The sequence below is a fragment of the Pelophylax lessonae genome (assembly GCF_965119305.1).
Source record: "Pelophylax lessonae genome assembly, chromosome: 5".
Lineage (NCBI taxonomy): Eukaryota > Metazoa > Chordata > Amphibia > Anura > Ranidae > Pelophylax > Pelophylax lessonae.
The window spans coordinates 34,493,554-34,744,822 of record NC_138772.1 but is presented as its reverse complement, the minus strand read 5'-3'; the positions used below and the strand labels follow the sequence as shown (position 1 = coordinate 34,744,822).

The following is a 251,269-nucleotide window of genomic DNA, read 5'->3' as shown; positions in this document are numbered from 1 at the left end:
GCAGGAGGGAGGGGTCAAGATTGCTGGCAAAGGACACGAGAAGAGGAGGATCGGGGCTGCTCTGCGCAAAACCACTACACAGAGCAGGTGAGTATAACATGTTTGTTCAATAAAAAAAAAAAAAATGTAATATCACTTTAATTGCAAAAACAGGAAAAGCAAGGGCACTATGCTGTCTATGCATTGTAGAAAGTATGGGTGGATTAGTAGACTAGCCAAACAGAATAAAAAATTATTTGGCAGGAAAAGAGTACTTATCTACAGTATCTCACAAAAGTGAGTACACCCCTCAAATTTTTGTAAATATTTTATTATATCTTTTCATGTGTCAATACTAAAGAAATGACGCTTTGCTACAATGTAAAGTAGTGAGTGTACAGCTTGTATAACAGTGTAAATTTGCTGTCCCCTCAAAATAACTCAACACACAGCCATTAATGTCTAAACCGCTGGCAAGTGAAAATATCCAAATTGGGCCCAATTAGCTATTTTCCCTCCCCCGATGTCATGCGACTCATTAGTGTTACAAGGTCTCAGGGGTGAATGGGGAGCAGGTTTGTTAAATTTGGTGTTATCGCTCTCACTCTCTCATACTGGTCACTGGAAGTTCAACATGGCACCTCATGGCAAAGAACTCTCTGAGGATCTGAAAAAAAAAAGAATTGTTGCTCTACATAAAGATGGCCTAGGCTATAAGAAGATTGCCAAGACCCTGAAACTGAGCTGCAGCATGGTGGCCAAGACCATATAGCTGTTTACCAGGAGAGGTTCCACTCAGAACAGGCCTCACCATAATCAACCAAAGAAGTCGAGTGCACATGCTCAGCGTCATATCCAGAGGTTGTCTTTGGGAAATAGACGTGCTGCCAGCATTGCTGCAGAAGTTGAAGGGGTGTGGGGTCAGCCTGTCAGTGCTCAGACCATACGCCGCACACTGCATCCATAATGTCTGCATGGCTTTCGTCCCAGAAGGAAGCCTCTTCTAAAGATGATACACAAGAAAGCCCGCAAAAAGTTTGCTGAAGACAAGCAGACTAAGGACATGGATTACTGGAACCATGTCCTGTGGTCTGATGAGACCAAGATAAACTTGTTTGGTTCAGATGGTGTCAAGCGTGTGTGGGGGCAACCAGGTGAGGAGTACAAAGACAAGTGTGTGTTGCCTACAGTCAAGCATGGTGATTGGAGTGTCATGGTCTGGGGCTGCATGAGTGCTGCCGGCACTGGGGAGCTACAGTTCATTGAGGGAACCATGAATGCCAACATGTACTGTGACATACTGAAGCAGAGCATGGTCCCCTCCCTTCAGAGACTGGGCCGCAGGGCAGTATTCGAATGTGATAATGACCCCAAACACGCCTCCTTGCTAAAGAAGCTGAGGGTAAAGGTGATGGACTGGCCAAGCATGTCTCCAGACCTAAACCCTATTGAGCATCTGTGGGGCATACTCATATGGAAGGTGGAGGAGTGCAAGACCTCTAACATCCACCAGCTCTGTGATGTTGTCATGGAGGAGTGGAAGAGGACTCCAGTGGCAACCTGTGAAGCTCTGGTGAACTCCATGCCCAAGAGGGTTAAGGCAGTGCTGGAAAATAATGGTGGCCACACAAAATGTTGACACTTTGGGCCCAATTTGGACATTGTCACTTAGGGGTGTACTCACTTTTGTTGCCAGTGGTTTAGACATTAATGGCTGTGTGTTGAGTTATTTTGAGGGGACAGCAAATTTACACTGTTATACAAGCTGTACACTCACTACTTTACATTGTAGCAAAGTGTCATTTCTTCAGTGTTGTCACATGAAAAGATAGAATAAAATATTTACAAAAATGTGAGGGGTGTACTCACTTTTGTGAGATACTGTATATACAGTATTTATTTCACATTTTTAGTCTTTTGCTCGAAGCAGCCATTTGGATTTGGATGACAGTACATTTTTTTGCTTTACTTATCAGTCTACTTGAAATGTATTTATACAGACCTGTACATTAGCCCTAAAGGGACAGAGCGATCTGGGTCCAAAAAAAGGGAAGGGTGGGGAGTTCTATACATGTGAGTTCCAGGCTGGTGTCGAAGGGCTATATTTACCCGGCAGTGCCAGGGGCATCTACCACATGACATTACATGATAATCCCAAGCTGCCCATGTTTTTATTTTAATGAACAGTGACACATCTCTTCCACACTAATGTGCTGTTCTCACATTGCAGGATCTATTTTAAAATTTGCCGGCTGCTTGTGAATGCAAGGTCAGCGCTGGCTATGGAGCGCTGCAAAAAAAAAAAAAGTCACGGCACAAAATTTAATGAAAGGAAGGCGAGCAGGGCCAGATAAACCACTTTGCAAAATTGTGAGAGATTCGCTTTGCAAAGTTTAATAATCCAGGATTTAGAGACAATATTGGCTTCCGAAATGTCAGCTCCTAAAATACTGACTTTTAATTTTGAAAATTGAAGTAAATAAAAGAAAAAAAGACCACAACAAACAAAATCACGTCATAAACAAAAGGTTTTTTTTTTTGTTTTTTTTTAATGTATCTTAGCTTCTTTCTTTCTTTTAATTTGATACCCAAATCAAACCTTGTATTTAATCCTCTTTAGCCACTTTAGCCACAGAAGGTTTTCTCACCTAATGACCAGGCCATTTTATGCATTCATTTAACTAACAATTGCGCGGTTATGCGACGCTGTACCCTAATAGAATTGATGTCCTTTTTTTCCCCCATAAATAGAGCTTTCTTTTGGTGGTATTTGATCACCTGTGCGATTTTTATTTTTTGCACTATAAACAAAAAAAGAGCGATAATTCTGAAAAAAAAAAAAAAAAAATATATATATATATATATAAATATATATATATATATATATATATATATATTTTTTTTTTTTTACTTTCTGCTTTATAACATTCCCGATAAAAAAAAAATTAAAAATCAAATTTTTTCATCATTTTAAGGCCAATTTATATTCTGCTACATATTTTTGGTAAAAAAAAAAATCCCAATAAGTCTATATTGATTGGTATGCGCAAAAGTTATTGCGTTTACAAAGTAGGGGAAATATTTATATAATTTTTCTTTATTTTTTTTTTAGTAATGCGATCTGCGATTTTTAGTGGGACTGCAACATTGCGGCGGACAGATCGGACCCCTAACTGAGATTTTTGACACTTTTTGGGGGACCAGTGACATTACTACAGTAATCAGTGCTAAAAATATGCACTGTTACTGTAATAATGACACTGGCAGGGAAGGGGTTAACACCAGGGGCGATCAAAGGGTTAAATGTGTCTCTAAGGGGTGCTTTCTAACTGTGGGGAGGGGGGGTGGGCTTGCTGCATGAACACAGAGACCTGTGTTCCTAAATAAGAGGAACAAAGGATCCTTGTGTTCATTACTGACAGAACAGCGGTCTGCCGTGTTTAGAATGGCAGACCGCTGTTCTGTTTCCACGGGGAGCGATCGTGGGTGCCCGGCAGCAATAGCAGCCGCCGAACCCGCTGATTGGCTCCCCCCTGTGGCAAATGGGTGCGCGCGCGCCCCTACTCGTGGTTCCGCGAAGTGACGTACAGGTACGTCGTTTCGCAGGACAGAGCCGACCTGCCGCAGTATACATATACTGCTGGCGGACGGCAAGTGGTTAAAGGCTAAGTTTAGTCAAAAAGTTTTGTAAACATATCAGCACCGGGGACGTTACTTAGTGTCACTAAAAAGTGACCCTTGTACTGCTAAAACATTTTTAGCCAGAGTGCTGCGGCACCCCGGGGTGCATTTGGGTTCCCCCAGGCTGCCGTGAGCATGAGACTCAGTGTAGCCTGGATCAAAGATGGATAAGAGGCGATGTGATGGGGGACTTTCTGGTAATTGTGGACACTGATGCCAGGGCGTATCTACCCCACAGCAAACAAGGCGTTTCCCTTGGGTGGTATTTTTGCGCCACCCCCAGGCAGATGGGACATTACGAGCAGTGGCGTCGCTATGGGGGTGCAGACCACACTGGATGACACCTGCGGGGGGGGGGGTGACACCAGGGGCAGCCTCAGATGACCACAAAGAAAAACAAGCAGGAGGCTGCAGTCTCTGATCCTGGAAGTAGCTCATTTGGCAGAGCAGGTCGGAATCCAGGGCTGTGATCATGTCTTAGCAGCCTCACTGCACACAGCTGGTAAAAAAGAGCGGGGGGGGGGGGGGCTGCAGGAAGGTGAGAGTCTGGTGTAGTTTTTTTTTGGGGGGGGGGGGGGTGAAAGAATCTCCTAGTTTAGTATGGGGGGGATAGGGGAGCCCCCCTCTCCGTCACTCCCTCTCCCTTTCCCCTTCTCTCTCAACCCCCTCTCTCTCTCACCCTCTCTCTTCCTCTCCCCTCACCTCCACCACCTCTTTCCCCCTCTCTCTCTTATCCCCCCCCCTCTTGCTCACCCCCCCTCACTCTCTCTCACACTCTCTCTTCCTCTCCCCTCACCTCCCCCTCTCTCCCCTTTCTCTTTCCCCCTCTCTCTCTTATCCCCTCCTCTCTCTTTCCACCGTCCCTCTCACCCTTCTCTCTCTCTCTTACCCCCTCTCTATCATCACCGTCTATCTCAACCCCCCTCTCTCTCCCCCTCCTGTTTCCCTGCTCCCTTTCTCACCCCCCTTTCTCTCTTACCCCCCTCTCTCTCACCCCCTCTTTTCCTCTCCCCTAACCCCCCCTCTCTCTCCGACCTCTTTCCCCCTCTCTCTCTTTCCACCGTCCCTCTCACCCTTCTATCTCTCTCTTACACCCTCTCTATCACCACCCTCTCTCTCCCCCCACCTCTTTCCCCACTCCCTCTCCCCTCCCCTTTCTCTCTTACCCCCCTCTCTCTCACCCCCTCTCTTCCTCACCCCTCACCTCCCCCTCTCTCTCCGACCTCTTTCCCCCTCTCTCTCTTACCTCCTCCTCTCTCTTTTCACCGTCCCTCTCACTCTTCTTTCTCTCTCTCACCCACTCTCTATCACCACCATCTATCTCGCCCCCTCTCTCCCTCCTACCCCTCTCTCTCCCCCCTCACCCCCCTCTCTCAGGCCCCCCCCCCCCGAGCAGGTGGAGCTCTAATAGGAAGAAGTGGAGCCTAAAAGGAAGGGGTGGAGTTTACAGATAAGGGGTGTATCTCAAACAGGAAGTAGTGGGACACATTTAGAATGGGGGGGGCGGTGTCTACTGCCTCAGCAAATCCAGTGAGAGCGGGGAGAGAGGACATAAGAGCAGCAGACGGGCACAGCACCGGATCAATACCGGACTCGGATGGAAGGGCAAAGCAAATGACAAAACATTTTTTACCTTTGGGCAGGGAATGCATTAAGTTAAAAAAAAATGACTTTCATGTTGGATACAAAAACTTCCCATCAGAAGTCTTCCACAAAAAAAAAAAAAAAAAGATGTTGCAAAATGGGAAACACTCGACATTCGTGAACAATCTCATCTGGCGGAGATAGACTTTTCATCTTGTAGCGGCAGATATCAAAACGTACAAAAACACATTCCATACTTATCATAGGAGAGATAAGGGAGACTGAGGACTGGGAGTTGCTGTGGTCCTGATAAATGGGTTGAATGAAATGTCTTCATACGCTGTTTTATTTCAGATAAAGGAATCTCCGCACATTTCATGGTACCAGGTTATATAGTATGGGGCCGGGTCAGAGACATTCTATTAGTATGATGTAGTTATAGTTATATACACTCACCCGCCACTTTATTAGGTACACCTTGCTAGTACCGGGTTGGACCCCTTTTTCCTTCAGAACTGCATTCATTCTTCGTGGCATAGATCCAACAAGGTGTTGGACACATTCCTCAGAGATTTTGCTCCATAGTGACAAGATAGCATTACCCAGTTGCTGCAGATTTGTCGGCTGCACATCCATGATGTGAATCTCCCGTTCCACCACATCTAAAAAAGGTGCCCTATTGGATGAGATGTGGTGTGTGGAGTCCATTGGAGTATAGTGCAGTGTTAATTTCGTCGACTAAAACTGACTAAAATGTTTTCGTCGACTAAATGAACACAATTTTAGTCGACTAAAATACGACTAAAACTAAAACAATTCAGATGACTAAAATACGACTAAAACTAAAATGGCATTTTAGTATTAAGACTAAAATACGACTAAAACTAAAATGGCATTTTAGTCATAAGACTATAACTAAAACTAAATAAAAAATTTACATCATCAAAATTAACACTCCTCTGCTGGCCATTTCTATATCGGCAACACAATTCCATCCAGAGCATGTAATAATAGCACATTAAAGTTTAAACATGTATTCCACCACCGCATACACATAAGTAAGGAGCATCTACTAAGCTGCTGAAAACTAAACAATTAAGAAAAAGGCTTTTCTTATATTTTTCCCTAATATTTAATGTTGGTAATATATTCAGGTGATATGTGCAATGACATTACAGCCAATGGAGTTTACAGCAGTGTTAATTTCATCAAAGAAAACGTTTTCGTCACCGCTTTCGTCACCGGCATTTTTCAACTGACGAAAACGAGACACAAAGTATAGCACATTTTTGTCAAATGACGACAACTATGACGAAAATCAAATCCGTTTTCGTTAATGAACGAAAACTAAACGAGAATGTGAGACAGGGACGTGTACCCAACTTCCGGTTTTCACGGAGCTCCGCCTGTGTGGCGTCTGGCGTGGCGTGCCCTGTGATGTCCGACGTGAGGAGTGGACTACTACAAGAGAGTCGATTCGAGACCAGTCACCTGACCTCAGCAGAGCACTGCAGCTGCAGCACTACAGCCAGACGCGCCAGGCCCGACTTATCACTGGCACTGGCACCCGGCCACCACCACATCCAGAGCAGAGCACCCACTGTGAGTTAACACCTGGGCCAGCTATTACTGCCTCCCTGAGTCCCCTCAGACCACTCACCAGTCACCACTTTCATCCGATTCCGCCATCCATCCAGGACTGTGTGCGTACATATAGGCCGCTGAGGCCCGCCCGGCCCATCCTGTTCAACAACTTCAGTTCAGAGTCAGACCAGAGACCACCCTTAAACCTGAGACCCCCATCCAGCACTCTGAGCAGCACTGTGTGCACTCACTGCACTGACTGCAGGCAGCAGCATTACAGGCCTCCTCTCTGACCTGACCATGATCATTTAGATTACTAAAATGAAGGACGTTTTAGTCGACTAAAATGTAAGATGTTTTAGTCAACTAAAATGTACTGGAGTTTTAGTCGACTAAATACGACTAAAACTAAAACACTTGCAGAAGACTAAAATGGGACTAAAACTAAAATGCCATTTTAGTCCTAAGACTAAAACTAAATTGAAATTTGCTGCCAAAATTAACACTGGTACAGTGACCTCATTATCATGGTGAAGAAACCAGTGGTGAGATGATTGGAGCTTTGTGACATGGTGCATTATCCTGCTGGAAGGAGCCATCAGAAGATGGGGACACTGTAGTCATAAAGGGATGGACATGGTCAGCAACAATACTCAGGTAGACCGTGGGGTTTAACCACTTGCCGACTGGTCACAGTAATCCTGCTATGGCATTGCGGCTCCCCTGGGTCCAGTGACGTAGACCTACGTCACTGAACTCCTAGTGGTCTCGGCGGCGCGGCCGCGCCGCCGGAGGCTCGCTCCCGCTGCGTTTAGACCCAGCAGGAGTCAGGCCGGGGGAGGAGAGGCAGCGATTGCCGCCTCCCTTCCCCGATCATTGGGGAAAGTGTGAGAAGACCCACCTGCTTATGTAAACAAAGCAGGCGGATCTTCTCAGTGACAGACAGGAGGAGATCAGCAGATTCAGCATAGCTGAACCTGCGATCTCTGCGTCTGTCATAGAACCCCCCCTCCCCCCACACACGTCAGTAAGCATGAGGCATACATTTAACCCTTTGATCACCCATAGGGTTAACCCCTTCCCTGCCAGTGTCATTAGTACAGTAACAGTGCATATTTTTAGCACTGATTACTGTAGTAATGTCACTGGTCCCTCCAAAAGTGTCAAAAATGTCAGTTAGGGGTCCGATCTGTTCGCCGTAATGTCGCAGTCCTGCAAAAAATCGCAGATTGCCGCCATTACTAGTAAAAAAAAAAAAACAATAAAAATTACATAAATCTTTCCCGTAGTTAGTAGACGCAATAACTTTTGCGCAATCAAAATATGCTTATTGCGATTTTACTGAACCACATTATTATTATTATAGTTTACAAATAATTGCATGCCAAAAAAATTACCATCAGTGCCCCCCTTACATCAAAATCCCCATTAGAGTTCCCCCTTACATCACATTCTCCCTTGCATTAGGGACCCCATTAGAGTCCCCCCTACATTTGGGTCTCCAGCAGAGTCCCCCCTTACATCAGGGTCCCTATCAGAGAGCAAGGTAAATCAGAGTCTGCCTTAGGAGTCCTCCCATCCTAAATCAGAGTCCCCTTTGCATCAGGGTCCCCATTAGAGTTCCCCTTACATAAAGGTCCCCATTAGATATCCCCTTACATAAAGGTCCCATTAGATAATCAAGGTCCCCATTAGAGTTGTCCCTTACATCAGGGTCCCCATTAGAGTTCCCCTTACATCAAGGTCCCCATTAGAGTCCCCCTTACATCAAGGTCCCTATTAGAGTTCCTCTTACATCAAGGTCCCCATTAGAGTCCCACTTACATAAAGGACCCCATTAGAGTTCCCCTTACACTAAGGTCCCCATTAGAGTTCCTCCTACATCAAGGTCCCCATTAGAGTTCCCCTTACATCAAGGTCCCCATTAGAGACCCACATACATAAAGGTCCCCATTAAAGTACCTCTTACATCAGGGTCCTCATTAGAGTTCCCCTTACATAAAGGTCCCCATTAGATATCCCCTTACATCAAGATCCCCATTACAGTTCCCCTTACATCAGGGTCCCCATTAGAGTTCCCCTTACATCAAGGTCCCCATTAGACTCCCACTTACATCAAGGTCCCCATAATGGCGCTTTTCTACTGCATGGAACCGTACCGGTTCGGCACACTTTTGTGCTTTTCCACTGCTGGTACCGCATGGTATAGGGTCGGAACGGTTCGGTTCGGTACGGTATAGGTTTGCTTTTCCACTGCATGGAACCGAACAGTACGGTACGGTACGGCTCTGAAAAAACAGTACCTACTCGATTGTGGTTCCAACAGGTACCAAACTGGTACCATATCCCACAATCCTTTGCATGCAGTCACTACTAGCCACTGATTGGTCAGAGAATCCCACCCACCCCGTTGTTATCCCACCCACTTAACTTTAGTACTACTTTAGTGGAAAAGCAAACCTATACCATACCGTACCGAACCGTTCCAACACTATACCATGCGGTACCGCAGTGGAAAAGCAAACCGGGCCAAGCAGGGCCGAGTAGAGCCGAGCCGGTACTAGCCGGTACTTGGAAAAGTGCAGTGGAAGTGGAAAAAGCAGTGGAAAAGTGCCATTAGACTCCCACTTACATCAAGGTCCCCATTAGAGTTCCTCTTACATCCAGGTCCCCATTAGAGTCCCATATACATAAAGGTCCCCATTAGAGTTCGCCTTACATCAAGGTCCCCATTAGAGTCCCACTTACATAAAGGTCCCCATTAGAGTTCCCCTTACATTAAGGTCCCCATTAGAGTCCCATCTTACATAAAGGTCCCCATTAGAGTTCCCCCTTACATTAAGGTCCCCATTAGAGTCCCCTCTTACATAAAGGTCCCCATTAGAGTTCCCCCTTACATTAAGGTCCCCATTAGAGTCCCAATTACATAAAGGTCCATATTAGAGTCCCAATTACATAAAGGTCCCCATTAGAGACCCCCATACATAAAGGTCCCCATTAAAGTACCTCTTACATCAGGGTCCTCATTAGAGTTCCCCTTACATAAAGGTCCCCATTAGATATCCCCTTACATCAAGATCCCCATTACAGTTCCCCTTACATCAGGGTCCCCATTAGAGTTCCCCTTACATCAAGGTCCCCATTAGACTCCCACTTACATCAAGGTCCCCATTAGACTCCCACTTACATCAAGGTCCCCATTAGAGTTCCTCTTACATCCAGGTCCCCATTAGAGTCCCATATACATAAAGGTCCCCATTAGAGTTCCCCCTTACATCAAGGTCCCCATTAGAGTCCCATTTACATAAAGGTCCCCATTAGAGCCCCCCTGTTTGGTTGGATTTGCTCTTCAGTACCCACACACAGCACATTGCTCCGAGCTCAGCATCTCTAGACTGTCCTGTTGTATATTTATTTATGTTCTGTAGATTAAGCTGCATAATACAGTAACAGCTTCCCCATAAATATGGAATAAATACAAGTGAGGAGCTGGAGATGCCATAAGAGGCGGCTCACTATAATGTCTGGATTCTGCAGCCGTCTCCTTTCCAGCCGATAACTGTCATGATTTGGGAGTGAGCCAGACACAAGTTATTGGGAGGGTGACTGCGATTCTTACTAAGGCACTCCTCATACTAATGCTGCTATTATACAAATCTCTTCATATCTCACAGCACATCTTAGCCACTTTTTACAGTGCAAACGCCCCTGTGCTATGATTGGGGTTACAATTAATATTTACAAAAAAATTTACAAGTCTACATGAATACATTACTGACACAAATTATTTGTTTAACCACTTGCCGTCTGCTCACTAGAGCACTACTGCGGCAAAGTGGCTGTTGTAGGTCTGGCGACATAGACCTACGTCGGCAGACCCTCCCCCTTCTCTGCGGCGCGCGCGCGCCGCCGGAGGCTCGCTCCCACTGTATTCAGTCACAGCGGGAGTCGGGCCAAGATCGGGCCGCTGCTCTTCCCCGATCGTCGGGGAATCGAGTCTGGAGATCCGCCCACTTGTGTAAACAAAGCGAGCGGATCTCCTAAGTGACAGGCAGGGTCAGATTGCAGGGTTCAGCATAGCTGAACATGAGATCTGTCCCTGTGTCACTCAGTCACCTCCACCCACACATGTCAGTAAGCACCAGGCATACATTAACCCCTCCCTCTCCAATAAAATTAACCCCTTCCCTGCCAGTGTCATTTTTACAGTAACAGTGCATATGTATAGCACTGATTACTGTAGTAATGTCACTGGTACCCCCAAAAGTGTCAAAAATGTCAGTCAAGGGTCGGATCTGTCCACCGCAATGTCGCAGTCCCGCAAAAAAAAATCACAGATCGCCGCCATTACTCGTTAAAAAAAAAAAACACCAAAAACGACAGAAATCTTTCCCTTAGTTAGTAAACGCAATAACTTTTGCGCAAACCAATCAAAATACGCTTATTGCAATTTTGTTTACCAAAAATATGTAGCAGAAAACAAATTGGCCTAAAATGAAAAAAAAAATTTGATTTTTACATTTTTTTGGGGGGAATTTCATATAAAAAAATGTGAAAAATATTGTTATTTTTTAAAAATTGTCGCTCTTTTTTTGTTTATAGCGCAAAAAGTAGAAATCGCACAGGTGATCAAATACCACCAAAAGAAAGCTCTGTTTGTGGGGAAAAAAAGGATGTAAATTTCATTTGGGTACGGCGTCGCACGACCGCGCAATTGTCAGTTAAATTCGCACAGCGCCGAATCGCAAAAAGTGGCCTGGACGGAAGACAGCAAAATCCTCCGGTGGTAAAGTGGTTAACCACTTTACCACCGGAGGATTTTGCTGTCTTCCGTCCAGGCCACTTTTTGCGATTCGGCGCTGTGCGACTTCAACTGACAATTGCGCGGTCGTGCGACGCCGTACCCAAACGAAATTTACGTCCTTTTTTTCCCACAAACAGAGCTTTCTTTTGGTGGTATTTGATCACCTGTGCGATTTTTACTTTTTGCGCTATAAACAAAAAAAGAGCGTTTATTTTGAAAAAATAACAATATTTTTCACATTTTTTTATATGAAATTCCCCCCAAAAAAGATGTAAAAACCAATTTTTTTAAAAGTTTTTGGCCAATTTGTTTTATGCTACATATGTTTGGTAAAAAAAATCGCAATAAGCGTATTTTGATTGGTTTGCGCAAAAGTTATTGCGTTTACTAACAAAGGGAAAGATTTCTGTCATTTTTGGTGTTTTTTTTTTAACGCGTAATGGCGGCGATCTGCGATTTTTTTTGCGGGACTGCGACATTGCGGCGGACAGACCGGACCCCTGACTGACATTTTTGACACTTTTGGGGGTACCAGTGACATTACTGCAGTAATCAGTGCTATATATATGCACTGTTACTGTAAAAATGACACTGGCAGGGAAGGGGTTAATTTTATTGGAGAGGGAGGGGTTAATGTATGCCTGGTGCTTACTGACGTGTAGGGGGGGAGGTGACTATGTGATTCATGGACAGATCGGATGTCCAGCTATGCTGAACAGTCCGATCTGTCACTCCCTGTCACTATGGAGATCCGCCCGCTGTGTTTACACACAGCGGGCGGATCTCCAGACTCGATCCCCGACGATCGGGTAAGAGCAGCGGCGATCGCCGCTGCTCCTCCCCTGGCCCGACTCCCGCTGTGAATGAAAACAGCGGGAGCGAGCCTCCGGCGGCGCGCAAGTGCCGCCCAGAAGGGGAGGAGTCCAGTCACGTTAATACTACGTGACTGGACGGGAACGAGCCACTCTGCCGCAGTAGTATTACTGTGAGCGGTAGTAGAGTGGTTAAAGTAACTCATTGCCGAATCCCAAAAAATGGGCTGGTCATTAAGAGTGCAAATCCTTCCGGTCCAGAAGTGGTTAAAGAGAACCTGTTGCTATTCTTTGCATAGATAGCCCACACTTGAAATCCTGAACACTTTCATTTCAGAGATCTTCCTTTTTTTAATAACAGAAAAAAAAAAAAAAAAAAAGTTAAAAAAAAAAATAAAACTATCATCACAAAATTCACTTCACCTACAAAAACAGAAACAATTATAAGCTGAATGAATCAGAATGTATCGCTCTGTGTCCCAGAGAAAACGGTCGGCGGCGCGGGGTGCTCTGAGGACGAGGAGGCGGCTTATAATGCGGCAATTCAACCAATTATTTCAAATAAAGCTTTCATAATTCAGGACAGGATGAAACGTCTGCCGGAAAACGGGTATTCAATGAGGTTCTATTGTACAGTGTGTGTTTTAGAGGCGAACAAAGCGCTAATGCCTTTTGTTACTTTTTATCTAATGCCTTAAATACGGTAATTCCGCAGATAAGGCTGTGATTGGAGCAGATGCCGTTCTTCTTATTTTACATATCTGCGACTGTTTAATCTGGCTGAGAAATAAAATCTTGTCTCCAAACTGTGCTGCCAGAAAGTACATCCTTGCAACCAATGCTTCTTATATTGTAAAGCCATCATGGCTTCCAGGCCGATATATTAACCACTTCTGGACCGGAAGGATTTGCCCCCTTAATGACAAGGCTATTTTTTGCGATTCGGCACTGCGTTACTTTACCAGAAAATTGCGCGGTCGTGCGACACTGTACCTAAATAAAATGGACGTCCTTTTTTTCCCACAAACAGAGCTTTCTTTTGGTGGTATTTGATCACCTCTGTGATTTTTTTTTTTTTTGCGCTATAAACAAAAAAAGAGCGACAATTCTGAAAATAAAAAAACAATATTTTTCACATTCTGCTACATTACATTCTCAAAAAAAAAAATCAAAATTTTTCATCCTTCTAGGCCAATTTGTATTCTGCTACATATTTTTGATTAAAAAAAAAGCCCAATAAGCGTATTTTGATTGCTTTGCACAAAAGTTATCCCCTACAATCTAGGGGAAAGATTTATGTAATTTTTTTTTTTTTTTACTAGTAATGGCGGCGATCAGCGATTTTTAGCGGGACTGCGACATTGCGGCGGACAGATCGGACCCCTAAAAAAACAAGATTTTTCACATTCTGCTATAAAACATTCCCGAAAAAAAAAAAGATTTATAATCAACATTTTTCATTCTTAAAGCGGAGTTCCACCCTAGTTATACATTTTTTTATAAAAATACCCCCGGGACAGTCAGGGCTAGCACATTCCACAATGGCTAGCCTCTGATCTGTCCCGGGTTGCACTTACCTTTCAGGAGAAATACTTACCTTGAAATTGTCTTCTCCAGCGCTGCCATCTCGGGTGTGGGCAGCTTGAAGCCAGCGAGATCCTCTTCCGCGTCCTCTTCGGTCCTCTTCCTCCTTCTTCGGTCCCACGATGCACTGCACCGGCCCCGACGTCACTTCCGGGTCGCGCGCGTCATCCCTCCACAGCTTCTGGGCATGCCCAGAAGCTGTTTAGAAGGGAATGACGCGCGCGCCCCGGAACTGACGTCGGGGCCGGTGCAGGCGCAATGATTCCTGGGAGCGATGACGTTCAGCTCCCAGGAATCATTGCAAAAGCCAGGAAGTGACGAATCGCCGTGGCCGCCGAGGGGAGGAAGAAGGAAGTAAGGTGAGTATATTTTCTCTAAAAGGTAAGTGAAAAAAAAAAAAAAATTGCGATTATCCATTTGTTTTTCAGGTGACCGGGAGCGAGAAGATGGAGGTAAGTATACATTTCGGGTGGAACTCCGCTTTAAGTGCCGGGTCACACTTGTGCGATGCGGGAAGGCTGCGAATTCGCAGCCTGTTTCCGCATCGCAAACGCACATCTGGCAGTTCACACTGCCATATGCGATACGCTGGGGGTTTCAATGAAATGTTAACGACACCCCCAGTTTGATCGCATATCGCAGTGCGATCTGACAGATCCTGATGCAGCTGAAAAAATGTGCGACTTTTGTGCGGGTTACTGTGCGAATTTAGCCATACAAAGTGTATGGCTGAATTCGCACTGCACATCCGATCGCATGTAATGAAGGAGCAGTGCGCTCCGATATTACATGCGATCACCGTACACGCGGAAGTGTGAACCGGCACTTAAAGCGGAGTTCCGGGCACAAAATCGATGTTTTTTTTTTGTGCCCGTCCACTAGTTCTGGATAACCTGAAAAGGAATTGGATAGTTAGGTTTTTTTTTTTTTTTAAAACTCACCTTGTAATTGACGATCGTAAATACTCACCTCAGGGTACTTCCTCCCTCGGAGCCGCGGCTCTCCCCGTCACTTCCTGCCTCGCGATGATTCCTGGGAGCTGAACGTCATCGCTCCCAGGAATCAATGCGACGGCACCGGCCCCGCACGTCATTTCCGGGCGACGCCGCATTCCCCTGCTAAACAGCTTCTGGGCATGCCCAGAAGCTGTTTAGGAATGCGGCGCCGCACCGGAAATGATGTGCGGGGCCGGTGCAGGCGCATTCTGGGACAAGAAGACGCGGAAGAAGACGCAGAAGAGGACCGCGCCGGCTTCAGCTGCCCACAAGAGAGATGGAAACGCTGTGGAAGAAATTTTATAAGTGAGTATTTCTTCTAAAAGGTAAGTGCGAACCGGGACAGATCAGAGGCTAGCCATTGTGGAATGTGCTAGCCCTGACTGTCCCGGGGGTATGCTTGTTGAAAAATCACATCTGTGCCCGGAACTCCGCTTTAAGGCCAATTTGTATTCTGCTACATATTTTTGGTAAACAAAAAAACACAATAAGCGTATTTTGATTGGTTTGCGCAAAAGTTATCGCCTCTACAAACTAGGGGAAAGATTTATGTCATTTTTATTTTTTTATTAATTTTTACTAGTAATGGCGGCGATCTGCGATTTTTAGCGGGGCTGCGACATTGCGGCGGACAGATTGGACCCCTAACTGACATTTTTTACATTTTTGGGGATACCAGTGACATTACTACAGTAATCAGAGCTAAAAATATGCACTGTTACTGTAATAATGACACTGGCAGGGAAGGGGATAACCTAGGGGTGATCAAAGGGTTAAGTGTGAGCCTAGGGGAGTGTTTTCTAACTGTATGGGCAAGGGACTTGTGAAATGATCACAGGGACCTGTGATCCTATATAGAAGGATCACAGGCACTCTGTGATCATTTCAGAGAGAAGATTAGTCAGTTGTGTTTACAAGCGCTGACCGTCCTCTCTCAGCGTAGAGTGATCGTGGATGCCCAGCGGCAATCGTGGCCGCTGGCCCCCGTGCATCGGCATCCCTGTTGCCTAGTGGGGGTGGGAGCACACCTGGGTGGGAGCGCGCCAGCAGCGGCGCACGCTCGCCCCCCCCCCCCCAGCACCACGCGCACGACCAACGTAGAGCTGCATCAGTTCGCGCAGGAGAGGCTGCCTGCCGCAGGTCTTAATGTAGGTAACCAATTCCCATGAATCAGCGTACCTGTAAGTCGGCTCGGAGAAGTGGTTGTACCGGGGTGATATGCAGCTGCGGGCATCAACCCGATATCGTTCTATAGAGTCGGCGGTCGGCTTTCAGAAGATAACACAAAAAAGGAAAGAGAAAACGGGACTTTCACGGTGCTGACTTCCCCACTCAGAATGATCCAAAATACATAACTCATAAAAGTTATTACCGTACTTTATTCATTTACAATAAAAATATTATCATAGATCAGTATTTCTTAACCCTTTTTCATTCAAGGCACCCTTTAAAATGCCACACAATCTCAGGGCACCCCATTCTAAAATGTAAAAAACTAAACTAAGCATCCACATGCGAAGGACACCCAACATTAGAGGTGATTTATTTTTCCAAAGCAAAATACATCTTTGCACACTGGTTCTGACTAGTATTCCAATGTTTCTCTTCTCCCTCGGTTTCTCTTCCTCACTCAGCTAATGTGAACCCCAGTGCTGAAGGAGAGGGGAAGGTGCCCGACGTTCTCCTTATCAACCGATTTCATCATTCATTTTGTCACTGGAGGCTAGAAGGTTGTAATGGTGCACAATGAAATCCTGTGCCTTGGGGTAACTAATAGGCAGGCTTGATCCACCCGCTGGCTTGTTTACAGTTTTTGGGCAATTTCTAGGTATTTTGCCAAGGCACCCCTGAAGTCACCTAAAGGCACCCCAGGGTGCCTGGGCACCTTGGTTTAAAAAGGCTGTCATAGATCACAAATAAAATCCTCTACCCAGGAATGGTATCACACATGATAAAACAAATACATGAATTCACCACCCTCAAACTATAGAAGTTCAAACCCTCCCACAGATCTGCTGTATCATACAGTATGACTGATGTAAGTGAAGGAGGGAAGCAGACTCCTCCCGATGCGTTTTGTCTTTCTGGCTTCCTCAGGGGTACTTATGGCACTTTTCCACTGCAAGTACCGGCTCGGCTCTACTCGGCCTTGATTGGTTTTCCCCTGCTTGGCCCGGTTTGGTTTTCCACTGCATGGTACTGCATGGTACGGTGTTGGAACGGTTCGGTACGGTTTGGTATGGTTTGCTTTTCCACTAAAGTAGTACTAAAGTAAGTGGGTGGGATAACAACGATTCTCTGACCAATCAGTGGCTAGTAGTGACAAACAGTCAGCTGCATGCAAAGGATTGTGGGATATGGTACCGGTATGGTACCTCTTGGAACCACAATCGAGGTGGTACTGTTTTAGCGAGCTGTACCGTTCGGTTCCATGTAGTGGAAAAGCGCCGCGTACCGTACCGTACCGAACCATTCCAACATCTTACCATGCGGTACCAGCAGTGGAAAAGCGCAAAAGCGAACCGAACCGTTCGGTTCCATGCAGTGGAAAAGCGCCATTAGTAAAGAGGGTTCAAATAGGTGAATAGCTGAATTAAGGTCTCAGAGGGAACTATGGACATCCATTTCAGATAGTCAGGTAATCACCCAATGTTCCAAGGGGTTTTCGGTGCAGCGCGATTTCTCTAAAGGGTCAGAGACTTCTTTTGAGCATTTCTCGCGTGTAGGGCAATCCATTGAAATGAATGGGATGCCCTACACGCAGTGCTCGGAAACGTGTGGAACTGATGGTGTGAACGGTGCCTCAATCTGCTTTTCTTTCCAAAGGGGCAGTGCCTGAATAAAAATGGCACTGCCCCTTTGGAAAAACATTCCACTTCTAGATCCCTCAGGTGATGGTTAGGATGTAAAGATACTCCACAGGAGACAAGAGAAGTACTTCATAGTGTAGTTAGTTAGTCATTTGAGATCAGGGCTCTGATGAAGAGGGTTCTCCCTTGAAACACGTCAGCCCCATCACTACGGACGGCTTCCAGTCCTCCTTCTTTATCGAAAACTACTTCTTTTTCTGGAGGTCTCTGGATTGCAAAAGAAACCTTTACCATGCTTACCATTAGCATATGTTTGTGAGTACTATGTGTGGCATGTGTTTTTATCTTACAATAAATGTCTTATGATATTGCGCTAGGTCGGTGCACCCTTCTCTTGTTTTCTATGTTTGCAGTCTGTATGGATACCCATCGTCCTGAGAGGGCAGCAAGATCCTAGAAGCCAATTAAACAGCCGTCCCTTTAACATAGCACTCGAGGGCAGGAGACTGTATTTGTCTGATGATGGATCTACACCAGGGGACATTGTTTTTGTTTTTTAAATAAAGAAATTGTCAAAAACTGTCTGTGTTTTTATTTTTGACACTTTTTTTTTGGTGAATGAATACACATTCACTTGGGTGAAATTCCAGATTCGGATAAACCCCCTGCCTTCAGACCCCTACAACCACTGGCCAGGGTTGTGGGGAAGAGGCCCTTGCCTTCATCAACATGGGGACTTGGGTGGGGGAGCCCTCTTACCCCAAATCACCCACCCCATGTTGAGGTCATTTGGCCTGGTATAGTTCAGGAGGGGGGGGGGGGGATGGGCGCTCGCTCACTCCCCCTCCTCTTTTCTGGCCTGCCAGGCTGCATGCTCGGATTAGGGTCTGGTATGGATTTTAAACTCTGATCACACCTGAGCATTCCGAATCTGCAGGACACTTGTGCGATGCCATTACTTCTTAACCACTTCTGGACTGGAAGGATTTGCCCCTTTAATGACCAGGCCATTTTTTGCAATTCGGCACTGTGTTATTTTAACGGAAAATTGCACAGTCGTGCGACGCTGTTTTTAAATAAAATTGATGTCCTTTTTTTCCCACAAATAGAGCTTTCTTTGGTGGTATTTGATCACCTCTGCGATTTTTATTTTTTGCACTATAAACAAACAATTCTGGAAAAAAAAAACAATAATTTTCACATTCTGCTATATAACATTCCCAAAAAAAATTAAAAATCAAAATTTTTAAACATTTTAGGCCAATTTGTTGTCTGCTACATATTTTTGGTAAAAAAAAAATCGCAATAAGCGTATTTTGATTGGTTTGCGCAAAAGTTATTGCATCTACTAACTACGGTAAAGATTTATGTAATTTTTATTGTTTTTTTTTTTACTAGTAATGGCGGCGATCTGAGACTTTTTTCGGGACTGCGACATTGCGGCGGACAGATCGGACCCCTAACTGACATTTTTGACACTTTTGGGGGGACCAGTGACATTACTACAGTAATCAGTGCTATACATATGCACTATTACTGTACTAATGACACTGGCAGGGAAGGGGTTAACCCTATGGGTGATCAAGGGGTTAAATGGGAGCCTAGGGGAGTGATTCTAACTGTGTGGGGGGGGGGCGTGGCTTGTGAAATGATCATAGAGACCTGTGATCCTATATAGAAGGATAACAGGAGCTCTGTGATCATTCCAGGGAAAAAATATAATTCTATCAGTGTCTGGTTAAAGCTTGTAGTAGGAGATTTCATCCTCCCCTGACTGTCCTATGAGGCTGCAAGGCCCCTGACCCTCTGTCTAGTTTGGCCCTGTGCTGATCGAATGCACTCTCCCAAAAAAAAAATACTCTCTAGCAACACACACCAAACTGAGCATGTGCAGAGTGACTCCAAAGGCTCTGTATTATCCGGACCTGTTATGGGGACAATGCAAGAAGGGAAGGATGAAACAGCCTTTTTACACAATGCAGAGGATTAACCCCTTAGGTTCCACAGTGAGTATAACTCGTGTGCTTTACTGCATATACAGACTGATTTTACTGTTGTGGGTTTAGTAACACTTTAAATAAAAAGAAGAATTCATTCCATTTCACCGGAATATCTTTATATATATTTTTTCATTATATAAAACATGAATAATGACTCCGTATAATTGTATGACTCCGCTCTCAGCACTTCAATGTAAAGCCACTTCTGCGGCGACGAACGCACGCTCGCATACAAGGATTGCCATAGAGACCACAATATTTAAAGGCGCTGTTTGTTTTAAGGAAGAAAAATATTAAAACATCGCTTGTCACTTTGTCAGCGCGCTGCGTGTCCCTGATCTGTGAGTCACGGCGGGAATACGAGCGCTCGGCAGCCACGGGGAAACTGTAATTACCATGACAAAGAAAGTGCGCTAATGGTTACCAGATACCGCCAGGATCAAAGGAGGAGATCTGCGCAAGACAAAAGGTTATAATTGCCGCGGACCGGCGGCAGGAAATTGCTGCGTGATGGCAGCTTGCCGCGTGCGATATTTGTGCCCGGGGTACGTCAGATCTGAGAGCTAAATTATAGATAAGCGGCGTATCCGCCCGGGGTCACCTGAATGATATGTGCAAACAACCCCGAGCATAGAAACAAACAACTGTAATCCGGGATGAAGAGGGACGCCGGCGATAATCAGGCTGGATGTACCGCCGCCGCGGCTTCTACACGCCGGCAGCTCTCCAGGTGAATCAGAAAACGCATAAATTAACCCGAGCCGCAGGAAAGTGCGCTGTCTTCGCTTTTGAGGAGCAATATTTGATTGACTTTAACCACTTAAGCCCCGGAGGATTTGGCTGCTAAAAGACCAGGGGTTTTTTTGCGTTTTTTTACTGCGTGACTTTGACAGACAATTGCGCGGTCGTGCGACGCTGTACCTAAACGAATTTCACGTCCTTTTTTTTCCCACAAACAGAGCTTTCTTTTGGTGGTATTTGATCACCTGTGCGATTTTTTGATCATGCGCTATAAACAAAAAAAGAGCGTAATTTTTGCAAAAATAACAATATTTTTCACTTTTTTTTATATGAAATTCCCCCCCAAAAAAATGTAAAAATCTAAATTTTTTAACATTTTCGGCCAAATTGTTTTACGCTACATATGTTTGGTAAAAAAAATCGCAAAAATCATATTTTGATTGGTTTGCGCAAAAGTTATCGCGTTTACTAACAAAGGGAAAGATTTTTGTCATTTTTGGTGTTTTTTTTTTTAACGAGTAATGGCGGCGATCTGCGATTTTTTTTGCGGTACTTCGACATTGCGGCGGACAGATCGGACCCTTGACTGACATTTTTGACACTTTTGGGGGTACCAGTGACATTACTGCAGTAATCAGTGCTATATATATGCACTGTTACTGCAAAAATGACACTGGCAGGGAAGGGGTTAACTTTATTGGACAGGGAGGGGTTAAGTGTGTCCTAGGGGCGTGTTTCTAAATGTAAAGGGACATGGCTATTGGTGTAAAAGCAAAGATCAACGGTTCTACATAGTAGAACTGTCAGATCTTCATTTTTACACCAGGGAGAATGACAGGCGGCTTGTTTACATAAGCCGCTCCGCCTTTCTCCCTTCACAGGAGCGATCGTAGTGTGACCGGCAGACATCGAGTCCGCCGGACACACGCACTGACTTGTCTGTGAACGAGCCGCGGCGGGCGCGCGCCCACCCGCAATAGGCTCGCAAGTCAGTGACAGGCGAGTGACGTATCGATACGTCACTCTGCCTGGCCGGGGCTGACCGCCGCAGTATATAGTCGTGCGGCGGTCGGCAACCGGTTAAAGTATAAAGCTAAAAAAAAAAAATGTGCATGAATAAATTTGTTTATTAAAAGCTTGCAGACAGCCCGCGCCGCAGATATACTGCAGGAGGCTGGCACGGCTGGGCGAATCGCCGTACCCATGCGAGCGTAGGGGCGCGTGTCGATTCGCGAGCTGGGAAGATGATCTGCGGGCCCGGCGGCTGCAATTGCCACCAGACTCCCGCGATCAATTCCCCCGGGAAGACAGAACCACGGTCCGCCGTTGTAAACACAGCAGACCGCTGTTCTGTCATCAACCAACACAGAGCTCCTGTGTTTTTTCTATTTAGGAACACAGGTCCCTGTCTTGATTCCAGAAGCCCATCCCCCCCACAGTTAGAAAACACCCCCTAGGCTCACATTTAACCCCTTGATCACCCTTGGTATTAACCCCTGCCCTGACAGTGTCATTAGTACAGTAACAGTGCATATTTTTAGCACCAATTGCCGCCGGGCACCAGCGATCGCTCCCCGCTGAGAGAGAACACAGGTCAGCTGTTGTAAACACAGCAGACCGTTGTTCTCTCCAAAATGATCACAGAGCGCCTGTGATCCTTCTATATAGGATCACAGGTCTCTGTGATCATTTCACAAGTCCCTCGCCCATACAGTTAAAAAACACTCCCTAGGCTCACACTTTGATCACCACTGGGTTAACCCATAGCTCCCAATTGTCCCTGATTTCGAGGGACTGTCCCTGATTTGGAGCAAAGTCCCTCTGTCCCTCTTTCCTCCTCATTTGTCCCTCCTTTTAGTCCGATCTATGTAGTTATATATAAAATAAACTTTTCATCTTTCAAAAAGTGTTTCCCAGTGCTCAACCTTTCATCCCATTTCTAAATTGCCACATTTGTAATTTTTAAGCCAATATAAAGGAATAGTAGTGATAAAAACAAAAGCATTTATGGGTTTAACCAGGGCTTTTTTCTCAGAAAAAAGGTGCAGGAACTCAACGGCGACCCTTTGTTTACAAGTGATAGTGGTGAGCAGGGAGCAGAGGACCTGAGCCAAAGGTGGTGGAACTGAGTTCCACCAAGTTCCAGCTAAAAAAAAGCCCTGGGTTTAACTAATCCTTTTTTTTTTTTTTAATCATCCTCCTTTAAGAGGGCGTGGCAGGGGGTGTGTCCTATGCCTACATACTTTTGCTAGTAGGTGTCCCTCGTTCTCATCTCAAAATGTTGGGAGATATGGGGTTAACCCTTTCCCTGCTAGTCTCATTATTACAGTAACAGTGCATATTTATAGCACTGATTACTGTAGTAATGTCACTGGTCCCCCCAAAAGTGTCAAAAATGTCAGTCAGGGGTCCGATCTGTCCGCCGCAATGTCGCAGTCCCTCTAAAAATAGCAGATCGCCGCCATTACTAGTAAAAAAATAAATAAAAATGGCATAAATTTTTCCCCTAGTTTGTAAACGCGATAACTTTTGCGCAAACCAATCAAAATAGACTTATTAGGATTCTTTTTTTTTTTTTTTTTACCAAAATTATGTAGCAGAATACAAATTGGTCTAAAATGATGAAAAAATTTAAATCTTAATTTTTTTATGGGAATGTTATATAGCATAAAGTGAAAATAGTTTTTTTTTTTCAGAATTGTCGCTATTTTTTTATTTATAGCGCACAAAATAAAAATCGCACAGGTGATCAAATACCACCAAAAGAAAGTTCTATTTGTGGGGAAAAAAAGGACATCAATTTTTTTTTGGGTACAGCGTCGCACGACCGCGCAATTGTGAGTTTAAGTAACGCAGTGCTGAATCGCAAAAAAAAAAATGCCCTGGTCATTAAGGGGGAAAATCTTCCAGTCCACAAGTGGTTAAGCACTTCAGCTCCAGAAGGTTTTACCCCCTTTATGACCAGGACATTTTTTGCTATTCAGCACTGCTGTACTTTAAAAGAAAACATTTTGTTTTTTTTAACCACTTTACCACCGGAGGATTTTGCTGTCTTACGTCTGGGCCACTTTTTGTGATTCGGCGCTGTGCGACTTTAACTGACAATTGCGCGGTCGTGTGACGCCGTACCCAAACGAAACTTACGTCCTTTTTTCCCCACAAATAGAGATTTCTTTTGGTGGTATTTGTTCACCTGTGCGATTTTTACTTTTTGCGCTATAAACAAAAAAAGAGTGTTTATTTTGAAAAAAAAACAATATTTTTAACATTTTTTTATATGAAATTCCCCCCAAAAAATTTTTGTCCAATTTGTTTTCTGCTACCTATGTTTGGTAAAAAAAATCACAATAAGCGTTGTTGCGTTTACTAACTAAGGGAAAGATTTCTGTCATTTTTGGTGGTTTTTTTTTTTAACGCGTAATGGCGGCGATCTGCAATTTTTTTTGCGGGACTGCGACATTGCGACGGACAGATCGGACCCTTGACTGACATTTTTGACACTTTTGGGGTTACCAGTGACATTACTACAGTAATCAGTGCTATATATATATGCACTGTTACTGTAAAAATGACACTGGCAGGGAAGGGGTTAATTTTATTGGAGAGGGAGGGGTTAATGTATGCCTGGTGCTTACTAACGTGTGGGGGGGGGGGGAGGTGACTGAGTGACACAGGGACAGATTGCATGTTCAGCTATGCTGAACACTGCAATCTGTCACTGTTTGTCTCTTAGGAGATCCGCCCGCTCTGTTTAACACAAGCAGGCGGATCTCCAAACTAGATTCCCCGACGATCGGAGAAGAGCAGCGGCGATCGCCGCCGCTCCTCCCCTGGCCCGACTCCCGCTGTGACTGAAAACAGCGGGAGCGTGCCTCCGGTGGTGCACGCGTGCCGCCCACAAGGGGCGGAGTCCAGCGACGTAGGTCTATGTCACTGGACGATAACGAGCCACATTGCTGCAGTAGCAGCAATGTGAGCAGTGGTAAAGAGGTTAATCATACTTACCTAGGTGGATACTGCTTCGGCCCCCCCCCCCCCCCCCCGGCTCTAACACTGAGAACCGAGCAATCAAACACAGCCAATCGCTCGGTTCTCAGAGCTCCATGAGCAGAGAACTGGGGACTGTCATTCACCGCTGTCTGCTCTGCACTCACTGGAGCACTGGGCTGTGGAAGGGGGTGGTAGTGGCCGGCTCAGGCTCTCAGCTAGGGTTGACACTTTTTCTTCAAGCAAACCTGAACATTTTAGTGACGCACAGTCATTTTTTTTTGTTTTAGCAAGATTGTAACAGACCTGGGGACACCTTTGGGCACTCCAAAGGTAATAGTAATGTGGCACACATAGTGCCCCCCTCACCCTCCAGTCAAACCCTGCTCCGAGCCACATTCCTGTCTGAACAGTGCGCCCAGGTTTCAGGTGGACTGAAACCCAGACATATGATTCCAAACCATGACTGTCCTGGTGAATCCCGGACAGGTGGAAACCCTACTCTCAACAGCTCCCTTAGAGGTTGACCCGGGTGGCGGTCCAGACATGTGGGGGGATCCCAACCATATGGTCACATTTCTTCCCGAGCCGGGACCGGCTGTGTGAAGTCAGCCGACAGCGGGATTCAGCCCGCTGTCGGCTGAAATTGGGTCACAGGAATGCACAACAAACTGCATTCTTGTGATCCACAGGAGAAGAACAGCCAAATGAACTGTTCTGAGCCACATTCCTGTCTGAACAGTGTGTCCAGGTTCCAGGTGGACTGAAATCCGGACACATGATTCAAAACCATGACTGTCAAGGTAAATCCTGGACAGGTGGGAACCCTACTCTAAACGGCTCACTGAGAGGCTGAGCAGGGTGGCGGTCCAGGCATGTAGGGGGATCCCAACCATGTGGTCGCGATTCTTCCCGAGCCCGGACCGGCTCTGTGACGTCAGCCGACAGCGGGCTTCAGCCCTCTGTCTGCTGAAAATGGGTCACAGGAATGCAGACTGTGTACGCATTACATTCCTAAGCGCAGGTAAAACCCCCTTTTTTCTTCACAGGAATGCAGAACAAACTGCATTCTTGTGATCCACAGGTTGAAACCAACTTTGGCTGTACTTCTCCTCTAACTAACAATTTTGCGACGCTGCAACGCTGTATCCAAACAAAATTGATATAATTTTTTCCCCCACAAATAGGGTTTCTTTTAGTGGTATTTGATCACCTCTGGGTTTTTTATTTTTCGCGCTGTAAACGAAAAAAAAAAAAACAATAATTTAAAAAAAATAAAACAATATTTTTTACTTTCTGCTACATAACATATCCAAGAAAAAAAACTGTAAAAATCGAATTTCTTCATAAATGTAGGCCAATATGTATTCTGCTACATGTTTTCGGTAAAAAAAAATTCTCAATAAGCGTATATAGATTGGTTTGCGCAAAAGTTATAGCTTCTACCAATTATGGGACATATAGTGGAATTTTTATTTATTTATTGTTTTTATACTAGTAATGGTGGTGATCAGCGACTTATAGCGGGACTGCGATATTGCGGCAGCCAATAGGACACTAACTGACACTTTGTGAAAAAACACTTTTTGGGGACCAGTGACACTACTGTCACTGTACTAATGACACTGGCTGGGAAGGAGTAAAACATCCAGGGCAATAAAGGGGTTAAATGTGCGCCTAGCCAGTGTTTATGTGTTTTCTATGAGCTGCTTTAATTAAGGGATGTGCTGAATTTTATTCCCTGCTTTGAAAGGAAACAAAATCCAACACATCCCTGCAGACAGGACAGAGTTCTGTATTGTTTACATAGGCAGAGCTCCGTTCTGTCTTTCTCCTCGCCAATTATTGGCTGGCACCCGCTGATCGGCTTGTGCTGTGACCAATCACAGCACAGCTGGCTTGGACGCCCCTACCCGAAAGTGCGGGATCGTGCACTAGGTACTTGATCCCGTGCAGAAGAGCCACTTTCCTGCCGTATTCCTATTTGAGGCAAGCGGTTGGCTACGTTTAGGCTAGCGTCAAAAGCAGGCGTTTTATCCGCATTTTTTAATCCTTACGAACGCCTGTCAACATTCTGTATGAATTGTGTGCATTGCGGTGGACAGTGTCATTCACATGGTCGCATTTGCATCGAGTGAGAATTTATCCAACATGTAGCATTTGACTGGCTTTACCGCTCCCTAACATCTCCCCCTTGCTTTTCAATTTAACATCTCCCCCTTAACCACTTCTGGACCGGAAGGATTTTCCCCCTTAATGACCAGGCCATTTTTTGCGATTCGGCACTGCGTTACTTTAATGGACAATTGCGCGGTCGTGCGACGCTGTACCCAAACAAAATGTACGTCCTTTTGTTTCCACAAATAGAGTTTTCTTTTGGTGGTATTTGATCACCTGTGCGATTTTTATTTTTTGCGCTATAAACAAAAAAACAGCGACAATTTTGAAAAAAAAAAAAAAAAACAATATTTCTCACATTCTGCTATATAACATTCTCAAAAAAAAAAAAATGTAAAAATCAAAATTTTTTAACATTTTAGGCCAATTTGTTTTCTGCTACATATTTTTGGTAAAAAAAAAATCTCAATAAGCGTATTTTGATTGGTTTGCGCAAAAGTTATCGCAGCTACTAACTACAGGAAAGATTTATGTCATTTTAATAGTTTTCTTTTTTTACTAGTAATGGCGGCGATCTGTGATTTTTTGCGGGACTGCGACATTGCGACGGACACATCGGACCCCTAACTGACATTTTGACACTTTTGGGGGTATCAGCAGAGATGTATAGTAACGAAGTAGAACTACTTAAGTACTGTACTTAAGTACCGAAATGCGGTATCTGTACTTTCCTAGAGTAGAATTTTTTTCTCCTACTTCTACTTTTACTTCACTACATTTTTTCGATGATTTCGATACTTCTACTCAAGTATTTTTTTTTTGTGCTGCATAGTTACTCGTTACTTTTAAAAAAATTACCACTGCCAGAACAGTAGATGGCAGGTTTCATGAAGTTCAAAAAAATGTGTATAATGTCATTTGTAAATCAGCGCATATGAAAATAAAGGCTGTGTATAATAAAAGCTGCTATACCAAATCTTTCCAATAAAAAGAAAATATGAAACAAACAAATAAATGGTGCTACAGCGCTTAAAGTGCATCAAGAAACTACTAACAAACACAGGTTAATCATTTGAAATAATAAAAAACAATATGATGTTCAAACTTTTGACTTCTTTCTTTAATAACTACATAACACAGTACTTGTACTTCTACTTTCAGTACTTGAGTAGAAATTTTTTTTCAAAACTACTGGTACTTTTTACTTTTAGTACTTAAGTAGCAAATTTTTTGAAAAAACTACTTGCAATACTTAAGTAAAAAAAATGTTGAATACTTTAGTACTTCTACTTGAGTAACTTTTTCTGCGAGCACTTCCACTTCTACTTAAGTAACTTTTTGATCGAGCACTTGTACTTTTACTCAAGTAGAAATTTCGAGTACTTTATACAAGTCTGGGTATCAGTGACATTACTACAGTAATCAGTGCTAAAAATATGCACTGTTACTGTAATAATGACACTGGCAGGGAAGGGGTTAACCCTGTTGGTGATCAATGGGTTAAATGTGAGCCTATGGGAGTGATTCTAACTGTGGGGGGGGCGTGGCTTGTGAAATGATCATAGAGACCTGTGATCCTATATTGAAGGATCACATGGTCTCTGTGATCAACCCAGGGAGAACGGTCAGCTGTGTTTGCATCAGCCTACCGTCCTTCTCTCTCAGCAGGGAGCAATTGCCGGTGTCAGGCGGCAATCGGAACCGCTTGGCCCGTGCATTGCAGTCCCCGCTGCCGAGTGGGGGTGGAAGCATGCCGCTGGCGGTGCGTGCTCGCCCCCTAGCTGCAGGCGCGTGACCGACGTAGGTCTACGTCGGTTTGTGCAGGAGGGCCAGTGAAAAGGCGGCCATGGTCGGCAACCAGTTAAACTCAGTTGTTACATGACGTTACTTGTATATCAAGACGTCGCTTGTTAATCAAGTCAAAATGGATTAAAACATTTTGCTTGTCTTGCAAAACGCTCTCAAACCAAGTTACTCTCAATCCAAGGTTTTACTGTACATATTATGTATTCCTCTTCTCCCTATTCCATATGTAGTTCCTATCCCTCTTCTGTAGCACTAAATCCACCATGACAAATCCCCCCCTCCCCCCTCCACAGGAATACTCTTGCTGCACTATAAGTGGAACGCACAGAAAAAAAGGCGCGTTAAATACAATCAACAGCTCTACTGAAACTCGATGGCCGCGCCGCTATGCAGTTTAATGTTTCTTAATGTAACTGTTGGGAAAAGAGTCTAATTATAGGCTTGTATTACGCCAAGTATTCTCAGCGGGTTATGTAAACGCTTTTAACGGAGGCATTACCAGGATCAGTCATTTTCATTTCCAGCTTAACCCCTCCGGAACCGGCCGTGGTGCAATCTGGAGCTCGCTAACTTTGTGCTGCAATGGAATCTATAGGGGGCGATAGTGAGGAGGCCCGGACCGGCACTCTGATCTTATAAGGCATGTGTCAGAAGGGTGGAATTTACTAAGACTGAAAATGGGTTTGTCAAAGCAAATTCTACTCCAGAAAAACAAGAGCTTTGAAATATATTAGTGGTTTAGGGTTTGTTAGTGTGGAAGGTGTAGAAGTTAGAAGTCTCAAACATTTGATAAAGTCATCATATTCACTCCATTTACCTAAAAGCCCAATTGGATTATCATCAATTTAAGTCAGCTAAAAAGGTTCAGGGTGCTTTAACGCCTTCCTGCCCATTGCTGTCTCTCTAACCACTTAAGCCCTGGAAGATTTTACCCCCTTCCTGACCAGGGCCTATTTTGCGATTCGGCACTGCGTGATTTTAACGGAAAATTGCACAGTCGTGCGACGCTGTACCTAAACGCATTTGACGTCCTTTTTTTCCCACAAACAGAGCTTTCTTTTGGTGGTATTTTATCACCTGTGCGATTTTTTGATCATGCGCTATAAACAAAAAAAGAGCTACAACTTTGCAAAAATAACAATATTTTTCAAATTTTTTTGATATGAAATTCCCCCCAAAAAAAATGTAAAAATCAAAATTTTTTAACATTTTAGGCCAATTTTTTTTTTACCATATGTTTGGTAAAAAAAATCGCAAAAAGCGTATTTTGATTGGTTTGCGCAAAACTTATTGCGTTTACTAACAAAGGGAAAGATTTTTGTAATTTTGGCGGCGATCTGCGTTTTTTTTTGCGGGACTGCGACATTGCGGCGGACCGATCGGACCCTTGACTGACATTTTTGACACTTTTGGGGTTACCAGTGACATTACTACAGTAATCAGTACTATATATATGCACTGTTACTGTAAAAATGACACTGGCAGTGAAGGAGTTAACTTTTTTTGAGAGGGAGGGGTTAAGTGTGTCCCTAGGGGCGTGTTTCTAACTGTGAATGGATGTGGCTTGAGGTGTAAGAACAGTGATCAACGGTCCTACATAGCAGAACCGTCTGATCACCATTCCTACATAGCAGAACCGTCTGATCTCAATTCTTACACAGGGAAGAATGACAGGCGGCTTTGTTTCGGGTCTCGGGTCCGCCGGGCACACGCGCGGGGGGTGTCCGTGAGCGAGCGGGAGCGCGCCTCCGGCGGCGCGCGTTTGCTCCCTAGAGCCTCACAGGCTAGCGACGTAGTCCTACGTCGCTTTTCCTGTAAGGGGCTGACTGCTGCCATAAATAGTCGAGCGGTGGTCGGCAAGTGGTTAAAACCACTTGCTAAACCAGCCCCTGCAATTATACAACGGCAGGTCGGCAGGTTCCCGCGAATCGCTGTACCTGTATGGCGGTTTGCGGGAGCGCTCCTGTAGTCGCGCCCGCGCCCACTCGACACTGGGGCACCCGCAATTACTCCCCGTGAAGGGAGAACGGCGGTCTGCTGTTATAAACACAGCAGACCTTTGTTCTCTCTGGTATCAGGTGTAAAATGACTGAACCAGAAGTGAACCCCAAAGCCTATCCACTGGCCGATGCTCAACTTACAAAGACTCTTCTAGATCTGGTACAGCAGGCTTCCAATTACAAGCAGCTTCGCAAAGGAGCCAATGAAGCTACAAAAACTTTAAACCAAAAGTAAACTATTAGGAACACAGGTCTCTGTGTTAATATTAAAAGCCCACCTTCACCACAGTTAGAAAGCACCCCCTAGGCTCACACTTAACCCTTTGAGCACCCCTGAGTTAACCCCTTCCCTGCCAGTGTCATTATTACAGTAACAGTGCATATTTTTAGCACTGATTACTGTAGTAATGTCACTGGTCCCCCCAAAAGTGTCAAAAATGTCAGTTAGGGGGTCCGATCTGTCCGCCGCAATGTCGCAGTCCTGCTACAAATCGCAGATCCCCGACATTACTATTAAAAAAAAAAATATATATATATATATATATATATAAAATGACATAAATCTTTCCTCTATTTTGTAGACGCGGTAACTTTTGCGCAAACCAATTTAAAATACGCTTATTGGGATTTTTTTTTTCCAAAAATATGTATCAGAATATAAATTGGCCTAAAATGATGAAAAAATTAGATTTTTTACAGTAGGCCAGGGTAAGGTGAGGTCCCGTCCCCCATATAGATCCCTATAGATCCCCCTTACAGCATGCCAGGGTGAGGTGAGGTCCCATCCCCCATATAGATCCCAGCTAACAGCAGGCCAGGGTGAGGTGAGGTCCGGGGACCTCACCTCACCCTGGCCTACTGTACGGGGGGAGATCTATATGGGGGACAGGACCTCACCTCACCCTGGTCTACTGTAAGGGGGGGGGATCTATATGGGGGACCTCACCCTGGCCTGCTGTAAAGGGGGATCTATATGGGACCTCACCTCACCCTGGACCTGATCCCCCATATAGATCCCCCCTTACAGCAGGCCAGAGTGAGGACCCCCATATAGATCCCCCTTACAGCAGGCCAGGGTGAGATGAGGTCCCCCATATAGATCCCCCCCCTTACAGTCAGCAGACCAGGCATTAGGCAAGGGCAGGTTCCCCATAAGATAGATCCCCTTTCCTTTACAGACTTCTCACTACTCAGTCAGTCATTAGTACAGTCAGACAGTACTACAGTAGTAGTCTCTTACCTACCTTTTTTTCACCTGCCCCGACTCCCAGGGCGAGGTTTTTCCTGCAGCACCACAGACAGACACCAGCTCTCTGGCCTTTCCCCCGCCGCCTTCTTTGCTGAGCCTGAATAATTGATGGCGATTGGCGATGCTGCTGATGCTGAGGCCTGACTGGATTCCTGTCTGACTCCTCCTCCGCTCCTCGCCGCGCCGGCTTCTTCGATTGCTCACTGCCTGGTTCTCTCCCGCGCTGCGCTGGGCGGCCGCTGCACTGGCTATTCCCTTCCCTGGACAGTCCCTCTCAGTTTCCGCACCGCCCGCCTCCCCCACCAGTCTACAGTGGGCGTCGCCGACAGGATTGGGTTCGGGAGCTGAGCGGCCAGGGGCAGAGAGCAGCAGACACAGCGGCGGCAGCCATGGCAGAAGCACTGCACGAGGGTGATTAGGGTGTAATGTTTTCAGCCGGGTGGCAACAGGGGTGGCAAGGACTTCGTCTGGGGTGGCAATTGCCACCCCAGCTAGCCCTCTGGCTCCACTACTGGGCTCAGGAAGGTCTGCCTGGACTACTAGGGACTGGGAGCTGTCTTTGTCAGTACAGAAAACTCACCCTCTTTGCCACCACACATGTGTTACTTGGGCAGCAAGAGGTTAAAACAAAAAGGAGTACAAAGCCCTACAGCTCGTTTTCTTTGGAAAGCAGCCAAAGTTTTAGAAGAAAAGCCTGTCCCCTGCCAGCACGCTGCAGAAAATAATCCTTAGGACTCATTTCCACTTGCAGTTGGAGGGAAGGGGGGGGGGGGCATAAAAACACGTGGCTGCCCCCTCTATAAGCTACAGAGATTTGCTTTGCAGCCGTGGCAAAAGTGATCCCCCCCTATGGCATTCGGTGAGCAGTACTGCTGTTGAAAACGACCCCTTCAAGTGAATGGGGACAGCCCACAACCCCCCTGCAACTGCCGTGGTTGCAGCACATTGGTGCGCCATTTAGGGGTTTAAAACAGGTGGTGAGTAGGCGTCATATCACTTCCTCACCACCTGTCAAATGCCTCAGAAAAGCAATGCGAACGTGGACTGGTTTTCAGAGGCTTGGAAATTTAGCTGCATGTCCAAACTTAGCCTAAGCCTCTGTGTGGAAGCAGTGGTCTCTCTACAGAGGTCAAACACACCCCTGCTGAGACAGATACAGTATATATATCTCCAATAAACAAAGCTCAATTTTCACTTAGCTTACTGAATGTGGGAAAGATCTCTGGCTTCCATCATCCAATCATGTGCAAGCAGATGACGTCCCCCGACAACATCATCTCTCTGACGAAACACGTTGGGTGTAGCTACAACGTTACGTCATAACGCACGTTCCCCGACTGGCGTGTGGAGTCCGTGTGGCCATATAGCTTGCTGCTCTGGGAAAAGCATTCTGTCATTTTTTTTTACTGCATTTATGTGGATTTTAGACTTTCTGCCTTTCTTTATTTGTAATTTGAACAGTGGCGGCCCGTCCATTTGGGGCGCAGGGGCGCCGCCCCCCCATCCATGCGTATGGCCCCTTAATCTACATGCAGGGCACCAGACGCATGGATTCCAATGGGTTTTTTTTTTTTTTTTGAAGCATGTGTTTAGAGCCAGAGGCTCTAATAGGCTTCAAAAAAGGGTGGGCTCGGGGGGCAGAGCTCTGCGCCCTGAGCCCACTCAGTTGTGTGACAATAGCGAATGAATATTCGCTATTATCACACTGATTCTCCTCCCAGCCAATCAGGAAGTGGGTCCTGAGTGCCGTTTCCCGATTGGCCGAAAGGAGAGGCCATGCTATTGGCCAAGGAGGAGGAGGGAGGAGACGCAAGGGAAGCCGCCGCCTGCCCTCCGCGTCAGTCCAGGGTGAATGAGCCGGCGACGGGGGGGGGCTGGGGTGTTATGGTGTGTGAGCTGGTGTGGTTCCCGGGGGGGGGGGGGGGTGATGCGCCAGCCAACACTGACTTTGAAGTGGATCCTTTTGCAAGTATTGTCTTCCTTGCTATTATGCTTTTAAATGAATATATTTTTGGATTACACTATGGGCGCATACAGTGGGGGAAAAAATATTTGATCCCCTGCAGATTTTGTAAGTTTTCCCACTTACAAAGAAATGAAGGGTCTATAATTTTTATCATAAGTGTATTTTAACCACTTGCCGACTGCCGTCAGTATATTTACTGCGGCAGTCAGCCCCTCACAGGCAAAGCGACGTAGGTCTACGTCGCTAGCCTGTGAGGCTCTGGGGAGCGAGCGCGCGCCGCTGAATGCGTGCTCCCACTCGGTCATGGACCCCCCCGCGCGTCCGCTGGGCACTCGCGATCGTCTGTTACACCGGGAGAAAGGTAGGCGGCTAATGTAAACAAAGCCGCCTGTCATTCTCCCCTGTGTAAGAATGGTGATCATACGGTTCTACTATGTAGGACCGTTGATCACTGTTCTTACAGTTCAAGCCACAGCCAATCACAGTTAGAATCACGCCCCTAGGGACACACTTAACCCCTCCCTCTCAAAAAAAGTTAACCCCTTCACTTCCAGTGTCATTTTTACAGTAACAGTGCATATGTATAGCACTGATTACTGTAGTAATATCACTGGTAACCCCAAAAGTGTCAAAAATGTCAGTCAAGGGTCCGATCTGTCAGCCGCAATGTCGCAGTCCAGCAAAAAAAATCGCAGATCGCCGCCATTATGCGTTAAAAAAAAACAACAAAAATGATAAAAATCTTTCCCTTAGTTAGTAACTTGCGCAAACCAATCAAAATACGCTTTTTGCGATTTTTTTTACCAAAAATATGTAGCATAAAACAAATTGGCCTAAAATGTTACAAAATTTAGATTTGTGAAAAATATTGTTATTTTTGCAAAATTGACGCTCTTTTTTTGTTTATAGCGCATGATCAAAAAATCGCACAGGTGATCAAATACCACCAAAAGAAAGCACTGTTTGTGGGAAAAAAAAAGACGTCAAATTCGTTTAGGTACAGCATCGCACGACCACGCAATTGTCCATTAAAGTCACGCAGTGCCGAATCGCAAAATAGGCCCTGGTCAGGAAGGGGGTAAAATCTTCCGGGGCTTAAGTGGTTAAATAATAGAGACAGAATATCAACCAAAAATCCAGAAAAAAAAACAGGATACAAATGTTATAAATTGAGTTGCAGTTCAGGGAGTAAAATAAGTATTTGATCCCCAAGCAAAACATGACTTAGAACTTGGTGGAGAAACTCTTGTTGGCAAGTACTGAGATCAAACGTTTCTTGTAGTTGGTGACCAGGTTTGCACACATCTCAGGAGGAATTTTTGTCCACTCTTCTTTACAGATCTTCTCTAAATCCTTAAGGTTTCTTGGCTGTCACTTGGCAAACTCAGAGTTTTAGTTCCCTCCATAAATGTTCTATAGGCGTAAGGTCTGGAGACTGGCAAGGCCACTCCATGACCTTAATGTGCTTTTTCCTGAGCCACTCCCCTGTTGCCTTGGCAGTATGTTTTGGGTCAATGTCATCCTGGAAGACCCATCCATGACCCATCTTCAGTGTTCTGGCTGAGGGAAGAAGGTTCTCATCCAAGATTTTACAATATATGGCCCCATCCATTGGCCCCTCAATCCGGCAAAGTTGGCCTGTACCTTTAGCAGAGAAACAGCCCCAAAGCATAATGTTTCCACCTCCGTGCTTGACTGTAGGGATGGTGTCCTTAGGGTCATAGTCAGCATTTTTCTTCCTCCAAACACGGTGAGTTGAGTTAATGCCAAAGACTTCGATTTTGGTCTCATCTGACCACAGCACTTTCTTCCAATCCTTCTCTGAATCATTTAGATGTTCATTGGCAAACTTCAGATGGACCTGTACATGTGCCTTCTTGAGGAGAAGGACTCGGCGTGTTTGGAGGAAGAAAAATGCTGACTATGACCCTAAGGACACCATCCCTATAGTCAAGCACAGAGGTAGAAACACTATGCTTTGGGGCTGTTTCTCTGCTAAAGGTAAAGAATGACTTTGCCGTACTGAGGAGCCAATGGACGGGGCCTTGTATTGTAAAATCTTGGATGAGAACCTTCTTCCCTCAGCCAGAACACTGAAGATGGGTCATGGATGGGTCTTCCAGCATGACAATGACCCATCACTCGGTAAAATTGGGAGTGTGGGGACACTCATATGTGAAGTGGAATGTGGATTCAATTTTTGAACTTTATTGCAAACATACACTTTTATAACCTTTGTTGATTGGTTCTTATGGACTCATTTTATTTTGTCACATTTGCACTTTGTACAACTTTTTTTGTATTTATTGTATAAATGTATCACTGCATCATTAGTAATTTTTGATTTAGGGCTAATTTTGTTATTTAAAATGTTTGCTGTTGGTGTCACGATTTCTTGAGTGACTGCTTTATCATTTATCTAACACTATACGCTCCAGCGCAGATTTTTGATTTAAGCAGAATCATAATTTTGTTTTTTTTCCTTGCACGTGATTGGGTATTTTTTGCAAATTGAATTTTGCAAGAATAAAAACCGGCACATCCCTTGGTAAAAGCACCACACAGTACACAGTTAGGCACACGTTTAACCCTTTGATTGCCCCTGATGTTAACCCCTTCTCAGCCAGTGTCATTGGTACAGTGACAGTGCATATTATTAGCACTAATCACTGTATTAGTGTCACTGGAGATGTCAGGGGTAGTTAGCCAGTTCCTACAAAGTGTCAGTTAGTGTCAGATTGTCCGCCGTCCTGATATACTGTAAGTCACTGATCACCGCTATTACGAACATAAAATAAAAAAATAAAAAAATAATCCAGTATATATCTCAAAGTTTGTAGACACTATAACTTTCATGCAAACCAATCAATATACACTTTTTGTGATTTTGTTTTTACCAGAAACATAGTTACATAGTTAATCAGGCTGAAAAAAGACCATTTAGTTCAACCAAAAAAAAAAACACAACTATACAACCCCTAATACACAATCCTATACCCACAGGTGATCCAGAGGAAGGGGAAAATCCCCAGCAAAGCCTGATCCTATTTGCTCCACCAGGGGAAAAAATTCCTTTCTGGTCCCCCGAGAGGCAATCGGATATTCCCTGGATCAACTTTACCTATAAATATTAGTACCCAGTTATATTAACCACTTAAGCCCCGGAGGATTTTCCTGCTAAAAGACCAGGGGGTATTTTGCGATTCGGCACTGCGTGACTTTAACGGACAATTGCGCGGTCATGCGACGCTGTACCTAAACGAATTTGACGTCCTTTTTTTCCACAAACAGAGCTTTCTTTTGGTGGTATTTGATCACCTGTGCGATTTTTTGATCACGCGCTATAAACAAAAAAAGAGCGACAATTTTGCAAAAATAGCAATATTTTTCACATTTTTTTATATGAAATTTCCCAAAAAAATGTAAAAATCAAAATTTTTAAACATTTTGGCCAATTTGTTTTATCCTACCTATGTTTGGTAAAAAAAAATCGCAAAAAGCGTATTTTGATTGGTTTGCGCAAAAGTTATCGCGTTTACTAACAAAGGGAAAGATTTTTGTCATTTTTGTTGTTTTTTTTTTTAACGCGTAATGGCGGCGATCTGCGATTTTTTTTGCGGTACTGCGACATTGCGGCGGACAGATCGGACCCTTGACTGACATTTTTGACACTTTTGGGGTTACCAGTGACATTTCTACAGTAATCAGTGCTATACATATGCACTGTTACTGTAAAAATACACTGGCAGTGAAGGGGTTAACTTTATTTGGGAGGGAGGGGCTGTGTGTGTCCCTAGGGGCGTGATTCTTACTGTGATTGGCTGTGGCTCTAGCTGTAAGGACACTGATCAATGGATCTACATAGTAGATCCATGTGATCAGTGTCTTTACAGCGAGGAGAATGACAGGCAGCTTGTTTACACAAGCTGCCTGACATTCTCCCTCTCCCCCGACGATCGCCGAGTGGCCGGCGGACATCGGGTCCGCTGGTCACACGCGCGGGGGGGTCCGTGACCGTGCGGGAGCGGGAGCGCGCCTCTGCGGGCGCGCGCTCGCTCCCCAGACCCTCCCAGGCTAGTGACGTTAATTAACGTCACTCTGCCTGGCAGGGGCTGACCGCCGCAGTAAATCTACTTGCGGCGGTCGGCAAGCTGTTAAGTACACCTAGGAAAGAATCCAGGCCTTTATTAAAGCAATCTACTGAGCTGCCCAGAACCACCTCTGGAGGGAGTCTATTCCACATTTTCACAGCTCTTACTGTGAAGAAACCTTTCCGTATTTAGAGATGAAATCTCTTTTCCTCTAGATGTAAAGAGTGCATAATTCAACACCAAGTTTACTATATGGACCCCTTATGTATTTATACATGGTAATCATATAACCCCCTTAATCTCCTCTTCTCAAGAGAGAATAAATTCAGTTCCTCTAATCAGGGCCGAGACAAGGGGTGGGCTGTCCTGGGCACAGTGGTTTATTGCAGGGTTGGGGGTGCGCACTATGGCATCTTTGCCCTGGGGGCTGGATGACCTTGTCCCGGCAGTGCCTCTAATCGATGTATCAGAAACATGTAGCAGAATACATTTTGGCCTAAATGTATAAAGAAATTTTATTTTTTATTTTTTTTTTATTGGATATGTTTCATAACAGAGAGTAAAAAAATATTGTTTTTTTTTTTCTTCAAAATTGATGCTCTTTTTGTTTTTCGTTTATAGCGCAAAAAATGAAAAACCCCGTAGTGATAACAAAAAATTGAAAAAAACACAAAAACAAAGCTCTATTTTTGGGTAAAAAAAATTATAGAAATTTTGTTTTCTTACAGAGTTGCATGACCGCGCAATCGCCAGGTAACGTAGAACAGTGCCGAATAGCAAAAAAATGGCCTAGTCCGATGCTGAAGAGGATAACCAAGTTTTTTTTTTATGTATTCTTTATTTTTAGGGAAAGCAGACCGGAGCAGGAAAGAGTCACAGTATGCAAATTGTGAGAATCGTATTACCATAATTACAAGGCTCACCGTCTATAAGGAGTTCTCACAAAGACTGTGACATTAATATAGAATTGTAACAATTATTACATAATAGCAATAAACCAAGAGATTTACAAAGAGCTTTATTATGTCTGCATACAAACCATCTGTTGTTTAGTGGGAGGGAGGGTAAATAGGTTCAGGTTGTGCGTTAAATCTGACCTCCAGCCTACCTTCAGCCTTGCACAATTGTACCGGCTCCTCTCGTGGACTGTAATGGCTTACTCTTGTAGCACTGCCCCCTTGAGGACTGCTGGATTTTCACACTTTCTGGTCCCCCTGGGTTACAGTTAGCAACCTTGACATTCACAGTCTACAACTTTACTTCTTGGCTCAGTCAATAATTAGTCCAGGGGTATGTTGTTGTTTTATTTTATAAATTAGGGATGGGAGAAGGGATTATCGGGATATTCCAGATTAACTATACACAAAGTTTGGAGGACATCTATCTTTTGATACAGCCAGGCTGTTAATCCACCTTGCCACTTAGTTAGATTTAGGATTAAGTCTCTTTCCAGATGACTTGATGAACTAAAGATATCTTCGGGATGCTTTCCTAGTATCCTCTTTCTTGACCACTGACACCCATCTACTGACTATCCTACTCCGGGGTGGCCCCCCTCAGGTCAGACCCCTTGACACTATCCCCTGTACTCACGATACTGTTTTTCTAGGGTCTCCAGTGTCTCCCCACTCAGTCAGCTTTCCTGGACCTCTGGGTTGAGCTCCGTTCCTAGTGGCCCAAAGGAATGACCTCCTGATGCCACGTGCCACAGCTACAGAGGAGGAGGCAGCCGCCACCCTCCCTCCGGGACTCTGCTCTCCAGCTAAAGACCCCGCAGCACATGTGCTCCTTGCTTTTATACAGTATCCCATAATGCACCGAGACAGCCCGTCTCGGCCAAACACCAGGACTGTATCAAAGTCTATGTATCCATTGGTCAGGTTTCCTCCCACTGTCCACCAGGCCTCCCTATTGGACCAGTGTGAAACACTATCTAGACTCGATGAATCGCACACTGAGCAGACTAACAGATCCTGCTCTCTCTGGTAGGCAGAAAGCAATATGGATTTGCCTGCTGCTCCTCTGATAGGCAGACAGAGCCAAAACTATACTCTCTCTAGCACCTACCTAGGAGTGTGCTACACTCTGGTTTCCTGGCACACTGTGAGCTTCTCACCATGTGCATTAGAAGCTGCAGCAAACCCCCCTCATTTCCTGGTTGAGAACATCGAGCATGATCCAGCCCTTTCTTACCCAACCTAATTGTCCCTGGCCCACATCTTTTATTTATTGGATCTCTGTTTGTTCACTCATGGAGGCTCGGCATAAAATGTGGATGTTACCTACAGTCTGCCGAGGAATGCCAATTCCCTCATACTGGCACCCACCCAATAAGGCCTTTTGATTTGCACAAATCCACCTAAAAACCAGCCCAATGCTTGCTTTAGGTCTGAGAGCCCTTCAAAGGAGTTCTGAGGCCGGGTGCTGTGATGATTTAGGGAAGCCATGTACAGCCCCTGTTGGCCCCTCCCACCAGCCATGATCTGCCTGCATTTCACAGAGAAGAACAGAGACTCAGTGATGATGTCATTAGGTCTATAATATGGAATGTGATAAAAACGGAAACATTTACAGTAATTAGCATGTTGGTTGGGGAGCACAAACCAGGAAAAAACTTAAGTTTAACCACTTTAATACAGGGCACTTCCCTCCCTTCCCGCCCAGGCCAATTTTCCCCTTTTAGCGCTGTTGCATTTTGAATGACAATTGCGCGGTCATGCAACACTGTACTTACACCAAATTTATATCATTTTCCCCCCACAAATAGAGCTTTCTTTTGGTGGTATTTGATCACCTGTGCGATTTTTACTTTTTGCTAAACAAATAAAAAAAGACAGAAAAGTTTGAAAAAAAAAAAAAGTTTTTTTGTTTATGTTATACAATTTTGTAAATAAATAAGTTTTTTCCTGCACTGATGAGCACTGATGAGACTGCACTGACAGGCACTGATGAGGAGGCAATGATGGGGTGGCACTGATGGGGTGGCACTGATAGGCGGCACTGATAGGCGCCACTGATAGGCACTGATATGTGGCACTGATAGGTAGCACTGATATGCAGCATTGGTGGGCACTGATAGGCGACACTGCTGGGCACTGATAGGCGGCATTGATGGGCACTGATAGGCGGCACTGACGGGCACTGATAGGCGGCACTGACGGGCACTAATGGGCACTGATAGGCAGCACTGGTGGGCACTGATGGGCGGCACTGATCGGCACTGACGGGCGGCACTGATGGGCACTAATGGGCACTGATAGGCGGCACTGGTGGGCAATAATGGGCACTGGTGGGCGACACTAAAGGATGGCAATGATGGGCACTTGTGGGCAGCACTGATAGGGAGGACACTAGTGGGCATCACTGATGGGGAGGGCAATGGGGGGCTTCCTGAGCCCTGATCGCCATCCCTGGTGGCCATAGTGGGCATCCCTGGGGTCATAGTGGGCATCCCTGGTGGATCTAGTGGCATCCCCCCCCCCGAGGGTCTGCACTGGTAATCAATGATCTGATTACCAGTGCCGACCCCCCCCCTGTCAGGGGAGCCACCGATCGGCGCTCCTTTACTCGTGCCTGTCAGGCACGAACTAAGGAAAGCCGATCAACGGCTGTTCCTGTTTTACTATGTGACCAGCCGTGATTGGACACGGCTGATCACATGGTAAAGAGCCTCCGTCAGAGGCTCTTTACCGAGATCGGAGATGCAGGGTGTCAGACTGACACCTCGCATCACCGATCGCCGCTCTGCGCGCCCCCGGGGGGCGCCCAGAGCGGTGTTATCCTGCCGCCGTCATATGACGTCCGGTCAGGATAACACAACCACATTCCCGCCGTCAATTTGTAATAGGGCGGGCGGGAAGTGGTTAAAAGGGTGAGCAGGGTGGGGATAATTCAAATGAGGAAAAATTGATAATAAGAGGTTGGGGACATACTCCGCGATCTTACCTGGAAGCGGGAGCCGGTACTTGTCAAAACCAAGTACCCACTCCCCCCCAAAAAGTGCCAAATGTGGCAGTGTTGTACGAACAAGCGGAGCTTCCCCTTTTGGGTGGAACTCCACTTTAAGTTATGTTGGATGAACCCTGAGAAGCTCTTATGGATCAGCATGTTGTCCCTTTATGTTTGTTAAAGTTAAAGGGGAAGAGAAAACATTTTCACCAATTTTTTTTTAAAGTTGATTTTTCCTGCAGTCTACTGTATGTAATGCAAAGAGCATGCGCTGTAATGTCACGCTGCATATATGTGTAGCGCTTACTCCCATAGGAGCCGCTGGAAATTTGCCCAGGTTCTTGCCCCGTAGCCAGGCACACAATCTCAGCCACACTTTTCCTCGATAACCAGTCTAGGGGTGTTGTTTTTGTTGCTTTTATTTTTGGAGAACTTGGATAGGGTTGAGGGAACTGAGTGGGTATTTCCAAAAACAGAACTATTTACAAGTTGAGGACAGTAAACACCTTTCTGTAAAGCTGAAGCAGAAGTCCTTGCATATAGGGAACTGTGGACTTGGCTTGTGGTAGAAGCGGTTAAATGCAAGCTTCTTTCTTTAAAGCACTAAGAGCATATTCCCTTCACAAGGAATTAGATAAACTAAGTTCTTCAGGGCATCAGCTGATGTCCCCTTTAGCAAACACACAGTTGACTCTAGTACAAGACGGGTGGCAACAGCCCAAAAGTCTCTAAGATCACTCAATAGTCTGTACTCACAAATGTCCAGGGACAGTTGGTTGCCTTCTTCCAACTTCCAAGCGACACCTTCCTCCAGGGATACCAGACCAGATCTTCAGCAGACAGCCCCTCAGTGAGCTCTTTGTAGCCTCAACATCCATGCCCCCAGGTCGCCCACTGGGGCCTCATGAACAGCGAGCACATGGCAGCACTGCCCTGGAGGGCAGTAGCCCTCGAGGATGGAGTGATCCTCTGCAGGAAAAGACCCCAAGCTCTGTGTGTTTAGAGAATATATACAGTTACCCAGAATGCCATCAGGGCCCAGCTCCCTGGGATTGGCCAGGGCTATATAAATATTCATGCTGCTATTTGCATCGCTTCACACCTATCTTCCAGAGAGTTCTCCAATCTTCTGGATAGCAGAGGAAACAATCAAACCCAGCAGCAGCTGACACACTGAGCAGACTTAACTAATCACACCCACAGCTGTAGTGAATACAGTGAGCCAGCTAATTTTACCTGATGCAGCAATTGCAGCCACCCTGAATACAGTGGGGCAAGCTAAATTTACCTATCCAAAACACAGCTCTGCAGAGCACAGTGAGCCCGCACTGAATCTAAGTAATGTTAGCACCTATCTAGGAGGGTAAAATACAGTTACCCAGCATGCCATCAGGGCCCAGCTCCCTGGGACTGGCCAGGGCTATATAAATATTCATGCTGCTATTTGCATCGCTTCACACCCTATCTTCCAGAGAGTTCTCCAACCTTCTGGATAGCAGAGGAAACAATCAAACCCAGCAGCAGCTGACACACTGAGCAGACCTAACTAATCACACCCACAGCTGCACTGAATACAGTAAGCCAGCTAATTTTACCTGACGCAGCAATTGCAGCCACCCTGAATACAGTGGGGCAAGCTAAATTTACCTAACCCAAACACAGCTCTGCAGAGCACAGTGAGCCAGTACTGAATCTAAGTAATCTTAGCAACTATCTAGGAGGGTGCTACATACCGTATGTATCCATGGGCAGCAGAGGGTTCTGTACTGGGAGTGCATCAAAGAGAGCTTCTGGTCCATAGTAATCATCGGGGTCAGCAGAACCTGCTCCTGATCATGTGACCACTGTGACCGCCAATCACAGTGGTCACGTGACTGGGGACATCTTTCCACCCCAGGGGTAATATCCCAGTTAAAGGGTTGCCGGGGCTGTGCAGGGAGTAATTCAGATGTCCAAACAATAGTCAAATTTCATAAGAAAATTTAGACTCTCTGAACCTTCATTTGATCTTCTATTGGATAGTGGGGTCAAATTGACATTTGTTTTTAATGAAAAAATCCAAAGAAGCAGGATGAACAAACTAAATTCTAACTCTAAATGCGATTTTCATTCAGGGAAAAAAAAATCATAAATATTGCAATGAAACCCGTTCAATAGCTTTGGGTGAAATTTGAAGGGCTCTCAAATAGAATTAGTTGACATAATGGCAAGAAAGAATGTTCTGACAAATGATTTCTCTATGAACATTGCATGGCCAGCTTAAGTATTTGTTAGCCTTATCGACCTTTATTAGTGGAACGTTCAATTTCTGGGTCTCTACTTTGTTCTGGGGAAGGGAAACACTAAGCACCTATAATTGACCAAAGTTGATTTGAAAATGTTAGATGCAACAATAGGTGTCAAATCCCTTCATAAGAATTAATAAGGAAAGTTCTGGACGAGTCATAAAGAATAGAAGGTTGTATGAGTAAGCAACCTTGTGTTGATGTTTCAGCCTTGATATGTGTTGGTAGATCACATTATAACGCACGTTGTAATGTCAGTGAGCAGTAATTGTTACACGTTTTGTTTAGTATTCTCTTATTGCTTTTTCTATAACCCTTCAATATAACTGTTTTTGTATTATTTGAAATGTAAAGCAGTTTTGGACACGATGTCTTTCTTTTTTTATTATGGTCAGGAATGAAAAAAAAATTGAATAGATTTTTCTTTATTAGTTAGGTAAATATAAAAATTTGCTTATTAATATTCAGCATTTTCCATCTGAGCCAGCAGGTGGCACTTTACTCTCCTTTTCATGTTTTCCAGGCTCTCTTTTTGCTTCTTCGGTGAAAAGTGTGTGTCAGGAACCTTTTAACAGCCGTTGGACTCATGGGGTGGCCTCATGGGAGCAAATCATTGGTGTCAATGGGAGGAAACGGTGACCCATCATTGGTGTCAGTGGGAGGAACGGTGGCCCATCATTGGTGTCAGTGGAAGGAACGGTGGCCCATCATTGGTGTCAGTGGGAGGAACAGTGGCCCATCATTAGTGTCAGTGGGATGAACGGTGGCCCATCATTGGTGTCAAAGGGAGGAATAGTACCCCATTTATGGTGTCAGTGGGAGGAATAGTGCCCCATTTATTGTGTCAGTGGGAGGAATATTGCCCCATTTATGGTGTCAGTGGGAGGAATAGTGCCCCATTTATGGTGTCAGTTGGAGGAATAGTGCCCAATCATTGGTGTCAGTGAGAGGAACGGTGGCCCATCATTGGTGTCAGTGGGAGGAACGGTGGTCCATCATTGGTGTCAGTGGGAGGAACAGTGGCCCATCGTTAGTGTCAGTGGGAGGAACGGTGGCCCATCATTAGTGTCAGTGGGAGGAACGGTGGCCCATCATTGGTGTCAGTGGGAGGAATAGTGCCCCATCATTGGTGTCAGTGGGAGGAACAGTGGCCCATCATTGGTGTCAGTGGGAGGAATAGTGCCCCATTTATGGTGTCAGTTGGAGGAATAGTGCCCCATCATTGGTGTCAGTGGGAGGAACGGTGGCCCATCATTGGTGTCAGTGGGAGGAACGGTGGTCCATCATTGGTGTCAGTGGGAGGAACAGTGGCCCATCGGTAGTGTCAGTGGGAGGAACGGTGGCCCATCATTAGTGTCAGTGGGAGGAACGGTGGCCCATCATTGGTGTCAGTGGGAGGAACAGTGGCCCATCATTGGTGTCAGTGGGAGGAATAGTGCCCCATTTATGGTGTCAGTGGGGGGAATAGTGCCCCATTTATTGTGTCAGTGGGAGGAATAGTGCCCCATTAATGGTGTCAGTGGGAGGAATAGTGCCCCATTTATTGTGTCAGTGGGAGGAATAGTGCCCCATTTATGGTGTCAGTAGGAGGAATAGTGCCCCATTTATGGTGTCAGTGGGAGGAATAGTGCCCCATTTATGGTGTCAGTGGGGGGAATAGTGCCCCATTTATGGTGTCAGTAGGAGGAATAGTGCCCCATTAATGGTGTCAGTGGGAGGAATAGTGCCCCATTTATTGTGTCAGTGGGAGGAATAGTGCCCCATTTATGGTGTCAGTGGGAGGAATACTGCCCCATTTATGGTGTCAGTAGGAGGAATAGTGCCCCATTAATGGTGTCAGTGGGAGGAATAGTGCCCCATTTATTGTGTCAGTGGGAGGAATACTGCCCCATTTATGCTGTCAGTAGGAGGAATAGTGCCCCATGTATGGTGTCAGTGGGAGGAATACTGCCCCATTTATGGTGTCAGTGGAAGGAATTGTGGCTCATCATCATCATTGGTGTCAATTAGAGGAAAAGGGCCAGACAACGGCAAGCAAACTGCTCTATATAGTCAGAGTACACTATGTTCCAGTTGTCTTATATGATAACTAATGAAGTAATTTAGCAAATTCTAGAAGGTGTTTTTGTACATAAAAATAGCTGGGAGCAATGACTTATATTCTAGAGAACATAAACGTGTTGTTTCAGACTAGTTACAGAATAACCAAACTAGTAATACTTCCACATAAATGATTAATTCCAAGTGCAACCTTGTAACCTACAAGTGCAGGCTGCTTTGATTTTTATGTACAGTTTTCAAAGCGGACATGTGTGTCCAGAAATTGTGACGATAGGCACTATGGATGAAATCCAGAATTCCTATAGGGAGGGATGGAGGCTGTAGTGAAATTTTAGAGAAAACAATATTTAATTCTTTCACGGCCGGAGCCAATTTTTTTTTTTTTTTTTGCACTTTAAAATGCACATTTTAGGTCTGAAGATTACTTAAAACCCCCAAATCATATATTTTCTGAAAGCAAAGACCCCAAAGAAATGGAGACAGTTGAAAATTTTTTTGTCCTACCACATGATATTCAACATGTCACATGATATTTCAGTAAAAATAAAAAGTATATAAAAAAATACTCAAATAGATTTTTGTGCAAACAAACACAATATAATGTGAAGAAATAGTGTAAATAACACCAATGGAATTGCGCACAGGAAAAATAACAATGTGACAAAAATAGGTGAATAAACCGTATTTGGACATGATGTCTTTCTTTTTTTTTATTAGGGTCAGGAATGAAAAAAAAAAATTAAATAGGTTTTTCTTTATTAGTTAGGTAAATATGAAATATTGCTTATTAACCATTTAAGCCCCGGAGGATTTTCCTGCTCAAAGACCAGGGCCTATTTTGCGATTTGGCACTGCATGACTTTAACGGACGATTGCACGGTGGTGCGATGCTGTACCCAAGTGAAATTGACGTCCTTTTTTTCCCCACAAATAGAGCTTTCTTTTGGTGGTATTTGATCACCTGTGCGATTTTTATTTTTTGCGCTATAAACAAAAAAAGAGCGTTAATTTTGAAAAAATAACAATATTTTTCACATTTTTTTTTATATGAAATTCCCCCAAAAAATGTAAAAATCTCAATTTTTTAACATTTTAGGCCAATTTGTTTTCTGCTACATATTTTTGGTAAAAAAAATTGCAATAAGCGTATTTTGATTGGTTTGCGCAAAAGTTAATGCGTTTACTAAGGGAAAGATTTATGTCATTTTTATTGTTTTTTTTTTTTTTAACTAGTAATGGCGGCGATCTGCGATTTTTTTTTTGCGCTACTACAACATTGCGGCGGACAGATCGGACCCTTGACTGACATTTTTGACACTTTTGGGGGTACCAGTAAAAATGACACTGGTAGGGAAGGGGTTAACTTTATTAGTGATCCAGGGGTTAAGTGTGTCCCTAGGGGCGTGGCTTGTGATGTAACCACAGAGACATACGATTCTATATAGCAGGATCATATGATCTCTGTTCTTACATCAGGGAGAATGACAGGCGGCTTTGTTTACATCAGCCACCTGCCTTTCTCCCTCTCCAGCGGGAGATCGCGAGTGGCCGGCGGACATCTGAGCAGCCGGTCACTCGCGCGGGGATGCCCGTGAACAAACGGGGATGGGAGCGCGCCTTCGGTGTCGGGCTCCAGGGCGAGCAACGTAGTACTACTGTACGTCGCTTTGCCCAGGAGGGGCTGACTGCCGCAGTAAATATACTGTGGCCGGTCGGCAAGCGGTTAATATTCAGCATTTTCCATCTGAGCCAGCAGGTGGCACTTTACTCTCCTTTTCATGTTTTCTAGGCTCTCTTTTTGTTTCTTCGGTGAGTGTCAGGAACCTTTTAACAGCCGTTGGACTCATGGGGTGGCCTCGTGGGAGGAACAGTGGCCCATCATTGGTGTCAGTGGGAGGAACAGTGGCCCATCATTGGTGTCAGTGGGAGGAACAGTGGCCCATCATTGGTGTCAGTGGGAGGAACGGTGGCCCATCATTGGTGTCAGTGGGAGGAACGGTGGCCCATCATTGGTGTCAGTGGGAGGAACGGTGGCCCATCATTGGTGTCAGTGGGAGGAACGGTGGCCCATCATTGGTGAGTGGGAGGAATAGTGAAGAAATGGAGGCAGTTGAAATATTTTTGGTTCTATCACATGATATTCAACATGTCACATGATATTTGAGTAAAAAATAGAACACTCAAATAGATTTTTGTGCAAACACAATATAATGTAAAAAAATTGTGTAAATAACACCAATGGAACTGCGCACAGGAAAAATAACAATGTGACAACAAATATCAATCTGACAAAAAATAGGTGAATAAACTGTATTTGAGCGACTTGTCTAATAGCAACTTGGCTAAAACATATGTAAAAAAAAGAAGGGACCGCGCTGATAAAATACATATACATTAAAGTCCAGCAAACATTGTGAATATAGTGTCCAAATAATTGTGCTCAATAGATAAATATGCTCAATATACATATAGAGTATGTGCTCAAAAATGATGTTGAATATAGTGGAATCCTTTGTTTCAGACCACCAGCCACTCGTGTTCGTGGGTTATTGCTCCCCTTCACCGACATCACATGCACATTCCACTTACCGAATATCATTGACCCCCTATTACAGGCAGTCAAAATCAGCTTGAAATCAAGGGTGGACTCCACTACCCTGAAGGATGATGTTCTCATTCAGATATCCACATAGCGGAACCACCAATATAGTGTGTGAGGATTGCTGCGCTTACTGAAAATGTATACACTTATAAAAATAAAATGATAAAACAATCAATATAGCTGGCAACACCAGATCCTGAATCAGAGAAACCAGATCTAGAGCATTAAATACATAGGTAATGGTGTAGCGCTATGATCTCTCAATAAAAATACTAATAAGTCCATCAGTCCATAATATAGCCATATAGGACAGTATAATTCATTTCAATAGTAATAAAGAAGATTCCATAGAAAGTTGTGCTATATGATCTTGAATATACACAAACAAATCTTCCACAGCCAGAAGCCCGGTGCAAAGACAGCCACCACCATAAAAGATAAGTTGGCCTCTTACCAGAACGCTATGATCCTTATTACAGGGATCATAGAGAGCAGAAGGTCAAACACAATTGTACACCAAGAGAGGTCTCACTGCTGCTCCTTCCTCAATCGTACCCGCTCATCGCACAAAAATATAACGATCATGCGGAGAAAAGGACAGCTCCCATAGTGTAATAATGTCAGACAACTTTATTGCATATAAAAAGACAATTGGCAACTTACAGTTTGGCCTGGAAAGCAAGGCATGTATAATGGAATCTCCTGAGATCTCCTTAGACTGGTATCCAACCGGTAAAAGGGCCGCCGCGTCCCCCGTCCGTAGCAGCGTGACGTACCGCTAGCTCCTCCTACGCGTTTCGTCACACATCTGACGTTGTCAGTGGGTGTCATGAAGAACCCTTTTGCTGCTGTAGGTCTGCTGGCACCTGTGGTTCCATAAGCCTATTCTCTACTCTTGCTGCACTGACTTAGTAGCTATCAAACACAATATAATGTTGTAATATAAAATAAGAGGTTGTATCAAGTATATAGATACCAAACATGTCAAGCATTAAAACTGGGTACAGTACACAAAACTGCCCATAAGTAATGCTTTAAAACCTTTCACAGGTCATCCGTTTAGAGTTGTTGGCCCTAGAATAGATGCTCTCACTCCAATATACCCAGCAATAACTAGTAGGTGAGGCTCAAGCATTATTTTCATAAACATGCACACCTGATATGTGCATTTATGTTCTTCTTTGCATGTAAGCGGGGGCTGGGGGCTTGTTTGGGTGTTTTTTTTTTTTAAATTTAAATTTAAAGGGTTAGTTCACCTTTTCAGGAAAAAAAATGAAAAGGTTAACATCCTGCACCTTATCCTACTAAAGGATAAGTTCACCTTTTGTAACATGTTACATGTTACACCCATATGTAGGTTGTAACATGTAACATGTTAAAATGCACCGACCTCCGTACCCCCCCTGTCTTCTCCTCCCGCTTACTATCACGGCCTGGCCATGTCATTCATTCACAGTGTTCTGCAAATGGGAAAATGACAAGTCCAACAGCCTTTGTGGCTTGCAGTTCTCAATAAACTATCAGGGCGCGGTTGATCACTCTACATTCTTCCCAATTTTTGTTTATTAAAAGTCTTGCAATCAATAATCATAAAATCAATATACATAAATAAATATATGCATATTTACATGAAAAGGGAAAAAAATACATAGCAAGTTCTGCTCTCAAATAAAGAATGGCTTTACAGCAAAAACAAAACTCACATCATGAAACACATCATTACCGGGAAAAATAATCTTAATAAGACTCACACCACCACACCAGACATCAAACCTGCGAGGTCAAGAAACAAAAACCACTCCCATTATGCATGCAGCCCTTCTTCAAAAATGAAGATATTAACTAACAAAAGCTAAGGGCGTGAAAGAAATAGCATAGGAAAAAAGCTTTTCACCCAGAGATGGACAGTTCACCAAAAGCAGGTCTGATATTCCTCCACGCCCTTATCCAGACCGCTCGAGGCTCCCTGCCCTTCTCAAGACCCTGAATCTTCCCAACCTCACCCAGAATATCGTACACCACCACCTCGACAGGGAGGACTTTCTTCCGCAGGGTAATCTGGCACCGTGCATTCCACGTGAAGTAACGGACAACTATACTAACTAGAAAAAGTGTATCCAAATCAAAATCCCAGCGAGTCGGGAATGCCCCGTACACCCACTCCGCATAACTCATGCGATAGAGAAAGGGGATGCCTAGAGCCCTCCCCACCCTTTTATACACCTCTATGTTAAAGGGACACTGGAGCAAAAAGTGGTCCATAGACTCCACTTTACCAACACACTCCGCTCTAGGACAATCCCGATCATCCACAGGGCGATGCTTCAGGTTCCCTCTCACATAGAGCCTTCCATGGAAAGCGAGCCAGGCTTGATCCCTAAACTTCAAAGGGATTCTTCCTAAGTTAATTAAACGCAACCCCTCCCTCATTACAGGGCCTGGGCAATCCCTTAAGGTCAGCGACACACTGAAAGCAGAGCCCAAAATCCTCTTCTCCAGAAGCTTTCTGGGGAGGGACTTGATATCCCCCACTGTCACCTGCCACTGCCTAAGTATTTTCAGACACGGGGCAACATAAGCCGGAAGCTTGCCATGTCGGACTCTCAGACTTTTCACTGGCCCGCCATCTTCCCAACATCGCAGAAAAGGCCTAAACCAAGATTGAAAAATACCCACCCATCCCGGCGGGGTCTCTGCTAACATATTACCAACATAGGCGTGCGCACGGGGTGTGCCGGGTGTGCCCAGGCACACCCTAATCACCCTCCCCTGTCCAGGGGTCGGCAAGGTGTCTGCACACGGACACTGGTGTCCATGAGCGGTCCAAGTCCGTCGCCACCACTGACTTTTTCAGTCGAGTCTCACTGTCTGAGACTCTTCTCGACTCTTCCTTTCACTGAAAAAAATAGCTGCTCCGCCTCTCTGCTGCCTCCTCAGCCAATGGGAACAAAGTGTACACGCCCCCTTCCCCAGCGCGCCTTGTTCGATTCTGAGCAGGAGATGCTGACTGCTGGAGAGGAGAGTACAGTACACAGTCTGTAGCCTTTAGAAGAAGGTAAGTTGGGGAAGATAATCTAAATGTATTTTTTGCCAGTACTTACCTTGCCGAGGAGGGGGAGGGGCTGTGTTTTCTCTTCCTGTCTCTGAGTCAGTTAGTTGTTTTTTCTGTGAGGAGCAGTACACTGATTCTGGAGAGAGGATATTCTCTAAACGTCTCCCCCAATCATCTCTGCTACACCTCCCTACTCATTACCTGCCCACCTCCTCCTCTTCTGCATTACCACATCCAATGTCAGTGAGCTGCTGGAGCACTGCAAGTACCAGCATGCCAGGAAAGTGGGGCAGCAGCAGTGTATTTAATCAAGCTGATGTTTAAATGGAAAGTGCTGGTGTGTATACTGTGTTGTGTATGTGTATACTGTGTGTGTATGTGTATACTGTGTGTATGTGTATACTGTGTATGTATGTGTATACTGTGTATGTGTATACTGTGTGTGTATGTGTATACTGTGTGTATGTGTATACTGTGTGTATGTGTATACTGTGTATGTGTATACTGTATGTGTATACTGTATATGTGTGTATACTGTGTATGTGTATACTGTGTGTGTATACTGTGTGTGTATACTGTGTATGTGTATACTGTGTATGTGTATACTGTGTGTGTATACTGTGTATGTGTATACTGTGTATGTGTATACTGTGTGTATGTATACTGTGTATGTGTATACTGTGTATGTGTATACTGTATGTGTATACTGTATATGTGTGTATACTGTGTATGTGTATACTGTATGTGTATACTGTATATGTGTGTATACTGTGTATGTGTATACTGTATGTGTATACTGTGTGTGTGTATACTGTGTATGTGTATACTGTATGTGTATACTGTGTATACTGTGTATGTGTATACTGTATGTGTATACTGTGTATGTGTATACTGTGTATGTGTATACTGTATGTGTATACTGTGTATGTGTATACTGTGTGTGTATACTGTGTATGTGTATACTGTGTGTATGTATACTGTGTATGTGTATACTGTGTATGTGTATACTGTGTATGTGTATACTGTATGTGTATACTGTATATGTGTGTATACTGTGTATGTGTATACTGTATGTGTATACTGTATATGTGTGTATACTGTGTATGTGTATACTGTATGTGTATACTGTGTGTGTGTATACTGTGTATGTGTATACTGTATGTGTATACTGTGTATACTGTGTATGTGTATACTGTATGTGTATACTGTGTATGTGTATACTGTGTATGTGTATACTGTATGTGTATACTGTGTATGTGTATACTGTGTGTGTATACTGTGTATGTGTATACTGTGTATGTGTATACTGTGTATGTGTATACTGTGTGTGTATACTGTGTGTGTATACTGTGTATGTGTATACTGTGTATGTGTATACTGTATGTGTATACTGTATATGTGTGTATACTGTGTGTGTATACTGTGTATGTGTATACTGTATGTGTATACTGTGTATGTGTATACTGTGTGTGTATACTGTGTATGTGTATACTGTATGTGTATACTGTATGTGTATACTGTATATGTGTGTATACTGTGTATGTTTTTACTGTGTGTGTATACTGTGTATGTGTATACTGTGTATGTGTATACTGTGTGTGTATACTGTGTATGTGTATACTGTATGTGTATACTGTGTGTGTATACTGTGTGTGTATACTGTGTATGTGTATACTGTGTATGTGTATACTGTGTGTGTATACTGTGTATGTGTATACTGTGTATGTGTATACTGTGTGTGTGTATACTGTGTATGTGTATACTGTGTATGTGTATACTGTGTGTGTATACTGTGTGTGTATACTGTGTATGTATACTGTGTGTATGTGTATACTGTGTGTGTATACTGTGTGTGTGTATACTGTGTGTGTGTGTATACTGTGTATGTGTATACTGTGTATGTGTATACTGTGTGTGTATACTGTGTATGTGTATACTGTGTGTGTGTATACTGTGTATGTGTATACTGTGTGTGTATACTGTGTGTATGTGTATACTGTGTGTATGTATACTGTGTGTATGTATACTGTGTGTGTGTGTATACTGTGTATGTATACTGTGTGTGTGTATAATGTGTGTATGTATACTGTGTGTGTATACTGTGTGTGTGTATACTGTGTGTGTATGCTGTGTGTGTGTGTATACTGTGTGTGTGTGTGTGTGTGTGTGTGTGTGTGTGTATACTGTGTGTGTGTGTATACTGTGTGTGTGTGTATACTGTGTGTGTGTGTATACTGTGTGTATGTATACTGTGTATGTGTATACTGTGTGTGTATACTGTGTATGTGTATACTGTGTATGTGTATACTGTGTATGTGTATACTGTGTGTGTATACTGTGTATTTGTATACTGTGTGTATACTGTGTATGTGTATACTGTGTATGTATACTGTGTGTGTATACTGTGTATGTGTATACTGTGTATGTATACTGTGTGTGTGTATACTGTGTGTGTGTGTATACTGTGTATGTGTATACTGTGTATGTGTATACTGTGTGTGTATACTGTGTATGTGTATACTGTGTGTGTGTATACTGTGTATGTGTATACTGTGTGTGTATACTGTGTGTATGTGTATACTGTGTGTATGTATACTGTGTGTATGTATACTGTGTGTGTGTGTATACTGTGTATGTATACTGTGTGTGTGTATAATGTGTGTATGTATACTGTGTGTGTGTGTATACTGTGTGTGTGTATACTGTGTGTGTATGCTGTGTGTGTGTATATACTGTGTGTGTGTGTGTGTGTGTATACTGTGTGTGTGTGTGTGTGTATACTGTGTGTGTATACTGTGTGTGTGTGTATACTGTGTGTGTATACTGTGTGTCTGTGTGTATACTGTGTGTGTGTGTGTATACATGTGTGTGTATATATATACACTGTTCAAATCAATATGAACCCAAGGTTGGCCCAAAAAGTGTGTGTGTTGTTATATATATATATACACACACACACGCGCGCACACACGCACGTGCGCGCGCACGTGTTTAAGCTTTGGTTTGAGGTGCACACCCTAATGCCATAGGCTGCGCACGCCTATGATTACCAAGATTATACTTTAAAAAAAGCAGAGAAAAGAAAACTATAGGGTTGACCATTCCTAGACCACCCTCCCGCCTGGACAGGTAAGTTACATTGCGTTTGATCAGGTTCAGCCTATTTCCCCATAACAGTTGGAAAAAGCAGCTGTACACCCTTGCATAGAGAGATTCCGGCAAGATACAGACAAAGCTGACATATAAAAAGATTGGGATCAGGTAAGTTTTAATCAAGTCAACCCTTTCCCTCAAGGAAAGTTTCCATTTCTTCCAGCTTGCCACCTTGGCATTGGCATTCAACAACCTGCTTTCCCAATTTCGATGACCATAGTCACCAGGACCAAATTTGATGCCCAACACTTTAATTTCCTGCTGGGGCTCTGGGAAGGCATCCGGAAGTTCGAAGCTTTCACCCTCCTCACCCATCCAGAAAACTTCACTCTTTTCATGATTGATTTTAGAGCCAGAAGCCTCAGTGTACTGCTCTATCACAGAGACCACCTCCTGCGCCTCCTCCATCCCAGAGATAATAACAGACACATCATCGGCATAGGCCACGACCTTCAAAGGCGGCACACCAGCAATGCCCAAAGGCACCCCACACAACGATCCACTCTCTAACCTTCTTATGAAGGGGTCGATTGCGAATACATATAGCAAGGGGGTCAAAGGACACCCCTGGCGCACCCCAGAGCCAACCTCAAAAGGCCGTCCAACCCAACCATTAACAAGTGGGAAGCTCTCAGCCCCTTTATATAATGTTTTCAGCCAATCAATAAACCTCCCCTGCAGGCCGTATCTACCAAGTAGCAAATACAGGTACTCATGATTGACTCGATCAAAAGCCTTCGCCTGATCCAATGCCAGCAAGTACTTTCTCCATCCAGCAGCCCTGCATCGCTCCAAAGCCTCCCGGACAGCTAAAATTGCTGAAAAGGTACTTCTGCCCTGGACCGAGCAGTGCTGATGATTGGACAACAAATCGCCTGCTACTGACGACAAGCGCCAAAAAAGAATCTTCGCCAAGATCTTTCTATCAACATTGAGAAGACTGATGGGGCGCCAGTTCTCAATTATTGAGGGGTCTTTACCTTTTGACAGAAGAATCACAGCGGATTGCCTCATGGAGGGAGGGAGGGAACCCTCATCTAAACAGCTGTTATAAACCTCCGTTAAAAAGGGAGCCAGAATGGACTTAAAACACTTGTAAAATTCAGCTGTCAACCCATCTGGCCCAGGCGACTTTTTGGTAGCCAGCTTCTCTATAGCACGAACTACCTCATCCGCTGAAATTGGTTCTGTCAAATCCATCAAAGGCAATGTATCATTTCCCAATCCTGGAGTAGAATCCAGAAAGCTTTCCATCCTATCCCGACTAAGGTCCTTTCTTCCCAGAAGGTCTGCGTAATATGACCTGAAGATCTCCAGGATCCCTGATCTGGACTTCACCAGGGAACCCGTACTATCCCTCAGACCTATGACCGTCTTAACTGCTATGCCTTGCTTACAGTTCTGGTAAGGATCAGGCGAGTGATATTTCCCATAATCTCTCTCCAGAACCAAGGAGGCATGCCGGTCGTATTGACACTTCCTAAGAAGAAGCTTTACCTCCGAGATCTCCCCTGGATCTCCTCCATACGAGACAAGACGATCAAGCTTCCTCCGCAAATGCTGGTAGGCAATATACATACCAAGCTGCTTCTTCTTACTTATGGCCTTGAAAAGTCCAATCGCCCTTTGTTTCACAAGCTCCCACCACTCTGACTTACTGCTGCAAAAGTCCAGAATAGAAACCTGTGCCTGAAAAAAATCCTCAAAGGATTGTCTTACCTCTACATCTTCCAGGAGAGCCGAATTCAGTTTCCAGGTACCCCTTCCCCTGGGTGGAGTGTCCGAGGCATTCAGAGTCACAGACAGCATACAGTGGTCAGAGAACTCCACCGCCCTCAACTCAGGAGCCGAGAAAGCAGAGTTCTCCTTTAAAAAAAAACTATCTATCCTACTCTGACTATTCCCTCTCTGAAACGTGAATCCCGTGCTGCCAGGGCAGTGCTTAATGTGCACATCTACCAGGCCTGCTTGTCTAACCATATCTCTAAGAAAAACGCTATCATAACCCAGCCTGTCTATGGAGACCCTCCTGTCTTCAGGCCTAATTATGGTGTTAAAGTCACCTCCAAAGACAACCTGCTGGGATGTAAAAAGGAAGGGCTTGATCTTTGTGAAGAGGCATTTCCTGTCCCATTTTGACTGCGGTCCATAGATATTGATCAGGCGCAGGTCCTGCCCCCTAACAGAGACCTCTAAGACCATGCATCTCCCCATTTCTACCTCAATTATCCGCCGGCACGTTACCATATCGGTTTTAAAAAGAACCGCTACTCCGCTGCAAGGCTCAGCCGCAAGAGACCAAAAGGAGGGACCGCATCTCCACTCCCTTTTTGCTAGATGGACATCGGCCAAAGTATTGAGCCAGGTCTCTTGCAAAAATAAAATCTCAGCATCAAACTCACTGAGCAAAAATAAGGCAATATCACGAGCTCTTGCAGATTTCACGCTGGCGACATTAATGGTCGCCACCTTTATCAGAGCGGGCACTGCCATCAGGATGATTGGGGTAGTCGTTTCTTAACCTCCACCACACTCTCATCACCCGAAACAGCTCTCTTTACACTATGTGACTCCCCCTCATCCATAGATGATAAACAAATAGATAAATCTGACACCAACTCCTCCCCTGATAAAACCGAAAATGTGTTGCCAAGAGGAACCCCTCCTGGCTCTAACTGTAAGGAAGAAACGACCACTTTACTGGTCTTCCTCTTCTTCTTTTTCTTCCTCTTTGTCCTCTCCCACCCCTCCTCATCCGAATCCTCCACAACAGAGGGTGAGACATGGGACATGGACACCCCTCCCTCAACCCCATCGACCCCACCACCATCCAGCACCCCTGCACCCTCTTGGCCGCGTTTGCGGTGTCGAGAGACAGGGACTGGAGGTGGAGTAGGCCGAGGGGGAAGATCCACTATACCCGCCCCCCCAGCAGCTTCCGCTAGTCTGGAGGATCTACGCACAGTAGATGTAGGAACAACCACAGGAGGGACAGACTCAGGGACCACATCACCAGGGGAAACAAAATCTGACACAACAGACACAGGAAGGACAGACTCAGGGACCACATCACCAGGGGAAACAGAATCTGACACAACAGACACAGGAGGGGCAGCAACAATTTCCTCTCTAACTTCAGCTGCTTCATCTTCTTTATCAAGCCTCTGCAGCTCAGTCTCCAATCCTGGCAAGTTATGCAGTGCCTCTGGGCACTGGCTATATGGATGACCCAGCTGCTGGCACAAATTGCACCGAATCTGGGTGCATTCTCTGGCCAAATGGCCTAAATCCTGGCACAGTGAGCACTTCTTGTGGGTGCAGGACGATGCAAAGTGGCCTTTATCACCACATTTATTGCACACCTTAGGCTGACCTTGGTAGAAAATGGTCAGCCTATCCCTACCCAGAAAGGCTGAGCAGGGAAGGTGCTGAACTACATCGCCCAGCACCCCCAATTTTAGTGACACTGTCCAGGCCCCTGTCCATATCCCATGCTCATCAAGGACCTTCCGCAGTGGAGTGAGGACCTCGCCATATCGGCGTAGCCATACTAATAAATCAGCCTCTGGTATGGATTCGTTACGCACCAAAATGGTCACTGATTTTATCAGAGGCTGCCTTGAAATCACTTTTGGCACCAAACCACTCCACTGCTGAAGGCCCTTGCACCTCCTAAATCTCTCCCAGAAGAGATCCAAACTTTCAGGTTTTACAAACGACAAATCAAATTCATAACTCCCCACCGGGCAAATTAAAGCAAAAATATCACAGGCTTTAAACCCCATTTCCAAAATCAACTCAGCCACCCTCCCCCTTACTGGTGGAGTTCCATCCCCCACCCACCTCATCTGTACCACATTCCTCCTCCTATAACCACCAAACCTCCCTGAATTTTGACTAATAACAGAATTCCCACCACCCACCCTGGTGTGACTCCCCAAAGCTGAAGCATAGCTTCCCACATTCCTCCCAGCAGAAAATTCATCAGTTTTTTTTAAATTATCTGACACACACTTAGCAGATAACGATTGCACAGATTCGGGATTGATCTGTGCAATCGAATCTTTCCTCTGCTGAGCAGGAGGAGAAATGTCATTTTTATTTTTCCCAGCATTACTAACCCCTTCACCACCACCCACCACATTCATTGCTTTAACATTAATGTCATTTTTTATACTTGCTGGGATATTTATTATTGCTGTTGTCTTCACAGCAGAATCCATAGCTGCTGCTGCACTGGTAAGAACTCCAGCTGTCATCTTCTCTTCCACTAGGACAGGGTTTTCAGCTGTGGAAATAGCATTCTGTTTTAACACAGCAACAGGTGAAACATTGCAGGAGACTTCCATAGCTGCTTCCACTTCACTTCCAACACTATGTTGATCCCCTCCCCCACCAGCACTCAGCTGGTCAATCAGCACTGGAAGACTGGGAGGCTCAGGTGAACATGAAGCAGGCTCTTTGGAGCTGGCAGCCATTTTGCTTGCCGTGGGACTACTGGTCTCAGCCAGACCAGCAAAATCCATGCCTGGGGTGTTTAATGCAGGTCCATCCACATTCATCTGATGGTCCGGGGATTCCACGGTCAGGGATTTTCCTTGCATGTCTGTCGGTTTCTCCACAGCGGTAACTCCAATAGGTAGCTGTATGCAGAGCTCCTTCTCACCTGGGACACCATCCACTACAGCAGATGGGGCAGACATGTTGGAAGGCAGCATGGTGTACTGGGATTTCTCCACCATTATTGGCTTTGCTGGCTTGTATCTCCTCTGCCCATCCTCAGGGATTTCTGATGGATCATCAGAAAAGACAAACTTGTCTGCTTTCAGGGGTGACTCCATCTGCTGGATGAATGTCAGGGATCCATGTCCACTCTCAACCCCCTGGCTGGTTGCCGCTGGTGATTCCCAGTTCTGGCATGGGGGGAGAGGTGCAGAGGCAGATGGAGCCTGGTCATCCATTAACTGAGGCTGCTGATCCACAGAACTTGCTGATGCTTGGCTGGTAAAACGCCTCTCATTGTCAAACTTTTCTTTAAATGCTCCACTTCTGTCTTTCAGCCTTTCCAATAATAAAGATTGTTCCTTTACCTTTTCTTCCAATTCCTGTAACTCAGGCTTCATGGCTGTGCGATTTTTACTCCAGGCCTGGAAATACTTGGTTTTGAAGGATTTGTGTTCAGCCTTCAAAACTTTAAGTTTTTCTTCCGCTCTCCCAATCGCCCTAAAACGATTGATAACCTTCTGGCTGAAGACATCCGCATTCTCACCGGGGCCTGGACCCACAGACAGGTCCTCCACCTCCTCCTCACTAGGCCCCGTGTCATCAGGGGGATCCCTCCCAGAGCCTCCCCCAGGATCAGGCATTGTTCCTGGGCCAAGCTAGCAAGCAAGGCCCAGGCTTGAAAAGGGCTGGATCTCACAGAGAGCTCTTTGGGTGTGTCCTCCTCCTTCTTCCCACTGACCACCAATGTAAGGAGCATTCTTCCCACTGACCACCAATGTAAGGAGCATTCTTCCCACTGATCACCAATGTAAGGAGCATTCTTCCCACTGATCACCAATGTAAGAGTCATTCTTCCCACTGAGCACCAATGTAAGGAGCAATTTCTGCCTCTCAGATAAGTAAACACTGACACCAATGATCTTTTTAGCTATTTTTAAGTGGGGAATTTAGGCCACTGACCACCTTTGTAGGGGCATTCTTCTCACTGACCACCATTGTAAGGAACATTCTTCCCACTGATCACCAATGTAAGGAGCATTCTTCCCACTGACCACCAATGTAAGGGACATTCTTCCCACTGACCACCAATGTAAGGGACATTCTTCCCACTGACCACCAATGTAAGGAGCATTCTTCCCACTGACCACCAATGTAAGGGACATTCTTCCCACTGACCACCAATGTAAGGAGCATTCTTCCCACTGATCACCAAGGTAAGGAGCATTCTTCCCACTGACCACCAATGTAAGGAGCATTCTTTTCACTGATCACCAATGTAAGGAGCATTCTTCCCACTGATCACCAATTTAAGGAGCATTCTTCCCACTGATCACCAATGTAAGGAGCATTCTTCCCACTGATCACCAATGTAAGGAGCATTCTTCCCACTGATCACCAATGTAAGGAGCATTCTTTCCACTGACCACCAATGTAAGGGACATTCTTCCCACTGATCACCAATGTAAGGAGCAATTTCTGACTCTCAGATAAGTAAACACTGACACCAATGATCTTTTTAGCTATTTTTAAGTGGGGAATTTAGGCCACTGACCACCATTGCAGGGGCATTCTTCTCACTGACCACCATTGTAAGGAACATTCTTCCCACTGACCACCAATGTAAGGAGCATTCTTCCTACTAGCCACCAATGTAAGCAGCATTCTTCTTAATGATCACCAATGTAAGGGACAATCTTCCCACTGACCGCCAATGTAAGTGGCCTTCTTCCCACTGATCACCAATGTAGGAATCATTCTTCCTACTGACCACCAATGTAAGGAGCATTCTTCCCACTGAACACCAATGTAAGAAACCTTCTTTCCACTGACCACCAATGTAAGGAACATTCTCCCCAATGGCCACCAATGTAAGGATCCTTCTTCCCACTGACCACCAATGTAAGGAGCATTCTTCCCACTGATTACCAATGCAAGGAGCATTCTTCCTACTGACCCTTATGTCAATAAATACTGAGCTGTAAATGAAGTAGTATTAGCAGGGGTTCCTCAAGATGGGAAGTTTTTTAAGGGTTCCTTTGTGTTAAAAAGGTTGAAAATGGTTGATCTACAGACCATTCTGACCATCGTGGAACATCGTAGATGTTCTTTAAGTAAACATCAAATTTAAAGTAAATTCCACTTGAAGAAAGATAACTGCACTTCGCCTGGCTGTAAAAATTTCCCTCACCACTAATAACCTTCTGAGCTGCTTTTTTTCGCCCCGTTTGTCTTGCGTAAATCATGTTGCCGCTGTTCAAACAACAGTAAAAAAATAAACAGATTCTATTTAACTACAGTTTATATGGTGAAACCGTTCTTTTGCCATTGGAATCACGGCTCTGAGATCCCAGCAATTTTGCCTTAATAGCTGCCATTTAAAATAAATAGCATGCTGTTTAGTACTCTGCCAGATGAACAAGTAGCTTTTAATCTGTACAACAGAGAATTGGAACATTACAATCCTTACAGTACAGAGAGGGAACAGATTCTGAGAAGGAAACCGAGAAAATTGTACCTGGTAAACAAGGCCTGTGTGCAAACACGCCAAAGGTTCAACGAAGGATAAAAATAATTCTGATTCCATCTACAATACAATAAATCAATTCAATTTACGCATTCAATTATTTCTAATTTACATCTGAATTTATTTTGATAACTGACAAAAAATACAATGCAAGGCATGGCAACCAATCAGGGTGGGGTTGTTAGTGTGGCCATTGGATTCAAGAAGGAGAGAGGAAGGAAGTGAAAAGAGGAGGGGAGAGAGGAGGTGAAATGAGGAGGGGAGGGAGAAGAAAGACAGAGGAAGGGAGAGGAAGGAAGAAGGGAGGGAGGGAGGATGTGGCGGAAGGAGTAAAAAGGGAAAGGAAGGAATGCGTAAGAGGTTAGGAGGAGAAAGGAAAGAGGGAGAGAGAAATGAAAGAAAGAAAAAAGGAAGGAGGGAAGAGGGAAAAGAGGAAACAAGGAAAAAAAAGGTACATTGAGAGAAGAAAAGGGAGATACAGAAGGGAGGAAGGAAGGGGAGAGTGATGAAGGTGGGAGGCAAAGTTGATGGAGAGAGGGAGCGAGAAAAGAGGAAGAGAGAGAGGGAGGGAGAGGAAGGAGGGAGGGAGAGAAGAAGGAGGGAGGCAGGGTGGATGGAGAGAGGGAGAGAAAGAGTGAGGCAAGGTGGATGGAGTGAGGAAGAGAAGGAGTGAGGTAGGGTGGATGGAGCGAGGAAGAGAAGAAGGAGTGAGGCAGGGTGGATGGAGCGAGGGAGAGAAGAAGGAGTGAGGCAGGGTGGAGAGAGGGAGAGAAGGAGTGAGGCAGGGTGGATGGAGGGAGGAAGAGAAGAAGGAGTGAGGCAGGGTGGAGAGAGGGAGAGAAGGAGTGAGGCAGGGTGGATGGAGTGAGGAAGAGAAGAAGGAGTGAGGCAGGGTGGATGGAGAGAGGAAGAGAAGGAGTGAGGCAAGGTGGATGGAGTAAAGGAGAGAAGAAGGAGTGAGGCAGGGTGGATGGAGTGAGGGAGAGAAGAAGGAGTGAGGCAGGGTGGATGGAGTGAGGGAGAGAAGGAGTGAGGCAGGGTGGATGGAGTAAAGGAGAGAAGAAGGAGTGAGGCAGGGTGGATGGAGTGAGGGAGAGAAGAAGGACTGAGGCAGGGTGGATGGAGTGAGGGAGAGAAGAAGGAGTGAGGCAGGGTGGATGGAGCGAGGGAGAGAAGAAGGAGTGAGGCAGCGTGGATGGAGTGAGGGAGAGAAGAAGGAGTGAGGCAGGGTGGATGGAGCGAGGGAGAGAAGAAGGAGTGAGGCAGGGTGGATGGAGCGAGGGAGAGAAGAAGGAGTGAGGCAGGGTGGATGGAGTGAGGGAGAGAAGGAGGAGTGAGGCAGGGTGGAAAGAGTGAGGGAGAGAAGAAGGAGGGAGGCAGGGTGGATGAATGGAGGAAAGGAGAGAAAAAGGAGTGAGGCAGGGTGGATGGAGCGAGGGAGAGAAGAAGGAGTGAGGCAGGGTGGATGGAGCAAGGGAGAGAAGAAGGAGTGAGGCAGGGTGGATGGAGCGAGGGAGAGAAGAAGGAGTGAGGCAGGGTGGATGGAGCGAGGGAGAGAAGAAGGAGTGAGGCAGGGTGGATGGAGCGAGGGAGAGAAGAAGGAGTGAGGCAGGGTGGATATAGAGAGGGAGAGAAGAAGGAGTGAGGCAGGGTGGATGGAGCGAGGGAGAGAAGAAGGAGTGAGGCAGGGTGGATGGAGCGAGGGAGAGAAGAAGGAGTGAGGCAGGGTGGATATAGAGAGGGAGAGAAGAAGGAGTGAGGCAGGGTGGATGGAGTGAGGAAGAGAAGAAGGAGTGAGGCAGGATGGATGGAGCGAGGTACAAAAGAAGGAGTGAGGCTGGGTGGATGGAGTGAGGAAGAGAAGAAGGAGTGAGGCAGGGTGGATGGAGTGAGGGAGAGCAGAAGGAGTGAGGCAGGGTGGATGAAGGGAGGAAGGACAGATGGAGGGAGAGAGCGAGGATCGAGTAAGAGACTGAGGGAGGGATGAAAGTGGGAGGCAGGATGGATGGAGGGAGGGAGAGCGGAAAGAAGGAGTGACAGAGAGTAAAATAAAGGAGGAAGGATGAGAGGAGAGAGGGAGAGAAAGAGAGAAAGGAGTGAAGCAGGGAGGGAGGAAGGAGAAAGGGAAAAGGAGAGAGTGGGAAAAAGGAACAGAGGAAAGAGGGAGGGAGGGAGGGAGGGAGGCTGGTTGTTAGGTAGGAGGGAGGACAGAGGTAGAGAGGGAGAAAGAGGTGGAGAGAGGCCAACCCACCTGGCTGTAGCTGCCCCTTTCACTAACTTCTACCCACAGTCCTCCAGACTGACATTTACCAGCCCATTGGGCTGACTCTCAGATATCCCAGACATGATGACCTGCTCCAGCTGTCCTCTCTCTTTACTCCTGTGACTTTCAGAAAGGATTTTCTCAGTGTGTTTTAGAAGGAATCTTACAGAAGCCCAGCCCTAGGCCCGAGGTCACCCTCCTAAACTAGGGGGCACCCTAGGGCTCAGGAACACCGCTGTTGTGCTGCGGGGATACTGCAGGCAGGTGGCACCTGTGAGATGTAGCAGGTAACTAGGGTCGCTGAGACAGAGGGTAGACGATTCAAGCCAAGGTTTGGTGCCAGGGGGGTAGCAGAGGAGACAAGGTCAAGTGGCAGCCAAAGTCAGGATAGGTAGCAGGCAGAGGAGATCTGTTAAACAAGCCAAGGTCAAAGTTAGGGAGCGAGCCAGAGGCAGATCTGAAACAAGCCGAGTCTGTAACCAGGTATCACAGGAAACAGGAAACACGAGAACGCTGGTAGCAGATGAAGATCAAACAGCACTTTAGACAAGGACTGGCTCCCTTATAAAGGCCCAGGTGAGGTGCTGGCGGAGATGCTGGGTCCTAGATCCCTTCTGCTGCTCTGACAGGTGCTGGGTTCTAGAGTCCTCCTGCTATTGGTGCCCTGATAATCCATCTTCCACCCAACGGCTCCTACTGGCTTGACTCATGCCTATTTATGAGGTGGCCTGCCCCCTGCCAGCCCTTTTACTGAGGATTGGCTGAGTCCTCAAAAATATTCCAAACAGCTCCTCCTAACCTCCACCTTATATGTCTAGAACATTCTCCAATGTCCCAGAGAACAGGGGGAGGTACCAGGGAAGCTGCAAGAATGAGTCACCCAGCCCCAAACGAAAGTAACCCTGACCCAAATTACACAGCTCAGGCTTAGCCCTGAGCTAACTATGTTTTGCCTACCCTAACTGACTTACACTAACAAACCTAAATTAACTCTAACACACTTCTAGAGGATGCTACAAAAGTTTACTTAGAAGAGAGAAGTTAAAAGTGTAAAGATTTGAAAGCAGAGCGTATAATGCCAATGGAGATCCTCAGATAAGGCAAGGACCTGATCCATAATCAAAAATTGAGGCTTTTAAGCTCTATTCCTCGAGATCTGCCATGTAGGAACCTCCAAACATAAACATTATACATATCAAATCATTAACCGGTTGCCGACCGCCGCAAGTACATATACTGCGGCGGTCAGCCCCGGCCAGGCAAAGTGACGTATGGGTACGTCACTAGCCTGTAAGCCAATAGGGGGCGAGCGCGTGCCGCCAGAGGTGCGCTCCCGCCCGGCTCGTTCACGGACACCTCCGTGCGAGTGACCGGCGGACCCGGTGTCCGCCGGTCACTCGCGATCTTCCGCTGTGAAGGGAGAAATGCAGGCGGCTAATGTAAACAAAGCCGCCTGTCACTCTCCCTTGTGTAACAGTACAGATCATACGGTCCTGCTATGTTAGAAACACGCCCCTAAAGACACATTTAACCCCTCCTTCCCCAATAAAGTTAACCCCTTCCCTGCCAGTGTAATTTTTACAGTAACAGTGCATATTTATAGCACTGATTACTGTAGTAATGTCACTGGTACCCCCAAAAGTGTAAAAAATGTCAGTCAAGGGTCCGATCTGTCCGCCGCAATGTCGCAGTCTCGCAAAAAAAAAAAAAATCGCAGATCGTCGCCATTACTCGTTAAAAAAAAAAAAAACAACAAAAATGACAAAAATCTTTCCCTTAGTTAGTAAACGCAATAACTTTTGCGCAAACCAATCAAAATACGCTTATTGTGATTTTTTTTTTACCAAACATATGTAGCAGAAAACAAATTGGCCAAAAATGTTAAAAAATTTTGATTTTTACATTTTTTTGGGGAATTTCATATAAAAAAATGTGAAAAATATTGTTATTTTTACAAAATTGTCGCTCTTTTTTTGTTTATAGCGCATGATCAAAAAATCGCACAGGTGATCAAATACCACCAAAAGAAAGCTCTGTTTGTGGGAAAAAAAGGACATCAAATTCGTTCAGGTACAGCACGAACGCGCAATTGTCCGTTAAAGTCACGCAGTGCCGAATCGCAAAATAGGGCCTGGTCAGGAAGGGGGAAAATCTTCCTGGGCTTAAGTGGTTAACTTAACCACTTACCGCAAAGTGACGTACCCGTACGTCGGCTAATTTTGCGTGGTTATACTAGAGGCATCATTTTGCATGGTCTAGCTAGAGGCATCATCCCTGTACCGTTGTTTAGAGCCGGCGGTCGGCTTTCCGGCAGTAATGACCGATGCTTGGGAGCCGCTCCATCATTACCCTGGCGAGCCAGAGGGGACATCCCCCCCCCTCCCGCCGCCTTCCTCGGCTCTGCCCGAGTCTCCCGTCCCACCGGGAGACCCAAGCAACCAGCCGGCACCTCCGCCAGCTGGATGGAGTTCCGATCTATGCCGGATGCGGCTTCGATCGGGTCTCCGATGACGTAACCCGGAGGCGGCGTCCATGACATCACATCCTGGTTACTCGGCTGCTAAAGGCGGCAGATTCAAAAAGTGAGTGTATTCAAAAATGCAGTTTTCGGCGTTTTGAATACATGGAAGTGCAGTGGAGGGGTCTGGGGTCTTTTAGACCCTCGATCCCTCCATAAAGAGTACCTGTCACGGCATATTGCTGTTAGAAGGTATGTTTACATTGCTTGTGACAGCAATAAAAGTGATCAGATTTTTTTTTTAAAAAACCTGTGTTAAAATAAAAATAAATAATTAAAATAAATAGGAAAAAAAAGAAAAAATTTCAGCCGCCGCCCCTGTTGCTGTTAGCTTGCGCACGAAAGAAAACGCATATGGAAGTCGAGCCGCAAATTAAATCACTGTTCAAACACATGTGAGGTATCACCATGATCCCCAGAGCATGAGCAATAATTAAAAAAAAGAGCTACACTCTAACTCTAAACTGGTAACCGTTAAAAATTTTTAAAGCGTCGCCTATGGAGATTTCTATTAACCGTAGTTTGTCGCCATTCCACGGGTGTGCGCAATTTTAAACCGTAACATGTTGGGTATCTATTTACTCGGCGTGACATCATCTTTCACAATAAACAAAAGAAATGGGCTAACTTTACTGTTTAGTTTTTTTTAAATGCAGTGAAATGTGATTTTTCGTAATTTTTCCCCAAAAAAATGGCGTTTGAAAGACCGCTGCGCAAATACCGCGTGACAAAAAATATTGCAATGACCACCATTTTGTTCTCCAGAGTCTTTGCTAAAAAAAATAAATAAATATATATATATATATATATATATATATATATATATAATGTTTGGGGTTCTAAGTAATTTTCTAGCAAAAAATACTGATTTTAACTTGTAAACAAAAAGTGTCAAAAATAGGCCTGGGGCTTAAGTGGTTAAAGCGTCTCTTTAGTCATTTTTTTCATCTTTCCATCTATTAAATCCTCTGTCCTTATTTTAACTTTGGATAATAAAACCTTTTTTTTTCTGCCAGTAATTACATTATACAGCCCACTTCCTCTTTCTTAACTGGTCATTAGCCTAGGCTAATGACATCATGCATACAGTAGCTCTCTCACTCTCATGAGAGTTTGCCAGCAAGGGTGGGAGGGGGGGGGGTGAGTCAAAGGAGAGTCAAGGAGAGCTGGAGGGGGGCTGGATGAGGGAGAAGATACTGCAGAGGTCCATGAGTATTCATCAAGAGGAGAAATGTGCAGTCAAGTAGTGGTATGAGTATGTGTGTGTCTGACTGTCTGTCTGTGTTTGTCTGTATACATGTGTATGCAGGGCTTTTTCTCTTGGAGAATAGGTGCAGGAACTCCCCTCTTCTGAGTCACCCCTTGTCTCCGCCCACTACCCACCTCTGAGTACTGTCCCTTGGTTCCACCCCCTACCCACCTCCCACAAACAAGAAAATACCTCACCCAGCAACAAAAGATCCAGCCCAGCAACATTAGACCCCCTCAAGTAGCAACAACGGCTCTCCCAGCAACCAGTATCGATAGATCAGCCAACAATAGACCTCTACCCCAACAGGAGACAACATAAGACCCCTCGGCAACAATAGATCACCCAGCAGCACCAATAGACCCTCACACAATACCAGATCCCTACCAGTGACAATAGATCCCCAGGCAGCCAGCATCAAGAGACCCTCCAACACACCCCACACCCTTTGCTATTTCATACATTGAGTGCTGGAGGTTCCGGGACTGCGTTCCACCGCGTTCCTGCTGAAAAAAAGCCCTGTGTGTATGTGTGTGTCTGTGTAAATCCAGGAAGTGAACAGGCAGCAGCTTCAGCTGCCCACAGTTAAAATGGCTGTAGCCAGATTTAGTGAAGGGAGATTTCTGCAGCATATTTGGCAAGTACACAGTAATTATAAAATAATATGCAAAGTGGTTGGAGGGAAGCTTCAGAATGGCAAAGATGTTTTTTTTTTTACAAATTATGTGAGCAGACTGCAGTTCCTCTTTAAGAATTTGCAAACAGCACATCGTGAATTACAAGAGACGTTCATTTCTGTTATCTAGGAACACCTTATCAGCCTGAGCAAGGAGCCAAACTCTCCAACACCTCACCGCAGAACAAGGGGACCAACTGTCTCTGTGTTCCACAATAACACATTCCAGGGTTATTTGTTTTGAAAACATCTTTCTGCAAATGTCTAGCAAGCAAACCTGTTGTGCTTTAAAGCACCTAACCTTAGCACTTAAAGTGGAACTTCACTCAACATTGATTATTTTTAATCCTCATCCAGCTAGCATTAGTAAGTAGATAGGAAGGCATATTAAATTTACTTGTTTTAAACTTTTTACTTTTACATTTCATCAGTTACTTCCTGGTTTTGTGCCTAGGCAAATTAGGTCATACATCCCAGGAATCTTTAGGAGAGGAGGAGGGGTTTTCTCAGCTAAGCACACTCTCCTGCATTGAAAGGAATATACTCTGCGCTACAGTGGCGGCCGGTGTATTGAGGGCGCAGGGGCGCCGCCCACCCATCCATGCATCCGGACCCCTAATCTGCATGCAGGGCGCCGGACGCATGGAGCTTAATGTTTTTTTTTTTTAAATCACCTGATTAGAGCCAGAGGCTCTAATAGGATGATGCAAAGGGTGGAGCCGGGGCGCACACCCATTGTGTGACAATAGTGAATGAAAATTCGCTATTGTCACACCGATCCTCCTCCTGGCCAATCAGGAAGCGCGTCTGATACGCGCTTCCTGATTGGCCGCAACGCAAACCCCATGCCATTGGCCGAGGAGGCGGTGGGAGGACTGGAGGAGACGCGCCGCCGGGGGACACAGTGAGGAGAAGCCGCCGCTGGGACTGAAGAGAAGCCGCCGCCGCTCCAGGGCTCCAGGTAAGTGCACTGGTCTCGGGGGGGCCCACACTGCATTGAAGGGGGCATGCACGCACGCACGCTGGTCTCTGCATTGATGGGGGCACGGCACGCTGGTCACTGCATTGAAGGGGGTACGGCAAACCGGTCACTGCATTGAAGGGAGCACGGCAAGCCGGTCACTGCATTGATGGGGGCACGGCACGCTGGTCACTGCATTGATAGGGGCACAGCACGATGGTCACTGCATTGATGGGGCACGGCACGCTGGTCACTGCATTGATGGGGGCACGCTGGTCACTGCATTGATGGGGGCACGCTGGTCACTGCATTGATGGGGGCACGGCACGCTGGTCACTGCATTGAATGGGGGCATGCTGTAGTAACTCTGCATTGAATGGGGGCACGCTGTAGTAACTCTGCATTGAATAGGGGCAAGCTGTAGTAACTCTGCATTGATGGGGGCACGCTGTAGTAACTCTGCATTGATGGGGGCACGCTGTAGTAACTCTGCATTGAATGGGGGCACGCTGTAGTAACTCTGCATTGAATGGGGGCACGCTGTAGTAACTCTGCATTGAATGTGGGCATGCTGTAGTAACTCTGCATTGATGGGGGCACACTATACTTTGATTACTGAAGGCCCCTTTCACACTTTTGTGACCTCAAAATCATGCAATTTTTTGCCGCGTTTTGTGCCGCAAACAATGCCTATTCAATTTTTTTCTGTTTGCGCCCCCCCCCCCCCAAAAAAAAAATAAAAATTTTGAGCACCAGCCGCCACTGCTGCGCTATGGAAAAATAAATGATAATAGTAGGCTGCAGCCTCCCTCAAATATAACCCGAAGGCTATATACGTGTAATATGAGAGGGGGAAGAGGGAAATGGCGCTGCCTAAGAGGATGGAGTAATCCCTAATCAAATGGGCTCAAGTAGGAGGAGTGTGTGAATAAAAATGTAAAGTGATAGGAGTGGTGAGATCTGTACAGCAAAAGCAATGTGCAAATAATGATATCGCACGTACAATTAATGTAAACAATAGATGTTCTGATATTGCACAAAATATATAAAGTGACTGATGCAGAAGGAATACATGATGTAAGTAAAATGAATACAGGGGCTATATAATCTAGCAAACAAATATATAAGGTGACTGATGCAGTAAAAAGGAATAAATGATGCAAGTAAAATAAGTAAATACAAGGGCTGTATACTCTAGTACACGAACAAACAAATATGGTGAAAGATATCAAGTAAATTACATATATCAAAATCTATAAAGTGCCAAAATAACTAAATATTCGTGATGATGCCACAGGTGGGTGGTTGGATAAATAGGTGAATAAATGTAGTGATATATAAATAATCGTATCAGGGGCAGAACATGTATTAACTAAAGGTGACGCTGTGTCCAAAATATAAGCAAGATAAAGTGACACTGTGCAAGTGGTGATAAATAATTAAAAATGCACACAGTCCATAAACAATATGAACAGAGGGTGAATCTTCATGCGTTAATCCCAATAGTTGCCCTGTTGTGGGTGAAGTGGTGGGGTGCTGGTGGTCCCTAAGGTAAGTAGCACACTCACCAGAAATACCCACCCCACACAGGGGTATAGAGCGGGTATATATATTATGGTAATACGATCCATGTGATGGATCCTGGTTCCCTCAGGAGATACTGCTGCGTGGACCGGGTAGTCCCTGTATGGCTCCGGGGCCCTCCTGTCAGGGGTTCCTGGGTATCCTGTTTGGGGTTCCCAGTGGATGGATCCACGCTCAGTATAGGGTGATATCCCAGGTGCTCTGGGGGTATCAGTGGGGTGTTGGGGTAGACGCAATCATCATGGGAAGCAAGGAGAGGGCAAATAGTGTAATACTGCAAAGTAGTTTATTCGCACATAGCAAAAAAGCGTACTCACAATGTAGTAGTGTATACAGAGCGGTAAATGGAGACTCCAAAACGCAATGCGTTCCAATGATAGCCGGAACTGGAAGTGATGTGACAGGGCCGTACGTGTTTCGTCATACAACGTCTTCAGCTGCTGAAGACCACCTCCCACCCGGTGTGGGGGTGCTGCCAGCCGAGGGGTAGGCTGCGACTCAGGGCGTTCAAGGTTGTCGCATCCCAGCGAGACATCTACTCACAGGTTTGTCCCCATTCAAAAACGGGGCACTGTCATGGCGAGGCCTAGTGCGGGACTATAACCTGCTCACACTCGTAGGCCAGGCTGCGAGACCTTAAGGATCTAGATTATCCAGTGCGAAACCTCAGCCGGCTATTGCTTGTAGTTCACCGGGAGGAATCCCCCTGGACACTAACTAGCAGAAGTGAGTAAAGAAAAAAAACAAAATATTCTAAAAGAATAAAAAAAACAGAGACCGAAGTCCCAGCAGGAAACCTAGGTCCTACTGCTTCACTAAGCAGAAACAAACTGGTATGCTGGAGCAGGGTGTGTGGAGACAGCCCCCGTAGGCGTGGTAAACTGTTTTTTTCCTGCCTAGTACTACTCCTGTAGGGGGCAGCATAACCCAATGGTCTAAGAAGCATAAGAGCTGCGTCTGTCAATGAACGATAGAGAAAAGCATAATATATTTTTGTCCTTTTGGAGAGTACTTAATATATTCCTTTTCTGGTCCAAATAGCAGTGTAGAGGAATAAAAATAAAGCTGAAATTCTCCTGAGTCTTTTAATTCACTGTTTAGTCTGTAACCAGTCCTCGGTATCTGGGGTGCGATCTTCCATCCCGCAATCATGTCACATCCAGCACAGACATTAGCGGAGCACGTCAAGCGTGAAGAGAATGCAGCGAGTCTCGTTCTACAAGTGTTGCTAAGATAAAATTCTTTGCAAGGGTAAAATATTGTTTATGCTTCACAAAATCACAAGTAACTGCATCGTGTGACAGGCTATAAAAAGCCATTTACTAACATTACTGAATAAAGCACATCATAGACATCGAAGAGACGTACACTGAATAATGCGACGGTTGAAAAAAATTGGCCCTAAAAATATTTCTAGAAGGATCCCTATAACTATTTATCTTTATACAGTATAATCACAGTGGGAGCCTCAGTGCTACCATTGACTCTGCAGAGAGCGCGATGCTCGATCCTAAAAGTAAGGGCCTGCTCACAATGGCCTAGTCTACTGCGATACATTAAATACATGCACATTATTGTTCATTGCTTTAGGGCAGTGGTTTCCAAACTGTGGCCTGCAGGACAGATGCAGCCCTTTGGAATTATTATCTCCAACTGATATAAGGACATATCCTCCAATGATAAGGCATAGTTCCTTCTACTGACACCAAGAATGGGGCATTATTCCTTCCACTGACACCAAGAATGGGGCACTATTCCTTCCACTGACACCAAGAATGGGGCACTATTCCTTCCACAGACACCAACAATGGGGCACCGTTTTTTCCACTGACACCAACAATGGTGCACTATTCCTCCCACTGACACCTACAATGAGGCACTATTCCTCCTACTAACACCAATGATGGGGCACTACTCCTTCCACTGACACCAACAATGGGCCACTATTCCTCCCACTGACACCAAAGATGGGGCACTATTCCTCCTACTGAAACCAAAAATAGGGCACTATTCCTTCCACCGACACCAACAATGGGGCACTATTCCTCCTACTGAAACCAAAAATAGGGCACTATTCCTTCCATCGACACCAACAATGGGGTACTATTCCTTCCACTGCTATCAATGATGAGGCACTATTCCTCCCACTGAAACCATTGATGGGGTACTATTCCTTCCATTGACACCAACAATGAGGCACTATTCCTTCCACTGACACCAACAATGGGGCACTATTCCTCCCACTGACATCAATGATGAAGCACTATTCGTTACACTGATATCAACCATGGGGCACTATTTCCTCTACTGACACCAACAACGAGGCACTATTCCTCCTACTGACACCAATGAAGGGACACTACTCCTTCCACTGACACAAACAATGAGGCACTATTCTTCCCACTGACATCAATGATGGGGCAATATTCCTCCCACTGACACCAATGATGGGGCACTATTCCTCCCTACTGACAACAATGATGGGGTACTATTCCTCCCACTGACACCAATGATGGGGCAATATTCCTCCCACTGACACTAATGAAAGGGCAATATTCCTCCCACTGACACCAATGATGGGGCAATATTCCTCCCACTGACACCAATGATGGGGCAATATTCCTCCCACTGACACCAATGATGGGGTACTATTCCTCCCACTGACACCAATGATGGGGCACTATTCCTCCCACTGACATCAATGAAAGGGCAATATTCCTCCCACTGACACCAATGATGGGGCAATATTCCTCCCACTGACACCAATGATGGGGCAATATTCCTCCCACTGACACCAATGATGGGGTACTATTCCTCCCACTGACACCAAAAATAGGGCACTATTCCTCCTACTGACACCAGTGATGGGGCACTATTCCTCCCACTCACACCAATAATGGTGCATGTGTGATGCAAGCCAGTAGGGGTCTAGTACATTACTTTGCCCAGGGCCCATGATGCTATTAAAATGGCTCTATTTGTGTGACAAAAATGATAAAAATGTCATATGGGTACAGTGTTGCATGACCGTGCAATTGTCATTCAAAGTGTGAAAGTGCTGGAAGCTGAAAATTGACCTGGGCAGGAAGAGGGGGAAAGTGCACCGTATTGAAGTGGTTAAAAAGAATGTAACCCCAACGCACCCTATTACAAGTATTTATTTCAGCCGGCTGAATTCCCACCATTGTGCATTTTCAATTAACCATTTGACGACCGCCCGCCACATATATACTGCTGCAGGCTGGCTTGGCTGCGCGAATTGCCGTACCTGTACGGCCATTCGCGGAAGTGCTCCTGGGGGCGAGCACGCGCTGCCACCGGTGCGCACGCCTGCCCCCACTAGGCAGCGGTGATGCCGATCCATGGGGCGGGCAGCCACAATTACCGCTGGGCACTCACGATCGCTCCTCGCTGAGGGAACGACGTTCAGCTGTTGAAAACACAGCCAGCCGTTGTTCTCTTTGAAATGATCCCAGAGCGCCTGTGATCCTTCTATATAGGATCACAGGTCTCTATGTGGATTCCACAAGCCCATCTCCCATACAGTTAGAAAACACTCCCCTAGGCTCACACTTAACCCTTTGATCACCACTGGTGTTAACCCCTTCCCTGCCAATGTCATTATTACTGTAACAGTGCATATTTTTAGCACTGATTACTGTAGTAATCTCACTGGTCCCCCCAAAAGTGTCAAAAATGTCAGTTTGATCTGTTCGCCGCAATGTCGCAGCCCCGCTAAAAATAGCAGACCGCCGCCATTACTAGTAAAAATAAATAAATAAATAAAAATGACATAAATCTTTCCCCTAGTTTGTAGATGCGACATCTTTTGCGCAAACCAATCAAAATCCGCTTATTGAGATTTTCTTTTACCAAAAAATATGTAGCAGAATACAAATTGGCCTAAAAGTATGAAAAAAACACATTTTTAATTTTTTTTTTTTTGAGAATGTTATATTGCAGAAAGTGAAAAATATTGTTTTTTTTCATAATTCTTTTTCAAGTTTTGTTTTTGTTTATAGCACAAAAAAAAAAAAAAATCGCACTGGTGATCAAATACCACCAAAAGAAAGCTCTATTTTAGGGAAAAAAGGGACATCAATTTTTTTTGGGTACAGCGTCACACGACCGCACATGTGTCCGTTAAAGTAAGGCAGTGCCGAATCGCAAAAAAAAATGACCTGGTCATTAAGGGGGCAAATCCTTCCGGTCCATAAGTGGTTAAAATAAAAGGAAATGCATCAACATGCATGTGGCACGGCGTGTGTCACTGTGCATCTTGATGCACATAAACACATCATTTTGCAGGTTGACATTCAATCCAAGTGCCTTACAACGTGAATAGAAAATGCGCTCATTAACGCACGTGAACGCACATCAGAAGATTTTTCCATTTATTTCAGTTGAGGAAAATGCAAAGGTGTAAATGCAATTTCGGCTTTTGGTGAATCCTTCTGGCGCTGCTCTCCTCCGGCCTTTTCTTGCATCTCCTCTCCTCTGAGTGCAGAGCAAGCAATGATTAAAATCAAAACAAGTCTGACAGATAATTTCCTCTCCAGATTGAAGGTCAAACCTGCTCCCCGCCTCACTTCGCAAACGCCTCTCACTCTTCCCAGGCCGCGGGACACGCAGCGTAAATCTGTGTCATTATTGCGCTCAGTGAAATGTCATGGCTGGAAATGATTCGTCTTCATTGTCGTTGATAGAAGAACATTCCCGAGATGAGAGGAAGTTGCAGACCTCTTGTCACCTCTGTTTTGTCACCCATAACCTGAAGCCCTCGTCACCGAGGAGCGAGTCAATTCACAAGCCATTTCCCAAAGAGCTTTTATACTACATCCAAGCCAAATCACTACAACCGCATGTAAGATTTAACATGTTATAGTCATTCCAAAAGTTGTTTTCAATATTTTTACATCAGCAGCTTTCATTAAAATAATTCTTGGTGGTCCTGCCATGAAGGTCCGTGTTCAGGAGCTTCCTTTTATGGGAGAACAATGGAGGCAACTCGTTCTCTGTTCTCGGACACTCAGGGCTTTTTTTCAGCTGGAACTTGGTGGAACTCAGTTCCACCACCTTTGGCTCAGGCCCTTTGCTCCCTGCTCACCACCATCACTCATAAACACAGAGGTCTTGCTTTTCAAAGTGCAGAATGGGAAAAAAGGAGATGCAAGTGCCTGGGGTGCAGTGTGAATGCTGACACCCCCACTGGATGATCTCCCTGCAACTGAGAGAGGTGACGCCATCTACAGTATGAGGGGAGGTACTAGAGAAGAAGAGGAATAAAAGTGAGATGTGGGATGCAGAACTAAGCAGCTGTGGAAGAAGGATGAACTCTGTATGTAGCACACCCCTGAACTCTTCACTATGTACATAGCACACTCCCGAACTCTGCACTATGTACATAGCACACTCCTGAACTCTGCACTATGTACATAGCACACTCCAGAACTCTGCACTATGTACATAGCACACTCCCGAACTCTGCATGTAGCACACCCCTGAACTCTGCACTATTTACATAGCACACTCCCGAACTCTGCACGTAGCACACCCCTGAACTCTGCACTATTTACATAGCACACTCCCAAACTCTGCACGTAGCACACCCCTGAACTCTGCACTATGTACATAGCACACTCCCGAACTCTGCATGCAGCACACCCCTGAACTCTGCACTATGTACATAGCACACTCCTGAACTCTGCACTATGTACATATCACACTCCCGAACTCTGCATGTAGCACACCCCTGAACTCTGCACTATTTACATAGCACACTCCCAAACTCTGCATGTAGCACACCCCTGAACTCTGCACTATTTACATAGCACACTCCCGAACTCTGCACGTAGCACACCCCTGAACTCTGCACTATTTACATAGCACACTCCCGAACTCTGCACGTAGCACACCCCTGAACTCTGCACTATGTACATAGCACACTCCCAAACTCTGCATGTAGCACACCCCTGAACTCTGCACTATGTACATAGCACACTCCCGAACTCTGCACGTAGCACACCCCTGAACTCTGCACTATGTACATAGCACACTCCCAAACTCTGCATGTAGCACACCCCTGAACTCTGCACTATGTACATAGCACACTCCCGAACTCTGCATGCAGCACACCCCTGAACTCTGCACTATGTACATAGCACACTCCGGAACTCTGCACTATGTACATAGCACACTCCCGAACTCTGCATGTAGCACACCCCTGAACTCTGCACTATGTACATAGCACACTCCCGAACTCTGCATGTAGCACACCCCTGAACTCTGCACTATGTAAATAGCACACTCCCGAACTCTGCATGCAGCACACCCCTGAACTCTGCACTATGTACATAGCACACTCCTGAACTCTGCACGTAGCACACCCCTGAATTCTGCACTCTGTGTGGGTGTAACCCCGCTGAACACTGCACTCTGCACATAATGTACTCCTGGTATTTGATGCCCCTTTAGGACCCTCCCACTGTTAGTGAAATTTTGACCAATTTTGGGAGGGAGTTTTGGGGGGGGGGGGGGCTGTCGTGGTTGAGTTCCTGCACCTTTTTTCTGAGAAAAAATGCCCTGGGGACACCTATCGTGTATCCATCACTGTTGCATGGGATTTAATTATGTATGGATATAGTAAGTCCCCTACATACGAACATTCAATTTGAGAACTTTCAAAGATGCAAACATACACTATTTTACCAAAAGTATTGGGACACCTGCCTTTACACACACATGAACTTTAATGGCATCTCAGTCTTAGTCCGTAGAGTTCAATATTGAGTTGGCCCACCCTTTGCAGCTATAACAGCTTCAACTCTTCTGGGAAGGCTGTCCACAAGGTTTAGGAATGTGTCTATGGGAATGTTTGACCATTCTTCCAGAAGCGCATTTGTGAGGTCAGGCACTGATGTTGAATAAGAAGGCCTGGTTCCAGTCTCCACTCTTATTCATTCCAAAGGTGTTCTATTGGGTTGAGGTGCAGGCCAGTCAAGTTCCTCCACCCCAAAACCTTGCTTTGTGCACAGTTCCAATTTAGGGGCATAATACAGGGGTTGCAATTACAACCGGGCCCCATGATCCAGGGGGCCTGTGCGGCTCCTTCTTTTTCTGAATGGACAGAGTCATAGTCAGTGACATTGTAAAAAAATAAAATGATAAAAAATAATACAATTAAAATACCAAAAAATAAAAACTACTGACACCAGTGGATTGGTTGGGAAGGCAAGGACTTTAAAGGCACTGAGATAAAAAATAACAATTTTATTTATATTTTTTTTTACAACAGTGGGTGAACTTCCAGGATCGCAAAGGTCACACTTGCGACCGGGCCCTGGCATTCCACCAGCGTGGGGACGCCCCAAGATGGCAGGAAGGGGGCCCACTGCAGAACTTGTGAAAGGGTCCCGCTGGGGGACCATAATAAAGGGCCCCGCAACAAAAGTAAAGGGCCCCAGGATTAGTGGGAAGAGCCCCAGGCTTGAAGGGAATGGCGCCGACCAGGAGTCCGGGGGCCCTTCATGGTTTCTTGAACCGGGGACCTGAAGGTTCTAGTTACGCCTCTGGCCCAATCATTTGGTGGAGGGGGGATTATGGTGTGGGGTTGTTTTTCAGGGGTTGGGCTTGGCCCCTTAGTTCCAGTGAAGGGAACTCTTAAGGAGCATTACCAACAGTAGATATTTATTAAAAACAAATGGTTGCACTTACAGTTGTGAAGACAATAATAGCGAGTTCCCTCACGGAGGAGCTGTATGGGGCATCCACTTAGATAGGAGGTGGATGCCCTATTGGGAGAAACGCGTCAGAGAGGAGGCGCCGCGTCATCACATCTAGACCAGGCAGCGGTCCGCACTGCAGGCGGACCCCGCCATACAGCTCCTCCGTGAGGGAACTTGCTATTATTGTCTTCACAACTGTAAGTGCAACCATTTGTTTTAATAAAAATCTACTGTTGGTAATGCACTATTGCGGTCCCCTCTGTTGTGTCCCCTATTATTGAGGTCAACCAGACTAAGGAGTTACAGCAGCCAATCAGAGTCTAGTCACCTTTGGCAGGATCTTCTTTCGTCAGGCTTTCTGACTGGGTCTGTTCCTCTTGGACACAAGCAACTACATCAGCCATCCTAGAGTCCAGTAACCCCCGGCAGGACCACTCATCACCATAGAACCAGGCTTCTTGTTTGGCTTTTGTCCGGTAAGAGTCTAGGGAGCACGAGTGTGTCAGAGTGCCTTCTGTATTTCTGGGAACTTTTCTACCTGGCTGCATGACCTTTGGAGCGGTCATATTCATATATGCCCTTAACGTTTTACTTCTGGTAAGAGGCCAAGCTGGTGGTGGGACTTTGCACCTTCCAATCACAGTTCACCTTTCCTCAAGCTGGAAGTTTATGTCACCATTTTTTGCACTTTATTTATGGACTTATAACATGGACGTTTATTGCACATTGGTGTATCACTAGTCACCTTCTGGACATTTTTTGTTTTACACGAATTGCATACGTTTTCATTTTTTTGCATTATTATTGCATTTTTGGTTTATTTGTTTGCATCATTTTGTATGTTGCACATATGCACCAGGGCAGCGCACCTGATTTCTTTACATATTCTACAACATACACTCTAAGGTAGCAGCACACCCTATATTGAATCAGCGCACTTTCCTACCCACCATATTCATTTTTAATTTTTTCAAAGTGGGGTACTGCAGAGCTTTGGGCTCTACTGTACAGTGCCTTGGGGTGCCATTTACAATGAATGGGGCCGCAACACATTGCATTACCATGCATTGTGCAACACCTATTAAAAATGCTCGCTAACGCACGCGCTGCCACAACGCACAAGTATGAATAGGCTCTCAGTTTTTGAATTGTCATTTGTACAGTGACATTGGTTGTGTTTTTGTACAGGACCAGGCAGTGGGCTAAGCAGCAAAGAAGTGCAAAAAAAGTATTGACCGCACTCCAGCATTAAAGGATAATATCTATAACTTTATTGCATAAAAAATCTCTTGACAATATCATGGACAAACAGGAACATGAAAAAATAGTTGACGCGTTTCACGGACTAAATTTGCTTACTCATAACCCAAACAACAACACTAAGTATGTTTCTTAAATAGTATAGAGAACAGCTGACTACAGAATGTACAAGATTGCATCAATCAACAAATTTTCCTATAGTAAAGGCAGATTACTACGTCCACTAGAAAACATACACAGTTTAACCACTTCTGGACCGGAAGATTTCCCCCCTTAATGACAAGGCCATTTTTTGCGATTCGGCACTGCGTTACTTTAACTGACAATTGCGTGGTTGTGCGATGCTGTACCCCAAATCACCCTCCCCATGTTGATGTCATGTGGCCTGGTATGGTTCAGGAGGGGGGGTGGGTGCTCGCTCGCCCCTCGCTCCCCTTTTCTGGCCTGCTCGGATTAGGGTCTGGTATGGATTTTAGGCTCTGTTCACACCTGAGCATTCCGAATTTGCAGGACACTTGTGCGATGTCATTATTTCTTAACCACTTCTGGACCAGAAGGATTTGCCCCCTTAATGACCAGGCCATTTTTTGCGATTCGGCACTGCGTTACTTTAACTGACAATTGCATGGTTGTGCGATGCTGTACCCAAATAAAATTGATGTCCTTTCTTCCCCACAAATAGATCTTTCTTTTGGTGGTATTTGATCACCTGTGCGATTTTTTTATTTTTTGCGCTATAAACAAAAAAAGAACAACAATTCTGAAAAAAAAAAACAATATTTTTCACATTCTGCTATATAACATTCCCCAAAAAAAAATTTAAAAATCAAATTTCTTCATCATTTTAGGCCAATTTGTATTCTGCTACATATTTTTGGTAAAAAAAAAAAAACCCAATAAGCGTATATTGATTGGTTTGCGCAAAAGTTGGGGAAAGATTTATGTAATTTTTATTTATTTGTTTACTAGTATTGGCGGCGATCTGTGATTTTTAGCGGGACTGTGACATTGCGGCGGACAGATCGGACAGCTAACTGACATTTTTGACACTTTTGGAGGGACCAGTGACATTACTACAGTAATCAGTGCTAAAAATATGCACTTTTACAGGTACTAATGACACTGACAGGGAAGGGGTTAACACTTTTACAGGTACTAATGACACTTTTACAGGTACTAATGACACTGACAGGGAAGGGGTTAACACCAGGGATGATCAAAGAGTTAAATGTGAGCCTAGGGGGTGTTTTCTAAATGTGACGTTGATGGGCTTGCGGAATCAACACAGGTGGTTTGACGGAGCGATCCTGGGGGGGGGGGGCCCCATTCACCACAGGGGATGCTGATGCACAGGGCTGGCGGCCGGGATTGCCGCCAGGCACCCGCAATCGCTACCTGTGGAGAGAGAACGGCGGTCTGCTGATGTAAACACAGCAGATCGTTGTTCTCTCAGTAATCAACACAGAGCTCCTGATTGCTGAGAGAACAATGATCTGCTGTGTTTACATCAGCAGACCGCCGTTCTCTCTCCACAGGTAGCAATTGCGGGTGCCTGGCGGCAATCGCGGCTGCCGGCCCTGTGCATCAGCTTCCCCTGTGGTAAATGGGGGCGCCCCCCCCCCCCGGATCGCTCCGTCGAACCACCGTACAGGTACGGTGATTTGCAGGAACATGCCGCTGTATGTAGGCGGCGGCTGGTCAGCAATTGGTTAAAAGCAAGACATGAATCTGCAGAAATAAAACTGAACCAAAATAGATTCATTGGAAGGGTATATGGGTAAAAATATGCAAACGCATGTATAAACCAATAATAAACATATTTCATGCACAGATGAAACCCATATAACCCTCCAGCAAGGAAACATCATCATAGGTGCTAAATAACCAAAACAAACAATTGCGCAATATATCCATCCCATCAGCCAGTGTCACTCCCCATAGTTAGTAAATATCTTTAAATACCACACGCTTGACAAAAAAATGGCCTAGGAATTTTTTTTTTTGAAGATTACCCAAATGCAATAGAGGCAAATCTGTTAACCTTAAACCCCAAGGAAGCACCCCCCTGTGTACAAACACAAAAAAAACCCATCAAAATATATATATATATATATATCCATATACCCAATGGGGAGGGACTAATAAAGGAAACACAAGCCCAGTAAGTATTACATATTGGTGAGCACTATAGAAAATGAATATATAGAGGGCAATCTGTAAGGAAGGTTCTGCCAGAGGACAAGTTGGCAACCGCAGGCAAGGTCCTGGCCCCTCGAATCTCCCAAAAAAGAGGTGCACCTAGCAAGCGCCAACGCGTTAGCGCACGCTAAATGGATGTGAATGTGAGTGCGCATGCTAATGTGCGCGGCGCATCTCATGACAGTTTTGGCACCAAATGGGCTATTTAAGCTGGATCTGCTCCCAGGCTCAGTGCTGTCTCGTCGACAGCGTTCCGTGCCAGTCCTGCTTCCTGTTACCTGTACTTGTTCCCGAAATCCTGACCCGGCTTGCCTCTGACTACTCCAGCTCTCTGCCTGCACCGACCCCAGCCTGTTCTTTGACCATTCTCCACTTGTACAGTCTCTCCACTTGTACCTGATCTGACCACTCTGTGTATGACCCGGCTTGTCTGACTCTGTTTATCTTCCAGTATACCCCGAGGCTTCCAAGTTGCTGCTTGGTCCAACTACTCCCAGGACACCTGCCTCCTTCTGGAACTCTATTCTACCAGCGGTCCTGCAGCCTGCACGTCCACCGGCACTCGTGCGACTCTGCACTCTTGCGCTTCCTGTTTACTCTATCAGGGGCTCTGAGTCAGAGGTGTAAGAGACGTCTTCCTCCGCACATTCAGGCTTTACCTACCAGGTACATGACACAATCACATCGCTACTTATAATAATGCGTGACATCCCATTCGTAATTTAACCCTTGGGTATCCTAGTTTGGAGCTTGAATATCCAGAACTCTTACCCAGGGGAGGACTGGGCCAGAGGGCAGGGGGGAAATTGCCCCCTTGGGCGCTCTGATGCCCCATACAATGGCTGCACCGCTTCTGCCACAGACATGCCCAAAGGATTCCTGGTGAAGAGAAATAAAAAGTCCCTGCCACTGACCTACTGAGTTCAGGTTGAAGACAAGGACAAAGCACAGGCCTCCCCCCACCCCCATCATGGATGGTGTAAACTGTGTCTGAGCAGAGGCCGGTTTCATGCCCCACTGGAGACTCTTCTGCCCCGGCCAGCCCCAACTGAGGTGCTCCCAGCTCCCCCTAACCTCCCCCTGCTAACCAGGTTGGGAACATGGTTCAGCTAGTAAGTAGAGAGTATCTGGAGCAGGGCTCTAGCTTGGAATGGGGGTAAGGAGGAGGATTGGGAGAGTGGGAGGGGTGAGAGGGGGGCTAAGTCGCTGCACCATGGGCTTCTGGTTTGTACTTGCCCCCTGGGCCAAAAGTTGCCAGTTTGCCCCTGCTCTTACCCGCTCTATGACTTGTACCTGGACCAATGAAAGATAACCAGCATGCATAATATTGAAGTGGCGAGCGGCATTAGTGGACTTACACCCCCTAATGTCTGCCAAATGCTCATGGAACCTATTCTTGAGCTTGCAAGTGGTTCTGCCAACATACTGAATGGAACATGCTTCATATGTGATAAGATAAATTAGGAAGTTCGTATTACAGTTGAAAAACTTGACAATATCATATTCCATATCACATACTGTGGAGCGAAAAATGTTACCAGAAAAAATATTAGAGCAGCCCTGGCAATCTCCTGTGCCGCATCTAAAATTGCCCTTAAAATGAAGCCAAGTCAAAGAGCGAGAGGATGTTCTATTGGACTCAAAGGAACTAGGGGAGAAATAGTTACCCAATATTTTGCCCTTTTTAGTCACAACATTCACACCTTTATCAAGAATCTGTGCACAGATCTCATCGTTATAAAGAAGCAAAGAAAACTGGAAGCGGCAAAGAAAACACGCTGACATCTTTGAAGAAGGCGGCGGCACAAACTGTCAAAGCCTTCGGGGGAATTTACGATCCAAGGTTACATAATGGGAAGAGAAAGCTGAAAGGCCGCTCCATGCTGAGATGTTTGTCCCCATGTTATGCAACAAGCGGAGACCAAAACAAACAGGATCGGTCATAAATCCCGGGCTGACGCGTGTGGTCTGTATGTTTATGAGCATCTTCACTGTTTTCATTTTCCTGTAAAAGAAACATTGACTCATTCCAATACTTTGCGTAAAGAGAATTTATTTTGGCAATGATTAAAAAACAACTCCTAAACATATTACAACTGTGCTAAAGTAAAAAAAATATATATATATATAGATGTGTATATGTATATATATATATATATATATATATATATATATATATTTACGTATATACACTGCTCAGGGATTAAAGGAACACTTGAAAACACATCAGGCCTCAATGGGGAAAAATCTCATGCTGGATATCTATACTGGTATGGATTGGGTAATGTGTTAGGATCTATACTGGTATGGACTGGGTAATGTGTTAGGGTCTATACTGGTATGGACTGGGTAATGTGTTAGGATCTATACTGGTATGGGCTGGGTAATGTGTTAGGATCTATACTGGTATGGACTGGGTAATGTGTTAGGGTCTATACTGGTATGGACTGGGTAATGTGTTAGATCTATACTGGTATGGACTGAGTAATGTGTTAGGAAGGAAAGGATGCCACATCGTTTAATGGAAATTAAAATGATCACCCTACAGAGGGCTGAATTCAAAGACACCCCGAAAATCAAAGTGAAAAAATGAAGCAGCAGGCTTAGTCCATTTTGCTGAAATTTCATTGCAGCAACTCAGAATGGTCCTCAGTAGTTTGTATGGCCCCCACGTGCTTGTATGCATGCCTGACAACGTCGGGGCATGCTCCTAATGAGACGACGGATGGTGTCCTGGGGTATTTCCTCCCACATCTGGACCAGGGCATCCCTGAGCTCCTGAACAGACTGAGGTGCAACCTGGTGGTATCAGATGGACCAAAACATAATGTCCCAGAGGTGTTCTATTGGATTTAGGTCAGGCGAGTGTGGGGGCCATTTAATGGTATCAATTCCTTCATCCTCCAGGAACTGGCTGCATACTCTCGCCACATGGGACCAGGCGTTGTCGTGCACCAGGAGGAACCCAGGACTCCCTGCACCAGTGTATGGTCTGACAATGAGTCCACAGATTTCATCCGGATACCTAATGGTAGTCGGGGTGCCATTGTCTAGCCTGTAGAGGTCTGTGCGTCCCTCCATTGATATGCCTCCCCAGACTATCACTGACCCAACACCAAACCGCTCATGCTGAACAATTCTACAGGCAGCATATCTTTCTGCATGGCTTCTCCAGACCCTTTCACGTCTGTCACATGTGCTTAGGGTGAATCTGCTCTCATCTGTGAAAAGCACAGGGCGCCAGTGCTGGACCTGCCAATTCTGGTGTCAATGGCAAATGCCAATTGAGCTGCATGGTGCCGGGCAGTGAGCACAGGGCCCACTAGAGAACGTCGGGCCCTCAGGCCACTCTCATGAAGTCTGTTTCTGGTTGTTTAGTCAGAGACATTCACGCCTGCTGGGGGTAATTTTGTAGGGCTCTGGCAGTGCTCTTCCTGTTCCTCCTTGCACAAAGGAGCAGATACCGGTCCTGTTGATAGGTTAAGGACCTTCTGTGGCCTTGTCCAGCTTTCCTAGAGTAACTGCCAGTTTCCTGGAATCTCCTCCATGCTCTTTGGACTGTGCTGGGAGACACAGCAAGCCCACTGGCAATGACACATAATGATGTGCCGTCCTGGAGGAGTTGGACTGCCTGTGCAACCTCTATAGGGTCCAGGTATTGCCTCATGCTACCAGTAGTGACACTGACCCTGTCAGAAAAGATGTAGGGAAAAAACTCCATCTTTTGGGGTAAGGGTCAGTGTGAACTCTTTCCTCCGGTAGCAGATTCTTCTCAACACTTCTCCTGCATGCATTTTTGCTTATTTATGGACTCTTTTCTGGAACATTGCTTTCCATTTGCATATTGGACTTTTTGAGAGGTCCTAAGTGCTGCATTTGTGTGTTAATTTTCCCATAGACACACTCCTAAACCTTGTGGACAGCCTTCCCAGAAGTGTTGAAGCTGTCATAGCTGCAAAGGCTGGACCAACTCAATTTTGAATCCGACAGATTACGACTGGGATACCATTAAATATTACGTGCGTGTAAAAGCAGGCATCCCAATACTTTTGGTAATATAAAGTATATTGTACATCCACATTAGTCCTTGATCTCAAGTAGCTTATAATCTAAGGTCCTTAATTCACATTCATAGTGAATTAGATAGATAGAAGCCAATTAACCTAACAGTCTTTGGAGTGTGGAAGGAAACCTGTACAGGCACAGGGAGAACATGCAAACTCCAGGCAGGTAGTTCTGTGGTTGGTATTCAAACCAACAACCCCATTGCTGCCAGGCAGAAGTGCTAACTACTTAGCCACTGGCCTGTCCTAGTTCTTCAATAAACCCACAATGTCATGAACACAGCAGAGGGAAACTGAAAACGACAGCTGACACATATCACACTTGCTGAAAAACAAAAGCTTTGAATAAACGCTAAGTGTGAAACGTGTCAGCTGTTCTCTATTTCCCTCTGCTGTGTTCATGACATTGAGGTCTTATTGAAGAAATCCGTAATAAAGGTGATTTTAGATGAGCGGCCGACCAAATCTTTTTCTTTTCCTGTGAAGACAGCTAGGAGCTGGGCTGACACCTAATTAGTGTAGTGGTAGTGGTGTCACTGGCGGGCCTGCGGTGAGCGGTGCTTTCTTCTTTGGTTGAGATATAATAAATACCTGGAAGTATCACACGCATTACTGAGCATGCTTCACGTGAAAAACACATCTTACACAAAGTCCACTTTAACCACTTAAGCCCTGGAGGATTTGGCTGCTCAAAGACCAGGCCCTATTTTGCGATTCGGCACTGCGTGATTTTAACGAACAATTGCGCGGTCGTGCAATGCTGTACCAAAATGAAATTGACGTCCTTTTTTCCCCACAAACAGAGCTTTCTTTTGGTGGCATTTGATCACCTGTGCGATTTTTATTTTTTGTGCTATAAACAAAAAAAGAGCGACAATTTTGAAAAAAATAACAATATTCTTCACATTTTTTATATGAAATTCTCAAAAAAATGTAAAATTACATTTTTTTAACATTTTAGGCCAATTTGTTTTCAGCTACATATTTTTGGTAAAAAAAAAATCGCAATAAGCGTATTTTGATTGGTTTGCGCAAAAGTTATTGCGTTTACTAACTACGGGAAAGATTTATGTCATTGTTTTTTTTTTTTTACTAGTAATGGCGGTGATCTGCGATTTTTTTTGTGGGACTGCAACATTGCGGCGGACAGATCGGACTCCTAACTGACATTTTTGACACTTTTGGGAGTACCAGTGACATTACTACAGTAATCAGTGCTATAAATATGCACTGTTACTGTCAAAATGACACTGGCAGGGAAGGGGTTAACTTTATTAGTGATCAAGGGGTTAAGTGTGTCCCTAGGGGCGTGATTCTAACTGTCAGGGGGCGTGGCTTGTTAGATCATCACAGAGACATACAATCCTACATAGCAGGATCGGATAGCCTCTGTGATGATCTAAGGGAGAATGACAGACGGCTGTGTTTACATCAGCCGTCTGTCTTTCTCCCTCTCCTGAGGGAGATCGCGAGTGGCCGGGGGACATCGGAGCCACTGGTCACACGCGCTGGCTAGGCAGGGAACGAGCGACCGCCGCACGACTTGCCGACCGATGCACGACTATATACTGCGGCAGTCAGCCCCCTACAGGCAAAGTGACGTATCGGTACGTCGCTCGCCCACGAGCCTGTAGGGGGCTGACTGCGGCAGTATATAGTCGTGCGGCGGTCGACAAGTGGTTAAGCAATTTTGGACAGGTTTGTGGAAGGCAGATTGTGTTTTGCTGAAGCACAATAAAAAAATCTCTCCAAATAATTAATTCTTAGGCAACCAATTCATAACCATCTTGCAGTACATAATAACACTGATCATCTGTTTATCACAGCGGTATTACCAGCGTCACAAGGAAGATATGTTTCCCATAAAATTAAATTATAAAAGAAAAACTATACATTTAGCTACATTTGCTTCAGAGGCAATAAGGAACTTAGTTTAGGTAGGTAGATTTGTAATCAAATGTTAACTTAACCACTTCAATACCGCGCACTTTCACCTCCTTCCTGCCAAGGCCAATTTTCAGCTTTTAGCGCTCTCACAATTTAAGTGACAATTGTGCGGTCATGCAACACTGTACCCTACACAACATTTTTATCATTGAGACAGAGCTTTCTTTTGGTGGTATTTAACCACTTCAGCTCCGGAAGGTTTTACCCCTTAATGACCAGGCCATTTTTTGCGATTCAGCACTGCGTTATTTTAACAATTGCGCGGTCATGCGACACTGTACCCAAATACAATTGATTTCCTTTTTCCCACACAAATAGAGCTTTCTTTTGGTGGTATTTGGTCACCTCTGCTGTTTTTAGATTTTGCGCTATAAACAAAAAAAGAGCGACAATTTTGAAAAAAAAAAAAACACAATATTTTTTACTTTCTGCTATTAAACATTCCCAATAATAAAATTTAAAAAATCTATTTTTTTTTTATCAGTTTAGGCCAATTTGTATTTTGCTACATAGTTTTGGTTAAAAATATCCATGGCTCGATGTCTGAATGGATACACAGAGCTGTGGCAGCTTGTTATGGGGGTACTCAACAGGAGGGAGGGGCCAGGAGCACGAAGAGGGAGCCGAGAAGAGGAGGATCCGGGCTGCTCTGTGCAAAACTACTGCACAGAGCTGTCAAGTATAACACTGTTTGTTATTTTTATAGAAATTAAAAAAAAAAAAACAGACTTTAGTATCACTTTAAGGGCAGCACTGATAATCAGGGCACTAATTATCAGTGCAGATGTCCCCACTGAGAAAGTTAGCTTATCAGGCTCTCCTCTCCTCATGTGCTGTCAGCGTGAGGAGAGGAATGCCGATAACCTGCATTTGCTATTTACACTGTGATCAGTTGTGATTGGACACAGCTGATCACATGGTAAGGAGGCTAGGTCATAGGCTCTTTACCGTGATCGGTGATGCACTGTGTCCGAGGTACACAGCCCACCACCGACCGCCCTGAGGCCACACTTGAGTTGCCGGTTCTGAAGGACGTCCTATGACGTCCAGTCAGAATGGTAAAGCCACCGCCCGGCTATCAATCTGCTATAGGTCGAGTGGGAAGGCTTAAAAAGAGGTTATCAGAAGAAGCATGCTCTCCTCATTTACGTGTATGCCCGCCAACAAAATGTTGATCCAACTGTATACGATTCACCAATCTTATCTGACTCCAGTCTATGCACCGTTTATTTTCTTCAAAATGTACAAGGTGTGATAATCCTAGAATGGATTTTTCTCATGTCATTTGGTTATATCCAGTGATTACTAGGTATTGACAACAGGTTATTGATATTCTATCTACAATATTATCTATACCAGTGCCTTTAACCCCAGAGGTGTGTCTTTCCTTGATGATGAGCTCTGGCCAAGATATATGAGAATTTTATTGAGAGAAACACTCTTTTTGGCCCGTAAATCTAGAGCACTTAGATCAAGGATCTTCAACTACAGCCCTCCAACTGTTGCGGAACTAAACGTCCCACGAGGCATTGTAAAACTCTGACATTCACAGACATGACTAGTCTTGATGGGAATTGTAGTTCCTGATCAACTGGAGGGCCATAGTTTGGAGACCCCTGACTTAGATGGATCCAGTCTACTCCTCCTCCAGTGCGCCACTGAATACAATCAATGAAAATTTGCCTTATGAAAAATGAATATTTGAACATAGAGGCTGCCCCAAAAAAATTTTTGTTTGGAGCTCCTCCACACTGACTGTATAGAATGCCATGTTATGTTAATGGAACTCTCTTCCTCCTGGACACTGTATTTGCTGTTGATTTTGTTATAGCCAAGTGTGTTATTATGTACAGTATGTAGCCAGGTTGGCTACAGCTTATTACACGATACAGATGGGCCCTGTCTGTACCATGTGATCACTGTGACCAATCACAGCTAGCAACATAATTGTACACAATAAATGGCATGAATCAAAGCCATTCATTGTGTACAATTGTCATGTGATCTGCTGTGATTGGTCACAGCAATCACATGGTACCGGCAGCAGGCCGATACACTGATTTGTTATTTGCTGTGTCTGATCTACCAAATGTTTGATTGGTCTCTATGGTTGTGTTTTGGTATTTCATGTTTCGTTGCTGTATCCTATATAGCAGATTCTGAGAATCACCTTGTTTTGTAATACTGTATTTAAATCTTTTGAAATAAAAAAGATTTAAAAACAACCAAAAAGTTTAAAACAAAAACAGGTCACTCCTAGTGAAAGCTGTAGATCCAGAAACATAGACAGCTTTCTTTTTTTTGCAATTCTCATATTTTCTTGAAAAAGTGGAGCCATGCCAGCGTCCTCACTCCTCTTGAGCTTCTCTTTTCACTGCTGAATATATTCCGTTCCCCAGGTCCTCTTCTGCACTAGCATCTTGCAAGGTCTGACGCATGCACAGATGTGCTACCGGTTTTTGCCAGGTATTTGGGAACTGGCTGAGACCGGCACCAACACAGGGGTTTCTGCACATGCACATAAACATTGCTAGCTTCTGGTGTATAGGCACTCTATGCCACGGTAAAGGGGTCACCCTCGGAGACCTGTAGCTATAGCAGTAGAGAGGCTCCCACTGACCAGCAGGATAGGTATACAAGCAGGTCACCTTAGAGGATGAGGCACGCTCAGCCGAGGTGCGGAGTCTAAGCACTAATTGGTATTCCTCAGAGCTCCTGATGGTGATGGGTTTCGCTGCATGTTAGTACCAGGCTGCAGTCCTCAGGATCACCCCACCAGGAGGTGAGCAAGCAAGGGTTGAGTAGCAGACATAGCAGGTAGAAATAAAGCAGAAGCTTAGTCAGTAAACAAGCCAAAGGTCAGTAACAAATGGTTGCAGGTTGGGATTAAGCAGAAACATAGTCCAGGAACAAGCCAAAGGTCAGTAACAAATGGTTGCAGGTTTGGATCAAGCAGAAGCATAGTCCAGGAACAAGCCAAATGTCGGTAAAGACCGGTAGTAAAGATACAGATGGCAACAGGAGTGACAAGAGCAAGATATTGACTGGAGAGAGCATAATAATCTGGCAAAAAGAAAGTGCAAAGGCATGGCTAAAATAGGAAGTTGATGGGAGGAGCAAAGGGTTCAGGGTTCAAGAGAAACAAAACACAAGGCAAGGTTGTCTAAGGAATCAGGCAGGGAGCTGTACAGCATCTCAGTTGGCTCAGCAAGAAGATATACTGCCAGACACAGCAGTGGTTACAAGGTTAAAACCTTTATTACTACATGACATTTCATAAAACATGAGTGTATAAACTAGTAAACGTAAAAAAAAACCAAAAAATAAAAACGTAAGTGCAGAAAAATGGACTTAGACGTGTGAATGTGTTGGGATAACATCAATAGTCAATGATACACTAGTGCCGGGCTTTCTTTTTACAGAGCAGAGTGTCATATGCTAACAAATTTTACTGATGCACCTTGTTATATATGTTTACTTGTCAAATAAGGATTTTTTCCCCAAGTAATAAAATAAAAGGAATATGAATTTATAATCTAGCATACTTTAAAAGAAAAGCAAGAAAACAAAAAAGGACAAGTGAGTTGTATAGTGGGATAAAATCAGAGATGTACTATTCCTTGGCTTTCTTACTAGCGGTCTATACTAATGGGTGCATTCAGTATTAAATATTTACTTGTAAAATGAATATTGTGTGCAAGCAATAAAAAAAAAAAAAAAAAAAAAAAGAGTTTAGAAATGTGTAAAACATTAAAAAAAAAAAAAAACTTTCAAAGAAAAAATAAAAGATAATAACTCCCAATGCCATATTCACTGGAAAAAAAAAAAAAAAAAACGAGTTCAGTCTAAAATTTACAATTGCAGCATTGAAAATATGCAGCAAATGCAGATTTAAATGGTCAGGTGTGGTGAAATAAAATCAGTACGTTAGTGCTAGGCTTTCTAATTAGAGAGCCCAGTATCGTCTGCTAACAGTCATTGGTGCATCGTCTATTAAAATGTTTCCCCATCAGTTAAGATTTTCTTTTTTTTTGCAAGTAGTGAAGAAAAATATAAAAGGATTCGTTTATGAATATTTCAAAATACGTTTAGAAATGTTTAAACATTAAAAAACTAAAAGTGACAAAAAACACAGAACAAAAGATAACAACTCCCAATGCCATCATCCCTGAAAAAAACCCAAAGAACTCTAAAAGGTCTAAATTTTACAATTGCAGTATTGCAAACGTGCAACAAATGCAGACTTAGATGGTCAATTGTGATAAAATAAAATAAATTACTCACTAGTGCTAGGCTTTCTTATGAGAGAGCCCAGTATTGTCAGCTAACAGTCATGGGTTCAATGTTTCATAAATATTTTCCCATTTTTTTTTTCCAAGTAGTGAAGAAACAATAAGCGCCGGTTCACACTACCGCGACGCTACTTTAGGTGGCGACCTCCGAGGTCGCGGTGCGGCCGCCACGGACTTCATAACATTGAAGTCTATGACGGTCGCCTCCTGGTCGCCCCAAAGAAGCTCCGCACCCTTTTTCTAGGTCGGAGCGACTTGTGTCGCTCCTATTAGAACGGGTCCGCAGCTTCTCTATGGGAGGCGACCTGCGGCGACCTGTGAACCGGCACTAAAAGGATGAGTTTATGAATATTTAAAAATGAGCTCAGAAATTTGTAAACATTATTATTATTTCAGGTACTTATATAGCGCTGTCAATTTGCGCTTTACATATAAATTACACATTCACATCAGTCCCTGCCCTCAAGGAGCGTACAATCTAAGGTACCTAACTCACATTCATACATACATAGTAGGGCCAATTTTATACAGATCCAATTAACCTACCAGCATGTCTTTGGAGTGTGGGAGGAAACCGGAGTACCCAGAGGAAACCCACGCAAGCACAGGGAGAACATGCAAACTCCAGGCAGGTAGTGTCGTGGTTGGGATTTGAACCAGCGACCCTCTTGCTGCTAGATGGGTGCTAACCACTACACCACTGTGCCGCCCATTAAAAATATAAAAGTGACTAAAAATACAGTACAGTACAGTAACAAAAGATAACTCCCAATTTCCAATCTTCACTGAAAAAAAAAAACAGAGTTCAGTCTAAATTTTACAATTGCTGCACTGCAAAGGTGCAACAAATGCAGACTTAGATGGTCAATTGTGGTGAAATAAATAAATTGCTCACTAGTGCTAGGCTTTCTTTTTAGAGAGCCCAGTGTTGTCTGCTAATTAAATAAAAAAGCCATGGGTGCAATGTCTAATAAATGTTCCCCCATAAGTTAAGATTTTTTTTGTTTTTGCGAGTAATGAAAAAAAATAAAGGATGGGTTTATGAATATTTAAAAAATGAGTTTAGAAATGTGTAAACATTTAAAAAATAAAAGGGACAAAAAATACAGAAAAAAACATAACTCCCAATGCCATCTTCACTGAAAAAAAACCTAGAGTTCAGTCTAAATTTTACAATTGCAGCACTGCAAATGTGCAACAAATGCAGACTAATGCCTCGTACACATGTGCAGATCGTCGGCCGAACGATCGGCCGTCTTTTGTCCCTGGGCTGTCGTGTCTGTTGAAAAGTGCAAAAGACTGCACAAGGATTTTGTCCGCCGACTACAGCCGACTGCAGAAGTAATGTCATGTGATGGTTAACTTTCCCTGTGTTTTTTCTTTTCTGAGCATGCCCAGTCTTGCAAATCTGCTGTCTGTCGGCCGAATTCTGTATTGACTGGCGAACAATCGGCCGCTCTGTTGTCGGCTTACAAAAATTTTAATGTTTGCACGACAGATTCTTTTCGGCCGAAAGTGCGCTGTCGGCTGTCGGAAGCATCATACTAACAAGCCGAAAATCGGCCGATCGTTCGGCGGCCGAACATTTTCGGCCGACAATCTGCACGTGTGTACGGGGCATTAGATGGTCAAGTGTGGTGAAAAAAATCCATTACTCACTAGTGCTAGGCTTTCTTTTTAGAGAGCCCAGTGTTGTCTGCTAATTAAATAAAAAAGCCTTGGGTGCAATGTCTATTAAACGTTCCCCAATCATTTTCTTTTTTGTTTTTGCAAGTAGTGAAAAAATAAAAGATAGATAAATAAATAAAAGGATGAGTTTATTAATATTTAAATTAATTTAGAAATTTGCAAACATTAAGGCCTCTTTCACACGGGCGGTCCGATCAGATCCGCCTGTCAGTTTTTTAGGCAGATCTGATCGGATGCCCCATTCAGCCCTATGGAGTAGCGGATGTCAGCGGTGACATGTCCGCTGACACCCGCTGCCATCCGCATCCGATCCTGTCCGTGAAATCCGGATGGATGGAAACCCTATTTTCCATCCATCCTGGGGATCGGATCAGATGGGATCGGATGAGAGCGGACAGGCGGTCCGCTCTCATCCGATTCCCCATAGAGAGCAGCGGGGGCTGTGACACCTCCCTCTCCGCACTGCAAGCGGAGACGGAGCTGTCATCCGCTGGCTCAGCGGGGATCGCGTATCGATCCCCGCTGAGCAGCACGGATCCGCCTACGGAGGCGGACCGTGTGAAAGAGCCCTAAGAAAGAAAAAAGCAACAAACAAAAAAAATACAGAACAAAACATAACAACTTTCAATGCCATCTTCACTAAAACAAAAAAAAAACAAAGAGCTCAGTCTAAATTTAGGCTACATGTACACAGGGCGTTTTCAAAAGTGCCTTGAACGCTGGAATTTAAAGGACGTTTAAAACGTCCATTGTGTCACGCTTGCATGCCGCGCTTGGACGCGTTTAGCGGGCGTTTGCGCTCAGAACTGTTTCTAGAGGTCAAAAAATCATTCCCCTTTAAAATGGAAAAACGTGAGCGCTGAACACGGGTGATCGCGCTCGGTCGCGTTTTTGCGTTTGAAACGCCGGTAAACACACGTTCGAACGCAAATAATTGCATAGAGGTGGGTTCAGGGGCTTCTGAAAAAGACGCCCAACTGCTCCTAAATGGCCGTTTACAAGTTGCAGTGTACATGGACCCTTACAATTGCAGCATTGTAAATGTGCAACAAATGCAGACCTAGATGGTCAAGTGTGGTGAAATAAATTAATTGCTCACTAGTGCTAGGCTTTCTTTTTAGAGAGCCCAGTGTTGTCTGCTAATTAAATAAAAAAGCCATGGGTGCAATGTCTATTAAACGTTCCCCAATCATTTTCTTTTTTGTTTTTGCAAGTAGTTAAAAAATAAAAGATGAATAAATAAAAAGGACAAGTTTATAAATATTTAAATTAATTTAGAAATTTGCAAGCATAGTGCCGGTTCACACTGAAGCGGCACGACTTCGGGGGGCGACCTGTGAAGTCGCGTGCACCGCTGTGCACCGCGACTTCGGCGCGACTTGCAGGGACTTCATATAATGGAAGTCTATGCAAGTCGCTCCGAGGTCGCCCCAAAGTAGTACAGGACCCTTTTTCTAAGTCGGAGCGACTTGTGTCGCTCCTATTAGAACGGGTCCTGTACTACACAATGGACCGCGACATACCGCGACTTGTCAGGCTGACAAGTCGCCTGACAAGTCGCGGCAGTGTGAATGGGCTCTAAGAAAGAAAAAAGCAACAAACAAAAAAAAAAAAAAATACAGAACAAAAGATAACAAATTCCAATGCCATCTTCACAAAAAAAAAACAAAAAAAAAACAGACTTGATGGTGAAGTGTGGTGAAATAAATAAATTACTCACTAGTGCTAGGCTTTCATTTTAGAGAGTCCAGTGTTGTCTGCTAATTAACCGGTTGCCGACTGCGCACAGTATATTTACTGCGGCAGTCAGCCCTGGCCAGGCAGAGTGACGTAGGTCTACGTCGCTCGCCTGTCACTGGTATTAGAGCCAATAGCGGGCGAGGGCGCGCCCGCTGAGGCGCGCCCCCGCCTCAGCTCGTTCAGGGAGGAGTGCGGGCGTGTGACCGGCGGACCCGATGTCCGCCGGTATTAGAGCCAATAGCGGGCGAGGGCGCGCCCGCTGAGGCGCGCCCCCGCCTCAGCTCGTTCAGGGAGGAGTGCGGGCGTGTGACCGGCGGACCCGATGTCCGCCGGTCACTCGCCAATCGTCGGTACAGCGGGAGAAAGGCAGAGCGGCTTATGTAAACAAGCCGCCTGTCATTCTCCCCTGTGTAAAAATGGAGATCAGACGGTTCTACTATGTAGAACCGTTGATCTTTGTTTTTACACCAATAGACCTGTCCCACTACAGTTAGAATCACGCCCCTAGGACACACTTAACCCCTCCCTGTCCAATACAGTTAACCCCTTCCCTGCCAGTGTCATTTTTGCAGTAACAGTGCATATATATAGCACTGATTACTGCAGTAATGTCACTGGTAACCCCAAAAGTGTCAAAAATGTCAGTTAGGTGTCCGATCTGTCCGCCGCAATGTCGCAGTACCGCAAAAAAAATCGCAGAACGCCGCCATTACTCGTTAAAATAAAAACACCAAAAAAGACTAAAATCTTTCCCTTTGTTAGTAAACGCGATAACTTTTGCGCAAACCAATCAAAATACGCTTTTTGCGATTTTTTTTACCAAACATATGTAGCATAAAACAATTTGGCCGAAAATGTTAAAAAATTTTGATTTTTACATTTTTTTGGGGGGGAATTTCATATAAAAAAAGTGAAAAATATTGTTATTTTTGCAAAAATTGCGCTCTTTTTTTGTTTATAGCGCATGATCAAAAAATCGCACAGGTGATCAAATACCACCAAAAGAAAGCTCTGTTTGTGGGAAAAAAAGGACGTGAAATTCGTTTAGGTACAGCGTCGCACGACCGCGCAATTGTCCGTTAAAGTCACGCAGTAAAAAAATCACAAAAAAAACCCCTTGTCAGGAAGGGGGTAAAATCTTCCGGGGCTTAAGTGGTTAAATAAAAAAAGCCATGGGGTAAATGTTCCCCCATCAGTTAAGATTGTTTTTGTTTTTGCAAGTAATGAAAAAAGAATAAAGGATGAGTTTATGAATATTTAAAACATGAGTTTAGAAATGTGTAAACATTTAAAATACCCCCCATCATTTTCTTTTTTGTTTTTGCAAGTAGTGAAAAAATAAAATAAAATAAATAAAAGGATGAGTTTATAAATATTTACATGAATTTAGAAATGTGCAAACATTAAAAAAAGAAAAAAGCAACAAAAATAAAATAAAAATACAGAACAAAAGATAAAAACTTCCAAAGCCATCTTCACTAAAAAACCACAGTTTTTCAATGTTTGTATCAGCCCAAGGGTAAATAATTTGATTTGCTTGTAGCGCAGATCATAACCCGCTGGAGTCTGCCAAGTTGAACCTACTACATTTGTTCCCCTCCAGGGGACTGACGCTTTGCTCTTGTCACTGACACCTATCTATGTAGATTTGTACATCCTAAAAATGTCCTCTTCCGACTGCATTCACTATGCTTTATTTATGGGGTTTGTTGTCCCTTTAATTGGAGCGAAACAATGCAGACTGGAGCCAGCAGTTGATGTGTGATTGACAGATCCATTGGAATAAGATTTAGGAGTCCAAACTGGAAGGAGAAAATGAGCAGAATTCAATTAGCTTCCATCTCCCCAGGACAGGAGGCTTGCTCGCTGGCCTCATTTATCAAGTTTTGCTTTAGACGCTGTGTGTGTCCCTCTAGGCGTATAATAAAGGAAAAGAAATGCTTATTATAACGGCGATCTTTGTGCGCCTGGGGCTGCGATGTAAGTAAACATTTATATCCAGTGATACAGCATAACTTGTGCATGCCGGGCTGTCCCGACCAATTCCATCATGAGCTGCGGAGGTTTTGTGTAATAAATTGATTTCTGATCTGCAAGAGCCTCAGACTTGCTATAATAATACACGAGCCGCCGATACAAGTCATTGCAGTAGCGGATCACTAACTGGGAAATGCAGTGCCCACAGCAACCAATCAGAATTCATTAGTGGACTTTAGGAAAGTTGCCACTGTCACTTTAGATCAGTGGTGGTCAACTTGAAAATTATAGAGCACCTCATGTGCAGCCCCTGACACTATCAGAGGGCCGCACAACGCATTTTCACATAGCAGCGCCACAACATTTTGGTCCTGCTGCATTTTTTGCAGCATATTGCAATGCACACTGAAAACGTTGGAGTACACAATCCCAGCATTGGTGTCAGCGAGTGCAATAATTACCCAGCATTGGTGTCAGTGAGTGCAATAATAACCCAGCATTGGTGTCAGTGAGTGCAATAATTACCCCCAGCATTGGTGTCAGCAAGTGCAATATTAACCTCCAGAATTGGTGTCAGTGAGTGCAATAATAACCCCCAGCATTGGTGTCAGTGAGTGCAAAAATAACCCCCAGCATTGGTGTCAGTTAGTGCAAAAGTAACCCCCAGCATTGGTGCTAGTGAGTGCAATAATAACCCCCAGCATTGGTGCCAGTGAGTGCAATAATAACCCCCAGCATTGGTGTCAGTGAGTGCAATAATAACCCCCACATTGGTGTCAGTGAGTGCAATAATAACCCCCAACATTGGTGTCAGTGAGTGCAAAAATAACCCCCAGCATTGGTGTCAGTTAGTGCAAAAGTAACCCCCAGCATTGGTGCTAGTGAGTGCAATAATAACCCCCAGCATTGGTGCCAGTGAGTGCAATAATAACCCCCAGCTTTGGTGTCAGTGAGTGCAATAATAACCCCCAGCATTGGTGTCAGTTAGTGCAAAAGTAACCCCCAGCATTGGTGCTAGTGAGTGCAATAATAACCCCCAGCATTGGTGCCAGTGAGTGCAATAATAACCCCCAGCATTGGTGTCAGTGAGTGCAATAATAACCCCCACATTGGTGTCAGTGAGTGCAATAATAACCCCCAGCATTGGTGTCAGTGAGTGCAATAATAACCCCCAGCGTTGGTGTCAGTGAGTGCAATAATAACCCCCACATTGGTGTCAGTGAGTGCAATAATAACCCCCAGCATTGGTGTCAGTGAGTGCAATAATAACCCCCAGCGTTGGTGTCAGTGAGTGCAATAATAACCCCCAGCGTTGGTGTTAGCAAGTGCAATAATAACCCCCAGCGTTGTTGTCAGTGAGTGCAATAATAATGCCCAGCGTTGGTGTCAGTGAGTGCAATAATAACCCCCAGCGTTGGTGTCAGTGAGTGCAATAATGACCTCAATCTTTGGTGTCAGTGAGTGCAATAATAACCCCAGCATTGGTGTCAGTGATGCAATATTAATCCCAGCATTGGTGTCAATAAATACAATAATAACCCCCAGCATTGGTGTCAATAAATGCAATAATAACCCCCACATTGGTGTCAGTGATGCAATATTAATTTCAGCATTGGTGTCAGTGAGTGCAATAATAACCCCAGCATTGGTGTCAGTGGATGTACTAATGACCCCCAGCATTGGTGTCAGTGGATGTACTAATGACCCCCAGCATTGGTGTCAGTGGACACAATAGTAATCCTCGGCACTGGTGTTAGTGAATGCAATAATAACCCCTAGTATTGGTGTCGGTGAATGCAAAAATAACCCCCACCATTGATGTAAAGTGAGGTTTGTTTTTGATGAAGTGGTGTTTGTTAGAACCAGCCCTTTAGAACCCTAATTTTAAAAAAAAATTGCACCCCTCCACACGAGCAGTGAACTCCTTCAGCAGCATAGGTTGTAGGGCCTTTCCTTTATGAGCCCTCCTCTGCTGAAGCATCTTGGCCCTGCTCCAAACTTCAGACAATTGTAACCAAAAGTGGTTCCCCTGCTAAAAAAATGTACACTTTTCTATTATTCTGGTGTCCGTTGTAACATTTTTAATCAACTCTCACCTTCTTTCTGATGACAAAGACTCCAGAACCAATAATGAGCTTATCTATGCCAAACTGGGACAAAGATATTAATGAATGCCAGCCATTCTTCTTCAAAGTCCACCAGCGGGTTGCCTTAGGAGGTCACAATCCTTTATTGCTGAATAAGTTGAAATAACTGGAAGATAACAGACAACCAACACATTTCAGGGGCCAGATAACCCCTCTTCATCTGAGTTGCTATGAATAATGGCTCCTGGAAAGCGTCCTATGTCAAAATTAAGCATTTTGGTCCATTATATGGTTTGCTGGTTGCTCCTAATTTTTACATCTACACTATATTACCAAAAGTATTGGGACGCCTGCCTTTACACGCACATGAACTTTAAGGGCAACCCAGTCTTAGTCCATAGGGTTCAATATTGAGTTGGCCCACCCTTTGCAACTATAACAGCTTCAACTCTTCTGGGAAGGCTGTCCACAAGGTTTAGGAGTGTGTCTATGGGAATGATTGACCATTCTTCCAGAAGCAAATTTGTGAGGTCAGGCACTGATGTTGGATGCGAAGCCCTGGCTCACAGTCTCCACTCTAATTCATCCCAAAGGTGTTCTATTGGGTTGAGGCCAAAACTCTGTGCAGGCCAGTCAAGTTCCTTCACCCCAAACTCTCTCATCCATGTCTTTATAGACCTTGCTTTGTGCACTGGTACAAATCGTTTGGTGGAGGGTTGATTTTGGTATGGAGTTGTTTTTCAGGGGTTGGGCTTGGCCCCTTAGGGAACTCCTAAGGTGTCAGCATATCAAGACATTTTAGACAATTTAATGATTCCAACTTTGTGTGAACAGTTTGGGGATGGCCCCTTCCTGTTCCAACATGACTGCACACCAGTGCACAAAGCAAGGTCCATAAAGACATGGATGAGTGAGTTTGGGGTGGAGGAACTTGAGTGGTCTGCACAGAGTCCTGACCTCAATTCGATAGAACACCTTTGGGATAAATTAGAGCGCAGACTGCAAGCTGGCCTTCTCGTCCAACATTAGTGCCTGACCTCACAAATGTGCTTCCTGAAGAATGGTCAAACATTCCCATAGACACACTCCTAAACCTTGTGGACAGCCTTCCCAGAAGAGTTGAAGCTGTTATAGCTGCAAAGGGTGGGCCAACTCAATATTGAACCCTATGGACTAATGCCCCGTACACACGTACCGATTGTCGGCCGTAAATATTCGGCCGACGACCGATCGGCCGATTGTAGGCTTGTTAGTATGATGCTTCCGACAGCCGACAGCGCATTTTTGGCCGAACAGAATCTGTCATGCAAGCATTAAAATTTTTGTTGGCCAACACCAGAACGGCCGATTGTTCGCCAGTCAGTACAGATTTCGGCCGACAGCCAGCAGATTTGCAAGACTGGGCATGCTCAGAAAAGAAAAAAGACAAGGAAAGTTAACCATTACATGACATCACTTCTGCAGTCGGCTGTTGTTGGCCGACAAAATTCGTGTGCAGTCTTTTGCACTTTTCAACAGACACGACAGCCCTGGACAAAAGACGGCCGATTGTTCGGCCGACGATCGGTACGTGTGTACGGGGCTTAAGACTGGGATGCCATTAAAGTTCATGTGTGTGTAAAGGCAGGCGTCCCAATACTTTTGGTAATATAGTATCTATCTATCTATCTATCTATCTATCTATCTATCTATCTATCTATCTATCTATCTATCTATCTATCTATCTATCTATCTATCTATCTATCTATCTATCTATCTATCTATCTATCTATCTATCTATCTATCTATCCCTCCTATATCTCCTGATGAAGCAGATGTATGACCTGGGAAACACACTGAGAATTGTCCTCATCCCACTGCAGTAATCAGCTTCAGGATCTCGGGAGTGACCAAGATAGGGTGGCTACATTTCTACATACAGTTGGACCATGAACGTAGCCACCCCCCCCCCCCCCCCAACAGGAAGTCAGCTCACAGCAGAAAAAAAATAAAAATAGAATTTTGAGATTTCGAAGAGGCTGAAAGCAATAGAAGGGGCTTTTTTTTTTTTTTAGTTAAAGGGTAACTCCTCTTTTATGGGGGAAAAAAATAGCAAATAAAGAAAGCATAATATAGTGTATACAATTGTGACACAAATCATATTGTAATTTAATGTTATTAAAAATGACCTTTCCTTTTCAATCTGCAGCTGTTGTAATTTTCTGAAAATGCAATGCAATATGGCCGCCTGGAGCTGTTCTGTACACAGAATGTATACTGACCACACCCCCAGAAACATAATTTCCTGCTTGTGTGATTGGCTCACCAGTTTTCCCAGAAGTCTGCACTAAGATACAAGTCAGATTTCTGGCATCCCCTGCAACAAAAATGTAATTTTTGGTGAGATACTCCCAATAGGAACACGTCTAAAGGGATGCAGGCCCAGCAGATTTCCTCATTAGTGCTCTGCAGGTGCACAGCTGATTGATAATTATGAAACCACTCTCATATGATTCATTTTCCCACAGGGGCACAGAGGAACAAACAATGATTTCTTCAGAATAACAAAAGATAGGAATCTGCAACAAAGTTTGTTACAATCCCTGCAATGTACAGAGATCACCCAGAGGGGAATGTTTTTTTCTCAACAAAAGTGGAGTTATGCTTTAAGAACAAACACTTGAATGGAATTTTCTAACTTTAAGGTTCAAAATCCATTTGAGGCAAAGAAATATTCTCTTTAATAACTTATTTAAATTAAATTCCAGATGCTTGAAAAGTTGATTATTATCATAATTTGCAGCCTAAGATTTTCCTTGAGCGAGTTTGACGAGCTCATTACCGAATACGTCGCCGTTTTATGATGAGCTGAGGGAATTGACTTATTTTATGACAAATGTATTATAGTGACAGCTTTTACAGCAAGACGGGATACAAAGTGATGGAGAACGCAACCATGGGAAAGAAAAATAAAAATGTCTGACGTTTGCTTTGCTTGAGTGTGAGTGCAGCCTTACGCTCATTCCTGCCTGGAAAGTAACCCATGTCATTTTTTTTTTATATCAAAAGAACTTTATTGAACATTGTGCACAAACATTACAGAGTCCAGAGCGGAAGTGCGCACATTATACATAAATACCAAAAATAATGTCATGGTACAATACGAAAAAGCGTTAATGTAAATGTCTCTGAAACCATCAAGGCCAACAACCAACAATTCAGATTAGCAATGTATGAAGCATCTATACATATCCCACTCTCTATAGCAGGGATCTTCAAACTATGGCCCTCTAGCTGTTCAAAAACTACAATTCCCATCATGCCTAGTCATGTTTGCGAATGTCAGAGTTTTAACCGGTTGCCGACCGCCGCAAGTACATATACTGCGGCGGTCAGCCCCGGCCAGGCAAAGTGACGTACCGGTACGTCACTAGCCTGTCACTTGCTCGTGAGCCAATAGCAGGCGAGCGCGCGCCCGCGGAGGCGCACGCCCGCCCCGGCTTGTTCCCGGGGAAGTCCGTGAGTGTGACCAGCGGACCCGATGTCCGCCGGTCACTCGCGATCGTCCTCCGTGAAGGGAGATGTAAACAAGCCGCCTGTCATTCTCCCCTGTGTAGAAATGGTGATCATACGGTTCTACTATGTAGGACCGTTGATCACTGTTCCTACACCAGTAGCCATGTCCAATCACAGTAAGAAGCACGCCCCTAGGTACACACTTAACCCCTCCTTTCCCAATAAAGTTAACCCCTTCCCTGTCAGTGTCATTTTGCAGTAACAGTGCATATATATAGCACTGATTACTGTAGTAATGTCACTGGTACCCCCAAAAGTGTAAAAAATGTCAGTCAAGGGTCTGATCTGTCCGCCGCAATGTCGCAGTACCGCAAAAAAAAATCGCAGATCGCCGCCATTACGCGTTAAAAAAAACCACCAAAAATTACAGAAATCTTTCCCTCAGTTAGTAAACGCAATAACTTTTGCGCAAACCAATCAAAATACGCTTTTTGCGATTTTTTTAACAAACATATGTAGCAGAAAACAAATTGGCCTAAAATGTTAAAAAATTTAGATTTTTACATTTTTTTTGAGGAATTTCATATAAAAAAAATGTGAAAAATATTGTTATTTTTGCAAAATTGACGCTCTTTCTTTGTTTATAGCGCAAAAAGTAAAAATCGCACAGGTGATCAAATACCACCAAAAGAAAGCTCTGTTTGTGGGGAAAAAAAGGACGTTCGTTTAGGTACAGCGTTGCACGACCGTGCAATTGTACGTTAAAATCACGCAGTGCCGAATCACAAAAAAAACCCTGGTCGGAATGGGGGTAAAATCTTCCGGGGCTTAAGTGGTTAAAATGCCTCATGGGATGTGTAGTTCCGCAACAGCTGGAGGGCCGTAGTTTGAGAAACCCTGCTCTATAGTCTATGTACTGCAGAAGGAGAGAGTCACCATCCCTCACATCCCACCAGCCACCAATCTATCTAAGACCAGGTCTACCGAGGCCAAACCCGGCACCGCCAACCATGGAGCCCATAATTTATCAAATTTATTCCGGATGCCCCATGTTGAAATATATATCTTTCCAATCTAAGCATGCCACCCATCTGGGCAATCCATTCCTTGACAGTAAGGTGGTCAGGGCAAAATCCAGGTTCCGCAGTATCAGTTTCCTCGCCTGAAACAGCGCTCTGGCGATAGCTTGTTTAGTGATCTCAAGGGTAGGATTCTCACTCGTAATACCCAGAAGGCACATATTGGGGTCCTTAGACAGCTGGATCCCAAACGCACCCGACAAGGCATCGATCACCCCCCCCAAACCCCCCAGTAGCCAATGTAATTTTCTGAGTGACAGACCATAATTTATCAAATTTATTCCGGTTGCTCCATGTTGAATTTTATATATTTCCAATCTAAGCATGTCACCCATCTGGGCAATCCATTCCTTGACAGTAGGGGGGTCAGGGGAAATCCAGTTTCCTCGCCTGAAACAATGCTCTGGCGATAGCTTGTTTAGTGATCTCAAGGGTAGGAATCTCGTAATACCCAGTAGGCACATCTTGGGGTCCTCAACCACCCCCCCTCCCCCCGTAGCCCATGTAATTTTCTGAGTGAGAATTGTCCAGCTACAAGTGACAGGATGCTCAGATGTGAACAGGGGCTATTGAAAACAATGGGATTCCTCTTGTTGGGCATTTTGGAGCTTTGAGTTTCAAGCAATAAACTGCCTAGGTGTGAATGGAGCCCAAGCCGAACTGCCATCTGGAGGAAAAGAGCCCTTACAGTGCCCCCCATCCCTGACACAATGTTTGGTGGGTCTAGGGCAGTGATAGCAAACCTTGGCATTTCAGATGTTTTGGAACTACATTTCCCATGAGGCTCAACTACACTGCAGAGTGCTTGAGCATCATGGGTAATGTAGTTCCAAAACATCTGGGGTGCCAAGGTTCGCCATCACTGGTCTCGGGGGGGAGATGAGAGGGGGGGGGCATTTTATTAGCTTACCCCTGATCCAGTACTTTCCTCCTCTCCCTCCAGCGCTCTGGGCTGTGGACCATCCTTCAGTGACTTAACCACTTTAGCCCCAGCCACTGTGCTGCTACTGCGGCACAGTGGCTCGTTCCCGTCCAGCGACGTAGACCTATTTTGCTGGACTCCTCCCCCTGTAGGCGGCGCTCGCGCGCCGCCGGAGGCGCGCTCCCGCTGTTTTCAGTCACAGCGGGAGTCGGGCCAGGGGAGGAGCAGCGGCGATCGCCGCCGCTCTTCCCCGATCCTCGGGGAATCGAGTAAGGAGATCCGCCCGCCTGTGTAAACAGAGCGGGCGGATCTCCTAAGTGACAGGGAGTGACAGATCGGAGTGTTCAGCATAGCTGAACATCCGATCTGTCTTTCTGTCACTCAGTCCCCTCCCCCCCCACACGTCAGTAAGCACCAGGCATACATTAACCCCTCCCTCTCCAATAAAATTAACCCCTTCACTACTAGTGTCATTTTTACAGTAACAGTGCATATATATAGCACTGATTACTGCAGTAATGTCACTGGTACCCCCAAAAGTGTCAAAAATGTCAGTCAAGGGTCCGATCTGTCCGCCGCAATGTCGCAGTCCCGCAAAAAAAATCGCAGATCGCCGCCATTACGCGTTAAAAAAAAAACACCAAAAATGACAGAAATCTTTCCCGTAGTTAGTAAACGCAATAACTTTTGCGCAAACCAATCAAAATACGCTTATCGTGATTTTTTTTACCAAACATATGTAGCAGAAAACAAATTGGCCAAAAATTTTAAAAAAATTAGATTTTTTTTTGGGGGGGAATTTCATATAAAAAAATGTTAAAAATATTGTTATTTTTTCAAAATAAACGCTTTTTTTTGTTTATAGCGCAAAAAATAAAAAGCGCACAGGTGATCAAATACCACCAAAAGAAAGCTCTGTTTGTGGGAAAAAAAGGACGTAAATTTCGCTTGGGTACGGCATCGCACGACCGTGCAATTGTCAGTTAAAGTCGCACAGCGCCGAATCGCAAAAAGTGGCCTGGACGTACAGTAAGACAGCAAAATCCTCCGGTGGTAAAGTGGTTAATGTACAAAGCAGGGATATTAACCCGGCATTGTACATGGAGGAGCCAGAAATGCGTCCATGGCCAGCAGCACTGTAGAGAGGCTTTCTGGGACCAGTTGCACCATTGGAGGGACCCTGTGGAAATATAGACTATGGTGTTACATTCCCCCTAGGCAAAATTGAACTTATGGCCCCATTCATACCTGAGCGTTTTGGGAATCTGTGCGAAATTGCGCACATTTGCCAAATGCGAAAAAAATGCATGTCATGCTTTCGAGGCCATCCAATGGTAATGGCACCCCAAAAACACTGCAAGCAGACACACATTTTTCTGCACAGATGAACAATGTACGTGGGACTCAGATGTTAGGGTGGCTTTGATGTGGATTCTTATGTAAGGGGGACTCTGATGTAAGAGGTGACTCTGATGTAAGGGGGACTTTGATAGGAACTCTGATATAAGGGGAGACACTGATGTAAGGGAGAACTCCGTTGCAAGGGAGGCATTTATGAGGACCCTTATGTAAGGAGACTCTGAAAGGCTCAAGTTTATTTTCAATTTCTTTGCTTTGCTTTATCAAACTTTTTTTTTTTTCCATTTTTCAAAAACATTAAGCTGATTACAAAGAAAAAAATGAATCTTATTCATTCCTTAAAATTTGATTTGTTAATTTGCATACCAAATTTTTTTTTTTGGCCTATGTAAAAACTGGATTTTTGTCTTACCGTAAAATCCTTTTCTCTGATGTTCATTGATGGACACAGCTCCATATCTTATTTGACCCTTGGGTTATGCTGACTCCATAGGAGTAGGACACTAGGCGGAAACAAGTTTGACTACGCCTATAGGGCAGTCCCAGGGGGTATACTCCAACTTCCTTCTATAGGACTTCAGTTTTGTAACAAGCAGTGTCAGAAGAATACATAACCCAACTCTACAGAGGGGTGGGTGCTGTTTCCGTCAATTATCATCAGAGAAAATTATTTTACGGTAAGACAAAAATCCAGTTTTCTCTTTTGTCATTGACAGACACAGCTCCATATCTTTGACCCTTGGGACGTCCCAAAGCAGTGTCAACATGAGGGGTGAGAAAACACAGCAATACACATAATTATCAAAATGGCTAAAACATAGCCAACCAGGTAAACCAGGAGCTCAACCAGGAACAACTGGAGCTCACCAACCAGAAGAAATACACCCTCAAGAGGCAGGAGCCTGCAAAACTTTGCGGCCAAATGCAGCATCCACAGATGCAAGTACATCCACCTTGTAAAACTTTGTGAATGTATACACAGAGGAACATGTGGCCGCCTTGCACACCTGGAACACTGACGCCTGATGACGGAAGGCCCAGGAGGCACTAAGCGCTCTTGTAGAATGCGCCTTAACAGGGAAAAGAGGAACCTGACCCCTGATGGAATAGGCCTGCACCACCATCTGCCTGATCCATCTGGAAATGGTCGCAGCAGATGCGGCCTGCCCCTTACGAGATCCATCCATAAGGACAAAAAGGAATCGACTCAGTCGCCACCAGGTATCAAAATTGAACCTGCCTCGGTGAAAAGGTATCGGACTAGAGCCTCAGCTCTCTTGTCCACAAGGTCTTTAAAAGATAGGGAATCCTCCACCGGAAGAAGTGTGGCTTTATTCAATTTAGAAACCTGAGAATCCACCACTGGTGGAACTGTCAGTTTCTTTAAAAGAGGCTCTTCAAAACGCTTAGGTATGCCAACCATGCATTTTGGGGATCCCCACTGACTTGCGACAATCGAAATAGGCAGGAAAGGGGAACACCTTAGTCACCTTGGATGGTCTGCGGGTACCAAATTGCACCGACACAGCTAGGTCCTCCAATTTTAAAGTTTTCCGCACTGATACAATCAGTGCCTCCAAAAGCGCCTTTTCATGCACGGCTGTATTGAAATAGGATTCATCCTCACTGTCAGAGCACTCAGGGTGCGTGAACGCAAACCCAGTGGGTTGACTCACATCCGGGGCGGCCAAATCCACCTCAGAATCTGAGGAGGCAGAGGATACAGGTGAAGGCGGGGGGTGCGTCTTGCAAGGCCACTTTTGAAGGGCCATATCAACTTTGGACACTGGTGACTGCTGGGCCGCTGTCATGGCCGCCAGGGAAGACTGAGACCCAGAGAGTCCCGCAGCTTCCGAGAGTGTGTCAGGTGGTGACACATGCTCCAGGTACATTTTTAACAAGGGGACAAATATGTGAAAAAAAAATAAAAAATTGCTAAAAGGAGAGGTACTACAAGTCCCAGCGCACCAGCGGCACTACTATAGCAGAAAGAGGGAGCTGCAGCCCGCAGGGACTCACCCCCCACCAAGGGAAGGCCCCGCGCGCCTTGTTGCTTGCCATGCGGCAATCAGAGAGAAAGAGGAAGCAATGTCACTGCCACTAGAGGCCCACAGCTGCATCACTGCTCCACAGACTACAAGAAAATGGCCGCCGCGTTGATTGCAAGGGAAAACATGGCCACTTGGACTACTCAAACATGGCGGCCGAAGCTTCAGCACAGCCATCCACAGAAAAATGGTGGCGCCACGCGGCACCCAGGACCCCCAATGGCCCTTCAGGTACCTTTAGTCCGCCAGGGGGGCCCTAAAAGAGACCCCCACCCAGACATTTGATACATAAAAATGTTATTGTGAGCCGCCATGCTCCCTCCCCCCTCCAGCCCAACATGGCATGACACCCTGTACCTGAAAGTAGCCTGGCTGCCCCAGGGAGGGGGGGACTAAGGGGGGTAGGTGAGGGTGACATATGCAGGGTGGCCGCAACAGTGAGGGGGAGGGGGGTGAACACAATGTGGGAAGGAAGGGCACATAGGGGGCCTACCAAGTTGAGGAAAGGCCCCGCGTCCACCCCAACTTTTCCCTAGAGGAGAGTGGGGACACTTCTCACCACACCTGGGAACAAAGCGGACACCACTCCGGGCAGTCCACCGCACCATCTTGGAATGGGGGTGCTGCGGGTCAGAGGTACGCTGAGACTCTGGTCGTGATCATTGTCGTGACCATGTCAATGTGTCCTCGCCAGGTGTTTCACTCACCAGCCAGCCCCCGTCCAGTGGGGCTATGTCACGGCCAACCTAGTGTGGAGCTAAAGTTGGGTCGCGCTCGCTGGCCAGACTGGGAAGACCATAAGGATCTAGGATACCCAATGCGACGCCCAGTCCGGCAGTTGATTGTAGTTTTCACAGGAATAGAACTGATTGTAGCTCTCACAGGAACAGAAAAAAATAAAAGAAAAAAATTCTGTTTAAAAAGGAAAAAAATGCCAGGACCAGAGATCCCAGCAAGGAACTAGATCCTTATTACTGACTAGGCGGACAAAAACTGAAGTCCTATAGCAAGAAGTGGGAGTATTCCCCCTGGGACTGCCCTATAGGCGTAGTTAAACTTGTTTCTGCCTAGTGTCCTACTCCTATGGAGAGCAGCATAACCCAAGGGTCAAAGAAGATTTGGAGCTGTTTCCGTCAATGAACGAAAGGGAAATATACTGTATATACTATATTATACTGTATATACTGTATATAATATGTGGCTACTGAAAAGTTTATATAATAATGAAAGGCATGAATGCATAGTTGTTACTTGCACAGAACAATGTGTTTAGGAATAGACTAAAAAGTGTGCTATCCATATTGTTGTCACAAATATTTATTTTCACCAACCAGAATAGCATAGAGGCACTTTGCATGATCCGTACAAAAGGAATAATACAGTCTCACCATAGGAGCCAACCATCCGTAATGAATATGTAACTAGTTATATAGTTATATAGTTATATAGTTTGCACTCACAAAGTTCCCCACCAAGCAGATTGTAGGAACATAGAAGTACTTTCAGTGATCCGTATAAAACAAACAATACAGTCTCACCATAGGACACCATCCATAGCTGCGGTTGCATCAGATATTCCCGCTGCAGAGTGCCATTATAAAGGAACGAAGTGCCACCTGCAGTAAATTACTTAGTCTTAGTTCCTCCTGCAAAATTGGCCAGTAAGTTATCTCCATTGAATCCTGTCAGCTGCGTCCTTCAGGACATCAATAGCTTTCAGGTCCCTTTTGTAGGTAGATGGCCAGTATGTTGGTGATCTTCCTTGTTCCTGTGTTCACCTAGGCGGTGGCATCCGGCACGGATGCAGTGATCATGTAGGCGTAGGATATGTCCAGCCAGCCATAGGCTCCCATTGATGACAATATCTTCTAGCCTTATGCATACCACTGCACTTCAAGATTTCCTTTTTGTGACAGGTCTCTGCATGTGATGGACAGAATTTTCTGTAGGCATCTTTGGTGAAATGAAGTTCATTTTATTTTCTTTCTGGTCTTCCAAGTTTTTGTAGCACTACTCCCTTGGCAGCTGCTTGAAGCGGGTTCCCCTGGGTTACCCATAGCAATAACTTATGGATCCTTAGTACTTTAAATGTTTGGCTCAGTCAGAAAAACAGTCCGGGGATTTGTTTTTTTTTGTTGTTTTATTTTAGAACTTGGGATGGGAGAAGGGATGAGTGGCATACTCCAACTTAATAAACTATGCACAACTGGAGGACTTCTAGCTAAATTGAGTGCGGCAAGGCCGCTGCTTCACCTTGCCACTGAAGTGAAGAATTTGATAGGCGAACTATGTAGTGAATTACTCTTCAGGGCCCCACTTGGCACCCCCAGTTACTCTTGCTCTTCTGGGTTCTACTTGGTACCCCCTTTACTCTTGCTAACTGTGCGAGCTGACCTTCTGTCCTCTGACTTCACTGGAGTGGTCCCCCTTCCTGGGCAGACCCCCTTGGCAAGACCCCTGGTACTCACGGACACTGTTTTTCCCAGGTGACTCTGCCTTCAGCTCCACCGTCAGCTTTCCAGGATCCTCTGCAGCTCAGCTCCACACCTGGCTCACCAGGCCAACTGCCTGTGACCAGGGCCGGCGTTAGGGGGGGCAAACTGGGAAAATGCCCAGGGCCCCGAATGTCCAGGGGCCCCATGTCACTGTCAGCCAGGGCCGGACCGGGCAGACCGGGCAGTGTCCCGGTGGGCCGCGGTGCTCAGAGTCATCAGATTAACTCACAGACACTAGAAGACATTCCATCACTGCGGGCGGCCGCCGGCCGGTGTACTTGCCAGCTACACCGGCTCCGCGGCCAATCAGCCTTCTGTTCAGGGGGGGTCACACCCACCCCTGAGCAGAAGGCTGATTGGCCGCGGAGCCGGTCCGGAAGTCAAGTAGTCAGTGTGTGTCTGTGTGTTCCTTCCCGCGCGGCCGCCGATGATCACTGAAGCCGCTGCAGATGGGAGCTCCTTCAGCCCGACTTCGGGCTGCTCGCGGGGGGCGGCTGCGGGGAGAGAAGGTAAGTGACTGCCACTGCAGCCTGTGCTGAATAGGAGGGGGGTGGGGCGGCTCGGCTGCATATAGAGAGGATTTGATGTCTCCTTATGCCGCTGGATGGATGGATTCTTCTCCTCCCTTCTGCAGGCATTCTGCGGCTGCAGGAGAGATATGGAAATATCAATTTCTCTATATGCAGCTGAGCTGTCCCATCCCCCTCCTATTCAACTTCTTTTACTGCCCCCCCAGTGATCTTAGCCCCCCCCCCAGTGATCGTAGCCCCCCCCAGTGTTGTGTTCTTAGCCCCCCCCCCAGTGATCGTAGCCCCCCCCAGTGATCGTAGCCCCCCCCAGTGATCGTAGCCCCCCTCCCCAGTGATCGTAGCCCCCCTCCCCAGTGATCATAGCCCCCCTCCCCAGTGATCTTAGCCCCTCCCCGTGATCTTAGCCCCCCCCCAGTGATCGTAGCCCCCCCCAGTGATCGTAGCCCCCCTCCCCAGTGATCGTAGCCCCCCTCCCCAGTGATCTTAGCCCCCCTCCCCAGTGATCGTAGCCCCCCTCCCCAGTGATCGTAGCCCCCCACCCCAGTGATCGTAGCCCCCCACCCCAGTGATCGTAGCCCCCCTCCCCAGTGATCTTAGCCCCCCCCCAGTGATCTTAGCCCCCCTCCCCCAGTGCTCTTAAACCCCCTGTACTCTTTAGCCCCCCGTGCTCTTCAAGTCCCCACAGTGCTTTTCATCTCCCCCTATGCTCTCTGGCTCCCCCAGTGCTCTCCACCCCCCTGTGCTCCCTGGCTCCCCCCTAAGTGATTTCCAGTCCCCCCCCCAGTGCTCTCCAGTCCCCCCCTCCATGCTTTCCATCCCCCTGGTTTTCCCTGCCCACCACCCCCCCCAGTGCTATCCACACCCTGGGCCTTCCAACCCCCCTGCAATGCTTTCCAAACCCCCCCCTTAATTCTCTCCAGTTCCCCCCCCCTTGCCCTTCAGCTCCTCCAGTGCTATCTGCTTTCCCTGTGCTCTCCAGCCCCCCTAGTGTCCTTCTATCTTCTATCATGTCTGCAGTCTCTGACCTTCTCTTGTATCACATCCGCAGTCTCTGGACCATCTCCTGTACTATGTCTGCAGTCTCTGACCATCTCTTGTATCACGTCTGCAGTCTCTGACCATCTACTGTATCACGTCTGCACTCTCTGACCATCTACTGTATCACGTCTGCAGTCTCTGACCATCTCTTGTATCACGTCTGGACTCTCTGACCATCTACTGTATCATGTCTGTAGTCTCTGACCATCTCTTGTATCATGTCCTCAGTCTCTGACCATCTCCTGTATCATGCCCTCAGTCTCTGACCATCTCCTGTATCATGCCCTCAGTCTCTAACCATCTCCTGTATCATGCCCTCAGTCTCTGACCATCTCCTGTATCATGTCCTCAGTCTCTGACCATCTCCTGTATCATGCCCTCAGTCTCTGACCATCTCCTGTATCATGCCCTCAGTCTCTGACCATCTCCTGTATCATGCCCTCAGTCTCTGACCATCTCCTGTATCATGCCCTCAGTCTCTGACCATCTCCTGTATCATGCCCTCAGTCTCTGACCATCTCCTGTATCATGCCCTCAGTCTCTGACCATCTCCTGTATCATGCCCTCAGTCTCTGACCATCTCCCGTATCATGCCCTCAGTCTCTGACCATCTCCTGTATCATGCCCTCAGTCTCTGACCATCTCCCGTATCATGCCCTCAGTCTCTGACCATCTCCTGTATCATGCCCTCAGTCTCTGACCATCTCCTGTATCATGCCCTCAGTCTCTGACCATCTCCTGTATCATGCCCTCAGTCTCTGACCATCTCCTGTATCATGTCCTCAGTCTCTGACCATCTCCTGTATCATGTCCTCAGTCTCTGACCATCTCCTGTATCATGTCCTCAGTCTCTGACCATCTCCTGTATCATGTCCTCAGTCTCTGACCATCTCCTGTATCATGTCCTCAGTCTCTGACCATCTCCTGTATCATGTCCTCAGTCTCTGACCATCTCCTGTATCATGTCCTCAGTCTCTGACCATCTCTTGTATCAGGTCCGTAGTCTTTGACCATCTCTTGTATCATGTTTGCAGTCTCTGACCATCTCCTGTACTATGTCCAGCGGGAACACTCTACAGCCACACCGCACAGCACACCCAAGGTAAGTGGAGGACTGGAGAGAGGAGTGACTTCTACTTAGGGATTTATTTTGCAGATAGCCTGGGCTGGCACTGGCAGCAACAATTTTATTCAAAGAAATCAGGATTTCTTCTGCAAATATACTGGCACTGGCAGCAACAATTTAATTCAAATCAGGATTTCTTTTGCAAATAGGCTGGCCTGGCACTGGCAGCCAGGCATAGTACTAGTCTAGTACTATGCCTGCCAGTGCCTTGTCTGATCTGATGATGTCACTGCCTATTTGCAGAAGAAATCCTTATTTTTCCTCATTTTTTGATCATGTGTCATGATGACATTGGTTTTGGTAATTGTCTGACTCTGATGCCAGCCTATTTGCTGAAGAAATCCTGATTTGAATAAAATATTTGCTGCCAGTGCCAGCCTGCCAGGCTATTTGCAGAAGAAATCCTGATTTGAATAAAATTGTTGCTGCCAGTGCCAGCCTACCAGGGGCTGATCTGAGGTGTGAAGGTGCAGGAATTGGGGTGGTCTGAGGTGTGAAGGTGCAGGAATTGGGGTGACCTGAGGTGTGAAGGTGCAGAAATTGGGGTGGCCTGAGGTGTGAAGGTGCAGGAATTGGGGTGGCCTGAGGTGTGAAGGTGCAGTAATTGGGGTGGTCTGAGGTGTGATAGTGCAGGAATTGGGGTGATCTGAGGTGTGAAGGTGCAGCAATTGGGGTGGTCTGAGGTGTGAAGGTGCAGAAATTGGGGTGGTCTGAGGTGTGAAGGTGCAGAAATTGGGGTGGTCTGAGGTGTGAAGGTGCAGAAATTGGGGTGGTCTGAGGTGTGAAGGTGCAGCAATTGGGGTGGTCTGAGGTGTGAAGGTGCAGAAATTGGGGTGGTCTGAGGCGTGAAGGTGTAGGAATTAGGGTGATCTGATTTGTGAAGGTGTGCAAAGCTCACTTGATTTATTCTATTTAATGTTATTTAATTAAAGCATATTTTCATGTAGTTGTATGTTTTATTTGGCTAAATTTGATTAAATGCGCCTATATTTTTGGTAGAATATAAAAAAATTTGGGGCCCCACTTTTAGGTTTGCCCAGGGCCACACTTTATCTAAAACCGGCCCTGCCTGTGACCACCTTCCTCAGGCTGCAGGAGGAGAGACAGTCGTCACCCTCCTCCTGGGACTCCGCTACCCGCCAAAGACGCCCTGTCACATGTGCCCCCAGCTTTTATGTTCAATCCCAGGATGCACTGCAGTGGATTCCCACTTGGAATACAACAAAAGCCTGTTTGCCACTGGCTAGGTTTCCTCCACTGTCCAACAGGCTCCCCTATTGGATACAGTGGGGACACTCCCTCAGACCAAGTGACACACACCTGGACACATGCAACAGGCATAACTAACAGATCAGGCTCCCTTGATAAACAGATGGAGCATAACAATGCTTTTATCCTAGCACCTATCTAGGAGGGTGCTACATTTTGTTGGCCTATAGGGCAGTGGAAGGCACAATAAGAGTGGTTCAGAAAGGCAAACCACCATCAAAAATATCTACTGGAAGAAAACAGTGGCTACAAGATAAGGCTGTGATGGGAACTCAATGACACAAAACTGATGAGTTTTGCTGTAATTGTTTTACCAAAGTTACATGTAAGTAACAATAGAGAAAGGTGTCTTCGGCAGGCATGGTGTCTGCGATTGATCTTCTCCAGGACCACAGTAATATCCCACCTGCAAAGATTAGGCCACATCTTCCTCTCCTTATTTTTTACCTCTCTTTAGGTCGGCAAGCACCTTGCATACCTGGGTTGTGTGCAAGGATCACAAATAAAATGCTGGAGTGACTATGTAGGTTGAGTGTTCAAACACCCAGATGGGAAAATAGCCCCCTTGGGATAGATTTGGACAGGTAACAGGTACTCTTTATGGAAGCATCCAGGGTCTATTAGGCCCTTAATGCCTGTCCTCCCCCCACAGCAGCTAACTAAGCATAGATCATACTTGTTTAGCACAGCTTCCCTGGCTGTGACAGCTCTGAAACTTAAAAAGTAATGATATCATTGTTACAACCGGGTTCATTCGTCACAAAAGATGTGAAGCTGTCCTGGCCGACAGCCATGGTCCCGGGCTCCCCAGAGAAAGAGGAGAGCCCAGAAACCACCATGGGCGGTAGCAGGAGGGCGGCTGCCTTTTTACAGCTCTGTGAAAGTAATCACTTTTACGAAACAGTTGATTAGTGGCTGAAAAAAATGGTAAAAAGATCATGGCTGTAGCAATAACCACTTGCTGCCAGGATGTTTATATAGGGTAAGTTCACCTTTATAGAAAATCTGTAAGGTCCACTTACAAAGGACTTCCTCCCCCCCCCCCCTTTCCCGAGGACGTTGGCTGCTGAGGACGTCTATGACAAAACGCGTACAGCGTATTTGCGTCACTTTCCGATCCGGACCTGCAGTGGAACGCATTGCGTTCCGGAACACTACACACGAGACCGCCGGTTGTTTGTTTGCTCTCTCCCCTGAGAGAGAGATATTCTATATGCTGTTAATCCTACACACAAATGTGAGTACCTTTTCTTATGTGCCAAAATAAATTTTATCCAACGGAATTACACTATATGTTTATTTTACACATCATATCACCGGAGCATTACCCAAGGATAGCTGAATACCGGAGAACAGCACGGTCCCTTCCCTCTCCCTCTTATACAGAGCTACAAGGAAGTAGAGGACCCCTAGAAACCTACACCCCCATGCTGAGGTATACAGCTATAAAATACCCTGCGTAATACCACTTTGTGGGGTTGGGCACTCTGGTGAGTGCAAATCTATTACATCCATTATTTTGAGCACCTTAGTGCACAAAGAAATCTGAACACTGCCACTAGAAGATCAAGCACTTTAATATATGGACTTTCTTGTTTGTTGCTGCAGTTTTTTTATCCAGAAGTCCTTTTAACGTTTTGCACATTTTAATCTCGCACACCCCCCCCCCCCCCCAATTTTTTTCTTATTTATTTGGTACATTGTTATCAAATACACACTAATCACTTTTTCACCTATTAGTGTTTACACCCGACAGATGAACACTGCACATTAATTTTTCATCCCTTTATCACTCTGCACTTTAAAGTACAACTAAGAGGTGAGCACCATATGTATACTGAATAAAATAATTATTCACTACTGTCACTCAATATATGCATATGGTAATGTATCCATATATGTTAATACTATAACCTCTTTGCACAATACCACATCACCCTATCGCACTTTATATCACTAAGCACTTTTAAATATATTTATATACTTATTTGTACTGTGAATGTATTTGTGCTTTTATATATATATAATTTTATGTATAGAGGTACCATATGCAATACTCCTTATTGATTTTAACATTCATTATAGTGACGCCATCACAATATTCCCATTGGGCAGCGCCAATTCCCTACCCCTTATACACTCATTAGTCAGATATAGTTTTTGCTATATTCATGGGAGGCTGCAGCCCCTTCATCCCCTTATATCTCCATAGCGCGGGATCCCTCTAATATTTAATATTTATTTAAATACTGTACTGGTGATGACTCTAGCATAAGGAACAAACTTTTTAAAGAAAGGGAATACAATAAGACACGTGGCCACTCACTAAAACTAGAGGAAAAACGGTTTAACCCTAAAATACATAAGGGGGTTCTTTACTGTCAGAGCAGTGGGGTTGTGGAATTCTCTTCCACAAACAGTGGTATCAGCAGGGAGCATCGATAGTTTCAAAAAATTATTAGATGGGTACCTTAAAGACCACAACATACAGGGGTATACAATGTACGGTTAACAGCAAACACACACATCATAGGTTGAACTGGATAGACTGATGTCTTTTTTCAACCTCACAAACTATGTAACTAAGTAACTATGTAACCACACCATAAGGCAGCTCAGTCATATCTCAGAGAGCCAACGCTTCTTTGTATTATTCAAATCCTCAACAAGCAGTTAAAGCTCTGAGAGCAGAGACGGTGATTAATTAAAATGTAATTCCTTTGTGTTTAATGTAATTTTCGAGAATCTCTACTAGAAAAAAAAAACAAAACAATGTAATTAATGTAACAAGAAAAATGGAATCTCCGTTAATTAAAGAGGGTGAAAGAGCAACTGCTGGGAAAGGTAAGCCAAAGTACACAAGTCGATATTCTATTCTGTTGTTTTCTCTTTGACTTTGTAAATGTTTGGCCTGGCTGGGTTGTTTTTCCAATAAAAAGTTTGACCATTTTTAGTCCTGAACACTTAGCCGGTACCTGGTCACCTGACCAAAGGCCTTGGAATTTGCCTCAAAACCTTTGCCCAGTGAGGACATCAGCCAAAGTGTTGTTTCAAATGCAACTTTATGCAGTGACATACGGTATCTCACAAAAGTAAGTACACCCCTCACATTTTTGTAAATATTTTATTATATCTTTTCATGTGACAACACTGAAGAAATGACACTTTGCTACAATGTAAAGTAGTGAGTGTACAGCTTGTATAACAGTGTAAATTTGCTGTCCCCTCAAAATAACTCAACACACAGCCATTAATGTCTTAACCGCTGGCAACAAAAGTGAGTACACCCCTAAGTCAAAATGTCCAGATTGGGCCCAAAGTGTCAATATTTTGTGTGGTCACCATTATTTTCCAGCACTGCCTTAACCCTCTTGGGCATGGAGTTCACCAGAGCTTCACAGGTTGCCACTGGAATCCTCTTCCACTCCTCCATGACGATATCACAGAGCTGGTGGATGTTAGAGACCTTGCGCTCCTCCACCTTCCGTTTGGAGATGCCCCACAGATGCTTAATAGGGTTTAGGTCTGGAGACATGCTTGGCCAGTCCATCACCTTTACCCTCAGCTTCTTTAGCAAGGCAGTGGTAGTTTTGGAGGTGTGTTTGGGGTCATTATCATATTGGAATACTGCCCTGCGGCCCAGTCTCCGAAGGGAGGGGATCATGCTCTGCTTCAGTATATCACAGTACATGATGGCATTCATGGCTCCCTCAATGAACTCTAGCTCCCAACTGCTGGCAGCACTCATGCAGCCCCAGACCATGACACTCCCACCACCATGCTTGACTGTAGGCAAGACACACTTGTCTTTGTACTCCTCACCTGGTTGCCGCCACACACGCTTGACACCATCTGAACCAAATAAGTTTATCTTGGTCTCATCAGACCACAGGAGATGGTTCCAGTAATCCATGTCCTTAGTCTGCTTGTCTTCAGCAAACTGTTTGCGGGCTTTCTTGTGCATCATCTTTAGAAGAGGCTTCCTTCTGGGACAACAGCCATGCAGACCAATTTGTTGCAGTGTGCGGTGTATGGTCTGAACCCCGACAGGCTGACCCCCCCCCCCCCCCATCCCTTCAACCTCTGCAGCAATGCTGGCAGCACTCATACGTCTATTTCCCAAAGACAACCTCTTGATATGACGCTGAGCACGTGAACTCAACTTCTTTAGTCGACCATGGCGAGGCCTGTTCTGAGTGGAACCTGTCCTGTTATACCTCTGTATGGCCTTGGCCACCGTGCTGCAGCTCAGTTTCAGGGTCTAGGCAATCTTCCTATTGTCTAGGCCATCTTTATGTAGAGCAACAATAATTTTTTTCAGATTCTCAGAGAGTTCTTTGCCATGAGATGTTGAACTTCCAGTGACCAGTATGAGAGAGTGAGAGCGATAATACCAAATTTAACACACCTGCTCCCTATTCACACCTGAGACCTTGTAACACTAATGAGTCACATGACATCGGGGAGGGAAAATGGCTAATTGGGCCCGATTTGGACATTTTAACTTAGGGGTGTACTCACTTTTGTTGCCAGTGGTTTAGACATTAATGGCTGTGTGTTGAGTTATTTTGACATTTACTCTGTTATACAAGCTGTACACTCACTACTTTACATTGTAGCAAAGTGTCATTTCTTCAGTGTTGTCACATGAAAAGATAGAATAAAATATTTACAAAAATGTGAGTGGTGTACTCACTTTTGTGTGATACTGTAGCTCCATAGACCCAGTGGCTTTGATTTTCTAAAACTGGAGAATAGGAATGGGCTCGGGCGTGTTCCCGATCCCACCAGGAAGCGGACACTGCACACAGCTAATCACAGGCAGCTGCACAGATCAGGAAATGTCTCACTGCCTGTGATTAGCTGTGTGCAGTGTCGGCTTCCTTGTGGGATCGGGCAGGTGGGATCCCGAACACGCCCGAGCCCATCTTTATTAGTGAGTGCAAAAACGGGTGCAACTGTCACTGTGCATGGTAGTGTAAGGGAAACCCCAGAACTCATGGGTTTCAGTAACATTTTGACTGCCAATCAGCTTCTAACTTCAGGATGTGCTATGTGTTAAACACAGTGCTGTCTTAACCACTTGCCGACCGCCGCACGACTATTTACTGCGGCAGTCTGGCTCTCCTGGGCAAACCGACGTAGGGGTACGTCGCTCGCCCAGAAGCCTCTAGGGGAGAGCGCGTGCCGCCGGAGGCGCGCTCCCGCCCCCGCTCGTTCCCTGACATCCCTGCGCGAGTGACCGGCGGCTCCGATGTCCGCCGGCCACCCGCGATCTCCCGCTGGAGAGGGAGAAAGGCAGACGGCTGATGTAAACAAAGCCGCCTGTCATTCTCCCTGATGTAACTGCAGAGACTACACGATCCTGCTATGTAGGATCGTATGTCTCTGTGGTTACATCACAAGCCACTTCCCCCCCCCCCCCCACAGTTAGAAGCACGCCCCTAGGGATACATTTAACCCACAGATCACTAATAAAGTTAACCCTTCCCTGCCAGTGTCATTTTTAAAGTAACAGTGCATATGTATAGCACTGATTACTGTAGTAATGTCACTGGTACTCCCAAAAGTTTCAAAAATGTCAGTTAGGGGTCCGATCTGTCCGCCGCAATGTCGCAGTCCCACAAATAAAAAACGCAGATCGCCGCCATTACTAGTTAAAAAAAAAACAATAAAAATGACATAAATCTTTCCCATAGTTAGTAAACGCAATAACTTTTGCGCAAACCAATCAAAATACCCTTTTTGTGATTTTTTTTACCAAAAATATGTAGCAGAAAACAAATTGGCCTAAAATGGTAAAAAAATTTCGATATTTACATTTTTTTTTGGGGGGGGGGGGGGGAATTTCATGTAAAAAAAAATTGAAAAATATTGTTATTTTTTCAAAATTGTCGCTCTTTTTTTGTTTATAGCGCAAAAAGAAAAATCGCACAGGCGATCAAATACCACCAAAAGAAAGCTCTGTTTGTGGGAAAAAGAAGACATCAATTTCATTTGGGTACAGCGTCGCACGACCGCGCAATTGTCCGTTAAAGTCACGCAGTGCCGAATCGCAAAATAGGCCCTGGTCTTTGAGCAACCAAATCCTCCGGGGCTAAAGTGGTTAAAGCGTAACTCCACTTTTCTGGAGAAAAAAAAAATCCCCTCTGGGTGTTCTCTGTACATTGCAAGGATTTTACCACATTTGTTGCAGATTCCTACCTTTTGTTATTCTGAAGAAATCATTGTTTTTTCCTCTGTGCTGAGTGGGTGTACTGGGAGTGGTTTCATAATTATCATTCCGCTGTGGCAGCTGCAGGGCTCTAATGAGGAAATCCGCCTGCCCTGCATCCCTTTAGACGTGTTCCTATTGGGAGTATCTCACCAAAAATGACATTTTTGTTGCAGGGGATGCCAGAAATCTGACTTGTATCTTAGTGCAGACTTCTGGGAAAATTGGTGAGCCAATCACACAAGCAGGAAATGATGCTTCTGGGGGTGTGGTCAGTATACATTCTGTGTACAGAACAGCTCCAAGCGGCCATATTGCATTTTCAGAAAAATGACAACAGCTGCAGATTGAAAAGGAAAGGTCATTTTTAATAACATTCAATTACAATATGATTTATGATATGGATCTCAATTTTTCCTAATGAGATCCTATATAGGATCCTAATAATGATTCTATATAGGAGGATCACAGGCATTCTGTGATCATTGCAGAGAGAAGAAAAGTCAGCTGTGTTTACAACAGCAGACCGCCCTTTTCTCTCAGCTGGGAGCGATCGCGGGTGCTCGGCGGCAATCGGTGCTACCGGTCCTGCGGATCGGCATCCCCGCTGCCTAATGGGGGCAGGTGGGCGGGCGCCGCCCCCAGAAGTGCTTCCACCAACCGCCATACAGGTACGGAGATTCCCGCAGCCGAGCCAGCCTGCAGCAGTATATATGCGGTGGGCTGTCTGCAAGAGGTTAAAGCTTCTTTTTATTTTTTTTAAATACCAATCATGTTATACTTACCTGCTCTGTGCAGTGGTTTTGCACAGAGCAACTCCGATCCTCATCTTTTTGGGTCCCCATGCTCTATGCCTCCATGTGCCCTTCCCCGCTCTCTCCTCATGGGCTCACTGGCTGTGATTGACAGCGGTGAGAGCCAATGGGCTCCCGCTGCTGTCTCAGCCAATGAAGAGGGAGAGTTCTGGGACAGCCGAGGCTATCGTGAACATCGCTGGATCGGAGGGGGCTTAGGTAAGGATTGAGGGGACTGACGGGAGGGCTGCTGCACACAGAAGGTTTTTTACCTTTTTTAACCACTTGCCGACTGCCTAACGCCGATCTACGTCGGCAGTCAGCCCCTCACAGGCAAAGTGACGTAGGGCTACGTCACTAGCTTGTGAGGGTCTAGGGAGCGAGCGCGCGCCCTCGGAGGCGCGCTCCCGCTCCCGCGTGGTCACGTACCCCCCCGCGCGTGTGACCAGCGGACCCGATGTCCGCCGGTCACTCGGCGATCGTCGGGGGAGAGGGAGAATGTCAGGCAGCTTGTGTAAACAAGCCACCTGTCATTCTCCTCGCTGTAAAGATACTGATCAAACGGATCTAGTATGTAGATCCGTTGATCAGTGTCCTTACAGCTCAAGCCACAGCCAATCACAGTAGAAAGCACGCCCCTAGGGATACACACAGCCCCTCCCTCCCAAATAAAGTTAACCCCTTCACAACCAGTGTATTTTTACAGTAACAGTGCATATGTATAGCACTGATTACTGTAGAAATGTCACTGGTAACCCCAAAAGTGTCACAAATGTCAGTCAAGGGTCCGATCTGTCCGCCCCAATGTCGCAGTACCGCAAAAAAAATCGCAGATCGCCGCCATTACGCGTTAAAAAAAAACAACAAAAATGACAAAAATCTTTCCCTTTGTTAGTAAACGCGATAACTTTTGCGCAAACCAATCAAAATACGCTTTTTGCGATTTTTTTTACCAAACATATGTAGCATAAAACAAATTGGCCGAAAATTCTAAAAAATTTTGATTTTTACTTTTTTTTTGGGGGAATTTCATATAAAAAAATGTGAAAAATATTGTTATTTTTGCAAAATTGACGCTCTTTTTTTGTTTATAGCGCGTGATCAAAAAATCGCACAGGTGATCAAATACCACCAAAAGAAAGCTCTGTTTGTGGGAAAAAAAGGACGTCAAATTAGTTTAGGTACAGCGTCGCACGACCGCGCAATTGTCCGTTAAAGTTACGCAGTGCCGAATCGCAAAATACCCCCTGGTCAGGAAGGGGGTAAAATCTTCCGGGGCTTAAGTGGTTAATAGAATGCATGAAGGTAAAACACTCTCAGCCTTTAGAACCACTCTAAATGCTTGCTGGTCACACTGCTCTTATACAAGCTGTACAATTTGCCCGGAGTTCAGCTTTAAACTTCGCTTCCACCATGGCTTCCCATTTGGCATTTTCTTTAGTCTGGTTAAGGAGAAGTACAGCCAAAGCTCTTTGGCTATACTTCTCTTGTGGATCACAGGAGTGTGGTTCATTCTGCACTACAGTGATCCATTTTCAGCAGACAGTGGGCTGCCTGCTGTTGGCTGACGTCACAGAGCCGGTCCAGGCTCGGGGGAGATCGCAAAAATGGAGTCCGGATCCGCCCACATGCCTGGACTGGCAACCAGCTCAGCCTCTCAGGGAGCCGCCAGCCACTCCCGCCCCCTTCACAGCTGTGGGGGGGGGGGGGGGCAGAGCAAAGAGCTGCTGACTACCAGCTCTCTGCTCACAGAGCTGTGAGAACTGAGCGATCGGGGGTGTTCGTGTTCGATCGCTCGGTTCTCAGTGTTAGAGGCTCTGGGGGACAGATGCAGCATCCACCTAGGTAAGCAACCCATACATCTATTTTAATATTCTGCTTTAGGTCATTGTTGTCCACCATTTCTGGTTCTGGACAGGGCCATCTTACCGAATGGGCATGCTGGGAAGTTGCCCGGGGGCCCCACTTGCTGGGGGGGCCCCACCTGCCCAGCGACCCAGCCCCAGCCAAGCATTAGTCCCGATTCCCTGGTCCTGGATGCCATCCATCCACCATGTTCTTCTTTTCCAGTTCTCTTTTTTACTTTGCTCTCTTCCACAATCCTACAGAGCTCCTCTCCTGCCAAATTTCTTGTGATATGGCCAAAATTTTAACATTTTCTCTTCCAACAGACGTGTTTTTGCATCATTTTTGCAGCACCTCTTCCATGTCCGTCCAGTCGATTTTCAAGATCCTCCTGTAGAACCACAATTTGGAGATTTGTGATCTTCCTTATTAGACATCAGGGGCAGACTGGCAACTTTTAGCCCAGGGGGCATGTACAAACCAGAGGCCCATGGTGCAGCGACTTGGCCCCCCTCCCACTCTCCCTCTTCCCGTCCTTCTCCTGACCCTCATTCCAGGTTGAAGCTCTGCTCCAGGTACTCTTTACTCACCAGCTTAATCCTGGTTCCCAACCTGACCGGGGGGTTCAGTTGGGGGGAGCTGGGACAGCTTGGTTGGGGCTGGCCAGGGGAGGAGAGTTTCCAGTGGGGTATTAAACCGGCCTCTGCTCAAATGCATTTTACACCATGCATGCTGGGGGGGGGGAGGCTTGTGCAATGTCGTTGTCTTCATCCCGCACTCTGTAGGTCAGTGGTGGGGACTTTTTACGTTTCTTCACCAGGAGTCCTTTAGGCATGTCTGTGGCAGAAGCGGTGCAGCCTTTTTACAGGGCATCAGAGCGGCCCAGGGAGCAATTGCACCCCTGCCCCCTGGCCCTGGCCCAGTCCTCCCCTGTTAAACATTCAACCAAACTTTTTTTATACAAGAACAGAAAAGTTATATTATAATTTACATTTTTGATCACATCTATATAGGAAGAAAAGAACTTGAAGAAGACTATGCATCCCTCTCACCGGTATAGCTAGCCTGCCTCTGAACCCGCTAAAGATCTTTTTAACTTGTTTAATTTTATCCTGCGTCCTGCAGTTTTACAAGCGTACAAATGTGCATTATTGAAGAGAGCGCTGCCTTCCTGAGCACAGAGCTTCCTCTGTCAGGCCTGCACAGAATGGAAAAGTTGGCCTCTGCACAGAGAAAGGCATGCTTGTCCAAGGGGCCCTCTACAAGGTGGAATGACAAAAATGTGGCAAAGGTCTCCTCCGCTAACAGGCAGAGTGCGCTGCCACCTGGTGGCGGACCGAGCTATAGCAAAAACAACTCAAGGTTGTGCTGCCACCTGGTGGTGGAACAAGCTACAGCAAAAACAACTAAGCAATAATAAGGGCAATCATTAACCCCTTAAAGACATGTTAGAGTTGATCTTTGCCCTGAACCGCTGTGTGTGTCCTTCCAGCCCACGCATTAATTAGCATGCATCTCAGAAACCATAATTAACCACTTCTGGACCGGAAGGATTTGCCCCCTTAATGACCAGGCCATTTTTTGCAATTCGGCACTGCGTTATTTTAACGGACAATTGCACGGTCGTGCAATGCTGTACCCAAAATAAAATGAATGTCCTTTTTCCCCCACAAATAGAGCTTTCTTTTGGTGGTATTTAATCACCTGTGCGATTTTTATTTTTTGCGCTATAAACAAAAAAAGAGCGACACTTATAAGAAAGAAAAAAACAATATTTTTCACATTCTGCTATATAACATTCCCAAAAAAAATTTAAAAAATCTAAATTTTTCATCCTTTTAGGCCAATTTGTATTCTGCTACATATTTTTGGTAAAAAAAATAATTGCAATAAGCGTATTTTGATTGGTTTGTGCATAAGTTATGGCGTCTACAAACTAGGGGAAAGATTTATGTCATTTTTATCTTTTTTTTTTTTACTAGTAATGGCGGCGATCTGCGATTTTTAGACGGGACTGTGACATTGCTGCGGACAGATCGGACCCCTAACTGACATTTTTGACACTTTTGGGGGTACCAGTGACATTACTACAGTAATTAGTGCTAAACATATGCACTGTTACTGTAATAATGACACTGGCAGGGAAGGGGTTAACCTAAGGGTGACCAAGGGCTAAGTGTGAGCCTAGGGGGTGTTTTCTAGCTGTGAGGGGGATGGGCTTATGGAATCAAGACAGGGACCTGTGTTCTGTGTTCCTAAATAGGAGGAGCCCTGTGTTGATTGCTGACAGACGTGTTTACAACGGCGGACCGCGGTTCTGTCTTCCGGGGGAGTGATCGTGGGAGCCTGGCGGCAAATAATCACTGTTACTGTACTAATGACACTGGCAGGGAAGGGGTTAACCAAGGGGTGAACAAAGGGTTAAGTGTGAGCCTAGGGGAGTGTTTTCTAACTGTATGGGGGATGGGCTTGGTAAATGATCATAGAGACCTGTGTTCCTATATAGAAGGATCACAGGAGCTCTATGATCATTACAGAGAGAAGGACGGTCGGCTGTGTTTACAACAGCTGACTGTTCTTCTCTCTCAGCGCGGAGCGATCGCGGGTGCCCGGCAGCAATTGCGGCCACCGGCCCTGTTGATCGGCTTCCCCGCTGCCTAGTGGGGGCGGGAGCATGCGGCAGGCAGCGAGCGTGCGTCCCCCAGCACCACGCGCTAAACCGACGTAGGGCTACGTCAGTTCGCACAGGAGAGCCAGCCTGCCGCATTAAATGTGCGACAGGCGCTCTTAACCACTTTACCACCGGAGGATTTTGCTGTCTTACGTCCAGGCCACTTTTTGCGATTCGGTGCTGTGCGACTTTAACTGACAATTGCGCGGTCGTGCGACGCCGTACCCAGACGAAATTTATGTCCTTTATTTCACACAAACAGAGCTTTCTTTTGGTGATATTTGATCACCTGTGCGATAAACAAAAAAAGTTTTGAAAAAATAACAATATTTTTCACATTTTTTTATATGAAATTCCCCCCCCAAAAAATGTAAAAATCTACATTTTTTTAAAATTTTTGGCCAATTTGTTTTCTGCTACCTATGTTTGGTAAAAAAATTCACAATAAGCGTATTTTGATTGGTTTGCGCAAAAATTATTGCGTTTACTAACAAAGGGAAAGATTTCTGTCATTTTTGGTGTTTTTTTTTAACGCGTAATGGCGGCAATCTGCGATTTTTTTTGCGGGACTGCGACATTGCGGCGGACAGATCGGACCCTTGACTGGCATTTTTGACACTTTTGGGGGTACCAGTGACATTACTGCAGTAATCAGTGCTATACATATGCACTGTTACTGTAAAAATGACACTGGCAGGGAAGGGGTTAATTTTATTGGAGAGGGAGGGGTTAATGTATGCCTGGTGCTTACTGACGTGTGTGGGGGGAGGTGACTGAGTGACACAGGGACAGATCACATGTTCAGCTATGCTGAACCCTGCAATCTGACCCTGCCTGTCACTTAGGAGATCCACCCGCTTGTGTTTACACACTAGATCGCCGCTGCTCCTCCCCTGGCCCGACTCCCGCTGTGACTGAATACAGCGGGAGCGAGCCTCTGGCGGCGCACGCGCGCCGCCGAGAAAGGGGAGTGTCTGACGACGTAGTACTACGTCGTCAGACGATAACGAGCCACTCTGCCGCAGTAATATTACTGCAGGCAGACGGCAAGTGGTTAAGTGCCGGTTCACACTGATGCGCTTGTACTGCGAATGCGTTGCGTTCTAAAAAGTCTCCAATCGCATGCACTTAAAAAATACATTGCATTCGTGACGGTCGTTCACATCTATGCGTTGCGATCTAGATGCGAATGTGATGCGATGAAAAAAAGGGTCTTGTGCGAGTTTACAGTGCTGCGTTGCGAATTTAGTCTCCATAGACATCAATGTAAATCGCTCTGAACTCGCATGTACAGTTCAGATATGTGCGAATATGTGTATAGTTTGTCCCGACAGCTACACCCCCCTATTTCCTGTCCCGAGCCTGCATGTGACATCCACAAACATCTTCATCAACAAACATGGCACCCAAACGTGTTGGGATCGACAATGAGGAGCTGATCAGGCTTGTCCGTTCCAGGCCATATATATGGGACAGCCGTACTGCAGAGTACAAAAACAACGCTATGAAGAAAAGAGGGTGGGAAGAAATATGTGCAAGCCTGTATGAGGACTGGAGTGGATTCACAACTCAAGAGCGCAAAAAGAAAGGTATGTGTATATATTCTCCTATGGGGGGGCCATGTTTTAAGGGGATCTATGTGAGGGGGCCAAGTTTTAAATGGGGATCTATGTGGGGGGGCCATGTTTTAAGGGGATCTATGGGGGGGGGCCAAGTTTTAAGGGGATCTATGGGGGGGGCCAAGTTTTAAGGGGATCTTTGGGGGGGGGCAAGTTTTAAATGGGGATCTATGTGGGGGGGCCAAGTTTTAAATGGGGATCTATGTGGGGGGGCCAAGTTTTAAATGGGGATCTATGTGGGGGGGGCCAAGCTTTAAATGGGGATCTATGGGGGGGCCAAGTTTTAAATGGGGATCTGACTCTGTGGAAGACAATGCATGCTCAGTATGTAACCACAGACGAAAAGAAATGCATTACGCAATGTTGAACATTTGAACAATAGTTTATTTATTGAAACAAAGTACAGTAAAAATTAATTAATACTCTTTATTGTATGGAATCAAGCTGCCATGGCACTTGACCAGCAGGACTCATAAAGTAGTCAGTGAAATTCTCCCTGATGTTGGCCCCTCTGTAGTTTCCCCTGGTGTGGATCCACTCTGCGCCTTCCATATCATCCATCAGGGAGTCCTCGAAGAGGTATCCATCTCGCGATCTTACAAAGTTGTGGAGTACACAGGCAGCTTTGACGGCAATTATGGCGTTATCCGTGGTTAGAGTCAGTGGCGTGTGTAGAAAGCGCCACTTATTTGCCAGAATACCAAAACTGCACTCCACAACTCTGCGCGCTCTTGTGAGCCTGTAGTTAAACACTCTATTTTCAACAGTCAGTGAGCGATTAGCATACGGGCGAAGCAGGTGTTCCGAAAGTGCAAAAGCCTCATCACCAACAAAAACAAATGGGAGGCTTTGCTGAGATGTTCCAGGCAGTGGTCTTTCATGTGGGAGGTCCAGGCTTTTTTCACGCAGCATTTTTCCAAAACTGGAGTGGGAAAAAATACTGGAGTCGGAACTGCTCCCATATGAACCAACATCTATGTAGATGAATGAGTAGTTTGCATCCGCCACTGCCAGCAAAACCAAAGAAAAATATTTTTTGTAATTGAAATATTTGGTGCCGCTACCAACTGGTCTCACAATCCTAATGTGCTTGCCATCTATAGCACCGACACAATTAGGGAAGTTGCAGCGTTGCCAAAAAAGATCAGCTACAGAGATCCACTCCTCTTTGGTTGGTTTTCTCATCACCACATCTCTTAGGACCTCCCAGATGGCAATACAGGTATCACGAACAATTGTGCTCACAGTAGATTTCCCCAATTTGAACTCGTAATGCAGGCTTGCAAAAGAATTACCAGTTCCAAGGTACCTGAAATAAAAAACAGAAAGTTATTATTAGTCATGTTTTTCTCTTACAGAATTACTAATACGAACAAGATGGCGTAGCCTCAAGGATACCCTGCAAAGGTACAAGAGACTAGAATGTGAGGCGAGAAGTGGATCCGGTGCCCCCCCTAAGCGTCCCTATGCCTTTGCCAGATGTCTGGATTTTCTGCTACCGGTTCTAGAAATGCGGAAGTAAGTTTATTGTCAAATTCTCTTTCACTATTAACCCATCCTTCCTTCCCCCTCCCTCTTCACCCCACCCCCAACCCCCTCACCTTCCAATCCCCACCTATCATTCAAATTATATATTTGAGCGGATGATGAAAAGTTGTTTCATGTTTGTCATTGCAGCACACAAGCAAGTTGGGAGGAGGTGGAGAATGTGCAGGAGGAAGGGGAGGAGGAGGAGCATGCAGCTCAAGTTGATGAGGAAGAAGGCGTCGCATTTGCATGTTCGAATAGTAGTTCAAATATTCCTAACGAGTCACAGAGTTTGGATGAGTCAGGATCCGCTCAAGAACCAGAACAGGAGTTTGAGGAAACTGACGTTTCCACGCCTTCCACCAGGCCTCAAAGTCGAGGCTCTACATCCCACAGGAGGAGAGTCAGCAGGGCAACTGCTGAGGCGGAAGACGAGCAGACAAAGCACTTAGTGGACATTATGTCAGGCATCAGCCAGCAACTAGATGCACATAAATGTCCTCACACACTATTTGCTCATAGCTTGGTGCCTCTTCTCAAAGAGGTCCCGTCTGAAAGGTATTTCGACATGAGAATGGCGGTACAAAACTGCATACATTCGTTCTCTGTACCACAACAGTTACCGCAAGACACTCCATGGTCCCCTCATTTCACACCCAGTCATTCTGCCATTCCAACAAACCCTTATCCGTCAAGTTTTGACCAATATCGGAGCATCCATGAGACCCCTAGATCCCAAATCCCATATCCTATTCCTTCCCCAATTCCCTCTGTAATCCCCCCCCACACTAGAACACCGGATGTCTCCACTTCTTCCCATTTCCCCCCCTCCAGCAGACCACCACCATCACAATCTAGTGCATTTTCCCCAAAAATACCTCCACCCTATCCACAATATAGGCCCCCAAGTGGACCGTCACATAGAACTCCATCCCCGCTTGTGCCATGGCTATATCCCAACACCGTGGATCATACACCCTCAGGCTCTTCAACACCACTTGATCTGGAGAGTTCACCAAATTTTTTGGATCTATAGTACACTTGCCACTGTATTGCCACGTTGACCTAAGTTGTCTTTTTTGACCTAATTTTTCTGTATTTTGTTCCTTTGTTCTTGTTACATGCAACAAAATAAAAAAAAAATAAAAACTTTTTTTGAAGTCAACTTTGCCATCATATCTGTCTGCATTCACTGTATTGCTAACTATGGAGAAAAAAAATACATGACTTTTCACAAAATATATCACACTTACCGTAATGTAACAAGCAATCTTTCAGCAGGCACAACACTGTTCCGGAAGGTGGTGTTCTGACGCTCCAAACGTGAAAAGAGCAGCCCAAGTAATTCGTCAAAACTAAAAAAAAAAACAACACACGTAAGTGGCAAGCAAAAGGGGGGCGTGGGGAGCTTCAGGAATGATTCGGGGGTAGATATAGGTGAAAACAGAGAGAGAGGAAAAAGAGAGATGGGGAAAAAAGAGATATAGAGGGAAGCAGCAAAAAGAGAGAAGAAGAAGGAGAGACTCCCTCTCACATACTAACCTATTAACAGACATCCGAGTATAGTTGAAAAACTTCTCTTCATGTTGCCGGAGATCATGATAGAGGACATTGAACTGACCTCTCTCTTCCCTGTTTGAAATTATGGGATGAACCCAATACCTTCGTCTTCTCATCATCATCATCCTCATCCTTCTCCTCCTCCTGTCCTTATTGATCAAGACTGCAGCAGTGGCAGTAGCAACTGCTGCCATGACCAAAGGCAAATGAAACATAGTGGCAATACACCAAAATACAGCACACTCTCCACAACGTAATCTCCAAACAAAACCACAGCTCACACTCCACGGTGTACTCTCCTCATAAAGACCAGGAAGTCCACCGGAAGTTAACACCCATTTCATTTGGATTGGCTGGAGCAAAAATCGCACCTGAGCTAATTAACATGATTATACGCAATGCGATTCGCATTGCAATCGCGCTGTACTATGGAAAAACGCAAGGTAAACTCGCACCGCAAATTCGCATTACAATCGCAAGCGCATCAGTGTGAACCGGCACTAAAGGTGGTAAAGTGGGCCTTTTAGTGACTAAATGTATCCATGGATAAATTCCTGACATGCCACAATATACAAGCAGATCATTTTTCATAAAAGCTCCACCCTTCATTATTGAAGGGCTATCCTTGAGCTCCAGTCTGGACACCTTGCATAGGCTGAGATGATGTTATCAGCTTTCCAGCAGGCAGGATGAAGCATTTCCTCACCCCCCCCCCCCTCCCCCAGTGATCGGACTGCAACATTGTAAACTTGCAGCAAGTGACAAGAAGGGAGACAGGCAGCAGAAGCTGATCTGTGTCAGACATTTGTGAACGCAGCCAAGAACTGCACAGACACCATTGTGTGCATGTAATACAGCCATATACAGGGATTTCTATTGCCTTTTTTTTAAATGTAAAGGCCAATTTTTGTAATGTACAATATTATATAATAAAAAAATTTGTGATTTTTAACCACTTGCTATACCACTTGATATACTGTGGCAGGCTGCGCGAACTGCTGACTGTGACATTGCAGTGGACAGATCGGACCCCTGACTGACATTTATGACACTTTTGGGGGGACCAGTGACATTACTACAGTAATCAGTGCTATATATATATGCACTGTTACCGTAATAATGACACTGGCAGGGAAGGGGTTAACACTGTGGGTGATCAAGGGGTTACATATGAGCCTAGGGGAGTGATTCTAACTGTGGGGCGCGTGGCTTGTGAAATGATCATAGAGACCTGTGTTCATATATAGAAGGATCACAGGAGCTCTGTGATCATTCCAGGGAGAAGAACGGTCAGCTGTGTTTATAACAGCCGACCGTTCTTCTTTCTCAGCAGGGAGCGATCGTGAGTGTCAGGCGGCAATCAGAGCCTCCTGCCCCGTGCATCGGAGTCCCCGCTGCCGAGTGGGGGCGGAAGCGCGCCGCTGGCGGCGTGCTCGCCCCCTAGCTGCAGGTGCACGACTGACGTAGGTCTACGTCGGTTTGCGCAGGAGGGCCGCACTGCCGCAGTAAAAAGGCGGAAAAAAAAATTGCAAGGGGAGATCGCAAACCCTTCTCAGCCTTTTACTGTGATCTGTGTCCCTGTTGCAGACTTTTTCTCACTTCCTGTCAGGTGAAATTGTTGTCACCGGGATTGAAAGGGAGGGGACATCTCTGTAACTGAGCCCCAGCTAGCAGTAAAGATCCATCAGAGTAATTCTAATCTTTTCCCACTCTATCTAAAAGTTACACAAAAGCTGGCTGGCCGTATGCTGTAACTACCCCTAGGACAGGTGTGAAGAACAGTGACAGGGACATTAGAGTGTAAGCTCTGCTGGATCAGAAACAATGTCAGAGGTTCAGTAGACTCAGTACAGTTCTTTTCAGTGCTCTACAATTACAACTACAGTATTCCATTCTGGGCTTTAGCATGGTTTTCATTTCAGAATTGCTGGCTCCCTCTGCTGGGTAAAATATCTCAATACAGGTTATTATGAAAGTAGAACTTTTTTTTTTTGACAATTTGGGGAAGGGTTAGAACCCCTTTCTTGCCATCTGTATCCCACTGTGTGGTATCTCTTCACTCCTGTCCCATAGCTAAAATAGGAAATTAGAGGAAAATCCTCCAAAGTGTGGGAATCCCTGGTTGTCACCAGAACTGGTGTCCCCAATGGAAGAATCCCCCTCTGTTCCTGTTTTGGTGACAACCCAAAATTTGGGATTCTTTCACTTTCAGTGGTAATGGTAAACAGGACAAGTAAAAGAGTTAATCTCCTTAACGGGGCACAGGGGAAGATAAAAAGATAAAACCTGACGGGGGGGGGGGGGGGGGGGGGTTCTCATCCATCTCCAATCTCATGCTGTTTTGCCTTTTGTTATTCTTTAAGAAAAAAACAGACTTATGCTGAATTGCTGAGTTGATTATCACTTTACCCCACGAAAAAAACCCCAGCCAGTCTGTATAGGCAGGGCTGGGTTATCCATTAGGCACAGTAGGCTTGAGCCTATAAGCAACACTATAGGAGGGACGCCTTAGTTTTGGGACATCCCAGTCTATGTTACCATAGTACTGATAGCAGCTCCTGCATAAGCTTAGTTTTACAGGCTTTTTTTTTTTTTTTTTTTAAATAAATACTTAGCAACAATATTATTGTTATATTCAGGGCTTTTTTTCAATGGGAACGCGGGGGAACGCAGTTCCGGAACCTCCAGTCTGAATGTATGTAATGGCAAAGAGGTGCTGGGGTCAGTGGGGTGAGCTGAAGGGCCTATTGATGCTGGCTGCTGGGGGATCTATTGTTGCTGGCAGGCATTTTGTTGTGGGTGGGGCTTTTTCTTTTTGCAGTGGAGGATTTATTGTTGCTTGGGGGAACTTTTGTTGCTGGGGGGCTATTGTTGTTGGGGATAGGGAGTCTATTGTTACAGGGGAGGAGTTATTGGGTGGGGGGGGGGTGATTGTTGCAGGGGAGGATTTATTGTTGCTGGGGGGCAATTGTTGTTGGGGGTCTTTTGTTGCTCATTGCAGTGGATCTATTTTATTGTTTTTTCTATTGATGCAGGGGAAGATTTATTGCTGCTGGGGGATCTATTGTTGGGGGGGGGTCTATTGTTGCAGGGGAGGATTTATTTGGGGGGGGGGGGTGATTGTTGCAGGGGAAGATTTAATGTTGCTGGGGGACAATTGTTGTTGGGGGTCTTTTGTTGCTGATTGCAGTGGATCTATTTTATTGTTTTTTCTATTGATGCAGGGGAAGATTTATTGCTGCTGGGGGGATCTATTGTTGGGGGGGGGTGTCTATTGTTACTGATTCCAGGGGATCTATTTTACTGCTTTTCTAGTTATCATTAACAAATTCCATAGAAATTACCTAGAACCACAACATGATATTTGGTTCTGTATTCTCTAAAGGGGGGGCGGGGGAGGGTACTGGGAGGTGGGCTGAGGGTGGAACCAAAGGACAGTGCTCGGAGGTGGGTAGGGAGTGGAGACAAGGAGTGACTCAGAAGAGGGGAGTACCTGCACCCATTCTCGGAGAAAAAAAGCACTGGTTATATTGTATTACTAGAACTAGTGTTTTAGGCCCCTTTCACACCTGGCGGTCCGTCGGCGGACTCTGCTTTTCTCAACCGGGGATCGATCCGCCGATCCCCCGCTGAAAAGGCGGATGGCAGCTCTGTCTCCGCTCTGTGTGCAGAGACGGAGCTGTCAGGTCCCCGCGCTGTCCTCTATGGGGGAATCAGATGAGAATGGACTGCCTGTCCGTTCTCATCCGATCCGGTCCGCTGGACTTAAGGAAAATAGGTTTTCCATCCGTCCAGATTTGAAGGATCCGCTGACATCCGATGCTCCATAGGGATGCATGGGGCATCCGTTCAGGTCCGCCTGAAAAACTGGCAGGCGGATCTGAACGGTCCGCCTGTGTGAAAGGGGCCTTAAATTGCAAGACTGGCTGAACAGGAACACTTTTATTTTTAGAAACATTCATTTTTGTTTATCAGAGTATTATTTTTTTCAAATTTAGGCCTCTTTCACACGGGCGTTCCGTATGTCCATATATCACCCCATCCGTTTGCGGATGATATACGGACATAATGCATGTCAATGGGATTGCGGATGTCAGCGGATGACCATACTCTGACATCCGATTTGCGTCCTTTCAGTTCAGTTCCGTTTTTTGGAACGGAACAGAACCCTATTTTTCTTCCGTTTAAAAAACGGAAAGGACGTAAAATCGGATGTCATCCGCTGACATCCACAATCCCATAGACATACATTATGTCCGTATATCATCCGCAAACGGAAGGGATGATATGCGGACATACGGACCAGATGACACAAGTGTCCGTAAAAAAAAAAAAAAAAAAGTGCCAGAGCGGATCGCAATACGGTCCGCTCCGTGTGAAAGAGGCCTTACGGGTTTTTTTTTTATTCAAAATATTCGAATCGATACATTTTGAATCAGTTCAATCGAAAACTTGTTTTTGTTTTTCGATTTAAATGTGAACAAACAAAAGAAAAATCTTCATCAAATGATTACAATTACTCTTTAACCACTTCTGGTCCAGAAGATTTTCCCCCTTAACCTCCCTGGCGGTATGATTATGTCAGGAATTACATACCAAAAGCGGTACAATTCTTTTCATGGAAATTTGGCGCTATGTATTATAGGCCTACAATTCTTAGTAATTACTGACTTAAACCTGACCAAAACAAGACTCTAGTAGACATCCCAGATGTGATAAATTTGAAACACAAACACGTGAATTATAATCGAATCAATAATATTATTTTATTATTTAATATATAATAAAATTATATTATTGATTAGATTATAATTCATGCATTATATATTATATATAGATATATGTGTGTGTGCATATATATATATATATATATATATACATATATATATATACATGCATACATATATATATATATATATGCATATATATATATATATACCGGTGTATATATATATATACATATATATATATATGTGTGCGCATATATATATATATATATATATATATATATATATATATATGCATATATATATATATATATATATATATATATGCATATATATATATATATATATATCTAAAATTTTGTGTTTTGTGCAACGTTTTTTTTTTTTTTTTTTTTTAATTTCCCTCCCTAGTTCTGCTCCCATGCAGCATTGCTGCTGCAGGGAACGGAACTAGGAAGTGTTTAGAGCGACGGAGACCGACGGAGGAGCGGCGGGACTCTCGGCTGGCGGTCACAGCAATGAGAGATCATCGCTGGATCGCCAGGAGAAGGTAAGAGAACACCGCTGCGCTCTCTGCAATCCACCCCGAGCGTGACTCGGGGTTACTGCTCCTGATATGAAAAACCAACCCAGAGTCACGCTCGGGATTACCGCTAAGGAGGTTAAAGTGGTTGTAAATCCACTTTTAAGCGGAGTTCCGGCCTCGGGGGTGAATTTTAGATAAAAATACCCCCAGGACAGTCAGGGCTAGAACATTTCATAATGGATAGCCTCTGATCTGTCCCAGGTTGCACTTACCTTTTAGAAGAAATACTTACCTTGAAAATGTCTTTTCCAGCGCTGCCATCTCAGGTGTGTGCAGCTGAAGCCAGCGCGATCCTCTTCTGTGTCCTCTTCGGTCCCAGAATGCCCTGCAACGGCCCCGCTCATCACTTCCGGTTGCTAGCGCGTCATCCATGCACAGCTTCTGGGCATGCCCAGAAGCTGTTTAGCAGGGAATGATGCGCCTGCACCGGAACTGACGAGCGAGGCCGGTGCAGGCGCATTGATTCCTGGGAGCGATGACGTTCAGCTCCCAGCAGTCAACGCAAGCAGGCCGCAGAGGGAGGAAGTGGAAGGAAGGTGAGTATACTTTCTTCAAAAACAAGGTAAGTAAAGAAAAAAAATCGGGACTATCCATTTCTTTTGCAGGTGAATGTCAGCAAGCGGATGGCCCAAAGTCATTTTTGAGGCCGGAACTCCGCTTTAAAGACTTTTACCTATAGGTAAGCCTATATTAAGGCTTACCTATAGGTGCTATAATATCTCCTAAACATGTACAGTTTAGGAGATATTTACAGTGCATGAATACTGTTACTGTAATAATGACACTGGCTGGGAAGGAGTTAACCCAGTGGGTGATCAAGGGGTTAAATGTGAGCCTATGGGAGTGATTCTATCTGTGGGGGGGGGCGTGGCTTGTGAAATGATCACAGAGACCTGTGATCCTATATAGAAGGATCACATGAGCTCTATGATCATTCCAGGGAGAAGAACGGTCAGTTATGTTTACAAACAGCCTACCGTTCTTCTCTCTCAGCGGGGAGCGATCCCAGGTGCTAGGTGGCAATCGGAGCTGCGTGACCCGTGCATCGGCCTCCCCGCTGCCAAGTGGGGGCAGGAGCGCTCGCCCTCTAGCTGCCTGCTTGCGACCGACGTACGTTGGTTTGCGCAGCAAAGCCACATTGCCGCAGTAAAAAGTTCGGGAACGGGTTAAATCACCTTTAGCTTAACAAAAACAGCATTACTTTGAAATGGTACACTAATAACACTCACAGTCTTTGATTTCAGAAATATGTTTTCAGTTCGAAATTGACTGGAATTCGATGCAAAATTTGATTAAAATTTCAATTTGAATTTCCAAAATTCAGGGCAGCATTCAGTAAACTTTGTTTATACTGTAATTCAGGTATTTGGATATATCCCAATCTCCAAATAATGAGAAATTCATCCGAATATTTATTCAGAACAAAATTAACCGCACATGTCTAGGAAAAATCAGATAAAAACTATACAACTACAGCCCAGCCAAAAACTACATTGACCATAATGGGGGTGGTATTGATCCACAATGGCTCAAAAGTGATATGATCCAGAAATATTTAGACAGCGAAAGTAATATTGGGTATATGCTATAGGCCCCCCAACCAGAGGGAGGAGGGGGAGGCGGACCTCCTTTTACAGATAGGATTGGGAGCAAGGATGGGAAATGTCATTATAATGGGGGACTTTAATTATCCAGATATAGACTGGGCAGAAGGAACTGCACATTCAGCCAAGGCTCAGCAGTTCCTAAATGTTTTGCAGGACAATTTCATGGGTCAGATGGTGAATGCACCGACAAGGAACAATGCAGTACTTGACCTACTGATTACCAACAATACAGACCTGCTCACGGATATAGAAATTCGGGGCAACTCAGGAAACAGTGACCATAGGTCAATTCGTTTCAGTATTAATCATAGTAATAGGAAACACAAGGGCAATATGAGAACACTGAATTTCAAAAGAGCCAATTTCCCAAAACTGCGCTCTTTGCTAGAAAATATCAAATGGGATAGAACCCTGGGAACAAATAACACGGAGGAAAAATGGGAGTGCTTCAAGAGCATACTAAACAAAGGGATTGGCCAGTGCATTCCAAAGGGGAATAAATTTAAAAGAGCAAAACTAAACCCTGGGTGGCTAAACTCCAACATAAAAATGCATATCAATACTAAAGAAAAGGCCTTCAAAAAATACAAGGCTGAGGGGTCATTGGCAGCATTCAAGTATTACAAAGAGTGTAATAAGAAATGTAAAGGCGAAATAAAGGCGGCTAAAATAGAACACGAGAGACATATAGCGGAAGAGAGTAAAAAGAATCCCAAGAAATTCTTTAACCACTTTACGACTGCTCACAGTAATATTACTGCGGCAGAGTGGCTCGTTATCGTCTGACGACGTAGTACTACGTCGTCAGACACTCCCCCTTCTGGGCGGCGCTTGCGCGCCGCCGGAGGCTCGCTCCCGCTGTTTTCATTCACAGCGGGAGTCGGGCCAGGGGAGGAGCAGCGGCGATCGCCGCTGCTCTTACCCGATCGTCGGGGATCGAGTCTGGAGATCCGCCCGCTGTGTGTAAACACAGCGGGCGGATCTCCATAGTGACAGGGAGTGACAGATCGGACTGTTCAGCATAGCTGGACATCCGATCTGTCCATGACTCACACAGTCACCTCCCCCCCTACACGTCAGTAAGCACCAGGCATACATTAACCCCTCCCTCTCCAATAAAATTAACCCCTTCCCTGCCAGTGTCATTTTTACAGTAACAGTGCATATATATATATAGCACTGATTACTGCAGTAATGTCACTGGTACCCCCAAAAGTGTCAAAAATGTCAGTCAAAGGTCCGATCTGTCCGCCGCAATGTCGCAGTCCCGCAAAAAAAATCGCATATCGCCGCCATTACGCGTTAAAAAAAAACACCAAAAATGACAGAAATCTTTCCCTTTGTTAGTAAACGCAATAACTTTTGCGCAAACCAATCAAAATACGCTTATTGCGATTTTTTTTACCAAACATAGGTAGCAGAAAACAAATTGGCCAAAAATTTTTAAAAAAATTGGTTTTTACATCTTTTTTGGGGGGAATTTCATATAAAAAAATGTTAAAAATATTGTTATTTTTTCAAAATAAACGCTTTTTTTTTGTTTATAGCGCAAAAAGTAAAAATCGCACAGGTGATCAAATACCACCAAAAGAAAGCTCTGTTTGTGGGAAAAAAAGGACGTAAATTTCGTTTGGGTACGGCGTCGCACGACCGCGCAATTGTCAGTTGAAGTCGCACAGCGCCGAATCGCAAAAAGTGGCCTGGACGGAAGACAGCAAAATCCTCCGGTGGTAAAGTGGTTAAGTACAGCATATAAACAGTAAAAAAGCGAGGCCAGAACACATTGGCCCCATAAAAGATGATGAAGGAAATATGGCCACAGAGGACAGAGAGAAGGCGAAAGTGCTAAATAATTTCTTCTCTTCAGTCTTCATAAAAGAATCGGGGGGCTACACCAACCCAGCTTGTAATGCTAAACTATATAATGCACCTCAGGAAGTACCCCCATAGTTAACAGAAGGTATCCTTAGAACTAAACTAGAGAAACTTAACATAAATAAATCACTGGGACAGGATGGCTTGCACCCGAGGGTTCTTAAAGAGCTCAGCCAGGTGATTGCCAGACCATTATTCTTGATCTTTAAGGATAGTCTACAGACGGGTATGGTGCCAGCTGATTAGAAAAAAATATTTAAAAAAAGGGCCGAGATATATCCTGGGTAGCTATAGGCCGGTCAGCCTAACATCAGTAGTCTGCAAGATTTTGGAGGGGATGTTGAGGGACCACATACAAGACTTTAGTAATGAAAACAGTATTATTAGTAGTAATCAGCAAGGATTCATGAAAAATCGTTCTTGCCAGACCAATCTATTAACCTTCTATGATGAAGTGAATTGCCATCTAGATAAAGGAAGGCCTGCAGACAGTGGCGGCCTATGCATAGGGGGTGCCAGGGCCCCGCCCCCTAAAAAAAAGGAAAGAAAAAAAAGATTACAAAAAGAAAAATGAAGTTAGAAAAAAAATAAATAAAATCCCGGTCGCCGGTCTCAGTGGTGGCTATGGGGGGGGGGGGGGGTTTACGACCCAGCAGAGGCGCCGATTGGCTGCCTTCTGGGGCGTAACCTGGGCGCAGGTCATAGCGCTAGGACACCCCCACTTTCATGATATCCTGGCTGTGATTGGTCCAGTCTCCAGCCTGGACCAATCATCATCCAGGACATCCGATTGCTGACCCCGCTGATGTTGCAATGGGGGCGGTGCCGGTGCGTGCGTCAGTCACGCACCGTCACCGCCCGATCTCCTTCCCGCCGGACGGATCTGAAGAGCCAGGAGAGGAAGACAGAAGAGGACGAGAGGAGCAGCGCTGTGGACGGTTCCCGGAATCCCGCCGCCGTCAGAAGAAGAGGACTTGAGGAGAGGAGCAGCGCCGTGGACGTCTCGCAGGCAGCCCAGGAGAGCAGGTAAGTGATTGAAGCCGACCTGTGACATCACCTGTGCCATGCCTATACCATCACCTGTGCCATGCCTATACCATCACCTGTGCCATGCCTGTACCATCACCTGTGTCATGCCTATACCATCACCTGTGCCATGCCTGTACCATCACCTGTGCCATGCCTGTACCATCACCTGTGCCATGCCTATTCCATCACCTGTGCCATGCCTATGCCATCACCTGTGCCATGCCTATACCATCACCTGTGCCATGCCTGTACCTGCCTATACCATCACCTGTGCCATGCCTATACCATCACCTGTGCCATGCCTATACCATCACCTGCATGCCTGTACCATCACCTGTGCCATGCCTATACCATCACCTGTGCCATGCCTATACCATCACCTGTGCCATGCCTTTGCCATGCCTGTGCCATGCCTGTGCCATGCCTATACCATCACCTGTGCCATGCCTATACCATCACCTGTGCCATGCCTGTACCATCACCTGTGCCATGCCTATACCATCACCTGTGCCATGCCTATACCATCACATGTGCCATGCCTGTACCATCACCTGTGCCATGCCTGTACCATGACCTCAAAGTCAAGCAATTTTTTTACCGCGTTTTTTGCCGCGAAGCAATACCTATTACATTTTTCTTTTTGCGCCCCCCCCCCAAAAATTTTGAGCACCAGCCGCCACTGCCTGCAGATGTGGTGTATCTGGACTTTGCAAAGGCATTTGACACCGTTCCCCACAAACGCTTACTGAACAAACTAAGGAAGGTAGGTATGGACCATAGGGTGAGTACCTGGATAGAGAACTGGCTCCAAGGGAGAGTCCAGAGGGTGGTGATTAATGGGGAGTACTCGGATTGGGCGGGTGTGGAAAGTGGGGTCCCCCAGGGTTCTGTCCTGGGACCAATCCTGTTTAATTTATTCATAAATGATCTAGAGGAGGGAATATCTAGTACAATCTCAGTATTTGCTGATGATACTAAACTAAGCATGCCAATATCTTCTATGCAGGATGTGGAAACCTTACAAGCGGACCTGAACAAAATAACGGGGTGGGCAACTACATGGCAGATGAGGTTTAATGTTGAAAAATGTAAAGTAATGCACTTGGGCGTCAGAAACACGAAAGCAAGCTACTCACTAGGGGAGGGAAGCTCTGGGTGAATCTAAGATGGAAAAGGACCTGGGGGTCCTAGTGGACAACAGGCTTGGCAATGGCATGCAATGCCAAGCCGCTGCAAGCAAAGCCAACAGAATACTGGGATGTATAAAAAAGGGGATTCACTCCAGAAAAAAAGAGATTATTCTCCCTCTCTACAAGACTCTGGTCCGGCCACATCTGGAGTATGCTGTCCAGTTCTGGGCACCGGTCCTCAGGAAGGATGTGCTGGAACTGGAGAGAGTCCAGAGAAGGGCAACAAAAATAATTAGGGGATGGAGGGCATCAGCTATGAAGAAAGACTGCAAGCACTGAACCTATTCTCTCTGGAGAAGAGACGATTGAGGGGGGATATGATATCAATGTACAAATACTGTACTGGCGACCCTAGCATAAGGAACAAACTATTCAGAGAAAGGGAATACAATAAGACACGTGGCCACTCACTAAAACTAGGGGAAAAATGGTTTAACCTTAAAATACGCAGGGGGTTCTTCACTGTCAGAGCAGTAAGGATGTGGAATTCTCTTCCACAAGCAGTGGTATCAGCAGGAAGCATCGATGGTTTCAAAAAACTATTAGATGGGCACCTTAGAGACCACAACATACAGGGGTATACAATGTACGGTTAACAGCAAACACACACACACATCATAGGTTGAACTGGATGGACTGATGTCTTTTTTCAACCTCACAAACTATGTAACTAAAAAATAAAGGTGGATAAAGCGCCTGCACCAGATGGCATCCACCCACGCATCCTAAAAGAATTGAGCTCTGTCATTTCAAAGCCTCTGTTTCTAATTTTTAGCGACTCGTTAAGGACTGGAATAGTATCACTGGATTGGCGTAGGGCCAATGTGGTGCCTATATTTAAAAAGGGATCAAAGTCTTTACCAAGTAACTATAGACCTGTTAGTTTAACTTCTATAAACGGGAAGATATTGGAGAGTTTAATAAAAGACCACATAGAGGAGTTCTTGCTGGAAATTTTGTTTTTAACTGGTTGCCGACCACATGCCGCCTTTATACTGTGGCAGTGTGGCTCTCCCAGGCAAACTGACGTAGGGCTTCGTCGGTCGCCTGCCGCCTGACACCCGCGATCGCTCCCCGCTGAGAGAGAAGAACAGTCAGCTGTTGTAAACCCTGCTGACCGTACTTCTCCCTGGAATGATCACAGAGCGCCTGTGATCCTTCTATATAGGATCAGAGGTCTCTATGATCATTTCACAAGCCACGCCCCCCACAGTTAGAAACACGCCCCTAGGTACACATTTAACCCCTTGATCACTCACACTGTTAACTCCTTCCCTGCCAGTGTCATGATTACAGTAACAGTGCATATTTTTAGCACCGATTACTGTAGTAACGTCACTGGTCCCACCCAAAAGTGTCAAAAATGTCAGTTAGGGGCCCGATCTGTCCGCCGCAATGTCGCAGTCCTGCTACAAATCGCAGATCGCCACCATTACTGGTAAAAAAAAAAAAAAATAAAAATAAAAATGAGATAAATCTTTCCCCTAGTTTGTAGATGCGATAACTTTCGCGCAAAGCAATCAAAATACACTCATTGCGATTTTTTTTACCAAAAATAGGTAGCAGAATACAAATTGGCCTAAAATGTTAAAAAATTTTGATTTTTAATTTTTTTGGGGGGGGAAGGGGGGAATATAGCAGAATGTAAAAAATATTGTTTTTTTTTTTTTTCAGAATTGTCGCTCTGTTTTTGTTTATAGCGCAAAAAGAAAAAAAAAATCGCACAGGTGATCAAATACCACCAAAAGAAAGCTCTGTTTGTGGGAAAAAAAGGACATACATTTTTTTTAGGTACAATCGCACGACCGCGCAATTGTCCGTTAAAGTAACGCAGTGCCGAATCGCAAAATTATGGCCTGGTCATTAAGGGGGCAAATACTTCCGGTCCAGAAGTGGTTAAAATGTGTATTTCCAATTGTCCGCATAACAAATTAACAAAAAAAAAAAAAAAAAACAGCTCTGTACGGGTGAACCTGGATGGTCATGTGACTTGTCTACGGTGATGTCATCAGTTGCCAGGTAACCATCCATCAAAAAAAAAAAAAAAAAAAAAGGAAGCTCTTTGCAGGTGCACCTGGATGGTCATGTGACCTTTTTTTGTGCCTGTGAGGTCACCAACTGCCGCAAGCAGCGCTATAAATATCAGAGACAGACCAACTGCAATCAGAGCTCTGCTGACTCTTGAAGAGAGAAGTGATTTCTGTAGCTCTTGCGATTTGTAGTGTTTAGCACTCATTAGATTACAATGAAGCGATTCTGTAAGCGAAACAACGTTCTTCCTCTGGTCATCAAAGAGGAATCTACAGGACAAAAAAATAAATCCTCCCAGGAGGATCTCCAGCCTGATTTACAACATTCTGCATTGCCCAATGTAGCTTCCCGTAAAAGAGGTATTGGTAGCAGAATTGTGCGAAGTATTAGGTCAGCTGGACGCAAAATCAGAAAGTTTTTCAAAGCCGTAAAGAGGTTTAAAGGAAGAAGAGAAGACCCGTCAGGTAAGAACCATAATGATCTATAGTGTAGAGAACAATCCTCTATAAGGGTGCTGTCCTTATTATACACATACTAGGAGCAGCACTATATACCTGTACTAGAGTCTCCCCTATATGCACAAATCTCTAATTTAACCTGAACACATATCAGGCTCACCGCACCAAGCTGTAAACACAAGGCTATTTTTAGCCAAGTGGCAGTTATTTTTCAAATCTCAGTGGCCTCAGCTGATAATAACTGTCACTTATTCAACCATAAACGCCTTATTAATGTGTGTTAGCTTTGTAACTTGAGCCTATTACAGGGCGCTTATTTACTTTAATGTGAGCCTGTGCTGGCTATGGACATTTAACCACTTCAGCCCCGGAAGGTTTTACCCCCTTAATGACCAGGCCATTTTTTGCGATTCGGCACTGAGTTACTTTAACGGAAAAATTGCGTGGTCTTCCGACGCTGTACCCAAATACAATTAATGTCCTTTTTTCCCCACAAATAGAGCTTTTTTTTGGTGGTATTCGATCACCTCTGTGGTTTTTTGATTTTGCGCTATAAACAAAAAAAAAGAGCGACAATTTTGAAAAAAACTCCATATTTTTTACTTTCTGCTATAAAACATTCCCAATAAAAAAATTTTTGAATTACATTTTTTTATCAGTTTAGGTTAATTTGTATTCTGCTACATATTTTTGGTAAAAAAAAAATTCCAAAAAGCGTATTTTAATTGGTTTGCGCAAAAGTTATAGTGTTTTCAAACTACAGGATAGATTTTTGGACTTTTTATTTATTTTTTACTAGTAATGGCTGCGATCTGTGATTTTTTTGTGGGACTGCGACATTGCAGCAGACACATCGGACCCCTAACATATAGCAGAATGTAAAAAATATTGTTTTTTTTTTTTCAGAATTGTCGCTCTGTTTTTGTTTATAGCGCAAAAAGAAAAAAAAAAATCGCACAGGTGATCAAATACCACCAAAAGAAAGCTCTGTTTGTGGGAAAAAAGGACATACATTTTTTTTAGGTACAATCGCACGACCGCGCAATTGTCCGTTAAAGTAACGCAGTGCCGAATCGCAAAATTATGGCCTGGTCATTAAGGGGGCAAATACTTCCGGTCCAGAAGTGGTTAAAATGTGTATTTCCAATTGTCCGCATAACAAATTAACAAAAAAAAAACAGCTCTGTACGGGTGAACCTGGATGGTCATGTGACTTGTCTACGGTGATGTCATCAGTTGCCAGGTAACCATCCACCAAAAAAAAAAAAAAAAAGGAAGCTCTTTGCAGGTGCACCTGGATGGTCATGTGACCTTTTTTTGCCTGTGAGGTCACCAACTGCCGCAAGCAGCGCTATAAATATCAGAGACAGACCAACTGCAATCAGAGCTCTGCTGACTCTTGAAGAGAGAAGAAGCGATTTCTGTAGCTCTTGCGATTTGTAGTGTTTAGCACTCATTAGATTACAATGAAGCGATTCTGTAAGCGAAACAACGTTCTTCCTCTGGTCATCAAAGAGGAATCTACAGGACAAAAAAATAAATCCTCCCAGGAGGATCTCCAGCCTGATTTACAACATTCTGCATTGCCCAATGTAGCTTCCCGGAAAAGGGGTATTGGCAGCAGGATTGTGCGAAGTATTAGGTCAGCTGGACGCAAAATCAGAAAGTTTTTCAAAGCCGTAAAGAGGTTTAAAGGAAGAAGAGAAGACCCGTCAGGTAAGAACCATAATGATCTATAGTGTAGAGAACAATCCTCTATAAGGGTGCTGTCCTTATTATACACATACTAGGATCAGCACTATATACCTGTACTAGAGTCTCCCCTATATACACAAATCTCTGACTAAACCTGAACACATATCAGGCTCACCGCACCAAGCTGTAAACACAAGGCTATTTTTAGCCAAGTGGCAGTTATTTTTCAAATCTCAGTGGCCTCAGCTGATAATAACTGTCACTTATTCAACCATAAACGCCTTATTAATGTGTGTTAGCTTTGTAACTTGAGCCTATTACAGGGCGCTTATTTACTTTAATGTGAGCCTGTGCTGGCTATGGACATTTAACCACTTCAGCCCCGGAAGGTTTTACCCCCTTAATCACCAGGCCATTTTTTGCGATTCGGCACAGAGTTACTTTAACGGAAAAATTGTGTGGTCTTCCGACGCTGTACCCAAATACAATTAATGTCCTTTTTTTCCCCACAAATAGAGCTTTTTTTTGGTGGTATTCGATCACCTCTGTGGTTTTTTGATTTTGCGCTATAAACAAAAAAAAGAGCGACAATTTTGAAAAAAAACTCCATATTTTTTACTTTCTGCTATAAAACATTCCCAATAAAAAAATTTTTTTGAATTAAATTTTTTTTATCAGTTTAGGCTAATTTGTATTCTGCTACATATTTCTGGTAAAAAAAAATCCCAAAAAGCGTATTTTAATTGGTTTGCACAAAAGTTATAGTATTTACAAACTACGGGATCGATTTTTGGACTTTTTATTTATTTTTTATTAGTAATGGCGGCGATCAGCGATTTCTAGCGGGACTGCGACATTGCGGCAGACACATCGGACCCCTAACTGTCATTTTTTACACTTTTTGGGGAACAGTGACACTAATACAGTAATCAGTGTTAAATATTATGCACTGTTACTATATAAATGACACTGGCAGGGAAGTGGAAATCTATCAATTTAAAGTGATATAAGGGCCAGTTCACATCGTAGAAACGCAGTCCGGATGTGTTCCCGGTTGCTTTTCTGCATGCGCATTTTTTGATGTGTTCCAGTGCGTTTTTGATGTTGTCCAGTCCATTGTTCCCCCTATTTTTTCTCAACCTTGAGGGTCAGTTCACACCATAGAAACGCAGTCTAATGACCAGGCCATTTTTTTGCGATTCGACACTGCGTTGTTTTAACTGACAATTGCGCGATCATGCAACGCTGTACCCAAATACAATTGATGTTCTTTTTTCCCCACAAATAGAGATTTCTTTTGGTGGTATTTGATCAACTCTGCAGTTTTTAGTTTTTGCGCTATAAGCAAAAAAAAGAGCTTCAATTTTGAAAAAACACCAATATTTTCTACTTTCTGCTATAAAACATTTCCAATAAAAAAAATGTTAAAAAACAATTTTTTTTATCAATTTAAGACCAATTTGTATTCTGCTACATATTTTTGGTAAAAAAAAAATCCCAAAAAGCGTATAATAATTGGTTTGCGCAAAAGTTATAGCATTTATAAACTTGGGGATAGATTTATGGGCTTTTTATTTTTTATTAGTAATGGCGGCAATCAGCGATCTTTATCAGGAATGCGACATTGCGGCAGACAGATCGGAGTCCTAACTGACATTTTTAACACTTCTTGGGGTCCAGTAACATTACTACAGTAATCAGTGCTAAAAATATGCACTGTTACTGTATAAATGACACTGGCAGGGAAGGGGTTAACACTGGGGGTGATCAAGGGGTTAAATGTGTTCCCTAGATGTGCTTTCTAACTGTGGGGGATGGATTGAACAGAGGCGTGGGGGATGGATTGAACAGAGGCAGAGAAAGATCGGTGACTCAACTTAGCTGAATCACACAATCTTTCCCGGCCTCTCTGACAGGAGAGCCGTCTTACATTGTTTACATTCCAGACAGCTCTCCTGTCAGTAACGCAGTCCTGTCAGTTCTCTCCTGTCAGTCTAGCCGAAGATCGCGGGAGGCTGGGGGTGATCGAGCCCGCTCCTCCCACGGTCTGCCTCCCGCTGTGTCTAATCAGAGGGGAAGCGCGGCTCCGGCAGCGTACACGCGCCACCAAAACCATGTGCACATAATAACATAGATGTACGTGAATATGCGCAGCCGAGCCGCCCTGCCGCTGTAAATCTGCATGGGGCGGTCAGCAAGTGGTTAATGCAGTCTAGTCCATTTTTTTCAACCTCTTTTTTCATAACCTTAAATAAGGACATGTGTGTTCCCGTGCGTTTTGGTGCATTTTAGGTGTGTTCCGGTGCGTTTCTGATGCGTTTTATCACGTTCCAGCACAGTCCGGTGCAAAAAAAAAAAATACAGCATACTTTTTTCCTGGAACTGGAACGCACTGAAAATGATCGCACTGGTGTGAACTATGCCACTGAAAACCATATAACCTACTATCCATGCATTTTTGATGCAAAAAAAAAAAAAACAACGCACTGGACTGCATGTGGTGTGAACTGGCCCTTAACCTCTTCCGGATCGCCCGCCGCCTTTTTACTGCGGTAGTGCGGCCGTCCTGCGCGAACTGACGTAGACCTACGTTGGTTGCGCGCTTGCAGCTAGGGGGCAAGCGCGCGCCTGTGGCGGCGCCCTCCTGCCCGCACTCGGCAGCGGGGAAGCCGATGGACGGGGCAGGTGGCTCCGATTGCCGCCTGACACCCGCGATCACTCCCCGCTGAGAGAGATGGACGGTCAGATGTTGTAAACACAGCTGACCGTTCTTCTCTCTGAAATGATCACAGAGTGCCTGTGATCCTTCTATATAGGATCACAGGTCTCTATGATCATTTCACAAGCCACGCCCCCCACAGTTAGAATCACTCCCCTAGGCTCACATTTAACCCCTTGATCACCCACAATGTTAACCCCTTCCCTGCCAGTGTCATTATTACAGTAACAGTGCATATTTTTAGCACTGATTACTGTAGTAATGTCACTGGTACCCCCAAAAGTGTCAAAAATGTCAGTTAGGGGTCCGATCTGTCCGCCGCAATGTCGCAGTCCCGCAAAAAATTTACTAGTAAAAAAAAAAAAAATCAATAAAAATGACATAAATCTTTCCCGTAGTTTGTAGACGCGATAACTTCTGCGCAAACCAATCAAAATACGCTTATTACAATTTGTTTTTTACCAAAAATATGTAGCAGAAAACAAATTGGCCTAAAATGTTCAAAAATTTTGATTTTTACATTTTATTTTTTTGTGAATGTTATATAGCAGAATCTGAAAAAAATATTGTTTTTTTTTTTTTTTCAGAATTGTCGCTTTTTTTTTTTGTTTATAGCGCAAAAAATAAAAATCGCAGAGGTGATCAAATACCACCAAAAGAAAGCTCTATTTGTGGGAAAAAAAGGACGTAAATTGTATTTGGGTACAGCGTCACATGATCGCGCAATTGTCCGTTAAAATAATGTAGTGCCGAATCACAAAATATGGCCTGGTCATTAAGAGGGAAAATCTTCCGGTCCAGAAGTGGTTAAGCCCAAAGCCAAAAATTTAAGTTTACTGCAAATGAACAATCATTAGATGTGATGGCTGCTTTAGTTTTATTTTTAAAGGCTCTTTTTCCTTTGTATTCACCTGGTGATCTGGCCCTTAACCCACCTCCTGTATTAGAGGGCCTCCCCCACTGTATAAAGGAGCACAGGGGGCACCTTTGGACAGCAGCATTGTCAGTCTATAGTGGAGGGGAGAGTTCGATGGACTAGCAGATTCAGATACACTAAACAAATTAAAGCCAAATTCTAATCCCAAAAGCAAACATTTATTACATTGCCGGTTACCAATCCTTAGATGTGACGGCTGCGTTAGTTTTCTTTTTAGGCTTTCTTTCTTCTATTTTCATCTGCTCAATTCAGCTGCATGTATTAGTTTACAGGGATGAGACCATCCATTTACCACAAGTAGGGGTAATTAAAATGATCAGCTTTTATTTATTTATGTAAAACCTTAATCCCAAAAGGAAAAAAAAAAATTGGCTGTAACTGATTATGAAAGTGTGAGCTGGAGTTTGACTTCATTTTGTTATTTGTATTCAAAAGCTTTAGGCCGCGTTCAGACTGGGGCGATCTGACTTCCAGGGGCGACCTCCGAGGTCCGCGACCTCGGAGCGGCCGGCACGGACTTCATAACATTGAAGTCTATGACGGTCGCTCCGGGTCGCCCCAAAGAAGCTCCGAACCCTTTTTCTAAGTCAGAGCGACTTGTGTCGCTCCTATTAGAACGGGTCCACAGCTTCCCTTTGGAAGGCGACCTACGGCGACCTGTGAGGCGACCAGGTCGCCTCACAGGTCGCCCCAGTGTGAACGGGGACTTAAAATGAATGAATACAATCTGTTCATTTCTATGTACCCCAGTCAGTGGTTAATGGTTTTCTCAAAACTCTAAACGCTACATCTGCAGGACAGCTTGGTCTGTTGAAAAACAACAGACTTAGGCCCCGTTCACACAGGGGCGATCCGACTTGGGGGGGCGACCTCCGAGGTCGTGGTGCGAGCAGCGCGCCACGACCTCGGAGCGGCCGGCACGGACTTCATAACATTGAAGTCTATGGCGGTCGCCTCCGGGTCGCCCCAAAGAAGCTCCGTACCCTTTTTCTAAGTCAGAGCGACTTGTGTCGCTCCTATTAGAACGGGTCCGCAGCTTCCCTATGGAAGGCGACCTACGGCGACCGGTGAGGCGACCAGGTCGCCTCACAGGTCGCCTTAGTGTGAACGGGGACTTACTGGCCAAATCACCAAGTGAAAATAACAGAAAGAAAATCTTAAAAAAACTATTAAAAATGTTTTACAATATTCTTAACAAGAGGGGAAAAAGGGGCTTTAACCACTTAAGCCCCAGAAGATTTTACCCCCTTCCTGACCAGGGCCTATTTTGCGATTCTGCACTGAGTGACTTTAACGGACAATTGCGCGGTCGTGCGACGCTGTACCTAAACGAATTTGACGTCCTTTTTTTCCCACAAACAGAGCTTTCTTTTGGTGGTATTTGATCACCTGTGCGATTTTTTGATCATGCGCTATAAACAAAAAAAGTGCGACAATTTTGCAAAAATAACAATATTTTTCACATTTTTTCATATGAAATTCCCCCCCAAAAAATGTAAAAATCAAAATTTTTTAACATTTTAGGCCAATTTGTTTTATGCTACCTATGTTTGGTAAAAAAAAATTGGAATAAGCATATTTTGATTGGTTAGCGCAAAAGTTATTGCGTTTACTAACTACGGGAAAGATTTTTGTCATTTTTGTTGTTTTTTTTTTTAACAAGTAATGGCGGCGATCTGTGATTTTTTTTGCGGGACTGCGACATTGCGGCGGACAGATCGGACCCTTGACTGACATTTTTGACACTTTTGGGGTTACCAGTGACATTACTACAGTAATCACTGCTATACATATGCACTGTTACTGTAAAAATGACACTGGCAGTGAAGGGGTTAACTTTTTTGAGAGGGAGGGGTTAAGTGTGTCCCTAGGGGCGTGATTCTAACTGTGATTGGCTGTGGCTTGATGTGTAAGAACAGAGATCAACGACCCTACATAGCAGAACCATTTGATCTCCATTCTTACACAGGGGAGAATGACAGGCGGCTTTGTTTACATTAGCCGCCTGCCTTTCTCCCGGTGTAACGGACGATCGCGAGACATCGGGTCCGCCGGGCACGCGCGCGGGGGGGTCCGTGACCGAGCGGGAGCGCGCCTTCGGGAGCGCGCGCTTGCTCCCTAGAGCCTCACAAGCTAGCGACATAGTCCTACGTCACTTTGCCTATGAGGGGCTGACTGCCGCAGTAAATAGTCGTGCGGCGATCGGCAAGCGGTTAAGCCCTGGTTCACACAATGAAGCGCATGTGAAATTGCAGAGGAACCGCAACGCATTCCTGTGCAATTCAAATGCGATCCAATGCGGTGCGGTTTGAGCCCATTCATTTTGCATAGGCTCATATTGCACTTGTTCTGGCACAGAAAGCCATGTACAAAGGTTGGACCAAGCAAAAATACTGTCTATGTATACATAGGAAAATATGGAACACAAGATTATTTTATTAACACGGACAATGTTCTCTTATACAGTATCTCACAAAAGTGAGTACACCCCTCACATTTTCGTAAATATTTTATTCTATCTTTTCATGTGACAACACTGAAGAAATGACACTTTGCTACAATGTAAAGTAGTGAGTGTACAGCTTGTATAACAGTGTAAATTTGCTGTCCCCTCAAAATAACTCAACACACAGCCATTAATGTCTAAACAACTGGCAACAAAAGTGAGTACACCCCTAAGTGAAAATGTCCAAATTGGGCCCAAAGTGTCAATATTTTGTGTGGCCGCCATTATTTTCCAGCACTTCCTTAACCCTCTTGGGCATGGAGTTCACCAGAGCTTCACAGGTTGCCACTGGAGTCCTCTTCCACTCCTCCATGACGACATCACAGAGCTGGTGGATGTTAGAGACCTTGTGCTCCTCCATCTTCCGTTTGAGGATGCCCCACAGGTGCTCAATAGGGTTTAGGTCTGGAGACATGCTTGGCCAGTCCATCACCTTTACCCTCAGCTTCTTTAGCAGTGGTCGTCTTGGAGGTGTGTTTGGGGTCGGTATGTTGGAATACTGCCCTGCCCTGCGGCCCAGTCCCTGAATGGAAGGGATCATGTTCTGTTTCAGTATGTCACAGTACATGTTGGCATTCATGGTTCCCTCAATGAACTGTAGCTTCCCAGTGCCGGCAGCACTCATGCAGCCCCAGACCATGACACTCCCACCACCATGCTTTACTGTAGGCAAGACACACTTGTCTTTGTACTCCTCACCTGGTTGCCACCACACACGCTTGACACCATCTGAACCAAATAAGTTTATCTTGGTCTCATCAGACCACAGGGCATGGTTCCAGTAATCCATGTCCTTAGTCTCCTTGTCTTCAACAGACTGTTTGCAAGCTTTCTTGTGCATCATCTTTAGTCATCTGTGTGTTGAGTTATTTTGAGGGGACAGCAAATTTACACTGTTATACAAGCTGTACATTCACTACTTTACATTGTAGCAAAGTGTCATTTCTTCAGTGTTGTCACATGAAAAGATATAATAAAATATTTTCAAAAATGTGAGGGGGTGTACTCACTTTTGTGAGATACAGTATACGTAAAACTAAATTCATTATAATTTCCACAAATTCTATGTAACATAAATACATGATGGATGTAAAAAATAGCAAGACTAAAAACTATTCTTTTCTCTCTCCAGGAGTAAATGATGTCCTATCCACCAGTGACAACGAGCCAGCTCCTCGGGCTACCACCGAAGACAACCATCAAACCCATACCACCCTATCTTCAGATGGTTCATTCAACAGTGACATCAAGGGCAAGTTATGTGCAGTAATGCCCACAACTGGTGCCATTACGGACCAGTCATACACTGTTATACCTGGCACTATTGACACCACCGCCACAGACAATAAGCCATCCCCACCAGTCCCATCCAACAATACCAAGAAGGACTGGTCATATGAAGTGGTCACCAACACCAGTGCCATGAAGGATCAAACACACACAGTGATCCTCAACACCAATACCAAGAAGGACCAGTCAAGCACAGTGTTACCCTGCACCATTGACAAGAGGGCCAGGCAATGGAGCATCGCCCTCAACAATGTTGACATCAAGGACCAATCACGTGCAGTGGTGCCCAACACAGATGCCATTAAGGACCAGTCACACACTGTGTTACCGGAAACCACCACAAACCAAAAGCCATGTCCACCAGTTCCATCCAATCATGGCAATAAAAATTTGTCACAAGCAGCAGTCACCAACACTGGTACCATGAAGGACCCATCACAAGTAGTGGTACCCAACACCGGTGCAATTAAGGACCAATCACGCACAGTGGTCCTCAACACCATTCCCATGAGGGACCGGTCACCCACATGGATGTGGGTGACCACATCCTGTGCCATTAAGGACCAGTCACACGCTGTGATAACTGAAACCACCACGAGCCATAGGCCAGCTAAACCAGTCCCACCCAACAGGACCAAGAAGGACTGGTCATGCGCAGTAGTCCCCAACACCTATGCCATGAAGGACCAATCACGGACAGTGGTCCTCAACACCAGTGCCTTAAAAGACCGGTCACCCACATGGATGCCCTACACCACTGACACCTCCACAAACTTTAGGCCATCTCCACCACTTCCATCCAACAGTGCCAAGAAGGACTGGTCATGCACAGTAGTCCCCAACACTGATGCCATGAAGGACCAATCATGCACAGTGGTCCTCAGCACTGTTGCCTTGAACGACCGGTCACCCACATGGATGCCCTACACCACTGATGTCACCACGAACTATAGGCCATCTCCACTGGTCCCATCAAATTGTGAAAAAAAGGGTTTGTCACTCGCAGCGGTTATCGGCACTGGTGCCATGAAAGATCAGTCATGCACAGTGGTCCTCAACACCAGTGCCTTAAAAGACCAGTCACCCACATGGATCCCCTACACCACTGATGCCACCACGAACCATAGGCCATCTCCACTGGTCCCATCAAAGTGTGAAAAGAAGGGCTGGTCACTCACAGTGGTCATCGATACTGGTGCTATGAAAGATCAGTCATGCACAGTGTTCCCCAACACCGTTGTCTTAAAAGAACGGACACCCATATGGATCCCCTACACCACTGATACCACCACAGACCATAGGCCACCTTCAACAGTCCCATCCAACAGTGGCAAGAAGGACTGGTCATGCACAGTAGTCCCCAACACTTATGCTATGAAGGACCAATCATGCACAGTGGTCCTAAGCACTGTTTCTTTGAACGACCGGTCACCCACATGGATGCCCTACACCACTGATGTCACCACGAACCATAGGCCATCTCCACTGGTCCCATCCAACAGTGCCAAGAAGGGCCCATCGCTCACAGTGGTCACCAAGACGGGCACCATGAAAGATCGGTCTTGCACAGTGGTCCCCAACACTGTTGTCTTAAATGACCGGACACCCACATGGATACCCTACACCACTGACACCTCTACAAACTTTAGGCCATCTCCACCACTTCCATCCAACAGTGCCAAGAAGGACTGGTCATGCATAGTAGTCTCCAACACCTATGCCATGAAGGACCAATCACACACAGGGGTCCTCAACACCAGTGCCTTAAAAGACCGGTCACCCATATGGATCCCCTACATCACTGATGCCACCACGGACCATAGGCCACCTTCAACAGTCCCATCCAACAGTGGCAAGAAGAACTGGTCATGCATAGTAGTCCCCAACACTGATGCCATGAAGGACCAATCATCGACATTGGTCCTCAGCACTGTTGCTTTGAACGACCGGTCACCCACATGGATGCCCTACACCACTGATGTCACCACGAACCATAGGCCATCTCCACTGGTCCCATCCAACAGTGCCAAGAAGGGCCCATCGCTCACAGTGGTCACCAAGACGGGCACCATGAAAGATCGGTCTTGCACAGTGGTCCCCAACACTGTTGTCTTAAATGACCGGACACCCACATGGATACCCTACACCACTGACACCTCTACAAACTTTAGGCCATCTCCACCACTTCCATCCAACAGTGCCAAGAAGGACTGGTCATGCATAGTAGTCTCCAACACCTATGCCATGAAGGACCAATCACACACAGGGGTCCTCAACACCAGTGCCTTAAAAGACGGGTCACCCATATGGATCCCCTACACCACTGATGCCACCACGGACCATAGGCCACCTTCAACAGTCCCATCCAACAGTGGCAAGAAGGACTGGTCATGCATAGTAGTCCCCAACACTGATGCCATGAAGGACCAATCATGGACAGTGGTCCTCAGCACTGTTGCTTTGAACGACCGGTCACCCACATGGATGCCCTACACCACTGATGTCACCACGAACCATAGGCCATCTCCACTGGTCCCATCCAACAGTGCCAAGAAGGGCCCATCGCTCACAGTGGTCACCAAGATGGGCACCATGAAAGATCGGTCTTGCACAGTGGTCCCCAACACTGTTGTCTTAAATGACCAGACACACACATGGATACCCTACACCACTGACACCTCTACAAACTTTAGGCCATCTCCACCACTTCCATCCAACAGTGCCAAGAAGGACTGGTCATGCATAGTAGTCTCCAACACCTATGCCATGAAGGACCAATCACGCACAGTGGTCCTAAACACCAGTGCCTTAAAAGACCGGTCACCCACATGGATCCCCTACACCACTGATGCCACCACGAACCATAGGCCATCTCCACTGGTCCCATCAAATTGTGAAAAAAAGGGTTTGTCACTCGCAGAGGTTATCAGCACTGGTGCCATGAAAGATCAGTCATGCACAGTGGTCCTCAACACCAGTGCCTTAAAAGACCGGTCACCCACATGGATCCCCTACACCACTGATGCCACCACGAACCATAGGCCATCTCCACTGGTCCCATCAAAGTGTGAAAAGAAGGGCTGGTCACTCGCAGTGGTCATCGATACTGGTGCTATGAAAGATCAGTCATGCACAGTGGTCCCCAACACCGTTGTCTTAAAAGAACGGACACCCACATGGATGCCCTACACCACTGATACCACCACAGACCATAGGCCACCTTCAACAGTCCCATCCGACAGTGGCAAGAAGGACTGGTCATGCACAGTAGTCCCCAACACTGATGCCATGAAGGACCAATCATGCACAGTGGTCCTCAGCACTGTTGCTTTAAACGACCGGTCACCCACATGGATGCCCTACATCACTGATGTCACCACGAACCATAGGCCATCTCCACTGGTCCCATCCAACAGTGCCAAGAAGGGCCCATCGCTCACAGTGGTCACCAAGACAGGCACCATGAAAGATCGGTCTTGCACAGTGGTCCCCAACACTGTTGTCTTAAATGACCGGACACACACATGGATACCCTACACCACTGACACCTCTACAAACTTTAGGCCATCTCCACCACTTCCATCCAACAGTGCCAAGAAGGACTGGTCATGCATAGTAGTCTCCAACACCTATGCCATGAAGGACCAATCACGCACAGGGGTCCTCAACACCAGTGCCTTAAAAGACCGGTCACCCATATGGATCCCCTACACCACTGATGCCACCACGGACCATAGGCCACCTTCAACAGTCCCATCCAACAGTGGCAAGAAGGACTGGTCATGCATAGTAGTCCCCAACACTGATGCCATGAAGGACCAATCATGGACAGTGGTCCTCAGCACTGTTGCTTTGAACGACCGGTCACCCACATGGATGCCCTACACCACTGATGTCACCACGAACCATACGCCATCTCCACTGGTCCCATCCAACAGTGCCAAGAAGGGCCCATCGCTCACAGTGGTCACCAAGACGGGCACCATGAAAGATCGGTCTTGCACAGTGGTCCCCAACACTGTTGTCTTAAATGACCGGACACACACATGGATACCCTACACCACTGACACCTCTACAAACTTTAGGCCATCTCCACCACTTCCATCCAACAGTGCCAAGAAGGACTGGTCATGCATAGTAGTCTCCAACACCTATGCCATGAAGAACCAATCACGCACAGTGGTCCTCAACACCAGTGCCTTAAAAGACCGGTCACCCACATGGATCCCCTACACCACTGATGCCACCACGAACCATAGGCCATCTCCACTGGTCCCATCAAATTGTGAAAAAAAGGGTTTGTCACTCGCAGAGGTTATCGGCACTGGTGCCATGAAAGATCAGTCATGCACAGTGGTCCTCAACACCAGTGCCTTAAAAGACCGGTCACCCACATTGATCCCCTACACCACTGATGCCACCACGAACCATAGGCCATCTCCACTGGTCCCATCAAAGTGTGAAAAGAAGGGCTGGTCACTTGCAGTGGTCATCGATACTGGTGCTATGAAAGATCAGTTATGCACAGTGGTCCCCAACAGCGTTGTCTTAAAAGAACGGACACCCACATGGATGCCCTACACCAATGATACCACCACAGACCATAGGCCACCTTCAACAGTCCCATCCAACAGTGGTAAGAAGGACTGGTCATGCACAGTAGTCCCCAACACTGATGCCATGAAGGACCAATCATGCACAGTAGTCCTCAGCACTGTTGCTTTGAACGACCGGTCACCCACATGGATGCCCTACACCACTGATGTCACAACGAACCATAGGCCATCTCCACTGGTCCCATCAAATTGTGAAAAAAAGGGTTTGTCACTCGCAGAGGTTATCGGTACTGGTGCCATGAAAGATCAGTCATGCACAGTGTTCCCCAACACCGTTGTCTTAAAAGAACGGACACCCACATGGATCCCCTACACCACTGATACCACCACAGACCATAGGCCACCTTCAACAGTCTCATCCAACAGTGGCAAGAAGGACTGGTCATGCACAGTAGTCCCCAACACTGATGCCATGAAGGACCAATCATGCACAGTGGTCCTCAGCACTGTTGCTTTGAACGACCGGTCACCCACATGGATCCCCTACACCACTGATGTCACCACGAACCATAAGCCATCTCCACTGGTCCCATCAAATTGTGAAAAAAAGGGTTTGTCACTCGCAGCGGTTATCGGCACTGGTGCTATGAAAGATCAGTCATGCACAGTGGTCCCCAACACCGTTGTCTTAAAAGACCGATCACCCACATGGATGCCCTACACCACTGACACCATCATGAACCATTAGCCATCCCCACCGGTCACATCAAGACGTGAGAAGAAGGGCTGGCAACCACTTGCAATGGTCATCAGCACTTCTGCCATGAAAGATCAAGCATGCACAGTGGTCCCCGACACCTGTGCCATGAAGGACAAATCACACACAGTGCTCCTTAACACTGTTGCCCATAGGCCATCTCTACCAGCCCCATCCAACAGTGCCAAGTAACAGAGATCCTACTGAAGGTAAGTTTAAAAGAAACCGATATCAACCCATAAATATTATATCATATAAAAATAGTATTTTTTTCCATCTTTAATAAACTTAATATGCAATGCTAACCATCCTTTCATTTTTCTTACAGAGATCTAAAGCCAGCTAATATTCTTTTGGATGCCACCGGCCGTGCTAAAATTGCTGATTTGGGCTTGGCAATGAGCGGTGTTTCAGAACACAAAAGAATTAGAGGATATGCCGGGACAATGAACTACGTGGCCCCAGAAGTAAGTAACCTACGACTCGCCTGATATTAGACTTAGGTCATCTTTGTTCAGATATAACAATTATAGTTATTGGATATATAGAAAGGATAAAAGGGTACACCCCACCTTTCAGTAAATGGAGAATTTCTCCACTGATGCCCAATCCTTTTCAGTGGGTTTCAAGGCCAGAAATATATCCCCAACAAAAAGTGTGAAGTTCTGAGCAGCAGTGTTGGAGACACTTTGTAGGACCCAATGGAGATATGCAAATAAGAAAAAACTTCAATAACTTCTCCCTTGCTGTAGTCTTTTCAACCACTTAAGGACCGAGCCCATTTCTGACACTTGTTGTTTACAAATTAAAATCTGTATTTCTTACTAGAAAATTACTTAGAACCCCCAAACATTATATATAGATTGTAAGCTCTAACGAGCAGGGCCCTCTAAATCCTCCTGTATTGAATTGTATTGTAACTGTATTGTCTTCCCTCATATTGTAAAGCGCTGCGCAAACTGTCGGCGCTATATAAATCCTAGATAATTATATATATATATATATATATATATATATATATATATATACAGTATATATATATATATATATATATATACATTATTATCTATATATATATATTTTTTTTAGCAATGACTCTGGAGAATAAAATGGCGGTCATTGCAATATTTTTTGTCACACGGTATTTGCGCAGCCATCTTTCAAACGCCATTTTTTTTTGAAAAATTGCATTTCACTGCATTTAAAAAAAAAATAAACAGTAAAGTTAGCTCATTTTTATTGTATATTGTGAAAGATGATGTCACGCCGGGTAAATAGATACCCAACATGTTAGGGTTTAAAATTGCACACACCCGCGGAATGGCGGCAAACTTTGGTCAATAAAAATCGCCATAGGCGACGCTTTAAAAATGTATAACGGTTACCAGTTTAGAGTTAGAGAGTAGCTCTTTATTAAATTATTGCTCACGGTTTGGCGATACCTCACATGTGTGGTTTGAACAGCGATTTCATTTTCAGGCGTGACTTCCGTATATGTTTTCTTTCGTGCGCGAGCTAACGGTGATGGGGGCGGTTAAACATTATTTTTTTTTCCTATTTATTTTGTTTATTTTTTTAATTTTAGCACAGGTTTTTTAAAAAACAAAATCTGATCACTTTTATTGTTGTCACAAGCAATGTAAACATCCCTTGTGACAGCAATAGGCAGTGACAGGTACTCTTTATGGAGGGATCGGGGGTCTAAAAGACCCCTCCACTGCACTTCAATGTATTCAAAATGCCGAAAACTGCATTTTTGAATACAGTCACTTTTTATATTCGGCGCCTTTAGCAGCCGAGTAACCCGGACTTGACGTCATGGACGCCGCCTCCGGGTTACCTCATCGGAGACCCGGCTTTGAGCGGCTGGTTGCTCGGGTCTCCCAGTGGGACGGGGGAGACCCGGGCAGAGCCAGGGAAGGCGGCGGGAGGGGCATTGGTCATTACCGCCGGAAAGCCGACCGCTGGCTCTAAAAAATGGTACCGGGATGATGCTTCTAGCTAGAGGCATCACCCCGGGACAACCACCTAATGCAGCCGAGGTACAGCTACGGTGATTTTCGTTAAGTGGTTAACATAGTGAGGTTTGTAAACATTGAGTTGTCGGGGTCAACATACCTTTATAAGAGCCGGTTCACACTAGCGCGACTTGTCAGGCGACTTGTCAGCCTGACAAGTCGCGGTATGTCGCGGTCCATTGACCGCTACAGGACCCGTTCTAATAGGAGCGACACAAGTCGCTCCGACTTAGAAAAAGGGTCCTGTACTATTTCGAAACGACCTCGGAGCGACTTGCATAGACTTCCATTATGTAAAGTCCCTGCAAGTCGCTCCAAAGTCGTGGTGCAATGTAATGCACAAGTCGCCCCCGAAGTAGTAAGGAGTCGTGTCGCCTCAGTGTGAACCGGCTCTAAAAGTCATATTCTCCCTCTCAGTTTGTCATGTTGACCAGAGATGAACTTTGGTCCAGTCAGAACCTGGAAGTTCAAACCAAACCCTAACTGAACAAATAAAAAAAACCCTCAACTTAGTTTACTTTATTTACCCCTTCTAAAACAAAAAACCTAAAAGTTTTGAATATACATACACTTTAGGCCCCCCTTCAATATTCACAAGCTCTGCCCCAGTTTGATGGCTTTTGATCACGATTTTGGGACTCCTGGGAGGCTTCTAACATTACATATGCCAACATGGAGTCAAGACTGTTCTCTGCCTGACCCGACAATGTTCTCATATTTCTTTCTTATGTTTCTACAGGTCCTTCAAGGCATTCCATACTTTACCATAGTTGACTATTTTTCACTGGGACTAATAGTATACAAGATGGCTGTAGGCAAACACCCATTCTGGAAACGCCAGAAGACCACACAGGAAATGCTGAGGACAGTGCTTTCCAAGAAGGCTTATTGCCCACCACAATTGAACCCTCATCTTTGTGACCTCATAAAAGAGTAAGTATACACAGAACTTTAGCTATTTGGAAGGGCCAAAATCCTTTCCAGGTTATATACATATATTGTTAGGATTTTAGAAAAAAAAGTATTCTACATTCTTACCTGTACACATTCATGTAGATCAGGGGTCTGAAACCAATCAGCTTCCAGGTTTTATTGCCAAAGCTTAATTGAACAAACTGAAGATAGAAGCTGATTGGCCACTATGCACAACTGTACCAGATTCTAAGTGCACTAATTTTAGTAAATCTCCCCCAGTGCCTGTGGTCAATAGGAAGAGAAATACTGGCCCCATCTTTGGTATTAGTGTGAGGAATAATGCCATATCTTTTATATTAGTGGAAGGAATAGTTCTCCATCATTGCTATTAGAAAAATAGTGCCCCATCATTGGTATTAGTGGGAGGAATAGTGCCCCATCATTGGTATTAGTGGGAGGAATAGTGCCCCATCATTGGTGTCAGTAATAGGAATAGTGCGCCATCATTAGTATTAGTGGGAGGAATAGTGCCCCATCATTGGTATTAGTGGGAGGAATAGTGCCTCATCATTGGTATTAGTGGGAGGAATAGTGCATCATCATTTGTATTAGTGGGAGGAATAGTGCCCCATTATTGGTATTAGTGGGAGGAATAGTGCCCCATCATTGGTGTCAGTAATAGGAATAGTGCCTCATCATTGGTGTCAGTAATAGGAATAGTGCGCCATCATTAGTATTAGTGGGAGGAATAGTGCATCATCATTGGTATTAGTGGGAGGAATAGTGCCCCATCATTGGTGTCAGTAATAGGAATAGTGTCCCATCATTAGTATTAGTGGGAGGAATAGTGCCCCATCATTGGTATTAGTGGGAGGAATAGTGCCCCATCATTGGTGTCAGTAATAGGAATAGTGTCCCATCATTAGTATTAGTGGGAGGAATAGTGCATCATCATTGGTATTAGTGGGAGGAATAGTGCCTCATCGTTGGTATTAGTGGGAGGAATAGTGCCCCATCATTGGTATTAGTGGGAGGAATAGTGCCCCATCATTGGTATTAGTGGGAGGAATAGTGCCCCATCATTGGTGTCAGTAATAGGAATAGTGTCCCATCATTAGTATTAGTGGGAGGAATAGTGCATCATCATTGGTATTAGCGGGAGGAATAGTGCCTCATCATTGGTATTAGTGGGGGGAATAGTGCCCCATCATTGGTATTAGTGGGAGGAATAGTGCCCCATCATTGGTGTCAGTAATAGGAATAGTGCCTCATCATTGGTGTCAGTAATAGGAATAGTGCCCCATCATTGGTGTCAGTAATAGGAATAGTGCCTCATCATTGGTGTCAGTGGGAGGAATAGTGCCCCATCATTGGTGTCAGTAATAGGAATAGTGCCCCATCATTGGTATTAGTGGGAGGAATAGTGCCCCATCATTGGTGTCAGTAATAGGAATAGTGCCTCATCATTGGTGTCAGTAATAGGAATAGTGCCCCATCATTGGTGTCAGTAATAGGAATAGTGCCTCATCATTGGTGTCAGTGGGAGGAATAGTGCCCCATCATTGGTGTCAGTAATAGGAATAGTGCCTCATCATTGGTATTAGTGGGAGGAATAGTGCCCCATCATTGGCGTCAGTAATAGGAATAGTGCCCCATCATTGGCGTCAGTAATAGGAATAGTGCCCCATCATTAGTATTAGTGGGAGGAATAGTTCCACATCATTTGTGTAAACAAAACAGAAGCCCTTTTGTCCCCTAAAATTCCATTGCAGAGGATGTATAGAACTTGAATTTGTTGTCTATTATATGCTAATATTACACAAATAAGGGACAACACTACGACTGAATCCAATACAGACATCGTAACAGGTTTAAAAGTCAAAGGAAGCTGAAACATGTAACTGTCAGAATAAAATTGAAATGGAGGAGGGTGGGGAGTTCTATAGTTCAGCTATTTTTTATTATTCTTTCAATGTTTCTTATGTTATTTTATTCTCTTTTATAGCTTTTACATGTCGACCAAGAAAGACGAAAGCTCCAAGTAAAAGATCTCAGAAGGCACCCATTCTTCAAGAACTTTGACTGGGCCAAGTTACAGGAGAGACCGCCACCCCCTCGAATGAATAGTCTGCAAAATCGCACCACATGAGAATGCGTTCCTGTGGGATCCCAGTGTGAACCAGCCCAAAAATATTTTACGATAGATAGATAGATAGATAGATAGATAGATAGATAGATAGATAGATAGATAGATAGATAGATAGATAGATAGATAGATAGATAGATAGATAGATAGATAGATAGATAGATAGATAGATAGATAGATAGATAGATAGATAGATAGATAGATAGATAGATAAGGGTGGAAGTGGGGGAGAAAAAAAGGAAAAGAAAAAAGGAAAAGAAAAGAAAAAGAAAGGAAAGAAAAGAAAAGGAAAAGAAAAGTAAAAGAAAAAAGGAAAAGGAAAAGAAGGAACAAAAGAACAAGGATGGAAGTAGGGGAAAGAAAGAAAGAAAGAAAGAAAGAAAGAAAGAAAGAAAGAAAGAAAGAAAGAAAGAAAGAAAGAAAGAAAGAAAGAAAGAAAAAAAGAAAGAAAGAAAGATGGCATATTTAAGGGAGATGAACTAAGCACCCTAGACTGGTGACCCAGGGATGATCCGATTGCCTTAAGGGTTCAGGAAGGATTTTTTTCCCCATTGGAGCTAATTAGACCAAGGGTTTTCTTTGCCTTCCTCTGGATCATGTGAAGGTTTAGGGGTCTGAAAAGGCACCTTTGAGGAGTCAGAGGATAACACAGATAGATCGATCGATATTTCGATAAAAGTATAGAAATAGTACCTCTAAGCAGGGCCGATGCAAGGATTTTTGCTGACCTAGGCATAATCAAAATTGCCACCCCCTCCCCATAAGAGCAGTGGACAGTATAAAGGGGGGCAGCGAGCAGTATATGGGGGAGAGCAGTGGGCAGTATACGGGGAGGGGAGAAAAAGTGTGCAGTATACGGGGGCAGTATACAATTAGGGGGGGGGGAGCAGTTAGCAGTATATGGGAGGCAGCGAGCATTATACTGGGGTAGAGCAGTGGGCATTGAGCAGTATACAGGGGGTGGCAGCGATCAGTATATGGGAGGGAGCAGTTAACAGTATACGGGGGTACAGTAAGCAGTATACGGGGGGGGGGGTACAGTAAGCAGTATACAGGGGTAGAGCAGTGGGCAGTATACAGTGGGGGGAGCAGTTATCAGTATATAGGGGGCAGCAAGCAGTATAAAGGGAGAGAGTAGTGGGCAGTATACAGGAGGGCGCAGTTAGCAGTATACAGGGGGAGAACAGTGGGCAGTATATGGGGGCAGTATATAGTATATGGGAGGGAGCAGTTAGCAGTATACAGGGGGGGGAGTTCAGTAAGTAGTATACAGGGGGAGAGCAGTGGTCAGTATATGGGGGCAGTAAGCAGTGGGGAGCAGTTATCAGTATACGGGGGGCAGCGAGCAGTATACAGGAGGAAGCAGTTATCAGTATAAAGGGGGGTACAGTAAGCAGTTTACAGGGGGAGAGCAGGGGGCAGTGAGCAATATACAGCGGAGCAGTTTACAGGAGGGAGGAGAGGGAGCTGGAGAATTGATAATGGAGGAAATTGCTGCAGAAGTCACTTACCATATGGGTGTAGGTGAAGACTCCTAGGGTCACCATACATGCTCCTCCTCCGAGAGTCCTCTACCATTTTCAGCATGAGCAACTACCTGTGCAACTAAGTGAAGGTAGCCACACCCCCGCCCACCAGCTCAGTCGCCCAGTGGAGAAGCTGCCGGCTCAGAGAGAAAGACCATCGGGTCTGCCAGCTACAGGAGGCTACATGTCGGGGAAAAAGCTGCACTGTACTACACTGCACCCGGGGGAGAAAGCAAAGGGAGCTTGTAGCTCCCCATGGGCAGCCCTGGTTACATAGATTCAACCTGACGGTCCTCCAGTGGATAGGGGGGTGGCATAAGTAGGAACCGTTCTGTCTATTTCTCTCCTGCCACCTCTGGATGCCTGCGGGAGGGGGGAGGAGGAGAAGAAGCAGAATGTCAGCGGCCGCAGGCGAGAAATGGATGGATCGGTTCCTACATATGCCACCGCTCCCACCCAGGTGGCCCCAGCCCATCGGGCAAATGCCTGGCCAGCCGCCACTGCTTACAACCCCATGAGTGACTTACGGTAAGTCACTTACCTCAGGTCAGGCTTCGCCGGCGCCCCCTGCTAAGTTGCGCCCTAGGCTGCTGCCTGGGTCGCCTTACTGGTAGCGCTGACCCTGCCTCTAAGGAGTCAGAAAATAATATAGATAAATAGATAATATAGATAGATAAGATAGATTAGATAAGATAGATAAGATAAGATAGGATAGATAAGATAAGATAGGAAAGATAAGCTAGATAGATAGATAGATAGATAGATAGATAGATAGATAGATAGATAGATAGATAGATAGATAGATAGATAGATAGATAGATAGATAGATAGATAGATAGATAGATAGATAGATAGATAGATAGATAGATAGATAGATAGCATTTTTTAGGGAGATAAACTGAGCACCTTAGGCTGATGATTTAGGGACAATCCGATCGCCTTAGGGGGTCAGGAAGGAATTTTTCCCCTTTGGAGACAATTAGATCCAGGGGGGTTTTTGCCTTCCTCTAAATCATCAGAATGTTTAGGGGTCTGAAAAGGTATGACCTCGGAAGAGTTAGAGCAGTGGTTCTTAACCTTGTTGGAGGTACTGAACCCCACCAGTTTCATATGCGCATTCACTGAACCATTCTTAATTGAAAAAATAAAATATGATTTTTTCAAATTCAAAACATAGGTATATATTTAGGTATATATTCATACATAGGTGCACAAAATGAACAAAACCAAAAAAAAAAAAAAAAAAAAAAAAAAAGGCTCCATAGCTCAGGGGTTAGAGCACTGGTCTTGTAAACCAGGGGTCGCGAGTTCAAACCTCGCTGGGGCCTCCCTGCAAGTGTTGGTGACTGTATCTCAAAATACAAAACCATTAAGAACAAAGAACAAAACCATTAAAACATGGGGTGTCAGGAGGGCACACACTGGGGGGGGGGAGGTGTTGGGAGGGCATACTATGGGGTATCAGGAGGGCACACACTGGGGGGGCTGGGAAGACATACCATGGGGTGTCAGGAGGGAACACACTGAGAGGGGAGGTGTTGGGAGGGCATACTATGGGGTATCAGGAGGGCACACACTGGGGGGGGCTGGGAAGACATACCATGGGGTGTCAGGAGGGAACACACTGGGGGGAGGTGTTGGGAGGGCATTCCATGGGGTATCAGGAGGGCACACACTGGGGGGGTTGGGAGGACATAGCATGGGGTGTCAGGAGGGAACACACTTTGGGGAGGTGTTTGGAGGGCATACCATGGGGTGTTAGGAGGGAACACACTTTGGGGAGGTGTTTGGAGGGCACACATTGGGGGGAGGTGTTGGGAGAGCATTCCATGGGGTATCAGGAGGGCACACACCAGGGGGTATTCACAATGCTTTATTGAGCTAAATGAAAAGGACATGCATTTCCATCTGTCAGCTAACAGCACCTCTATGCTAAGCTGCAGTAACTCAGCAGAAGTAGCATAGAGGTCCTTGTAAACGAATCCACCATGTACAGCTAGCTGAGCCTACCTCCAGGAACATTCACTCGGCTCCCTCTGCTCATCTGCTCACGCTTCCCTCTTCCAGGCGGGCGCGATCTCCGTGGTCAGGTACATCCCCATCCCGCCCACTCACGCAGCAAGCAGCCTGCAGGAGATAGGCTGGAAACCTGCTGGGGGAGGTACAGGGGGCGGAGTGTCAAGTGTCTATGTGTAATGGCTGTGAGTTGTCCCGACTGCAGCTCTGATTTCCCGGGGTGCGCTCGGCCTCACAATCAGTAATATTTTCTCAGGGGGAGCAATTGCCCCTTTGTCCCCCGCGCCGAACCCCGGAGAGTGACTCACCGAACCCCTGGGGTTCGATCGAACCCAGGTTAAGAACCACTGCCCTAAGTACATCAGGATTGATGGATTTTCAGATATTTACTATAATTTGTGGAATCTTTAACTTTTCTACAGACTAAATAATAAACACTGATTTGGGTTATTTTCAACAAAGAAATACAGCAGAATACACTTTGGCCTAAGTGTCCGTTTACACTACCGCGGCACGATTTCGGGGGCGACCTGTGAAGTCGCGTGCACCGCGACTTCGGCGCGACTTGCACGGACTTCATATAATGGAAGTCAATGCAAGTCGCTCCGATGTCGCCCTGAAGTAGTACAGGAACTATTTTCTAAGTCGGAGCGACTTGAGTCGCTCCTATTAGAACGGTTCCCGTAGCACTGAACGGACCGCGACTTGTCAGGCGGCCAAGTCGCCTGACAAGTCGCGGTAGTGTGAACCGGGACTAAATGTATGAAGAAAGGTTTATTTATTTGCAAACTTTTAGAACAGAAACAAAGAAAAATGCAATTATTTTTTCTGTTTATTTAGCAAAAAATTAAAAACCCAGTGGTGATTAAAAACCACCAAAATAAAGCTTTATTGGTGTAACAAAAAGATAACATTTCCTATGGGTACAGGGTTGCATGACCGCACAATTGTCATTCAAAGTGTGACAGCGCTGAAAGCTGAAAATTGGCCTGGGCAGGAAGGGGGTAAAAGTGCCTGGTAGGCAAGTGGTTAAGAAAAACAATATACTTTAAAACCTCTTCAAGGATCCCACCATCAGTAGTCCACCCTTATTTAAGGAATCTCACCTTACATCAGAAGTCCCCCTAATAATATAATAGTTATACTAGTTTGGCAGCATCGTGGTCCTGATGGGGGAGAAACATCACACTGTATTGGAAACAGAAAAAAAGAACAGCATCAGGTACACCCTAGCGCAGCCTTTCTCAACTTTTTTACCCCAGAGGAACCTTTAAAATAATTTTCCGATCTTGGGTAACCCCATATTAAACCAATTCATTGGGGGTCAGTGGGAAAAATGCACCGTAGATTGATCAGTGAGAGAATGTTCCCCTTACAGTGATCAGATAGTGACCCTTACAGCTGCAAAGATCATTGCGTTATGTCGCTGGCTCTGCTGAGTGGTGCTAACCCCAGAACTTTGCAGGCACCATCAGATGGGAGGTCAATCAGCCACAGATTGAGGAACCCTCAGGAGCCTTTTGAGGAACCTTAGGGTTCTGGTGAACCCTTGTTGAGAATGGCTGCCCTAGTGCATTAACTGTAGCAAAGAGATGAAATAAATGGTAGGTATAGTTGAACAAACTAAGGAATGTAGTTATGGACCATAGGGTGAGTACCTGGATAGAGAACTGGCTCCAGGGGAGAGTCCAGAGGGTGGTGATAAATGGGGAGTACTCGGATGGGGCGGGTGTGGAAAGTGGGGTCCCTGTCCTGGGACCAATCCTGTTTAATTTATTCATAAATGATCTAGAGGAGGGGATATCTAGTACAATCTCAGTATTTGCGGATGGTACAATGCGACTATAAGGAGCCATCTATTAATCTTGGTAAAATAAGAATTTTCCACATCACAGACATATCTCAGCAGCGCAGGGCCCTGAACTGCAGACATAGATCTGTGCGATGGACTCTCTTTGCTACAAGTATTGTGCCATCTCATCCAATGGAAGATTTTCACCAGCAAGTCTTTCCTGCAATGAAAGTTAAAGCGATAATCACTGTGAATAGCGATTATCAGTAAAACTTGACACTGGGAGACATTATGACTATTTAAGCTAATCAAAATTTTCCACAACAGTACTTAACTAGGCATGTATATTAAAAATGAATAGCGCACACATGCATAAGAAATTACTACCAAATTTGAAGACAATCCATAAATAAAAATGGGGATTTGGTCCCACCATATGGCCATATAGTGCTCAAGCCCACCACTACGTCAAAGTACCCCATTATCAGTGGGTCCTACACTATCCATGAAAAAGAGATGAATCCAGCCTTTCTAACCCTTGGAGATAACACTCCTTGCTGGGAAAGATGTGCAAATGCACTACAGGGGACTCCTCCTATATCAACTTGATAGTGGACACCGATAGAGTACAGGTGTGTGTGGGGGGTGGGGTGCTCAACCTCAGAAGTCTGGTCGGACCGAATACATAATGAACAAGCAAAAAATTGGAGGAGCAAACCCAGAACATGTATATCTAAAGGCGGTGCAGCTATGAACCAAGCGACAAGTATATTAAAAAAGAATAGCGCACACATGCTAAAGAAATGACTATCAAATATGGAGACAAATCCATATGGAGACAATCCTCGGTAGTCTGAGGGGTTAGAGCACTGGTCTTGTAAACCAGGGGTCGCGAGTTCAAATCTCGCTGGGGCCTCCCTGCAAGTGTTGGCGACTGTATCTCAAAAAAACAAAACCATTAAGAACAAAGAACAAAACCATTAAAACATGGGGTGTCAGGTGGTCAGGTACATCCCCATCCCGCCCACTCACGCAGCAAGCAGCCTGCAGGAGGTACAGGGGGCGGAGTGTCAAGTGTCTATGTGTAATGGCTGTGAGTTGTCCCGACTGCAGCTTTGATTTCCCGGGGTGCGCTCGGCCTCACAATCAGTAATATTTTCTCGGGGGGAGCAATTGCCCCTTTGTCCCCCCGCCAAACCCCGGAGAGTGACTCACCGAACCCCTGGGGTTCGATCGAACTCAGGTTAAGAACCACTGCTCTAGAGTATCTATATCCTTCTGGAGATATGGCCTCCAGTACTGCGCACAATACTCCAAGTGAGGTCTCACCGGTGTTCTGTACAGTGGCATAAGCACTTCTCTCTTTCTACTGCTTATACCTCTCCCTATACATCCAAGCATTCTGCTGGCATTTCGTGCTGCTCTATTACATTGTCTTCCCACCTTTAAGTCTTCTGAAATAATTACTCCTAAATCCCTTTCCTCAGATATTGAGGTCAGGACTGTGTCAAATATTCTATATTCTGCCCTTGGGTTTTTACGCCCCAGGTGCATTATCTTGCACTTATCCACATTAAATTTCAGTTGCCAGAGTTCTGACCATTCTTCTAGTTTTCCTAAATCCTTTTCCATTTGGGTTTCCCTCCAGGAACATCAACCCTGTTACATATCTTTGTGTCATCAGCAAAAAGACAAACCTTACCATCGAGGCCTTTTGTAATATCACTTATGAAGATATTAAACAAAATTGGTCCCAGTACAGATCCCTGAGGTACCCCACTGGTAACATGACCTTGTTCTGAATGTTCTCCATTGACTACAACCCTCTGTTGTCTGTCACTCAGCCACTGCCTGATCCACTCAACAATATGGGAGTCCATGCTCAATGACTGCAGTTTATTGATAAGTCTTCTATGTGGGACAGTGTCAAAAGCCTTACTAAAATCTAGATATGCAATGTCTACTGCACCTCCACCGTCTATTATTTTAGTTACCCAGTCAAAAAAATCTATAAGATTTGTTTGACATGATCTCCCTGAAGTAAACCCATGTTGTTTTTCATCTTGCAATCCATGGGATTTAAGATGTTCCACAATCCTATCCTTTAATAGGGTTTCCATTAATTTGCCTACTATTGATGTCAGACTCACTGGTCTATAGTTGCTTGATTCCTCCCTACTACCTTTTTTGTGAATGGGCACGACATTTGCCAATTTCCAATCTTCCGGGACGACTCCTGTTACTAATGATTGGTTAAATAAATCTGTTAATGGTTTTGCCAGCTCACCACTAAGCTCTTTTAATAATTTTGGGTGTATCTCATCAGGACCCTGTGACTTATTTGTCTTCACTTTAGACAGCAATCTTAGAACGTCTTCCTCTGTAAAGACACATGCATCAAACGATTCATTAGTCATCCTTTCAAGTGGAGGTCCTTCTCCTTTTTCTTCTGAAAAGACTGAACAGAAGTATTCATTAAGGCAGTCGGCTAGCCCTTTATTCTCTTCTACATACCTTCCGTCCTTTGTTTTTAATTTAGTTATTCCTTGTGTGACAGGAAGTCAGGTAAATCTGTGAATGTAGTCACAGACAGGAGCTACACTTCCACCTGGGTTAGACAAATCACCAATTACTATAGGGTGTCGGCTGCAGAGGTAGCCAGAACTGTCTAAGGAAGTTGAAAGGCCTTCAGCTGTTCAGAATGAGGAAATGAAGGCCTCTATAATTTGTCCAAAGGAAGTCTAATGGATTGCTGCCTCCTGTCGCCGTGTGGGCTGGGAGAGGAGGACAGACAGATGTGTGCCTCCCGACGCTGAGGAAGCCTGGGAGAAGGACTGCTGCCTCCTGTCGCCTTGTGGGCTGGGAGAGGAGGACAGACAGATGTGTGCCTCCCAACGCTGAGGAAGCCTGGGAGAAGGACTGCTGCCTCCTGTCGCCGTGTGGGCTGGGAGAGGAGGACAGACAGATGAGTGCCTCCCGACAAGCTGGTGAGCATGGGAGAAGACCCCCTGAAGTGATGTGCGCTAAGGAGGGTAAACAAGTGTGACGACTACTTGAAGTGAAGTCTTGGATCGTTTCTAGGTGAAAAGAAACCAATGGACATTTCCTGTGTGAAGGGGAAATTAACCAGTTGTGAAGACTTCTCAAAGGTGAGAAAACAAACTATTTCTATGTGGAAGAAATAAAGGGACATGTTCCATATGAAGAGGAAAAGGGGACATTCTCATTGTGAAGAGTGAAGGGACCTGTTAAATGAACTGTGTTTAATGTGAAGAGTGTGAAGAGTAAAGGGACCTGTTAAATGAACTGTGTTCAATGTGAAGAGTGTGAAGAGTAAAGGGACCTGTTAAATGAACATGTGCTGTGTGAAGAGATAAAACATGGACTGTTGAGTATCCGCTGTAGGATAAGAAAGTCTGCCCAACAGTAGGTTGGGGACAGACTTCATTAGATAGGTTCCAGTGTGTGAGAAGGTAGCCGCCCACAGTGGCAAGGATTTATTTTGTTTTATTTTATTTTGGCTGTTTTGAGGCTTGCAATTGTGTGAAGTAGATTGCATGAATAAAACAAAGTGTTGTTTGCAACCACTGCTCGGCTATCTCTCTGTGAAAACGCACCCCCAAAGGGGTCATCCACGCCTACCACCGAGCTAATCCCTCACACTTGTTTTAATTTCCTTTTTTCATTTATATATCTGAAGAATGTCTTATCCCCCTTTTTCATAGACTGAGCTAGTTTTTCTTCTGCCTGCGCTTTAGAAGTTCTTATAACTTGCTTGGCCTCTTTCTGCCTTATCTTGTAGATTTCCTTATCTTCATTGCTCTGGGTTTTTTTATAATTACAAAATGCTAGCTTTTTATTTTTAATGATTTGGGCCACTTCTGCTGAGTACCACAGTGGTCTCTTCCTTTTTTTGCTTTTACTGACAAGTCTAATGCAATTTTCTGTTGCCTTCAATAATGCACCTTTTAAGTAGTCCCATTTCTCCTGGACTCCATGTAATCCGTTCCAGTCTGATAAGGACTCATTTATGACTAATTTCATTTTTGAAAAGTCTGTTTTTCTAAAATCTAAAACTTTTGTTTTTGTGTGGTGTGACTCTTTCACAGTTCTTATATTAAACCACACTGACTGGTGATCACTAGATCCCAAGGTTTCGCCTACAATGACATCATATACCGAATCCCCATTTGTGAATACCAAATCCAAAATGGCCTCCCTCCGGGTTGGCTCCTCAACCACTTGTTGCAGAGACAACCCCAGTAGGGAATTTAGAATATCTGTACTCCTGGTAGAACTTGCTTTTTTGGTTTTCCAGTTTATATCTGGAAGATTGAAATCTCCCATAATGATAACTTCTCCTTTCATTGTCATTTTAGCTATTTCTTCAACTAGTAGATCATCTAGTTCTTTAACTTGACCAGGTGGTCTATATATCACACCTACACGAGTTACTGCATGATTAGCAAACTGCAACGTAACCCAAACTGACTCTATGTTGGCCTCACCAACTTGTATTAGGTTAGATTTAATGCTATCTTTCACATACAGGGCCACTCCTCCTCCTTTCTTGCCTTCTCTGCCTCTTCTGTATAAAGAGTACCCTGGTATGGTTATGTCCCAGTCATTTCTTTCATTAAACCATGTCTCCGTAACAGCCACTAAATCTACATTCTCAGATGCCATTATTGACCCAAGTTCGTTGATTTTTTTACCTAAACTGCGAGCATTTGTAGACAGGACTCTCAGCTTATCATTTCTTAACCTCTGTGCTTCTTACCTGTTCTGGCCTTGTTTCGGGGGGCAATTGGACTCTTGTATTTTCACTCTTTTGCCCCCCTTCCTAGTTTAAATACTCTTTTGCAAATTCTTGGAGTTGTTCACTAAGTACATTTGTTCCTTTGAGAGAAAGATGCGAACCATCTTTTTTGTACAGTTCCTTTCTATTCCAAGTAGAGCTATCATGAGAAACAAAGCCAAATCCTTGCTCTTGACACCATTTACTAAGCCATATGTTGAACTCCTTTATGCGCCTCTGCCTATCATTCTGAACATTATGCACAGGTAGAACTTCAGAAAATGAAATGGTGGATGCAAAATCCTGTACGTCATTACCAAGTGTGATAAAAGATTTTTTCACCTCTGACACTTCATTGCAAGCCAGGTCATTTGTCCCTAGATGGACAAGAACATCCACGTCCCCTTCCTGCTTTGCTTGCTTAACAATATTAATAATACGTCTTCTATCTCGTCTAGCAGTAGCACCAGGGAGACATCTCACAAAACCATTTTCTTTAAGCTCCACACTTCTTATGATTGAATCACCCAGCAACAGCTGCTTCCTTTGAGACTTCACTTTATCTTTTTTGTTCTTGGCAGCAGTCTTGCATACATTAGAGATAGGAGTCGATGGTTTCTCACCCTCTGTGCTTGAGTCCATATCCATGTTGTCATTACATTCTGAGAGTGCTGCAAATGAATTATGGAGAACCACCGACTGTGGGACATGTCTTCTATCCACCCCTCTAAGTCTTCCAGAACCTACAGTAACCCATCTGCCATTTCTGGGGGTCCTCTGTGGCAGTGACATTGCAGCAGTCCCAGCTGGAGTTTGTTTAACAGATAATTTAAATATCTCTGATTTCAAAAATGCAATTTCCTGCTGCAGTAAGGAGAATTGTCTACAGATCTGACAGCATCCGAATCTCCAAAGAGTGGAACATGAAATAAATGCACAACAATTCCTGCACTGAACCAAGTCTGCCATTTTAAAGAGGAGAAAAATATATATATATAATAAAAAAAATTGTAAATTTAAGTCAAACAAATCTTACCTTTTTGTTTCTATTTTTTTCCACCTTCCAGCCTACCTCCTGACTATCTCCTGCAATATCTCTTCACTGTACTTAAAATGTTGTACTTGAATGGAGTACTTGCAGCTAATGAATTAGGCCAGCTAATGAGTCTGTCTCTATATATACACACTCCTTCACAAGCTCCTCCCCAGCAACAAATGTAACACCTTAATGAGCTAATCTCATTAGCAAATGCACAATAGCAAACACCTGACCAAATTCCTTTCCTCTTCTCAAGCAATGGTCAGCAAAAAACACAGATGAGTCAGTTGCAAACTCCAAGCCAATCTCTTTCAGTATCTCTTCAATCTCTTCAGTCTCCTGCAATATCTCTTCACTGTACTTAAAATGTTGTACTTGAATGGAGTACTTGCAGCTAATGAATTAGGCCAGATAATGAGTCTGTCTCTATATATACACACTCCTTCACAAGCTCCTCCCCAGCAACAAATGTAACACCTTAATGAGCTAATCTCATTAGCAAATGCACAATAGCAAACACCTGACCAAATTCCTTTCCTCTTCTCAAGCAATGGTCAGCAAAAAACACAGATGAGTCAGTTGCAAACTCCAAGCCAATCTCTTTCAGTATCTCTTCAATCTCTTCAGTCTCCTGTAATATCTCTTCACTGTACTTAAAATGTTGTACTTGAATGGAGTACTTGCAGCTAATGAATTAGGCCAGCTAATGAGTCTGTCTCTATATATACACACACACTCCTTCACAAGCTCCTCCCCAGCAACAAATGTAACACCTTAATGAGCTAATCTCATTAGCAAATGCACAATAGCAAACACCTGACCAAATTCCTTTCCTCTTCTCAAGCAATGGTCAGCAAAAAACACAGATGAGTCAGTTGCAAACTCCAAGCCAATCTCTTTCAGTATCTCTTCAATCTTTTCAGTCTCCTTCAATATCTCTTCACTGTACTTAAAATGTTGTACTTGAATGGAGTACTTGCAGCTAATGAATTAGGCCAGATAATGAGTATGTCTCTATATATACACACTCCTTCACAAGCTCCTCCCCAGCAACAAATGTAACACCTTAATTAGCTAATCTCATTAGCAAATGCACAATAGCAAACACCTGACCAAATTCCTTTCCTCTTCTCAAGCAATGGTCAGCAAAAAACAGAGATGAGTCAATTGCAAACTCCAAGCCAATCTCTTTCAGTATCTCTTCAATCTCTTCAGTCTCCTGCAATATCTCTTCACTGTACTTAAAATGTTGTACTTGAATGGAGTACTTGCAGCTAATGAATTAGGCCAGCTAATGAGTCTGTCTCTATATATACACACACACTCCTTCACAAGCTCCTCCCCAGCAACAAATGTAACACCTTAATGAGCTAATCTCATTAGCAAATGCACAATAGCAAACACCTGACCAAATTCCTTTCCTCTTCTCAAGCAATGGTCAGCAAAAAACACAGATGAGTCAGTTGCAAACTCCAAGCCAATCTCTTTCAGTATCTCTTCAATCTCTTCAGTCTTCCGCAATATCTCTTCACTGTACTTAAAATGTACTTGAATGGAGTACTTGCAGCTAATGAATGGGGTACTTTGACGTAGTGGTGGGCTTGAGCATGATATGGCCATATGGTGGGACCAAATCCCCATTTTTATTTATGGATTGTCTCCATATTTGATAGTCATTTCTTTAGCATGTGTGCGCTATTCTTTTTTAATATAAAATAATGGGGTGGGCAATTACATGGCAGATGAGGTTTAATGCTGAAAAATGTAAAGTAATGCACTTGGGCGTCAGAAACACGAAAGCAAGCTACTCATTGGGGGGAATCCTCTGGGTGAATCTACAATGAAAAAGGACCTGGGGGTACTGGTGGACAACAGGCTTGGCAGTGGCATGCAATGCCCAGCCGCTGCCAGCAAAGCCAACAGAATACTGGCATGTATAAAAAAAGGGGATTCACTCCAGAAATAAAGAGATTATTCTCCCACTCTACAAGACTCTGGTCCGGCCACATCTGGAGTATGCTGTCCAGTTCTGGGCACCGGTCCTCAGGAAGGATGTGCTGGAACTGGAGAGAGTCCAGTGAAAGGCAACAAAAATAATTAGGGGAATGGAGGGCATCAGCTATGAGGAAAGACTACAAGCATTGAACTTATTCTCTCTGGAGAAGAGACGATTGAGAGGGGATATGATATCAATGTACAAATACTGTACTGGCGACCCTAGCATAAGGAACAAACTTTTTAGAGAAAGGGAATACAATAAGACACGTGGCCACTCACTAAAACTAGGGAAAAAATGGTTTAACCTTAAAATACGTAAGGGGTTCTTCATTGTCAGAGCAGTAAGGATGTGGAATTCTCTTCCACAAGCAGTTGTATCAAAAGGGAGCATCAATAGTTTCAAAAAACTATTAGATGGGCACCTTAGAGACCACAACATACAGGGGTATACAATGTACGGTTAACAGCAAACACACACACATCATAGGTTGAACTGGATGGACTGCTGTCTTTTTTCAACCTCACAAACTATGTAACTATGTAACTATGTAATAGTGAGCCTCTCATGGAAAGAACATCAAGGATTAAGTGAAATGGATGTCTTACGATGTACTGATAAAACAATGACAGGGACCGAAATTACCACATGGATAAAGATCTAACTAATAAATACAGTATCTCACAAAAGTGAAGTACGCCCTCACATTTTTGTAAATATTTTATTCTATCTTTTCATGTGACAACACTGAAGAAATTACACTTTGCTACAATGTAAAGTAGTGAATGTACAGCTTGTATAACAGTGTAAATTTGCTGTCCCCTCAAAATAACTCAACACACAGCCATTAATGTCTAAACCGCTGGCAACAAAAGTGAGTACACCCCTAAGTGAAAAAGTCCAAATTGGGCCCAATTAGCCATTTTCCCTCCCCGGTGTCATGTGACTCGTTAGTGTTACAAGGTCTCAGGTGTGAATGGGAAGCAGGTGTGTTAAATTTGTGGTTATCGCTCTCACTCTCTCATACTTCATACAGGGCTACCACAGGGATAACACTGTACTACTCTGGCGAATAAACTGATTCATTCAGTGTCTTTTGTTGTGATTAGCTGTGATTAGCCAAAGCTAATCACATGGTAAAGATGGACTGTGATTGGCCATGTCTGTCCCATGTGATCACTGTGGCCAATCACAGCTAGCAACACAGAGAGAGGAAGCCATCCATTGTTTACAATGGTCATGTGATCTGCTGTGATTGGCCACTGCGATCACATATTGGCAGCTGCTGTGTCCGGTGGACACAGCCGATGACGCGGCTGCGCAAGCAGCACCTTCTGGGAGGAGGTCATATGTCGTCCACTCAGAAAGACGAAAGGCCCGCCCAGCCATCAATATGCTATAGGCCGGGCGGGAAGGTGTTACTATTCCAAATGTAAGTTGCACCACTGGCGTGCCTTTTTTTGTTAATTTGAATGCCGTTAGCACACAAAAAGAAAGAGTTCCATGTAAAAGATGTTCTACTAATTAAATATTAGTTACAGTAAAGGTTAAATTCCCCTTTTGGAACATGCTACAGATTCCGCCCATATTTAGTAACATGTTCAAGTTCCCCCCCCAACCCATGTGACAGCAAGCAGGGGGATCTTCTCCCAGCACCCATTGTCACTTTTTGAAAAGAGCGTGGCCACACAGGGTTCCGCCCACACTGCCATGCAATTAATTCACAGTTTCCTGTGAATGAATTACCTACAAAAGCCACCTCCAAGGACTCCAGTACTGCCGTCGATGGATATATGGGACCCGGAGGGTCCCGCAGCCTCAGAGAGGGAATCAGGTAGGAATTCCAAAGAAGGAATCAGGTAGCTCCAAAGACTCCATGAGTCACCAGGGTGACCCCTCAAAAAAGTTTAAAACACTGCTAAGGGACAACCCCCACCGCTCTGGCAGCCCACCTGGTTGCCAGCCACAAAGCACCAGTCGATCCCCAAAAGAGATGGAGAGGACCCCACCAGACTCACCACCCCGCAGAAACCAGGCACCGCAGCTACCAGGAGAATCTGCACTGCACGAACGGCGATCAGGAAATAAAAAGATCAAGGAGTCAGCACCAGGGGATGAGGAGGGGCTCCCACCGCCAAAATCGCCGCCCAGGGGGCTCCACTGTCACGGCCACCGCTATTTTCAATGGCAACCCACCGAAAAATGGCCACCGGACTTCACAAACATGGCCGCTGTGCCTTAAGCACACAGGCTACAAGAAACTGTCAGCACAAGGCTCCCAGGGACCCAGGAGGGATTCCTAGGCATCAGAAAAATGGCACAGGCAGGAAGGGGGGACCCTGGCAGGAGCCCCCGCCAGTTACACCCCACCCCCACAGCCAATCGCCTGGTCGCCGGCGGCGCACCCCCCTGCCCCCATCGCCAGCACCCTGCCCCCACCCTAGGTGGTGGACCAGGCCACCCCACAGCCCCAGTGTCAGTGGAGGGGAGGGGAGGTGAGACGGCCCACAGGGACCACTAGACTAATGAGGGGGGTTCTTAATGGGAAGAAGGGGAACCCAGGGGTCCGACGGTCACATGGAGGTGCCTACGTCCACCCCAAAACAATCCAGGGGGAGAGGGGGGGACAGTAACTTAACCATACCAGGAATCAGGTGGGCACCGCTCCAGACAGAACCTCCTCTTCATCAAAATGGGGGGGGGGTGTCTGGAACGCCAGAAGAAACGCTGCGACTTGGGCCGAGACCTGGCCGTATGTGACCTCGCAAGGTGTTTAACTCACAGGCGAGCCCCCGTCCAGTGGGGCTATGTCGCGGCCGACCTAGTGCGGAGCTGAGGTCTGTGCGCGCTCGCTGGCCAGACTAGGGTGACCACTGGATCTAGATTATCCAGTTCATCGCCCAGTCCAGCAGTTGATTGTAGATTTCACAGGAAAAAATCCAGGAGAAAAAAATTCTATCTAAAAAGAAAAAATTGCCAGGACCAGAGATCCCAGCAAGGAACTAGGTCCTTACTCCTGACTAGGCAGAAAAAACTGTACCTATACCTATAGCAGAGAGAGGAAGTATAACCCCTGGGACTGCCCATAGGCGTAGCCAGACTTTTTTTCTGTCTAGTGTCCTACTCCTGTAGGGGGCAGTATAACCCAATGGTTAACCACTTGCCGACCGCCCGTCGTAATATTACTGCGGCAGGGTGGCTCAGCTGCGTCCAGTCATGTAGTACTACGTGACTGGAGTGCATGAGGTTTCGGCGTCGCGCACGCACCGCCGGAGCCACGCTTCTGCTGTGTTTAGTCACAGCGGGAGGCGGGCCGTGGGAGGAGCGGTGACGATTGCCGCTGCCCTCCTGCAATTGTCCGGGAAACCGAGAGAAGACCCGCCTGCTTATATAAACAAACCAGGCGGATCTTCTCTCAGACAGGCAGGGAGGAATCAGCAGTTTCAGCTAAGCTGAAACTGCGATCTCTCTGTGCCTGTCACAGAACCATCCCCCCACACATAGTCAGTAAGTATATTAGGCATACATTTAACCCCTTTGATCAACCCCAGTATTAACCCCTTCCCTGCCAGTGTCATTTATACAGTAACAGTGCATAATATTTAACACTGATTACTGTATTAGTGTCACTGGTCCCCAAAAAGTGTCAAAAATGACAATTAGGGTCCGATCTGTCCACTGCAATGTCGCAGTCCCCCTAAAAATCTCAGATCGCCGCCATTACTAATAAAAAATAAATAAATTAATAAAAAGTACAAAAATCTATCCTGTAGTTTGTAAACGCTATAATTTTTGCGCAAACCAATTAGAATACGCTTTTTGGGATTTTTTTTACCACAAATATGTAGCAGAATACAAATTGGCCTAAACGAATAAAAAAATTAAATTTTTAAAAGAATGTTTTATAACAGAAAGTAAAAAATATAGCATTCATCTTTTCAAAATTGTCGCTCTTTTTTTGTTTGCAGCACAAAATCTAAAAACCGCAGAGGTGATCAAATACCACCAAAAGAAAGATCTATTTGTGGGGCAAAAAAAGGATATCTGGAGATAAAGGAGATTGTATTTGGGTACAGCGTCGCACGACCGCGCAATTTTCCGTTAAAATAACGCAGTGCCGAATCGCGATGTCCGTCAATGATTGAAAGAGAAATAATAAATGCAAATTTTTTTCTGAAAAAATGTGAATTTATTATTTTTTTTTTAGGAAAGGTGAACTTATCTTTTAAGAAGCCAAAAAATTGGTTCTTTTATCCTGACTGGCCGTCATATGACGTCCAGCAGGACAAGCCGCTCGTGCGCACCCCCAGGGGCCCAAGGCGTGGCGATCGGTGGTGCATTGTGTTGCCCTGACACACCGCATCTCCGATCTCGGTAAAGAGCCTGTGACATAGGCACTTTACCATGTGATCAGCTGTGTCCAATCACAGCTGATCACATTGTAACCAGGAAGTGCCTTTTTTTGGGCTTTCCTCTACTTGCGCTGATAGGGCGCGAGTAGAGGAGAGCCCATATGCGGCTCTCCTGACAGGGAGAGCATTGATTATCAGTGCAGGCCCCTCAGAGATGCCTGCCAGTGATGCCCACCAGTGATGCCAATCAGTGCCCTCCTGCGATGCCAATCAGTGCCATAAGGGATGCCAATCAGTGCCCATCAGTAATGCCAATCAGTGCCCATTGGTAATGCCTGTCTGTGCCTCCCCCATCAGATCTGCCTATCAGTGCTGCCCATCATTGCCTCCCATCAGTGCCTATTGCGGCCGCCTATCAGTGCCCATCAGTGCTGCATATTAGTTCCTTCTCATTAGTGCACATCAGTGCAACCTCATCAGTGAAACCTCATCAGTGCTCGTCAGTGCCGACTCATCAGTGCCCATCAGTGAAGGAGAAAACATATTTATTTACAAAACTTTATAACAGAAATACAGTAAAGAAAAAAGAACGTTTTGGGTTTTTTTTCAACTTTTCGGTCCTTTTTTTTTAATAACGCAAAAAATAAAATACCCTGTGGTGATCAAATACCACCAAAAGAAAGCTTTATTTGTGGAAAATAAAAAAGATAAAAAATGTTATATGGCTACAGTGTTGCATAACCGCAAAATTGTCATTCAAAGTGTAACAGCGCTGAAAGCTGAAAATTGGCCTGAGAAGGAAGGGGGAGTGAAAGTGCCTGGCATTGAAGAGGTTATTTTTTATCCACTGCTATATATACTCCAACTTGCAGACTCTCATAAATATGCGTTAGGACTGCAGTATACGGAGGAGCCATGGTGGTGCAGTGCAGCTTCCACATATATTTGCAAATATGTGCAACTAAACCCTCTGTTTTCATGTAAATTCTTAGACAGGGACAATTGTTTATTTTTTTTTGTTTTTTAAGCAGGCTAGCTGGTAAGTGTGCTGGGAATTGTTTTTTTTTTTTTTTTTTAAGCAGGCTAGCTGGTAAGTGGGCTGGGAATTATTTTTTTTTTTATTCACTTGTGAGGTGCAACGCCCTTCCATGTGCACCTTTCTGCAAAGGCTAGTTATAGCCTGGGGTGGCTGCCATTTTTTATAGCTTTTTCTCTAAATCTGGAGTGGGGACACATTGGATGCCTTCAGCTTCCATTGTGCTTTTGCTTTGCTTCTAATGTGTCCCTGCACCTTAAAGAGGAGTGGGCTCCCTCCAGGCACACCTGCCCTTAATTTATTCCCTGCTATTTATCAAAAATATGAGTAAGGGCTCTTTTACGCGGTCCGCCTCCGTAGGCGGATCCGTGCTGCTCAGCGGGGATCGATCCACCTATCCCCGCTGAGCCGGCGGATGACAGCTCCGTCTCCACTTGCAGTGTGGAGAGGGAGGTGTCAAAGCTCCCGCTGCTCTCTATGGGGGATCGGATGAGAGCGGACTGCCTGTCCACTCTCATCCGATCCGATCCCTGAACGAATGGAAAAATAGGGTTTCCATCTGTCCAGTTTTCACGGACAGGATCGGATACGGATGGCAGCGGGTGTCAGCGGACATGTCTCCGCTGACATCCGCTGCCCCATAGAGCTGCATGGAGGATCCGATCAGTTCCGCCTGAAAAACCGACAGGCGGATCTGATCGGATTGCCCGTGTGAAAGAGCCCTAAGGCCCCTTTCACACGGGCGGTGAGCCCGACGGACTCCATTTTGCTCAGTGGGGATCGATCCGCCGATCCCCGTTGAGCAGGCAAATGACAGCTTAGTCTCTGCTCTGTGTGCAAAGACGGAGCTGTCAGATCTCGATCTCCACTGCGGGGGATTGGATAATAAACGGACCGTCTGTCCGTTTTCATCCAATCTTATCCGATCCGATCCACCAGATGGATGGAAAATAGGGCTTCCATCCGTCCGGATTTCATGGACAGGATCGGATCGGATAGGGGCGGGTGTCAGCGGAGATGTCACCGCAGGCATCTGTCGCTCCATAGGGCTGCATGGAGCATCCGATCCGGTCTGCCTTTCAGTTTTTCAGATGGACCGGATCGGAAAGCCCGTGGGAAAGGGGCCTTAGGACTACACTACACAGAGGAGCCTTGGCGAGGCAGTGTGGCTTACACATATATTTGCAAATGTGTTTTTAACGTGTATTGTTAGGGTCTGGTTTTTACTCATTTTTTTTTGTAGGATAGCTGGTAAGTATGCTGAGAAATGTTTTTATTTGAAAAGACATCCAAGAAAACCTTAAAATCTACAAAAACATCATCGTATAATTTTGGATATCTCGAGAAGAACACATATACACTATATTGTCAAAAGTATTGGGACGCCTGACTTTACACGCACATGAACTTTAATGGCATCCCAGTCTTAGTCCGTAGGGTTCAATATTGAGTTGTCCCACCCTTTGCAGCTATAACAGCTTCAACTCTTCTGGGGCTGTCCACAAGGTTTAGGAGTGTGTCTATGGGAATGTTTGACCATTCTTCCAGAAGCGCATTTGTGAGGTCAGACACTGATGTTGGAGTAGAAGGCCTGGCTCACAGTCTCTGCTCTAATTCATCCCAAAGGTGTTCTATCAGGTTGAGGTCAAAACTCTGTGCAGGCCAGTCAAGTTCCTCCACCCCAAACTTGCTCATCCATGTCTTTATGGACCTTGCTTTGTGCACTGGTGCGCAGTCATGTTGGAACAGGAAGGGGCCATCCCCAAACTGTTCCCACAAAGTTGGGAGCATGAAATTGTCCAAAATGTCTTGGTATGCTGATGCCTTAAGAGTTCCCTTCACTGGAACTAAGGGGCCAAGCCCAACCCCTAAAAAAACAACCACACACCATTATCCTCCCTCCACAATATGATTTGGACCAGTGCAAAAAACAAGGTCAATAAAGACATGGATGAGCGAGTTTGGGGTGGAGGAACTTGACTGGCCTGCACAGCGTCCTGACCCCTACCCGATAGAACACCTTTGGGATGAATTTGAGTGGAAAATGTGAGCCAGACCTCTCCACACTGAAGCCGCCACTGACAGCTCAGCGTGGGACCAGGTTTAGCGTTAGTTTTTTTTGCAGGTTAGCTGGTAAGTATGCTGAGCATTTTTATTATTTGAAAATACTGCCAAAGAACATCATCATATAATTTTGGATATCTCAAGAAGAACACATATCTTCCATATAAAAAATTATTGTAAAAGATTCAGCGCTGAATAAATTATCAAGGACCAGCAGCTAACACTAAAAGGGTAATCCAACACCTTCACAGTAATATAGTATAAAATAGTGTAGCGCAGTCCATATATAAATAAACTCAATTGGTAATAAATAAATTAAAACCAAACAATTAATAAAAAAGGCATTATGATGAATAAAGGAGAAAGTTCATATTGGTGATATAAAAGATGATAAGATGATAAAAAGAGACACAGTCCACTGGTGATCCGGTGAAAAAATAGCAGCAAGTGTGACTTCAGTAATCATAAAATTCCCATCACCTGGCACTATCTGCCTCTCACCTCCACAACTTGACCCCACAGGGTCAAACAGCATGAACAATCACCACGATATTCAGCCAATGATAATCCAATGGAAAACAGGACCACAGCCTCGAGCATAAAACCGCCTAGAAATCGATTATGGCAGAGGATACAGCTTCCCAGATCGTGCCCAAACATAAGGAAAAAAGGAACAGATCTAGTGCTCTCTGTTGCGGTTTAAACGATTTATTGCTCAAATAAAAGTATTGCACTTACATTATATTGTACATAAATGAGCATGTATTGCAGAGCCTGCAGCGTGCTGGATGGTGTCTGATTTCCGGGTTGTTAGACAGCCTTCGAACCGTGTGACCAATCCCCGTATGCGTTACGTCATGTGGGCGTAGACTTCTTCAGCGGGGATCGCCGCTGAAGAAGTCTACGCCCACATGACGTAACGCGTACGGGGGATTGGTCACACGGTTCGAAGGCTGTCTAACAACCCGGAAATCAGACACCATCCAGCACGCTGCAGGCTCTGCAATACATGCTCATTTATGTACAATATAATGTAAGTGCAATACTTTTATTTTATTTTTATTTATTTTTATTTAGTTTATTTATATATGGACTGCGCTACACTATTTTATACTACATATCTTCCATAACCTAAGAAAACAGAAAGCATGGTTGGAATGGTTTCGGAATCATTTATTTTAAACACTTGACCTCTGAAAAAGACTTAACCCCCTTCATGACCAGGCATTTTTTTAACTGACAATTGCGCTGTCATGTAACGCTGTATGTAAATTAAATTGAAGGGGTTTTCTTCCCACAAAAAGAGCTTTCTTTTTATATTATTTGATCACCACTGTTTTTTTATTATTATTATTATTATTATTATATGAATGAAAATAGACTGAAAAAAGGATATATTTTACTTTCTGCTATAAAACATATCCAATAATTTTTTTTTTTTAAAAATTGGATTTTTGACTTACCATAAAATCTATTTTTCTGATGTTCATTGAGGGACACAGCTCCCGATTCTTCTTAACCATTGGGTTATGCTGCCCCTACATGGGTAGGACACTAGGCAGGAAAAAGCTTGACTACGCCTATGGGCAGTCCCAGGGGGTATACTCCCACACTGCTATAGGCACTCAGTTTTGTTACAAGCAGTGTCAGGAGAAAGCCAACTCCACAGAGGTGGGTGCTGTGTCCGTCAATGAACATCAGAGAAATGGATTTTACGGTAAGTCAAAAATCCCATTTTCTCTTTCGTTCATTGACGGACACAGCTCCTGATTCTTCTTAACTATTAGGATGTCCCGAAGCAGTGTTAAATATGAGGGGTGGGAAAAAGCAGAAAAAATATCTCAAGGCTAACCTTAGCCAACCAGGTAGTATGGAGCTCAACCATAAACAACTGGATCTCACCGGAAAAAAACAATACACCCTAAAGAGGACTAGGTCCTCTATACAGCAGCCGGCAAAACCTTGTGGCCAAAAGAAGCATCCGCAGATGCCTACACATCCACTTCTTAAAAATTTTGTAAAAGTGTGCACCGAAGGCCAGGTGGCCGCCTTGCACACATGTGTCAGTGACGCTTGATGATGGAAAGCCCAGGAGGCACTAAGCCTCCAAGTAAAGTGCTCCTTGACAGTGAAAAGAGGAACCTGACCCCTGATGCAATAGGCCGGAACCACAGTCTGTCTGATCCATCTGAAAATGGTCGCAGAAGAAGCGGACAACCCTTTGTGAGGTCCACCCCTGAGCACGTCTGACTTCCTAAAAGACTCCGTAGCTGCCAGGTACACCCTAATTGCCCGGACCAAGGCAATTTCCTTTGGATGTTTAGCCTGGGACACAGGGAAGGCAACACAATGTCTTTATTTAAATGACAGTCAGAGACCACCTTAGGAAGGAATGACGGACAGGGGTGAAGCACCACCTTATCCTTGTGAATCAGCAATAAGGTGAACGACAGGATAATGCCGCCAGTTCTGACGCCCTGCACGCAAAGGTGATAGCCACTAAAAAAGACCACCTTCCGGGCCAGCACAAGCAGAGAAACCTCCGAAATATTTTCAAAGGGAGGCTACAGTAGAGCTGAAAGCACCACAATAAGATCCCAGGGCGGAAACTGAGCTCGCATTGAAGGAACCAAATGTCAGACACCATGAAGAAAGGTACGCACCAGGGAGTATGAGGCCAAAGGTCGTTGGTAAAAGACCGCCAAAGCCGATACCTGGCCCTTGATGGTACTCAAGGCCAATTTCTGGTCAACACCCCGTTGAAGGAAGGTTAATATCCGATCCACGAGAAGGAGTGAGGATGAACCGCAAGAGACTCACACCATGCAATGTAGGTCTTCCACGTCTGATGGTAGATCTTCCTAGAAGTAGATTTCCTAGCTTTCAACAGCGTCTCAGACAAACCTCCATCCTTCAGCACCTGGTGCTCAACAGCCAGGCTATCAAAGCCAGGGACTGTAAAGCAGGATGGAAGATCAGTCCTTGAGAAAGCAGATCCTCCCTGAGAGGAAGTCTCCAAGAAGAATCAATGACCAGCCGTACCCGATCGGCGTACCAAGACCGGCGATGTAATTCTGGATGGAATCCCTTCTGCTTTGATCCTGCACAGGAGTCGTGGCAGACATTTGAGAGGGCTGGAATGAATCAGTTAGCCCACCTTAGAATGCCGGCTACTTACCGAGCCACCAGGACACTACTTGTTCCCCCTAGGTGATTGACCTAGACCACGGCCATGGCATTGTCCAATTTGTACTGGACACCCCTGAAGACAAATTTTCTAATGAGCAAGACAAAGGCTGATCGCTCGGAGTTCCAAAACATTAATTGGCAATCTGAACTCTGCCAGTCCAGACCCCCTGAGCACATCTGTGCTGAGGATGCCTCCCCACCCAGAAGGCTGGCATCCATGGTGACAACTGTCCAGTACAAGGGGAGAACAATTTTCCCTGTCAAACTGCCAGAGAGACTCCGCTCGCAGAAAAAGATTGCCCAGGTAACACAGTACCGCGATCCCCCGCTGACTCAAACAATGCCACCCCCGGGGCCAACACTTTTGTGAAGACCCAAGGAGCAGAGGCGAGACCAAAAGTCCACGCCACAAACCGATAATGCTCCTCACCCATGGCAAAATAGGGAAAGTGTTGGTGACCGGCACATATTAGAATGTGCAGGTAGGCGTCTTTGATGTCGATAGACGCGAGAAAATCCCAGAGGTAGGGATGCCACTACCGTGCGAATTGACTCCACAAAGCAGTTTAGCGCCTTGGGGTCCAAAATTGGACGTACCTTGCCTTCCTTCCTGGCAACTGTAAAGAGGGTTGAGTAAAACCAAGGCCAAGACAGGAGACCGTGCAATCCAAAGGGGTGATCCAAAGAGTGGTCAAGAGCAAGCCGAGTTCGATAACCAGTGTCGATACAATCCAAAGGGGTGATCCGAAGAGTGGTCAAGGAAAGCCAGGGTCAGCAACAAAATAGAACGTTAGCAGCAGTCAAACAGGGTGCAAAACCTATACTATGGCGCTAGCAGAAATGGAAGAGGTTATTTATAGGTCATAGGATCAGGCAACTGACAACAGCTGGCCACTTGGTTGAGCAAGAGTCTCATACCAAAAGGTAGATGATAATAAGAAGCTTGCCCAGAATTGGAATCACTCAGTGGCCCAGGCAGCAGGGAGATGACCCAGAACACACCTGATCACCAGATCGACTGCCGGCCAAGGTGTGACAGTACCCCCCACACAAAGAAGCCCCCAGGGCTACTTGGGCTTGGAGGGATGTTTATAGTGAAATGACTTAACTAGCTGCAATGCATAAACATCGCGAGCGGGGACCACAAGTCCTTTCAGCATTGGAATAGCCCTTCCAGTCCACTAGATATTGTAATTACCTACGCCTACGTCTAGAATTTAACAAATCTCATACTCCTGATGGCCATCAACCGAGACAGGAGGGGGGCGTCTAGAGGGTAGAGAAAACCTATTTTTGAAGAAAGGTTTCAACAAGGTTACGTGAAACGTATTGTGTATTCTAAGTGCGAGGGTAAATTACGTTTATAGGCCACAGGGTTAACCTGACGGAGTATGCAAAAGGATCCTATGTATTTAGGGCCCAATTTGGGAGAGGGCTGATACAGTTTGACTTCCTTAGTAGATAACCACACCAGCTGGTTGGGACGAAAACAAGGTGCGGGTCGCCTGTGACGATCTGCGTACCCCTGGTACCTATGTAGTACCTTCCTTTTGTCTTTCCAGTGTTTAGTTAACTTGGCTACCATCTGGGCAGACGCGGGTACATCTATTGGAGTAGATTGAAAGGGTAAGACCTTGGGATGATAACCGAAAGCAGCTTGAAAAGGGGTGCATTTAATAGAAGAGTGCCATTGTGCCAGTGTGCGCTAATTCAGCTAGGGACAACATTTCACTAAAGTTATCCTGTTCCAGGTTAACAAAGGCCCTCAAATAGGTTTCTAAATCCTGATTAACCCTCTCAGCCTGGCCCTTAGACTGGGGGTGGTATCCAGGGAATTTTTGACACTCAGATGCTTGCAAATGGCTCTCCAGAAAGACGATATAAATTGGGGGCCTCTGTTGCTAATGATATCGACTGGGATATTGTGTAAACAAATTAAGTTGTTAATAAAAGATAGGGCCAAATTAAAGGCCGAAGGTAGGGCCTGTAGAGGAATGAAATGTGCCAGTTTCAAAAACCTGTCTACTACAACCCAGATGATCGTATTCCCTTTAGAGGCAGGCAAATTTACAATGAAGTCCATACGGATATGTGTCCAGGGAGCATGAGGGACAGACAATGGTAGTAGTAGACCTTGGGGAGCAAATCAAGGGGTTTTGATGGTTTCACAAACCGTAAAAGTTTTAACAAAGGCTATAACGTCCTTGTTTAGGGTGGGCCACCAGACTAGGGGTTTAAGGAGTAAAAGGGTTTGTTTACCAACCGGGTGCCTGGAAATCCTTTGTCCATGGGCCCATTGCAAGACTTCCTTACGTAGTTCTGGAGGAACATATAAAGTATTAGGTGGAATCGAAGGATTAGTAGGGACACTAAACTATGCCGCCAACAGATTCCTTTGCAGGATGGTGTCCAGTAGTCCGATGATTAGTTCAGGAGGGAATATATGATTCTGAGAACTTTGAAGAATCTCACAAGGGAATTGCCGAGACAGAGCGTCTGCCTTGGTGTTATTAGTACCCAGGATGTAAGTTGCAACAAAGTTAAACCAAGTGAAGAACAGAGCCCAGCGGGCTTGCCTGGGATTCAATCTTTGGGCTTTCTCTAGGTAAGTCAGGTTCTTATGATCGGTCTGAACTACAATTGGAAGTTCAGTACCTTCTAACAAGTGTCTATACTTGGAGAATGCCAGTTTAATGGCCAAAAACTCACAATTCCCAATGTCATAATTTTGTTCGGTCAAAGAAAACTTCTTGGAAAAGAAGGCGACTGGGTGTAACTTGTTGGTAGTGTGGTCTCGTTGTTATAGGGGCATCAACTTCCAAGATATATTGAGCTGAAGGTTGCAGATGGCGAAGAACAGGTGCGGAGCAGAAGGCAGATTTGAGGCGGTCAAAGGCTTCCTAAGCTTCCAGAGGCCACAGAGAACAGTTAAAAAATGTCATTTTCTAGTTTTCTTATAAAAATTTCCAATAAACTCAATTTTTTGTCATACATTTAGGCCAAAATGTACTTAGCTACATGTCTTTGATAAAAAAAACAATTTCAATAAGCGTATATTTATTGGTTTTTCGCAAAAGTTATAGCATCTACAAACTAAGGTATAAATACTGGAATTTACGCAGCTTTTACTTTCTGACTGCCTCTCTCATTTCTTGAAGTGCTAAAATGGCAGGGCGGTACAATCCCCCCACCCCCCCACCCCCCCCCCGCCCAAATTACCCCTTTTTGGAAGGTAGACATAAGGTAGAAATTTTCTGAGAAGCATGTTGAGCCCATTGAATATTTAATTTTTTTGTCACAGGTGTTTGAAAAATGACAAACAAAAAAAACATTTTACACAAAGTTGCCATTGAAATGATATATTGCTGACACATGCCATGGGTATATGTGAAATTACACCCCAAAATACATTCTGCTGCTTCTCCTGAATACGAGGATACCCCATGTGTGAGACTTTTTTGGCAATCTAGCCGTGTACAGGACCCCCAAAACCAATCACTGTCTTCAGGCTTTCTAAGGGCGTAAATTGTTGATGTCACTCCTCACTACCTATCACGGAGGCCATGAAATGCCAAGATAGCACAAACCCCCCAAATGACCACTTTTCAGAAAGTAGACACCCTAAGCTATTTGCTGAGAGGCATGTTAAGTCCATGGAATATTTTATATTTTAACACACAAGTATCGGGAAAATTACACTTTTTATTTTACACAAAGTTGTCACTAAATGATATATGGCTCACACATGCCATGGCTATATGTGAAATGACACCCCAAAATGCATTCTGCTGCTTCTCCTGAGTATGGGGATACTGCATGTGTGAGACTTATTGGCAGTCTAGCCGTGTACGTGACCCTGAAATCCAATTCAGGCTTTCTACTAGTGAAAATTGTTGATTTCACTCCTCACTAACTATCACAGTTTCGGGGGGCATGAGATGCCTAGACAACACAGCCCCCCCCCCAAATTACTCCTTTTCGGAAAGTAGACACCCTAAGCTATTTGCTGAGAGGCATGGTGAGTATTTTGCCGATCTCGCTTTTTGTCTCAAAGTTTTGAAAATTTAAAAAAAAAAAAATTTCCTTTTCTTTCTTCATTTTCCAAAACAAATGAAAGCTCCAAAATACTCACCATGCCTCTTAGAAAATACCTTGGGGTGTTTACTTTCCGAAAAGGGGTCATTTGGGGGGAGGGTTTGTGCTATCTTGGCCTTTCATACCCTACGAAACTGTGATAGGTAGTGAGGAGTGAAATCTCATGCATGGGGTATCCCCGTACTCAGGAGAAGCAACAGAATGTATTTTGGGGTGTCATTTAATATATACCCATGGCATGTTTTAGCAATATATAATTTAAGTGACAAATTTGTGTAAAAAAAAGGAATACATTTTGGCATTTTCCTGATATTTGTGGCAAAATATAAAATATTCCATGGACTCAACATGCCTCTCAGCAAATAGCTTGGGGTGTCTACTTTCCAATATCGGGTTATTTGGGGGGGGGGGGGGGGGTTGTGCTATCTTGACATCTCAGGGCATCCAAAACTGTAATAGGTAGTGAGGAAATAAAATAAGCAATTTATGCTCTTAGCAAACCTGAGGGCGGTGATTGGTTTTCGGGGTCCCGTACACAGCTAGGCTTCCAAAAGTCTCACACATGTGGTATCCCTGTACTCAGGAGAAGCAGCAGACTGTATTTTGGGGTGTAATACCACATATACCCATGGCATGTGTGAGCAATATATCATTTAGTGACAACTAAATAACAAATTGTAATTTTCCAGAAACTTGTCGCAAAATATAAAATATTCCATGCCTCAACATGCCTCTCAGCAAATAGCTTGGGATCTACATTCCAAAAAGGGGTAATTTTAGGGGTGTTTGAACTGTCCTGGCATTTTATGCCCAATATTAGAAGCTTATGCTTATCATCAGGGCCAGGACAAGGGGTGGGCAGGAGGGTCGGTTGCCCTGGGTGCAATGGTTTATTGCAGGGATGGGGGGTGCTTTGACCCTAACCCTAAGAGAAGGGGAGTTTGGCAATCTTGCACTGGGCACTGCGTGACGTTTTTCCGGCACTGCTTATCACCCACTCTTCTAACCACTTGAAGACCAAGCCTTTTCTGGCACTTTTTGTTTACATGAAAAAATGATTTTAATTCACTAGAAAAATACTTTGAACCCTTAAACACTATATATATATATATATATATATATATATATATATATATACGTATATATAAAGCGGAGGCCCTGCAAAATGGTGGGTGTTGCAATTTTTTTGTCATACGGTACTTGCGCAGAGATTTTCCAAACTCAATTTTTTGCAAAAAAAACCCACTTTTTTTTTTAAAAATGCACAAATACACTATATATAGCCCAATTGTATGGTAAGATATAAAAGATTATCTTATGCCGAGTACATAGATACCAAACACGACATGCTTTAAAATTGCGCACGCCCGTGCAGCGGCAACAAACTACGTACATTTTTAAAAGCCTTTAAAGCCATTACAGGTCACCACTTTAGATTTACATAGGAGGTCTACTGCAAGAATTACTGCCTTGATCTGATGTTCGCGGCAATACCTCACATGCATGGTGCAATTACTGTTTACATATGTGAAAAAAATGTAACATGTAAATTACAAAAGTGCGCTAATACGTGAACAAATAAACAAAGACATATTGTCCATAAGTGTTTTTACCGTTATTTATCTAATAAATTGCGAGGTAATGCACTATTAGTCCCTTCCTCTTTTTTTTTGCGGTCCCCTTGCTGGTATTCCTACCTGTGGAAGCCTCCAGACCCCCAAAAAACTCTGTCAACCCATCCATCCCACCGGATATTCCATCAACCTTGGCTGATTCACTGGATTCCTTGGTACCACAGTACATGCTCCATTCTCTCTCAATTGTGGTAAGAGTCCATTCACATCACTGGGTGTCACCACAAGATTGCAGTTTTGTTTAAAGTCACGTTTTTGGATTGTTTTTTTGGTAAGAGGTTAATTCACCTATCACACATACCCATCATCCATCAGCTGATTTTCTGCACGTATCACCTTGGGAACACCCCCTTCCAGATGAAAAAGACTTTTATTTAATCGTTGTTTTATTTGGATCTTCTTTTTTTCACATATGGACAATATGTCTTTGCTTATTTGTTCACGTATTAGCGCACTTTTGTAATTTACATGTTACATTTTTTTCACTTATTCATTTTTCATCACAGTGCTGCTTTTACACATATTTACATTGGTTTGCGCACCTTTTTCTTCATTACTGTTTACATATGACACCAGACCAATGCTTGCATTCGCCTTTGCGCACAAACATGGGGGGACAGGAGTGCTTGAATTATCTATTTTTTTTTTTAATTATTTATTTTGCTTTTTTATTTTATTTTGACACATTCCCTTTCATTTTTTTTTTTTTATCATTTTTATTGTTATCACAGGGAATATAAATATCCCCTATGATAGCAATAAGTAGTGACAGGTACTCTTTTTTAAAAAAAATCGGGTCTATTGGACTCTAGATCTCTCCTCTGCCCTAAAAGTATCTAACCACACCAAGATTGGTGTGATAAGATGCTTTCCCAATTTCCCAATGGCGCTGTTTATATCTGGCAAAACCGAAGTCATGAAATGCTCGTAGCTTCCGGTATCTTAGGCCATAGCGATGATTGGAGCCATTCTGGTCTCCAATCAGCTCTATGGTCAGCTGACGGAACCACCGGCTGCAGTCTCGGGTCACCTGGTGGGACAGGAGAGCCAGAGAAAACTGTGGAAGGTGGTGGGGGGTTTGACTATGACCAGGATGTACTAGGCCGCTGGTGCTCGCCAGTTCACCAGAAGGTTGAGCGGCACTAGTACTGACCCTCTGTTGCATACAAGAACCCTGCGGTTGTTGCACCTCAGCAACAAAAGAAGGAGGTCAAAAAATGAAACTGCTAGTGCTAGCAGAGATCAGGCCTGACTCTGCTAACGCTGCGGTTTAGTGTGCTGTGTATTAGAAGTGACAGTAATCTGCTTATCCTGCACTTCTTGGAGGGGGGGGGGGGGCGGAGAGGCTAAACGCAGGTGCTGGCAGGTGTCGGGCTGATCCTGCTAGCTGTCGGGGACGCTAGTATAGTTCTGATCAAATTAAAGATATTGATCCGTTCAGACACTCTACTAGTGTAGCACCCTCCTACTTAGGTAGGTGCTAGGTAAAAGCATCTAATTGCTCCTTTTACTTATCAGGGGAGCCTGATCTATTGGTTTGCCTGTCACATGTTTCCAGGTGTATTTCACTGGTTCTAAGGGAGTGTCCCCACTCTATCCAATGAGGGAGCTTGTTGGACAGTGGAGGAAACCTAGCCAGTGACACATAATGTTTTATGGCAGTCCCGTGGGAAGGCATTCCTGCAATGCATCCTGGGATTGCCCATAAATACTGAGGGGACATGTGACAGGACGCATTTCTGTGGGAAGCCAGGTCCCAGGAGGAGGTGGACAGCTGTCTCTCCTCCTGTAGGTGTGAGGAAGGTGGTTCAGGCGGTCGGCCTAGTGAACCAGGTGTGGAGCTGAGCTGCAGAGGATCCAGAGTTCTGACAGTGGAGCTGCTGGCAGAATCTCTTGTGAAAAACAGTGAGTTTTTCCGTGAGTACCAGGAGATTTGCCTAAGGGTCTGCCTAGGAAGGGGGGCCACTCCAATGAAGTCAGGGGATCAAGGAGCTAACTCACACAGGAAGTGTAACAGTAAATGGGGTGCCGTGTAGTTGACCCTGAAGAAAAGGAACAGTAAAGGGGGTGCCAGGAAGGGCCCTGAAGATTGGTCTGCAGTACAGTACAGTTTACCTCATACAGTTCACATACTACTACTTCACTGCTAATGACAAGGTGAAGCAGCGGCCTGGCCGCACTCAGCATTATTCAGTCGCCCCAGCAGATTGTGCGTAGTTATGGAAGTTGGAGTATCCCACTCATTCCCTTCTCCTATCCAAGTTCTCAATAAAAACACAAAAACCAAAGCTCCTGGACTGTTTCCTGACTGAGCCAAAATCACTCTGAAAATGTTGAACTGTATCGCTGTTGCTAATGGTAACCCAGGGGAACGCGTAACCAGCAGCTCCCAAGGGAGTAGTGCTACACTAGTAATGGAGGTGTTTAGTGTGTGTGTGTGTCACTGGCAATCAAAGGGTTAAAATTAATTACTATATATGTAGCGGGCAATCTGACCCTGTCCTGAATTGACGCTAACTAATGGATGTCACCTGTGACACTAATACAGTGATCAGAAAAACGATCTGTACACTATAAGGCCTCATGCACACAGGGCCTTTGAAAAAACCAGCTGCAAAGCCAGTTCTGACGCCAGGAAAAAGCAGCAGTAAAAACGCACTTTTAGAAGCGTTTTGCATTGGCTTTTAGCCGCGTTTAGCGTTTATCAGCCTTTCTCTGCCCTCTTCTATTTTCCACTCTCAAATCCAACTACTGCAGCTTGAAAATGCTTGACATGGCTTAATGCTATATACAGCGTTTAGCCACGTTTAGGCGCTTCAGGCGTTTATACAGCCGAACGCTGCTGCTCCAGAACACGTTGGCCCTGGGTTTTTTTTTTCTCAGCTTGAAAAGGCCTATGCCACATACAGCTCCTAAAAGCCTGTGTGTGCATGAGGCTGTAGAATAACATGGAGGGGTGTTTTTAAGCTAAAAAAAAAAAAAAAGTCTGATGCTCCTAAAAGCAACTGTAAAAACGCCCTGTCTGCATGAGGCCTAATAGTGACACAGGGCAATGAAGGGGTTACCTGGGGGTGATCAGGGGGTTAAATCTTCATAAGGGGATATATGGTGGGAGCCCTAAACCTATTTGGGACTGCCTCTAACTACCACTAGCTGCCTCTCAAACCAACTTAAGTCACAAGTGACACTAATACAGTGATCAGTAAATTGCCTGTATACTGTAATTAGTGTCAAAGCACAGGCGTGCGCACGGGGTGTGCTTGGTGTGCCTGGGCACACCCTAATCACCGGTGTCTGTTAGTGTAGTGCTGGCTGTCTCCCGAGATCTCCATCTTTTGCACTGAGGATAGTGAGAAACTCGGTGGAGAGGCAGCTGTGCTGTTGGTTGTCATGTGTCCCCTCCCACTGGCACCCCCCCCCCCCCCTACTATCACAGTTTTCCACCCAGGGGGCTGCCGTGAAATGCTGCATCCAAGTAGTGTGAAACAGGTTCACATTCAGCAGATAGTGAGGCTTGCCAGACCTGCTCAGTGTCTGTCAATGGCATAGCGTGGGGGGTGCAGGGGGGGCCAGCCGCACTGGGCGCAACATCTGGGGGGGCGCATTCCGCAGTGTCACTCTGTCTGTCTGACTCTGACATACACAGTTCACACACTGCCTGCGGCTGCCTCCATCTTTAGGCTGGGATAAGTTCAGAGCGTCCGCCCTATGGCTGAAAATGGCGGGTCGGGGCGGGGCTGGACCTTGCCTCACCTGTTTATTGGTGTAGGGTGGGGTGGCGTTGCAAGCCAAGCCTCGCCTATGCCATCTCACGCTGGTCATTCTGCATTGAAAGGGGGCATGCTGGTCATTCTGCATTGAAAGGGGGCACGCTGGTCTCTCTGCATTGAAAGGGGGCACACTGGTCATTCTGCATTAAAAGGGGGCATGCTGGTCATTCTGCATTGAAAGGGGGCACAATGATCTATCTGCATTGAAGGGGGGCACGCTGGTCTCTCTGCATGGAAAGGGGGCACGCTGGTCTCTCTGCATTGAAAGGGGGCACGCTGGTCACTCTGAATTGAAAGGGGGCACGCTGATCACTCTGCATTGAAAGGGGGCACACTATACCTTGATTACTGAAGGCCCCTTTCACACCTTTGTGACCTCAAAGTCGGGTTAGGGGGTGCAAATTACTTGCATTGCCCCGGGTGCTGACAACCCACGCTACGCCACTGGTGTCTGTGACACTGTCAGGTAATGTAACTGCTTGCAGGGAGAAAGACCAGCAGTCAAAACTCAGCAGTGATGTCGGGGGTGGGCGGGACCGAACAGCTATCAAACACCAGCCAATGGGATGGGGTCTGGGCGGCCGCTTAGTTTATGTGGCCCCGCCCCTTTCTTAAGAAGCCCAATCATTGGCTGGTGTTTGACAGCTGCTCGATCCCGCCCACCCCCGACATCACCGCTGAGTTTTGACAGCTGGTTCTCCACGCAAGCAGTTACATTACCTGACAGTGTCACACACACTGAGCGGCTCTGGCAAGCCTCACTGTATGCTGAATGTGAGACTCCACCTCTTCCCCGGTTAGTGTCCATAAGTGGCGCCTATCAGTCCCGCCTATCAGTGCACACCAGTGCCGCCTCATCAGTGCCCATCAGTACCACCTATCAGTGCCCACCAGTGCCGCCTATCAGTGCCCACCAGTGCAGCCTGATCAGTGCCCATCAGTGACACCTATCGGTTCCCCTCAGTACTGCCTATCAATGCCACCAATCAGTGCCCACCAATGCCGCCTATCAGTAGCCATCAGTACTGCCTATTAGTGCTGCCTATCAGTGCCACCTATCAGTACCCATCAGAGCTGCCAATAAGTGCCACATATCAGTGCTGCCAATCAGTGCCCATTAGTGGAGCCTCATCAGTGCCCATCAGTGCTGCCAATCAGTGCCCATCAGTGCAACCTCATTAGTGCCAATCAGTGCTGCCACTCAATGCCCAATAGTGCTGCCTATCAATGACCATGAGTGCACTGAGTGCAGGGATGGGGAGATGAAATCAGCAACCAGGCACATTGTCCATGGGGGGCTGGCCTGGTTGGGCACAACTGAAATCTGTTGATGTTTATTAATGCCACATGCCGATCTTTAGTATAATAGGTAATCACCACACTACTATTCAGTGGCGGCTGATGCTCAAAATTTTTGGGGAGGCGCAAACAGAAAAAATTGAAAAGGCATTGCTTTGTGGCTAAAAAAACGCGGCAAAAAATTGCATGACTTTGAGGTCACAAAAGTGTGAAAGGGGCCTTCAGTAATCAAAGTATAGTGTGCCCCCTTTCAATGCAGAGTTACCATAGCATGCCCCCATCAATGCAGAGTTACTACAGCGTGCCCCCATTTAATGCAGAGTTACCACAGCATGCCCCCATCATTGCAAAGTTACTACCGCGTGCCCCCTTTCAATGCAGAGTTACCACAGCATTCCCCCATCAATGCAGAGTTACTACAGCGTGCCCCCATTCAATGCAGAGTTACTACAGCGTGCCCCCTTTCAATGCAGAGTTACCACAGCATGCCCCCATCAATGCAGAATTACTACAGCATGCCCCCATTCAATGCAGTGACCAGCGTGCCCCCCATCCAATGCAGTGACCAGCGTGCCCCCCATCAATGCAGTGACCAGCGTGCCCCCCATCAATGCAGTGACGAGCGTGCCCCTCATCAATGCAGTGACCAGCATGCCCCCATCAATGCAGTGACCAGCGTGCCCCCCATCAATGCAGTGACCAGCATGCCCCCCATCAATGCAGTGACCAGCTTGCCCCCATCAATGCAGTGACCAGCGTGCCCCCATCAATGCAGTGACCAGTGTGCCCCCATCAATGCATTGACCAGCGTACCCCCCATCAATGCAGTGACCAGTGTGCCCCCCATCAATGAAGTGACCAGCGTGCCGTGTCCCCTTCAATGCAGAGAGACTTACCTGCAGCGGCAGCTTCTCCTCAGTCCCCCGGCGTCTCCTTGAGTCCTCCCGCATCCTCCTCGGCCAATGGCATGTGTTCCCCTTTCGGCCAATCAGGAAGCGGGTCTCGGACCCACTTCCTGATTGGCCAGGAGGAGGATCCGTGTGACAATAGCGAATTTTCATTCGCTATTGTCACACAATGGGTGGGATCGGGGCGCACTGCTCTGTGCCCCGGGTCCACCCTTCTCTGAAGCCTATTAGAGCCTCTGGCTCTGATCAGGTGATTAAAAAAAAAAAAAACCCCATTGAACTCCATGTGTCCGGCGCCCCGCATGTAGATTAGGGGGCCGGACGCATGGATAGGGGGGGCGCCCCCAACGCACCAGCCGCCACTGCTACTATTTACAATAAACTACTGGTAAAATAAAAAGTGTCAGTAAAAGGCTTTCTGCTAAGCACTATTAGGTGTTCCCACACCACAAAAAAAAAAAATGTGCAGCGCTAACTCACTAATGGTGGAACCCTCTAATGTATGGAAATCTTAATAAAGTTAAATATTACCACAATGCCTGTCTCTGTAATATGTAACTGCACATAAAACACACATCAAACTGAAAACAAGACATAAACATGAAGGTGAAACTCCTCTTATAGATATTTGCCATACAGATTAACTTCAAGTGCAATAATTCCAGAGATATGTGATTTCACATGTAATACACATCAAAAGGAAAATAAGGAATACATCTTTTTCAAAACTTAGCAGGGATGGTGGAACCCCTCTACCGATTTTTGCCATACAATTTAACTTAAGTGCAAAAACATTTTAGTTGGAAGGTTCACACCAGTAGAGAACTTTAGAATTTTTATTTTTTAGATTGTTACACTTAATTTTATATGTTTTAGTTACTATTATAATGTAAATTATTGCACTTTAAGTTAATTTTCAACCACCCATGCTAAGTCCATGTCTTTATGGACCTTGCTTTGTGCACTGGTGCGCAGTCATGTTGGAACAGGAAGGGGCCGTCCCCAAACTCTTCCCACAAAGTTGGGAGCACGAAATTGTCCAAAATATCCTGGTATGCGGACGCCTTAAGAGTTCCCTTCACTGGAACTAAGGGGCAAAGCCCAACCCCTGAAAAACAACCCCACACCATAATTCCCCTCCACCAAATGATTTGGACCAGCGCACAAAGCAAAGTCCATAAAGACATGGATGAGTGAGTTTGGGGTGGAGGAACATGACTGGTCAGCACAGAGTCCTGACCTCAACCCGATATAACCCCTTTGGGATGAATTAGAGTGAAGACCTTGAGCCATGCATTCTCGTCCAACATCAAGTGCCTGACCTCACTGATACACTTCTGGAAGAATGGTCAAATATTCCCATAGACACACTCCTAAACCTTGTGGGCAGCCTTCCCAGAAGAGTTGAAGATGTTATAGCTGCAAAGGGTGGGCCAACTTATTATTGAACCCTACGGACTAAGACCGGGATGCCATTAAAGTTCATGTGTGTGTAAAGGCAGGCGTCCCAATACTTTTGACAATGTAGTGTGTGTATGTATATATATATATATATATATATATATATATATATATACTGTATATATATATATATATATATATGACACTAATACAGTGATCAGTAAATTGTCTGTATAGTGCAGTGATGGCGAACCTATGGCATGTGTGCCACAGCTGGAGCCCTCTCCGTGGGCACACCAGCTATACTGGAAAGCTGACGCCGCAGATGCCTGGGCTCTCTAATCCTCCCTCCCCCACACGATGGTGGCGCTGTGACAAGGGGAGAAGCGAGCATGGGCTATCAGTGTATTTCTCCCCCTCGCCCCCCTTTTTCTGTCAAGCAGCGCTAGACAGGGACAGAGCAGCGCTTGCAGAGATCGCTGCCCACTGTGATTCCTCCTGCCTTCCCATTGGCTGCAGCTAAGTGCCAATGAGGAGGTTAACAAGTGCACCATGGGACATGTAGTTCCTGAAGACTATTGGTCCATTTTAACCACTTGCCGACTGCCTAATGACTATTTACGTCAGCAGTCAGCCCCTCACAGGCAAAGCGACGTAGATCTACGTCGCTAACCTGTGAGGCTCTAGGGAGCGAGTGCGCGCCACCGTATGCGCGCTCCCGCTCCTGCTCGCTCACGCCCCCCCCGCGCATGTGAGCGGCGGACCCAATGTCCGGCGGTCACTCGCGATCGTCGGTTACACCGGGAGAAAGGCATTCTCCCCTGTGTCATTCTCCCCTGTGTAACAGCACAGATCATACGGTCCTGCTATGTAGGACCATAGATCTCTGCTGTTACATCACAAGCCACATCAAATCACAGTTAGAATCACGCCCCTAGGGACACACTTAACCCCTCCTTCTCAAATAAAGTTAACCCCTTCCCTGCCAGTGTCATTTTTACAGTAACAGTGCATATGTATAGCACTGATTACTGTAGTAATGTCACTGGTACCCCCAAAAGTGTCAAAAATGTCAGTCAAGGGTCCGATCTGTCCGCCGCAATGTCGCAGTCCCGCAAAAAAAATCGCAGATCGCCGCCATTACTCGTTAAAAAAAAAACAATAAAAATGACAAAAATCGTTCCCTTAGTTAGTAAACGCAATAACTTTTGCGCAAGCCAATCAAAATACGCTTTTTGCGTTTTTTCTTACCAAACATATGTAGCAGAAAACAAATTGGCCTAAAATGTTAAAAAATTCTGATTTTTACAGTTTTTTGGGGAATTTCATATAAAAAAATGTGAAAAATATTGTTATTTTTGCAAAATTGTCGCTCTTTTTTTGTTTATAGCACATGATCAAAAAATCGCACAGGTGATCAAATACCACCAAAAGAAAGCTCTGTTTGTGGGGGAAAAAAAAGGAACGTCAATTTCATTTGGGTACAGCGTCGCACGACCGTGTAATTGTCCGTTAAAGTCACGCAGTGCCGAATCGCAAAATAGGCCCTGGTCAGGAAGGAATTAAAATCTTCCGGGGCTTAAATGGTTAATGTCCAGCCCAGCTCCCCCGCATGGCAAAGCTGCTGGAATCAGAAGTGCAGCGGCGATGTGACAAGGGGAGAAGCGAGCATGGACTGTCAGTGTATTTCTCCCCCTCGCCCCCCTTTTTCTGTCAAGCAGCGCTGGACAGGGACAGAGTGGCGCTTGCAGAGATCGCCGCCCGCTCTGATTCCTGCTGCCTCCCCATTGACTGCAGCCAAGCACCAATGAGAAGGTTGACAAGTGCACCATGGAACATTTAGTCCCAGAAGACTAAGGGTCCATTTTAATGTCCAGTCCAAAATCACCACCTGGAGAGAGGAGTCATTGCTGAAAGGGAGAGGGACTGGAGCAGCACACTGTGAGCCAGGGGACAGAGAGGCTGCCAGGATACTGCCCCTGCAGTGCCAGTTGCGGGCCTCGCCACGGGCAACTGAGAGTGAGTGGACATCTGTTTGGAGGAAGTGTTGCTGTGTCGCTGGGATTGGTGAGAGGTCCTTGCGGCCATTATCTGTGGCTGTTACTATTTGCAGTGTTGGTACTTTGAAAAAAATAAGTTGGTTTTGTGTCGCAGTTTGGGCACTTAGGCTCAAAAAGGTTCGCCATCACTGGTATAGTATAATTAGTGTACACTGTGAAAGGGTTAACGGGGGGTGATCAGGGGGTTAAATCTTTATAGGGGCATATATGGCAGGGACCCTAAACATATTTGGGACTACCACTAACTGCCTCTCACACTATCTGAAGTCACAAGTGACAATAATTCAGGGATCAGTAAATTTTATCTGTATACTGTATAGTAGGCCTGCACGATATTGGAAAAAAAATATATTGCGATATTTTTTTTTCAACGATATATATTGCGATATTGAGGGACCCGTCAATCCAGGCTAAAGTCAACAAGTGATTGGGAAGAATGCTGGGAATAGAAATCATGAAGCATGCAGGCAGCCTTCTAAATTTTAATTGCAGATACAGGGCACTGGGCAGGTCAGGGTCTCAGTGACAGTGTGGAATCGATCGGATTATTCAGTGACAGTCAGTGACAGTGTGGAATCGATCGGATTATTCAGTCACTCACAGTGGTGGACTAGGAGCCGGGAAAGGATCACAGCACAGCCGCATATTACACTGACTCACTCGTGCACTGCAGAGTGTTGGTTATGTATTGTATAAAAGAGAAAGCCACTGTTATATGATTAGCTACATCTACATTTGTCTTAATAGGAGAGTCGGTGGGATTCCCTTTGTCAGGGAGCCTGGGAGCAGCACAGTGTACCTGCAGTTTTCACACAGGTTACCTACGGTTTCTCATAGACTTCTGTTAGATCGTGTGTAGGGCTGAACGATAGTCGAGTCTCACTCTCCGCCCTAGTTTTCTCAATGGCACATTCAGGGAACCAATCACGCCGTGAGTAGCGGCACAGCGAACCAATCAGGTGTGCAGGCACTGTGGCTTAGTTGGTTAAAGCGCCTGTCTAGTAAACAGGAGATCCTGAGTTCGAATCTCAGCAGTGCCTAGTTTATATCGCTCCCGGGGTCCCCGATGGCTGCTGGACTGTCCCCTGGTCAGGTGCCTGGCTAAGGAGTGGGGATCCATGCACGGCCTCCGGCTGGTCCTGCCTGCGAGGTGGCTTCCTGTGCGGCTGAGCTTTCTGCTGACCGGACAGCGCCACCTGCTGGCGGGAATGAGAATTGCAGCTCCTCTCATCTCCCTGTGCCCTGCAGGGCGGGAAATTCAAATGTACATTACTCCCCTATGAGTCCATGTCAGACTCCTACACCCATGGATCTCCATGCGCCCTGCAGGGCGGGAGATTCTAATCCTGCTTATTTTCCTGTGAGACCCTGCCCGCCGTGCACACCTTTGGATCTCCCTGCGCCCTGCAGGGCGGGAGATCAATTTTCAACGTCACCTCCTCCGAGGGTCTGCCACGCGCCCAGCTTTGTTGGTCTCCCTGCGCCCCTCAGGGCGGGAGATTCGCGTTCCCTATCAGCTCCTGGTGACGATTGCCATTCGTCGGCCATCATAGCTCTCCCTGCACCCCCCAGGGCGGGAGATGCTCACGTCCGTCATTCCTCCGTCTTTTCCGGCAGGTCCGGTGTCCCACCAGGTCTCCCTGCGCCCTCCAGGGCGGGAGACGCTTCAGAGTCCCGTGCTTCTGTCAGTCGCTCCGTGGCGGCAGCCCCTCCGCGCCTTCCTGCGCCCGGCCGGGCGGGAGAGTCGCACGCCGCTATTTTTCATGCCGGGCTGACATTGCCAGCCTATCCTCCTCCCCCTGCGCCCGGCTGGGCGGGGGACGGACGCTTGCCTCTTAGCCTCTCCAGCGCAGTGGTTCCCGCCGCTGCTACTCCTGTTCCGGTCTCTGCATCCTCCTGCTCTTCTGCTCATCGCCACCTGGGCCCACCTGGGCCGCTGACTGTACATCCGCCTTTGGATCCCTCGATGCAACGACCTTCATCGCAGCTCCCCGAGGCTCCTGTGGATGCTGGAAATCGCAGACGGCTGCCGGAACAACCCTCTGAAGGAGTGTCCAGGTCGTTGGGATCTCGCGAAGGGCAGCCCGCGCTGGCTCCACCTCCACACCTCAGTGAGTATGATTGTGGTTTAGTCTGGGGTAGGCCCGATGGAGCTGCTGTATCAGGCCCGCCGGACGAGCGCATTTTTGAGGCGGTAAAGTCGGTCCGGTCTCAATTGGGTGTGTCTTCCCCTTCGGCGTTTTTTCGGGCGCACCGTTGTGGGCAGTTTCCTCGACCAGTGTGCACCTTGCGGACGAGGTATGCGACAAAATTTGGCATCGCGAATTCGTCGATTTCCTGACTTTGGTCCCACCTGACCGGGAGACGGTGGACAAATCACGGCGGGTCGATGTTACGGTACAGGGCGACAAGCCTAAACAGCTTCCCCGCACTTTTGGGAACTGGCTGCAGGGTTTCTGTGCTTACGCCGGGGTGCTTTGCGAGCATTTTCCCGAGTTAGGCCCTTCTCTCTTTTGTTACCTTGATCTCATTTGGGGTGCCTACAAAGTCTATGGCGGACCGTGCTGGTATCATTATGATACACAGTTTCGCCAAAAGATGGTGGCGCGGAAGGAATTTCATTTTGATTGCCAGGATGGGAGCCTGTGGTTGTTGCTCATGTGCCCCCACAGGCCGTCGTCCTTTCAATCCGCGGCCGGCGCTTCCTTTCTTGTCTGCGTGCCGATTTAAACACGAATGCTCGGTGTGCGGGGGTGCGCACCCCGCCATCCGATGCTTTCGGAGGAACAAGCAACCGCTTGCCAAACCTGGGACCAAGCCCGACCTTCCTAGGGCGGAGGACGCCGGTGAACGTCCCAAAGATGCTTCCTTGGCTAGACCGTTACCCTCTGCATAGGGAGGCTTTGATCTTGAGGGATGGGCTGTATCGTGGATTCTGGATTCCTTTTACTTATTCGGACGAGCCTTCCATGGCAGCGAACTTAAAGTCGGCATTGCAGTTCGAGCCTGTCTTGGCTGGGAAGCTTCGGAAGGAACTGGAATTGGGACGTATGGCTGGCCCGTTTGACTTCCCTCCTTTTCACAACCTGCGGGTTTCGCCTCTGGGTGTGGTTCCCAAGAAGGAGGAGGGAAAATTCCGCCTCATCCACCATCTTTCCCATCCTTCCGGCTCCTCTGTTAACGACGGCATCGATAAGGAGGAATCCAGGGTCCAATATGCCTCCTTCGACAAAGCCCTCGGGTTGGTGAGATCTGCTGGCCAGACTGCGTTGTTGGCTAAGGTGGACATTGAATCCGCCTTTCGCCTTCTCCCTGTTCATCCGGAATGCTTCCACCTGCTGGGCTGCTTCTTTCGGGACAGCTACTATTTTGATATGTGCCTCCCCATGGGCTGTGCGATTTCATGTTACTATTTTGAGTTGTTTAGTAGCTTCCTTGAATGGGTGGTCGCCCAGTCGGCTGGTCTGCATTCCCTTTTGCACTATTTGGATGACTTCCTTTTTGTTGGCCCGGCTGGCGGTGATCATTGCCAGCGGCTCCTTTCCGTTTTTCAGTCCATATGCGAGCAGTTCTCTATCCCGCTGTCGGCTGACAAAACGGAGGGCCCGGTGCCTGTGTTGTCCTTCCTGGGCATCGAAATTGACACGGTGGAGATGGTGTTCCGTTTGCCGGGTGACAAATTGGTTAAGCTCCGCTCCCTGCTCCGCTTGGCAATGGGGGCCAAAAAGCTTCAGTTGAAGCAGTTGCAATCCCTTTGGGTCATCTCGTCTTCGCCTGTCGGGTTTTACCCATGGGGAGGGCCTTTTGCAGGCGCCTGTCGTGGGCCATGAAAGGCGTGGCTGCTCCCCACCACTATGTACGAATTACTAGGCCAATGCAGGATGACTTGGCGATGTGGCTCTCCTTTCTCCAGTCTTACAACGGTCATTCCTGTTGGCTTATGGAGGAGGTCCCGAACTCACAGCTGGAGCTTTACACGGACGCGGCAGGCTCCTGTGGCTTCGGGGCCTTTTTCCAAGGGGAATGGTCTGCCGAACGTTGGCCGGCCTCATGGGCCCACATGGATCTGTTGCGCAACCTCACCTTGCTGGAACTCTTTCCAATTATTGTTGCTATTGAACTGTGGGGGGAGAGGTTGCGTAACCGCCAGGTTGTTTTTTGGTCGGATAATATGAGCGTGGTTCAGGTAGTTAACCGTCAGTCTGCTAGATCTCCCCCTGTCGTTTCATTGCTGCGTTTTCTTGTCCTTAAATGTTTACATTTTAACATTTGGTTTAGAGCTAAGCATGTGCCCGGTATATCTAACGATCTGGCTGATGCTCTCTCTCAGCTTTTCAGCTTGACCGCTTTCGCTCCCTGGCTCCGACGGCGGCCCAGGAGGGCCTTCCTTGCCCCCCTTTTTATGGAACCTCGTTTTCGATGCTTGTTAGACCTCCTTCGGGCTTCTCTTTCCCCTCGGACATGGTCATCGTATCTTCGGACCTGGGACGAATGTCCGTTTCCCGCGGTGAGTTTTTGCTTACATCTCACCACGACAGACGACTTTCTTTATTGCTTTATTTTCTTATCTGTTGTTTTTACTCCGCAGGGGCTCTTCGGGATCCACGGTCTCTTCTGCCATGTCTGCCTTATCTTTTTGGTTCCGCCTCCTAGGCTGGGAGGACATCACCAAGGATTTCCCGGTGCGGCAGGTTTTGCGCGGCTGGCGGCGTACAACCCATTCCCCCGATTCCCGACACCCGGTGTCGCTCTCCATTCTGTCCAGCATCCTTTCCTTGTTGCCGTCAGTGTGCTCCTCTCCTTTTGAAACCCTCTTGTTTAGGGTGGCCTTTTCCTGGGCCTTTTTCGGCGCCTTTCGCATCGGCGAGCTGATTTTGAAGTCCAGGTCTTCCTCCGGCGGTATTCGAGCGGATGACGTGTCTTTCGCGGAACATTGCGTTACCGTGTTGCTTCGCACCTCAAAGACTGACACCCTGGGCAGAGGCCGACGGGTTGTTTTATATTCCTGCCGGGGCCCATTTTGCCCGGTTTCATTGGCGTTTCAATTTCGGTCTATTCGCCCCTCATCCCCTACTTTTCTTGTTCATGCTGATTCGTCCTCGCTCAGCAGGTTCCAATTTTTGAGGGTCTTCCGTCTCTGCCTGTCAAAGTTGGGCCTGCCCACGTCAGATTTTTCGACGCACTCTTTTCACATCGGCGCCGCTACATCAGCTTCTGGCATGGGCTTTTCTGATGCAGATCTCCAGCGCTTGGGCAGGTGGGAATCCCCCCGTTTTTCGTTATATGTTCGTCCTCACCTTTTGTTTTGATTTTCAGCCTCCCGCCCTGCCTTGGTTTGGATCATCGGGGATTCCTTCGTTTTCTGGGCTTCCCGCCGGTCTGGCGTCCGACGTGATGGGATGAACCTGGGCTTTGACGATTCCGTGGCCAGGATCCCTTGGCGTGGTATGCGTGGATTGCGCTGGTCCCAAGTCCTCCAAGAGTGCCTGACACTTCGTTCGCATGTTTCTGGCCCAATTATTCTGATCCTGCATGCCGGGGGGAATGATGTCGGTTACACCCGGTCGGTTGACCTCATCACGGCTGTGAAACAGGATATTGGTTATTGCTATGCGCTCTTCAAAAACTTGATTCTCATTTGGTCTGAAATTGTGCCTCGCCTACTTTGGGCCCATGACATCCCGGGTCCATGCCTGGAAGGTTCCCGCCGGAAGATAAATGCACAGGTGTCGAAGTTTGTTCGTCACTTGGGTGGTGTGGTAATCCGACACAGGGATTTGGAAGGTGACAACGGTGATTTGTTGCGCCCAGACGGCGTCCATCTTAATAACATTGGTTTGGACATTTTTAACCTTGGCCTTCAACGCGGTGTGGAACAGGCGCTGGCTTCGGTGGGGCGCACGTCAGTTAAATCCTGACGTGCGGGTGGCGGTTTTTGACCTTGCCAGCAGTTAAAATTATAGTAATGGGTTATGCCCTTGTTTGTAAATTGGGGGGTAGGCTGTCTGTCCTGCACTGATGATAACGACAGACCCTCCCCCTTTCACCTTTTGGAATTAATTTGTTAAGGACTAAGAGTGCTCACAGTACAACTGTGACTGGCACTGGTCTAAATGTATACTTGTTTGGTTTTGAAAGTTAATAAAGCTGTGGCCTTGCCCTTTCCAACTTAATCATTTGTAAGTGTGGTTTTGTATGGGGAAGGGGCAAGGGGTATTCGTTATTATGGTTCTCCGGACCTATGCACCTCTGCAGTCATGAAGGCCTCTTGATCCCTATAGGGAAAGAGAGCCTTGACTGATGGGGGCATGGTCAGGGGGCTTGTTTATAGCAGGAGGCTACGTGGGAGAATTGATTGGATGGTTTTTGGGCACGGGGTTGAGCCTGAGCTCAGTTAAATATCCCCTACCCAGGGAATTCTGGGTCTTTGAAGAAAACGTGGTTGAAAACGTAGTTTTCTCAATGGCACATTCAGGGAACCAATCACGCCGTGAGTAGCGGCACAGCGAACCAATCAGGTGTGCAGGCACGCGTGATTGGTTAGCTGTGCAGTTGCTCACGGCGTGATTGGTTCCCTGAATGTGCCATTAAGAAAACTAGGGCGGAGAGTGAGACTCACTGAACGTTTGGGGCGGGCTGCAGTGGGATGGATGTGTGAGTCCTCCTCCGAGTCCCTTCCCCCTGCCTATGTAAAATATCGTGACCTCGGCGATATGAATATCGCCTACGGCCGAAGAACGATAGTCGATATCATATCGACTATCGTTCAGCCCTACTGTATAGTGTGCACTGTGACAGGGAGTGACAGATCAGGTCAAGGATTTTTGGCCTGGACCCAGTGACTGATCGGTTCTGAAACGAATCAGAACACTGCGGGGATAGCGGGGGCACGCACGCGCGACCCCTATCCCCGCGCGTGACCTACGTACCCATATGGCGATTCGAGCAGCTGAGCCAGCCTGCTGCAGTTTATCTGCGGCGGGCAGTCAGCAACTGGTTAAAGAAATGTTGTGTACACACTGTACGAAAATCGTACGAAAGTTCTTTGAAGTCTATAGTGTCATTGGTTCCCAAAAAAAGTGTAATTCGGGGGTTTATTTACTAAAGCTGGAGGGGGCAAAATTAGTCATAGTTCTGCAGAGAAACCAATCAGCTTCTATCCTTAGGTTGTTTAACCAGTTCCGGACCGTCCTCCGCAGTTTTACTGCGGCAGGCAGCCCTTCCTGCGCGAACCGACGTAGGACTACGTCGGTCGCTCGCTCGCGTGGTGCTGGGGGTGAGCGCGTGCCTCCACCTCCCGCCCCCAGTAGGCAGTGTGGATGCGGATGCACAAGGCTGGGGCACCGATTGCCGCTGGCCACCCGCGATCGCTCCCCGTTGAGAGAGCGGGACGGTCGGCTGCTGTAAACACAGCAGACCGTTGTTCTCTCTGGAATGATCACAGAGCGCCTGTGATTCCTTCTATATAGGATCACAGGTCTCTATGGTAATTTCACAAGCCCCTCCCCCCACAGTTAGTAAACACTCCCCTAGGCTTACATTTAACCCATTGATCACCCACTAGGTTAGCTCCTTCCCTGCCAGTGTCATTATTACAGTTACAGTGCATATTTTTAGCACTGATTACTGTAGTAATGTCACTGGTCCCCTCCCAAAAAGTGTAAAAAATATCAGTTAGGGGTCCGATCTGTCCGCCGCAATGTCACAATCCCGCTAAAAATTGCAGATCGCCGCCATTACTAGTAAAAAAAAAAAAATAAATAAAATTGACATAAATTTTTCCCCTAGTTTATAGACGCAATAACTTTTGCGCAAACCCATCAATATACGCTTATTGTGATTTTTTTTTTTTTTTACCAAAAATATGTAGCAGAATACAAACTGGCCTAAAATGATGAAAAAATTTGATTTTTAAACATTTTTTTTGAGAATGTTATATAGCAGAAAGTGAAATATACAGTATATATATACTCCGATTGTTTTTTTTTTGCGCTATAAACACAAAAAGAGCGACAATTCTGAAAAAATATATATATATATATATCTTTTTTTTCAGAATTGTCGCTCTTTTTGTGTTTATAGCGCAAAAAAAAAAGAATTCCACAGGTGATCAAATACCACTATACAAATAGCAATCCAAAATTTTCTCCGCTAAAAATGATGAAATAATGATGGGTGATATATAATGATGGGTGATATATACTACAATACACTAATGAATATAGACAAAAATCAATCACAAAATGGTGTACAATGTGTAGCGCTAACATCAAAGCATGATAATCAAATGCATGTGAACGTGGATCAATGAATAAATAAATAAATAATCACAAATTGGTGACTCTGAATAAAAAATAGCAGTGAAGTCCATAAGTCACCAAAAAAGAAAAGTAGTCCGTGGATAATGTTGCACTGTTTAGTTATTTGAGGAATTCCTTTATCCACGGACTACTTTTCACCGGCTATTCCTTTTTGGTGACTTAAGGACTTCACTGCTATTTTTTATTCAGTTTTTGATTATTTTTGATCATTTATTTATTTATTCATTGATTCACGTTCACATGCATTTGATTATCATGGTTTGATGTCAGCGCTACACATTGTACACCATCAAATACCACCAAAAGAAAGCTGTATTTGTTGGAAAAAAAAAAAAAAGCGTTGCACAACCGCGCAACTTTCCTGTTAAAGTAATGCAATGGCCTGGTCATTAAGGCTCCTTTCACACTATCCGTCCGTCGGACTGATTCCGTTTTTCTCAGCGGGGGATCGAGCCGCCGATCCCCCGCTGAGCAGGAGAATGACAGCTGTGTCTCCGTGCTGTGTGCGGAGACACAGCTGTCATTTCCCCATACATCTCTATGGGGGATATCGGATGGGAATGGACCGTCGGTCCGTTCTCATCCGATCCGCTGGACGGATGGAAAATAGGGTTTCCATCCGTCCAGATATGACGGATCGGATCGGATGTCAGCGGACATGTCTCCGCTGACATCCGATCCCCCAGAGAGATGCATGGGGGGACCGTTCAGATCCGCCAAAAAAAAGGACAGGCAGATCTGAACGGTCCGCCTGTGTGAAAGGGGCCTAAGGGGGGAAAAAAAAAATCCTTCTGGTCCAAAACTGGTTAATTAAGCTTTAGCAATAAAACCTGGAAGCTGATTGGTTTCTCTGCAGAATTGTGACTCATTTTGCCCTCTCTAGCTTTAGTAAATAAACCCCTTAGTATCCGATTTATCTAAAAAGAAGAGGAATGTGGGACTTTAATTGAGGCAAAATTGGACATGGGATATTTTATTGATTGAATACATAAAATAAAAAATCACTGTTACATAAACATATACAGAGATACAGCACAGAGCAAATATAATAATGCATAATAAATCCAAAATGAATACAATATTTCTAGGACCATAAATTGGATCACTCAAGAATATAATGGATACATCAACGCATAAATGCTCTCTGTGCTCATCATTTAAATATGACATGTTTGGATAAAACATTGGAGTAATTGTAGGCTCTACGCGTTTCGTGGACCTCCGTCCATTCATCAGGAGCTTAAAAATATGTCTACAAATGGAGATATGGGTTGTGTTAGTGTATTAACCACTTGGCCACTGCTCACATTGCTGCTACTGCAGCAATGTGGCTCGATACCTTCCAGCGACGTAGACCTACGTCGCTGGACTCCTCCCCCTGTAGGCGGCGCTCGCGCGCCGCCGGAGGCACGCTCCCGCTGTTTTCAGTCACAGCGGGAGTCGGGCCAGGGGAGGAGCGGCGGCGATCGCCGCCACTCTTCCCCGATCGTCGGGGAATCGAGTGAGGAGATCCGCCCGCCTGTGTAAACAGAGCGGGCGGATCTCCTAAGTGACAGGGAGTGACAGATTGCAGTGTTCAGCATAGCTGAACATCCGATCTGTCCTTCTGTCACATAGTCACCTCCCCCCACACACGTCAGTAAGCACCAGGCATACATTAACCCCTCCCTCTCCAATAAAATTAACCCCTTCACTGCCAGTGTCATTTTTATAGTAACAGTGCATATATATAGCACTGATTACTGCAGTAATGTCACTGGTACCCCCAAAAGTGTCAAAAATGTCAGTCAAGGGTCCGATCTGTCCGCCGCAATGTCGCAGTCCCGCAAAAAAAAAATCGCAGATCGCCGCCATTACGCGTTAAAAAAAAAACACCAAAAATGACAGAAATCTTTCCCGTAGTTAGTAAACGCAATAACTTTTGCGCAAACATATGTAGCAGAAAACAAATTGGCCAAAAATTAAAAAAAATTTGATTTTTACATTTTTTGGGGGGGAATTTCATATAAAAAAATGTTAAAAATATTGTTATTTTTTAAAAATAAACGCTCTTTTTTTGTTTATAGCGCAAAAAGTAAAAATCGCACAGGTGATCAAATACCACCAAAAGAAAGCTCTGTTTGTGGGAAAAAAAGGATGTAAATTTCGTTTGGGTACGGCGTTGCATGACCACGCAATTTTCAGTTAAAGTCGCACAGCGCCGAATCGCAAAAAGTGACCTGGACGTAAGACAGCAAAATCCTCCGGTGGTAAAGTGGTTAATATAAGAAAGGAAAATAGATAATATTATGGGATATATAGGAATAGACACTACCTTGAACAGTGTCATAAATCCTCAAGCAGTCCAGTCGGGGATAAGGGGACCGAAGCGGATCCAGGAATTGCCTGATCCGGGGCTGAGGCATGGATTGCATCCAGCAAAGGGACAACAGGAAGGAGAGGACCATAGTTAGAGTAAATGAAAAAAAATCCAGGGATATGCTCCGGGGATTGATAGTAAGGGCTCATTGGAAGCAAGATCAATCTGAAAATATATATTTATAATATTGTGTATAAAATAATTATACTGAGAAAATCAATCTCAAGGGAACAATATGTTCAGATAAGTAAAATCAAGTGGAGAAGAGAGTGCCAACAAGGACAACACCAAGGCTATCAAATCCCAGGGAGGTTAACAAACAAGGTGCATATAAAGTATATATGTTAGACCCAGATTGAGTCAAAGTGGAAAAGGTGATCTCTAGAATGAAAGAAAGAGAGAGAAAGTATCCCCTGGATTGGGGGATATGTCAGAGAAAATGTGCTAAAATCAAAATAAAAGATGGGTGTATAATGAAAAAGCAGTAGTGACCCAATACAGTGAAAAAAATGGTGATCAGTAGGCATCTGATTTGTCTGCCGCAACGTTGCAGTCCCGCTATCAGTCGCTGATTGCCGCCATTACAAGTAAAAAAAAAAAAAACATTCCATAAAATTTCCCATAGTTTGTAGACGCTATAACTAAACCAATAAACATACACTTATTGGGATTTTTTTAACTAAAAATTTGTAGAATGGTGTAACTTGAAGAAGAAATTTGATTAGATTTTTACAGCGTCGCACGGCTGCGCAATTGTCAGTTAAGGTAACGCACTTATCACTTTTCTGGCACTCAAGTGGTTAAATTTAAATTATTTTCTGGTCCATGAGACAGGATTTTGTTTTCAGTTGGTACAGCATTTTATTCCACAGCTTCACTGCTTTTGGAAAATAAATGTTGGGGATCTTTGAAATAATCTTCAAGTTTAAAGTGGGGTACACTCTATAAGAAAATCGGGGGAACGATCGTCCGATTTTCCTCCTTGTTTCACAGCAAATCAGAACCGATGAACGAACCTTCGTACGAAAATTCTCATACAACAAAGGCTTTTTTTTTTTGTTGTTTATTGTTTCTGATCATGCGCAGTCTTTCTTTTCTGATTTTTCTTGTACAAAAATTGTACGAAAACAGTAAACATTAAACGAAAATCGTTTGTTTTTTTTCCGTACGAGAAAAATTTTGGAGTCTGTCCCTTTGAGAATTTTCGTATGAAAATTCGGAAATGGCTGTTGAAAGTTGTGTACACACTACACGAAAAACTTACAAAAATATTTGCCTGATTTTCTTATAGTGTGTACAAACCTTAACCGGTTAACGACAGCCCGCCGCAGTTATACTGCGGCAGGCAGCCGCTCCTGCGCAAACCGACGTAGGTGTACCTCGGTCGCGCGCCTGCAGCTGGGTGGCGAGCGCGCACTGCCTGCGGCGCACTCCCGCCCCCACTCGTCAGCGGGGACTTGGATGCACGGGACAGGGCTCTGATTGCTGCCTGACACCCGTGATCATTCCCCACTGAGAGAGAAGAACGGTCAGCTGTTGTAAACACATCTGACCGTCCTTCTCCCTAGAAGGATCACAGAGCTCCTGTGATCCTTCTATATAGGATCACAGGTCTCTGTGGTCATTTCACAAGTTACGCCCCCCACAGGTAGAAACACGCCCCCAGGTACACATTTAACCCCTTGATCACCCACAGTGTTAACCCCTTCCCTGCCAGTGTCATTATTACAGTAACAGTGCATATTTTTAGCACTGATTACTGTAGTAATGTCACTGGTCCCCCCAAAAGTGTCAAAAATGTCAGTCAGGGGTCCGATCTTTCCGCCGCAATATCGCAGTCCCGCTAAAAATCGCAGATCGTCGCCATTACTAGTAAAAAACAAACAATAAAAATTACATAAATCTTTCCTGTAGTTTGTAGACGCGATAACTTTTGTGCAAACCAATCAAAATACACTTATTACAATTTTTTTACCTAAAATATGTAGCAGAAAACAAATTGGCCTAAAATGTTAAAAAATTTTGATTTTTAAAAAATTTTTTGGGAATGTTATGTTTTTGCAGAATGTGAAAATTATTGTTTTTTTTTTCAGAATTGTCGCTCTTTTTTTGTTTATAGCGCAAAAAAAAAAAATCGCACAGGTGATCAAATACACCAAAAGAAAGCTCTATTTGTGGGAAAAAAGGGACAACAATTTTATTTAGATACAGCGTTGCACGACCGCGCAAATATTCAGTTAAAGAAACGCAGTGCCGAATCGCAAAATATGGCCTGGTCATTAAGGGGGCAAATCCTTCCGGTGCAGAAGTGGTTAAAATGTGTATTTCCAATTGTCCGCAAAACAAATTAACAACAAAAAAAAAACAGCTCTGTACAGGCAAACCTGGATGGTCATGTGACTTGACTGTGATGTCATCAGTTGCAAGGTGACTATCCAAGAAAAAAAAAAAAAGAAGCTCTGTGCAGGTGCACCTGGATGGTCATGTGACCTTTTTTTTTTTTTTTGCCTGTGAGGTCACCAACTGCCGCAAGCAGCGCTATAAATATCAGAGACAGACCAACTGCTATCAGAGCTCTGCTGACTCTTGAAGAGAGAAGAAGCGATTTCTGTAGCTCTAGCGATTTGTAGTGTTTAGCACTCATTAGATTACAATGAAGCGATTCTGTAAGCGAAACAACGTTCTTCCTCTGGTCATCAAAGAGGAATCTACAGGACAAAAAAAGAAATCCTCCCAGGAGGATCTCCAGCCTGATTTACAACATTCTGCACTGCCCAATGTAGCTTCCCGGAAAAGGGGTATTGGCAGCAGGATTGTGCGAAGTATTAGGCCCAAAATTAGCAGGGTTTTCAACCCCAACAAGGAAACAGTAGCCCCGTCAGGTAGGAACCATAATGATCTATTATATAACAATCATCCATAAGGGTGATGTCATTATTACACACATATTTGATCAGCACTATATACCTGTACTAGAGTCTCCCCTATATACACAAATCTCTGATTAAACCTGAACACATATCAGGCTCACCGCACCAAGCTGTAAACACAAGGTTATTTTTAACCAAGTGGCAGTTATTTTTCAAATCTCAGTGGCCTCAGCTGAAAATAACTGTCACTTTTTGGCAAATGTAAAGGTCATTATCATTGTGTGTTAGCTTTGAAAACTGAACCTACTGCAGGGCACACATTTACTTTAACCACTTCTGGACCGGAAGGATTTGCCCCCTTAATGACGAGGCCATTTTTTTTGCAATTCGGCACTGCGTTACTTTAACAGACAATTGTGCAGTCGTGTGATGCTGTACCCAAAAAAAAATTGATGTCCTTTTTTTCTCCACAAATAGAGCTTTTTTTTGGTTGTATTTGATCACCTGTGCGATTTTTATTTTTTGCACTATAAACAAAAAAAGAGCGACAATTTTTTTTCGGTAAAGCGTTGCACAACTGGGCAATTTTCCGTTAAAGTAAAAAATGGCCTGGTCATTAAGGGGGAAAATCCTCCTTGTCCAGAACTGGTTAATTAAGCTTTAGCAATAAAACCTGGAAGCTGATTGATTTCTCTGCAGAATTGTGACTCATTTTGCCCTCTCTAGCTTTAGTAAATAAACCCCTTATGGGCCATACACACTATAAGATTTTCTGAAGACTTTTTCCTTCAGATTTACCAAAACCATATAATATGAGGTCAAACCTAAACACTTTCAATTTGTATGTAATCTGGCAGGCCCTTCCACTACATAGAAAAGGTAAATCTGAAGGAAATCTAACCACAAAAGTTGGATAGTGTGTATCCAGCTTTAAGCCTCATACACACGCAACGATTGTTGGCCGTGAATTTTCGGCCAACGTCCGATCGGCCGATTGACGGCTTGTTAGTATGATGCTTCCGACAACCGACTGCGACTTTTCGGCCGAACAAAATCTGGTGTGCAGGCTATAATATTTTTGTTGGCCGTCAACAGAACGGCCGATTGTTCGTCAGTCAGTACAGATTTCGGCCGACAAAAATCAGATGAGCAAGACTGGGCATGCTCAGAGAAGAAAAAACACACGGAAAGTAAACCAGCACATGACATCACTTCTGCAGTTGGTTGGCCGAGAAAATTCGTGTGCAGTCTAGAGCACATTTCAACCTACACAACAACACTGGACAAAAGACGTCCGATCGGTCGGCCGATAATCGTTGCGTGTGTATGGGGTTTTAGTATCCGATTTGTCTGCCGCAATTCTGAAGTTCCGCTATCAGTCACTGATTGCCGCCATTACTAGTATAAAAAAAAAAAACTTTCCATAAAAATTTCCCATAGTTTGTAGACGCTATAACTAAACCAATCAACATACACTTATTGGGATTTTTTTAACTAAACATTTGTAGAAGAATACATATTGGTCTAACTTGAAGAAGAAATTTGATTAGATTTTTACAGCGTCGCAATTGTCAGTTAAAGTAACGCAGTGCCGTATCACAAAAAATAGCCTGGTTACGAAGGGGGGGGGGGGGATTTTCTGGCACTCAAGTGGTTAAATTTAAATTATTTTCTGGTCCATGAGACAGGATTTTGTTTTCACTTGGTACAGCATTTTATTCCACAGCTTCACTGCTTTTGGAAAATAAATGTTGGGGATCTTTGAAATAATCTTCAAGTCTAAAGTGGGGTACACTCTATAAGAAAATCGGGGGAACGATCGTCCGATTTTCCTCCTTGTTTCACAGCAAATCAGAACCGATGAGCGAACCTTCCTACGAAAATTCTCGTACAACAAAGGCTTTTTTTGTTGTTGTTTATTGTTTCTGATCATGCGCAGTCTTTCTTTTCTGTTTTTTCTTGTACAAAAATCGTACGAAAACAGTAAACATTAAACGAAAATCGTTTGTTTTTTTTCCGTACGAGAAAAATTTTGGAGTTTGTCCCTTTGAGAATTTGCGTACGAAAATTTGGAAATGGCTGTCGACAGTTGTGTACACACTATACGAAAATCGTACAAAAATTCTTTGGACGAAAATATTTGCCTGATTTACTTATAGTGTGTACGAGCCTTAACCGGTTAACGACCGCCCGCCACAGTTATACTGCGGCAGGCAGCCGCTCCTGCGCAAACCGACTTAGGTGTACGTCGGTCGCGCGCCTGCAGATGGGTGGCAAACACGCGCTGCCTGCGGCGCACTCCCGCCCCCACTCATCAGCGGGGACTTGGATGCACGGGACAGGGCTCTGATTGCCGCCTGACACCCGTGATCGTTCCCCACTGAGAGAGAAGAACGGTCGGCTGTTGTAAACACATCTGACCGTCCTTCTCCCTAGAATGATCACAGAGCTCCTGTGATCCTTCTATATAGGATCACAGGTCTCTGTGATCATTTCACAAGCCACACCCCCCACAGTTAGAAACACGCCCCTAGGTACACATTTAACCCCTTGATCACCCACAGTGTTAACCCCTTCCCTGCCAGTGTCATTATTACAGTAACAGTGCAAATTTTTAACACTGATTACTGTAGTAATGTCACTGGTCCCCCCAAAAGTGTCAAAAATGTCAGTCAGGGGTCCGATCTTTCCGCCGCAATATCGCAGTCCCGCTAAAAATCGCAGATCGTCGCCATTACTAGTAAAAAAAAAACAATAAAAATGACATAAATCTTTCCCGTAGTTTGTAGACGCGATAACTTTTGTGCAAACCAATCAAAATACGCTTATTACAATTTTTTTACCTAAAATATGTAGCAGAAAACAAATTGGCCTAAAATGTTAAAAAATTTTGATTTTTAAAAAATGTTTTGGGAATGTTATGTTTTTGCAGAATGTGAAAATTATTGTTTTTTTTTTTCAGAATTGTCGCTCTTTTTTTGTTTATAGCGCAAAAAAAAAAAAAAAAAAAAAATCGCACAGGTGATCAAATACACCAAAAGAAAGCTCTATTTGTGGGAAAAAAGGACAACAATTTTATTTAGATACAGCGTTGCACGACCGCGCAAATATTCAGTTAAAGTAACGCAGTGCCGAATTGCAAAATATGGCCTGGTCATTAAGGGGGAAAATCCTTCCAGTCCAGAAGTGGTTAAAATGTGTATTTCCAATTGTCCGCAAAACAAATTAACAAAAAAAAAACAGCTCTGTACAGGCAAACCTGGATGGTCATGTGACTTGACTGTGATGTCATCAGTTGCAAGGTGACTATCCAAGAAAAAAAAAAAAAGAAGCTCTGTGCAGGTGCACCTGGATGGTCATGTGACCTTTTTTTTGCCTGTGAGGTCACCAACTGCCGCAAGCAGCGCTATAAATATCAGAGACAGACCAACTGCTATCAGAGCTCTGCTGACTCTTGAAGAGAGAAGAAGCGATTTCTGTAGCTCTAGCGATTTGTAGTGTTTAGCACTCATTAGATTACAATGAAGCGATTCTGTAAGCGAAACAACGTTCTTCCTCTGGACCTTAAAGAGGAATCTACAGGACAAAAAAAGAAATCCTCCCAGGAGGATCTCCAGCCTGATTTACAACATTCTGCATTGCCCAATGTAGCTTCCCGGAAAAGGGTTACTGGCAGCAGAATTGTGCGAAGTATTAGGCCCAAAATTAGCAGGTTTTTCAAACCCAACAAGGAAACAGTAGCCCCGTCAGGTAGGAACCATAATGATCTATTATATAACAATCATCCATAAGGGTGATGTCATTATTATACAAATACTAGGATCAGCACTATATACCTGTACTAGAGTCTCCCCTATATACACAAATCTCTGATTAAACCTGAACACATATCAGGCTCACCGCACCAAGCTGTAAACACAAGGCTATTTTTAACCAAGTGGCAGTTATTTTTCAAAGCTCAGTGGCCTCAGCTAAAAATAACTGTCACTTTTTCAAATGTAAAGGTCATTATCATTGTGTGTTAGCTTTGAAAACTGAGCCTAGTGCAGGGCATATATTTACTTAACCAGTTCTGGACCGGAAGGATTTGCCCCCTTAATGACCAGGCCATTTTTTTGTGATTTGGCACTATGTTACTTTAACGGAAAATTGCGACGCTGTACCCAAATAAAATTGATTTCCTTTTTTTCCACACAAATAGAGCTTTCTTTCGGTGGTATTTGATCACCTGTGCAATTTTTATTTCTTGCACTATAAACAAAAAAGAGCGACAATTCTGAAAAAAAACTATATTTTTCACTTTCTGCTATATAACATTCCCAAAAAAAATTTACATTTTTTTTGCGATTTGGCACTGCGTTACTTTAACGGAAAATTGTGACACTGTACCCAAATAAAATTGATGTCCTTTTTTCACACAAATAGAGCTTTCTTTTGGTGGTATTTGATCACCTTTTTATTTTTTGTGCAAGAAAAAGCGACAATTCTGGAAAAAAAAACAATATTTTTCACTTTCTGCTATATAAAACATTCCACCCCCCCAAAAAAAATTAAAATTAATTTTTTTTATCATTTTAGGCCAATTTGTATTCTGCTACATATTTTTGGTAAAAAATAAATAAATAAAATTGCAATAAGCGTATTTTCATTGGTTTGCGCAAAAGTTATCGCGTCTACAAACTAGGGGAAAGATTTATGTCATTTTTATTTATTTATTTTTTACTAGTAATAACGGTGATCAGCAATTTTTAGTGGGACTGCAACATTGCGGTGGACAGATCGGACCCCTAACTGACATTCAGCAATTTTTAGTGGGACTGCAACATTGCGGTGGACAGATCGGACCCCTAACTGACATTTTTGACACTTTTGGGGGGACCAGTGATATTACTACAGTAATCAGTGCTAAAATTATGCACTGTTACTGTAAAAATGACACTGGCAGGGAAAGGCTTAACCTAGGGGTGAACAAAGGGTTAATTGTGAGCCTAGGGGAGTGTTTTCTAACTGTGGGGGGGGCATGGCTTGTGAAATGATCATAGAGACCTGTGATCCTATATAGAAGAATCACAGGGGCTCTGTGATTATTTCAGAGAGAACAATGGTGTGCTGTGTTTACACGTGATCGTGGATGGCCGGCGGCAATTGGTGCTGTGGATCGGTATCCCGCTGCCTAGTGGGGAGCGAGAGCACTGGTAACGTCACTGTCCAAATTGGTGCAACCCTGACTTTGTAGCAGCGCCCTGATTCCCAAAAGTAGTTTCTGACCTACTTTTGGCGACTTTAGGGCGATTTCAATAGACATCTGTGCATGAACCCGTACAGATGTCTGTCAGAGCGCCCCCGAAGTCGCACTGACATGCGAGTTTGAAATCATGCGCGTTCAGCTGAATGATTTCAAACCCGCCCTCAGTGTGAACCGGTGCCGTTGCCGGCAATAGGCTCCGATTTGACATGGGATTGGACATGACAAATTTTGCCAAATTGGCACAAATGTCAACAGGGCTTCATGTTCCATGAACGATACCCCGAAACAGATTGCAAAATGCAGTGTGCTTGCTAGAATCGCATCCCACGGGTGTTCACACCCATGCAATAGGATTAGGCGTGGAAAAAAACGGGTCCTATCAACATTCTGGTGCAAATGTGATACAATTTGAGCTTTCTTTTGGTGGCATTTGATCACCTGTGCAATTTTTATTTTTTGTGCTATAAACAAAAAAAGAGCGACAATTTTGAAAAAATAACAATATTTTTCACATTCTTTAATATGAAATTCTCAAAAAAAATTTAAAAATCAAAATTTTTTAACATTTTAGGCCAATTTGTTTTCTGCTACATATTTTGGTAAAAAAAAAAAAAATGGCAATAAGCGTATTTTGATTGGTTTGCGCAAAAGTTATTGCGTTTACAAACTACGGGAAAGATTGATATAATTTTTATTCTTTTTTTTTTTTTTTACTAGTAATGGCGGGGGATCTGCGATTTTTTGCGGGACTGCGACATTGCGGCAGACAGATCGGACCCCTAACTGATATTTTTGATACTTTTGTGGGTACCAGTGACATTACTACAGTATTCATACAACAAAAGGAATGACCGCACTTCCATTTTTCATAAAATAAAACTTTGATAAAACTCATAAAACATCCAGTAAAAATATATAAAGGAATATTTTCCCTGTAATAAACATTTGAGACCATTTTTCATTTTAGTCTGAATGTATACATATATGAGCTTAAAAGGCACCAAAAAAGTTTTTTCTCAAGATCAGTGAGAATTACAGATAGAGCTCCGGACTCTATATGCTTGCACATGATGTGCACAGGTAAGCAATGGAATATCAGATATATTCTATCTAGAGTGCTGGAGTCATCTGTATAGACATAGATCTGTATTGACATAGATTTTTAGTATTATAATGCATAATTATTACACTACATTGGAGGTTCGTTCCCAAATCTTCCTTCCCCTGCCTCTGGGATTTGTGGATGAGGTCAGCATTCAGAGCGACAAAATAGATTATAATAGTAATAAAAACTAAATAACACAATAATCAAAATATTTTTGAGTGCTTAGACCAATTTAGATGAGATAAACTCCCACATTTACCCATAGACCGGCCGATTTTAACATATCGGGTCTCCTATAAATATGGCTGATTAATTAAAATGGAGAGCTAATTTTAGCCAATCTAGCCTACTGACATATAGCTATCTATACCCGATTTTCCTTGTTTTGTATTTCGTTTTTTCTTTTCCCCAACAATCCCCCCTCCCTCTTTTTGGTCGTCTTTTTTGTAAAACTTTCTTCCAAATAGAGGTTTTGTGGTTTTAACACCAGATGAGAAATTTTGCCTATGAAAAAGGAGATGCACACTGACATTTGCAACATTCTTCAAAACAGCAACAGGTTGCCACAATGTGTCTACATTGATTGTTATTTATCGCTGTTTACACAACCAAAGAAGAATATAAACTATGTCACTATGCATCGTATTATATTTTATACATGTCATACTCTTTATTGTGAATCATGTATATCCATTGATATATGGAAATAATAATTTTCTATATATGATTCACACACATGTGATTTTTTCTTATACAAGTTTTATTAGTGTTTCACTATCTGTAAATGTTTTATAGAAAATGTATTCTATAGATATCGAAGCGGCAATTTATATATAATTTTTCATCAAAGATATATCACTGCATTGTTCTATCTATGATTGTTGGGTAGAAATCACTGATTGGAGCTTTCTATATTTTCTATATATTTTTTATATTTTTATAATTATATTGCTCCGTTTTTTAATACACTACATATGTTTCTTCTTGGCCGGTTAAACGGCTTCTTTAGACATCAAGAATTTTCTTGTGACACGTCACATTATCATCATTATTATTATTTACAACAATATATTATTATCACTTTATACCTTTTTAATTTACTTTTATTTTATGGTTATTCACAAGGTCTTTAATACATATTCTTTTTATTTATACTTCATATACACATATATTCTCTTTTTATTATATATATGATAAACGTATCACATACACTGAATATGTTTCTATTATTGATGTTTTTCTCTTTTTTTTTTCTTTACTTGAGCACTTACCACTATGGATATTCATTTTTGATTGACATTTATATATGTAAAATGTTTTTTGCACAAGTGTTTTGAAGTTTGGATTTGTTGGGATCACTCTGTCTGTGCAATCTAGCTATAGATTCCCAACAGCTGACCAAGGGGAGGAACAACTAGTTTGATGACTCCAATTGTTGCCAGCTGTATGTATGGGGTGTATATATGGCCGATGCACATCCAGAGTGAACTTGGTGATGAATAAGCGACACATCCAGTCGTGAAACGCGTCCACCGATTGTCCTGCACTCACAGTGTGTATCTGTATTTGCCGAATGATGTGGAATAAAGACACTCCTTTTTGAAACTCATCGGAAGTGCGGTCATTCCTTTTGTTGTATGAAGCTATCCTGGATTGCGGATCCGACCGGCACCTGATTCCAGCCTCACCTAGAGCGGTCTTCCCTGTTTGGATTCTACATTACTACAGTAATCAGTGCTAAAAATATGCACTGTTATTGTAAAAATGACACTGGCAGGGAAAGGGTTAACAGTATGGGTGATCAAGGGGTTAAATGTGTCCCTAGGGGCGTGATTCTAGCAGTCAGGGGGCGTGACTTGTGAAGTAATCACAGAGACATGTGATCCTATATTGCAGGATCACATAGCCTCTGTGATCACTGCAGGGAGAATGACAGACGGCTGTGTTTACATCAGCTGTCTGTCGTTCTCTCTCAGCTGCGGGAGATCGCGAGTGGCCGGCGGCCATCGGAGCTGCCGGGCACACGCACTGGCTCCCTGGCTGATGAGCGGGGGGCGTGCGGTGCGCTTTTGCCCCCTAGAGTCTCCTGAGCGAGCGACGTAGTACTACGTCGGTTTGCCCAGGAGCGGCTGCCTGCCGCAGTAAATCTGCGGTGGGCAGTCGTTAAAGTAGTCCCTGCACTACTTTGGGCCAGTTTTAATGCGTTTTGAGGTCCAAAGCCATAGGCATTGCTTCATGTCCAGTCAAAATCGCATCACAATCGTGGTAAAATCGCAGCAACAAAATTGCGGTAAAATCCAGCGATTTCTAGGTCGCACAAGTGTGAAAGTGGCCTTAGCGGTTAGACGTCACAGGACATTTTTAAAGCACTTTCGCTTACACTTGTTATGACACAGAAAGTCATGTGCAAAGATTGGACTGCCAAGCTAAACAAATGACGATATTGTCTAGGTATACATAGGAAAACATGGAACACAAGATTATTTAATAACACGGACAACAGTCACTTATATATGTCAAAGAAATTCATTGGAATGTCCACAGATTCTGTGTAATATAAATACATGATGGATGTATAAATAGCAAGACTAAAACTATTCTTTTCTCTCTCCAGGAGTAAATGACGTCCTATCCACCACCAACAGACAGCCAGCTCCACGGGCTACCACTGAAGACAACCATCAAACTCCAAGCATCACCAAGAGAAAGAAAGTGTTATTTAACACCAACACCATGAACAAAAAGCCTTCTCCACTGGTCCTATCCGACAGCACCACGAAGGTGTTTTCACACGTACTGGTTACTAGCCCTGGCACCGTGATTGCCCCGTCATGCATGGTGTTACCTCCCATCACTGAAACCACTATGAAACTTAAGCCATCTCCACCACTCCCATTCAGCAGTTCCAAGAAGGAATGGAAAGTGGTATCCAACACCGGTGCCATGAAGACCCGTCCACGCATAGTGTTAACTCCCATCACTAACACCACTACGAAACCTAAGCCATCTCCACCAGTCCCATCCAACAGTGCCAAGCACGACTGGCCATCCAACACTGGTGCCAAAAAGGACCGGTTATGTGCAGTGGTATTCAAAACTGGTTCCATGAAGGCCCAGCCACGCACAGTGTTAACTCCCTTCACTAACACTGCCACAAAACATAAGCCATCTCCACCAGTCCCATCCAACACTGCCAAGGCGGGCATGTCACGCGCAGTGGTCACCAACACTGGTGCCAAAAAGGACCGGTTATGTGCAGTGGTATCCAAAACTGGTTCCATGAAGGCCCAGCCACGCACAGTGTTATCTCCCATCATTAACACTGCCACAAAACATAAGCCATCTCCACCAGTCTCATACAACACTGCCAAGGCGGGCATGTCACGCGCAGTGGTCACAAACACTGGTGCCATAAAGGACAAAAAAAACATAAAGCCTTCTCCACTGGTCCTGTCCAACAGCACCACGAAGGTGTTTTCATACGTACTGGTTCCTAGCCCTGGCACCGTGATTGCCCCATCACGCATGGTGTTACCTCCCAGCACTGAAACCACTATGAATCTTAAGCCATCTCCACACATCCCATTCAGCAGTGCCAAGAAGGAATGGAAAGTGGTATCCAACACCGGTGCCATGAAGACCCGGCCACACATAGTGTTAACTCCCATCACTGACACCACTACGAAACCTAAGCCATCTCCACCAGTTCCATCCAACAGTGCCAAGCACGACTGGCCATCCAACACTGGTGCCAAAAAGGACCGGTTATGTGCAGTGGTATTCAAAACTGGTTCCATGAAGGCCCAGCCACGCACAGTGTTAACTCCCTTCACTAACACTGCCACAAAACATAAGCCATCTCCACCAGTCCCATCCAACACTGCCAAGGCGGGCATGTCACGCGCAGTGGTCACCAACACTGGTGCCAAAAAGGACCGGTTATGTGCAGTGGTATTCAAAACTGGTTCCATGAAGGCCCAGCCATGCACAGTGTTACCTCCCATCATTAACACTGCCACAAAACATAAGCCATCTCCACCAGTCTCATACAACACTGCCAAGGCGGGCATGTCACGCGCAGTGGTCACAAACACTGGTGCCATAAAGGACAAAAAAAACATAAAGCCTTCTCCACTGGTCCTGTCCAACAGCACCACGAAGGTGTTTTCACACGTACTGGTTCCTAGCCCTGGCACCGTGATTGCCCCATCACGCATGGTGTTACCTCCCAGCACTGAAATCACTATGAAACTTAAGCCATCTCCACACATCCCATTCAGCAGTGCCAAGAAGGAATGGAAAGTGGTATCCAACACCGGTGCCATGAAGACCCGGCCACACATAGTGTTAACTCCCATCACTGACACCACTACGAAACCTAAGCCATCTCCACCAGTTCCATCCAACAGTGCCAAGCACGACTGGCCATCCAACACTGGTGCCAAAAAGGACCGGTTATGTGCAGTGGTATTCAAAACTGGTTCCATGAAGGCCCAGCCACGCACAGTGTTACCTCCCACTCCCATCACTAACACTGCCACAAAACATAAGCCATCTCCACCAGTCCCATCCAACACTGCCAAGGCGGGCATGTCACGCGCAGTGGTCACCAACACTGGTGCCAAAAAGGACCGGTTATGTGCAGTGGTATTCAAAACTGGTTCCATGAAGGCCCAGCCACGCACAGTGTTACCTCCCATCATTAACACTGCCACAAAACATAAGCCATCTCCACCAGTCTCATCCAACACTGCCAAGGCGGGCATGTCACGCGCAGTGGTACATAATACCAATGCCATTAAGGCCCGGTCACGCACAGTGTTACCTCCCATCACTGACACTACAATGAAGAAAAAGCCATCCCCACCAGTCCCATCCAACAGTGCCAAGAAGGGCTGGTCGAACACTGTGATACTGGACATCCCCACAATGCGTAGGACATCTCTAGCAGTCCCATTCAAGGACCAATCACGCACAGTGTTACCCTCTATTACTAAAACTACCATGAATCATAAGCCATCTCCACCACTCCCATCTAACACTGCCAAGACGGGCAAATCACGCGCAGTGGCTATAAACACTGTTGCCATAAAGAAACAATTATGTGAAGTGGTACCCGACAAAGGTGCCATGAAGGCCCGGTTACGTGCAGTGTTACCGCCGATCACTGACACTACAATGAAGAATAAGCCATCCCCACCAGTCCCATCCAACACTGCCAAGAAGAGCAGGTTGAACACTGTGATACTGGACACCACCACAACGCGTAGGCCATGTTTAGCAGTCCCATTCAAGATTGTCAAGAAGGACACTGGTGCCATGAAAGATCGGGTATGCACAGTGGTCCCCAACACTGCTATGAAGGACCAATCACGCACAGTGTTACCCTCTATTACTAAAACTACCATGAATCATAAGCCATCTCCACCAGTCCCATCTAGCACTGCCAAGACGGGCAAATCACGCGCAGTGGTCATAAACACTGTTGCCATAAAGAAACAATTATGTGAAGTGGTACCCGACAAAGGTGCCATGAAGGCCCGGTTACGTGCAGTGTTACCGCCGATCACTGACACAACAATGAAGAATAAGCCATCCCCACCAGTCCCATCCAACACTGCCAAGAAGAGCAGGTTGAACACTGTGATACTGGACACCACCACAACGCGTAGGCCATGTTTAGCAGTCCCATTCAAGATTGTCAAGAAGGACTGGTCACGTGCAGTGATCACAAACACTGGTGCCATGAAAGATCCGTTATGCACAGTGGTCCCCAACAGTGCTATGAAGGAACAATCACGCACAGTGTTACCCTCTATTACTAAAACTACAATGAAGAATAAGCCATCTCCACCAGTCCCATCCAGCACTGCCATGAAGGACTGGTCGAACACTGTGATACTGGACACCACCACAACGCGTAGGCCATCTCTACCAGTCCCATTCAAGATTGTCAAGAAGGACTGGTCACTTGCAATGCCACCAGTCCCATCCAACAGTAGCAATAAGGACCAGTCAGACAAAGTGCTACCCTGCATTGCTAGCACCACCATGAGCCGTAAGCAATCTCCAGCAGTCTCATCCAACAGTATCAAGAGGGACCAATCACACCCGGTGCTACCCTATACTGATGACAAGAGGGTCCAGTCACAAGCAGTGCTGCTCAAAACAGACTCCATAGAGTCCAAGTTGCATGCAGTGTTGCCTCACATTGATGTAATGGAGGATCAATCACCCGCAGTGCTCCCAAATGCTGATGCAATAAAAGATCAGTCACCTGCAGTGCTGCCAAACGCTGTTGGCATGAAAGATTGGTCACCTGCAATTCTGCAAAACACTGGTGACATGAAGGATCTGTCACCTGCAATGCTGCCAAACGCTGATCTCATAAAGGATCAGTCACGTGCAGTGGTACCAAATACTGGTGCCAGTAAGGATCGGTCACGTGCAATGCTGCCAAACGCTGGTGCCATGAAGGATCGGTCACCTGCAGTGCTGCAAAATGCTGCAGCCATGAAGGATCGGTCACCTGCAGTGCTGCCAAGCGCTGGTGCCATGAAGGATCAGTCACGTGCAGTGGAGCCAGACACTGGTGCCATGAAGGATCGGTCACCTGCAGTGCTGCCAAGTGCTGGTGCCATGAAGGATCAGTCACGTGCAGTGGAGCCAGACACTGGTGCAATGAAGGATCGGTCACCTGCAGTGCTGCCAAACGCTGGTGCAAAAGAGGATCAGTCACCTACAGTCGCCCCCAAAACCAATGTCACCTGGGACAACAAAAGCTTCACTTTCCATAGGACACTTGGAAAGGGGAGCTTTGGTAAGGTGATGTTGGCCTCTCATCCCGCCAGTAGCAAGAGGGTGGCAGTGAAGATAATTGACATGAAAAATGACCCTGATCCCGATTTTACCCTAAAGGAAGAACGGCTGCTGAAAGCAGTCAGAAACAATCCGTATATTACCCATCTGTATGCCTCATTCCAATCAATGGTAAGTCTTTTCATCTTCCATAACCACTTTCCTGTGTTGCACTTCACTACTGATCCAGACCCCTAAGATAGTTCTGTTAACCACTTTACCACCGGAGCATTTTGCTGTCTTACGCCTGGGCCACTTTTTGCGATTCGGCGCTGTGCGACTTCAACTGACAATTGCGCGGCCATGCGACGCCGTACCCAAACGAAATTTACGTCCTTTTTTTCCCACAAACAGAGCTTTCTTTTGGTGGTATTTGATCACCTGTGCGATTTTTACTTTTTGCGCTATAAACCAAAAAAGAGCGTTTATTTTGAAAAAATAACAATATTTTTAACATTTTTTTATATGAAATTCCCCCCAAAAAAGATGTAAAAACCATTTTTTTTTTAAATTTTTGGCCAATTTGTTTTCTGCTACCTATGTTTGGTAAAAAAAATCGCAATAAGCGTATTTTGATTGGTTTGCGCAAAAGTTATTGCGTTTACTAACTAAGGGAAAGATTTATGTCATTTTTGGTGTTTTTCTTTTTTAACGAGTAATGGCGGCGATCTGCGATTTTTTTTGCGGGACTGCGACATTGCGGCGGACAGATCGGACCCTTGACTGACATTTTTGACACTTTTGGGGGTACCAGTGACATTACTGCAGTAATCAGTGCTATAAATATGCACTGTTACTGTAAAAATGACACTGGCAGGGAAGGGGTTAATTTTATTGGAGAGGGAGGGGTTAATGTATGCCTGGTGCTTACTAACGTGTGGGGGGGGGGGAGGTGACTGAGTGACACAGGGATAGATCGGATGTCCAGCTATGCTGAACACTCCGATCTGTCACTCCCTGTCACTTAGGAGATCCGCCCGCTCTGTTTACACAGGCGGGGCGGATCTCCAAACTGGATTCCCCGACGATCAGGGCAGAGCAGCGGCGATCGCCACCGCTCCTCCCCTTGCCCGACTCCCGCTGTGAATGAAAACAGCGGGAGCGCGCCTCCGGTGGCGCGCGAGCGCCGCTTACAGGGGGAGGAGTCTAGCGAAGTAGGTCTACGTCACTAGACTATAACGAGCCACTGTGCCGCAGTAGCAGCACAGTGGCTAGTGTTAAAGTGGTTAAAAGGGCCTTTTTGGGAGTCAAATATAATGTAAATATAATTTAATGACACCTATTTCTCTTTTTTTTTTATACAGGACAATCTCTTTCTTGTCATGGAATATCTCAGCGGAGGGGATCTTTTGAAACTGATTAGGAATTCAGCGCCACTTCCTGAAGACACCTTAAGGTAAGTCCAAAGACTGGGTCACGCTAGAGTTGGGGGTGGCTGACCACTGAGGACAGGCGGTGATGTAGCCAGGTCCTTCCAACTCAGCCCTGTCCATCCATACACCTATGATTTATATATAGGAAAAAGTCTGTTCATTTTTAGCTTTAATTGTTCTGTGATGGTTTTGAATGCTAACATATTTCTTTCTTTCTCCATCAGAAATCTCATTGCGGAAATACTGTGCGGCCTGGAGTTCCTGCATTCTAAGAATATCGTGCACAGGTAAGTTTAGGAGTTTATAATAGGCCACTCCACCTAAATTCATTTTATTTATGGGAATATAATGAGGGAAGAATCACCCCTTGGCTTCTTTTAGCCCCCGTTCACACTGGGGCGACGCTACTTCGCCGGGCGACCTCACAGGTCGCGGCGCGCTGCTCGCCCCGCGACCTCGGAGCTTCATAACATTGAAGTCTATGTAGGTCGCTCCGACGCCCCAAAGAAGCTCCGGACCCTTTTTCTAAGTCGGAGCGACTTGTGTCGCTCCTATTAGAACGGGTCCATAGCTTCTGTATGGCGGGCGACCTACGGCGACCTGTCAGGCGACCAGGTCGTCTGACAGGTCGCCCCAGTGTGAACGGGGACTTAATTTGTGGTGAATCCGGAACAATTTCTACCAGAGTTCCCAGTTATTTAGCTTTCTATGATGTCTCATTCCATCTGCTGAAGAAGTCTCAGGGCTCGTCACACAATCTATGAATAAAAAAATTCAAGAAGAGCAGTGAGATCTCCTCATAATTGATATAGCAGGTGGGCGGAGCTGAGACCTCCGTAACAGAGATCCTACTGAAGGCAAATTTAAAAGAAACCGATATCAACCCATAAATATTGAATTTTATTTTTTTAATCTTTAACCACTTAAGCCCCGGAAAAGATTTTACCCCCTTCCTGACCAGGGCCTATTTTGCGATTCGGCACTGCGTGACTTTAACAATTGCGCGGTCGTGCGACGCTGTACCTAAACGAATTTCACGTCCTTTTTTTCCCACAAACATTCTTTTGGTGGTATTTGATCACCTGTGCGATTTTTTGATCATGCGCTATAAACAAAAAAAGAGCGTCATTTAGCAAAAATAACAATATTTTTCAAATTTTTTTATATGAAATTCCCCCCCCAAAAAATGTAAAAATCTAAATTTTTTAACATTTTCGGCCAATTTGTTTTATGCTACATATGTTTGGTAAAAAAAATCGCAAAAAGCGTATTTTGATTGGTTTGCGCAAAAGTTATCGCGTTTACTAACAAAGGGAAAGATTTTTGTCATTTTGGCTCCTTTCACACGGCCGCTCCGTGTGAAAGGTCCGCTGCGGAATTTTTTATTTTTTTTTTTCCACGGAGCGGATGACATTTCTGTCATCCGCTCCGTGTGCCCGCATATCATCCCATCCGTTTGCGGATGATACGCGGACATAATGTAAGTATATGGCACTGCGGATGTCAGCGGATGACACCGCTGACATCCGATTTTCCTTCCTTTCCGTTTTTTTACACGGAAGGAAAAATGGGGTTCTGTTCCGTTTGTAAAAACGGAACAGAACTGACAGGAGGAAAATCGGGTGTCAGCGGATGGTATTCCGCTGACATCCGCAGTGCCATTCACTTACATTATGTCCGCAAATCATCCGCAAACGGATTGGATGATTTGCAGACACACGGAGCGGCCGTGTGAAAGGACCCTTTTGGTGTTTTTTTTTTTAACGAGTAATGGCGGCGATCTGCGAGTTTTTTTGCAGTACTGCGACATTGCGGCGGACAGATCGGACCCTCGACTGACATTTTTGACACTTTTGGGGGTACCAGTGACATTACTGCAGTAATCAGTGCTATACATATGCACTGTTACTGTAAAAATGACACTGGCAGGGAAGGGGTTAACTGTATTGGAGAGGGAGGGGTTATGTGTGTCCTAGGGGCGTGTTTCTAACTGTGATTGGACATGTCTCCTATTGTAAAAACAGAGATCAACGGTTCTACATAGTAGAACCGTCTGCTCTCCATTTTTACACAGGGGAGAATGACAGGCGGCTTGTTTACATAAGCCGCCCACCTTTCTCCCGCTCTACCGACGATCGTAGTGTGACCGGCGGACATCAGGTCCGCCGATCACACGCGCGGACTCCTCTGTGAACGAGCCGGGGCGGGCGAGTGCCTCAGCGGGCGCGCGCTTGCCCGCTATTGGCTCAAAAGCCGGTCACAGGCTAGCGACGTAGATCTACGTCACTCTGCCTGGCCGGGGCTGACTGCCGCAGTAAATATACTGTGCGCAGTCGGAAAGCGGTTAAGGCAAATTTAAAAGAAACCAATATCAACCCATAAATATTGCATTTTATTTTTTTAATCTTTAATAAACTTGTCAGATCAGCAAAGCTCACCATCTACTTCTTTTCTTTACAGAGATATAAAGCCAGAGAACATTCTACTGGACGACGCTGGTCATGCTAGAATTGCTGATCTGGGTTTGTCAGAGAGCGATGTCTCAGAAAACAACAGATTAGATGACTGTACCGGGTCATATCCTTACATGGCCCCAGAGGTAAGTAACGTGCTACCCATTGGATGTTAGACTTGGTGGTCATCTTTATTCAGATATACATATAATTATTATTGGGGATAAAAAAAAGGAAAACGGGTTCTCCCCCTTTCACTAAATGGAGAATTTATTCATGAATACTCCAGTAGTTTTCAGTGGATTTCAATGCCAGAACTATATCTACAACAAAAGGTGGGAAGTTCTGAGTTCTTAGGTCTACGTCGCTGGACGATATCGAGCCACTTTGCCACAGTAGGGTCAACGTGAGCGGTTGGCAAGTGGTTAACCTGGTGAGTCTTCTGAACATTGAGTTATTGGGGGTCAGCATACCTTTATAAAGGGCAAATACACCCTCTCTATTTGTCGTTTTGATTAGGGACAACAGGGCTGCTGTTAGAAATCGTACAGACTACCTGGCAGGGCCCCCCCAAGAAAATATTAAAGATATATTTAGCTAAAATTACAACAAAATCACTATTAGCAGACACAAATATAACATAACTCGCATAATTCCTGCTAAATCTAAAAAAAAAACTATGTTAAATAAAAAAGATGATGAGATTAGAAAAATATACAGGCTGGGCAGTTGGAGCTCAGTGATCAGAGAGACAGAGAGAGAGAAACAAAGTTACAATTTACAAATAAACTCCTGAGCAGAGATAACATTAGAGCCAGTGCTGGGAGGGGGGGCCCACACAAGGGAGGGGGATTAGTGAGGGACCACTGTCTCTTTCTCAGCAGATAAAAGCTGATAGCAGGGAGAGGGACAGATCAGATTCAGGTGCTGGAGGAAGATTTCTGTATTTGTTGTCCATCACTAATCCCCCTCTCTGTGTGGGCCCCCCTGTGTGCTCGGGCCCCTTACAAGAGGGCTGGTGGTCCCCCCCTATCAGCGGCCCTGAGGGACAAGCTTGGTTCAGTCAGAACCTGGAAGTTCTAACCAAGCCCCAACCTATCAAATAAATAAAACTGCCAATTTATTTTATCTTCTCCGTCCAACACAAAAACAAAAAGTTTTGACTATACATACACTTTAAGCCCCGCCTCCAATATATTCACAAACTCTACCCAAGTTTGATATCTTTTTATTTCGCGATTTTGGGACTCCCTGGAGGCTTCATATATGCCAACATGGAGTCATGTCTGTTCTCTGCCTAAATGGAAAATATTCTCATACTTATTTTTCTCCCTTTTGCTTCTACAGGTCCTTCGATGCGATCCATACTATACCGTAATTGATTATTTTTCACTGGGACTAATAGTATACGAGATGGCTGTAGGCAGACACCCATTCGGGCCTTTCCAGGACACCCCAGAGGAAACGCTGGAGAGAGTGCTTAACAGGAAGGTTTATTATCCGCCGGAAATGAACAAACATCTCCGTGACCTCATCAAAAGGGTAAGTATACACAGAGCTTTAGATATTTGGAAGGGACACAATCCTTTCCAGATTATATATATTGTTGTTAGATTTTAGAAACAAATGTTCTCATTCTTACTTGCACAATTTCATGTCGATCAAGGGTCTCTAAACATTTTAAACAAAGGGACAGTTTACTGTCTTCCAAACTTTAGGGGGGGGGGGCAGTCTGTGGCTGGTGGCTGGTGGAAATAGAAACTGCCCCAGAATTAGTGGAATTAACAATGTCTAAAGCTTGGTGGTCAGTGAGACAAAAAAAAAAAATCACATAGTGGGGGTTACTTGCTGAAACAAAGCAAAATCTTGTGCAATTCTGCACATAAACCAATCAGCTTCCAGGTTTTATTGTAAAAGCCTAAATGAACAAGCTGAAGTTAGAAGCTACCAAACACAGTTGCACCAGATTCTGAGTGCTCCAGTAAATTTCCTACAGTTTTTGTGGTCAGTAAGAAAAGAAATACTGGCCCCCATCTTTGGTATTAGTGTGAGGAATAGTGTCCCATCAATGATGTTAGTGGTAGAAATTGTGCCCGATCACTGGTGTCAGTAATAGGAATAGTGCCCCATCATTGGTATTAGTGGGAGGAATAGTGCCCCATCATTGGTATCATTGGGAGGAATAGTGCCCCATCATTGGTATCATTGGGAGGAATAGTGCCCCATCAATGGTATTAGTGGGAGAAATGTTGACCCATCTTTGGTATCATTGGGAGAAATAGTGCCCCATCATTGGTATTAATGGGAGAAATAATGCCTCATCATTGGTATTAGTGGGAGAAATAGTGCCCCATCATTGGTTTCACTAATAGGAATAGCGCCCCATCATTGGTGTCAGTAATAGGAATAGTGCCCCATCATTGGTATTAGTGCGAGGAATAGTGCCCCATCATTGCTATTAGTGAGAGGAATAGTGCCCCATCATTGCTATTAGTGAGAGGAATAGTGCCCCATCATTGGTTTCACTAATAGGAATAGTGCCCCATCATTGCTATTAGTGAGAGGAATAGTGCCCCATCATTGCTATTAGTGAGAGGAATAGTGCCCCATCATTGGTTTCACTAATAGGAATAGTGTCCCATCATTGGTATCATTGGGAGGAATAGTGCCCCATCATTGGTATTAGTGGGAGGAATAGCGCCCCATCATTGGTATTAGTGGGAGAAATGTTGACCCATCTTTGGTATCATTGGGAGAAATAGTGCCCCGTCATTGGTATTAATGGGAGAAATAATGCCTCATCATTGGTATTAGTGGGAGAAATAGTGCCCCATCATTGGTATTAGTGGGAGAAATAGTGCCCCATCATTGGTATTAGTAGGAGGAATAGTGCCCCATCATTGGTTTCACTAATAGGAATAGTGCCCTATCATTGGTGTCAGTAATAGGAATAGTGTCCCATCATTGGTATCATTGGGAGGAATAGTGCCCCATCATTGGTATTAGTGGGAGGAATAGCGCCCCATCATTGGTATTAGTGGGAGAAATGTTGACCCATCTTTGGTATCATTGGGAGAAATAGTGCCCCGTCATTGGTATTAATGGGAGAAATAATGCCTCATCATTGGTATTAGTGGGAGAAATAGTGCCCCATCATTGGTATTAGTGGGAGAAATAGTGCCCCATCATTGGTATTAGTAGGAGGAATAGTGCCCCATCATTGGTTTCACTAATAGGAATAGTGCCCTATCATTGGTGTCAGTAATAGGAATAGTGTCCCATCATTGGTATTAGTGGGAGGAATAGTGCCCCATCATTGGTTTCACTAAAAGGAATGGTGTCCCATCATTGGTATTAATGGGAGGCATAGTTCCACATAATCTCTGTAAAGAAAGCAGAAGCCCTTGTGTCAACGAACAAGCTGAAGTTAGAAGCTACCAAACACAGTTGCACCAGATTCTGAGTGCTCCAGTAAATTTCCTCCAGTGTTTGTGGTCAGTAGGAAAAGAAAATATTGGCCCCATCTTTGGTATTAGTGTGAGGAATAGTGTCCCATCAATGGTGTTAGTGGGAGAAATGTTGACCCATCTTTGGTATCATTGGGAGGAATAGTGCCCCATCATTGGTATTAGTGGTAGAAATGATGCCCCATCACTGGTGTCAGTAATAGGAATAGTGCCTCATCATTGGTATTAGTGGGAGAAATGTTGACCCATCTTTGGTATCATTGGGAGAAATAGTGCCCCATCATTGGTATTAGCGAGAGGAATAGTGCCCCATCATTGGTATTAGCGAGAGGAATAGTGCCTCATCATTGGTATTAATGGGAGAAATAATGCCCCATCATTGGTATTAGTGGGAGAAATAGTGCCCCGTCATTGGTATTAGTGGGAGAAATAGTGCCCCATCATTGGTATTAGTGGGAGAAATAGTGCCCCATCATTGGTATTAGTGAGAGGAATAGTGCCCCATCATTGGTTTCACTAATAGGAATAGTGCCCCATCATTGGTGTCAGTAATAGGAATAGTGCCCCATCATTGGTTTCACTAATAGGAATAGTGTCCCATCATTGGTATTAGAGGGAGAAATGTTGACCCATCTTTGGTATCATTGGGAGAAATAGTGCCCCATCATTAGTATTAGTGGTAGGAATAGTGCCCTATCATTGGTATTAGTGGGAGAAATAGTGCCCCATCATTGGTATTAGTGGGAGAAATAGTGCCCCATCATTGGTATTAGTGAGAGGAATAGTGCCCCATCATTTGTATTAGTGGGAGGAATAGTGCCCCATCATTGGTATCATTGGGAGGAATAGTGCCCCATCATTGGTATCATTGGGAGGAATAGTGCCCCATCATTGGTATCATTGGGAGGAATAGTGCCCCATCATTGGTATTAGTGGTAGGAATAGTGCCCCATTAATGGTGTTAGTGGGAGAAATGTTGACCCATCTTTGGTATCATTGGGAGAAATAGTGCCCCGTCATTGGTATTAATGGGAGAAATAATGCCTCATCAATGGTATTAGTGGGAGGAATAGTGCCCCAACATTGGTTTCACTAATAGGAATAGCGCCCCATCATTGGTGTCAGTAATAGGAATAGTGTCCCATCATTGGTATTAGAGGGAGAAATAGTGCCCCATCATTGGTATTAGTGGGAGGAATAGTGCCCCAACATCTCTGTAAAGAAAGCAGAAGCCCTTGTGTCAACGAACAAGCTGAAGTTAGAAGCTACTAAACACAGTTGCACCAGATTCTGAGTGCTAAAGTAAATTTCCTCCAGTGTTTGTGGTCAGTAGGAAAAGAAAATATTGGCCCCATCTTTGGTATTAGTGTGAGGAATAGTGTCCCATCAATGGTGTTAGTGGGAGAAATGTTGCCCCATCATTGGTATCATTGGGAGGAATAGTGCCCCATCATTGGTATCATTGGGAGGAATAATGCCCTATCATTGGTATTAGTGGGAGAAATGTTGACCCATCTTTGGTATCATTGGGAGAAATAGTGCCCCATCATTGGTATTAGTGGTAGGAATAGTGCCCCATCAATGGTATCAGTGGGAGAAATGTTGACCCATTTTTGGTATCATTGGGAGAAATAGTGCCCCATCATTGGTATTAGTGTGAGAAATAGTGCCCCATCATTGGTATTAGTGTGAGAAATAGTGCCCCATCATTGGTATTAGTGGGAGGAATAGTGCCCCATCATTGGTTTCACTAATAGGAATAGCGCCCATCATTGATGTCAGTAATAGGAATAGTGTCCCATCATTGGTATTAGCGAGAGGAATAGTGACCCATCATTGGCTTCACTAATAGGAATAGCGCCCCATTATTGGTGTCAGTAATAGGAATAGTGCCCCATTATTGGTTTCACAAATAGGAATAGTGCCCCATCATTGGTGTCAGTAATAGGAATAGTGCCCCATCATTGGTATTAGTTGGAGGAATAGTGCCCCATCATTGGTATTAGTGGGAAGAATAGTGCCCCATCATTGGTGTCAGTGGGAGGAATAGTGCCCCATCATTGGTGTCAGTGGGAGGAATAGTGCCCCATCATTGGTATTAGTGGGAGGAATAGTGCTCCATCATTGGATTCACTAAAAGGAATAGTGTCCCATCATTGGTATTAGTGGGAGGAATAGTGCCCCATCATTGGTATTAGTGGGAGGAATAGTGCCCCATCATTGTATTCACTAATAGGAATAGTGCCCCATCATTGGTATTAATGGGAGGCATAGTTCCACATCATCTCTGTAAAGAAAGCAGAAGCCCTTGTGTCATTGTTAATAATGAATGGCTATTAAAAACTATTATAAGCTAATAATACACATAAAAGGGAGCGTGCTACAATTCAATCCAATCCAGACATAGTAGCAGGTTAAAAAGTCAAATGAAGGCAGCTGAAACATGTAACTGTCAGAATCAAATAATAAACGGGGGGGGGGGGGTCGTTCTATTGTTCATCTATTGGTATTGTTCTTTCAATGTTTCTAACATTATTTCATTCTCTTTTATAGCTCTTATGTCTCGACCAAGAAGAACGAAGCATCAAAGTAAAGAACCTCAGAAGGCACCCGTTCTTCAAAGACTTTGACTGGGCCAAGTTACAGGACAGCCGCCCCGAGGAAATTTAATTTTGATCTGTAAGTATATAAATAAGGGAGGAGTCTGATCACACTGGAGGGGGGAGGGGAGATTTTCTCCGGCAGACACATCTTCACCATCTCAAACAGAGTTTTCACATTTGTCTATGATTTGGTGGTCACCCCACGATCACATGGTCTGGAATCTTGTGTGAATTAATTCTGTTTATTATTGGGGCGATGATTATTGTGTATGCCTCGGGTGCATAGCGTAGGTCTGCTTATAGCTTATCCAAACCCAAAACCAATGATTGAATATATTAAAAATTGCTATGAGTTTTTTTTTTTTCCTGGCTTTATTCCCCTTTATTTTTTTACTTGGTGATCCTGCCAGTGACACTTCCTGTGCTAGGGTGACAACGCTCACTTACTCCACTGTATCTATGGAGGATTCAGTGTTGTCACCTAGCCTGCTCTCTTGATTTGAACTTCAAACCCCCGCACCTCTCCTTGTCTCCATGTTGTAGAGGGGTGTTTCTTTGTAGTTCACATCTGGGAAAGCTGATAGCTTTGAGATCAGTGCACAGGACCTTACAAGGACACTGCATTTTTCTGACAGGAACAACAGGCATTTTTTCTGTACTTGTAGAAAAGTACATAGCGGGGGAAAAAAAATGAACGTAGCCACCACATCATCGAAGGACATAGACATATATAGAAATACTATTTCTGATCACTAGAGGGAGCTGTGGCTGATAGAGCCTGCTTGGTAAAATGGATGGTGGGTGGTGATGGTGGGTGGTGGGTGGTCATGGTGGGTGATGGGTGGGGGGGTGTCAGGGTGTTTGCCAAATTGTGTTACCAATTTCTGTATCAGTCAAACATTGACAAATTCCTTTTCTCTTTTTAGTATTTTTAAGTAAACATGGAATGAAAGAAGAGACGCCACGAAGATCCGAAGACTCTAATCCAGAGGAACGTTTCCATAGCTTTACTTTGTATTCATTGAGAAAATGCAATGCATTCTCTGAATGGTGCCCATGCTGAGCGAACAGGAAGGGCACAAATGATTAGATAGATAGATAGATAGATAGATAGATAGATAGATAGATAGATAGATAGATAGATAGATAGATAGATAGATAGATAGATAGATAGATAGATAGATAGATAGATAGATAGATAGATAAGATAAGATAAGATAAGATAAGATAGATAGATAAGATAGATACGATAGATACGATAGGTAGATAGATAAGATAGATAGATAGATAAGATAGATAGATAGATAAGATAGATAGATAGATAGATAGATAGATAGATAGATAAGATAGATAGATAGATAGAATTTTTTAGCGATATGAACTTTAGAAAGTCAGGAAGGATTTTTTTCCCCATTGGAGCCAATTTGTCCAAGGGGTTTTTTTGGCCTTCCTTTAAAAAGATAGATAGATAGATAGATAGATAGATAGATAGATAGATAGATAGATAGATAGATAGATAGATAGATAGATAGATAGATAGATAGATAGATAGATAGATAGATAGATAGATAGATAGATATTATCTAATACTATATATAGAATTTCCAGGGAGATGAACTTTAGGGAGTCTGGAAGGATTTTTTTCTCCATTGGAGCCAGTCAGAGAACAACACTGACTGATTGATAAATAGATATATAATATATAGATAGATAGCAGAGGACACTGCTTTGGAGGGGGGGGGGGAGGACACTACAGTGAGGGGGTGAGGTGAAGGGAGCAGAGGACACTGCTTTGGAGGGGGGGGGGGGGAGGACATTACAGTGAGGTGAGGTGGCAGGGGACACTGCTTTGGAGGGGGGGGGGGGACACTACAATGAGGGATGTGAGGTGAAGGGGGCAGGGGACACTGCTTTGGAGGGGGGGGGGGAGAGGACACTATAGTGAGGGAAGTGAGGTGAAGGGGCAGAGGACACTGCTTTGGAGGGGGGGGGGGGACACTAGAGTGAGTGAAGTGGGGTGAAGGGTGCAGAGGACACTGCTTTGGAGGAGGGGGGGAGAGGACACTAGAGTGAGGGAAGTGAGGTGAAGGGGCAGGGGACACTGCTTTGGAGGGGGGGGGGAGAGGACACTATAGTGAGGGGGTGAGGTGAAGGGAGCAGAGGACACTGCTTTGGGGGGGGGGGGAAACACTACAGTGAGGGGGTTGAGGTGAAGGGGGCAGAGGACACTGCTTTGGGGGGGGGGCACTACAGTGAGGGGGTTGAGGTGAAGGGGGCAGAGGACACTGCTTTGGAGGTGGGGAGGGGGGGGACAGGACACTACAATGAGGGGGGTGAAGTGAAGGGGGCAGAGGACACTGCTGTGGAGGGGGGGGGGGGAACGACACTACGGTGAGGGGGGTGAGGTGATGGGGGCAGAGGACACTGCTTTGGAGGGGGGAGGGAGAAGACAATACAGTGAGGGGGGTGAGGTGAAGGGGGCAGAGGACACTGCTGTGGAGGTGGGGGGGGGGAGGACACTACAGTGAGGGGGGTGAGGTGAAGGGGGCAGAGGACACTGCTTTGGTGGTGGGGGGGGAGAGGACAGAACAGTGAGGGGAGTGAGGTGAAGAGGGCAGAGGACACTGCTTGGGAGGGGGGGGGGGGGAGAGGACACTAGAGTGAGTGAAGTGAGGTGAAGGGGGCAGAGGACACTGCTTTGGAGGGGGGGGGGGCCTAGAGTGAGTGAAGTGAGGTGAAGGGTGCAGAGGACACTGCTCTGGAGGAGGGGGGAGGAGAGGACACTAGAGTGAGGGAAGTGAGGTGAAGGGGCAGGGGACACTGCTTTGGAGGGGGGGGGAAGAGGACACTATAGTGAGGGGGTGAGGTGAAGGGAGCAGAGGACACTGCTTTGGGGGGGGGACACTACAGTGAGGGGGTTGAGGTGAAGGGGGCAGAGGACACTGCTTTGGAGGTGGGGAGGGGGGGGGGACAGGACACTACAATAAGGGGGGTGAAGTGAAGGGGGCAGAGGACACTGCTTTGGAGGGGGGGGGGTAGGTCACTACAGTGAGGAGGGTGAGGTGAAGGGGGCAAAGGACACTGCTTTGGGGGGGGGGGCAGGACACTACAGTGAGGTGAGTGGGGTGAAGGGGGCAAAGGACACTGCTTTGGGGGGGGGGGACAGGACACTACAGTGAGGTAAGTGGGGTGAAGGGGTACCCGCTTCCTGATTGGCTAGGAGGAGGATCCGTGTGACAATAGCGAATATTAATTTGCTATTGTCACACAACTGGGTAGGCTCAGGGCCCAGTGCTCTGCGCCCCGAGCCCACTCTTTTTTGAAGCCTAATAGAGCCTCTGGCTCTAATCACGTGCTTCAAAAAAAATTAAACCCCCATTGGAATCCATGCGTCTGGCGCCCTGCATATAGATTAGGGAGCCGGACGCATGGATGGGGGGGGGGGGCGCCCCTGCGCCCCCATTGGACGGGCCGCCACTGACTATGTCATTGTGTTAGTGCTGTTTGGTCTTATCCGCTCTTGCGCATCTGTGCATCTGTCCTGTATCTTATCTTCTGTTCCCAACCTTTGCTGAACCTGACTCTTCCTGAACGCTGCCTGTACTGACCCCTGGCTTGCCTCAGGACTTTTCTTCTTCTATTCTTCTGCCTGCTCCCCAGATAGCCTTGCTGTTACGACCCTGGCCGGTACATGGCAGATTGCTATGGCCCGTACGGACTGCTGAGGAGTTTCGGTATCTTTTCAAAACTTTGCTGTTTTATTATGTCATGTATTTTGTTAGCTTGGTTAGAATGAGCAGAGAAGAGCTCAAACCAAATATTTTTCAACAGACTTGGGAAGGACCTTGACGTGGTTCTGTTGCTCACAACCTGTTGACACCACTGCAGAGACCTGACTGCAATTCTTATAACTAGGTTTTGCTTTACTTAGATTTGTTTAGGAGGTTTAGGTGTGTTTAGGAGATCCTCATGTCTAGTTATGGATAATTTGGGTCTTCATAGCCCTGCAGGCAGTTCCAGCACAGCCTGCATGTTCTTTATTTCTCTCTCTTCCTCTCACCTTCCCTATTCCTCTCCCTCTTTCTGTCCCCCTCTCCTCCTCCCCTTCCCTCCCTCTTCTTCTCTCCCTCACTAACTCTACTGCTCCATCTTCCTCGCTCCCTCTCCATCTCTCCCTCTTCCTCTTTTTCTCTCCCCCTCTTCTTCTCCCTCTCTCCCTCAATCTCTCATTCTCTCCCTCCTCCCCTCCCTCTACCTCTCCCCCCATCTCCTCTCCTTATCCTTCTCCCTCTACCTCTCTTCCTCCCCCTCTCCTTTTCTGCCTTTCTCCCTCCTCCCCTCCTTCTCCCTCCCCCTCCCCCTCTCCTTCTCCCCCTCCTCCTTTCCCCTCCTCCTCTCCTTCTCCCTCTACCCCTCTCCCGCCCCCTCTCCTTCTCACCCTCTCCTTCTCTCCCTCTCTCCCTCCTCCGCTCCCTCTTCCTCCCCCTCTCCTTCTCTCCCTCTTCCTCTCCTCCTCCCTCTACCTCTCTCCCTACCCCTCTCCTTCTCCATCTACCTGTCTCCCGCCTCCTCTCTTTCTCATCCTCTCCCTCTTCCTCACACCCACTCCTTCTCCCTCCTCCTCTCCCTCTTCCTCCCCTTCTCTCCCTCTCCTTCTCCCTTTCCCTCTCCACCTCTTCCTCTACTCCTCCCTCTACCTCTCTCCCTCCCCCTCTCCTTCTCCCTCTACCTCTCTCCCTCCCCCTCTCCTTCTCCTCCTACCTCTCTCCCTCCCCCTCTCCTTCTCACCCTCTCCCTCCTCCTTTCCCTCTTCCTCCCGCTCTCCTTCTCTCCCTCTCTCCCTCCTCCTCTCCTTTTCCTCCCCCTCTCCTTCTCTCCCTCTCCTTCTCCCTCTCTCCCTTCTCCTTTTCCTCCCCCTCTCCTTCTCTCCCTCTCCTTCTTCCTCTCTCCCTTCTCCTCTTCCTCCCCCTCTCCTTCTCTCCCTCCTCCTCTCCTCTATCTCCCCCTCTCCTTCTCTCCCCTTCTCATTCTCCCTCTCTCCCTCCTCCTCTTCCTCCCCTTCTCCTTCTCTCCCTCTCCTTCTCCCTCCCCTTCTCCTTCTCCCTCTCTCCCTCCTCCTCTTCCTCCTCTTCCTCCCCTTCTCCTTCTCTCCCTCTCCTTCTCCCTCCCCTTCTCTCCCTCTCCTTCTCCCTCCCCTTCTCCTTCTCCCTCACTCCCTCCTCCTCCCCTTCTCCTTCTCTCCCTCTCCTTCTCCCTCCCCTTCTCCTTCTCCCTCACTCCCTCCTCCTCTTCCTCCCCTTCTCCTTCTCTCCCTCTCCTTCTCCTTCTCCTTCTCTCCCTCTCCTCCTCTTTCTTCTGTTCCTCTCTCTCCTGCTCTTTCTTTCCCTCTCCCCTTTTATCTTTCTCTCTCGCTCTCTCTCTTTAAAAACAGACCACCTCCGGTCAACTCAGAGAAGACTTAAATTATACCCCAGGATCTAGTGTGGCTATTTTTAAATATATAAACTAAAAGAAAATTACAAAAAACAAAATGTATTCTTTAGTCTCCTTGCAGTGAGCTCACTGGTTGTGCCAACGCTTCCTATATTAATAAATAATGTAACAAAATAGCAAAAGTCATCATATTAGTGTAAAAATAAAAAGTAAAAATGTATTTCATGTCTTTATTAGCCAGATAAGCCTTGTCTGTGCCCCTCTCTGATTTAGTTTCTTTTCATCCCCCCTGTATAATGATAGGACCTTCCCTGGCGACTGAGACCTTTACATTACAATCATGATCATAGTATGATAATTACTTACATTGTATAATACTTTAACTACTTAAGCCCCGGAACATTGTACCCCCATTCCGACCAGGGGGTATTTTGTGATTCGGCACTGCGTGACTTTTGCGGACAATTGCGCGGTCGTGCGACGCTGTACCTAAAATAATTTGACGTCCTTTTTTTCCCACAAACAGAGCTTTCTTTTGGTGGTATTTGATCACCTGTGTGATTTTTACTTTTTGCGCTATAAACAAAAAAAGAGCGTAAATTTTGCAAAAATAACAATATTTTTCACATTTTTTGTATGAAATTCCCCCCCAAAAAATGTAAAAATCTAAATTCTTTAACATTTTTGGCCAATTTGTTTTTTGCTACATATGTTTGGTAAAAAAAATTGCAAAAAGCGTATTTTGATTGGTTTGCGCAAATGTTATCGCGTTTACTAACAAAGGTAAAGATTTTTGTCATTTTTGTTGGTTTTTTTTTAACGCGTAATGGCGGCGATCTGCGATTTTTTTTGCGGTACTGCGACATTGCGGCAGACAGATTGGACCCTTGACTGACATTTTTGACACTTTTGGGGTTACCAGTGACATTACTGCAGTAATCAGTGCTATAAATATGCACTGTTACTGTAAAATTACACTGGCAGTGAAAGGGTTAACTTTTTTTGAGAGGGAGGGGCTATGTGTGTCCCTAGGGGCGTGATTCTAACTGTGATTGGCTGTGGCTTGAGGTGTAGGAACAGTGATCAACGGTCCTACATAGTAGAACCGTATGATCACTGTTTCTACACAGGGGAGATTGACAGGCGGCTTGTTTACATCAGCCGCCTGCCTTTCTCCCTCTGCACCGACGATCGCCGAGTGACCGGCGGACATCGGGTCCGCCGGTCACACACGCGGGGGGGTCCGTGACCGAGCGGGAGCGCGCCTCCGGGGGCGCGCGCTCGCTCCCTAGACCCTCACAGGCTAGCGACGTAGTACTACGTCGCTCTGCCTGTGAGGGGCTGACCGCCGCAGTAAATAGTTGTGCGGCGGTCGGCAAGCGGTTAACTACTTGCCGACCACCCGCCGCAGTTGTACGGCGCCAGTCTGGTGCTCCCAGGCAAAAGCGTTGTACATGTATGGCGCTCACCTGGGAGGAGCTAGGGGGCAATCGCGCTCCGGCCACTCATGATCTCCCGCAGCTGTGAGAGAAGGACAGACGGCTGATGTAAACACAGCCGTCTGTCATTCTCACTGAAGTAATCACAGAGGCTATGTGATCCTGCTATATAGGATCGCATGTCTCTGTGATTACTTGACAAGTCACGCCCCCTGACAGTAAGAATCACTCCCCTAGGGATACACTTAACCCCTTGATCACCAGTAAAGTTAACCCCTTCCTTGCCAGTGTCATTTTTACAGTAACATTGCATATTTATAGCACTGATTACTGTAGTAATGTCACTGGTACCCCCAAAAGTGTCAAAAATGTCAGTCAGGGGTCCAATCTGTCCGCCGCAATGTCGCAGTCCCGCAAAAAAAAATAGACCGCAGATCGCCGCCATTACTAGTTAAAAAAAAACAATAAAAATGACATAAATTTCCCATAGTTAGTAAACGCAATAACTTTTGCGCAAACTGCTTATTGCGATTTTTTTTACCAAAAATATGTAGCAGAAAACAAATTGGCCTAAAATGTTTAAAAAATTGTGATTTTTACATTTTTTGTTTGAGAATTTCATATTAAAAAAATTTGAAAAATATTGTTATTTTTTCAAAATTGTGGTTCTTTTTTTGTTTTATGGCGCAAAAAATAAAAATCGCACAGGTGATCAAATAGCACCAAAAGAAACTCTGTTTGCGGGGAAAAAAAAGGACGTCAATATAGGAAGTGACGACTTATCACTTCTGGTACCACCTCTTTGTTTACCTGGCCGCCAGCAGCCAGGAAAACTGCCAATCAGACGGATCTGTATCTGATAGGGTACATGGAAGGCTAGAGGAGAGATTTGGGTTCCAAGATCCAATAGACTCCAGATCTCTTGCATAAAGAGGACCTGTCATGCCCCATGCTGTCACAAGTGATGTTGTTCATTCCTTGTGATTGCAATAAAGTTAATCCAAAAAAAAAAAAAAAAAAAAGAAAGTGTGAAAAAAAATGTAGATGTAGCACCCTCCTAGATAGGTGCTAGGTAAAAGCCTAATTTTTGGCTCTGCCTGCTCATCAGGAGAGTCTAATTCTTAGTTTTGCCTGTTACATGTGTCCTTGTGTGATTCGCTTGGTCTGAGGGAGTGTCCCCACTGTTTCCAATAGGGGAGCCTGTTGGACAGTGGAGGAAACCCAGTCAGTGACACACAGGCTTTTGTGACAGCCCCAGTGGGAGGGCACAACCGCAGTGCATCCTGGGATTGATCATAAAAGCCGGGGGCACATGTGTTGGGGCATCTTTGGGCGGGAAGCCAGGTCCGTGGAGGAGGGTGATGGCTGTCTCTCCTCCTATCAGCAAGGAAGGTGGTCATAGGCAGTCGGCCTAGTGAGCCAGAGTGTGGTGCTGAGCCAGGAGGTCCAGGATCCCGGCAGGGGAGTTGAAGGCAGAGTGACTGAAGGAGAAACCGTGTCCGTGAGTACCAGGGAGCTTGCCAGGGGTCTGCCCAGGAAGGGGACCACTCTAGTGGGGTCAGTGGGCAGAAGTTAGCACACACGGCAAGTGAAAAAGGGGGCGCCAAGTTAGACCCTGAAGAGTAATCCAAGGAATAGTTAACCTTTGAAATTTTCACTTCAGTGGCAGGGTGAAGCAGCGGCCTTGCCGCACTCAATACAGTTAGAAGTCCTCAGGATTTGTGCATACTTATCAAGTTGGAGTTTCCCACTCATCCCTTCTCCCATCCCAGTTCTAAATAAAAACACAAAAAACAAACAAATCCCGTGGATTGTTCATTGACTGAGCCAAGAACAAAGTGTTAAGATTTTACAAACTGTTGCTATGGGTAACCCAGGGGAATCCACTTCCAGCAGCTCCCTAGGGGGCAGTGCTACATATAAAATAAATAATAATAATAATAAAAAAAAAAAAAGTAAAGCGCCCTCGTCCCAATGTGCTAACGCAGAAAATGCGAAAGCATGCGTTACTCCTGCACGCATATGTAAACGGTGATCGCACCACACATGAGGGTATAGTCGTGAATGTCAGTGCGAGAGCAATAATTCTAGCACCAGACCCCCTTGCAAATTTTCCAAAAAAATTGGGCTAACTTTAGTGTTTTTTTTTTTTATTTATTTAATTAATGAAAGTGTTTTTTCCCCAAAAATTGCATTTGAATAAACGCTGTTAAAACAGTGGTGGTTGGTCATAGGGGGCGCAGGGGCGCCACCCCCCCATCCATACGTCCGGCCCCCTAATCTACATACGGGGCGTCGGACGCATGGAGTTCAATGGGGCTTTTTCTTTTTTTTTAACCATGTGATTAGAGCCAGAGGCTCTCACAGGCTAAAAAAAAAAAGGGTGGGCTCAGGGCGCAGAGCAGTGTGCCCCGAGTCCATCCAGTTGTGTGACAATAGTGAATTAAAATCCGCTATTGTCACATGGATCCTCCTCCTGGCCAATCAGGAAGCAGGTTTTAAGACCCGTTTCCTGAGTGGCCGAAAGGAGAAGCCAAGGGCATGGAGGAGGAGGGAGGAGACGAAGAAGACAGGGGAAGAAGCCGAAGCCGTCTACTGCTGCATCCAGTCAGGGTGAGTGAGCGGGGGGGGGGTCCTGTCTGTCCGTCCTCTCCTGTCTCGCTGGGGGGGGGGGCGTGGTGTGCAGGCTGGTGTGGTCCGGGGGGGGGGGGGGGGGTATGGTGCGGTCGGTCTGCCCCCCCCCCCCCGGCCCATGGAGTGCCAACCGCCACTGTGTTAAAATACCGTGTGATATACAAATTTGCAACACCTACCATTTTATTCTATAGGGCTTCTGCCCTATATAATGTTTGGGGGTTCTAAGTAATTATCTAGCAAAAAAAAAGTCGATTTTATACATGTAAGAGCGAAGTGTCAGAATTGGCCGCATGGCAAGAGGTTAAAGCTGTCTATATATGGAACAGAATTTGGCAAGTTCAGCAGGGACCAGCCCGAATTTTGATCCATGTATGGGCACTGAGGTTGTATAGAAGTCGATCCACTGACTGGGAGAAATACAATAGGACCCCTAGCACCGGAGGGAAAAATAAATACCCCAGCACTAGTGACTGGAAATAAAATAGGCCCCCTAGCACTGGTGTCAGCAGAAGTAATAAAAAGCCCCCTGACATTTATTTATTTTATTATTTATTTCAGGTACTTATATAGCGCTGTCAATTTACGCAGCGCTTTACATATACATTAGACATTCACATCACATTGGGGTTAGTGTGAGTAATAAAAGACCCCCAGCACCGGGGGGGGGGGGGCTCTGTTTTGTAGATGTTGTTTATAGGTTACAGCACACCTGTAATTTATTGCACCATGTATGGGATTTATGTTTTGTTTTGTGAGGATGACCATTTTTACACTAATAATAATATAGGTGGTAAGCTTGGCCTCTACTTTGGTTTTCATTTAAGACTGGAGATATAGATGTAGCACCCTCCTAGGTAGGTGCTAGGTAAACATGATGTGGTGGCTCTGTCTGCTTATCAGGAGATCCTGATCGGTTAGTTTAGTCTGTCACCTGTTCCCAGGTGTGACTTGTTGGGTCTGGGAAGTCTCCCCACTATATCCAATAAGGGAGCTTGTTGGACAGTGGAGGAAACCTAGCCAATTGCACACCAAGGTTTATGACTGTCCCAGTGGGCGGGCATTGCTGCAATGCATCCTGGGATTGGAAATAAATCCTGAGGGGGAATGTGACAGGGTGTCTTTTG

The 251,269-nt window shown here is 45.3% G+C and overlaps 1 protein-coding gene and 1 pseudogene across 2 annotated transcripts; one reads left to right on the top strand and one right to left on the bottom strand.

Moving 5' to 3' along the window:
- Positions 1–12,858: 12,858 nt before the first annotated feature.
- Positions 12,859–130,060, bottom strand: LOC309556417 (uncharacterized protein; the record flags this gene model as incomplete). The annotated part of the gene is made up of 2 exons (XM_082258883.1): positions 12,859–12,867; positions 129,476–130,060. 2 exons carry the CDS (start codon positions 130,058–130,060, stop codon positions 12,859–12,861), a joined length of 594 nt encoding a protein of 197 aa, XP_082115009.1.
- Positions 130,061–166,948: 36,888 nt separating this feature from the next.
- LOC309555565 lies at positions 166,949–208,263 on the top strand (annotated as a pseudogene). Its single transcript has 4 exons — positions 166,949–167,058; positions 204,727–204,805; positions 206,652–208,165; positions 208,258–208,263. The product of its transcript is annotated as an uncharacterized misc_RNA (transcript).
- The last annotated feature ends 43,006 nt before the right edge of the window (positions 208,264–251,269 follow it).